This window comes from Motacilla alba, chromosome 2, assembly GCF_015832195.1.
Source record: "Motacilla alba alba isolate MOTALB_02 chromosome 2, Motacilla_alba_V1.0_pri, whole genome shotgun sequence".
NCBI lineage: Eukaryota > Metazoa > Chordata > Aves > Passeriformes > Motacillidae > Motacilla > Motacilla alba.
Window position 1 is genome coordinate 2,940,729 of NC_052017.1, and position 288,358 is coordinate 3,229,086.

At 41.0% G+C, this 288,358-nt stretch overlaps 2 protein-coding genes across 12 annotated transcripts; one reads left to right on the plus strand and one right to left on the minus strand.

The window, feature by feature from the left end:
* Positions 1 to 27,427: 27,427 nt before the first annotated feature.
* LOC119698318 (vasoactive intestinal polypeptide receptor 1-like) lies at positions 27,428 to 70,746 on the plus strand. Its single transcript, XM_038130086.1, has 14 exons — positions 27,428 to 27,542; positions 42,774 to 42,967; positions 52,442 to 52,541; positions 55,870 to 55,977; positions 56,721 to 56,830; positions 59,038 to 59,135; positions 61,025 to 61,157; positions 61,585 to 61,738; positions 63,407 to 63,467; positions 64,321 to 64,390; positions 64,928 to 65,019; positions 65,599 to 65,728; positions 66,572 to 66,613; positions 69,757 to 70,746. The coding sequence occupies exons 1-14, from the start codon at positions 27,428 to 27,430 to the stop codon at positions 69,943 to 69,945; spliced, it is 1,596 nt and encodes a 531-aa protein (XP_037986014.1). The 3' UTR covers positions 69,946 to 70,746.
* Positions 70,747 to 83,675: 12,929 nt separating this feature from the next.
* On the minus strand, positions 83,676 to 233,426 carry ADCYAP1R1 (ADCYAP receptor type I). 11 transcript variants are annotated; one of them, XM_038128743.1, is made up of 19 exons: positions 233,343 to 233,426; positions 232,812 to 233,072; positions 200,874 to 201,022; positions 170,741 to 170,846; positions 139,996 to 140,103; positions 126,709 to 126,744; positions 126,047 to 126,088; positions 124,269 to 124,372; positions 123,180 to 123,277; positions 122,570 to 122,702; positions 119,679 to 119,832; positions 113,966 to 114,026; positions 108,686 to 108,755; positions 107,137 to 107,228; positions 95,319 to 95,372; positions 92,425 to 92,508; positions 87,107 to 87,236; positions 86,838 to 86,879; positions 83,676 to 84,077 (listed from the first exon to the last, which is right to left on the minus strand). In XM_038128743.1, exons 3-19 carry the CDS (start codon positions 200,955 to 200,957, stop codon positions 83,889 to 83,891), a joined length of 1,587 nt encoding a protein of 528 aa, XP_037984671.1. In that variant the 5' UTR covers positions 200,958 to 201,022; positions 232,812 to 233,072; positions 233,343 to 233,426; the 3' UTR covers positions 83,676 to 83,888. The 11 variants fall into 11 exon arrangements, with proteins under 11 accessions (XP_037984671.1, XP_037984667.1, XP_037984675.1 ...); XM_038128739.1 differs by having other exon boundaries at positions 83,676 to 84,090; XM_038128747.1 differs by lacking the exon at positions 95,319 to 95,372 and having other exon boundaries at positions 92,425 to 92,505.
* Between the last annotated feature and the right edge of the window lie 54,932 nt (positions 233,427 to 288,358).

Below are 288,358 nucleotides of genomic sequence, written 5' to 3' on the forward strand. Positions count from 1 at the left end.
TGAGATCCCTGATCATTGCTGGAAGGTAAATTCTGTCTTTTTGACCAGGAGGAAAAGAAAATCACATTTAATGTCAGGTAAAGAGCGTGTGCATCAACAAACCACCTAATTCAAAGCTAAAATTCAGAGCTAAAATTCAGACCTAAATCCAGCCTATTTTATAACTTCTGCTTGATCCTGCTTTTCTCATTTGGAAGTGTTGCTTCCAAACCATACAAATCGTTTTTGGGGTGGCTGTTACCATACTTGTCTTACTGAGAAGCACAAATTCTTCTCTGATACCTTTGGAAAACCTCATGAGGTTAGAGAACAAAAAAGTAGCAAGAATCCCATTTTGCATGTTTTGTACTTGTCATTATTTTTGGAGCCTTGAAGAGTTCCCAGTTATACTTTCCATTTCTACTGTCCCTTCCCCATAGCCTTTGTCCAGCTGTGTGTTATAAGGCCTAAATTGTAAATTTCAGTATGTATTTGTGTTAATAAGAAATTTTTAAAACTAATCTTGGGAGAAAAATTAGGATTATTTTTGTAATTTTTCCCTTTAAAAATACAATGAGAACCCTAAGAGCTCCTTACTGTTGGAACCAGAAATGAGATAATCTTCAGGAGTTCAAACCAGGACATGCAAACCTGGTGGCTGTGAAATACCTGCACAAGATGTGACTCAAATATTCATCTAAAGTCTCTTGGCTAAAGCAAAGACTGACTGCTGGTCTCAGAAAAGTGTTGGCATTGGGGCTGAGCCACTTGGTGACCTGAACTGGCCAATACAGACACAAAACAACTTAATATTTCTTCCCCTGACATGAATTAAAGTGACAAATGTAACCCCAGAGACAACAAGATCCTTTTAGTTTTTCATTGACTTCATCAGGAACTAAGATTGGACTTTCTTTCCTCACTGTTTTTATGAGTCCTTTGTCTTTGTCAAACTTGTGATGCATTTTAGTCTTCTTCTATACTTCTGCTTTTCCTTTGGAACCTTGAGGCAAAACAATCAAAGAGAATAATTTTAAAAAAGGAAAAAAAAAAAAAAAAAGCAATAATACATCAGATCTTTCCTTGTCAGGCAGTAGATGAGTGACCAGGGACAGAAAAACTGGAGAGTGAGGGAGAGCTTTTGTCTTAGGTTGTAAAGTAATGTGTGTGTTCTATTGCCATCTGTCAGAGCTGGGGCAGTTATCCTCTGTTCATGGGGCAGGTTTCTTTATCTCTCCCACAGCCAATCCTCCCTCCAGCAGATCTCTGCTGTCCATGGCCACTGAGTGTCCCTGCATGGCTGATCCAATTCCATCATCCCATGGGGAGATGCTGCGCCCAGGGCAGGAGCCAAGCATTCCTACCTGGATCCAATCTGAGCCTGGCAGCAGCACAGCAGCCTTTGCCCCCTGCATTCCCAGAGGAGCAGCTTTCTGCTGCCCTGCATTCCCAGAGGGAGAGCAGGCCCATCTCCAGCAGCCCTGGAGCTGCAGAGGAAAACTGCAGCCTTGTGCAGGATCCCTGCTCCAGCAGAACCACAGCTGGCCCTGCAGGAGGGCTGAGCCACCATGGAATGGCACTGCTGCCACCACCCTGACCCACAGGGGGTCAGCTCCTCTTCTCACTCTGGCAGGGGTGTTTTGTATTACTGCATTTATATTTTAATTTTATTTTCTTCCCTAATAAAGAACTGTTATTCCTGCTCCCATATCTTTGCCTCAGAGCCCCTTAATTTCAAAATTATAATAATTCAGAGGGAGGGGATTTACATTTTCCATTTCAAGGGAGGCTCCTGCCTTCCTTAGCAGACACCTGTCTTTTTAAACCAAGACACCTTTCCTTCTACTACATTGTGGAAACTGATTTGTCATTGCTATCTCTTGGGGATGGAAGAACAGGATCAGGGGCAGAACACATCCCTCATGTTAAACTTGTTTCCTGAGAACATCAGAACCCTTTGTATAAAACATGTCTCGCACTATAGAGAACCAAAGGGGATAACTCAGTGAGTTTATCAGTCCTGGACTACTGAACTCTTTCTAAATGCTGAATTTTAAGCCTTCACTCATGCCCCTGTCTTGTTCCTTGCTATTTCTTTATATCCAAGTATTTCAAGTGCTTTTGTGTCTTGCCTTCTTGTAGTGAAGAACAAATCTGAAGAAAAAAATAAGATTATCAAATATTTTGTTTCCCTTTTTCTTTCTTTTTTTAACCTAGACTTCCGCAGGCTGGTACTTCATGAGGTATTCCCGAGGCTGGTATTTCCTGAGGTATTCTTGGTATTCCTGAGGCTGGTACTTCCTGCAGTATGCTCTCAAATGAAGAACATATGAAAACTCACTGTTTTCTTTTCCTGTCAGAGAGCTAAATGAGCAAAATAAGAAAATTACGCATGTATTTAAACCAGAAATCTGGTTGACTTTGAGATGTTATGAAGGAACATCTGTCCCTGGATCCTGGATTTGCCCAAGGCCAGGTTGGAGCACCCTGGGATAGTGGAAGGTGTCCCTGCCCATGGGTTGGAAGTGGATGGACCTTGAAGACCCTTCCCACCCAAATCATTCCATGAATAAATGATTCCAAAAGTGAAATTAATATGCTCCTACTACTAAGGTCCCATCACTGGGACTAGACCAGATTTAATTTGATGCCACCCCCATGGTGCAGAGTTTATTTGTTGAACCCTCATCACAACTATTTGTTTCCATAACCACTTCACTGATCTGAGCACCTCACTAACAGAGATTTAGACATTGGTTCTTGAGCCTGGGAATTGTTTGAGGATGCTGTTTGGACCAGGAGGAAGACTTACCAAGGATAGCCATGTCTGAGGACCTCACAACATTTTTACTTGGAGCAATGTAGTCATATTTTATTTCTGCTTCTTATTACATGGGCAACACTGCCTTTAAAATGAAAACAAATCCATCACAAAATAAGAATGCAAAATCAGTCAACTTCTTTAGCTTGCACTTCTCTGACTGGAAAGCTGTTCCAGCAATTTCCTTCCGTGTTTGTTCAAAACTTTCCCATTTCCCTCTTAATTTCCAGCTGATATTAGCATACAGCTCAGGGCTGTCAGGAGACAGCAGTGGGTCAGTCCTGAGTGTCACAGTGTCTGGGACTCAGACTCAGTGGAGATGTGGATTTCTCTGAGCTCAGCAGTCATTCTGGACTCTCCAGAATACAAGGTGAGAAAAAAGCACTTTCTGGATTCAAGACCTCTGGGATTTCAGCTACTGATTGGAGCTATGAAAATAAAATTTCTTCTTTAGTGACAATTGTGGTGCAGCTGGATCAGAGCTTTGTCTGTTCTTACATTTAAGCCATGAAGTCCCTGGCTGTTTCAGGGACTCTGTGGCTGTTTATCTGCACAGATGAGATAAAGGCTTTGGTGTCTGCTTTGAGGTATTGCACAAAACTGTAACTAATGGACTGGCTGAACAATCAACCATTTACCTGAGTCATTCCCAGTGTGGAGATTTCAAACACTCCTGGAGATTCCCCCAGACATACCCTGTTCAGCCCAGGCCAATTTGTGTGCTTAATATGTTGATGAACACCTTGGGACAAGGATTTCCAGCGAATCCCCCACGATGAAGTTGTTGAAGAGTGCAGAGATGTCTGCAAACAAACAATACAAACTTTCCAGTGGATGCTGAGATGTTCATGCAGTCTTGTAGAGGTGGCTGAGTTTTAGGAGGGTTTTCCATGTGATTAACATTATTGATAAAGATGGATTGTAGATCTGCTGGAGGGTTCACATGGGACCACGGAGCAGCTGGATTATGGAAAGTGAACTGAAGAGCTTGGGAAGCCTCACCAGATTTAAGCGAAGGTCTTTTTCAACAGAGACACCTTTGAACAAAGCCAATGGTGCAGCTTCAGAGATGGGATTTCACACCTGAACATTGTCCTGTAATAAGATACTAAAAACCTCTTTGGTTTTTTTTATCATTTTAACAAGCATCCAACCTCTGAGCATCTGTGCAAAATATTTATTTCAGGACGAAAGGAGTTCCTCTGAAGACTCCACTGGAGAGATGTCTGCTGGCTACAAAGAGAGAAGTGGGTGGCACTTCTACACTGCATACTACTCCATTCACCAAGACACAGTACAAGCCACACATGGGCACATAAATTCCATTATATGATTTTTTTTTAAAATAGTATTTCAAGAAGCAGTGGAAGAGCTGATGGAGAAATCCATATGGGTTCCATGGCCATTTATAATCCATAGTGCCAAAGGTTTGTTGTTATCTTTTAAATACTCCGTATTTCACTTCTGCTGTTTGCTTATCAAGACTATTTTTTTCTCCTTACACCATATAAAATATAATTTAGCATGGCCTGGAGGAGTTTTATTAATGTCAACGTGCAAGCTGAAAAACCACATGGCACCCAGTATTATTTAAAAATGAAATGTCTTCACACAGCTATTGAAAGGTGTTGGTCCTGTTAATTAATTAATCCAAGTAAATAAAATAGCAAACTATATTTTTTCTAACACCGAAAATTCCATTTTAATATTTTAAGCTCACTGCATCCTTTATTGAGTTATGAAATTCAATAAAGTAAGGGTAAACTCAATTGTAAAAACAATATACAGTCATTTATTCAGTTTGGAAGTTTCTTTTCCTCTGTACCTAAAATATGATGTCATTAGTATCCACCAGGCTTCTTCTGGTGATGCAAATCTTTCTGTCAAGGCTTTTTTGTGGTTTTTTCCAATGATATATAGCAACATTAAATGAGCATAAATACATTTCACAGCATCCTAGGTCTGAAAATTCAGTTTGCTTCTCCCAGGTACATAAATACCTGGCAAAAGAAGATACAGAATACTCAGAAAATCAACCCTGAACTGTTTAAAGGTTTAATGAGACAGCAGTTACGTTTTTTAAATATGTGAGAAGGTTCCAAGTCTGCAGCTTTCCCCTCCTCCTACTCACTGGAGCCATGGAGAACAGTCTCCCTGTTGGCCACAACTTGGGAATAGTGTGCTCTAAAATTGATTTAAATTTGAGATAGCGTACATTCCCTCAAATGTATTATAAATATATATATTTATAAAGGTCTCAGAACTCTTATTTAGTAAAGAATCTCTCATAAAAGTACACCCATGTTTGGCTGCAGGGTGTGCATCATTTATTTCTCTCTTATTTCACAAAGCTGGGAAAGTATTTTGCAGAGGGCTCTGAGCTTCCCTTGCAGTGGAGTAAAGTAATGTTTGCTTTAATGCAGGGATTAATGAGGGTTGAAGCTGATCTGGGGGAGAATTTGAAGGTTTGCTGCATGGCTCCTGACTGGAAGATGAGGTAAATTGGGAATTGGGCTGGGTGCACACGAGCTGATGTCATGGGGGTTCTGTGATGCCAAGGGAAGTCCCCAGGATCATTTCTTCACTGCAAAGCCAAGCTCTGAGCCCTGGGCTGAGCTTTGCCTCACTGATATCTCCCACTCCCTTCATGAGAGGGGTCTGGGCTCTTTTTCTGGGGGTTGGGAAGCAAAATCTGCGATTCTGGAACCGTGCAACTGAAAACACCACAGGGGATCAAACCTGAGCCTGACATGCTCCTGCTTTTGGGATGAAATCAAAACATTTCCACAAGGCTCGAGGGCTTTGTGTTTCTTAAAGCATCAGTTTCTGAAATAATGAAATAACATGAAACAGTAACTTTCCAAGGAGGAAAAAAAACCACCCAAAGAACCAACAAAACTCTGGACTTTTACTGCTGGAGAGACAAGCTTAATAAATGTCGGGGCGTAATAAAAACCTGAAGTGTTAACAAGGGAGTATTAAGGACAAAAATTCCACAAAAGCTCCCCCAAAAGCTCCCCCAAACCCATTCTTCTTTCCATTGCTGCGTTTTTAGTAGTTGTGACTGAAAAAAAATGGAAGCTGCTGATTATAAAGTAATGTTTCTGAAGCTGATATTGTGCATCCTATAACTCAGTGATTTACAGTTTGTGCACAAATAAGCTTCAAATTGATTCTTTTTCTCCTTGGACAGATGGGCTTGAAGGTATTTTTTGGCTGTTCTGATTCAGCAGCATTGAAGCATGGCTAAAAGTGAAATTCTTTCTCTCCTGGTGGCGTGATGATACTGCCAAATATGAAAAATACCAACAGAAATAAAACCTGATGTTGAAAAGTCTGTCAATCAAAAAGCTCAAATTATTCAGCTTGATAGAGTGGGTTTGAGCATATAAAACAGGGCAACAGAGTCCAAAAAGGAAGGGTAAGAAGATGTGATCTGCCTTTGTTTTAGCTTTGGTTACTGAATATTTATTTTAGGTCAGCTTCTTTCAGTATTTGTGTTATTCAGATAATTTGTGACAGAAAAAAAAAAAAAGAAAAAAAATCAGCAACAAAAAAATCTTTCTTCAAAATCCAAGAGGTCACAATCTTACAGATTTTAAAATTTCACTTCGTTTTCTTTTTGATTTTTGATATTTAAAAAGAATGATACAAAGGATGAGTCAGGAAAGCACCTTGCTGGAGCAGCTGCCTCACAATTCAAACACTGTGAAAGAATCTGAGTACATTCCTGAGTTTCCTAGAGCTACCCCAATAAATTGTGTTACCTCAGTCATTAATTCTCCACATAAATGAGCAAGGGCCTGTCCTGCTCTCAGGAGACATCTCAGGACAGGTTATTTCTTAGTACCCAAGGACATACCCACATTTCCACACCAAATTATTAAATTTAGCTGGAATTGGTTTGGATTATTGTTGTTTTCTAGGAGTGTATCAAAGGAGGGTTTGGTTTTGGTTGGGTCTTTTTTTTATTTTTTGGTTTGGCTTGGTGTTTTTCTCTTTTTGTTTTGTTTGAGGGTTTTTATTTTGGTTTTGGGTTTTGGGGGGATTCTTGTGGGAGTTTTTTGTTGGAATTTGTGTTTTCCACAGAGATTTCAGGGACAGCTTTGTGTGCCATTATGGATGAAGTACAGAAGGGGAGGTGGGCAGGGAGAGAAACACACCCCATGTCCTACCCAAACTGTCCAACAAGGCAGTGGCAAAATAAAGAGGGAAAGGAAACATCCTCTGTTCCAGCTTTTCTTCCTGATTAACTTCTGGGACAAAGAGGGACAAGTCAGGGCTACAAGTTCAGGCTTAGGGCTGCTAAATGAAAAGAAGAATGAAAAGTCTTCCATTCCTATCCCCTCACACGCCCCCAGCACAAAAACCTTCACCCTCTGACTCCCCAGCAGAACCAGGAATTCAATTATCTGCAAAATCTGCCAAGGGCTTGGGAAGTGAACTGTGCCATAGAAATTCCAGGCTTTGACAATATTTCAATTTTTCTCTGCCCTGGTGCGGGATTCCAAGGAGATCCTGCTGCCGCTGAGTGTCTCTAGAAAGGAAATCCTCCCAGAAATTCACACATCTCTAACTGGTTTTATGTGATTTGTTAGAGAACAAATTGGATCTGACTTGGGCAGGAATTAATCTTCCTCCAATCAAGCAATTCAGCTGAAAACAGTTTTGAAAAGATGTCTTTGAAAAGAAAGAGATTTGACAACACAGACATTTATGAACTCTATATAATTTTATGCTCATCAAACTTTGGTATTTTAACCCGTGGATTCTATGGAACCAAAGCAAATAAAAGCCTGTAAAGTGCATGAAACTGTAAACTACAAAGGGTTCATCTCCAAGGAAATTAAATATTGTTATCAAACATGCTTTGTTTTAACAAGCTCCACTCTTTTGTAGCTCCAGAGCTGGAAAACCTCTTTCAAAAACTGAAGACTCTCAGGACTCAAAATTTACCTGCCTATATGAATATCTAGTAAAACTGAACTACCAGCCAGTTTGTCTTCCTTTATTTTAGGATATAGGCAGAGCCCTCATCATCTACAGCATAAAACAAAAAAAAATCAGGGACAGAATTTCCTCAACACAAACAGCCACGGTAGAGTGGATAATTTTTGGGTAATTCTGCAGGCAAAGGCAGCACTGTTAGTACATTTCTCAACATTAAATGATAATAAAAAAAACCCAAACAGATTATTCCAATTTTTGGTGAAGATGTGGGGACCACAAATCTGCTCATTTATAAGTTCTGGGAATTTAATCCTCTCCAAGTCCCACTGAAATACCCCAGAAGTTGCATTCTTTGTTTATTTAGGGTCTTTTGATGGTCCCAGCCTTGCTCAACTCAGACACTACTTTTTACCCCAATTGAGTCCAATTCAGTTGTTGTCATTTGCTGAATTCAGTAGTGGAAATACAGTTTGGGAATGTCTAGACAAGGCTTTTGTCTCCATCCACAACCTGGTAACTGCATTATTCACCCCATGGAAATATATATATATATGCAATTTATACAATATACACTTCAAAGGAGTGCATGTGTGAAGGAAAATTACTCCTGAAACACAGGGAAAAAGCCACATTTACTGCACTCACGGCTGTAAATGTTTCCTCTAGCTCGAGTTGTAAATGCCAGTGATCTTATTGCTAAAGAAAGCAATAATAACAATAATAACAGAGCTCCCAGCCTGATTCCTGGGCTCTAGTTCCCACAGGATTTGTAGATTTATTGCCTCTTGCTTTCTGCAGCATCTGAATTTTGCTGCATTGTACAGAAATGCTCTTTTCTAGGATTTTGTCACTTGTGGAGCTTTTCTTTCCCCTCTGTCAGCAAAGTGGTAATTAATCCAGAGCAGCAATACATGGAATTAAGGGCTGGATTTGAGGGGTTGGGTGGGAATTCTTCCCTGCACTGCCAGTTGTTTACCTTTTTTTAGTACAACCTGCTTTTACAATTATATTGCAGATCCAAATGGGACACATTGTCCCAAAATTACTCATCACAACAGTATTCAAACCATGCTAAAATCCCATCTAAGACCAATTCTCATTCCGATTTTTATAGGAGTATATTTAGCTTTTGGCAGAACTAATTTAGAAGAGGTAATTGATTTTGGAAGAATCACACCAAGGTTGTTGAGATGGGGCATTTTAATAAAAATGCTCATAATAATTATGAAGTGTCCTTTTGCTGTTTATTAAAACATTTATTTTATGAGTGTCTCCTCAAGAAAAAAGAGAAAAAAAAGTACCAGGTGGCACAGAAGAATGGCAAAAGGATTTATTTATATTTCTACTTGTTCCAGTATTTGTATTCTCAAATTTAATATTCTAATCCAGCTTAAAACTTCCTTCTGCCTTACTGTTATAAGGCAGACTCCTCTCCCATTACCTCATTGTGATGTTTCAGCCCCAAATCAAAGTTCCAAATTTTATTTATTTAGGGTCAGGGTCAGGGTTCTCCTTGGGAGCAGCTGAGGCTCATTTATCTGACCCGGTTATTTGGGTTCCTCTGCATTTGTGGAAATCAATTTATTTTTTGCTTTTCCAGAACCAAACACCACCTGCTTTGCAGAAAACCCTGCAGCCATCAGAAGTAACACGAGCACGTCCTAAATCTGCCTGTCTGGAAACACAGAAAGGCCTCGAGCTTTTATCTTTTCTATTCTTGATAATTTCTGCCACTGGTTGAGCTGCGAGCACCTAGGCTAGGCTGAGTGCATTGGAAAACAAAAAATAAAATAAAATAAAATAAAATAAAATAAAATAAAATAAAATAAAAGCCTAGATTTGAAAGATATATTTTAGGTATGCTGTACGCATAAGAAGGAAATGAGACAGAGGGAGAAGGAGCTTTGGAAGCCCCTTATACTCAGGAAGGGGTGGTGCAAGCACTGGGAGATTCACCTGGAGACAGAATTCTGAATAAATGTGAAATTTTAGAGCCAGAGAAAATATCTGGGAGATACAGAGCTGTCTAATTCTTCTCTTTTGCTATAGTAGACAACATTTTTTGCATAAATTTTAATGTCATTTAGGAGATATCATGGCATGAAAAGACTCTCCAGAACAACTGCTGGCATCTTCCCACTGTCCATGCGAGCAGGGCAAGGGATAAAGCAAAAGTGCTTTGGCTACCGGTGAAAAGGATTACAGCAATAACAAAAATTCCAGCTGGGAGTCGGGAAGTGGAATCACCAGAGCAAAGCCACAGCAGTTGTTCCAACAACTCAGAAACGGAGCTTGGAAGCTTCTGTCCTTCAAGAGAAGAAAATGAAGCATCCAGTGCAATTTTTTGAGAAAAAATAAGGATTTGGTGCCTCCATGAGTTGGATGGAGCTTGTCTGACAAAAAAAAAAGGTCATCAAGGCTGAAGAACGAAGTCCAAACACAATTCCTTGTCTTGCTGTATTTGATCTCAAATCTTACTTTTCCCCTCAAACATTTGCAGTGGATCAGGTGTCTCTGTTGTCTCAGAGAGGATGAGAAAAAAGGAGAGTGAGGCCGAAAGGTCAACGCCAAGGGAGCTGGAATTACATGTTCTTGGTGACATTTTAAATGAATTACTGTGGATTGCAAAGAGTAGAAAAATCTGAATAAAAGCAACGTTAAGGAACGTGCAGAAATGCTGCAGAGCCCTCCAGTGCCTTAGCACCCAGCAAACAGCTTGCAGTCATTTTTATCTTGAAGAAATACAAGATTGACTCATGCTGATCTATTTCTCCAAGTAAAATAACTTGCACAGAAGTAGGTTACATTGATCATTGCGTGCCCAAATTATTAATTACAAGTTTTATGGGTTTCCATATGGGTTTTGGTGGCTCAGCATTATAAATCAGGCTCAACCCCATCAGCACTGATAGGCTGGTGCTGGTTTAGATTGGTGTGAGGCAGGAATTGAAATGTAAAAGCTCAGAGGAAAGGTTGTGTCCTTAAATGACCTATCTGGGGTGTGTTTGGGGGCGTGATCGTTGATTTATACCAGCAGGGAACTGAAATTCCTGTCAGGAAATGTGACCAAATATAGAATAAAATAATATTCCAGTAAAAGGGATATATATTTTGGATCAATTTCATGCAACATTAAACACTTATCTTTTCAGAGCAGGAGTCTTCACCTGCACCACACACCTGTGCTCTGCGTGATTTGGGTCACACAGCCCCAACAATCCATAGAACCTCTGCAGAACCAACTGAAATTGAGTGATCCAGTGCTAAAATGTTATTTTTAATAAAACCCTGAATCAGACTGCTACACCAACTTTTTTTTTTTTTTTTTTTTAAAGTAACAGTCCATCTGTAACAATTTCTGCTCCACATTTCAGTCTCAAGAAGCTACTTTTAAATAGCACTGAACTGGGGACATAATTCACATAAAAGATGGGGCTTTACAAGTGGGGAGTTTACAAAGAGGGGAATTCTCTGATCTGGTGCAATGAATGAGATCCAAGTGAAGGAAGAACATTGGCCAGAAGTCAAATTCTTTCAGGGTTTTGAGAGGTATTCCTGTAAAAATGGGCTTCTTACAGTAACATTTAGAAATTCAAAGGAGTTATCATCCTCTACAAGTGCATGAGGTGACAATTTGCTGGTGTCTTCTCAGGCATAGAGACATAATGGCCAGAAATTGAGAGAAATTTTGTACATCAGGAGGAATTTCTTCATGGAAAGGGTTGTTCAACCTCAGAATGGGCTGCCAGGGAGGTGGTGGAGTCCCCACCCCTGGAGGTGTTCAAGAATTGATTGGACGTGGCACTCAGTGCTGTGGGCTGGGTGGCAAGGTGGGAACAGTCAAAACCTGGACTTGATCTTGGGCTTAAATGACTCTGTGATAAGGGTTAGATTCAAAGATTATAAAATATAGAATAAAAGTAGATGTATTTATGCAACAATCTTTTTTCAAGAGAAGTAGGTCAGGGAGAAGTGGTTTAAGAGGTTCCCATAGGGTGAGAGACAGTTTAAATCTTCTATTACCCAAAGTATTAATGATTAGCAAATTTTCTGAATTTGGAGCACCATGACAACACCAGAAAGGGGTTAATCTCAGAGGTGTTGAGCAGAAAAAGGAAATTACAGGAAACAGAGGCAAGTGAGGACATGGCCAAGAGTTTTGGTTTGAAAAGACAGGTGTCTCTTAAGGAAGATAGGAGCTTCTCTTGAAATAGAGAATGCAAATCCCCTCTCTCTGAATTATTGTACTTTTGAAATTAAGGAGTTCTCAGGTAAAGATATGGGAGTTGGAATAACAGTTCTTTAACGAGAAAATTAAAAACACAAATGCAATAGTACAAGCAAAAAACCCACTGCCAGAGTCAGGAGAGGAGCTGACCCCTGTGTGTCAGGGTGGTGGCAGCAGTGCCATTCCATGGTGGCTCAGCCCTCCTGCAGTGCCAGCTGTGGCTCTGCTGGAGCAGGGATCCTGCACAAGGCTGGAGTTTTCCTCTGCAGCTCCAGGGCTGCTGGAGATGGGCCTGCTCTCCCTCTGGGAATGCAGGGCAGAAGAAAGCTGCTCCTCTGGGAATGCAGGGGGCAAAGGCTGCTGTGCTGTTGCCAGGCTCAGATTGGATCCAGGTAGGAATGCTTGGCTCCTGCCCTGGGCGCAGCATCTCCCCATGGGATGATGGAATTGGATCAGCCATGCAGGGACACTCAGTGGCCATGGACAGCAGAGATCTCCTGGAGGGAGGATTGGCTGTGGGAGAGATAAAGAAACCTGCCCCATGAACAGAGGATAACTGCCCCAGCTCTGACAGATGGAAATAGAATACAGACCCTCAGCCACATCTTGTAACCTAAGACACTGAAAAGAACAGTTAAAGCTGGTGTTTTCCACCAGGAAAAGCTCATGGACACCTGCACCAAGAGGCTGCACAACTGCAGTTCTCAGCATTCAACAAGTTACTGCAAATAGAAAACAATTTTCTGATATCAAAATGTGGGAATTTGAAGCTGTATTTCAAATTGCAATCTAATCCCTGCTGCAAAACTGGAATCTAATCCCTAACAAAAGAGACATCTGGAACCACTGGACAAGGACACTGTCCTCAGCCACCTCAGAGCCTGCCTTTACACCTGCAGAAGGGAGGGAAGCTGAAAACACAACCTGGCTGAGGTTTCCAAGCTCAGTGGGAAGCTGGAAGCAGCCCAAGGTATAAAAAAATCCTTCCAAGTCCTTGCTGGAGTGCCAAGCCCATAATGCAGGCTCTAGCCAGCACTGAAAGGAATAATAAGGTGTAAGCTGATAAAGTCAGAGCTCTGCAAGGATTAAATTGGCCCCACAGCTTCATTCCCACACCCCATAGGAGAGGGGGGTTCATTGCTGGGGAAATGATGTTGCCTCTTCCCTGACAGCCCCACCCTGACAATCCAGATTTAATGTGGAGCAATTTCCAAGTTTGTCTCCATCACGGGGAGGAATTGGGATGTGGCTCATCCCTAATGGATGTTTTTCCTCTCCAGGCTGATTGTGCAGAAGAATGGAAATGGCACATTTGATACACTGCAAGCACATGGCCAAAGGAGCCCAGAGTCCTGACACCCTCTCAAAGGGGTTTTAAAACCACTTTTCCTTCCAACAGGCAGGTGAGTGGAATGGCCCTGGAACAAAATTTCAATTACAGAGGAAAATAACCACTGACTGGAGTTCCCAGGTATGAGGAGTTTTATTGCCTCTGGCTCTGAGAATTTCTGGGAGCCAGAGTTAATTACAGCTGATGCCTCAGGTTTAGCTTTTATATTTTCAGATTCTGTGCTGCTTTAGTGTGTGGGTCTGGGGTTCATATCAGGGGATGCTGAGCTCTCTGCACAGAGCAGGGAGACAAAACAATTCCTGCTCCAGCTGGGCACCAAGGACAAATGATCCAAATCTCAGCCCAGGAGCACAAACAGCGTGGGCTGCAGAGAGAAAAACAAGCAGGGTGGGAGTGCCTGGGCTAAAGCTGGAACGGGACAATGAACTGCAAGGTGCAAATGGAGCAGAACTGAGCCAAGGGAGAGACCCCGGGAGCGCTCGTGCATTTTGGGACCATTTGGGTTCATCTTGGGTGCAGCCCTGGCTGGGCTCTTGTGCTGCCCAAGGTGGATCCATGGAGGCCTTTGAATAAATCCCTGCTTTATTCTTTAGTTCTGTCCAGCCTCTGTTCTAGGCCAGCCTGCACAAGGCATCAGAGCTTACATTTGGCCACGCTGCCTTAGGAAGAGGGGGGATTCCCTGGGCTGTTTTGTGACATCTGATTTCCTTTTTCCTCTGGGCAGTGGAGCGACAACCAAACCAGGCTGCCTAAGAGAATGAGAGCACAGAAATCCCTTATAACCAGCTGTGTTCATCTTTTCAGATTTACAGAACTCTCTGCTCTGTTCTTGATATCAGCCATGAGGCTGATAAAGACCTATCAGATGGAGCCATGCACATTTTCCTTAAATCTGCTGTTGTCGCAATTTCTGGGAAAATTTTCTAGTCCCAAGTCCTCAGAAATATGCTATTATTAAGTTTCTAAAGTCTGGTACTCATTTAAGGGCAGAAACTGCAATCAGATGATTTGCAACATCTTCTTCTGATCAGTAAAATTAGGCTGCAAGCTTGATAAGGAATAATAAATCTCTTATATTCTCTCTCCCCTTGTCTGTCTTTTCCAAAACACTAAATTATTGCCAATCAGATTTTTTTTTTTTGATTATGCGACATCATCTACTTCTTACTTACAGGGATTAATTTGGGGTTTTAGTTAGTTAATTGCCCAGCCATTGCCTGAGAAATAGGAATCATAGACTGTGATTGGCAGGGATCCACAAGGATCAGCACAGCTTGATTCCAAGCAATATTTCCAAATGTTCCTCAGGAATGGATTTTGCCTCACCATCTGTCACACTTGTAGGTATTAATGTTTTCTAAGACAGGTTAGGTGCATGAAATAAGTGATGGAGGAAAGGCCACGTGGAGCTTTTATTATTTCTTTAAATATGTAAAATACAACTATAAGAAAATAAAACGTAGGAAAAAAATCAATTAAACAAACATTTCAGCTCTAAATGAAGCCTGGCTGACTCAGTGTTGCTACATAAACATTGGTTTAAGCAGTAACTGATGTAGGGAAGAATCAATTAACAGGCTAAATGGTCATGTCAATTTGCAAACAGAATTAAGAATTAAATGGAGAATCACCAATTTGTGGTTACTCAAGGTCTGGCTCTAAGTCTCCTACAGAGCAAATATCAGTCAAACAAATACCAGCAGTGGTAACTTGGGGGTTCTAACGCTCATTTAATATTTTTGCACTATGTAACAATCAACATCAGCTCCCTGACAGCCCAGAGTCAGAGACACTCCCAGCGTTGAAGCAAAATGAAAATCTAGAATGCATCAGCTCTGTTCCCTGTGGTGTCCAAAAGCACAGCAGGCTAATGCACAGATAAAGACTCAGAATATCTCTGTTGGAGCTTTATAAAAGCAATTTCTGAGTAAGATAACCAGGGTCCCCCATGCCCTTCCCTGACATCTCTTTTGGTAAAGGCAGAATTATAGAAAACTATTTCCATACCAAAAAATAGAGTTTTCAAGATGCAGGCTGAATTTGCTTTTCAAAATCTCATCCTGGAGAATCACTTCCAGCCTAATAATCATAGCATTCACTTGGGGAGGAAAACTAAAATCAAATTTGTAGTGAAAAGGGCTGAAATTGTGTTCCCTGAATTCTGATGTGGTTGAACCAACGTGTCCATGAACACGGATGCAGCAGCATCATCATTTCCCTTCATTTTCTCATGGATATGAAGCATGAAAAAGTAAAATCATTTGACTAAATGCAAATAAATTTAATTTTTGACCCCGTGTTCCTTTCATGAGATTGAATCAGCCCCATCATCGAAGTCTCTGGCACAATTCATGTGACCAGAGCACCCAAAAGGCCATGATGAGCCACGCTGGAAGTGCTCCTTTCTTTCCATGAGTTTCCCAGGGGGAACAACTGAGCTACCAACTGCAGATCCCTAAAGTCAAATGAGAGGAATCTCAACATTTCAATCCAATTTACTTCACCAAAGAGCATCAGTGGGCATTCATAGACCACGTTAAAATCTCCAACGTCCTAAAATGCCCAGAACATGAAGACAAAGGTTTCCAGCAGGAATTAAGGAATTAATGAACATTTATTAGGATTTACTGATGACAAATTTCTCAAGGAGAAGGGAGAACCTTGGTTCTAACTCTGCTTGGAGTAAACTTGGGGAAAACCAGATATTTCCTCACCCACAACTGGAATTATCTTGCATTGAGGGATCCTAGGAGGCAAACAGGGTTACCATGAGCCAATTCCCAGTACAGATTCATAAACTCGCTCCACCAGAGAGGGGGGAGTATAAATACATATATCCAGTTTTACTTGAATATCCAGTTTTACTTGAATATAAATTATCCAGTTTTACTCGAAATGGCCCTTTTTGGCCCATTCAAGTCATGTGCAGCTGCCTGGCTCATATCAATGATTGAATCTTGCATAAATTATCTGCAAATATTGCCAGATAAATTGGTAAAATTAAATTATTTCCCTGCAGGGTCCAGTTTTGTGTTGGATGCAAGACTGTGGAAATTTTTGGACAACCCATATCTGTTTACCTACTTCTGTAAAAAATATGACTGTGGGGGGAAAAAAAATAAAATTTGTTCTTTCTAATTCTTTTTTTGCAATGTCTTGTGCTCCAGAACACCAACAGATGCCTGTGCAAGAGCATCAGGAGAGAGGATGTGCAGCGCTGATTATGGGATTTAGTGGATAATCCAGCCTGAATATCCTCCCTCTATGGGTGTCCCCAGAGATCAGAAGGGTGTGTGTTTATCACATCTTCTGCCTTAATTAAACTTTCCCAGCTTTGTATCCCAATCTACAGCAGGTTGGAGACCTTTATGAAAATTCCTGGGGTAATCTGTGGTGCAGATGATTTGTTGTGTCCTTGGTAAGGTAAAAGAGGAGCTGAAGAGGTCTTTGTGTTAAAAGCCACTCCTGATGAAGAAGGTTTAAAACCAGAAGGAAAACATTGAGTCAGGTTCACCAAGGTTGGTAATACTGCAAATGGAAAAATTGCTGTAAGCCAAGAAAAATTCATATGAAACTTCTCAAGAGTCCTGGACTGTTACTTTTAAGATAAAAGTTCCTTTATCCAGAAACAGGATAATTTTTTTGATGCTTTTTAGAAACATCTGACTTTTTGGTTGATTGACAGAATTTTAGATGAATGTGATATTCAGTTTTCTCACCAATTTGTCATGCTGTAGCATTCCAAATATTAACTGTGAGTAGGAGCACTTAATTTTTGTGGCTTTTTCTTTGGACCAAGGAGGGAAAATTCTGTACTTGGAAATCACTGTTTGTATTTCTTTTACCTCAGAAACCACTGTAACATTTCCAAACCAAAATCAAAGTGGAAGTGCTCCTTTTTAACACCTTAAATGTTTTGGGAAGGTTTAAATGCCATCATGAAGTCACAAAGCAAGTGAAAAAGCCAAGAGGAGAGACCTGACAGAGACAAGAAAAATTCCAACTGGTAACACCATGAGAAGCTGCAGAGGTCTCTCAGAAGTGGTTAGAAAAGGTGCCAAGAAATTGGATTTTGGATTTAATACTTCTGCACTTAACAGGAATTTCAAAGGGAGCAAAGTGAGGAAATTTTAGTTCTCAGTGAATGGAAAAGGTCACAGGAAAAATGCAATTGCATGCAGAGATGACAAATAACTGCAGTGCAAGACTGTATGCAACAACAGCACACTTTGAAAGAATTTTTATTTGTTTCCTGAGGCTTTGTTGAAAACTTGTCCTCACTCTGGTGGCCTGGGGTCCAGTGTTGTGTATGTTTTATAACAATTAGAGCTGCAGAAGGAATAAAGTACCACAGACTGTTTCTAAACTTAAAGCAGAGACTCAGAAAATCCCTTTAACAAAGCTGGGTGTCCTTACTTCTTCCCAATCCAAACTGGTTGATGTTTTGAATGGAGCAGTTTTTGAGGAAATACCTTTCTAAAACACAACAGTTTCAATTCCAAGCAGAGGGCAGCACCAGGAACAGTCACAATTCCCAAAGTTCTCCTTAACTTCCCCAATGGTGTTGAAAAACAAACTTTTTTGGCTGCAATTTGTGTCACACAAACAATTCCAGACCCTTGGTGGGAAGTGTGAGACTCCACTGCAGCACCTCTGATGGTGCTCTTCAACTCTTTCCTGAGCTGTAGAACTTCTCACATGGGTTTTTGGTTGTTTGGTTTTTTTTTTTTTTTAATTTTTTTTTTTCACTCATCCTACTGTAGAAATTCAAAATAAGTCAGCCAAGGGAGGAAAAAATGCCTTTTTCTCCCCATGGACTGTGAAGTCAACATGAGCCTTGGTGGAGACACCTGTGACAGTTCTGAAATCATCAGTCCCAAAATCTCTTCTCTTCTCTGGAGGTTCCTGGAGTCTGTGCTGAGCTGCTGCATCTCAGACTCCATGGCCCCATCTCTTCTGTACCTAAAATGGGACAAATCCGTTCCCTCTCATCAGGAAATCATCCAAACTGCTTCTTGAAAATCGCTGATGCCTTGTGCTAATTGATGTGAACAAATCCAGAAATTGATTCAAATGTGTAGCCAAAACCATGTTAAAAATGTAATAATTCAGCTGCATGGGTAATGAAATCTGCCCTGGTGTTGCTAGGCTGAAAATGTGACATTTGATTTAAGAGCTGATGGATATTTTTGATTGAGCCTCCAACTCCCCACAAAAGCCAGAGGAGGCCCAGTGAAATTAAAGGTATTGATGGGATCAAGCCCTGTACATTTACACAGAATACTCAGAATATTACACAGAATACGTTTAATCAGAATATTATCAGCTATAGAAATCCAAATGGCAAAATACAAAAGAATGATAGAAAAAGAAACCATTAAGAAAAATAAAATTGATGTCTCAGGTTTTAGCTTTTATATTTTCAGGTTCTGTGCTGCTTTAGTGTGTGGGGCTGGGTTCACATCAGGGGATGCTGAGCTCTCTGCACAGAGCAGGGAGACAAAACAATTCCTGCTCCAGCTGGGCACCAAGGACAAATGATCCAAAGCTCAGCCCAGGAGCACAAACAGCGTGGGCTGCAGAGAGAAAAACAAGCAGAGTGGGAGTGCCTGGGCTAAAGCTGGAACGGGACAATGAACTGCAAGGTGCAACTGGAGCAGAACTGAGCCAAGGGAGAGACCCCGGGAGCGCTCGTGCATTTTGGGACCATTTGGGTTGATCTTGGGTGCAGCCCTGGCTGGGCTCTTGTGCTGCCCAAGGTGCATCCATGGAGGATTTGAATAAATCCCTGCTTTATTCTTTAGCTCTGTCCAGTCTCTGCTCTAGGCCAGCCTGCACAAGGCATCAAAATAAATAAAAAATATAAGAGAGACAAAACCAGAAGAATTAAGTCTGTTCAGAGTAGAAAAAAAGCACTGTAGCTTTCTGAAACTTTATTTAATGCAGCAACCCCAAGATTTAGAGATTTTTAGAGGCCTCTTTATCCCATTATCACTTAATAGAAAAAGCTACAAGAGTTCCAACTTGCAATTAAACACTGATCTTTCTCCAAAAAAGCACAACTTTCTACAGAAAGTGCTGCCTGAATGCAACCATTCCATCCATCATTGCAAATGACAACTCCTAGAAACATGTCAAAAAAACCCCAAAAAAACCTGGGATGGATCCAGGCTCAGCATGTTCTGTAACAACATAATTGACACAACCCCAGAGGAAAAGGATTTGTCAGACACTGTCAGCTCCAGCAGCTGCGGAGGCTCAATTTTCTCCAAATTATAAGGTTCCCCCTAAGCAATTTTTGTAACAGAGTAAAAAAAAAAGAGCAATGTGTAGAAAAGTTCCTTTTTAGGAATAAAAGAGCCGATTAAACCTCCACCATTAACCCCAAAATGCTGACAACTTGCAGGAGGCATTGAAATTTAATTTGCACTTCACTGTGCAGCCACTGCAAACACACAGCAAGGAAGAGGAATTTGCGGGCTAAAAAACACTAATTGAGGTGAGATATTAGAGAAAAAGTTTGATGAGCATGATAGAGGCAGCAATAAACAGCTTTAAATAGTTAAAAATCAGTGTTTTGGAGAGACAGGCTCTGCTGTAAATCCTCCTTCTGTTTTATCAAGGACTGAACAGCAAGTGAAACAGGCAAAGAGAGAAGGGTCTGATGTCCACTCTCAAAATAGAAATAGCAATGAAAGCTTCCTTCTCATCCATGTGTCACCTCATTGCTGTTTTCCACAAAATTACAGTTTAGGAGAGCAAGGCAAGACAGTTGCCTTTTTTTTTTTAATTTGTTGGAAGCAGCCTAACAACCCTAAAAACTGTAATAATTGTTTCAGGTGTGTGCTCATAATTTTGTTTAATTTTTATGGAGCCAAAGTTGAAGTTTTAAAGTAATTGCAGACAATATTCTGTGGAAATCAGTTAGGACCATAATTTTGTTTAATTTTTATGGAGCCAAAGTTGAAGTTTTAAAGTAATTGCAGACAATATTCTGTGGAAATCAGTGAATATGCTGTGCTTCCTTATGCAGTTTTGTAAGACCTGAGTCAAAATTATTAAAATGATTAAACCCTATTTCCAAAATACCTTTAAAAAAAAAAATCCCCAGGATTATCAACTTATTTCCAACAAATTCTGTCTGTTTCAGTATTGTATATTTTTAAAACAGTTACCTTTAAGAATCTGCTTCTTAATTTCCCTATGGTCCCTAAATAGCTGAGTCAGGGAAACACAGCAGGTTCAACATTCCTTAAAAGAAACTAATAAATCCAGGCTTGATCTCATGGGTTTCTGTAGAAAGAGGGATAATATTATGTCCCCATCTCTTAAAGAAGCTATCAAGATAAATAAAAAAAAAGCCTGGAATGCTCAGATCTCTCAATAATGAGGTCATGTTAGTGTCAGAATTAGATAAGAAGAACTGACAGTTCTGATAAACTACATGAAGATTGTATGGATATTCCAGCATGTCCCCATAGATCTATTTTAGCTCTACAAATATTTTCCCAGTGTTCCCTTCAGTTAACAGAAAAATCAGTCTAGTAAGATCAAATTGAATTTGGGTTAATTGAATGAGTGCCAATATCAGTAGCAATATTAAAAAGAAAGACAAAGTAGAATAGGAAAGGATGTGCAGCTTCTGATTTGTAACATTAAAAAGTTTAAACTAAAGGAAAAAAAAAACTAACTAGGTTAAAAAAAGCCAGGCTTGAAGGTCTGGGTTTGGGTTGGAAGGGATTTTAATGACTACCTCATTCCAACCCCTTGCTGCCCTTTCCACGATCCCATTTAAGCATTTATTAATTCAGATAAATAAGAAATGGCAGAAATAAATAGAAAAAAGTTAAATGAAATTTAGAGGAGATGTTTCAGAGTTTTAAAATTCAGAGTTTTAGAGGCAAACCACAAAGACTTGCAGGCCAAATGAGTCCCTCATGTGGGGTCCAATTTAGAGTGCAAGGAAGGATATTTAACATGCCAATTTAACAGGGAATGTGCCCATCATTCCAGGGACCTTAATGCCAGCTTTATATCCTTTATTAATTGTTCTCAGCCTCAGAAAAGCTTCCTTCAGGCTTGGTTTTCTCTACAAAAGCTGTCAGTAAAACACCATTTGATGAAAATTGCACATTGCTCACTCTTTTTTCTATGTGCCCTGTGACCCTGTGGCTGGAACAATTCAGCTGCAGGAGTTTTAATCATCAACATTTTAAAGCCTGCAGTTTAAAAAAAGTGTTTTTCTCCAAGAGGACACAAAATATAGGAAAAAAACACGTAAATCATGTGCTGTGATCTTAGCAGGGCTAAGAAAGTCCTTTAAGAGAGATGTCAAAGTCAAATCCAAGCTCCAAACTGGTTCCTCTAAATTTTACCTGTCCAAGGTCAGAGTCCTGTGTATCCTTAGGGATCTTCCTGAGATTCATGTAGGTTTTGCTCTCATATCCAGTATTTATTACAGCAGATACTCTGGGGGGTGGAAAGGCAAAGAATAACTAAGCAAACACCCAAAAACCTGACCACAGCAAAGGTCTGCCTGTAAAGAAGCGTCTTTGTACTATTGTTCAGGAGGTAAAGGGGAAAATACAATAATTAATCTGTTCTTGGGACTGCAACATGCTAATCCTCCCTGACCCTTGTTCAAACCTGGAAGGGAATGAGAACAACCTCTGGCCAGGGCAGAATGTAAATTTTTGAGGAGGGCTGCAAGTGGGAGATACCTGAGTCAAGGGGGAAAAAAAAACACTCATGAAAAGCTGGAAATGGAACAAGTAAATTTAAAAAAATAAATAAATAAATAAAAAAGAATATAACAGATTTAGAAGCTCATGGAGAGCAAAGACCCCTTCCTTGGCTAAATGAGCAAGCTGAGGGATCTGAATGCCAAAGCTGGATGTGGGGCTGAGCTGCAGCAGTGGAGGAGTGGATGTCTGCTGAAGGCTGCTTGGTTTGAATCTACTGAATTAAACAGGGTTTCCATGCTGCAGTGATGGGATGGAAATATTTGCTGTCCCTCCCTCAGCCTCACTGGGAGACAGACACAAATTATCAGGCCTAATAATTCCTTAATATCACAGAATTATAGAATGGTTTAGGTTGGGAAGGACCTTAAAGATCATTTTGTTCCACCCACCTGCCATGGGCAGGGACGCCTTCCATTATCCCAGGTTTCTTCAAGCCCTGTCCAACACAGCCTTGGACACTTCCAGGGATGAAAATGATTATTCTGAAAATTCCCCAGTGTCTGGTCTTAACTTCTTTTTGCCAGGGTCAGGATTAAATGTGTGAGATGGAATTTCTTGTTGGGACTCAGATGTTTATCAGTTCTTATCCATGTCACAGTCTCACAAACCCTGAGTTCTGCAGCACTGCACTCTAACAAACTCAAAATGGAGCCCCATCTCTCTCTGCAAGGCCTTTTAAGGATAAAATGTCCAATTAAGAGGTGACAACTAAATTATTTTTACTTTTAACCCAATAACCAACCACCCATGCCCTGTAATGGGGACTTTTTGATCCAATTACACAAAACCACCCAAACCCAAGGAGAAGAAGGGGAAGAACTAGAAGGACCAGCCTCTGCCACAAAACCTCCATCTTGCTTTATCTCTATTACTGTATTCTAAACCCTTAAACTCTGAGTTTCCCACCCTGTGATATCACACACTTCTATCCAAACTCCACCCCCACAATCCCAGTTCTGTCATTCCATTTTGGAAGCTTCTCCACGGCCTCAGGTCAATGCAGTGTTCTCTTGGGGGTCACTGCCTGGCAGCAGAAAGCCCAAAACACTCAGTAATCAGGGTTCCAACACCCCAGGATTTCATTTGGGGGAAAAAAAAAATTGTGGCTAATGCTGGGAAGTTCCTGCAGCTCCCAACAGAAGCCTGCTCATGGTGCAGGAGGGATACAATGCCCTTAACAAAAGTGAGTATTTTATCCCAAGGAGGTAGAAATGAGATAAGGCTGAGAGCAAGCCAGCTAATCTGGGTCACCAGCTGGGATGCTGCACAGCAAAAGGCAGGGGAGCCTGAATTCTCTGAATGAGAGCAAAACAAAAGGGCAGAGCCATCAGCAAGCAGCTCTAATGTTTCTTAACGAGTGGGGATGGCAGAGAAAAATCTGCAGTTGACTTATGTTGGTTTTTAAGCAACAGATGTTTAGGAGAACAACATTGTACAAAACAGAAACTGTGTAGGCTGTTTGTTGTCAGGGCAAGAGTAATAAGAACCTCTGCTGTGGAGACAGAGAGAGCTGCCACTGCTCAGCCTGGAGAAAAAAAAGATCCAGGGAGGTCTCATTTTGACTTTCCAGTAAATAAAAATGGCTTACAAACAGGAGGAATGAGTTTTTACACAGGCAGATAATCATAGGACAAAGGGGAATGGTTTTAAACTGCCCAGTTTTAATGTGTAGGGAACATTTGGTGTTGTTATAAAAACATACCTGATGCTGCTTTGTGACTTTCATTGAGATTTATTGTGCAGGACTGAAGAAATTCGTATCTTGTTTTGTAAAACCAGCAAAAAGCTGCTTGGTGGCCACTTCACATGCTGGACTCGAGGTCTGTCAACATCTGGAGATAAAATAATTGTCAGCTCCTGTGAAAGAAGCATCAAAGCACTGGGAAGGACAAATACACTGCCTGGGGCTGAGGAGATCAGCCCCTTCCCTGTCAGTAAGGGCTGACATGTGCATTAATCTGCTTTCCCATCCTATTTCTCAAAATCAAAGCGTATTTAGGATTATTTTTGAAATAAAAATTACAAATAATCCCTAAATATGAGCAGCCTGGGAGAGAAGAAGGTGTCCCTGCTCATGGGGTGGAACAAGATGAGCTTTAAGGTCCCTTCAACCCAAACCATTCTGTGATTCTGTGTTAAAGAGTAAAAAGTATTACATCTCCATAAAATATATCAGCTTTCTGAAAACATGAGGGAGATGTGAAGGCAGAGAAAAAAAAACAACAAAATTTCAAAATTGCTTTCACTTAAGAAAAAGAAGCATCCAAATTATAATGGCTGAGCAGAAAAATCTCATAGCAAGCTCTAAAAAATTAAAAGAAAATTACAAATCAAGACTTGAAGTCTGTTTTTATTCAGCTGTGCTGGTTTATGGATTCAGCTCATCAGCTTGAGCTCTCTTTCAGCACCAGCCTCTGCCAGCCCTCTCCTTCCCCCAGGACTGCAACATCCCTGCTTGCTTGCAAGCAAAACCACTGCTTGTCACAGCATGGGATTCTCATAATTAGGGCCTGAATTCCACTCCCTCTGCCATCAGTGGTCACCCTGCATTAAAGCAAAAATCACTTTTTAATATGAGGAAAGGCTCCTGACACAGACATTTTCCTACTTCAGCACTGAGCAGCTAAATGAGAGATATCCAAAGCATTCTGAAGGAAGGTTTAAAGGAAAGAGTCAGCACTCAGGGCAGAAATGTGCCATCAGAGTTTTAACAAACCAAGCCATATTCCCTCCTGAAGAACTCCTTTGATGGACTCTTCTCCCCACAGACTGCAGCATCCTTGCATTCTGAGCATGTCCTGAGTGAGCTTATTAAACTGTTCCTTTAATTAGCCTGATAAAATGAACTCGCTGCTAGACCGACTGCTCAGAGTTGGGCTTTGCTGTTTAATGTTCAGACAGCTCCAAGAGAAAAACTGCTCCCAAGGAAATAAAGCTCCCTGCTGTTTAAGGGAGATCAAAGAGCCTCCAAATATTAGCCAAGATTATTAGGTTAAAGGATTTGGTGAAGGGTCCCAAAGACAGACAAGATCTCCATCCACACAAAACCAGAAAAAAACCCCACAAAAAACTCACACATACTTTTCTTTTTCCTTTCCTTTCCTTTCCTTTCCTTTCCTTTCCTTTCCTTTCCTTTCCTTTCCTTTCCTTTCCTTTCCTTTCCTTTCCTTGTCCCTTGTCCCTTGTCCCTTTTCCCTTTCCTTTTCTCCTTTTCTTTTCCCTACAGAACTTTTGTTTCTAGGATCCATTATTTCCTTGTCCAAAGGACTTTCATCCCAGGAATGTAAATACCACTTGGATTGGTACAAACCAGTCCTGGTGGCCCAGCCTATAGACCAACATTAGGCTGATTTCAATAGATTAATGACATCATCTGTCCCAAATAGATAACAAAAAAAAAAAAAGGTTTTTATGGGGGAAATAAAATTCCAGACATTTAATTAATCATCGAGTGAATAAAGAAATATTAACACATCCAATAATGATTTTTCTCTTTTCCCAAGGTCCCATTTTTACTCATGTTCTGCCTGATCAGCACAAAATTGAACATGGAGCAGCTCCCCAAGCTCAGCTTAGGTGGAACATTGTGGCTTCTGCTTTCTCAGAAGAAAAGATTGTGCTTTGCTTTTCCCCCTCGTGTCTGCCACTCTAATGAAAGGTGCCACCTCCCTTTCCAGGCTTTGCTCCATTAAATCCAGAAGCAATCCTGCTGCTAGCCAAGGTCAGGTCTTCATGTTGCCATCAGAAGCAGACTATGGACACGTGAGGCAGCTGCTCTCAAATCTGCCCTTCTCAAAGCCACACCTCATCAAGGCAGGCACCTGTTGCAGATGAACTCAGAGGAAAAAAAATGGCCTGAGCGCTACAAGAGGAGGATTCCTACACATTAATGCAAAAATTAAACTGGAATCACTCTAAATAAAGATGAAAAGAAAAACTAGTTTTCCCCTAAGAGCTGTCATATTTGTCTGGCTTTCAGAGAGTGACAGAGCAGTAGAGTCAATTAATTCTCTTAACTAATTAGTGACTGAATGGGCAGCAAACATGGCAGAGTTTAATTTTCAAGGGAAGGCAAATATGAACAAATATGTGTCTAAAATTGGATGAAAATGCACAGAGGCATATTTTATATAACTTAAATTCTAGATAATGATCGATACAAGGTATATGGATGGCTTGGGGCATTAAATCTAATCCCATGCTGATAAGGAGAAAACACATCTGCCTAATTTGCCCTGGAAATGGGTAATACACTTTTAAAATTGCTGCAGAATAACCATTTTGGATACTATTATCATCATGCATAGTGTTATTAGGATGGTACCTGACAGCATGGGTCACCTTGTGGGTCCCCTGTTGAAGCTGCTCCATCTCCTATCGAGTTCCCTTAACTACATGCCAAGAAATCCAGAAAGGATGAGCAGCCAAGATCAATAAAACATTTTGGTTTGGAATGGGACCGTTCTGGGATGGTTCAGAATTTGTCTGGGAGAGCATCTGGAATTTCAGGAGACCTTTGCACAGGCAAAGGAGATGAGGGCGAGCATTAGACGACATGAGCTGGGTCTGTAACTTGCTGAAAAGTGAGGGAGAAGAGAGGATGGAGTATCAGAGGTGTTGGGATGGCATCTCAGGGCTGTCCCCACAGCCACATTGGTGGTGGGAAGCAGTGAGGAGGGATCCATCTGTCACCTGTGCTTCTGCAAAATGCAGCTTCTCAAACCCTGAGAGCAACCACTGAGGGAGCTGGGGGTGCTCAGCCTGGAGAAAAGGAGACTCAGGGCTGCCCTCATCACTCTCTGCAGCTCCTGAAAGGTGCCTGTGCTCAGCTGGGGCTGGGCTCTTTCTCCAGGCAGTGCTGACACAACCAGAGCACACAGCCTCGAGCTGCACCAAGGCAAATACAGGCTGGAGAGCAGGAAAAAGCTTTTCCCAGGAAGAGTGATAAAGCTCTGCAATGGCTGCCCGGGGAGGTGGTGGAGTTCCCATCCCTGGGTGTGTTTAACAAAGCCTGGATGTGGCACTGGGTGCCAGGGTTGAGTTGAGCTGTTGGGGCTCGGCTGGACTTGATGATCTTGAAGGTCCCTTCCAACCTGGCCATTCTGGGAATTCTGTGAGCTTCAGCAACCCTGTCTTTGCATTCCCACCTGCATCCATGACCTGGGGAAAGCACTCCAAAGCCATGCTCAGCACAGGGTGTTGGGTCCACAGTGGTGGTGGATGCAACCTTCCCCAAGAGCATCTTGTGCGATCGGGCAGGAGCCATGAGAGCACCAGCACACACAGACAGACAGACAGACCCAGACACACACACACGCAGCAGCTCGGCAGTGAAGGCACAAGAGGGTCCAGGCATGGAGATCCAACGGGGTTTATTGGGGTCCAACAATGGTTTATTGTGGTCCAACGAGGGCTTATTGGGGTCCAACACTGAAGAGATCCAGGGGCCAAAGACAAAAAGGGTCCAGGGTATAAATCCAGGGAAAGAGGGGGCAGAGCAGAGCATCAGGGATCCAATGGTCTGAGGACTCAGGGGCGGTGCACTGGGAAGGGACCAATAGGGAATGCCAGGGTAGATGGGCGGAGTTACACAAACCAATGGGAAGACAGGGAAGGGAGAACTTACTAGAACATGAACATATAAGGGTAAAAGGGGTAGGGAAGGCCAACGGGCCAATGGGGAGGACAGAAAGGGGACAAATTAACATAGTGCTGCAGAGCACCATGGGAGAAGCCTTTTTCCTCACCCTATCCTATGTGGGGAATGCATGGAGACTAGGTTGCATCTCTGCAGAGCATTGCTATTGCCTTCTCCTCAATAGGCTCATGGGTTTCCACAGGGTCTGGGTGAAACAGCTTTCATTTTCTTTCTGCTGTGGGGCTGTGGTAACACAGGGATGTTTTTGTTATGGCTGAGTGTAACACCATCAAGGCCTTTTCTGCATGTCTCTGACCCAGTGAGGAGGTGTGGGGTCCACAAGAGGTTTAAGGTGACACAGCTGGGACAGCTGATCCAAATTGATTTGAGGGATATTCCACACCTTATAACGTGCTCAGCATATAGACCTGGGGGACAAGGAGAAAGGGAATTTTGAGTGATGATGTTTGCCTTCAAGCCACTGTTACACCTGATGGATCCCTGCTTTCCAGGGGTGGCTGAACCCCTGCCTGCCCATGGGGAGCAGGGAATGAATTCCTTGTTTGGATTGCTTGTGTGTGAGTCTTTTGTTTTTCCTGGTATTAAACCATCATTTTTTTTCCACCCATGAGTTTTCTTGCTCGTACTCTCCTGATTCTTCTTCCCATCTCAGGGGAAGGAGGGGGTCAGAACCTGTCCTTATTTGCCGGGTTGGTTAAACCACAGCACAAAAACATTCCCAGACTCTTTGCTGTGCACCTTTGACCATCCCATCTCCACCTAGTTCCAAAAATTCACATTTCTCAAAACCCAGATAAAAAAATAAACAAATAAATAAAATTCCCCTTTGATACAACCATAAATCAGAGGAACGGAATCAAAGCCACTTCCTGTGCCATGCCTCCAAATCCCAAATTTTGTCTGGGATGGGCTGGTGGGAGATGCGAAGAGCTCGGGGTCCCTCTGCGGGCAACAGGAGAGGGATGGAGCACGGAGCCTCCAGCAGGTCTGCAGCTCCATCTAGCGCCACACAGCCAGGGAGAGAGAGAGGAGGGAGTTGAAAATTCTGCCAGGAAACTCTTTGGAATGTTAGAATCTTGGATACTGAGAATTTTAAATTTTCTGTGATGAAAGATGTAGACATATAAGAGAATTCTATAGCTGATCTGAGGTTGTAGAGAAAGCTTCTAAAATTGAATGATAAAACAAGGATTATAGGTGTGTGGTTTAATTAGAATTGTGTAATGTCATGTAGCAAAAAACTTGAAGTTTAAAGTTAGAATATAGTAATAAATATAAAAAAAAAGATAGAAGTTTTAGGGCAGTGGGTAGTTGTTATACCTTATTAGTGAAATACTACAAAACTCACAGCTTGTAAGACTGTAATAGAGATAAGAAATAATAAACACCTGAGTCTAAACATGAGATACTATCTCAAACACTTTCAATCCCAACCCTGACAGAGAGAAAAGAAGCCAAGAACCAACAGGATGTGAATCTAGCAAGGGTAGAAAAGGGCTTGGTCTTTTGGGAAGGGTTGTATTGTTAGCATATTGTAGCTACAGGTCCTTTTATTTTTTTTTCCAGAGTTTTGAAAGGGATAATTGATGTCTCCGAGGGCTAGAGATTCTCATAAGAATATTAATATATTCCAGAGAGTTGCATTTCAAAGAAAAACTATAAAAATGTGAGGACCAAACTCTAAATTACTGTTGACAGACAAAGCTTTATTTACTGACATGTACAACAGTGCTATGTGATCTTTTTCTCTGCCAGCAGGGTATAAAATAATCACCTTTTACTCAGTGTTCAGATCTTTTAGGTCCAGAATAATGAAGGTAGATCTGTGATTAGTGGAAACAGTGAAGGATTTTCTTTATTTTTTTAACGAAAATAAGCCAGAAAATTTGAACTATCATGTGATTTCTGTGTTTTCTAAGTGTTGGTCTCATGCACTGTTCATGCACAATAAAAAGTCATGAAGAGTTCATGCTCCACTCTATAAAACCTTATTTTTATTATTTCATCTAGACTGTCACTTTCTCAAGAGTGACTGAAGTGGGACATTGGATTTCAATTTTTTTGGAGACGAAATCCATTGAGGATGCACAGATATACAGAAATCACACGTTTCATCCTCCATGAAACCATTTAAGTGTTCACAGAAGGATTTCATTTTCAGATGCTCCATATCACTGTTCGCAGAGCTGTTTTGTGAGCTATTTTGCTCACAGATTTTGTCTTCCTGGAGCAGCAGCTGAAGACCAGGCAGAATGTCCCCAAAAACCTCAAATGAGGCCAGATGTTCATCCTTGGGCACATGAATTATTCTTTAAGTAGCTGACTGGGGAAAAGAAAAAAGGATTTTTTTATCAGATTCAATGTAGAAATAACTTATTTTTTGTTTTGTCTTGGAGGGTTTCAGTAAAGCATTTAAACTTTTTTTGTATTAAAAAAACCCTCATAAAAATCACACACATAAAATCATGGCATTTTGGGGAGGAAAAAGTTAGACCTATTTGGAAAAATTTTGAACTAATTTTAAAAAACAGATTAGGATTGTTTTTGAAGTGGAGTGAGAATGAAAGGACACCTAATTTATAATTACAGACTGCCTTATCTGGTGGCATTCTGCTTCAAGAATTTGTGATTCCATGAGGAAATAACCAATTTCCACTGCCTTCAGGTCTAGTTTTGGATATTCCATGGGAATGACAATAATACTTTGAGGCACAGTTATGAGCAATGCAGAGATCACAGAGTGTCTCCCCAAATATCACCTTGTTGGTCTGGTTGCAAATGTTGTATTCAAAGTGTGAGCAAACACTTTTTGGGGATGTTCTACCCTTTCTCAGAAGCCCAGAACAATAAAACCTAATTGTATTTTTTTTATATAAGGTAATTGTCTCTGCTCAAAGAAAATCCCAACCCGAAACAAAAGAAAAAAACACAAGAAAAAAAAAAAAAAAAAAACAAACCCAAGAACAAACCCCAAACATTATTTAGGATTCTTTTATTTCTGACTTCATTTTGTCTGTTATTTGTCATGGGATTCTCATTTAAATTTATGCAGCAGCAGTCCTTTAAAGAGTTGGCTTTGTGCAAACATTTGCCCAGTTTATAAATGTGCATTACACAGACATTTCTCGAGGTACCCACATTTCTGTATGGATTCCATTATGAAGGGGACGATTTTAATGAAGACGTAAAATCTGTCCATGTGGTTTCTATTAAGGTCTGAATGCTAATAAATCATCGATTTTCTTGCACTTTTCTTAGCTCAAAACACCTTTCCAAGGGCTTGACTTGCCTCTGTTTTGACATAAATGTAGCATTTATGTTCTAACACTTTTCAATGTTTGGTCCCTCCTTACCTGTTCTAGCTTTGTAGAGAAATAAGGAGATAAATTAAGGTGACAAAAACATCAGAGAGGGTTTCAAGGATGGTTTCTTTTTTACAGTGTTGATACTAACCACGTTACCTCAGGAAATTTGGGATTTTCCATGAACTTCACTTAAAAAATGGAGATTTCATAAAACCTAAGCACACTATTCATACTTGCTTGAGATTTGGGGTTTTTTGGTTCAGTGGTGTGTTGAAAGAGAAGAAACCCAACCAAGCCAGCCTGAATATCTTTTCCATTTATAAGAAAGAACAGCAAGATGGAAAACCAATCATTTCTGCTCCTCCACTTCAAAAATCTCAGTTCTGTGGTGCCTGGACTTCCACACTCTTTTCCTCTTTCTTCCCAACCAACAGCACTGTCTCACCTCCAGTATGAAAGAACCTCAGGCCACAAAGTATTTTCACATTTAGCCAGCAGAAAAAAAAGAACAATCTCGCTTTTGCTGCCTCGTGTTCCATGAAATGTCTTTTTAATTATGGTGATTCTACCTTGGTAGCTTTTCGACTATAATAAGCCTTCCCTGTCAGGAGGAGAAACAATAATAACAAGCCCTGCATTAGGAGGAAACATTTAAGCCCTCCATGCCAAGCTCCCTGCCATCTATTAATTAGCAGAGGCCATGGGAGCTGTTTTTGTCCCTTTGGGAAGAGAATTTTATTTGCAGCTGATAGTTTATACCTCTTGTAATAGGAGCTGCAGAAATAACCCACCAATCACCTCGTTTCAACCTGAATTGAGGTGCTGAAGCTTCCAAGAAGAGCTCTGGGGATGTGTGCTCAGGCCAAGGATGTAATCATGGCTCTTTTCAGGATTCATCTCCCTGCCCGAAAAGCAATTCCAGGAATAAACTGCCAATGTGGAAAACTCCACGTTGCTTTCTTCATTCATCCTCGCCCACCTTCTACCTCTGTGTAATTTGATTTGCTGTTTTTTTTTCCAGCCAGAATTAGATCCAGCAGCAAGTGTAAATAGGAGTGTTGTTATGTTGTTATTCCCTTAATAACATCTCGGAGAAAAAATCAGGGTCTCTTAATGGCAACCATTACAATAAAACATTATTGCTCCAAGAACTTTTATTCCAATAGCAGAATCAACCTTCCAGTCCTGAAGTGTTTAAAATGAGAACATAAATTGGTTTGATGGTTGTTGGGTGAGGGTTTTTTTTTTTTGTTTGTTTCCTGCTTTTTAAAGCTTTAGAACATGAAAACCGCTCTGAGAGTGTCTGCAGCAAAAAGGTAAAAGAGCACCACAAACATGCAGTGATCCTTCCAAGAATACCTGGCTGATTTCCAGCAAATCTGCAGCTCAGCAGCTCCTGAAAAATATTCTGGGCCAAATCTGAGAATGGTTTTGTGACTTCTTCCATTCAGTTGCTTTCAGCACAACGATTTAGGCTCAACGGGTCACATTTTGGATTCCTGTTGATCCATTTGGCCCTAGAAATTGATATTGACTGCTGCTAAAAGGAGGTATTTGTAAAGGATAGTGTCTGATTTCATTCTTTAATCTGTTTGCACCATCACCATCCTGAATTTCCGATGTTTCAGTTGCCCTGTGTGTAAATCTTGACTCTCCTCACAGATTGGAGGATTTTTTCACCATCACTATTGCAGGGATTTTGTGATCCTGTTTTCTGATTTCATTTTTCACAGTTATTTTCCCTGGGAGAGAAGAAAACTCAGGGAAATAGCCACTTTCATGATCTCACACACACTCAAAAAAAGGCCGTGTATTGAAATAATTACTATAATTTTTGCACCAGGAAGCCAAAAGCATAAGCAAAGTTGGTGTGATCAGAGCACATAAAGGTACCACATGCGTGAAGCTTCAAGTCACAGTTATTTTGTCAGTATGCAAGAATTATTCATCAACTTTCCAAATTATTCATCTGGGAGAATTAAAATCTCTTTATACAAAATCAACTACCAGGAAAAGGAGATCAGTGAATGTGTAGAAATGACAAACTGCTCAGCACGGAAAACTCTCTGTTAAAAATATAAATGGAATTATCCCTTTTCAAGAGGAAATATATGAGTTTATGTTTTCTGGCCTGACTGCTATAATTCCAGAGCTTTTCTTACAGTTTTTGACATACTGCTGGAGAAAGAAGAGGAAAGCAAACAAAACTGTCTTTAAAAATAAAAGCAATTTTTGACAAATAAAAGAATTTAACACAATAGGATCTTTGAATAGGCAAAGGCTCTAAATCTCAAAGTTTCCCCTGTTGGTGCTTCATGAAACATTTATTTATTCCTGCTCTCCTGGGTGTAAATCAGTTGTAACCCTGAGTTAGTTTTTATGTACATTCTGTTTGTGAGTTTTTCAGTACAGATCAGTCCTAAGGCTGATGTGGTTTTCACCCAGCTGTTTTCATTGGGGTTTTTGCAAGAAGAATTTTCTCACATTATTCAACACAATAATGTATGAAGTAGGCTCATTCTCTGATTATAATTCTGTAATACACTCACTATTGCACTGTTCTCTAAAAAAACAAAACCAAAATCACTTTGTGGTTGAATTCCCTGGTTTTGGTTTTGATTTTAATGCCAGAGATTGGGTAATCACATTTCTGGGCAAATATCAGTGCTCTGATGACCACAGCTTGAGCTGGAAGACCTACCACAAAGTTTCGTCCCTGTAAGACAAGACTCTGTCTCATGTGAGGGTTCTGACTCAGAAATCTTTAGTTACAACATTTTGCCCTCTCAGAAATTGAATCAATTATTTTCCCCGATGTACAACCTGCAGTACTTGGCCTTGAGCTCACAAAGATTTTGGTTCCTGTTATAATTTCCTTTTTCTCTCATTCTCCTGAGCGCCAGCACTCAGAATGAGTCTCCAATGAGCAGATCACATAAAGGATTTATGCATTGCATTCCTTTTATAATGAATGCAGTTGCATAAAGGATCTGGTTGGCCTAATGTTAAAATGAAAGTTAGTAAATGGTAAAATAAAAATCAGGAAATTTTCATGAAAAAGACATGCTTAAGCATGTCCTCTTTTCTTCTTTCATTATAAATAAAAGTATGGCTTGTGAATTTCAGGTGTACATATATACCACAAAAAACTTGAAGAAGGAGAGAAGAACCTTATTCTTTCTAGGATCAGGGATGAATGGATGAATGAATTAATCAGTGAGGAAAGATGGTTGACAATACATCAGACTTGTGTCTGTATTTACTTCTATTTAGATATTTTATATTATTTTTTAAATGTCATGGTTTTACTACTCTTCATAAAAAAATCTCTCCCTAAGTAAACTAAACCTCTCTCCCTAAGTAAATGAAAGACTATTCTTAAAAAAGTAAACTTTGTAAAATTTTAGGTTTGTTTCTTCTTTTTTTTTTTTTGGTTCTACATTATCAGTGAGAAAAAAATTACTAAAAAAAGAGAAGTAGTCTAAAAGTTTTATTCTAATTATTAATCTTTCTTTTAGTTACTATTAATACATTTTTCTTTATACCCTTTTAAATTTTTAAACCTACTTTAGCTTTCTCCTAATCCTATCTCACAGCAAAAAGTAAATACATTAGTAATTAACCAAAAAATCTCAAAATTAACAAAATCTCAAATTAATAAACCAAAACCACTAATAACAGGTAATAAAACCACTAAATACCAGGTATTTAAGAAAAATGGAGTGTTTACATCTTGCAGTCTTGCTCTGTGTGCAATCTTTAGCTAATCCAAAGGCAATCAGTCTTTAGCTAATTGTCCTCTTAGATGGCTCTGTTTACACTGTCCCATGACTATGAAGGGATTGGCCCTTCCCAACTTTTTGGGGTTTGGGTTAAACTGAGCAAAGTGGGATATTTCCACAAAGCTGAGACTCTAGCGAGAAATGATAAAAAGGTTCTTTTGAATGACAGGACGAAGTGGAACACACCAAGAACTTTATTGCTGTTTTTTAGAGAAAACAGTGGTGGAAAAAGTCTTCTGTTCATTGCTCAGAGAAAGATTTGTCTCATCAGTAACAGAGCTGAGCACATTTCCTAACGGTTAAGGGGAACTGGAAGGCACAGAAACAACTGATCTTCCATAATTTTTGGCAGCACAGCACTCTGGCTTCCCACCAACAGGAAAGTTCTGGAGATCCCACAGATCTCCTGAATCAGCTCTTGTCACAAAGCTACTTTTTTATTGCCTTCCCTCCCAGAGTAGTTTCAAATCGTGTTTGTATTGATATCTATCTTTAAAATCACCACAGGAACTGCTTTCTCTTAAAAATGGGTGTTTTACCCCACCCAGAAAACTCAAGGATGAACTTTGTGATTCTTTACATGTTCTGATCTCTTTAATAAGGGGGTCACAAACTGCTTGCAAAGTCACAGACATAAATCCTTTCTTACTGTGAGTCCACCCATAAATAATGGAAGATTTAGGTGTGTGGTTCATTGTAATATGCAGAAATACAACAAGCAAGAAACAAACATCTTATGATAATCTCCCCTCAGCAAAAGACTGGGTTTTTTTTTCTCTATGTGAAACTAAAGAATTTACTTTAAATAGAGGAAGTGAAATCTTCCACCAGATGATACAACTACACAAGAAGCTCTGTGTGCTGAGGAAAAACAGTCTGGGATGGTGGGGACAATAGGTTTAGGTAAGGAGTTTAGGTAAAAAGGAAAATAGGTTTTGATAAAGGAAGCCAGGCTTTGCAATTCAATTCATCTTTGAGAAACACATGGCAACGGATTCCTCTTACTGAAGATGAATGTGAAAAGTCAGCCAAAATCAGATATCTGGTCTGGCTGGGATTTATCTTATTTGATTTCAGGGCTTGATTCATTTCTCCACTCAAGGGAATCTGGTTCCATTTGCCCAGGCAGCCTCCACCTACCAAGCCTTCAGTGTCCCTGTGTCACAGATGGCAGCTCCTGAGAGTGTTAAATCAGGGAATCACAAACTGGGGAAAGCTGGAAGGGAGACTGGGGGTGCGTGGTCCAACCTCCCGCTCCAGTGGGGCCCTCCAGAGCAGGTTACTCAGGGTTGTGCCCAGATTGCTTCTGAATATTTCCAGTGGGGGGTATTCCATGCCCTGTCTGGACAATCCAGGGCTTGGTCACTGCCCAGGGAAGAAGTTCTTCCTCATGTCCAGGTGGAACTTCTTGGGCATCAGTTCCTGCCCATTCCTCCTGTGCCTTTGCTAGGGCCCACAGGGCAGAGCCTGGTCTAACTTCTGACCCCTCACTGCAAATAATTAAAACCACAGATGTTTATATTATATTGTAAAGGATCTTTATTGGTTATGGTCTCCTCTTATTGGGAAGCACAACTGAGCCTTGAACTGCGTTAATTTATGCAAGATCTTGGCCAATACTCTACCCTGAAGAACCATTCAATGGACTAAAAAGTTCCCTTTTAGGTGATTATTGACCCCAAAGCATGCTGAAACATCCAGTTTGCATCTGGACACTGACATGTTGCTGTCTAAGTTTCTAAATTTAGTCTTTAACAAACTCAACCTCACACCTGCCTTTGAGGTCACTAAAAGAGACAGGATGGCTTTGGACTCAGGCTCTCTTACCACAGCACAGCACAAAGGAGGTTCTAACAGGAACATGAAGGGCAAACTGACTAATTACCTTAGGCTGGTGATTAACCACAGTGGGAGTTCACTTTTCCAGCTTACCCAGCCTGCATTAGGTATTCATAACCCGATGTGTGAAGTGCATGGAATGTCACCCCCCCAAGCAAACATCCAGAGCTGAGCTCTCATCCTTCCCTCCTTTCAGAGATGGTGGTGGAGAGGAGGACACCCTGAGGAAATTATTATTGAGTCCTCCACAGACATCCAAATATTGTGAGGCACATTGCATTCAGCAGTGCCTGTGACTGTGAAAATAACCCAGAATAATCAGTTCACATTTACATTCTCAATGTCTGAGATTGGGTGAGATGAGTACTGCTGTAGGGGGCTGAGGTGAGTCCCCTCTGCAGTCTCACTGGAGAAAATGGGATAATAAAAGGGAAAAGTATGGAAAAAAGATGTCCTTTTGGTTGGGAGGCCCCGGCACAGGGTGCCCAGAGAAGCTGTGGCTGCCCCTGGATCCCTGTCAGTGTCCAAGGCCAGGCTGGACAGGGCTTGGAACAACCTGGGATAATGGAAGGTGTCTCTGCCCATGGCATGGAGGTGGAATGAGATGAGTTTTAAGATTCCTCCCAACCCAAATGTATTAGGTTGCAAGATGTGGCAGGGGGTGTGCATTCCATTGCCATCTGTCAGAGCTGGGGCAGTTCTCTGCTGTTCATGGGGCAGTTTGTTTATCTCTCCCACAGCCAATCCTCCCTCCAGGAGATCTCTGCTGTCCATGGCCACTGAGTGTCCCTGCATGGCTGATCAAATTCCATCATCCCATGGGGAGATGCTGCGCCCAGGCCAGGAGCCAAGCATTCCTACCTGGATCCAATCTGAGCCTGGGACAGCACAGCAGCCTTTGCCCCCTGCATTCCCAGAGGAGCAGCTTTCTCCTGCCCTGCATTCCCAGAGGGAGAGCAGGCCCATCTCCAGCAGCCCTGGAGCTGCAGAGGAAAACTCCAGCCTTGTGCAGGATCCCTGCTCCAGCAGAACCACAGCTGGCACTGCAGGAGGGCTGAGCCACCATGGAATGGCACTGCTGCCACCACCCTGACCCACAGGGGCTCAGCTCCTGCTCTGACTCTGGCAGGGGTGTTCTCTATTACTGCACTTTTAAAAATATATTTTATTTTAATTGTTTCCCTATTTAGGAACTGTTATTCCTATTCCCATATTTTTTCCTGAGAGCCCCTTAATTTCAAAATTATAATAATTCAGAGGCAGGGGGTTTCCATTTTCCATTTCAGGGGAGGCTCCTGCCTTCCTTAGCAGACACCTGTCTCTTCAAACCAAGACACCAAACCATCCTGGAATTCCATGACTCTCTCTTTTAAACATAAAAGAAGCAAAGACCAGTACGCACCAGTAACTAGACTTCTGTTAGTAACTAGACTTCTTTGTTAAAAATAGGTTATTCCTGTTTACCCAAATTCGATTTTATAGGCTCAGTCTATACCTAGGAGAAACACGAATATTTTCTTGGCCCTTAGAAAGGAAGCAAACTTAGTCTAAACCTGCATTTTACTGAATAAAATTCAGGGTTGTTCTCCTTCTCTTGGAAAAGAAACAGAATTGAAATCGAGTTGAATTGGCCAGAGGAAAGCAAGAAAACCAATGAATAATACAATGCATTAAACAATTTCTGAGACAGGAACAGCTGGTCTGTCAGCTCTTTAGAGACTATTAATAGGAATGAAGATTTCATTGTGTGTCACTGGGAAAAGCAACTTCCCTTAGGTTGGGAAAAAAACCTTGCTTATTCTTGAATAAAATACAATGGCAGTAGAGAAGGGATCACTGACAGATTTGTTTTTCCATGCTGCAAAGATTAAAGGAGTTTATTTTTAAAATAGTTAAATAATATGTTTGTGGAAGATGAGTACAAATCAGGCATGTTTTTCAAATTCACAAAGTGCTTTAGATACTTGGGTGAAATTAAGTTTACAGCTCAAACAGGTAGGACAGAACCCATGTAATCCAAGGGTCTGTAATTTCTGTCTTTATTTCTGAGGTGTCCCTGGGGCCAGGCAATGGAACAGTAACAGAATATGGGCACATATGGAGTCAGAGCCCCAGGACATGGCAGGAGTCAATTTTATCCAAGAAAAACAGTGAGGAGATAACACGGGGAGGGCTTAGAGAGAACTGGACAAATTACCCTCATGCAGCTCCAGGCACTTGTCTGATATTTAGTGCCTTCCCTTTTTAGTATCTCAAACGCAGCCTTTTGCCTTCAGTTGTTTGATTTTCCTGCTCTCACCCCTCTGTCTCAAACACCCCACAGAGATCGCTGTCAGGAATAAAACCTCCAGCCTTTTTTTATACCCTCCTTTTTCTAAAGACCGTGAAGTTTTGCTGTTAATTAAAGTCACAATATGTTTCTCAGTAACACCGTGTTCTGCCTCAGCACTGAATTATGTACTCTCTGTAATTGCAGCCTCCTTCTCATAATCCCAGGGCTTTCCGTTTTGCATCTTTAGTCCGATTTGTCAAAAGATTCTTTGGAAATGTCAATTAATTCACCTTTATGCTCTGGCTGATGGCTCATGCTTCAGGGTAGGGCTGGGGTACCCTATTTTCCAGCCTGAAGCGCTGCTGGAAGAAATTCAGGTGATTTTAGGAAGGTTTTTATTACGAAAAACCCATTTTCAGGCAACATATGGTATCGAAACCCCATTCTCCAGCTTCCACAAAGGTGCTCAGCAGCTCAGCAAATGTCAAGTAATTTTCATTAAATGGCACCAATTGATTCAGACTATCCATGAGGGGGATTAGGAGGAATCTCAGGTCTGTTGCCTCATTGATTAGGTTTCATACCAACACAATGGCTTTTGTTGTTAACAAGAGGAGGTTTTTATGCACATCTGTTGAATTCTGAGCCCAGGCTGATGTTGTGGAGCAGCAGGAAAACAAAGGTGGTTCTTATCTTTGATGAGTTATCCTGTAATTCTCAGAGAAAATAAAATATTAATGCTTAGTTAGAGGCAGTTTATCAGGCAAGGACCTATTTTGTGACAAAAAGTAGAAAAATGCATCAGAGCATATGAAAATATTATGATAAATAAGTATGTGTGTTTTTTCCTTCGTTTTTTCATTATTGGAGCTTGGGGTACATACAGAGAAACAACAAAGAGTAAAATGAATAAAGCAAACTAATATGATGAATATAAATTAGGTTTTAGACTAAATAAGGTTTTAAGGATCTGTTTAAAGTAATGAAGGGATGTGAGAAGACTGAGGAAATCAGAGACTTTAATGTAGGTGAGGTTTATAACATTAACTACAGTGAGATGTTACAAAAACCCAATAAAAACAGGCTTGATTTCCTTATTAGGATGGAAAAATATTCTTACAAGAGGAATTTCCAGGTAATTAATTTAAATCTCAAGGATGGGAACGTGGACTGCTTTTTTGATCAGCTGGAGATGAGATAGGAAAGGCAGATGGAGGAGAGAAAATGTATGAGAAAGCAAATATTGAGAGACCAGGTCTGCTCCATCAGGCAATGCCTTCTCCTGAAAACTGCCTGCAAATACTCATGCCAAAAAACTATGTAAAAAAATTACAAAAAAAACCCTGTTCACACTTGGGTTTTCTCCAAGCTGGTTGTGATGACCTAAAACCCCTCATTTAAGTGACCTTCAAGGCATTAAATAATAGAATTCAGGTGAAATGTTGGAGGCTGGAATGCCACACATGTTCCTTCAGTGGCATTTTTGTGTTTACAGTGTGGCTCCTGAGAGCGATTCCCTTTGAAACACAAATTCCTGACCATGACATTTGAGTTGTGAGGGGAGAGGGTTGGGGCCAGAGCTCTGTCTCCTGATCCAAATTATTCTATTATTCTCTGATCTTGGATATTTGAGTTGGTTGAAAAAAGTTGAGTAGGGATTATGAACTGTTCCTGTCCTGGGGATGTTTGGGAGGTCTGCACTTTGCATTTTTCTTTGTGTTACAAGTAGGAACTGCCTGGCAGCATTGCCTGCCTTGTAATGGGATCCTAAAAATTATTCCAGTGTGACAGGAACCACCTTGCTGACTAGTGAGTGGTCACTATTACTGTGGGTTTTTAGGGCAGTCAGGACTTGGTGAAGTGAAGGAGAGATTTTGACTCTATTTCAGAAGGCTGGTTTATTATATTATGATATATATTCCATTAAAAAAGACTACGCTATGACTATACCACAAAGAACAGAGAGAAAAATTCATCAGAAGGCGAGACAGGAATAGAAAGGAATGAATAACAAAGTTCTGTGACCCCCAGAGAGTCTGAGAGCTGCTGCCTCCTGGATTGGCCACCAAGCAGAAACATCCCACACTGACCAATGGAGGAAGCACCTGCTGCATCCCACAGCAGCAGAGAACAAATTGTTTACACTTGAAGCTGAGGCCCTTCAGCTTCTCAGGAGAAGAAAATCCTAGCAAAGGGATTTTCATAAAATATCACAACCACAGTCACAGTCTTAACTTATCCATTATAGATGGGGAACAAGTCAAAATCGGACTTTTTTTTTTTTTTTCCAAAGTTTTAATCTCTTTATTTTCTCACAAATCTGATTTTTGGAGTAACATCTGAGGCTGTGCAGGTCAGGGATCAGGTGCCATTTTACAGTAATGAAAGCCAAATATAGAAAAGAGCAGATTAAATGAGAATTTGGTTACAAATGTTATGTATTGTATATCTGAAATATTTAGGTGGAGCTGGAAAACCAGACACAGGACTTGTAGGAGAGCTGTATACCTATGGACAAAGCTGCAGAAATAAATATTTCTATGGCATTGAATGCCTATTTTGGGGTAACTTCAGCCAGCCCTGAATCTCCCCTGGCTGTACAGAACTCGTGTGCTTAACACCACTGGGAACTAGTGAATGATAAACAGGATATGAAACAGCACTTCAGTCTTATCAAGGAAAACTGCTTTTACCATGTTCATAATTTTGGTTCTCTCAGGTCCTGAAAATATCTTGGTGCAATATTTAGTAGGGGAAAAAGCCAGAGCTGGTGCCTAGGTCCTAAGAACCTGGCAATTTTTTCCCCCTCAAAAATCTAATCTCCAGGCAAGAAAAGCTTGATCTTTCTTAGCACCAAGAAATAAACCTGAACCCAAGACATCTTTGTGACACAAGGGCCAAAAAGATCTTGTTCAAGTTGTGGAGGAAATTCTGTCATTGCACAAGATTTCCCATCTGAGAGGAGGGGGATGCCAAAACCCAGAAACTCCATCTCTAAGAGTCCCAAAGGGAATCCTACGCTGCCAGACCCAGTCAGAAAGTGGCCACAGTTTTATGTTATCCATTACAGATGGGGAAAAAGTCAAAATCAGACTTAATTTTTTTTTCCCAACTCCTAGGAAAACCAGGTGTGGTGAATGCAGCACAGAGAATTTCTGCTTCCAAAACCACCCCAAAACCCACACTGGTGTCCCAGCTCCCTGCTTTGCTTTTTTCTGGGACATGTTCATCATTTTACACCAGAGAGATGCACGGAGGTGAATCCAAAATCCCCGGGGTATTGGTTTCTCTGGGTCTGGATTGAAGACACTTGAGACGGTAGTTTCATGTTTGGACTCAAGTGTTTCTTATTTCTTATCAGTAAAACAGTCTCACAAACATGAGTTTGGCAGCAAGGCACAAAATGGCCAACAATCTCTTGTTCCAAGGTCTTTTAAGACTGAACTGTCCAATTAAGAACTGACACCTGGGTTCTTTTCCCTTTTAACCCAAGAACTGATCCCACAGAGCAATGTGGACTTTTCTGCCCAATTACAAAATGCCACCCAAACCCATGGAGAAGGAGGAAGAAGAAGCATGAAGAAGAAACCCAGGAGGACACCCTGTGCCCTCCATCTTGCTTCCATCCACAACACACTAAAAATCCCAAAACCTCAATTTCTCACCCAGTGTTTCACGTACACTGCTCTCTATAATCCATTTCACACTTTTGTGGGTTCCAGTCTATCTTGAAGTCTGGGAAACTTTCTCCATGGATGAGGGTCAGAGTCAGTGCTGCCCTGGGGGTCAGGGCACCCCAGAGCAGACAGAGAAATATTCCCAGTGCCCTGGGTTTCCACACAGGAGAATCCTTTCCCCTCCGCTCCCATCCTGCGGGGGGATGCTCAGGGAGCTTCGAGGCTCTCGGGGCGGGCCTTGGGCAGGTGGGGGCGGGCAGAGCCTCGGCTTTTGGCAGCATCACAACAGGCGGAGGCAGCGGCAGGAGCCGGCGGCTGCTGCGGAGGATGCGAACTTTGCGCTGGCTGCTGCTGCCGCTGGTGAGTGAGGAGCGCTGGGGCGGGGGGAGCGCACATCTGGAGCCCGGCCACAGCTGGATGGCTCCGCTGCTGCCCCACTGCAGCCGGGGGGGAGCAAAGTCCGCAGGAGCTGGGTAACTTTTCTTCTAATGAGGAGCAGGCAGAAAGAAGGAAAAACAAGGAAAGGTTTAAGAAGAAAAATATTAAACGAGACAGAGAGGTTAGAGGGAAGGAAATAAAAAAAATATCCCTGAGTTAATATGTTGACTGAGCTCCTTTCATTAAAATTTTCCAGCCTCAAGATGCTTTTAATAAATGACTTTTCCATTCTTTAGAACTGCAGTTTGCAGAGGACAGAAGAGCATCCCCAAATCAGAATGGCTGTAGGAGGGCTTTAGACAGACAGAAGGGGACAGGTCGCTGTCCCAGCTGTCCTGAGAAAGGCAACTTTGCAGGACAAGGAGGATAACTAGAAAGGAATAGTTCCTCCTGATGGATGGGGACATTTACCTCTCTGGGAGGGCAGGGATGTTTTCAGAGCTGGAGGTTTCTATATCACCCAGCAGGAGCATGAACGTGTCTGTGTGCACTGAGGGCAGCAGGTGAGCCTGTGCCACTGGACATCAGGGAAGATGGATGAGCACAGGGACACAATGCAGGCACAGCCATCCCTTCCTGATCTCCACTCTCCACCACTGCCCCTGCCTGGGATGCTTAGCAAAAATTAGTGCAAATCCAAGCTCAGAAATTTCTCTTCTTTGCCCTCAATGCTCAGCCTCAGGGAGGAATTTGGAACCTTTCCTCTGGGTGTGATTACCAGGGACTGGTTAATTCAAACTTTACTCATTTCACAGTGAAATGTTCAGCGTGGGCTGGGATTCAGCAGGAGCCAGGAAGGAGAGAGTCACCTTCCCAGGGAACATTCCATCTTGTCCTGGGAAAGCCAGGTGGACTGGGTGCTTCTCTAGGGCCTGCTTTCCTCTGTGGGTAGCTGTGAGAGCCTAAGTGACAGACTGATCCCGACCTTTCATTTCCAAATAGTGGGAGATGGGATGTAAATTTTCACACCTGCGCAACCCCTTGTAGTTTCCTCTGTATTTACACAGATTTATGTACAAGGGATAGCTTGTGGGTCCTTGCAATGCAAACCTCACCAGTGCAGTTATTATCCTGTGTAATACTGTTCTTCCATGCAAAACCAGGCAGCCTAAAGGCTTAGACTGCTGCAGGTAAAGTGATTTTGGCATCTGGGCCAGCCTTTTTTACACCCAAAGGAGGCACAGCTCATTCTTGCAGCTGTCAGCAGAGTGGAGCTGATCCAAAGTGATGGATTGTGCACATCTGGGGGCTGCCATACATCATTTTAATATTGCAGCATATTGCAGCAGGCTGTGCCCATAACAAGAGAAATTCTGTAACTGCATGATCTACGCAGCTTTTGGCCTCAAAATGTGAACATCAACTCCATGTCTGGTGAGAGGCAGTGCTCTGAATGTCAGTGGGGTTTGTGTCTCAGTCTAGGTCTCCTTGCATGTTCAGTGGGTCAGGGAAGGTCTGAGACCCCTGGGATGTACTGAGGAAATAATCCCCTCCTGTTTCAAAGGATCATGTCTGAGCAGAGAAATAATTCCTGTATGGATTCTGCAAATAAGTCATTAATCAGATATGAAAATAGAGCAGAGGGCTAATCCTGAAAACTTCCTCTGTGGAGCTGGGTGCTGTTACCTCCTGTCAGCTCCACAGGGATGTATTTGTGCCTTGCAGAATAGAGTCCTTGACACTAAAAGAATTGCCGTTCACTGGTAAGTGACAGGGAACAGAGAGCAGAGGAGGCTGAAATGCCTAAAAATGACTTTTTCTGCCTTAAAGAGTTCAGAGTCTCAGGAAGCAGAGGACAAAGAGCAGAAAAGACTTTGCCTTCATTGCTCTCCCTGCTGTGCTAAACTGCTTTCCTCTCCAAACACCCACATTTTCCGTTTCTGGGAAGGGCTTTGGTCTGATCTAATGAATGGAGGTGAGAATGGAAACACAGGTGGGTCACCACTAAGCTGAACATTCCCTTCAGCAAAGCATTTCTTGTGCTCGTGGACATAGGGATCCAAACCCATGACAAGATGCTGAGCTCCCAGTGAAACAAACCTGTGCGTCTCAATTTCCATGTCTAAATTTGTGCTTCCTCTACCAGCCTGGTCCCTGCAGACCTTCAGTTCCTCTCCATGGGAAGCTGGATGTGTGGAATAATCTGTTTTTAGGTTTTTTTTAAGCTTGGAGGGAGTTAATGAAGGGAGACAGGCTCCTGTACAGGCAGGCAGTGTCCTCAAACAGGTGTCTGAGCAAAGTAGGAGGAATCCTTCCCTGGAACTGCTTGTCTGCTTTCACTGATCATTAAGGGAGGCTTGATGGGGGAATTTAGATTAATCATCTACAATTAACTGTCTAAAATTAGGAATCTGGTCTAAAGCTACTCATTGAGCCTTCTTCAGCATTGCTGGGAAGAGATGGAAACACTCCAAGAATACAGATCAATTAAATGAACTTGCTGTAGGACTTTGGCTTCCAGGTTCCAGGATTTCGGGATTAGGTGACATGAATCCCACCTGCAGGCAAAAAAAAATGATACAGAAAAGGAGAAATTTCTCTTTAATTTACAGGAATACTTGCAATAGCAGAAAATGGGGATCAGTTATTAGTGTTCTGTCATTCTTCAAGCATTAGTAATAATTAAATGCTCTACCCAATTTAGTAGAGCACTGATAAATTAATTTTTCTCAAGGTAGTACTAATTACACAGCATTCATAAACAAAATAAATTAGTATGGCTGTGTTGTCTCATAGAGAATACCTATGAGTGAATAAATATAATGATATACATGGATAAATATGTATAGCAAGGGCTGTTCTCTGTAAGGTCATGCAGTTAAACACAGTCATATAAATACAGTCCAATCCACAGAGGAGCATTCAAGAATTGCTTCAATGTCTTGAAAACAATATTGAAAATATGTAAATATGTTCCTCTAAATGACTGTGAGGCAATCAGTGTCTCAGCTTCCCTTCTTCCATAGGTAATCGAGTTAGAGAGAGAAAACAAATGCAGAAAATATCCTCTAGGTAGTCATTTTCAGCCAAAAAGACTCGTGAAATAATCTATTTAACTGACTGAAGAGAAAGATTGGAAATGAGGCTTTAGCTTGGGGGTTGGAAACTTCTGGGATCGGGATGGTGTCAGAGCTGGAGGCTGAGGGCAGGACTTGGTGAGAGAGCTGAATTCACAGGTGGGCACTGGAGTTCTGTCACTGCTGGTGCTTTCCAGAGCCCACAGTGGCAAACATGGCTTGGGGATGGTGGAAAAAACCTAGATGGATACAATTGAACTTGTAAGAGTTAAGTTGACTTTTTTTACTGCATACTTTTTTTACTGTTCCAAGGCCTTTTAAGCCTAAACTATCCAATTAAGAACTGACACCTGGATTCTTTTCCCTTTTAACCCAAGAACTGATCCCACAGAGCAATGTGGACTTTTCTGCCCCATTACAAAATGCCACCCAAGCCCATGGAGAAGGAGGAAGAAGCAGCATGAAGAAGAAACCCAGGAGGACACCCTGTGCCCTCCAGCTTGCTTTCATCCACAACACACTAAAAATCCCAAAACCTCAATTTCTCACCAGTGATTCACCTACACTGCTCTCTATAATCTATTTCACACTTTAGTGGGTTCCAGTCTATCTTGAAGTCTGGGAAACTTTCTCCATGGATGAGGGTCAGAGTCAGTGCTGCCCTGGGGGTCAGGACACCCCAGAGCAGACAGAGAAATATTCCCAGTGCCCTGGGTTTCCATACTCCAGGGTGTGAGTCCATGTGTGACATGAATGGCAGACAACTCTGTGTGAGGGAGAACTAAAATATTCAGGCATCAGAGTCATATCAGAGAAACTGGAGAAGCACAGACAGGGGGAACTGGGAGTAGAGGATTAATTTCAGAGCATATCTGAGACGGGATCTGAGTGAATGCAAGCTGAGGAGGCAGAGGCAGAAAGATCAGCGATGAATATTCTCAGTCAATGATTTATGTACTTGACGTAAAACCTATTTGTGAGGCTTTAGGATTGCAGGGCATGGGAAGCTGAAACAGATCACTGGAAAGAGCCTTCAAGTTCTTGAAGCCTTCTCATCTTGTCAATGAATTCAGCCAATTCTTGGAGCTTTGATTAATTTTCAAAAAAAGGCTGAGTGTTACTGCTGGCTCTTTGATCCCCTGGAATTGCTTTTTCAAAGGTGAATAATATATTCAGTGCCCAGCTTTGAAGCACTTCCCTAATTTTCAGAGAGCATAGAAAATGTCCCTACTTTTCCCCAAGTGTGCTAATGGACTTCTTAATGAGTGAAGATCTGTGTTTTGTGTGACATTTAAATTACAGTTTTTCTACCCCCACAGCAGCTTAGGGGCACCATTTTTGAATGGACTCTCAGGAAAGATTGCTTTTAATTAAATTGCACTAAGTGTGGCATGAAGATGTTGCTAGAAACACTCCTCCTGGTGCTTGCTAAATTTTCTGTTGTCCAACATAAGTATATCAAAACCCAAAGTGCCATTACTTTGATTTTTCTGTGCAGATTTGGGGAAATAAATAAACTATCATTGAACAGAGGAAATAGAAAACAATCCTATGCTTCTCTCAGTGAATAAGCACTTAAGGTTTCAGTGCAATAACCTTACCAGATGTGAAGAAAATGAAGTCTAAAATTAAATGCAAGCCCATCATCTGTCTCTCTAAACGGTCTTAGGCTTTTAGCATGCTCATGGTTGTCATAGGTAATTTTTTAGTGTTCACTGTGTTCCAGGCAATATTGTTTTTGTGGTAAGGACTAGGAGTCAAAACACCCCTGTGAACTGTGACTCAAACTGGTCAGTAACATTCAATCCAGTTAAAAAAACCCCTCTGTGTTATGATGCTCAGGAATGCAAAGCTCAATTTCTTGAGGACTGTCCACAACATTTCCTAAAATTTCAAAGTTTTATGTGTGAATCTTGCAATGAAAGCACCCCACTGTGATTTCAAGTGAGAGTCAGGCCAGGTTACTGCTGAGATACTGGGAAATATTGATCCAAGGAATAACATCTTAAATCAGCCTCTTACACTTGCTGTGGCAGGGAACACTGTGCCAGATTGTACTTGTCTGCCTCAGAAAGCTCTGCTTTCCTCTGGCTCCTAAATTTTCCTTTTTTTATGGTGAGCAGGAGCTACTCTTTTCCTACAAAAGCCAACTTTCCAGCAGATGCCTCCCAAATTGCCATGAAATGTCCCTGCACCAACTACAGAGCTCCTTCTTTCTAGGCAGAGCAGAGCAAAAACTTTTCACTCAAGGCACTATGAGATTGAGAACAGAAAACAAGTCATAGACAACAAATCACAAGTAATGCTCTGCCCACAAGGCTTTTCTTTAACTGTACAATGGTTTGATGTCTTTCTTTTTCTCAAAGCCTGAGGAAAAGCAACAAACTGAAGCATCATCTCTGCTCTTGATTTCTTGTATATGTGTCTTTTTTTCTTTTTTTACTGTCCAACAGTAGGATTACTTTGAGTGAGGCTGTATGTTTATAAATTAATAACACCAGCCCTGTTTTGGCTTCTGCTGAGATAGTCTTCAGGTTACATCTGAAATAGGGCTTGATGTTGATTTTCAAACCCTGAAGTGTCAGTGATAGTTAATATTTGATGTCACTGGTCTGTGATAACATGTCTGGGCTCCTGTGGTTGTAGCCCTGCCCACCCCAAATCCAGAACCCAGAAGGAAACAAATCTGAGCCAATGATTAATTGCTCTGCCCAGGAGTGTCAGTGGGATTTACTGCAGTACCACCATGGGCATCAAAGAATTCCAGAAGGGGCTGGCTTGGAAGGTGTTGGGGAAGATGAAACAGGAAAGCCTTGTAAATATGATTGCCTGGCAAAAGATCTTGAGAATATGGAAACTATAAGCAAGATTGAAATGAAACAAGTTTTGAGATACCGTAGTTACTGAACAACTGGAAAACAATGGTATGGCCAGCTGAAAATTATCCCCTTTTAATGAAGCAATACCCTCTGCTTGCAGGCAGGTCCAAGGGTCAGAGCAGACCCTACCCTTGGCAGAAGGGGCCCAAAGAGTAGTTTTTAGGGTTTAAAATGTAACACAGTATGGTAATGTAATGATTCTTATGGGCTGTATGTCAGTGCTGTCGGATTTGTATCTTGTACTAGATTGGTTAGTGAGAATTAGAATATTCAGCACAGAAGACTTATTGGATTGTAAGGAGAGCCTTGTGCTCTCTCTCATCCTCTTTACCAGGCTCTTGCCTTTGTCTCTTTGGCACTCTCTTTAGAAGGGACCTTAAAGATCAGCCAGTTCCAACCCCAACATCTTCCACTGTCCCAGGGTGCTCCAAGCCCTGTCCAGCCTGGCCTTGGACACTTCCAGGGGCAGCTACAGCTTCACTGGGCACCTGTGCCAGCACCTCCCCAACCTCTGGGTATCACTACCAGTGGATCAGGATTTCCAAAAAAATCATCAAGTCTTTATTTTTTCTGATGATTTATCACCAGATAAATTTCAGAGGCAGGACTACCTGGACCTGTTTTAGCAATTCCTCTGTCGTGTGTAAAACCAAGGCAGTACAACCTCCCCAGGGGTGGGGCGTGAGCTTCCCCAGCCATTGCAAATGAAGAACTCCATTTTTCCAGCAGCTCTGATGAATAATTGGAGCTCTGGTTCAGCTGGTGTGGATTCACCAAGGGAGAGAAGACAGGAGACACAGCCTGCTTTGAGCAGCAGGAGTCTGGCACACTCCCTCAGTGTCCCTCATCCCACCTGAGTGTGTCTCAGACTGACTTCTGGATAAAAGAGAATTCTTCCTCCTCTGATTTTTTTTCTCAGAACTGATTCTGCGTGTTTGCAGGATTCCCAACTTCTCTGGCATGAGGTGGGACTTGATTTAACCCACCACTCCTGAGTGCTTTTTTTTTCTAAGACATTTCAAATTTTGGGGAGTGTTTGCATTTTGGGTTGTGCCTTTTAGCATAACCTTTTAGCAGAGGACTCGGAGTAGATGGTAGAGCATCATCTCAAATTGCCATGACTTTTAAACTCCAAACTAAGAATATTCCAAATATAAAATTATCACTATAACAGAATCCAGGAATCCCAGGAAGTAGAGGAATGGCATTTTTCCTGTCCAGCTGAATCCACCTTTATGAACTGAAATACTGAGAGATTTATGGAGCAATTATTTTGTTACTTCTACTCAGAGAATTCATTTGTTATGTGGGCAAACTGCAAAGTGAAATGTCTGTTTAAATGTAAAGTGATGAGCAGGGATCCTATTAATACCTGAAAATTTTCATTTCAGAATGGAGTTACTGTAGTTGAAGAGCAAAAAGTACTATTTTAAGAGTCACTCATGCTGATTTATAAAATGTGTTTTGAATTACCCACTGGAGTAATATAAGGCATAAAAAAGCACAATGTCTTAACTTCTTTTCAAACAGTGCCCCTAATCCTCTTTCTGTTCTAATATTAGCATGCATGAACCATCTCTGGGGCCTCATAATTAAGACAAGTCTGTCTATGCTACTTTAAAACCCAAATGTAGGCAGAATTTTTAAAGGTTTTTGAAGATGAAGTTGTGCTGTAATTTTTGCCCCTTGGCAGATATTATTGCTGAGATGGAATAGTCTGCATAACTTCCAGTAATGTTTCTGTGGAAGCTAAAAGAAATCTTGGTTGCTCTGCTCACTGAAAACATTTTGAAAGCCACTAAATCAGTTTTCTGAGATTGAAAAGGCAATATGGAAGTGATGGTTACATCTGCACTGACTTTTCAAAGTCATTAGAGGTTAAAAGGGCCTACAGTCTTCCTCAAAAATATGTTGGAAAGCCTTCAGTCCATCATTTTCCCTTAAAATCCCTGCTAACTGAGCCCCTGGCTTTGTCTTAACTAGCATAGGTTAGAAAGAAGCAAGCAAAAAAACAAAACAAAACAAAAAAGAAAAGATAATTTCTATTCCATTTAAGACTCCCTGTGTCTTGAAGATCCCAATATCCCAATATTTGGTCCAGTATCCAGTTCTCTGAATACACTTCAATGGCTTTCTTTACTCAGGTTAAATTCAGTTTCCTAAAGGTGTAGAAGCATTTGAGACATCAAATAAAACATTTGGGATTTCAAATAATGCATTTGATACTTCTACACAGGGCTGACAAAATTAATGCAGAGTCTACACAAGAGGGCTGAGATACCTTCAAACATCCCAACCATTTCTGGACTGTGGGTTAAATCATCTGAGGGATGCTTTACATCCTTGAGATGTAACTGAGGGACTGAGATATCCTTGAAATTCCCAAGGACTGCAAAAGATGAGATAAATCAAGTGTAGACACTGACATGTAGTTTCTTTCTCAGAATTTATTTGCCTTTGCAGAAGAAGATGTTTTGGGCTTGTGTAGGCTATTAAGAACATTAATTAAGAGCATTAATGATAATGTAATTTAGAACATTAAGAACATCTCACAATCACAGGAGTGATGACACAGGAGTCCAGGGGACATGAAACCTTCTGGAAGGGGAGATGGAGGTGAAGCAAAATACATGGCAATAAATGGGACTAAATATCTGTAATTAAGAGGATGAATTTAGACCCCATTCAACAACTGCTGTCTAGAAATCCATGTAACTGTTTAAATGTACCCTTACCTGTGGGAGAAAACAAAATTCTTTAAGATTCCCAGTCAAATCATTAATTTTTTTTCTCATTTCTTCATCTGTTAAAATGGAAGCAGCTCCTCAGTCTGAGGTGTGTGCAACATCCTCAGATAACACATGCATGGAATTTTTCAATCATTCAGATTAAACTGTGGCCAAGACTAGCATTCGTTAAATAAATTTATTTCATTTTAATTGGTTTATGGAGAGGAAATATTTCTGTGGTCAGGCTGTATTTAAGTTTGGAGAACTTGATGTGAATAATCCCTCAGTCGGTGTATTCATCCACTTTTGGCTAGTTGGTAAATATATGAACATCCAAAAACTGTGACCATTTAAGTTTTGTGGAAAACAGAACTGCAATGGAAAGGGGATAAAAATATGCAGCTTGGAGAAGAGGTGCTGTGTATTTTCTATTTGTAAAAAAAGAAACCCAACTTCAGCTGGAGTTTTCACATTCATAGACCTCAAGATAGAAACCATGAGGTACAAACTGGCTTTTCTCATTCTGATAATCACAGAAGTTCTTCCTTTTTTTTTCTTTTCTGTTTTTTTTTCATTTTGTTTTTGGTTCATTGGCTGGGTTGTTGTGGTTTTTTTGTTGTTGTTGTTTGGTTTTCTTGTTGTTTTTGTTGTTTTTGTGGGTTTTTTGTGTTTCCTCTGTTTGTTTTTGTGGTTTTTGGGTTTTTTTGTTTGGCTGGTTGGGGGTTTTTTTTGTTGTTGTTTTTTAATTTTTTTTGTCTTTCTCTTGCCAAGGTTACGGGAATCCACCCAGAATGCAAAATATTCCAGCAGGTGGTCAAAGAGGAGGCTCTGTGCTCAGAACACAACGAATCTGCCTCACCTGATGTCAAAGGTAAAGGTCCGGATGGGCATCCTCTGGCTTGGAGTGTCTCACATTACTGAAATGTTCTTTATTTACATCCAAAACCCCAATGAAACTCCCACAGAAGGTACTGAAGACCCTGCTGTGGTTGTATCACATTGGGAATCATTTCAATCTGGTGAAAATAATCTTTAGGGGAGAAAAAAAAGTTAAAAAAAAATCCCAAGTTCTTCAAAATATTACATTTTTACAATTTTAAACATTGTTTGTTTGCTTGTTAAGATTTATTGTGGTGGTGTTCAGAAGTCTATCACGTGATACAAATTATGAAAACTAAAATGAGCACAAAACAAAGCTCGTCAAATATATTTAGAATATAAATATATATTTATACTGTGAAAGGTGTTCCTTCCTGGGGTTTTGGAAACGTGCTTAGAAATTACTCTACATGGAATTTCAAAATGTTCAGACTCGTTCAAAAATTCAGTCGTATTTTATTCTGGTCAGCTTTGCTTAGAAAAATTTGAATCCACCTCAGTGAAATTTTTCAGTTCCGTGAATGTTAAGATGTTTGTTCTTTGCAGAGGAATTGTGAGACAAAGATACCTCGTGCATTTGGTTGGGATAGAATTATTGGAACCACTTGGAAATCTGCCTTTAGCAGCCTGGTAAAAATCAGAGTCTGACCCCAAAATATTTCCTTTGTCTTTCATGTTTTTCTGCAGAATTTCCAATCGCTCCCATGCTTCATGTTCCTCTTCTGGTTTCCTATTTTATTTTGGTGCTATTTCTCACTCACACTTTAATAAAGTCCAAAATATCTCTTGGACACAATTTGCACTTAGAACACACAGTAACCACCACAAAAAAAAAAATTTGGTATAAATTAGGCATTTTCAAAAATTATTCATTAGCTGCATTACAGGAGGTCATTCCCGGCATCTTCCTCTTCAACACAAAAATAATGACATGGTTTTAGAATCCTCTTTGTAGTAAAATAAATAAAAATCTCTGAGAGTTCTGTTAAACTTCTTAAAAAATCTTCAGCCTTGTCCTCTCTGAGCTTTTCAAAGCTCACCTTTCCACCTTTTATTCTCCAGATAAGGAAAGACCTAATGAAAACTCTGTTCTGGTATTTACAGCCTTTCTCAGTATAGTTTGGGATTAAATATTCGAGCTGGGGAAAATTTGCAAAGAAATTTTTGGCCTGTTGGTAAATATGGGAAAATCCAAAAACTGTGAACATCATTTAAGTTTAATTTAAATTTAATTTATCCCAAATATTTTATCTGGAGGATAAAGCTACATTAACATTGGTAGAAGTCCATTGCTTGTGTTTCCATTGTCAGGAACTCAGTGAGACACACAGAGGGATCACAGTTTGTAGAGTCAAACCTCAGCAGTCACAGAGAATCTGTGCTGGAATCAGTCTGTGTGGCAGAGGTTTTACTCTGAAGTGGTTCCACATTACTCTTGTACCAAGCAGTGTCCAATGAATGCCACCAGCAGAGTCCAGGGTGAAATTCCTCTAATTTTGGAGCAGATATGTAAAATAGGTCAAATGAATCAAGTCCTAACTCCACTTTTTTTTTTTTTCTTTCCTTCACTGTCCAAAAATTCCTGGATTACTGAACAAGACTTAAATATCCATGGTGTCAACATTCATAGATTCAACTCCTACTGCAGTTTTCTTTGTGGAGTCTCAGGTGACTTGGACACCACCAGGCTCTTGAAAACCTTGGATAAAAAATTCCCTTTCAGCCCCTGCCCTCAGCAGTTTCTTTGCTATAAACTGTAGAAGTCACTGGAAATAAATCATTTCTGTTACTTAAGACATGCAGGTTCTGTTCCTACACAAGGTCGCACAAATAAAATTTTTAACTCCTTATTGCTAAATAAAATATATTTTTACACCCAGCCCCTCAAATCTGCCAAGCTTTTCTAAGAAGGACCTGAGTGTAGGGGCTAAGTGTAAGTGTGGGGGCCACTGCATGTGTAAATGGGGCTGATATTACCCGGCTTCATTAATTTGACAATTAGCAGCTGAGTTTAGGCTGTAATCATCAGTGAGAGCCAGGTATTTGCAGAGTGTGATTCATCCTGTCCTCAGGAAGAAGGCACCAATATTTGGGATGAATCAGCTCTGGAAGGCTCTGTCTCTTTCTGTTGTTCACAAAAGGAACATAACAAGAGATTAGCTGACTTATTTGAGGCAATTAAAATTACAGCTAATGAATGAGGGCCTCTGTTTTCCCTGGAAAATTGGGTACACCAGGAATTTCATCCTCCCGAGGGTGATGTGAGGATAATGCTGTGGGAGATTCTCAGGACTATCCTGTTGAAAGTCAGTCAGTAACTTTGCTCAGCTACAGGCAAGTATTGCTTCCACATTTCAACTTGACAACTTCAGATTTGCCTCGTCATCCATCGCAGAGAAGAATCATGGAAGGAAATAACATTTCCCAACCCAACCCCCTGCTTTATATCCCCCTTATGACTACCCAGAGATTAGTTTTGGTTAGAGCCTGATGTTTTTTTTTATTGTTTCAGGCACATTTACATGCTGGCAATTTTTCTGTGCTGCCCCCACGCCCACTTGCCAACAGCTTGAAGTCTCAGTGTGATGCAGCTGTGACAAAGCTGTGATTCACTGAAACTTCTGAAAACCCTTTTTAGGGGACTCGGAGCCAGTAGCACACCCTGTGTCATCAGCCAGCAGTCTCTGCTTTAGGGAACCTCATGAATTCCACAGTCAGACCCACTCCCAGTGAGGGTCATTTGTTATAATTCTAGTTTGGGGTGAATTTAATCCTTTTGGAAATCCATCACAAAAATGCCATTGATTGCCTAAGACTGGGACTTCAGCCCTTATTTCCTTTAAGCCAGGTGAAATTGGTAGATTTTTAAATGTGAAATAAAGAGGTTAATGCTGAATGTTAAGTCTGATGCATTTCAGTTAGACTCTGTAATGAGGACTCTCAAGGAATGAGAAAGGAGTAAAGAGAAATCTCAAGTGCTGATCATTATTCAATACTTTTATTTCAGTGGCTTTTGTTTTGACAACAGAAAAGAGCTCCAATTGATTTGACTTTTGGATTGTGTCTGCTTGAATTTCAGGTACATTCTCGCATGAGATAAGGAGGGGGAAGGTCCAGCTGGAATACCAAGTGTGAGCAAGGATGCATTCAAGGAGAAAAGGAAAACACTCCACTCCTTCATTTGCAGAGCTGCATGTCCTGATGTGGCTCCTCTTGCATGTGAATGAGTGGGAAAGCCACAGACAGTCTCATTATGGAAGATCAAATGTGCGATGTTCTCTGTGATTTTCTTTGTTTAAAAGCACTTTTTCTTTTTACAGGATGTGCCAGAGATTGGGATGGTTTAACCTGCTGGCCCAGAGCCACTTTTGGGGAAGTGGTTAAAATTCCCTGCCCACGATTTTTTGAAGAATTCACGAGTACCCATGGCAAGATTTTTTTCCTATTCTTCTTATCCCTGTTTGTTCTTATAAATTTTATTTTAAATGGATTCTAATTGTTGAGGACCCCTTCATATTTTCCTGATTCACAATGCTCTTGTGTCAGTCAGCATTCAGTAATTATCCAGATACACATCTTGGCTTGGGGTCAATATTGACACTTATGTTTTGTCTTGTGCTCTACTGAATTATTTAATCCCTTTGGTGATGTAAGTATGATGGACAAGTGCACCATGCCGCTAAATTTATAAAGGGATATGTCCTAGAATCACTGATTTATAAAACTGTACATTAATTATTATTAGAAAGACCTTCCTGAGGTCAGCCAGTCCAATACTGCAGTCAGAGCAGGACCAAGATTTAAACTTGTATGGAGCTTCTAGCCTGGAAAAGATGGCTCAGGGCTTTGCCCAAAATCCCAAAATATGTTGTAAATATATAATTTGATTTCTTCTGTGGAAGGAATGAATTTGCAGAGTTGATTTCCCATATGAAATGCACGAGTCCCACTGCATCTTGAAATGTCTGGGAATATGTCCCTCAATTTTTTAAAGGATAGAAATAGAGAATATTGTCATTCTTACAGCTAATCTCTCTGAACATGATTCAGCCTGTAAGCCCCTAACCTAGGAATCAAGGGGGTAATAAGAAATTGTTGCTACTCATCAAAACTTAAAGAACAGCAGCACCAGCACCCCTAATGAGTTTTCTGCTGTGCTTTCCCGTTGAAGGTTTCCTTCAGAGGAACTGTACACAGGAGGAATATTGGTCAGAGCCATTCCCACCATACACCATTGCCTGTGGCTTTGATGAGGGTTCCAGTAAAGGACCTGAGGATCAGGTGGGACTTTCATTTCCTGCTTCTGAATATCTCCAGAGCAGCTGGATGCTCCACACATCTGAAAATTACCCGTTTTCAGTGCTAAACCCGGAACTTTTAGGTATACTTAGAACTTGTTTAACAAATTAGGCTTAACATAAAGCAAGTGAGGAGAAACTCTTCAACCAAAAGTCTCCTCTTGGTTAAATTCATGCTTAGTTCACCTGTCCAAACTAAGGTTTGGTTCCCTGACAGAGTGATGTAAATCCTCATCATGCACACATCTCCCAGGGAAACCCTACCCACCAGTCCTCAGGGGTTTTTTTCAGGGGAAATTCCTTTGGATCCCTCCTATTTGTGTTTTTTTCCAGATTTTCTTTGAGTCATAGAAAAAAATATTTCTTAACTTTATGGCCTGGTGGTCAACACACACCCTTAGGAGGGAACTCTTGGATGTCACTATTTCCCCACTTTATCTCAGGTATTCAGTGGAGCGGGAAGTGAATATTTTTCCCATCTGACAATCATCATTCATGCTCAATTAAGCTTCAGAATTTCTTTCACTCCACATCTTGATATGATTTAAATTTCCACCTTCCTCCTCATCCTACTGGAGTTCATATCTGGAGCTCAGTGACCTTCTATGAATTAGAATATTTGTGCTTTGCACTTTGGGGAAAGAGAAATGTTTTTAAAGCTTAAAGAAATGCTTAGAAAATTTAAATACCTGCTTAAAAGCCTTCTAGAAATATGCTGGAAATAATCTGAACAGTTCAGAGGGATGTAAATTCATAAAAGTATGTGTATTTTGAATGGAGCACACATCTCCAGCCCCCATGGGGTCCTCCCACAGGGCTAAACTCACTCTCCAGGTGGCTTTCTCTAAGCAGCCCCTGCCTTATGCTAAGCCAGGCATAATTTCTGGCTGGTCTAGGCTAAAATCAAGCAAAGAGCTATATTTACATTTCACAATGATAGCAGATTTCTGCACAGAGCTGCTCTCTGTGCTCTGCCTGTGTTTAGTTTATTCCAGTCAAATCCACGATGTTTGACTACAAAAGGAAGATAAGATCAGCAATCTCTGCTGCACTGCACACATAGGGAAGTGAGTAAAAATCTCAATTGTGTCCTAATAGAACCACTTGCTTTGTATTTTATTTGTGCAGTGAGCACTTATGATGTCTTTTGTACTTAGTGTTGTTTCTTAATCCATCCTACAAAACCAGATAAAATAATTGAAACACTTGTTTATTAAATTAAATAACCTCTTTCCTAATTTTCATCTGTGTTTTGAAAATATTGTATAAAAGATCAGGACTATTGCAGAAACACCAGGATTACTCATATCATGTCAGGGTTACAAGATCTCTTTATAGATCTATTTAAAATTGCTGATTTGTTGTCTCAACCTAGAATTACAGCCTTTTGTATAAACAGATTTGGGATCAATTAGAGAACAAAGTGTCCACTGGGTTGATAAGGAGGAGATTTGCCTGGGTTCAGAGAATTTAGTGTCTTGGGATTTTAAATAATTAGGTGATCTTGGAGTGAATCAGAATAAAATTTGCATAGTTAAAGCCAAGTAAACAAGCTTTATTTTTTTTTTAGGACATAGGATTAGGATTTTTTAGGCTATAGGTCTTTATTGAAAAGAAGTGAATTATAAAGACTTTTCAGTGCTACAATACACAGCAAGGAAGAATTGTCCAGAGAATTAAGGACTGTGAGGTGATTTCCTTGGCTTTTAATTACCTTCACAACCTGATGTAACTCTTTATCAAGGTTTCAGCTTCTTCACCTGCAAATTGAGAGCTTTATTTCTCTTTCAGCTATAGCTGTTTATGAAAATCAATACTTATTGAATGTGGCCCAGGTCTAAAGTAACAGATTCACAAATCTCCCACCAGAACGTTTCAGTGCTCCAGAGTTCTTATGTACTGACATGAGAAAAGGTGTTTGCACATCACAGTTAATATTTTCCTGAAGGACATGCTCAGAGGGGTCAGATGAGCCTGTGTGCTGTGAAACTTCTCTCCTGTGTAGGGTTAAGCAGGACTCACAGGAAAACTTCTGTTTGTGGTGGAGAGAAAATCCTGAAACAGATCTTGAGCACGAAAAACAGAGATTGTGGGGCTGACCAGTGAGGAAAATGTGTCCCAGTGGAATAAGCACCCAAGGATGCATCCAGCACAACCACCTGCATTGGGCTGTGTCTCTTTTCCCCACAGAAATCCTATTATTCTGCATTTTGGCGTGTCTACACCGCTGGCTACGCAGCATCCGTGACTTCGCTCATTACAGCTCTAATTGTCTTTGCTGCCTTCAGGTAAATATAAATGGGCTTTTTCTCAGCATGCCTTAAGACAATTTCTCTCAGATCCTCTGTGCTTTGGTTTTGTGGGATTTTTTTTTATGGTTGTTTTCTCATCATTCTAAAACATAACTCCTTTGATGGCGGTGGGTCCTTCTCAACTCGTGCTGCAGTGTTTCCCTGCAGATACTAAACAATCAAGCTGGGCATTCTCTGTTAATCTCCTTAATGACATCATACAGTGGAAATGCCCTAACTTTAGATCAATTTTAACATTTTTTTGATCATTCCTACTGTGCACGCCAAGACAGACTCTGCATAAACATTGTCCCATGTCCCAGAACCAGTTTCCTAAATTGTCCATTCCCTCTGTGAAAGGCCATTGCTTCCATAACTGAGAGCTATAAAAAAGAGATTTAATTAAATTTCAATGCCTCATTTGCTGATGTTGGTTATTAGAAAGTGGGCCTGGGGTTTGGTTGAGGCAGAGCACAGAGCAGCTCCCTGACTGGAGTGGGCTGGCAGTCTCAAAGGTCAAGGCCCTTACAGAGGGGCCCAGGAGCACGAGACTGATGTGTTCAAACCTTGAGGGAGATTCCTTCAGCTCAAGGCAAAATGTGCACAGGGCAGTCTAGGGAAAGGAAATCATAGGAGTATTGGGCTGGAAAAGACATTTAAGATCAAGTCCAACCATTAACCCAGCACTGCCAAGTCCATCACTAACCCAGGACTCCAAACACATCAGCTACATGTGTTTTAAATTTAAATGATGCCTCTTTAGGCATCATTTAAACTGATGCCTTGTGAGGCTGCCTGAAACAGAGGTTAGACAGAGTTAAAGAAACAAAGCAGGGATTTATTAAAAGCCTCAGTGGATACACCTTGGGCAGCACAAGAGCCTGGCCAAGGCTGGACCCAAGCTGGACCCAAAATGGACGCTGGGTCACAAGTTTTCACACTTTGATAAGTTTTGGTCCATTTCCATATTGGGGTTAATTATCCAGTTCCAGATCCAGGTTATGCAGTTCCATCCTCCCAGATTTCTCTCCTCAATTTGCTGTTTGCACTTTTTGGGCCTGAAGCTGCAATGGTGTCCTTGGTTCTGGGGCAGGAAAAGGATTGTTCTGTCTGACTGAGCTGTGAGGAGAACTTGCTAACGCTTTTTATGAAGTTCAGAGTTATACACCAATGCAGTACAGAATCTGGAAAATATGAAAGCTAAAACTTAAGGCATCACAACCACTTCCCTGGGCAGCCTGTGCCAGTATTGACAACCTTTTCCATAATGATATTTTCCCTAATATCCAATGTCAACCTCCTCTGCCACAACCTGGGACCTTCTCCTCTTGTCCTGTCTTTGTTACCTGGGGAAGAGCCCAGCTCCATCTGGCTGTCCCCTCCTGTCAGGAGTTGTGCAGAGCCAGAGGGTCCCCCCGAGCCTCCTTTTCTCTAGGCTGACCCCGTTTCCCAGCTCCTGCAGCTGCTTCTCATCAGATTAATGCAGTTTAGGGCACCTGCTCTGGAGCCATCCCATAACATATGACTGACACCCATTCAATCCTTTCTTTTACCCAAAAGGGGCTGAAAAGCCTGATGCAAGCTTGTTTAACAAAGTATTATTTAAAATAATTAAGAGGTATTATCATAATCCAGCCCAAGACTCCCACAGTTACTCTCTGCTTCTGGAATCTCTAAATGTGTGGTGATCCAAGGACAATTATCCTGGAATTTTTATTAGCTGGAAAAGGTGACAACTCCTCCTGTCTCGCTGCCTCTCAAATGGTGACAGATCATTTATTGCTTTGCAAGGTGTCTGCAGTCTCATGTGTTCCTGTTTGACTTTTGATGAGGTTCTGAGAAACTTCTCTTAAAAGAACAATTTTTATTTTCTCTTTCCATGCCAGAAAGTTCCACTGCACACGGAATTACATCCACATGCACCTGTTTGTCTCCTTTATCTTGAGAGCAGTTGCTGTTTTCACCAAAGATGCTGTTTTGTTTGCAGATGAAACTATGGACCACTGCCTCATGTCCACGGTACTGAGCCTCCCCTCTCTCTCACCCTTGACTGAACATTTAATTCTTTACCTGAAGGCAACAGGGAGATATTTTCATCCTATTTCTCCTATTGCTAAATCTGAAATCTTTAAACAAACAATATTATGCAAACCCAAAGACCAAGTGCTAAGGCTGCACTCAGCTATGATATTTAGGTCTGTTGACTCTAATGAAGCTCTAACAATTTCTGCCAGTAAAGAATTTAATCTGTGAGATTAAAAAAAAAACAAAATTTCCCTTTCAAAACTCTAAAATAAAGTTAATTTAAATTAAAAAGCCCTAAACATATAGAAATTTTGTTATTTCTTCATTCTTTTGTGGCAGCATTGAATTTTGCCTACAGTTCTGTAGAAACCAGCCATAACAAGAGTAGACCTAAAAGGTTTTTCTTCCTCTGCACTTCCAGGTTGCTTGTAAGGCTGCTGTGGCCTTCTTCCAGTTCAGTATTTTAGCCAATTTCTTCTGGCTTCTCATCGAAGGGATCTACCTGCAAACCCTGCTGCTGCTGACTTTTATTTCCAACAAGAAGTTTGTATGGTGGTTCATATTTACTGGCTGGGGTTAGTACTCCTTTCCCCTTTGTGCCCTTCAGTATTTCTGGTTGCTTGCAGAACTGGATAAAATCTGTGTTTTGAGGTAAAAGGAGCCTGTCGAAGGTGACACTTTTCTGAGGGAAGTGGCTCGTTCATCCAGTGCTGTTACATCAAAGTCACATCATTGTATTCCCTTTTATATCTCAGTTATTTGCACCATGGTGGTGAAGAATCCAGGCCTCAAGAGTGATATGACTGGATAATATCCTGAAAATATGTTGAATTCCTCCACTGACTAAAGAAGTTTGGGTGACTAAGTTGCCTTTTGTTTTTAGCAAGCAGCATTTGACAGATTAATCTTAAATCATGTTGAGTCCAGGCCTAGGAATCAAACAATTCTGTTTTTCTTTTATTTTCATAGATCTCCTGACTTTAAGGAATCTTTTGAGGTGATACAGCAATTGAAGTTATCTCTGATACTCAGAATAGGAATGTGAAATAAACAGGATTTCTTTCACTGCTCAGAATTGTTTATTGTGACTCTCAGATATTCCCATGTCTCACTTTGGCTGATCTAAAATGCAGGCACCCAAACTGAGTAGTTACAATGACATTTTTTGACTTAGAGGTGAAATCCAAATTACCCTGAATAAATATCAATTTATCCTTCACCTTCAGATTTTTAGACTTTATTTAATGTAATTAAATTTTTTTGGAGCTATTCCAAATAGGGTTGTCTGAAAGTAGACTCTCAGCCCTTGATTAATCATGGCCAACTTGAGATAAGAAAGCAAACAACTCAATTAATAATGTGATAATCCTCATCTCCTTCTGTAATCAATGGGAGGTGAGAGGTACCTCAGGGATAGCTCTCATCTTAGGTGATGTGGAGAGAAATATTTATTTTCATTAATTGAAAAGCCAACTTGAATTTAACAAGGTCCCAGCTTAAAGGAGTTGAGCAAAGGGCAAAAATTTGGAAGGACAAATTCTGAGCCCTTCCCACACATCTCAAATGATACTTAGAAAGAAATTCCCTGTATTTCTGTAGGTTCATCATGGAAAATGTCACCTGTTTCACATTAGAGTCTCTTTTGTCACTTAGTCTTTGAAAATTCAATTTCACAGGAGGAGAGAAAAAGCAGTTTCTGCTTTATAGGCTTAAAAAAACCTCAGTCAAAAATGGAGAATAGAAGGATAAGCAGTGACAAAGCAAGGCTAGAAATCACGGATTCAGCTAAATTTTCGTGGTATTCTTATCATGGGGTGATTAGTAGAGTCTTAAGGACAAAATTATGAACTCTTCCAGCTGCTGTACAAAAGGTGTTTGTTGGCTACAATATACAAGATAAAAGAGCCCCAGCTAAATAAATGCTTCCTCCAGCTTCATAAATGCTTGTAGTTCCTATCCCAACCTTCAAGTAATTCTTTACATTTATTTCTGAAAATGTAGTTTCACAACATCCCCTCTTCTCCTTTGTTATGATTTCATTCTCCTGCCCTTTTATTCCTTTCTTTTTTTTCTTTTTGCCTTTCCCTGAACTGCAAATTAAATTCTTTCATAAAGTTAGTGAAAATTGTCTGCCCCATAAATTGACCTTTAATCCAACCTGCTGCACTGTGAAGCTATTGGAATAAAGATTCCATGGGACAGGATATTCAAACCAATCCTTGTGTTCCTGTTGATTTGCTCAGGAGCTCCCACTGCTGTGATGTTTGCTTGGGTCCTCACAAGAATCCATCAACAGAACACTGGGTAAGTCAGAGCTGGCATAAGGAGCACAAAAAAATCCTATTCTTTACAGTGTTCTCATTTTTTGAGGGGGAAAAAAAAATGTGTACAGAAAAAGGTAAGGGAGAAAACTCTCATGATTCAAAGTTGTACCTTTAATTTTTACAGCTTGTACAAAAGTGAAAAAATACCTTAAGTCTTGTCATTTTTATGTCCATACATGGGGTAAAAAAACCTGGATATATCATATTAACTATTATTATTAACTATTAATAACTATTAAAATTTCATTTAAGTTCCCTAATGCCCAGTCCTTGAAATAATGGTATTTCAAGAAAATTGCTGTTCCTTTATAAAGTCAACCATAAATAACCCTAATCTCTTGAAATGAGAACTTCCCAAACAATCAATGTTGTCCTAAGTAGTTTCTTCTTTTTGTTTCCAATTATTTTTATTTTGTTTTATTTTTATCTGTATCTTTTAACATGAGCCCCAGATAGAAATATTGTTTGCTGTAAGCTATCCTGGAGGCTTTCAGACCATTTCACATCAGCTGGAAAAGGTATTATTTTATACCCACCTGCTCAAAACTCAGGAGAGTTGAATAAGAAGTTGAATTGAGAGTAGTAAGAAGAGCAGGAAAGAAGCCTGAAAATATAAATGTGTTTGGTTTTTTTACTTTGCTTTGGTTCTTCAATCTGTGATTCTTTCTGATTAAATTTTCTTTAGATTAGACTACAGGGAAAGCAGGGACATTTAGAAAGTGATTTAAAACTTAGTGCCCACCACTTTCCTTTCCTGTGACAGAAGTGCTTTTGTGTGTTATGGCAAGCTCCCGTGGGTCAGATGAAAAACCTGGTTTTGTTTGTTGTTCCAGATGTTGGGATGACGATGAAAATGGAGTGGTGTTATGGATCATCAAAGGCCCCATCCTGCTGACTGTATTAGTAAGGTTTTTCATTTCCCCTCGAGTCTCTGCATATAGATAATTTTATCTAGTGTGCTTTTAAAATGAGTTCTTATGTTTGTAACTTAAGACAAAAAAATCTCCCTTATCCACAAATTTATACCACCTGAATTTAGGGAGGGAGCAGTATGGTTTTTAGGTCTGTATCTGGTATAATCCCTGTCATAAACAGGGGTTTTGATAAATGGTGAGAACAGGAGGGACTTTTTCAGATAATTTAAAATCTAAATTTAAAATCTAAATTTAAAGTTCTGACCAGAAGTAAAAGGCATTACTATCAGACATCAAATGATATTAAGATGTCTACAATAATTCAATGTAACTTTCACCATATTTTATGTAAAATTATATTTTGGTGGGAAATATTATTTCTAAAGCTATTGATCTGAGCTGAGAAGGGATGAGCATGGGTTTATAGCAGTGCAGTTCCTAAAAGTGGGGATTTTTAGTTATTTGTATCGACTGAAGGCATGTCCTGGTTTGTAGTAAATTTACAGATTTTGTCTTGTCTTTACAGATCAACTTTATTATATTCATTAATGTGATCAGGATTCTAGTCCATAAATTGAAATCCCAGGAGGGAGGAGGGAGCCATTCAAGCCACTTTGTGTAAGTATTTCTGGGTCTCTTAGGACTGTTCTAACTGCTGCAAGAAATTTTTTATGGGTAGGAGAACAGAATGTTCTACTCCTCTTCTAATAGAAAGAGAAGAAATGACAATGTCGACTTTCTTTTTCATCCCAAATATCACATGTCATTTTTATTTCAGGGCAAAAATAGTGGGGTGCATATGTCAGGGACAAAGAGAAAAGAAAAATAATAAAGTATGAAACTTCAAAAGCTCGGAAGTGTAAACACCAAATGTCAGGTGATTAATCCAGCTCACTGCCAGTCTTTTCCACACAAATGGCCACACAGAGAAAGATGCAGATAATTTCATTGAAATTCTTTGCAGTAACAGGATAAATCTGTAACCAAGCATGGTTACAAACCCCCCACAACCATTGGTGATCCCATCAGTGCAGTCACAGGACCTTTCCATAAATTCTCCAAATTTCTTCATCCAAATGAATGCAGCTGCCTCCATTTGGAGCTGTTCTCTGAATTTTAAAATGTTCCTACATACAATTGCTGTCACTCATTCCCTGTTTCTAACAGTGCATTGTTCTTTAATTCTTGCTTTTCCAGGAGACTTGCAAAGTCCACGTTGCTTTTGATCCCCCTCTTTGGGGTGCACTACATTGTATTTGCATTTTTCCCAGAGAGCACTGGTCTGGAGGCTCGGCTTTATATCGAGCTGGGCCTGGGCTCATTTCAGGTAAGATGGACAAAAATGTAACAGCCCTGAGATGTTTGGTCTGTACCACCCCACTCCAGGCTAGTTATCAGAGCAGGATTTATTAATGCATCCAAATTCCACGCACACATCCCGTCTCCCTCCTTCACGAGCTCTTCTGTTGCTTGCTCCCTTATTAGTTGAAATCTCTGGGTCAGACTTTGTATGAATAATCACCAAATAAATAAAATATCTACGTTTATTGAATAACAATGACAGAACACCATAAAGACCAGTCTGTGGATTAAGGTGAACTGATTGAAAAGGATTTCACATGTAATAATGATAAGAGGGGTGGTAAATAAGAGTACGTAAACACCTGCTCTGCCCTTACCCTTCAGGAGTAGTTAACTATGTTAATATCTCATTATTTATTTTGCTGTTCCACTACTCAGAACATGGATTGGAGAGGGTCAGGGCCCGTGTGTGGTACATTTTGTACTGAACAGCTGATTTATTTTCCCATCCCTTTTCCCCTGTACTCTACTACAACTCGTCCACATTGGCATGTGTTGGAAAGGATCCCTCTTCCATGCTAGCCTTATCTGAGGGAGAATTTGTTTGTAGGATACAGTAAACAGCAAGTTAATCCTTGTTGTCTCTGTACAAGGGCAATAATAAATATAAAATGTCACCAGTTCACTGAGAAATTTAATTCTATTATGAATACACAATAAATAGTGTCACACTGCCTGAACTCCAATAGAAAACTTGGAAATATGCATTCTTTCTTGTCTTGCACACACTGTGAATGAAAATCGATGTCTCCTATTGACTCCAGATTTTAAATCCATGTTTTTTCTCTCCCTACCCTCCCTGTCCTAGGGTTTTGTTGTGGCTCTGCTATATTGCTTCTCAAATGCAGAGGTGAGTAGCAAGTACATGAGATTATCAAAACCTTTAAAACTCACAATTCCTTCTCATTTTTTAATTTCTTTTCCTATTTTCAGAACAGATCTGTCTTTGATCTGCTCCTGAAACCATGACATCCCCATATCTTTTTTTGTCCCTTGGTAGCTTTGTTGACTTTATTTGTATTCATACAGTTCTGGCAGGAGAGCACAAAATAAACTTTGAAGCAATGACCCTTTAAAAAATGGTTGCTGAGTTTCCTGTCAGGGGACTTTTCTCCTGATTTATGTCTGATATGGAAAGCTTGCAGAGCTCCTCACTTTCTCTAGGTTTATTTTCTCCTGGTGACTTTCTTCATTTCCCCCTCCCCTTTCTTTTCCCCTTTTCTCTTTCCTTTCTCCTTTCCTCTTTCTTTTTCCCCTTCTCACTTTGCTTTTCCTCCTTTCCCTTTCCTCTTTCTTCCTTTCCCTTTTCCCCTTTCCTCTTTCCCCTTTCCCTTCCTCTTTCCCTTTTTCCTTTCCCTTTTCCCAGGTCTGCTGATGTAATCAGGACTTTTGTTCAAATACTTTATTTCCTGTTTTTATAACACTGGTAGAATTTGGCTAAACTCCCTGCAGTAGAATGTAGTGAGCTTATAATTTAAAAACCTCACTGAATTTGCTGGCACTTTCCCCCAAAAGAGCAGAACAAATCAAAACTGATGTGAAAACATAAAACCGCATCTCATCCTCAGAAAAGTGAATAAATGAGTTGAGAATGACACACTAGTGGTGCCTCAGTCTCTGCAGTGGCTTAAACTTGGACAATTCTCATAGAGCAGGGAGTTATTAATGTTGGAAAAGCCCTCCAAGATTGCCAAGTCCAAGCTGTGCCCAATGCCCACCTTGTCCCCAGCCCAGAGCCCCAAGTGCCACCTCCAGTCCTTCCTTGGACACCTTCAGGGATGGGCACTCCAAACCTCCCTGGGCAGCCCCTGCCAAGGCCTGAGCACCCTTTCCAGGGGGAAATTCCTCCTGATGTCCACCCTGAGAACTTGCTCTCCTGGAACAACTTGAGGCTGTTCCCTGTGGCATTCACATTCTCTGAAAAAATCCCTTCGCCCAGGGTTTTTCTCCTGGGAAGCTGAGAAGCCTCAGAGAAAAAGGAAAAAAATTCTTATCTCATTTGCTTCTCCTGTGTTTTGCTCATGTGTGGAATGTGTTTGGAGATTGTTCACCCACAGGTGATTGTTCCATTGGTTTCATGTGAATTGTTTTCACTCTTTGGCCAGTTGGGACCAAGCTGTGTCGGGACTCTGGAAAGAGTCACGAGTTTTCATTATTATCTTTTTAGCATTCTGTAAGTATCCTTTCTATATTCTTTAGTATAGTACAGTGTAGCATTCTTTAATATAATATAGTATAAAAAAATAATAAATTAGCCTTCTGAGAACATGGAGTCAGATGCATCATTCCTGCCTTCATCGGGGTTTCCTTGCAAATACAATAGTTCTGTCTCCTCCTCTCCCTGTTCCCTGGGAGAAGAGGCCAACTCTCAACTACAACCTCATCTCAGAGAATTGTGGAGACCAAGAAGGTCCCCCCGGAGCCTACTTTTCTCCAGGCTGAGCCCTTCAGCTGCTCCTCATGGGATTTACTCTCCAATCCCTCCATTGCCCTTCACTGGACACGCTCCAGCACCTCACTGGAATGGCTAAAAGAAGGTGCAAGGTGCAATTAACCCTACCTATGAGTAACTACCTATGAGTAATTCCTAAACTATGTTTGTTACTTAGGAAATCAATTTATAATGGCCATTCTGAGAGAGTGCCTTCAAGACTTAGTTGTGAATACAGAAAGCTCTAATTCCAACTCGTCTTCTGTATCACAGACTCCTTGCCAGCAGCCTTTTAATTGCTTCAACAGCCTTTTAATAGCTTGCATATTGTAGCTCACAACACAGAAATCCAGTAGGTGTTAAAAACAGGACAGGCAGAGCCTGATCTCTGGCCCCAAGATGAAGCTGGGTTGGCTTTTTTCCACGTTTCTTAGGGATAACTGCTCCTGAAGCAGCTTGGCCACTCATTACCACTTGGCAGTGCATCTGTTGTGGTTCCTTGCAATCATAAAAAACTAATTATTATTTTCCTCTGTGTGTGTGTTTCTTCAGTTTTGAGTGTCTGTGACAATGTGAGAGACTGTGCTGCTGCCAGGCAAGGTGTCATGAGTATGGATGAAACTGAGGAGTGCTGGAGGGCCTTGAGTTTGCTGGGATAGAGCTGGAACACTGGATTGGTGGAGGAAATGATGCAACTGGAATTGTATTTTTTCACCACTTACTAGCTATAAACTCACAATGTTCATTCATTTTCATTATCTGCACACAACATGCCACAGCAGATCAACATTTCATGAATATTCAATAATTATGCAGTAAATTCTTCCATCTCCAAGTTTTTTGTTTTCCTATCTTTGAAAATGTTTACAAATTCTTCAATGCATTCCTGTTACCATCACAGCCTTTAGTCTCCTTTTCTACTTCAACAGGACCAGCATTTGATTCTGAAACCAGACCATTCTTATTGCTTTACTTCTGACCAGCCTTTTTCCTCAAACAAAACAAAATTGGTTCCAAAAAGCCTTTCACAATGAACACAAGCCGCTCTCAGCTTTTTCTGTTCTGAGATCCACTTTGAAACCTGACAATAAATCATATCAAAGATACAGGGCATTTTTGAAATTCAGATTTTCAGAAGACATACTGTGGGATTGCACCCAAACAAAACTTTCAAATTACATTTCTGAAATAGATGACCTTCGATGACCTCTTATTTATTCGATTCTTGGAAGATCCAGAGAGCCATCCATGAAGTTGTACTCAGGGGTTGTCTGTGTGGTTAACAGGGAAAATTAGGGCAGAACAGGGGCCACCAAAATGACAGATATTGCCAGTGACCTGCCCTGATGGCCAAATGTACTTCTGCATGCCATCCTCTGAATTTTTGAAATTAAATCTGTTTCTTTTCTAAAGGAATAAGGACAGAGTTCAAAATCTTCTAAAAATGTGTTAAGGCTTAATCCTGTTTTATCTGGGCTAAGTACTCAGGCAGACCTTTGGGCATGTTTTACCTCCAGTGTTCATTAAGCCTTAATTTTCTCTTTGTTTGTAATTTCCTGTAGGTTCAAACCGAGCTGAAGAAACAGCTGTGCAAGTGGCAGTACCAGGAGTACCTGACCTTCACCCACAAGCACGGGGCTTTGTCCAGAGAAACCAGCCCTGTCAACTATGTCACTCAGCTCTCCCTGCTGGACAAAATCAGCCCCAAAAGGAGAACCTCTGTGCTCCAGGATGGTGTCACCACTGTCTGAGGGGTTCCAGCAGGACCAGTTGCTGTGATCTGCAATGTTCCACCCATGAGGTGGCCAGCTGGATCCTTTGTGGCTTTCCATAGTGTCAGGTGCTCTCAGCCCTAATCATGAAGGGATGGGACTATTTTTGGGCTAAGAACAATGTATTGCTTAGATAAACATCAGTCTCAGAGGCTGTGAGATTTTAAAGGAGCAAGCAGTGGCCATAGCTCAGAGTAGTCATAATTTCTTTGTTACAAGACAATATAGAACTTTCTAATCCAACAGACAGTTGTCACAGGGTTTATTTTGCTTTTCTGACCTATCACCTTTACTTACTTCTCCTGTACTGCAGATACTTTTATCCAATGGGCTTCTGTCACACTTACATCAGCTTCTATTACAACTTCTAAACTCTTACCTTGCTCTATACAACCCCACCCCTACATTATAAACCCTTCACCATCTTATCGATGCAGTTTTTTACTTACTTAAGGCATATTCTTACTTACAACCATAGAAACATAAGTTTATGGTTTTTCTACTTAATGTCTGTGTACTTTGTCTTTACATCAGTCCAAGCTCCTTCCAAGGCTGCAGATCAAACCCTGCTGGCTCTGTGGAAGTTTCTGGTTTTCCATTTCCCACAAGGAGCCTTCTGTAAATTCCCTGTCCTGAACAGGAGTTGCTTTTCTCCTGGCACAGATCTGCATCACAACCCTGGTTCCCTCTCTCCTGAAGCATAAAACACCCTTGTTTTGTTGTGAAAAACCAGACTTTGAGCTAGAGTGAATCGACAGATTAGCAAACAAACAAAAAAAACAAAAAAACAAAAAAACAACCCCCCCCCCAAAAAAAACCACAAAAAACCCAAACAAAACCCTAAAATATTAACTCCTCTGAGGCCCAAAATGTTTGTCATATCTTTGTTAGCATTTCCCAAAATTTCCAGTTTCCAAGACCACAGTTCTTAACCATCATTTGAACGGGTTATTTGCTGGCCAAGCTTTGCCATAACAATTTTTGATGTTTTACTGCTTGTTTTGAGATGTCTTGAGACCATCTAATGGAAATTAAGCACAGAAACCTGACAAGCATTTATCTATAGAACAGTAATCTGCTTTAAAAAGAAACTCAAGTGGTCTTCAGTGACACAAAACATCTGCTTGATTTTTTTTTTTTTCTTCTAAGCCTGTTAAAGAGAGATTAAATTAGGCCAGAAGATCCCAAACCCTTTCTTGTCCAAAGGAAAATATGGAGCAGCCAAATATTAGGCAGAAGATGTGGGAAGGAATAAATCAGAGCAAACCAAATGCCAGGTGCCAGCCGGGCTGCCTTGTGCTCAGAATGACTTACAGACCCAGTCTTAGTGCCCAGATGTTTTTTATGTGAGACAGAGGTTCAAAACATTGAAGATCAATCATGAGACACCCAAATAAAGGGTAATTTTGTGCTTTTTGAGGACCTGCCTTTGAGGACTGAAGTCTCAGTCCTCAGCTCGTTATCACCACACCCAGTGAAGTGGCAGAACTGAAGAGTGGATGATCTGCTCCTTGCAGCACCAACACACAAAGAACTGCCAGAGGCTCCTGACAGCGTGAGTGCAGAAGTTCAAAATGCAGGACTGGAAGTCTCTACATCAAAAGTCAAAAAAATCTCACCTTGGAAGTACTTGGGATGGAGAATCACAGAGCAAACAATTAGGCCACAGAATTTACAACTCAGCACCAATGTCAGCAATTTACAGGATTTACAGCTTTTAGGAGAAATCCGTTGGATCAGGCCAATTTTGGGGATCACCAATGATGAACTTGAACCACTTTTCAACTTATTGAGAGGAGATTGCCACATTAAATCACCCAGAACCCTCACACCTGAGGCCCAAGAAGCCCTTGAGAAAGTTGCTGAACCCTTCAACAAAGACAAGCACATCGTTGTGAGATGTCACATCCATTTCTCCTTGCAGAGTTAGGGGAAAAAAATGCAATTATATGGTCTCATGTTTCAATGGGACACCTCAAAGAGAGATCCTTTGCTGATAGTCAGATGGATTTTCTTATCCTACAGATCTCCAAAACCAATTTTTACAACATTAGAGAAGACAGCTCAGATGATAATCAGAGCCAGAGTGGGAGTGCTGACAGTGACAGGCAAACATTTCACCTTTGATGCAGGGATCAGGATGCACACCCAGCTCTGAGGATGGTGAAGCAGAGAGAGACAGAGCTGTGCTTGCACCACTCTTTGGGTGACCTTCCTCTTTCTTCAGGACTGAGCTGGACTCCACCTCAACCTCTCCAAAAGCAAAGAAAAGGCACAGGAGGAGCATGAGATGGGTCAAGACAGGAGCATTCCCAGGAGAACCTGCATCAGGCTTGGAGAACACAGCCATCCATTCACTGTCTGAGCTTCAGTATCAATGCAGCTTTAAAAAATCTGTATTCTCTCAGTTTGCTCTGCTCTTGGTTAATTATTTAGGTCAGCAAATATTTGACTCCTGGAAATCTCTTTGCTGGTTTTAGGTACTTCATCTCTAGTTCTGTTAGAGCAGAGGTGAATTGTCCAGGCTTCTATAAATATGATTCTAGTAAGTTAATTATTAATTAGGAATTTAACCCATCTGTCACAATGCCATATTTTGTTGTAAAGAGTAATTTTGTCTATTCTGATCTTCTTATCAACTTGACTTGTAACCTCTGTTCCTGTGTTTTGTTGCTGAGCATAGTAATGAGAATTTGTATACAAAATGTATGATGTACATCTATAAAATGCAAGTGGCAATTACAGCTGTTGTGAGTTTGTACAGTTACTTTATGTCAGTTTGGATATTTCATTTGAATTTGTACATTTAAATTTGTGTCAGTTTGAATATTTCTTTTGAATTTGTACATTTAAATTTGTGTCAGTTTGAATATTTCATTTGAGGCTTTATAAAATAAAAGGTTAATAATCCAGGGGAGTGCTAAAATTTCTTGGAGAAATTTTTGATTTGGGCTGTGAAAAGAGCCCTGATCCCTTTCTGGTGACACACCTGAGTTCGTGTGGGCGTGTTTATGAGTCGGGAATGCTCCAGACAGGGATGTTTTGTGTCTCAGAAGGCTGGGAGGGCAGCAGAAGTGTCCCACGCCGTGTTCAGCTGTGCTGTGTGTTCCGTGTGGAGCCACTGCCACCTCCTGGAGCTGGATGTGTGCAGCCACAAAGCCAGGCAGGGCTCCCAAGCCTCTCCTGAGTGAGTTTTATACCACTCCCAAAGGGCACTGCATGAGACAATTAAATTACATCAGCTGCTTTCTCCTCTTCTAATCTCCTGGTGTTTTTGCCGAGTTTAACTCTCCAGGAATTATTTTTAAATCCCTTTACAAACTACATGAGACCCTGAAAAGACCCAAATCTACTTTTCCCAGCTGTTTTTTATAGTGTTGCAGCAAAGACAGTTTGGTAAGGTAAGTGAAATGTCTGAGAGTAGATTTCTAACTCTGATAACGTCAGCATGATTTTTTCAGAAAGTTTGATTGATTGGGCTCTAAATTAAAAAAAAAAAAAATCAGCAAGCAGCTTTATCTATTTTGCACATTGAGAGCTTCCCCGAGGCTGCCTAATGCACCCAGAGCAAGAATTATTTCAGTATCTGAGAAGGATTTGTTCAATTGCAGAAAATACAACTGAATTACAACTGAATTCAAGCTAGCTGCTCCTTGACTAAATGAAGTTTTCCTCATTGAAATCAGGTGTCTGGGATTTGGAACAAATGTACTTTTGTGTGGTATTTTGTCTTTGAAATAGTGAATATTTATTTACACAGGGCTTGAAGAGTGGCTGAAATATTTTTGAATATATATATATATATATAAATATATAATATATTAATATATTATATAATAATAATTATATAATAAAGAGAACGTATATTGTATCATCAATTATATTATTAATTAATTATTTAATATATTAACAGATGATAATTAATTAATATAGCAATGAATATAATTTATTGTATATAGTAATTATATAATAAAATATTTTATATAATATTTTTATTTTATATATATATATATATATATATATATATATATATATATATATATATATATATATATATATAAAGTACTTTTGCCTTTTCTTTCTCTGCCTAAAAAAAAAATCACTTAGGCTACATAAACCATTTAGAAATTAGAGGTTTTCCAGATTCCCTGTTCTGCATTTGCTTTTTGATTTGCTTTTTGTGGTTACACTGGCTGGTGCAGCCATTCTGCACATGGTGGGAAGGGGGGACACATCCTGTGCCCCATTATTCAGCTCTCAAAAAAAAAAAAAGGGGGCTGAGGCTGCCTCAGGTCACAGTGGAAATCCATGTGAAGGGCACTTACAGTGATTTGAAATGTAGCAAAAATTAAAATACATAGAACTGCCCTATCTTTCCCAATTCCCCACCTGCCCATGGCTCCCTTTGCTCCCAGGTCCTGCCTCAGTGAAGCTGTGGGGTGGTGGTCTCCAGCCCTGCTGCTCCCTGATACATCGCTGACCACAATTTCACTAAATTTCATTTCCCCTTCAAAGCACACGGCTCCAAATACCTGTACTTTGGCCAAACAATGAGTTAAAAGATGCAGCCTGTGTGGGGGATTCATGGATGCATGAAGGACAGGCAAAGGTTTATGGTAACTGATGGAGGAAGATGGGGAAAATATCAGAAATAGTTCATCTTCTGTGGAATCTTCTGTTTCAGGAGTTTGAATGTACTTCACAGAATTCATAGAATTCCCAGAATGACCAGGTTGGAAGAGACCTTCAAGATCATCGAGTCCAACCCAGCCCCAACAGCTCAACTCAACCCTGGCACCCAGTGCCACATCCAGGCTTTGTTAAACACACCCAGGGATGGTGACTCCACCACCTCCCCGGGCAGCCATTCCAGAACTTTATCACTCTTTCTGTAAAACTACTTTTTCCTGCTCTCCAGCCTGTATTTCCCTTTGTGCAGCTTGAGGCTGTGTGCTCTGGTTCTGCTTTAAAAATGTTTACTTGCTGCTTTAAAAATTACCCTGATGATAAAACTGTTCAGGTTTGCTTTGGCTATAAAAAAATGGAAGCCGTGAAGGTCTTTGTTTGAGGACAACAGAATTTCTGCTCCTGTTTATACCCTGTAGGAATAATATTTAGTCCCCTGTGGATCAAACCTTGAGGCACAGGGGTTTTTAGAGAGCGTGTTACGTTTGGTTTGGTGATACTGGTCCACAGTCCTGCTGCTACTGATGCAGGGAGATAAACACCAGTGGTTTATGGAGAAGGAACACTGCAGGGCAAAGACCTCACCCCTGGTTGGTCCAGGATTGACTTTGCCAGAAGATTCCAGGGTCTCCTTCCCATGAAGAAGGCAGTGAACCCTTTTAGCCCAAAGAGCTTCTGCTTCAGGAAAAGAATACACTACCCTGTAAGTTCACGGACAAAAAGTTCTCTTTGGTGCAATTTTATATCAGAACAGACTTTTACAAAATGATAATACATTTATTGTGTCATCTACAGCAGTATACATGTTAAAAACGATTTCTCAAAACACAAAAAGGGTTAGAAAGCAGCAGTTGATATCTGTGTTTCCACCTCATAACAAAGCTGAATAACCCCAGATCCCATTACCAATTAAACCAATTTTGACCAAAAAAAGGTCAGTATTAGACCCAACAGGCCAGTAACTTTGTACCTTGACACAGTCAAAAGCCAAAATACAGCTTTCCATCCAACAACTTGGTTCTCCTCAGAGCTGTAGCAGGTTGCATTGCCACTAAATTGACAAGTAGAAGGGAAAGAGAATGAACACACCAAATATTTGTTTTTTTACAGATTGTACTGATACACAAAGGCCTCTTGAGACTTCTCTGCAAGCACAAAGTCCATTGGGAAAGGCATATGCAGAAGCCTAAGTAATTTCAGACACTGAAGAGTGTCATATCACACAGTGTCATATCACACAGTAATTCTTCACATGGATGAGAATTCCCCAAAAGAAAGCCAATGGGAAACTGCAATTTGAATCATAAGAAGGTGAAAGACCATGAGGTTCAAAACATTGTTCAAGCTCTGCTGGTGTGTTTTCATACACAAAGTACAATGTGTATTTAGCTGAACTTAGCTCTTTAGAACAGATTTACACGGAGCATCATTAACCTCAGAGCATCCTCAGCTGCTGCTGCATCCTCCATATCCTCCTACTGGTTCTTAAATGCAATTCTGAACTGGTTGCATGTGCCTGACTGCTAAAATCAGAGGTAAAATAATTTCTTTTTTATTTTTTTTACTGCATGTTCATTGTTACTAGTTTGTTCCTGGACACAGAAGTGCTGGTTGTGTGGACACAATCTGACAGGCAGAACAAAGCATCCTGGAAACTCTCCATGAGAGCTCCGAACTCTTTACCAGGCATCCACCTTCCCTAAATCTGGTTGGTAACATCCAACAGGAGCCAGCTCAAAGCTTTTAAAGGCCATAATTTCTCAGCATGCATGAGACAGAACAGTAGTGACTGGGCAAAGTTGTCAGGGAAAATTCATTTCTATCTAGACCTCCCCGGGGTCAGCATCTGTCTCTAATCTGGTCAGGGAGATGTCCTGGAGGGGAGAAACAGCCACTTGCAAAGTGTGAATCATCTCACCCTGGAGCAGACATCAAAAATGTTTGATGCTTGTCCTCTGAAATTGCTCATTTCTCTCTTGTGACCAAAAGGGCAAAGTGGAGAAACAAGAGTAAAGGAAGAAATCTTCCCTTTTTGGTGTCTGAGTGATGTGGGTGTGTCCTTAGCCTTCTGCTCAAGATCTCATCCAGAGGTTTAACTCTGAGCCAGAATACCTCATGCCAGTAGTGCCAGATGTTGAAAGGGACACATCTAATATAGCCCTTGATATTCAACTCCTAAGGAAGAAAACTACTTAAGAACAGATATTTGGTTGTATTTTTGCATTATGTAGGTTTTCACAGTTGCAGAAAAGGAGTTGAAGGAACACTGCCTCAACTGAGATGATAAAGTCTGAGTTTGGACTGAATCTCACTCTGAGTTTATCTGTTTCCTAGATAAAGGAAATAGATAAACTCAGAGTGGGATTCAGACCACTCTGGGAAAGATTCACTCAGATTTATCTATTTCCTGTGGGTACAGATATGACTTAGGAGCTATAGGAGACACTAATCCTGTCAGGCAGGATCCTTTGTGGTGTCCATATATCCTGTTCTCACCAACCCTTTAGACCTCCCATGCTGTGGCAGCTCTGCTGAGGTCACAGAAGAACAATTTAAATAATATAAGCACACCTTGTTCTGGAAGCCTTGCCCACATGAGAAAGATCTCAGAACAAAAGAGAAAGTCTGGTATCATGGAATCACCTCATCTTATGGGGAAAATCTTAATTTCTAGGTTTTTGATTTGTGGGAGCCTTTGCATAAATACAGAAAGAACTAAAGCCCTTCAGCAGCCTTAAAGAATCTATTGCTGTACAAAGAATTAACTTAATTTCCTTAATAATCATCCATGGACACTTCAGAAACCATCTCTGGGCTTTGAAGCCTCCACAGGCCACAGAATGAAAACTTCTGACATGGGCAGTTGTTTCTGAAACACTCTTGAAACCCAAGTTCAAATACCAAGGCAAATAAAGCCAATTACATTAATGGGGTTTGCATTTCTTTTGTTGCTACTGTTTGTTAAAATCACTGTGAACAATTTATTTTTCTATTTCTCTGAAATTTTGATAACTAATTTCTCTCAGGGAAGAAAAAATAGTGTAAAGTTGGATATTTGTATGGTTCACAGGCTACATTTAGTAGAGATTTAGTAGTAGTGTCAGACAAAAGCACTGAAAACTCCCAAACTGACACCATCAGTACATTTTAACCTATTTTAATTATGATTTCCTGCACTATTTTGACTGAATGTGTGTCCCATCTATTTGATTGGAAAAGCTTCCCTTGACCGATTATAATTGAAAACAGAAAAGCAAAATATTGGATTTATTTTCCTTTTAGGTTTGGCTGAAGAAAAATTGCTCAAACCCCAAATCTCATTCATACACTTTTGAGAACTGAAAATCTTTATCTTCATTTTTATTGTTCCTTTTTTATTTCCTTTCCCCCCAGGATGCTTGGCTGGCTGCTTTCAGGTAATTTTCCTGCTATTTTTAACAAATCCACATTTTTCTGTATTTGATTCTTTGCACTGGTTTTGCTGCCCAAATTTGGATTAGAGCTGAGAGAAATGCAGCTTAATAGCATGACTATTTTTAGTCTTATCTTGCAGCTGTATGATCAAAGACAAACTGTAGACTTCATCTGAAATAAAGCTGTTTGTATCTCAGGAAAAGAGAAGGAAACTGGAGGCAAGATCAGTATGACAAGGAATCCAAGTGAGCCAGGAGTTATTTCAACTCCAGGTTCAGATAAAGGTTTTTTTAACTGCCAAAAAAGTTTTACAGTAACTTTCCAGTGGGAAGAGAAGGTGAAAAAATTGTGCTGAATTTTAAAAGGAGAGGTGATCAGTTTAGGAATGGGAGTAAAGTAATGGCAGTTAAAGGGCTTCCTTCATATTGAGTGAATATGTTTTGTTCTTAATCATTTTGGCTTTGCCTATTTTTAGTTACTGTTTTCTTTTGTCTGTGGGACTTTGAAAAAAAAAATCTGAATTTTTGAGCTGACCAGAGATCCCTTCATATGCAAGCACTGGATCTACTCTGCTATTCAGAAGCAGAATTTGATCCACATGAAAATATTATAAAAATATTAGAATTGACATGAAAATGCTATGAAAAGCCACAATTTTGTAATACATGGGCAAGGCAAATTATGGCAAGTAATCCTTCTGTCACTGCTGAAGAGGATTGGAGTCTCACAGTCAGGTTTTTAGCACGAGTCCAAGAAACTCTCTCTTGTGTCCCATTCTGGTCCTCAAAATGCAAGAAAGAAGTGGCCAGACTGGAGAAGGTCACAAGGAGGACCATGAAGATCTTCAGAGGGATGGACAATGGGGGCAGTGAAGAAAAACTGAGGGAATTTTTCCCTGGAGAAAGGAAGCCTCAGTGGTGACCTCACCAAAAAGAGTGGTCAGAAAAAAAGATGAAGGTTTTCTTCTCCACAAGGATCCACATGGAGAACACAAGGGTGGCAAGCTGCACCAGGAGAGGGATCATCTTGATATAAAAAAGAAATTTTTTTTAGAGTGAGAACAGCCATTCATGGGAAGAACCTCCCCAGAGGTGTGGTGTGGTCCCTGTCAGGGGAGGTTTTCAAGAGGTGACTGGACAGGGTGTGGAATAAACTCATCCTGGCTCCCATTCTCATGGAAGGTTGGACCAAGTTTGCCATTCGAGGTCACCTCCAGCCTTGGTTGTTGATTCTATGAACTTCATTCCCTTCTGGAAGGGGATCTCACACTTGCCATTGATGATGGAGAGAGTCCAGGGAGAGTCATGTTTGCAAAGGTAAACTCAAATTATCAGTTCATGGCCACTTCTGGTTGTTATTTAGCCTTGTCATTGCACTGTCCTCAAGGTGAGACAGATGCTGAAAGGGAGCAGGCAAACACCCAGTAAAGTGTCTGGATTTAACTTCCAAACTTCATTTTCCTCTGGACTCGCCTACCTTCATCCCTTCTCCCACCACCCCATTTTAACACCTGGTTTTCAAATGCAAATACTTAAATAATGCAGAGGAACTTGAGTGGTTTCCCTCTATAATTCAGAACTTCCCAGAACTAAGCATTTAAGGTTCTTTCCCTGGGCTCTGAGTTCCAGAAATACTAAAAGTGACAGTAAAAGGAGGTGACATCATCATGCAACAATGAAATAGCCTCGTTCTTTACCATCTAGGTTGTATTTTTCATTTTTTGGATGTGAATTGTCCTGCAGTACCAGCACTCCACACTGACAAGTCAATAATCAAAACAGTGGTTAGATACAGTAAATAGTCACAAAACCTGCAGCACAAAAAGTTTTCTGTACATTTATAAAAGCAAAATAAGAAAATTAGACAGGAAATACATCATGGACATGGTAGAAAAAATGGCTCAAGGAGCACTGCACACTTTTTTTTTTTTGTTTTAATTGTGTACTGTTTTTAATAACACAGCCTTTCTAGCTCCAAAATATATTTCACAGTGAAAAATCAAACAAAACACTGTTACACTCAGTTGATATTTACACACACAGAGAAGCAAACTGCCTGTTGGATTCTTCCCTCCTGAAACAAATGGAAAAACAGCCACTGTGGGATGGCCACGCCTGGCCAGCACCTGCAGCTTACATTCAACAGAGAGATTTGTGGAGAGCTCATTTGTGCCATGGCATCAGAGTCTGGATCTGTGTCCACCTCAAGTGTGACCTGTCCCTTCCAGGGACACTGGGAAGGTTCCAGTGACCCAGGAAAAGCCAAATCTGCCGGTGCATCAACACTTTTATTCAGATAAATAAAATCATAATAGAAGGTTTTGGGTTTTTTTGTTTTGGTTTTTTTTTTTTTTATAATATATTTTAGATTTAATATGTTGAAGATCCCATTTCTTCTGGTAAATTCAGCGCTGGTGAACAGATTCAATTTTTCTAATGAACAAGAAACACATTATCTGCAACAGCAGAAATTTCCCCTCCACTGCTCTCCAAACTCCTGAGCATTGGCTCAAGGAATTGAGGAGCACATCCAACTTTTCACAACTTTTCCATCTTTGGATTCTCTATCTGGGACCACCAAAAATTAATGGTAATAACAGTGTGCTGAGGCCAAATCCCAAATCCAGGTGAAGCAGTTTATTCTAACAATTACAGCAGTTTTCTGTACTGGTTTAATTTAGCTGAGGACCTGGTCTCCAGTGTGCAGGGTCAGAGGGTGGTTTTGGTGATGTGGACATTTGCCCACAAGGCACTGGACTGAGATCCACCAACTCAAACTGCAGAGCACTCTGGGATGGCCAGGAAAACAACAAAACCCAGAAGCAAGCTCAGAATAATTTCAACAACAGCGGAAAAAAAAAAAAAAAAAAAAAAAAAAAAGATCCAAACACCTTCTTGCTCTGGGCTGAAACAAGAAAAAACCTCCAGCTAGAGGCAGTTATTTGACATCTTTTCCTCCACAATTTTAATTTATTAATGATTGAAAACTGGCTAATAGACATTCATGAAAAAAAAAACTTTTGGGTTTTTAAAAAATAATACATTTACAGTGTTGGCAATGTAATCCTTGTGAAAGCTCATCCTACAGAAAACTGCCTAATATGCATTTACCTGATAAATCTGCCTTTCCCCAATTCTGTCTGGACAGCAAACTTCCTGATTCCTGGAGAAATATGCTAAAATAGAAGAAAGACAAAGACATCTGAAGAAAGACAAAGGGCCAATCTATCAATTAAAAACATTTGGACTTTTGCAGAGAGCGGGGAAGAGGGAAACAAATTCTACTCTCTGAGCTGCAAATAAGAGCTGTAGACTTGGGAAAAAAAATGTGTTTGGATCATATAAATCCCATTTATGAACCTGAAGTGCAATGGAAGTGGTTTCAGCTGTTTTGCTGGTCCTCTGTGCCACGGCAGATTTCACATGACAGGACTGTCCTCATCTGTTAAGAGCATGACCCTGTACCAATATGACTTCAAAAAATATTTCTGTCTGTTTTGAAATAAATTTACATTCATTTAGATGGCTCCGGCCAAGAGAAGAATATTCCCATAAAGGATTATATAAGTGTTAAGTACTATTATAATTAATATTTCTTGCACAACTTTCTGAGACCTTTTTTTTTCTCCTTTTAAAAATAAGTAAATTAGGATTATCTTTAAAAATCTCTGCTTAAAATGACATCAAAACTCTTTTTTCTTTTGTACTTAAACTAACAAAAACCAGTGAAATTAAAAGCTCACACTCAGCTGACACTAATATTCCAAGTATTTCACTTTTTTTTTCTGTTTTTAGTTTATGATCATGTCAACTAACATCGAAGAACAAGCCTGAATTTTGAATTTCCTGGTTACTATTAGTTTCAGTTCAAAACTTCACATTTAAAATGCCATTTTCATCTTTGTTTGTAATATATGCATACACATACACACACATATATATATATTTGATATATATATATTTCTCAGTTCATAAATTCATAAATCCAAGATGAAGGGAGCGCTAGGACGGCCCTCGAGGCCGTTTTTTCACGCTGTATAAAGATTCTTAAGAATTGACATCATCGACATTGGGTTGAAGTAGATTTGTAGCAGTCGTGGCTTTAACTACAAGGCAAAGGTTGAAAGAACATTCGAGTTCCTCTCCAAGAAAAGCAGTAAGACCATTGGTGGTGAAACAAACAGAATATCCCAAGAGAGAGAGAACTGCCAGGTGTGGGAAGTCATCCAAAGTCTTTATTCTTTCCTTCCGTGCCATCCTCGTGTTCAGTTTAGTTGTTGTTTTTTTTTTTTTCCTCCAAATGCAGGTGGTTTTTTTTACCTTCCAGGGTGATTCTGCCAGGTCCTTCTTGTGCCTCTTTGCTCTGGCAGGGAAGAGTCAGCACTCAGAAGTCAACCAGGTTGCTGTCAACTCTGTGTGACAGCACTGCCCCAAGCCACCCACACCACGTGTGGCCACTGGAGGAGAGGGTTCAAGGTCATCTGGAGGGAAAGGCCACCCTGGAACCGCCTCTTGCTCTTAAGGTGGGAGGGGAGGGACAGTTATTTGTGTTATAAAGAGTCCAAATGATCAATCTATCAATCGATGCCAAAAATAGAGCTATATCTCAACTGCATGGCCCTTTTAGAAAATTCACAGCTTAGCTAGAACAGAAAGCATTCCTAGGAGTGTCCCTGGGTATGGAAAGCACAGCAGATCCCACTGCTCTCGCCTGAAGCTCCTGCACTGATGTGCAGTTTCGTGTTGGCACAGCTGTTCCTCTAAATCCATCGGGAATGTCTGAATCCAGCCATGAACTCAATTTTCTGGAGATCCTCCTGAATCAAGCTGGATTGATCAACCCAAGCACGTCAGCTCCATCCTAAGACTCCGAAGAGAAACACTGCAGAAATTCACGTGCCAAAAGACAGGGACAGGCTAAGACATGGGTTAGGGAAAACCAAAAATAGGCAAATCCAACCCAAAATGGAAACCAAGTGGAAAGATGACAACAGTCATGTCCATTCACAGAGTAGGATCAGTTTGGCAGCCAAGGATCACAACTGCACAGCAATCACTTGTTACTTTGGACGGACACGGATTACTCGCAGATGCTCTGAAATGGGAATAGTTGAGTGGGTGGGTTTGGCCTCTTGTTTGTCCTTTAAACATTCTCCATTAATGGCCTTGAGTACAGCTGGGTATTTACAGTGACTGTTAAAAAGAGATATTTACACATTTCCTTTGCTTTTTCACCTCGGAGAGGAGAGGAGAGGAGAGGAGAGGAGAGGAGAGGAGAGGAGAGGAGAGGAGAGGAGAGGAGAGGAGAGGAGAGGAGAGGAGAGGAGAGGAGAGGAGAGGAGACAGAAAAAGGAAAGGGAAAAGGAAAGGAGAAAGAAGAAAGGAGAAAGGAGAAAGGAGAAAGGAGAAAGAGAGGAGAAAGGGGAAAGGGGAAAGGGGAAAGGGGAAAAGGGAAAGGGGAAAGGGGAAAGGGGAAAGGGGAAAGGGGAAAGGGGAAAGGGAAAGGGGAAAGGGGAAAGGGGAAAGGGGAAAGGGGAAAGGGGAAAGGGGAAAGGGGAAAGGGGAAAGGGGAAAGGAAAGGAAAGGAAAGGAAAGGAAAGGAAAGGAAAGGAAAGGAAAGGAAAGGAAAGGAAAGGAAAGGAAAGGAAAGGAAAGGAAAGGAAAGGAAAGGAAAGGAAAGGAAAGGAAAGGAAAGGAAAGGAAAGGAAAGGAAAGGAAAGGAAGCGAGACCTGCACCACCACCAAAACTATTATTTCATTTTTTTTTCTTTTTCAAGGGATGGTTTTTGGTTTGCTTGTGGTTGCTTTGCTCTCCTCAGCTGCTCATGTCGCCAGGTTCTCTGCATTTATGCTGGACATCCGAATCTGAGAGCTGCTCTTGCTCAGAATGGAGAGTTGTGTCCCCCCGTTCACTCCGCTGCTCGCTAGAGAAGGATGGCGATGTTTGAAATCCACAGCAAAATACCGGTTGACTTTCCAGCTCCTCCATTTTCTCTTTATTTCTGATTGCACCTTTAGGGAGAAACTTCAAAAGGTCATTTTTTATGTACTTAGCCGCTCGAGGACATGCTGACAAATTATCAAGATTAGAAAAAACCCCACAATTCAACAGAACTGGTTTCATGGTTTATTAAACCATTATTTATTATTAAACTCTTTCATTCAGCAAAATCTGAAGTTACTTTTTCATGGCTGGAAGAGGTCTGGGCACATGGTGGGGAACTACAGCCCTGCCCAGGTTCTGTGTCTGACTTCAGATAATTTAGGATCAGCCCAGAGGTGCGTGGAAGACCTGATCAACACCACCTGGTGGAAAAAATAGCCTGTTGTCATCATTGGCCAGTACCAAAGATACAGCAAGGAGCCAAAGAAACCAGCAATCAAGAATAGTGGATAATATTGAAACACCCTGTCCACAGAGGCAGCTTCTATCACCTGCCATTAATGGATGGATGTTTACACAAAATTCTGCCTCTTGCTTTCAGGTCCTCTCCAAGCAGAGCAGGTCTGGGATTAATGCACATTTGTGCCACCCTCCTTTTCTTGAGAGGTTATATTTTTATTGCCACCCACAGTAAATCACCAAGAGTAAAACAATCCAAGGTAAGAAGTTCAATTAGGCAATAAGTAAATAATTCCACTTTTCTACTTATTAGGCAATAAGTAAATAATTCAGCTTTTCTACTTTTCACTCATTACCAGTTTGCTGGCAACACTGCTGGGGGGTGCACAAGTGTAGAAATATATCAAGTAGTAAAAATTTAGTATAAGAGAGGTTGTAGAAGCTTCAGCCAACATTTACTTGATTACTCATTCCTGTATCATATTTCTGAATGAAATAGTGTAAGAACAAGGAAATATGTAGAGATGTTTTCCCAATATATTGTTCCAATCTCCAATGAGCTGCTGTGTCAAAGGTAACAGTCATTGTACCACTATCACAGCTGTTGTGACAGAAATTGCTGGATTTTCCAGGATTAATATTGTCAAAAAGGATAAGATAAAAATGCTAAACAAGGGCTTCAACTGTATGGATGAAAACTACGGGAGTAGAAATCCAACTGGAAAACTTACATTCTCCTTCTAAGACCTACAAATTCCTATTTGGGTTAAAGTTATCTAAAACATAGATATTTAAAAAGTTAGATAGAGAATGGAGTTATATTTTCTCTGTAAAAAGGGAATAGTGTTTGCATCTCGAAGAGTGTGATATTCCAAACATTTTCTTGCTGTAGGAAATTTAGTGGAGGCACAAGACATACTGTAATTACCATTTTCTGATATCTTGAGAGGGAAAATGGCTTTAATTAACCTGGTTGTGTTGCTTTGGCTAAGAACCACCCCCCACACTCCTTCCAAGGGGCTTCAGGAAATCTTGGCTATGCCCATGAGCAAAGACAACCCATAAGTTTGATGAGCTTGGAGGTTGTTGTGGTTTATCTGAGAAGGAGTCACTGGAATTAAGGACTTTGAGACCTCTTTGTACAGAGATCAGCAATGCCAGGCCATACCTGCAGTCAGCCCCCTTGAAAAGAAGAAAAGAAGGTGATTTCAGGAAAAAGACACCAACTGTTGGGCTGCACAAGAGATGTGCAGCAGTGGAGGAGAGAATGGATGAACTCTACATGTTCCATGCTCCTCTTAAGGCAACATTGAGCAGGGAACCCTTTTCCATCAATTCAGAAAACAATCACCTCAGGGATTCAGTCAGAAAAACAGGCAGGGAAATGCAGATTGGAACAGGAGAACCAGAAGAAACCACAGATGTGGCCAGCAGCAGTTGCCATGTGCTGAGAGGAGTGTGAGGCTTGCAAGGGCACCCAGGTGCTGTCTGGGGGATGGCTCTGGGCACCTGACACCCTTGGGCTGTGTGTGTGAAGGGGGGAAGGTGGCAGGAGAGAAGCTGGCACCAGTTGGGTGGTGCCCAAGAAAACTCAGCCTTCAGTGGAGGGTTTGACACTGTTCTCCTCACTCCTCAGCCTTTTCCTAGGGAAGCTGGAAAGATTTAGAGTGGGTGGATGATCTGCAAGAGGGGAAGGAGACCACACTGAGAGATGAACAATGTTTTTTATTTAGCCTGGCACCTTATCACTAATGGTGTCATCCAGGTATTGATGTTGGACCCCACACTGTTCCACACAGAGCATGGAATAGTTTGGGTTGGAAGAGACCTTAAAGGTCATCTCCTTCCACCCCCTGCCATGGGCAGGGACACCTTCCACTACCCAGGGTGCTCCAAGACCTGTCTTGGGCACTTTCAGGGATCCAGGGGCAGCCACAGCTTCTCTGGGAACCAGTGCCAGGCCCTCACCATCTTCTGATGAATCTCAGATTGAAAGCACCATCACCAGTTTGACTGATGGCTCCACACTGGGTGAGGACAGAGACATGTCAGACCTCTTGGAGAGAGCTGAACAGGCTGGGAGAGTGAGCTGGCAAGAACAGGGCAAAATTCAACAAAACCAGTGCAAAATTCTCTACCTGGGATGACATTTCAAGAGAGGCCTGTCCATATCCTACCCTTGTCAGGAAGCCTTAATCTGAGCCATCATCTCTGGTAAGGCCAATGTTTTGGTTTGATAAAGACATCACAAATCCTTTTTTCTTCTTTTCTTGCTTATTTTTTTTTTCTGAGAATTGTGAGATTCAGACTAAAGTATCAGGCATTATGGTAGATGATGAGTTAGAATGGACAGTTGGAACAGCAGTTACTCCCACAAGAAAACGGGATGTGGATGACGAGTGAAGGACATTTAATATTAAAAATCTTACCTCCCCATTCAAGAAGCAGTAGAGAACAGCAACAACAAAACCCTAGGGAAATGGGAGAGGGGAAAAAAACAATAATTCAAATCCTGAAGGAATGACAGAAATTAGCTGAAGTTAAAAAAACACAACAAGCAAACAAACAAACCCAAAATCCTGGTATACAAAACATACACATAAATGAGCAGAGACGCACTCTGAGAGCTGTGCAGGCAAAGTAGCTCTAAAGAACAGAGGTTTGGTTCTAAGGACAGCTGAATTCAGTGTATAATCACCTGGAAGGATCCCAGTCCCAATTCAAACACCAGCCTCTCCCTCTTACTGACATTCTCAGGAGAAAAGGCAAACACCGTGTAGTGAATTCCAAACAAAGGGATCAGCAGCAGGGTGGAGCGAGCCAGTCTCCTGTCACAACAGAGGGAAAGAACTTTAATGCAGCCTTGCAATTAAGCAACCTGCGCTTTAATTAAAGAAGAAAGCACAGAAAATATTTTGCTGACATACTTTTGGGAAATACGTACACCGCGTAATTATACAAACAAATATGCAACATTCCTATTTGTTCCCAAAGACTGTTTGCACACACACTGCAGTTTGCTCCCCCTTCTTCACACTGCTACAGTAATGGGACATTAATTATGCTTAATGCTCACTGCTGCTATTTTTATTTGCATTATTATAAGCAGGAATTTTCTCCTACCATGCCAAAAAATGAGGGGAATTTTGCTGAGGGGTTCAGACTGCTACTATGGTACAATTATAAACCTCTCACCCAGTTGCTTAATCCCAGTGGAGTGTTTGAAATCACTTCTTTCTGTTGATTTCTGTGTGTGCGTGTGTGAATATGTTTCTGCGCAGCAAAAAATATCCAAAACAACCGCACAAACAAAGCAGAAAAACCAACAGCCATCAAGTAAAAGTTAACCCCCCTGCATGTTCTTGTGCTCACAACTATTGCTGAAGGTTTGATTTTGGTCTCAATTTACACTGTTGGAAACCTAAGTGCAATTTCACTGTTTAACTATTTCACTGCTTCAGAATAAAGAAGTTTCAGAGGGAAATTAAGCTCAGCTTATATAAAAAAAAAAAGGGTTGGAAATGAATGTTTTACATGTGGGCACTTAACTGGTGAAATTCCCCCAGAACAGGGGCCAGCAAAGACTTGTGCATGTTTTGTGGAGTGTCACTGTCTGATTGAGCAGCAAAAAAAAGATCAAAGGGAAAGCAAATGTTCTGAAAATAAGGCAAGTGCTCTATTACAAATAAAGTGACCAAAAAACCTCCAGGACATTTTCAGAGGGGAAGAATATCATTGATTATGTTCAGGTAAGTGAAGAAGGCAGATGGAGGACAAAGGAAGGCAAAAAGCTGTAAAGATTTTTTCAAAGAGCTGCATATTTGTTCAAACTCAATCGTCCCCTCTGCTTTTATCTATTTGGTACATTGCAGACAGGTTTGAATTTGCTGACTCATGCTCAGTGATAACCCAAACTGATGTGTTTGTTTTAGAAGATTTAATTAACACAGTTTCAAGAATTTTGTCAGCACAATTATCTCCAGTAGTGATCTGGGAATGGGACATGAGTGCAGTGCTGGTCTCTCAGTCAGACTTTGGGCCCCAATGGGGATAAATTCCTCCCAGCTCTTGCACTGAACACACCTGAGCCAGAAATGTGATGGACACCAAACCTCAGGTGTTGGTGGAAGACCCCACAAAACAGAACACTCTTCTTGTGGGTGATAAAAGTAGACATTGGCCAAAATCTTTTGAAAAGAGAGGAACAACCTCGGAACAGGGTGATGAAGAGCATTCAGAGTGTCCAGCTTTGATGATCTCTAAAAAAAGTAATTTATACAGGACTGAGCCTGTGTAAAAGAGCTTTTGGAGTCTTTTCTAGTCCTTTATCTCTATGGACATATAATCAGGTTAATAAAAAGGAATAGAAACTTTGAGGAAGAGATTAAAGAATAATGTTATCTCTGTAAAAAAGGGATATAAGGAATATAAGTAATGAAATTAAAAAAAAAAAAAAACACAACAAGTTAAACGTAATAAACTGGACAAAAATATCATCTCTCCATATCTTCTATCATTTCTATTCAGACTTAATGACAACAACAAAAGGATAAATGTTGTTTTGATCTAAAAGTCAGAATAGAATTGTCTATTAATATGTTCTGTCTCACTGCACTCTTGGGAGATTAATTCAGGGGAAGATGCACAGGAAGTCTTTTTTATTGTCAGTTTTCTGGCATGAGTCATACCTGATTAATCACACAATTAGTTTGAAGGATCTGGAAATATAATGCCATCATCAACTTATTTGAGGTGTTGTCTTCAATATTGTCATAAAAGTGAGGAAGAAAACACATTAAATGACATATTCAGAAGTTTATAGATTATTAAGATCAATAAAGAGGTAAAGAAGATTTTAATGATAAGAAAAGCCCTGAGAGACATTAATGCCTGTATGAATGATGATAAATTGCTTTTTTTCAAGAACATTGGGAAGAGACAAGACTTAAAGCAGGTCCTGTGAGATGTATAAGTTTATGTGCAACAGGGGATGAAAATCTTGAAGGATACAGTGGAATTCTCGGGTGAGTAACAGCCAAAGATATTAATCCTCTTTTCTTCCCCCACTCTTTCAGACAGGTAAGAAACTTGGAGGGGGTGGATCTAGAAGTTCTGAGGACAATAATTGTTCAGGTGGCTGTTTGGAAGATAATGTTCTCCAAAAGATCTAGCAAAAGCCTTGTTCACATTCCCACAGGGAGAGGAAAGTCATAAGGTTACTTAAAAAAAACCCCCCAAAACCAACAATTTGAATATCAATTTTTGATGAGGCTGACATATTGTTTTCCAGCTGTTATTTTCCTTAAAATCCCTTCAAGCATAAGGCTTTCTCCAGTAGCATGGCTATGAATGTGGACTTTCCATTAAGTGTTAGTACCAACAAATAATGGTGTCCTCTGTTCTCCCCCTCTGCTCTGTGGAATAATGAAATTAGAACTTCTAGCTAAAAGAAACACTAAGTAGGAAGTTTGTCTAATTTTACCAGCATTTGAAAGAATCATGCTTTTATTTTTCCATTGCACATCCACATTTATTCAGGAGATTGCTGAAGTCTCAGCTTCTGAAACTTTTTGAGAGAAAGAATCAAAAAAAGAAGCAAAAAATCTCCAAATCATGGACTTTGATGGAAGTACATATCCTTGTTTTGCCATTTAGTCCTGCCTCTCTACAGTAAGAGAACTGCCCAGTTTAAAAGCTGTCCTAAGTGAAATACTTTGACCAAATATGAACTTCTGCAATGAAGACATCAAGGTGTGTAGTCCTGAAAAGCAACATTCACCTCAACAAGGTTTGGCATTCATAGCATAGATATTGATAATGAAATTATTTTTAAAATGTCTCTTAAGTCAATGCAGAGAAAAATGCACTTTTAAAACATAATTCTTGTGTGCTACAGATGTCTTTTCAACAAGAGGTGAACTTCTGTTGTAAACCTTGTGGGTATTGAGTACATCTATTTATGTATATATTGATTAACTTAATGCTGTGACATATCTGCAATGATGACATCTATTTTTAGTTAAATTAAATGCAGACTTAAATTCCCTTTATTGTTGGTGAAGAGCAAGAATCACTGACACACAAGGACAAATCCTCTGCCCCGAAGGAAGTTCTTATCACATCCTAAATCTATCCATTGACTTTAAATGGAACCTGGACTGAGTTTTTCACAAAAATTTCTGCCCTGTAGATTTGTGAGGTTTAGATTAGAGAAACCCAATTTCTCTGGCCAAAGGTTCATTCATCATCTACATGACAAATCTGTGCAAAAAAGAATAGTGACAGTATTTCAAATTGAAGGGTAAAGAGCAAACCATGAATGTCTTCAGTAATGAAATGCTCAACCCAGCTCATGTTTAACAAACTGAAGGATCTCTTTTATCACAAAGTGCTGAACACATTAAAGTGACTTTCAGGAACCTCAGTAATCTTCCTGACAGATCTTTTCCAAAATTTAATTAGGTCTGCAGCATCACGTCCAAAACACCTGAGGTAACACCTGAATGAGTCCAGATTTTTAATTTTCCCATGCATAAACCACATCTTCAGACCCAGGACTTGAAAAACAGAGAAGCTTACCAAGACTTTCATACTTCAACAGACACAAAAACCATAGGTTTAAATACCTCCTGTTTAGGCTGAATTCTTCTTGCCCTTGACTAGGTAGAGGATTTCACCTTAGAGAGTTCTCAGTCTCCCATCTTTCAGAAACACTGCATTTAATGTAAAATTTGGCTCTCTGCAAAGGCCCAACAGGATGCCTGTGCTGCATCAGCACGTCCATTAGGCACTGAACTTTATACTTCAAATTATCTCCTCCTAAACCTAACTCCTAGTTTTACCTAACTGTTCTTAGTGTTCAGCTGCTCTCTGTGTAGAAGATGGAGCTGCTCCTTTTTGTCTTCTGTATTTCTATCTGCTTTTGCACAGTTCCACTCTGTTGACTGAATATTTTTCAGCATCTTCATTGTTCTATTTCTTAATTACCTCAAAGATATATGAAATCACACAGAAAATTCTTTTTTTTTTCTAACTAAAAAACATAACCATATATGCAGCTAAGTTACAAACCAATCTTTTTTCCTTAATGGTGTTGAAGATAACTACTAAATATTCTTTAGCAAAATCCTGGAGTTTGGGGTCTGTGTGTCAGGACACCTCAGAGAATGTTGCTTCACACTTATAAAACTGCTGTGAAATTCAGGAGACAGATCATCAGAAAACATATTATAGATGTCTGAAATTGCACCTCATCTAAACAAAATGAGAGGAGGACCTTGGAACTCTTTTCCAACCTTAATGATTCCACGAATCTGTGAAAAACCTGTGGGCTTCTTGTGCAAGGAGCAAGGGGTCAGGTGGACTATGGGATAGTGATTAATTCACACAACTCTTGGCAAAACGGCTTTTATTCACTCTTCTGTATGCCTCACTCCATATTTGATGATATTTGACAATATTGGACTGAACTTGATGATCTTAGAGGTCTTTTCCAACTCAGTGATTCCATGATTCTATAACTTCTGATGGACACAATTCATTTTGATATTAGGTCAGCATGGGCCTTTCCTCACCCCTGGGTGTTTATTAAGTTAACTCCACTCAATGGACAAAAGATGTTTTATACTCATTGAGGGTCTGATTGACTTAACCTCACCCAGTTTTTCTAGGAAACTTTCATGTGAAACATTTTCTCTCAGTATGAAGGTGCTCACCTCTTTGCTGTACAATAAAGAGCAGCTATTAATTCTGCACAGACACTACCCAAAACCATCAATAGCATCAGCCATAATTACAAAAAAGAAAAATAGAAGAAAAAAAAAAAAAAACAACCTTAAAACCCTCGGTCGTGGCGCATCGGCAAAAGCACAGAACAAGAACAAAGAAAAAATTCTACATGCAACAAGAACTAAATGAATGCTTTGCTCTCTGCTTTCCCCTCTGCTCTCATCCACTCATTTAACTGCAACATGCGTCATACACACACAGTAATGCCACAGGAGTGCGTACACTTACAGGGTAATGGTTGATAGTTCTGACATCTTGCAAGAGTGCTGGTTAGCCCTCTTAGGCTTACAGTAGCATTTCTGAACGCAGCTGCTAAATATGACAAGATTAGCATTTTTTTCAGCATATCGTGAACAGGCCAAGGTAGGTCACTTTCAACACATTTCATGAGACACGTCACAAAGATGGAAAGCAGACACGACAGGATGGACTCACAGCACAAACCAGCTGCTTGACTGAAGCAGAAATTAAAAAATTAAATAAAAAAATTGAAGTGCACTGGCTGTTGCTGGCCGTTGTGATGTGCTGATTCACGGACAAACCAAAACTCGAACACCCTGAGGGCAGGGGGGCAGCGCTAACGCATCCAAAATACACAGGACCTGCTTGGTCTGGTTTTGTACACGGGGGCACAGAACAATAGATTAAATGAGAGTGGACTGCATGCTCATGGAGAACAATCAGAGAGTAACAGAAACTCATAGGATGGGGATCAATCTAAGGTGAATTGGATCAGGTGTTCCTCATTTTTGTTGTAGTGTGGATCCCTTGTTTTTAACAAAGAGTTCTCATAAGGACACCAAAGCTATTTTACCATCTTCCTTGGTGATGGGGAGGGAGCTCAGTATGGAATCTGAATGTCTGGCTGGTAATTCTGGAGGTACCACTTATTTTTTGTCACACACACTAAGGCAGTGTGCTTATCAAAGCAGCAGGCTCATACACCGTGGAGCAGGACCTTGCTCCCTGCATGTTGGATTCTAGGAGCAGAGAACAAAATAGTTCCTTTCCAACCAGCCAGGAGAGGCTCATTTAAATCAGTCAATCAGAAGGACAGTCTGAAACATGGAGGCATTTGGAGGGATCCTATAGGAGATTTTATATCTGGGCTGAAAATTATGAAAATTGAAAATAGTGATTTCTTGTCAACTTTCAAAGGGAGAATTTTTGTTTTGTTTCAACATGTGATTGTTTTGGTGGGATTCACCTCAGGAGAGGCTGGATGTTTGCAGTACAGGTGTGTAAGTAAAATGGACATCCTCAGGACCCTGAGAATCATCAGAACAAACAGTTGAGAGAGAAATACTCATTTATTGGCCAGGTACATCTGACCTGTTTTAGATGTCCACTGTAGGATGGGATGAACACCAAACACCACTGAGTACCCTGACTAAATCTCCATTAATACAAAGGATAATAAAGGATAAATCTCCATTAATATAAGGACAATAAAAGTTGATTTTTAAGGCAATTGCCTTCAAGGCAAACATTTAAGCTTGTTCAAACAAACCCAACTCTGTTTCAGTCTAAGATCTGTGTTCACAACTCATGGAATTTATAATCTGAACAGCAAACCAGGATGAATTGAAAACATACTGAATTTCTCCCTACTTTTAACTCCTCTAAGTCAATCCCCATTTCTGGAATTATATTTTGCTTCCTTTGGATAATTAAATCCTGATAACTGTGTTGTTCTTAAATATTACAGTATAGGAGCTGGAAAGAACACAGTCCTGGGGCACAGACACATTCAGCAAATGGATATAGTAACCGTGTTCCAACTCATAAAATGAATTTCATTTTTTGGATGTTGCTGAGGAAGTAAACATGAAAATGACTGTTCCTTTCGCACTAGAATTTCTGTGCTAAATTTTTGCACCCCCTGCTTTTCACAGAGCTGAGTTGGGCATTAATTGTCCACTCAGACTGATCAAAAAATGAGCAAGGAGGTTTAAGGGATAGTTCTATTTTGTTGTGACTGAGGCTTTCAGAAGTGACTATGGATTTTGAGTGCCACTCATTTTTTTGATCACTTGATCTGAAACACATTTCTCAGACCAATTTTTACCACAAGAGGGCTGCTCAGCCTGTGTTGAAAAGAAGCACTTACAAGGCACATTAAAATACAGAACCTGAAAAGGAAACAGCTAAAAATCAATAATCACTTGGAAAAGACTTAGCCATGGGTTGTTGTAGAGGTTTGTGGTCTTCAATTATATACTTAATGTTGCCATGGCAACCTAGAAATAAATTCCCATCCATGTTTCCTTTACTGCTTATGTCCTGTTTCATTTGACAGGGATTGATTTTTTTATAGATTTTCCTGGTGAAGAGATCTAATGTGACAGCACTTGGTATTTACTAGAATTATTGAAAAAAAACAGACTTGATTTTGAAAATATTATCTACGGATTAACTGCTGCTCCACACCCAGGGAGGGGACATTGACACACATTTGTGATGGAAAACAATGCTAGTACTTCTTAGGAAAACCTTAATATTTTAGTGCTGTTAGCACTTATTTTCTGCCATTTCTAATTTTGATAGAATCACCTCTCTGATTTTAGATGCTGCTAAGTGCCCCAGATCTTTAGAGTACAGAATTTATAGACGTTTTCTTTCCTTTCTCCCTCCCCTTTTATTTTATAAACTTTATTGTCAAAGTAGAGACATTGATGGAAGGAAAGGGAGAAAGAGAGAAGAGACAGAGGAGGCAGGAACCAGAAAAAAAAAATTAAAAAAAAAAAAACAAAACAAAGAAGGAGAAAAAAATAGACAAATATAAGAAAATGTATTAAAATGAGAACATGGCTATGAAAACACTGCACAAATCAGGGCAGGATCCTCAGACCTCTGTAGGCACACAGAGAACGGAGTCGGCCACATCTAACTCTACGTGCCAAAGACAGATTCCGAGCTGAACTATCACCTTGAACTCACTCAGGGAAAGAACAGGGACTTCCAGGCTAAGCTGGCCTGTGTGACAGAGACATCTAAGGCACAGGGGATGCTCTGTCTGACGGAGGTGCCCTGGTGTCCCCGAGTGACCATAGACGACGACTGGACTGCTCAGATCGAGCACGAGACTTTAGACAGCTAAAGGCAAACAAGCTGAGTCTCACCGCAAGTGTCCTGGGCAGGGACTGCAGCTGCATCTGGGAGGAAGAGGGAGGGTGCTAGGGTGGAAGGGGAAAGAAAAAGTTAAACACTCCCGGGGTGAAATGAGCCATGGATGATGTGGCTGAAGGCCACCGAACACCTGGACGTCTCGATGCAAATGAGAGAGAACACAAATCTGAGGCAAAAGGAGTTGTAATTCAGTTTTAGATGTCTCAGAGGTGCTTAAGAGGAGGGAGATGAGCATGCTGATCCAGGGGAAGGAGGTTATGCTGCATTATCCAAGTAGATCCATCATGACAATGGTCAGGGTTCTGAATTTAGGTCATTACCAACACGCAGGGAATGATGAGGTTTGTGCCTTGTCTCTGAATGTGCTGAAGGGGAATCCTTTGGGAAATGCAGTAAAGGTAGACCTTGATTCATGCAAATTAAAACTGCTCCTCATGGAGAATCTTTGTGCACCCTGCTTGAGTAATTCTATGTAACCTCACCATGAGTAGGATTGGCAGCTGTGTAATAGCAGGAGAAGGAATGCAGAAACAAATCAATGAAATAAAGCACTGAAAATACAGTAGAAAGTTAACCAAAGTGGAAGAGGAGAGATTGTATGGGAGAGAGAGGAGAAAACTGAAAAGTAGATCTGTCTCATATATAATTTATATCACACACCCTCCTCCCCTCAGCTGATAGTTCTCTAGGCTGGGAGACACCTTCTCCTTGCTGCTCAGGAGCTGAGGATTCCCTGAAGCTGCACTTGTTTCCCTTTGAAACACCAACTACATTTACAAACCCCACGCCCTTACAGATCAGGTGGAGCAGTTTGGAAAACAGAACTTCTTCTGTGAGCAACAGATCCTACGATTCCATCCCACTCCAGTGGCTGACCCACAGTGTGCAGGCAGAGCCATTCACCCTCTCATCCACACAGAGTAAGCCCAGGTGTTCTCAGCAAAGTTGTCTTTTAGTTGTATCTCCTCTAATTTTTTTTTTAGCTGCATGCCTTTCTCCTTGTCACCCCATGCCAGCATGGCAGTCACTGGTGAGAAACAGGCCATAAAGTGAGATTTACCTGGCCTATCTTAAACTTGTTGTTTGAAGTGAAATAAGCTGTGCTAAAGGATTATCTTCTCTGGACTGGGTAGGTCTCTACTGACTGTGGAAGGAACCCGTGCAGGATTGTTTTATTAAACCAGGTAGATCCCTTGCCCTCTTGCTAAAAGTACAAAAAATGTTGTGCTCTTCATGGGAAAAAAAATGTAAAAAATAAGGAAACTGTGTCTCTAGCCTTTAATGGAAAACAAATCCCAAACTCTTATAGCCTTGTTACCCAGTGTTCTACTTTTCCTTTCTAATGTCACCAAAATAAGAAGCTGAAGCTGAATGACTGCTTGCAGATTAATGCTGTGGCTAAAAACAAATGTGTAACAAATGTGAATTTGGACTGGAACTTTTTGTCCAGTAAACCTGACCCTTGATTAGATCTGAGGCTTGAAGGTGAAACAATGGTTGAAGAGAGCCAAAAATCCTATCTACAGTGCTCATTCTTGCCTTTTTTAACTTCTACAGGAGTGGACATAAAAAGGAGAACACCATTGCTACACGTGGAGTTAAATAATGAAGAGATTAAGCTAATATTTGCTTGTGCTTTAGAGAATAAAGCTGGTAGCAGAGGCAGAATTCTTCCAACAAAAACAACTGTAGTTTCAAGGTTCTGTGTCCTGATTCCTGCCCTGTATTACTTCTGGAGCTCCAGTTTTCCCAAGCTGGATTTTTATTTTCTGTTTTCCCAAGCTGGGTTATTGTCTCTGAGTGCAGAGCACAGATCCAAGTCGTGCACTGAGGAATAATTCTGATGGAGGTGCAGTAACATCACTGAGGTGCAGCAGACAACAGGATGTTCCATGAGAAAAATGTACCATGCCAAATGAGATTCTGGCACAAATTAACATTTTGAATACTTTACTGTTTCAAAAGAAGAACGTGCATATCCAAATCCAGGCATAAATATCTGATTATGGGATTTAGCTCATTGTCCTCGGAAGAAAGCAAACGAGCAAAGCCCACAGAGTGTTTATTGTCCCAGGCTGACACAAGAAGTGGATTTTCAAGCATTACAGACAGGTTTTGGTTCCTGTCAGCTGGCAGAGCTCAGCATCACTATACCTACATTTGGTTTATATAATTTGCAGCTCTGAAGCTTCAGTTGCACTGTTTTGACTCACCTGCCTTACGTGTTCTACAACATCCCTGCAGATTCGCGGTACAACCCATCTCTGCAACTCTCCTTCATGAAAAAAGAGAGCACTGCCTTTGTTTAAAAAGCCTGGGCTTGCAGACACTTAATCAGCTGAACAACTCCATTGTTTTCATTGGAATATAAAGAGCAATTACAGCTTGGAAATCCCTCAGCAATGACACAGGTGGGACTAAGACTGTGACATGAACCTTACACGTGGCTTTGGATTGGTCCTATCTTGAGGCGGTTTGCGTTTGTTTCAACAACCTCCATTGAGACTTCGTTCTGTGTTAAGCCTCTGTAGCCTGGTGGCCTTTGAGGATGTTCTTTTACTCTCCAAGGCAGGCAGAGTTTGTTCTCAGAAAACTGATTGCCTGCTTTGCACCACACAGTCCCTTGGGCACACAGTGTATAATGTATGTGTTTGTTGAGTTAAAGTATATATTAGTTTTAGTAATAATCTAACAACATGAAAATAGGAAGTAAAATATCCTAAAGTAACTATATAATGCTTTTATCCCCAATCGTCTTATTCTATTTATGCTAAATAATAAATTTTGCACCTTTAAAACTTATTCAAAAAAATAATAAAAAACCAAAAAACTGCCACACAGTTTATTTTCAAACACTACTCTCACTCCTCCACATTTCTACTCCTAAACTGTGTTGTCTGCAAATGAACAGACAGCAAAACAAAGCTCTCCTTTATTTTAATTAGTTTTAACTGACTAAAACAAAAAAATTCCCTAAACTGTAATTTTTACCTCTTCTTTAAACCTATTTAAACCTACTCTAAACTTAATACCCAAAAAACCACCAATAACTCGTACCTGTGGCCCACCAAGCCAAGCCACAACATTTCCAACACCAGAGAGACTAATAAAAACTAAACAAGCTAAGCTGGAACCTGGGGAGGGGACTTTCTGAATGGATCATCTCTTTTAAAACAACAAAAAGTTTTCTTTTTAATATTGTTTAAGTTTTATTGTTTAATAAACAATTTTTTCCACTTTCCTCCAAAAAAAAATTTTCTCCCAAACCAATAAAAATAAAACAACAAAACCAAACAAATAAAAGCCCTTTTAAAAGTTCTCTCCCAAATTTACCCTAAACCAAAACAAATAGATTTACATTACAAGATCCTCGCAAGAAATTTGTCTTTCCAGATCAAAAACCCTTCTGCATTGGGACAGCACCATCTTCCTTGTCCCCTCCCTACCTCAGGTGTGTACTTGCCTGGAGTACATCCTAAAAATTCTCCAGATGTAAAAGTAATCCCACTAACTGGATGTGAAACAATGCCAGCTGCTGAAGTGAGACACAATAAATCGATGGCAAGGAGAAACAGAGACACTGAGGGGAAAGCAAATTCCTGTTGTCCTCATACGACAGAGGCAAAAGTGTGAATGGTGGGAAAAACTAAGTGGAAGACCATGGGTGCTGGTGGGCCTCGAGCCTTGGTATAAATTGAAAGCACGTTCAGGATCAGAGATGTCAGAATTATTCCCCATTTCCTGCAGTCTCACATTAACTGCTGAGTGACCAGTTGCTTCAGCTCCACCTTCACATTTACATTAAGTAACTGATTAAAAAAATCAGAGGTGCAAACTGATTTGGGGACAAAGTTCAGATCTATCCCTTTCAGTCTAACAGTGCACTCAAACCAGCAAACTTAGGCATGAGCAATGCATGAGGAAAAGGACAAACAGCCAGAATGGTCTACTTCGGATATTCCCAACTTAATGCTCCATTTGAAACTTCTGAAAATTTTTCTGATTCTCCAAACCCATTATTTATCCCAGGATCTAAGCAAGCTGCTCTGATAAAAGATCCTGCATCCCAATCCGTGGCTAATTCAAAAAGCAGAGTGGCCTTGGGCACTGGACGTTCCCTAGCCTGCTGATCTCCATGACAACTGAAGCATATCAATACACAGCAAAATGAAGTTTTTCACTCTGACCAAGTGCAGTGACTTCAGAAGCACATTTGAGATCCATTCTGCATTTTCTTCCTGAAAGCTACCTCATTTTTGCTAATCAGGAAGTGTGTGGCAAGATTTACAAGGTTACAGCAAATTTAGTGAAGTACAGCCACTCTCCCTTTACAATATAAAGCTTTATATTGTGCACATTGCCAAAGTATTTGTGGCCTTTTAAGCAGCAAAGCTGGAACAATTTTAGATATCCAAAGTGTTTCAGACAGCACATGCGTGGGCAAAATCCTAAATTTACACAGGCACCCTACAGATGCAAGCAATTATGTATAAATCCCTCTGGCTTGAGCCCCTGGGTGTTCTGAGTTCTGTTCCACACCAGTTATAGCAATCAAGCCATGATGGCTTTGCTGCTGTCTTTGAAAAGTGTTTATATCTGAAATCTCCAGATGCATGACGTTAACATTTCAATGGGAACTCACAAAACACTCTTTAGCCTTTTTTTGGTGCCTCAAACTCTGTGGAAACAGCCTGTTAGGGCTAATCCAACCCTTGATAGAACTGTTGAGAGTGCAGCAAGCTTTGCTGTGGGTTTTTTTTGGTTTTTTTTTTTTTTTTTTTTTTTTTTTTTTTTATTCTATTCAGAGAATCACAGTATTGGATAAAACCTGGCATTATTCTCTCCCTCCTTAACCTGCACACCTCCTTGATCTTTCAAGAGAAGGAGCATCTTTTAGTGGCTTCTCTTCTAATGCAAAATTGCTCTTTGTCAGTTCATAGCTTGCTCTTGTGACAGATGGGGGAAAAAAATGTCTGTGCTTTGCTCTTTTAGGATGCAGCTAGTGGACAAAGAACTTTGTTCTTTAAGGCTGCCACAGATCATGGAGCAAAGGTGAAATTTTAAGTCATCATTAGAGAATTCTTACATGTGAAACACAGGCAGATTTCAAAATCTCATGAGTTCATCAACAACAAAAATCACCATTGTATCCTTTTCTCTATCTGTATTACAAATTCAAATCATGAAATTTCCCATAAAAATGCCTTACAGCCACAGAAATAGTGTTTAAACACAAAGTCAGCCTATTTTTCAATACTACTGCAAGAGGAAAAAGGACAGGAGTCAGCCTCCACCACACAGACACCACCTGTGCAGGCCAAGGCCATGCATCCTAAAATCTGCTTTCTAAAGATTTACAAATAATAGAAGCAGAACCCTGTTTCATGAGCAAGAAAGAAGATTTGTGAGCCATGATTTCAAAATCAGATCCCGCCAAAGCTCCGGTCAGGTGCTTGTATATGATTGGAAATGGAATGGAATTTCCTTTATAAATATTGATTTGCTCTTCTAGAATATTCCTCTGGCTGATGGCCCATGAAATAACAAAACACCTTTCAAGGTAGAAATAGTTTTAGGTCTAATCTCATCATTTATGTAAGAATGTAAAGGATGCACTGGATGAAAGCCAGTGTTTAGGTTGGGAAACTAGATTTGACAACCAAAAATTCCTCTTCCTGTCCTTGCCACAGGCACCTGAGGGATTTAGGTGCATTTTACCCTCAGTTGTTCAGTAGCAATAACTGCTCCCAGGGACATTATAAACACACTAAATACCCTGTGCTGTTTGATTTTCCAGCAACTGAAAACAGAGATAGGTAATCAAAGCAGAATAGGGCTTTTGATTATTTTATCTGAAAAGAAATAAATCCCTGTTAATTACACTCCTGCTAATTATGGTACATAGCCTGCATGATCTTACATTCCTAATGAGTACACTCAGTTTTTTTCCAATCCCTGCCTGAAAAGATTGGCACAAATGAACACCCCCATCCTTTCCACCCAAAACTTCCAAAGTAAAAATACAACCCACCAAAAAAAAAAAAAAAAAAAATCAAACTAGCACCCAAAGTAATGATTTGCCTTGGGCAATGCACATGAAAAGTATAGGAGGGAATGAGCACATTTTTTTTAGCACTTGAAACAAAGAAATCAAGAATTAGTGTTGATCAAAGCAGCAAGTATCTACTCCCCTGGCATTCCTCAGGTCCTTGCTGATCATGCATGACATCAAATGACCATCATCTGTGTTTCCCAGTGTACTTTCCTGTGGTGGAAAAGGATTAACCCAAGGACACGAGTTCCTTTTGTTGCTGGGTCGTTGGGCGCCCCAGCACCCAGCTGGCAGTACCTGGGGGTCAGAAATTGCAGTGCCCTCCTAGAGAACACACTGTCCATCCAACATCTGCCACTTGCTTGTCAAAAAATCAGCCTTTTGGCACCAAGACCCTGTCAATAATTACCAACTCTGGCAGTCTGAGCACTTGCAGCAAGACAAAGCGGTAGCAGAATGAATCACTGCGTGTCCAGTGACTTTGGAGGTGAATTTTAGAGGAGTGTTGTTTACCAAAACATCTGGGTTACAACATTGCTTTTGCTGCCCTAAACCCTCTAGGTTGCACCATAGGTAAAATCATACCTACCTATGATATATGCCATGATTCTCCTTTCTTTCCAGCAAGATGCTGATTGGAGGAATGACGTAGACCTGAATTAGCTAGATAGATATGTGGGGTTTGTTTTCTTTTCATTGAGCTTTCAACATGTGATACAAAATTTATGAAGAATCTGTCAAAGCAAAAGCAGAAAAAAGCTCCCCCCTCCCGAATCATACCAGTCGTGATAAACTGGAAATCATAATAAAATAAAAAGAAGATTTTTTTTTTCAGTTATATGTGCTTGATACTTGAAAATGAATGAAAAAACAAAGATTTGATGGAAATGTGTGGGTCTTTTTAATCTTAAGGGTTATTCCAGCATGCATCTACATCATGCACCTATTAAATATAACAGTGGTGTTTTTGGAAGTAATGCTGATGATTTTCTCTCTAGAGTTACTATTTCAGCGATGCAACAATGCTTGTGAAAATAGCAATGTGAATTTAAGCTTTGTGTGGGCTTTTCTGTAGAAACATGGTGAGTTTTTTTCTGAGGGGTTGATGTACTCTCTCTACAACAACTTGACCAAAACCAGGATGTCTGAAAACAGATTCTGACATATCAGGTTACACACTGTTGGCTGGATTTTTCATGGTAAAAACAGTGAAGTCTTGCCGGATCAATTTATTATCCATTTCCTAAAATTCCAGGGAAGAAACTGATAGATGATAAATCCATGCAAATAATGTGGGCCTGATGGGCTGCTCTGAGTGCTGAATCAGCCATTGCAGGGTTGTGAATGCGTGTTTACAGTCTCCAGGACTGTGAGATCCCATTTAATTCATGGACTCCTGATGTGGTGCTCCTTGGCTCTCAGCATGGGGGGTAACTATCCCTAAATAATCTGCCACTTCTGATGCCTCAGGTTTTAGCTTTTATATTTTCAGATTCTGTGCTGCTTTAGTGTGTGGGTCTGGGTTCACATCAGGGGATGCTGAGCTCTCTGCACAGAGCAGGGAGACAAAACAATTCCTGCTCCAGCTGGGCACCAAGGACAAATGATCCAAAGCTCAGCCCAGGAGCACAAACAGCGTGGGCTGGAGAGAGAAAAACAAGCAGGGTGGGAGTGCCTGGGCTAAAGCTGGAACGGGACAATGAACTGCAAGGTGCAAATGGAGCAGAGCTGAGCCAAGGGAGAGACCCTGGGAGCGCTCGTGCATTTTGGGACCATTTGGGTTGATCTTGGGTGCAGCCCTGGCTGGGCTCTTGTGCTGCCCAAGGTGCATCCATGGAGGCCTTTGAATAAATCCCTGCTTTATTCTTTATCTCTGTCTAGCCTCTGTTCCGGGTCAGCCTTCACTGATATTTACAAACTTCAATTGAAGATTTCTAAAATCAGGGGGTTCTTTCTGTTTGGAATCATGTTAATTAATTTATAACTGGATGGAAAATACTGGCACCAATTCAAGACAGGGTCATTTGTTCTGTGAGATTAAATAGGACTTGTCACAAGGGGAAATGGCTTTAAATGGAAAGACGGTGGGTTTAGATTGGATATTAGGAAAAACTTATTTATTCTGATGGAGGTGAGGCCCTGGCATAGGATGCCCAGAGAAGCTGTGGCTGCCCCTGGATCCCTGGAAGTGCCCAAGGCCAGGTTGGACAGGACTTGGAGCAGCCTGGGATAGGGGAAGGTGTCCCTGCCCATGGCAGGGGATGGCACTGGATGATTTTAAGGCCCCTTCCAACCCAAACCATGTTATCTCTGTAATCATGGGACATTACTGTTTATTTCACCAGCTGGGGTGAGAAACCTGCCTGAACTTTGTTAATAGCTGTCTTAATTACTCTAAGAATATGATCAATAGCTCTTTATGCTTCCCCACCTCCTGGGGATCTCAGAATTGTCCCTCAGGTAAAAATCTATTCCATTTGCATTACTGATCTTCCTTCGGTTCAATGCTTAATTTGGCAGAATTCTTCAGGACTGACACAAGATTAACTGAAACCAGACATGTTTCAAGAAAAAAATCTTACATCTTTGGCAGTCCTCACACGAAAATAGAACTCATGGTTATGATGACTATTGGGAGGAAGCATGAAAGTTTCTCAGAAAAATAACCCAAAATAATAATAAAATTAAAATTATCATTGAAGGGGTGTCTTCTATGTCTTTTCTGAATTCCTACCTCAGCTGCTTAGCCATTTTGATGAATCTGTATTTTAGAAACCCCCAGTATTTTCAGCAGTAAAGAGGAGTTTCTCTCAAAAACATCACCAAAAGAAAGATGGAGTGATTGCTCTCCCAGAACCTGGTGGGATTTTGGGGTCTCAGCAGCATGCAGGCAGCTCTGAGGGGAACTAAAGGCATGAGGAGATGTTGGGGAAGCATGAGACTGGTGATGGATGACTGAACACACAAGTGGATAAAATGGAAATTTATAACCACCGATGCACTTGGCCAATCCAGGAAAATTGTGAGGAATCAGCAACGTGTTTCCAAGCTTTTTTCAGCCTAAAGGCAAAGGCTGTTGCACACAATGATCAGGTTGTTTAGAGAGGAAGTCTAGATTATTTTTTTTTTTATGGGAGTAAAGCCCTGTGATGCATGGCAAATGATAAAAATGATTGTTTGATTTATTTTAAGGCAAATCTTGTATTCTCCAGTGGCTACACTGCATTAATTAAGCCTCAGTTCCCCTGCAGTGTTCTCTTCTGCTATGCTCCTGTGATAGCTCCCAGCCAACTTCTCCAGTGGGAGACTTTAATAATGAATGCACAGTGGTAGCAATATATGATTAATCTTTGAATTTAAGCCCATCCCCAGGGCTTTAAAAATCAAATACAGGCTTAAGTGCTTTGCAGAACCATCACCACCGTGTCTAGGAAGTAGAACCAAAGGTAGATTTTTCTAACAAAAAATAGTCCTTACAAGGACCTGAACCTAAACATGAACCAAACATTTAAAAAATTAAATCCTGCTCAAAGTCAGTAGCCAAGTTTTTGGGGCCTTTAAGTTTCTTTTTTTTTTTGATGATGGCAGTACCAGCTGTCTGGTTATTCCAAAAAAATAGAAGAATGATGTTGGAAGAAATCTCAATCCCTGCTGCAGATCCATGTGGTATTACCTTCAAAAACAGGCTGAAAGTCCTTCCTCAACCTCATTGCTCCTCACCTACTAAAGGGAAAGTGCTTAAAGATGTTCTGGAATAAAGATCTGGATGAGGAATTTGGTCTGATGGAATGATGTTACAATAGGTTGAAACAGCAAAATAGAACATGGAAAATGCTTAATATGAGCCACAGTCTAAATGTGAGATATTTCTATATGGTGACAGAACCAGATTATGATCTATTGTCTTCCTTCCTAACAAGCTCTCTTTCTACAGGGCTTGTGTGCACAAATATTGACTCTGTCTGGTGTATATCTGCACAGAATTATCAATTTCATTCCTTTTTGTCGTCCCTGTGTGAACTTTTCTGCTGTCAAATCTGTTTGGATAAACAACACTCCACTCCGTAACACATACATCAATGCGAGATCGATTTATACACACCCGGTTAGAAAAGTTGCAAAAAAACATGAGGAAAAAAATAATGGCAGCGAATGGAACAGAAAATATGATGTTTTTTCTCTTGGTTTTGGTGGCTAACTATACACATAGGAAAAACACCAGCAAAACCCAGTCGCCACATTGATCCAGGATGACAAGGGATGTTTGATAATCCAGTTAAATCTTTGGAGTCCGTGGCATGCTTTGCTTCATACTGGAGATGTGCAGCAGACACCAAACATGCACTTAAAAATTCAGACTCAGAACGAGCTCTGCACATCTCAGGTGTTCATGAAAATCTAAGAACTCAGGGATGGCTTCCCAGCAGCACATCCATGGGAAGCCTTCATGCAATCCCTAGGCAGACCATGCACAAGTTAACCTAGTCACAAACTCTCATCCTCAGTTTTATTTCTGAGGTAAATCCGCCCACAGAATCAATTTAAAGCATTATTTTTGGCTGTGGAAACACAGTTTAGAGCAAGATGAAAGGGGCAGTGCTTTCAGTAAGTGGATGTCTGGCTACAGACATGAAAATTGATGTAGAAAATATTTTTTTAAATGCAAATCTAAACTGGAAAGCAGGGAGGAAAAAAAAGAAAAATAGGCAGGCTGAGGATATATTTTTCCCTGAAAATTCTCATTTAGATGGATGACATAATTATATTATGATTGTGGTTACTTAGGGTGAAACTAATTACTGGATAATTGTGTTTGCTACCAAATAAGTATCTCTTACTTTACTCTAACATCTTTCAGTTTTATTTAAGGTGTTCATAGCTTGCCTATTTTCATCAGGAATTTAGTACTAAATTAAAAGGTCCTACCTATGTCTATGTATGCAAGAAAAGACTCAAGCTTACCAAAAAATCCCAAAACCAAATGTTTGTGGCATTTAGGCCTACACCAGATGTGCTGCCCCATATCCTGGTAATTCCAGAGGATTATATAATTTTTATTTGGAGAATGACTGCATGCCCTCAAAATGATATTGATCACCACCTCAACTGGCCAACCTCTGCCCTCCTGTGAGGTGGAAGCTAATAAAAAGGATTCCAGCTTAAAAAAAACCCTCATATAAATCACAAAGCTGCAAACATCTAGAGGAAAATTTTAGGATTCATGTTCATTTTAAAATTATTTTAAGGGGGTGTGTGTGAAATGTTTGGCTTAAGTGGAATGCATTTAAGTTTACAAGAAACATGGACATAAGTATGTCTAGGGGATCTTCCTACACTGTAATTCAGCCTAAAATTAATTAAAACTTTTCACCAAACCTCATTGATTTCAGTGAACTTTGAACCATGTCCTGGAACTTATGAAGCACAGCAAACCATCCCATGAGGATAACAAGTTTTATACCAGTGTGTTAATTTTCAGGTAACTGATGTGCAAAAACATGAGATTTGGTTTGGGTTTGTTTTTAATCTTGTATTTATGCTTATTTAATAAGCCTTTTAAAGAAAGGTAAAAGCTGGCATTAAAATGCACTTTCATGGCTGATGGATTGAAAAATCAAAGTAAAAATCAAAATAATTTAATAGACCTTGGAACTCTTTTCAAAAATCAGCTAATTAACTGAGGTTTCTTTTTTACTTTGTGGGTTTTTCCTATGTGTATATCAGTTATTTAAATTGATTACTGCTTTATTTGTACTTACAAGTAAATGCTGGATTCATTGCCCCCGATGTCAGGTGACTGGAGTTTCTGCACAAGTATCACAATTATGCCAATAAAAAGCACAAAGTTTATCTGGGGGAAAGACAAAAAAATAAAAAATGGTGACCATGGCATACTTTTACAAAGTATGAAAATGAGACATTCCCAGTGACTTGTTGGTTACATTTCCTTTTTCTTCTCCAAACCACATTCTGAAAGTTTTACAGGGTTGGGAGCAATAGGGAAAGTTCACAAGGGTCTTATCCCCCTTGCTGCAGCTAAAATGAGGCAGAATTTCTGCAGTTTTAAGACAAGAGAAGAGAAACATAAATGGAAAACTTTCAACGTTTTTCACTATCAACCTGTGCAGAGCAAAAAGAAAGATCCCTGCACAAAAAAAAAATCATAAAATAAAAGCCTTGAGAGCAAAAGCATTTTAACTCCTATTCTCTGACTAACAGACTTCTCAGTTTAACAGTTTCCATCTGTTTTAAAAACCTGGACCATGATAAAATTCATTTATTTCAATGCTTTGGCTTGAGATTTGGCTGTCACCAACTCCACGGCTTCTTAGAGCCTGAACAGTGGAAATTTAAGTTGGTCCATTATAAAATCTTATATTCCTATAGGGAGACCAGGAACTGAACATGAACATCAGCATCACTCTCATAATCTGAAGGTTTTGAGTTGATCTTCACATGGGGCACCATTATAATGTTGTTTTTTGCTGGATTTTGTTGTTGTTGTTGTTGGTGGTGGTGGTGGTGGTGGTTTTTTTAAATTTTTAAAAATATTTTTAGGATAGGGATTGAAAGTACCTGAAGGTACTTGACTCAAATGTTTATTTTTTCTTATTTATGTTACAGTCTCACAGGTAGGGAGTTCTGTAGCATTCTACTAACAAGGTATAAAATGGTTAACTATTTTTCATAAGGTTTTTCAGGTCAAACTATTTAGTTAAGAAATGAAATCTAAATTATTTTCACTTTCAACTTAATAACTAATCACTCTAATATTAGATAAATAAATGTAGCTGTGAAGTTAATCCCTTTGAGCAGACAGAGTGCATTTTCCTGGTCACTGACCAGGAAAAATTTACTATTTTACAATTTAAATTTACTAAATTCAAATTACTAAATTCACTTTTTAAAATTTACTATTGTTTTAGGTATTCTGGATTGTCTCACTTGCCCTTCAGCTGCCACCCCAATTGGCCCTGAATTTCCACACATCCCATGACACCTCTGCCAGCCCCAGACAAATGTTCCTCATGCTCTGGAGTCTTAATTATGGCATTTGTGTCTGTGTTTAAGCAACTGAATAACTCCTTTGCTTGCAGGCAGTGCTCCTGCAAATCATTTAATTTGTATTAATCCTTCTTAATAACGAAATTCCTTGGCTTTGTGGTTGGCCAACGATGGAAATTTAGAGAATCTGCCCACCAGTCCAGCGCAGGGGTGCAGCGCAGTTTGTAAAGTATTTGAAGATGTTTAAATTGGTTATTTGTCCTCGGGAGAGATGAAGAAGTGTCTTCTCCAAGTTCTACTCACCATGATTGACCCAACCACGGGACCCTTGATCACCCACCACAAGGCAGTGTTGTCATTCATGTCCCAGCAGCTGCAGTCGTTGAGGAAAGAATGGGATGGGGAAAGAGAAGGAAATAAAACAAGACAAAACAATGAAATTAACGAGCTTACAACTTAGTTTAAGGGGGCAGAATGTGGGAGGTTGGTTTTGCAACTAAATTATTGTATCTAAGTTCATAGTGATAGTTCTTTACTTTGTCTTATTGCAGCTTTCTTTTACAGCCTTTCCACAATCATTTGGAAGTAAAATAAGTATTTTTGTGGCAGTTTCAATGGTATTCCTATCAAACAGCTTAGGTATTTTGGCAAAACCCTTAAGTATGTTTTTGTGTCTATAATACAACCATAAAGTTGTCCCTTAAAAAAAAAGAAAAAAAAAAAAGATAAGTGAATGGATCAGGTTTTTTTGATGGTTATTCTAAAGTTTGATGTCTCACTCACTTTTCCAGGGTTAACAGATATGAATGTTGGTGTCTGACCCTGACACAAGGATTTTTACACATTTCCAGGGCACCAGAATCCTGGTTGTATTCACATATTGGAATGAATATTTTTCCAGTCATTGGGTTGCAAGTCCTATCCAGGATTCATCTGAGAAGGATCAAATACTGGGCAACAGTTGGGGTCAGCTCCTTTTTTAAGCTGTTGCTAGTGAGTAATCATAAATAAAATGACATTTCTACCCCAGAATTTAAAATCTTCCTCTGAAATCACCAAAGGATTCTGCAGAAGTTTATTTCACACATGTGCACTTGGACATTCACATATATGGCTTATATTCAAAGAGAGTTTTAATGTTAACCTACATTTTTAGAGCTAGAAAACCAATAATAATGAAAATAATCTTCTTTTACAGGCCCTGCTACACTATTATAATGACTACTATTTATTATTGAGAAATGTCTTCATGACTTTTTCAAGTCATCAAGAATTTATCAACTAAAAATTATCTTTCATTTGCCTCCACTTTCTTCCCCTGATTTTCTCCCTAGAAAATATAAAATCATGGAAATCTGTCTAAATTGTACCTGCAGTTCTGAGCAGGAGTTTTTCCTTCCCACTGGGAAAAGAGCCAAAGTCCCAGCAGAGGCTGTCATGGTGCATTTGTCAAATACCAAAAAAACAACTGGGAAGAACCTACAGGAATAAAACACTGCTGGTCTCATGAGAGCTTATTACAACTTCAGTGTCATTTAAATGGTTGTGTGGTAGCATCTGGGAAAAAAGGGAAAATCTTTAAACAAAACTATATACATGTGTAAAAGTGAGGAGGCAGAGCTAAAATCCCACCATCAAAGTGTGTGTGAGAGAAATCCCAAATGGCTGAGTGATGCCTGGTTTAGAAATTTAATTTAAATTTATATTTTCAGTTGAACAATATTCGTTATTTTCAGTTGAACAATATTTATTCATTTCATATGGATATATCTCAAATTTTTTTCAGATATTTATTCATTTCAATATTTATTCATTTCAAATATTTTACTGGATTCCCCTAAAACCAACAATAAGGATTTGTATGGTACAGCTGGTGAGAAGTGAGAAAATTTACACAGAATTATGTAATTTTGCTTTTGTTTGCACAGGATGGAAACCTGAAATTACCCAAAAATCTAAGGAGCTGATGACTGAGGTTTTCAAGTGCAAATTAATACTTCCTAGTTATCTCACTTGGGATACCTAGCTTAAAATATTTGAAAGGGGATAAATGCTCAGAGGGATCTCCTCACCCACAGTGTGGAAATCAGGATTTTTGTCAGTGATCGACAATGGTATGGACCTAAAATCAGCAATTATCTTCTAATTTCCTTGCATGCATTTATAATTAGGTGCTGTCTAGTGAAAATTACCCATTATTTGCAGACCTCAGTCTCGTTATGATGGACATTAAATCTGCCCTGAAAGTCTTAAGTGAATTGACCAATATTGGAAGACTCTGGGAAAATTCTCCAATTAATTTAGCTGCAAAAGTAGATATTGATGTATGGCAATTTGTCCATGTAGGAATGAGGAATTACAGGGATAGGACTCCACCTCTTATTCCACTTATCTGGACTGTGGAGACCAACAGCCCAGTTAATTATCCCAGAATCTGGCTGGGACAAAGAGGACCTTGGAGGTTGTTTTGGGGTTTTTCCCCCACACTGAGGAACTTTAAATGTGCATTCTGATACATCATCCCCTACAAATTCCTATTCTTAGACCTCTCTGCTTTTTTCTTCTCCTCTTCTTAGACCCTTTCTTCTACTTAAACCACTACCCTGTTTTTCCAGGAGCTCAATTCCCAACTTCCACCTTGTAGATGTCAACAATGAATCAGAGCAAGCTCACACAGAGGTTTATTTTCAAGGACTTTCTAGGATTTTCAGTCCCTGTGACACCTACAGGATAAATGTGGGGGAAGGAATCACCATCTCCTCCTCAGATAAAAAAAAAAAAGGGAATGCACGACAGAACATTTGGAATTTTCTGCACTACGTAAACAAGCTCCCTAATTTCTGTCAAATGCTTCCCTACAGAGCAGGATGAAAAGAAATTATTCTTTTCCAGGATGGATGAAGGGAAGGGAGCCAGGGGGCTGGGGAAGGGATGTGATTTCCATTTGCAGAGGCCAGAGTCTGATCTCTGGTGCACGTCTGGAATAACTCCACTTAAATCAGGAGCAGAGCTCTGGATCAACAGACAGCTGCATTTATCTCCTCAATCCTGTCCCTTACAGGCATGGAAGTCAGGAGCTGAAGTCGAGGGAGCTCTGCCAGTTTTGTAAGGAGCAGGCAGGAGGGGGCTCAGGCTCTGAGCTTGTATTTCAGTCCCTGCCTTTGCCACTGTGGTTTTCCAGTCCAGTAATTTCCACAATGTTTTCGGGCTCATGCTGACTTCTCCCCCAACTCCCAGAACAATGCTGGCTGATTTTTAAAAAGTAACCACTGAGACTCTCAGCTAGAACCTGTCTAAATGTCTTGCATGCTAAATAGCTTCTCTAAATAATAGGAATGTTTTTGGTTGTTTTGGTTTTTTCGGGGTTTTTTTCTTCTTCTTCCTTCAGCAAGACATTCTCCCTACCTGCAAAATGCAACGGCTGTTTGGACTTGTAAGAGAAATTAGTGCTTTCAGGGCCAGTGCTGTAATTCTAATAATGACACAACAGGGGTTTCTGGCTTGTTTTGCATGGAAATAAATGATTTAATTTGTCTTAATGTCAAAATAGAACATTGGGTCACAGCACTGGCATCCCCAGTGGAGGAAAGGCTTTATTTGCTTTCCAGAGTGATTCTGAAAGGACAAGGAGGAAGAAAACCTGACAGAACAATGAGTTTTGTGGAAATTTTGCATCAAGGTATTTCCAAATTAGGCAAAATTAAAGCATAAGCCTCAATGACTTGGAAATGGGATTTTGGTACTAAGTGCCTTTCCCTCAGTTCTGTGTTTTCAAAGAACCACTGACTGATTTTTGAAATTTTACTCAGTCTACCTCATTTTTTCTAACATTTCACCAGTTTCAAGCATAGCTCTCATGAAAAATCATTACCAAGTTTGTCTTTTCGGGTGTAAATACACAACTGTTCCTCCCTGCCACACCTGCTGCTCTATGGGAGCAGATACTGACTACCAAAATATGCAGGTCCAGCTCTGGGAGAAGCTTTTCCTTCTGGTCCTTTAGAACAGGATATTTGCAGCTTTTTCAAAGAACCTACCCTTTTGAATTCTTTATGATTTTTTTTCCCCACATAGAAGACAGAATGTGGATTTCTGTTTCATCTCTATTCATCTCCCCTGCAAAATTCATGGGAAACCCTCCTCAGTGGGAAGATAAACTCCTAATTGCCCTGGCAAATCAAAGCTCAGCAATGCCTTCACAGATTTCCTTCATTTTACTAGATTTACCTCCAATAATTTCTACAGCTGAGCTCATCACCTTCAATTTCCTCCACAATCAGTGAGAAAGAAGCAGAGAATTAATAGGATTCCACTTGTAAGATGAGGCAAACCATATTCTAGACTCCAGTAATTTAATGGAGCAGGGAATGGGGTCAGCTGCATGTTTACAGGTTTGATATCTGAATCTTTTAGGAATTCCCCACTGCAGTGGTAGCAAAAACATCAAACTGTAACTCTGTGAACAGAAAAGTACTTGAACTCTGCACCGAAATTATGTTAATACACAAATGGATGTGAGAAATGAAAGGACAAAACAGAACAAGAGGAAATGGTCTCAAGCTGTGCCACAGGAGGTTCAAGCTGGACACCAGGAAGAATTTTTTTACTAAAAGGGTTTTTGAACTTTGGATGGGGCTGCCCAGGGAGGTTTGGAGTCCCCATCTGTCTTAGGTTGGAAATAGGAGTATTCTGTTGGCATCTGTCAGAGCTGGGGCAGTTATCCTCTGTTCATGGGGCAGTTTCTTTATCTCTCCCACAGCCAATCCTCCCTCCAGGAGATCTCTGCTGTCCGTGGCCACTGAGTGTCCCTGCATGGCTGATCAAATTCCATCATCCCATGGGGAGATGCTGCGCCCAGGGCAGGAGCCAAGCATTCCTACCTGGATCCAATCTGAGCCTGGCAGCAGCACAGCAGCCTTTGCCCCCTGCATTCCCAGAGGAGCAGCTTTCTCCTGCCCTGCATTCCCAGAGGGAGAGCAGGCCCATCTCCAGCAGCCCTGGAGCTGCAGAGGAAAACTCCAGCCTTGTGCAGGATCCCTGCTCCAGCAGAAGCACAGCTGGCCCTGCAGGAGGGCTGAGCCACCATGGAATGGCACTGCTGCCACCACCCTGACACACAGGGGTCAGCTCCTCTTCTGACTCTGGCAGTGGGTTTGTATTTTGGTTTTTTTTGCTGCTTTGTTTGTTTGTTTGTACTATTGCATTTTTATTTTTAATTTTCCTAGTTAAGAACTGTTATTCCTATTCCCATATCTTTGCGTGAGAGCCCCTTAATGTCAAAATCAAAATTTGGAGGGAGGGGGTTTACATTTTTCATTTCAGGAAAGGCTCCTGCCTTCCTTAGCAGACACCTGTCTGTTCAAACCAAGACACCATCCCTGGAGGTGACACTCAGTGCCCTGGGCTGGGGATAAGGTGGGGATCAGTCACAGCTTGGACTTGGTGACTCTGGAGGTCTTTCCCAACCTCAAGGATTTTTTCACTCTGTGATTCTTCAATCACAATTCTTCAATCACACTCCTGTGGCACCCTTGCCATGGTGCTGGATGCACCTGGAACCATTTCCCACACAGCAACACCTACCCAGTGTCATCGAAGTGGAGCCTCAGCACTGCCCAGACAGTGACACAAATTGTTGGGGTACCTGCAGAGGACAAAGCAGCGACACATGAACAGTCCAGACACACTTGATGCTCAGCAATGAGCATTTATGCAACTTCTCCACTGAACTTTTGTTTCCTGACAGCACTTGTGCATGGGATGAAGCAATTTATTGGGTTAATTCAGAGCTCCAGAAATATCCCTGTCAGTCAGGGGTGGGATTGTAGGAGCAGAACTGGGAGCAGGGAAGAATGATGCTGTGTGCCAGTCATTGTTGCTCAGTGCTTTGCTGCATGAAGAATAAAACAAAGTCTGGGCAGAAGAGAATCAACCTCATCCGTGTCTAGAGCTACTGGAATCATGCAAGAATTGCAGTGCCAGATGTTGAGCTGGAATGGCATTATTGGATTTTGTATATTCTTCAGTAATTTGTTGTAAATGATTTACATATGTTGCATTTTCTCTGTTACTGTGTAAATAACCAGTTTTTCTTTATTAATTCACAGATGAGAGGTTTCCTTTGCTCACAGGAATATTTATTTTTTTCCATTCAAAAAAATACCAGAACAAAACAACAGACTCCAAAACCAGAGTATTGGAGTAAGGATTTAATTCCTATTTCAGACATTTCTTCACTTTCAAAAAATGCATGTAAAATGCAAATTTAATTAAAACAGTAAGAACCCACTGAGAAACCTGGACTTATTTTCCTTTCTGAAAACCCTAGAAATGTGATTTTTTTTTCCAGTGGAAATATTTTTATAAAATAATGCATTTATGCAAGACAACCATGGGGAAGTTGGATCTCCACTGTATGGTAAATAAAATCTTTGACTAAGAAACTGCTGACATCTGTTCAGGCACCACTGGAAAAATGAAATGCTAAAACCCAAACAAAAGAAGGACCTTGATAACCCCAGCTCCCAGCAGTGAACAAGACTGTGGTGAGTTGACAGGAACAATTATATTTAATACATTTTGCAAGGCTGTGTTGATGTCGCATTAATTAGTCAGTCATTTGAACCCACTTAGACAAGCCTCTGTCTAATCAAATATCCACCGTCAGAAATAAAAATATCCCTGTTAGACCTGGGTGACTGATGAAGCCCTCCTCCTTCAAACAACCACAGAGAGAAGAATTTGAAAGGAAAATGATATGAAGAAATAGAATGACAGGCTTTGGGGAGGAGAAATCATGCATATTAAAATCCATTTGAAGTCTGCCTTTCTCACAGGTGAATACCTAGAAAATACTGAGAAAAAAAACCATTTTTGCCCTTGGAGGAGTTAAGATTAATTTTTAAATATCAAATTTTAATTTTATTTTTATCAAATTAACTTTGAAATATCAAATATTTGCCCAGAGAATCTGTGGGTGCCCCATCTTTGGAAGTGTCCAAGGCTGGGCTGGATGAGGTTTGGAGCAACATGGGATGGTGGAAAGTGTCCAGGGAGGGGGGTGGGAATGAGATGAGTTTTAAGGTCTCTTCCAGTCCAAACCATTCTTTTATTCTATAAAACACGGGTCTCATGGTTTTTTTAAATTTCCTCTATATAAATTTTGATGCTATGAATAGCATTCCAAATCTGTAAAGTGTGCAGGAAGGCAGAATTAAAACTAAATGTGTCATAAAAATGAATTAAAAAACCCCATGTTTCAGATCAGCTTGGAGCTTTGAACCATCTGCTGCATGAATATACATATCCTCACACTACTTTTCTTTACATCAAAAAATTTCTATCTCTCCATCGCTTCCTTTTCAGCTTCTGAGGAACATTGGGAAACAGACAAGCCCTGAAGGCTGAGATTTATTCTTGTGCTGCCCTGAGTTAGTGATGTCTTCTGAAGGCTGGCCTAGAGCAGAGACTGGACAGAGCTAAAGAATAAAGCAGGGATTTATTCAAAGGCCTCCATAGATCCACCTTGGGCAGCACAAGAGCCCAGCCAGGGCTGCACCCAAGATCAACCCAAATGGTCCCAAAATGCACGAGCGCTCCCGGGGTCTCTCCCTTGGCTCAGCTCTGCTCCATTTGCACCTTGCAGTTCATTGTCCCGTTCCAGCTTTAGCCCAGGCACTCCCACCCTGCTTGTTTTTCTCTCTGCAGCCCACGCTGTTTGTGCTCCTGGGCTGAGCTTTGGATCATTTGTCCTTGGTGCCCAGCTGGAGCAGGAATTGTTTTGTCTCCCTGCTCTGTGCAGAGAGCTCAGCATCCCCTGATGTGAACCCAGCCCCACACACTAAAGCAGCACAGAACCTGAAAATATAAAAGCTGAAACCTGAGGCATCATTAAGAGCAGGCATTAGCAGAGAGCTCAGGGAGACAGCAGTCCATCTAGAGAATTCACCAGCATATTGCAGATTTAGGAAGGAAAAACTGCCTGGATCAACAGAGCCATATGCAGTTCTCATTAATCCCTCAAGATGAGGACACTGAAGTCTCAGCACATTTGGAGAAACAGATCAACATCCAGATGCTGCAAAGTGCTGAGCTCTTCTTTCTCACTGCTTCAGTGCATCTCCCTCCCCACCAGCTTTGAGCTGAGGGGCTGCTTTTGCCCTCCAGGGATGAAATCCAGAGCCTGGAAGTGGTCCTGTTGGCTTTGCAAATTGCCAATTGTTCCCACCAGATCAGGGAAATTGTGAGTCCAGCTGAAACATGTGGGAGGTGAGAAAATAATTGTGTTTTTAAAAAAAACCCAAAACAGAACCATTGAAATCTGGAGAGGTTTTAGAAGATATTGCTGCTTTGAATCTGAAGTGATCGGGATGTTGTGCCCACCAACACAAGCTAAACCTGGACCAGCTATCTAAGCTGGGCATGGACCTGGTGAAATGAACCCAGAGGAGGCCACAGAGATGCTCCAAGGGCTGGAGCCCCTTTTCTGGGGAGAAAAGCTGAGAGAGCTGGGGGTGCTCACCTGGAGAGGAGAAGGCTCCAGGGAGAGCTCAGATGCCTAAAGGGGCTCCAGGAGAGCTGGAGAGGGACTGGGGACAAGGCCTGGAGGGACAGGACACAGGGAATGGCTTCTACTGCCAGAAGGCACGGATGGATGGGATATTGGGAAGCAATTCCTGGCTGGGAGGGGTTGGGATGGAATTCCCAGAGAAGCTGTGGCTGCCCCTGGACCCCTGGAATTGTCGAAGGCCAAGTTGGACAGGGCTTGGAGCAACCTGGGACAATAGAAGGAGTCCCTGCCATGGCATGGGGCGCAACAGATGATCTTTAATGTCCCTTCAAACCCAAACCATTCTGGGATTCTATGTAGTCCAATGTTTAGTTCAATGCCAGTTATTATCTATGCACTCAACTAAAAACTAAATATTTTGAGGTTGGGTTATAGAATGAATCCATTTGGGCAGTTTATTCATTACAAAGACTGATTAAAAAAAACATTGAAGTCAGTTAATATATGCTGGTTTTCAATATTCTCATATTCAGACAAATCTACAGATATGAAAATTGTGCAAAATTAATTAAAGGAACTCAACCTCTGATTTATGTTCAGATTGCAAAGGTTTTACAAATTGCAATTTTGCATTGCTTTCTTTTCTAATTGTCAGATTTCCATGTACATAACCTCCAATTTCTCCTTGGAAACACACTTTCCCCTCAGCTATAATGTGATTACACAGCTGTGGAGGGTACAAAAGGAACCCTGAGCACCCTTTCCAACATTTTCTTTCCCAAAGGCCTTTTCCAGTAACCATCCATTTCCAACAGCCTTTTTATGGCACAGATTATTTATGATAATTTGTTGACTCCTCTCTCTCTATACCTTCTCTACCTCTCTACCTTCTAGAAAGATTTTCTCTCCCTTCTGTAAGGAGTCTTTGCCAGGAGATGAAAATTTTGGTTTATGTACAGCTGCTTCAGGAGGGAAAAAACAAGACCATCTGTGGATTTCCTGAAGGTTCAGGCTACATAAGGGTGTTTTTTCCTAAAGAGAGTAGTTTACGGTGTGTGGTTTGTGTGTAGATTTTACACATGAATATACAGGATTATTTCTATTTCAGAAGTGTCTGTAAGTATAAAAATTGAGTTTAACATTCTCAGAAACATTTTAAATGAAGGTATTCTTTTGCATTCACCATCTTACTTCGGCACAAAAAACATCTGCAAAGAATTGCTTGCATTAACACATCACAGGAATCAATTTATATCCAGAAGGCCAGAATGAAAAATAATTACCATGGTTATCATCATTTAACTGGCTTTTCTGAAATAAATATTGTTCCTTCCCAGTGCAAGTTTTTATTTCCCATCCAGGTAGGATAAGCAGATGTGAATACCCTTTGGGTATGTTTTCAATTTAGTTATTATCTGAAAGAAAGGCACAAATGAAGCCTTAGAAAATGGACTACAGATTTGATTATGCTGAAGAAGTTGATGTTAAGATCATATCTTGTGGGAGGCAATTTTCTGTTGCAGATTACACCTCTGCAAGAGACGTGGCATCCTCCAGATTTCAGTGCAACTCTATTCACACAACACAGCTTGGGCTGCAGTGGTAATTCTATGCTGTGATAATTCACTTGTGGGGAATTTTGGAAGGAATTTGAGATGGGACCTTTGAATTGTTTTTGATGATGTGATTTATTTTTCTTATCCTCTACATAGGCAGGAAGGGCAAGTTCAGCTCACATCCTTACTGCATGGCTCAGAAGGTCACAAGACCCTTAGTTAAAGGAGACAAGACCCTCTGTAACTCCTTTTAAGGAGTTGTAGACCAATAAAACACTGCCAATAAGGATATTTATATTTTTGACTCAATCTTTAAATATTTTGTCTTATGGACCCACGCTACAAGTGTAAGCATGGGTTCATATGTTTCTTTAGCATGGGTCCATGTATTTCTTAGTCAATCATGCTATGATACACAAACCTACAGTACTGCATTCTAATCCCCTTGTTTAGTCTTGTAACTTCTTTTATTTTTCTATATCTTAAACTCTAAAACTCTAAACTTTCCTTTACTTAGCTTAACGTGTTTCTGCTTTAAACTCTAAATCCACATTCTCGCTTCTGTCACCTAAGTTTGGAAGCCTTTTCCAAGGTCTCAGATCAAATCCTGGGTTTAGTTCTAAGCTTTGGCTTACAGGCCCAAAGTTCTGAGAGTTCCTTGCATTTCGAATTCCAGCATCATTCCAACATAATTTCAGCATCATCAAGACTAAAACTATGGTTTGAAACCTGACATGAAAATACTATGTCACAGTCAAATTTTCTGGAAACATCCCTTCACCCAGGATTTTGCTCCTGGGAAGCTGAGAAGCCTCAGAGAAAAAGGAAAACAATAATTATCTGATTTGCTTCTCCTGTGTTTTGCTGCTTTGGAATGTGTTTGGACATTGTTTACCAACAGATGATTGTTTCATTAGTTTCGTGTGAATTGTTTTGACTCAATGGCCAATCAGAGTCAAGCTGTGTCAGGCTCTGGAAAGAGTCACGAGTTTTCATTATTATCTTTTTAGCCTTCTGTCTGTATCCTTTCTGTATCTCTAGTACAGTTTACTATAGTATTCTTTTATATAATATGATAACATAAAATAATAAATTAGCCTTCTGAGAACATGGGGTCAGATTCATCATTCCTTCCCTCATCTGGGGCACCCCTCAAATACAATAATACCACACATGGTTTGTGAGCCATCCTGCACACCGAGACATGTTAGAGACAAGAAGTGCCACCTACCCCAGCCAATGATTGTGTACCAGTAGAAATATCTCCTCTCTGGGAAGAAGGTCTCCACCAACAAAGTGAAGAGGTACAACCCCTCGATGAACAGCCAGAAGTAGTTGGACATGACACAGTAGTGAAAAAACACCATCACTGCTTTGCATTCCACCTGCAGGGGATGGAGAACAAAGTTATTTCTGCATTGCTTAGGCCTAACAGAAAAAATGCTTTCAACCTCTCCAGAACTCTCAGTGGAAAGAGCTGGGGCTGGCATTACACACATTTAATGGTAAAGGTTTTAAGGAATGTGAAGAATGGCAAGTTTTACTTAGGCAGCAGAGCCTGGATGGGGTGGAAGCCAATTTTACCAGTGGGAAGAAGTCAAGGAGCATTTCAGAGCAGCTTGAGCACATCCTGTGCTGCTGAGGGCTCACAGCCCCAGTGAACACCAATTGCTGGACTTAAGCCCCCTTCCAGGATTAAATTCAGGGAAGAAAAAAATCCAGTTGATTTTTTTTCTGAGAAACCCAGAGAAGGACATGAAATGGCAGGATGACTGTGGAAAGCCCTGCGAGTGGGATCTGAAAGGATGAAACCTCCTGTGTGCAGCTGGGAATTGCACTTCCTTGCCATCCATCATCAGTGTTGTCACTCAAGGACAGAAAATGGAAGTAAGTGTGAGGAAAAAGAAGGCTGAGTGATCAGCTGTAAAAAAAAAAAAAAAAAGATGGAAGCTTTCATTCATGGATAGGACAGGGAAGGAGCAAACTAAAGAAATAGGAAAACTGGAAATAAAATTATTATAGAATATAAAGATTTTAAAATTAATAAATTAAATTAAATTAAAATAAAATTAAAATAGAATAAAAATAAAACAGAATATTAAAAAATTAAAAAGTAATTGAGTTTGTTTAAGCTTGAGAAAAGCTCAGACAGGACATTATTGCTCTCTATAACTTTCTGAGAGGAGGTGGTAACAAGGTCGGTCCCTTCTCCCAGGTAACAAATGCTAGGACAAGAGGAAATTGTCTTAAATTGCATCAGGGGAGGTTTAGTTTGGATATTAAGGAAAATTTCTTTCCTGAGAGGGTTGTCAATCACTGGAACAGTGTCTGGGTCAGTGGTGGAGTCACCATGCATGGAGAAGTTTAAAAGATGTGGAAATGTGGCACTTGGGGATGTGGTTTAGGGGTGGATTTGGCAGTGCTTGGGAATGGTTGGACTCAATTCCAGAGGGTTTTCCAACCTAAATGATTCTGTGACAAAGGTCTAAGGTGGCAACCAAGCTCTACCCTGTGAGAGTAGGACACACTGGTCTTTCCAGTGCTGCACCCCAGTGAGGTGCCATTAGTCCTACAAAAGTAGAATTTTCCAACAAATCCTGTGGGGAATGAATTTGTAGAAAATTTTTAAAGTTCGATAGAAGACTTACGTTGTGTATTTGTATGTAAATTTTGAGATAAGAAATGTTGGTTTAGAAATGTTATGGAAGAGGATAGATATTGTTGAGAGAGAAACGGAATTAGAAATAAGTTTTAAAGGATGGTTTTGTAAATAAGATTAGATGTTTTGGAGAAATAGAATTATGAAAGATGTAGTAGGATTTATGAGGGGCAATTTCAGATGATTGGTTTTAAGGTATTTATAGTATGGTGTGGTAAATGTTGATAAGTTAAGAAATGTTTATAATGTATTGTAATTAGGAATTGATTGTGATGGTTTGAATTATAATATTTGTGTTGTTTTACTTTTTACATGAAACTGAAAATAGAATAAACGTTTTACATGAAACTGAAAATAGAATAAACGTTTTTTAAATGCTTTTTAGTTGTTTTCTCTTTTAGTTGGAAAAGGGTATAATTGATAAATTGGTGTTTTGTGTGAGGAAAAAGGACATAATCTGACAAATCTGAGCAGAATCTGTGTATAAAATGGAAGTTCCTGCTGGAGGCAGTGATCAGCTCCCACTTTCACTTCATCCTCTGGGCCAAATCTACCATCAAGGTGTTTAAACCATCAGATCTCAGGTTTCTCCATGGAAGCTCTACCCAGGCTGAAGATCTGGTCATAAAATGGCTGATTTTAATGTGTTTTATGCTTTAAGTGTTTCCAAACAAAGAGGCAGATGCCACCGTTGGAAGAGTGGCAGGAGCAAACTACAGACCCAACATGGCTTCTGCTTTCTTGTGGAGAAGAACTGAGAGCAAAAACTAGTTTCAATGACAAAGAAAAGGCTGACTAAGAAACTCCACAGCTGCACTTGCCTTGTGGAAGTGACTCACAGGGAAGTTAGCTCATAACTGGATGGATAAAGGAGAGCTCAGTTTGTAATTCTATCATAATTACACCCAGTGAGCTGATTTATCATATCAAATACTAGCCTTAAATGTGAAAGGAATTGGGATTTACACACAATAAATGCTAAATGCATCAGTGAAAGAGTGCTCGGCTTGAAACTACATATTTAAGAGATGAAGATGTGGGTAATGCTGATGATGTTCTGAGTGTGGCCATCAGGTGTAATCTCCGTGTCTGAATGGTCACCCTGCTTACACATCACTCTGCCTGGCATCCTGAACAAATGAGGCTCTGGAGGAAAACCAGACCTTCAGATGAAGGAAATTGCTTGTGTCTGCTGTCATCCCACCTATCACTGAGCAGATCTGGGAAAGGGAGGAACAATCAGGGCAGAATCAGAAAATAAAACCTGTAGGTTTGTTCTGAAGGACACTGCTGACATCACGAGATGAAACATCCAATCTGACTGAGAACTGGAAGTTAAACACCAACTACCTTTACCCCTAATAACTCATGATACTCCACAGACTGCTGCATGCCCCAGTGCTTTTTGTTATCTTGAGCTGAAAAAAAGTAAAGGAAAAGGATTTGGTTTGAGTTGGACTCACCGTGGAGATGAAACAGTGGTTCCCATCCTGCTCAGCATAAAGAACCCCGTCCTTGATGAACACAGATATTGCACGGAGGATGAATGAAACAAAAAGGTTCATGTGGATGAAATTCCGAGTGCAGTGAAGCTTCCTGGAGAGGAAAGAGGAAGGGAGTGGGGGAGAAAAAGAGAAATAAAGAAGAAAATAGTTTTATTTTGTGGAAATGTCACACTGGGCCTGACCACACTTGACCAGAGCACCTTGGTGCTAAGAACAGCAACATCTAAGCCAAGACTGTGTTAGTACAGGTCCTAAACCTGAGAAATAGGAGGATTTGGGTATTTTCTCATAAAAGGATGCAGAGAAGCATAAAATAGACAAGAGAACAAGCCCAACGCAGCTTGTGAAGTTTCATAAACCAGACGCACAGCTTCTCCTGCTGCATTTACCCTCTGCTGAAATGTGACTTCTGGAGCGTGTCCAAGCTGGGGGAGCAACTCAGCTAAAGGATCTTCCCCTTCTTATTCTAACTCTGATGAGATAAAACCTTTAGCTCAGTTTGGGGCAGCTGAGCTCCATCTTCCTTCCTCCAGGGCCTGAGCAGCTCCCTGCTGGTGTCCCCACTCACCTGAAGCGACACAGGATGACCATGGCAGTGGTGAGGGAAACCAGGGAAGTGCTGTATCCCACGGTGTACAGAGCCTTCACTGAGAGATAGTAGTAATCCTTGGGAGGCAAAAACCACAGGGTTAAAGGGTTCATCCACAGCCACACTGCTGCCAATGGGCAGGAGGAACCAGAGGCAGGGTTTGTGTCTTTGCAAAGCCTGGTTTCTCCTCCTTTCCTCTGAGATCTCACTGTGCACCAAGCTCTGCTATATGGCTGGGTCTGCACACCATGAGGTTATTTATTACTGAGATAGCAAAGGCTATCTATATATTTTTTATCAGTATCTGTAAAAAAAAAAAAATCCCCCCCAAAAAACCAGTTGGCTAAGAGATTCTTAATCAGCAGGGGTTAGCCTGCAATTCTAGAAGTTCCAAGCTACATCAACACTAAAAGCTCATCTTCCATAAATATTCAATGTAGGCCCAGGAAGGATTCAGATCTCACTTCTCTCATTTTATACCCGTGTGTTGCAGGAAAGGTAGAAAAATCATAAAAAGAGACTTCATACAATCAGGCCTGCTTTGGCCAGCCTGTCATTTCTTCTACGGCAAGCTGGCACTTTGCAAGTACCCATGTGAAAGCAACCCTGGTGTGAGCAATTTGTTAACAAATAACAACATATTCAACATATTCCTGGGTGAAAAGCAACTGGCACCTGTAGAAACTGTTTTTACACCGTTAGATGGAAAAATGAAAACTATCTCTCACTAACCACTTTTCCTACAGGTACGCACCAGGGGTTTGAGTGACCAATGAATACAGAATAACAACTTGTTACTAACCAATAAGTAATTGGCAAGAAAGCTACTGACCAATTGGAGTCTCACACAAGGTCTGTAAAACTGGATAAAAAGGAGTTATGTGAATAAAGGCCTTTTTCCTCCATGAAGAAAATGGAGTCTGTGTGATTTATTCCCATAGCCATGTACATCTGATTGTTTGTTCTAATCACTATCAAATCAGAACATGACCAGAGGCTGGACAGAGAGCAGTCTGCTGTTTCCCCCCTCCCCCTTCATTTGTTTTTAACTATGAGATTAATTCCCACCTGATTATCAGATTCTGTTTCATTCTCATCGAAGCCGCAGGCATCGTAGTAATGAGGGAAAGGTTCAGACCAGCCATCTTCAGTGCAATTCCTGCTGATGTCCCCTGTGCCAATGGCAGGTGGGAATGTCACATCCGAAGAAAAAACCCCAGGACACCCCTTCCCTCCCCTTGATGCAAAGAAAACCCCACAGTTCTACTGGAAGCTCTGTTTATCTGCCTATCCATAGATTTAATTCTGGAAATTTAATGATGTCTTTAAATGATCCAGTTCTACAACAGGCACCTACGGATGGCTATTATTACAGTTGGTCACCAGAGAGCAAAAGTATTTAATCAGTACATTCAGTGTCTCCAGGCCACCAAAAATCTCATTCTCAAGTAGGTTCCTAAATCAGGGGTCAGCTAAATGTTCATTTCTTTCAAAAAGGCATCTGGTGACTCCAGCTTTGATGAAGATATCTTCACTCCACATGGCCAAAGGGGAAGTCCAGTGATTAAAAACAGGCCTTTTGTGCTATTTTTAATGGTTTATATCTGAGGCACATGCATGGGACTGGTGATAAACACCAGACTAACATGATTCTTTTGGTCCAGGTGCTGGAAGCCAGTCAGGATGCTGTGGGATATCTCAGATAATCATGGGTTATATATCCATGGAGAGGCAGCTGGATTGCTCTCACATCCCCCTCGTTTATCTCCAAGCCCCGGCTCTGATCTGAGTGACTTTGTGGGAAGGGTCTGCAGAAAACAAAGGATCATGGACTGGGAATCTCTTCTCCATCCCCTGTGGCAATGTGCTCTTCTCCATCTCCAGATACCAGGGTGGCCTCAGGTGGTGAAGTCAGAGCTTCTCACTTTCCTCTGTCTATTAATTATTCTAATCCTGGTTTATAACCTTATTTTTAAAGAAATATTGTCTTAAATACCATGATTTTTTGGCTAATCTCTTATCAGAAGCAGCTCCTAAATTGTTTCACTGATAAACTTAGGCTTTAAAACCGTACTGGGAATGAAGAGTTGGGGGCAGAAGAGGAAGAATCTCCTGACACTCTCATTTACCTGCAAAGCTGCCTGAGGTAGGACAGCCCCTGTGGGGCTCTTTTGAAGCACCATTATTCCCAAAGCTCAATGGCTTTCCTAAAAATTTGGGATGGGCTGCTGCTGCATTTCTTCCTCTCCAGCACAAAGGAACAGCCTCAATTTATCAAATTATCCCATTTCTGGAGTTTCAGTTGCACCTTGACCAAAACTGATGGAAATTTCCAAGTTTGAGTTTGCTCTTTGCTATTAAAGTTGTGCTGCTTTGCATTCTTAGGGCAGGTTAGTCTCTCATAACCTCTTTTCTAACCTTATTTAAGAGAATCTGTTTGCCATCCATGCAGCAGAATATATCTCTTTAATCACAGCATTTGTTTAAGAACATTGCATTAGTTGGCAAATTTTGTTAAATTACTCTTGCACATTCATCCCTAGTTTTCTATGGAAAAAAAAAGCACTGAATCATGGTGCTGACTTCCTTTAACACTATTTAGTAATTACTGTTAAGCAGGTGGATATAATTTATAGCAGCACACTTCTTAGATTGCAAGGCTTCATAGAGGAGGAATAGATTTTCATAATACTGCTAAAAGTAACTGAGCAGAAAATATGTCACAGCAATTAGAACTGATTAGAAAATAATACCAAAATCGCAGGGAAAAAGAGCTGAGAGCTTCCTTTTTAACAGAGAGATAAATAAAAAGAGAGACAAAAAATTTCCATGGTTCTGTTTCTTACCTAGGAGAGACTGGGCTGTGCTTTCCAGCAGGTCATAATCACCTGGAAAAGTGGAAATTGGCTATGAAATTGTTTTGATTGTGTTTTCTATTAGAGCCCTAACTGGTCTCAGTGGAAAGCAGTGAATGGAGTGCAATTGATTTCTATTTGTTTAGATCAGGCCCAAAGGCAATAAATACTTGGTGATGTCTTCTCAGGCAGTAAACACAGCTTTACTTGAGAGTTTAAATCAAAGCTGAACCTCTAAATTTAGAATAAAAGACTCACACAATAAACAGGGGCAAACTTTATTGGAAAAATAGAGAAGTCAAATATTATTTCTGTAGGAATTTGCATTTATAATCCTCAGGTATTTAAATATGACCAGTTTTCAGATAATTAATGAAAACTTATTTCAATCCATCAATGGCAAAGAGTGGTAATTAATTTATTTTAAAAAAAAGTAGTATAATTTTGTGGCTTTAGGTAAAATCACACTGATTTATAGAGATTTATGAGATTTTTAATTTCACTTTTTGTGCAAGTATTATAGTTAAGTACCAATATATCATTGTCATAATTGTTGACACACAGATAACTTTTTAATAATCTGAAATTAACATGTGCACACCATTTTGGGGAACAGAAGTACTGAGGACATGGGCAGCACAACTGGTTCTTACCTGCATGGGTTTGCCCCAAATTATCCACTTCCCAACCTGCAATTAGAAGAATGAAAATAATTAATTCATAATGATAATAGGTGATAATTTAATTTTGATAAAAGTTTGGCTCCCATAAAAGAGGAGAACTGCAGGTTTAAATCTTTATTTTTTTGTATTAGTCCTCCATATTTATTGAACATTGTTAAATACCTGGTTTCATTAAGTTTCATCAGACTCTAGGAAGAATAAGAAAAATGGATGTAGGAGCTTTTTTTGTGGATTTTTTTAAAAATTATTTTTTAAGGGAATGTTCTGAAGTGAGAAAAACTCACACGTTTCCAAAACACTGTATCTAAACCCATGCTGCTCAGTATCCTAAAACACAGCTATCACAATGGGAAATGATAAAACTTTGAGCTTACATTAGAAATCTCCCTTTGTTCTTAAAAAAAAAAAAAAAAAAAATTGTTGGAATGATGCCCTCCCAATGCCCTGTGCTCAATGTTTAATCCAAATTGGGTTGAAATCAGGTTTTCCTGGATCCTGGGGGTGTTCTGGCTCAGCTGGGGAGGGAGGAGGAGCTGCCTGGAGCCAGGGAGTGGAGCTGCTGCACCGTGCACAGAGGAGCCTCAGGGAGCTGCTGCAAATCACTCTCAAAAAACGTTCCCAGCACTTCACTGACCACTACAGCAGGTGAAATATTCACTTCAGTTTAGTTCTGCATCCTCTGGAGCAGCCACAGGGCTTCAGGTTGTTCCCCTTTTAACCCCAGTGGTCAAATGTTAATTAGGGATTGGAAAAGCCTTCACCAAATTGTATGAGAAGGGTTTTGTTAAAAGTGAAATCCAAACAAAGACTGATTTTGATCCTATGGGGAAGGAGAAAGCATCTAAAGAAATAAAATAATAACAGGAGGCTTTTCAGCATGGCATAAAATGTGGGGGTTTTATTTCATAATTCACACAATAATTTAAAATTCCTTGATTTCTGTGTCTCCTCTGAAGTAAATCTGATGTGCTTTTGTAGCTTTTAAGACAGAAAAAAGAGGGATTAATGTGAAAATGATGGTGAGAGTATTGAAAACTCATATGAAGCATCAGGCAGGCTGTATTGTGACTTTGGGTGGATTATTAAACATCAATCCTACCCATCCAACCCACTGGGGGCTTTGGGGGGTTGATCCTGGAAGCCACAGTGAGAACACCCACAGTCTCCATCCTTCTCTGCCCAGCTCCAGCTGCTGCCAGGATTCCACAGGAAGAATTAAACCTGGATTTTAGGGAAAGGTTCTTGCCCCAGAGGGTGGTGGGGCACTGACGCAGGGACTGGGCACATTCCCAAGGCTGCCAGAGCTCCAGGAGAGATTGGACACCACTCCCAAGGATGCACAGGCTGGGATTTTGTGCAAGGACAGGATGATTTTGTGGGTCCCTTCCAACTCAGGATATTCTGTGACTCTAACTCCTGGGTGTTTGCAGATGTTGGGCAGATCTCTAAATCCTGAGGAGGTGTCTCCAGTGCTCTGAGCAAACATTTTCCTGCAGCCACGGTGGTTCAGCTGCTGCACGGGGCAGAAGTGGCAGATGCTGCAGCAGCACTGAGCCCGTGCTTCACATTCCTGGCAGAATATCAGGGATGGTGTGGTGGGTTCAGTGATGGACAACATTAGAATATTAAATTATAGAATATTCATCTATTCTGCTCTGCAGAATAGTTTGGAGAGACCTTTTTTCCTCCTAAATCCACCAAACCCCAGGTTTATTAGCAGCCGTGTAGCTCAGTTTTAGGAATTTGTTGCTAAAATCAGGATGTGTTGCTAAAATCTGAATTCAGAATACGGTCAGGTTGTGGGAATTTTTATCTGTGGGTGTATCAGAGGGTCAAAGAGCAAACCACCACTTATTTATCACTTCTTTCTTGGTGCTTTTCAGAGCATCTGCCACTCCAACCAGCAGCTCTGATGGAACTTGTCCCCTAAGTGAGGTCGCCTAACTCAGCAGCCTGTGCCTCACACTGACCCAACACAAGCAGGGTAGAAAAAGCTGCAAGAAAAACTCCCCAAAACCTCTTTGACTCATAAAAGCCCAGTTTTAGTTTATTATTTGTAATTTGACCTTAAAACTGTGCAGAATTCTTTCAGGAGAAAGACCAGGCCCGTATTATGTAGATTGATGCCTGATGTTCCTGACATCCTGCTTATTACAGTGATGGCTCAGAGAAACACATTTCTCTTAAATTTAAAGGTTTTGAATGCAGCTGTTCTCCCCCTACAATCTAAAAAGTATGACAAAAAAATTATCATTATTTAATTCTAAATAGAGGTGGCAGTTAGTCTCATTGATATTAAAATAATAAATTTTAGTTAATTTTTAATTTCACGACATCCATAATAACAGTTAAAACACATTAATGCAGTTTTTCTGAAAGGAATAGGCTTGTTATAGAAATATTTTTGTATATATATTGAAATTATTATTACAATTCACTCTGTTTGGACATTATGAAGGGACTCACTTTTCTAACAACTTTAATTTTCTGATTTGTAGGAGCAAACAAGCTTTTTATTAATATATATTTCTATATCTGAGTCCTAACTAATGTGCTGGAGAAAGTTCCAGTACAACATTTGTCTATACAGGCTTTTAGGCTTGATTCATCAACTCAATTTTCACTAATAAGTTAAGATACTGGGAAGTTAATGAGATTTACATTGAACACCATGCCCTGAATTACAACAAAGAGTCAAAGTTCATCCACTGAGTGTTGGGATAAAATGAACATGTATACAATTATATTTGTGGGTGTGTGGATATAATTTTTTGGTATTTCTATGCAATTATTTAAATATATATAAATATACATATGAAATATATATATTTATATTTATATCTTAGTTTATATTTTAATATATAAGTATATATAAAATATGAATGCACAAGGTATATAATACAAAATTATAATATATAAATATATATTATATATTAATTTTTTATATTTATATATTTTATATATATACATATATATATAAATAGATATTTTATATATATTAAAATATATAAATAAAATTATAAAACTATTAAAATATAGATATATACAGATATATTTAGGTATATATAAAAGGACATGAGGGAACATAGAGCCACGACATGCCTTTGAATTCCTGCACACTGCAGCTGCTGCCCTGCCCTCAGACAGTGCAAGTCTCTGCATCCTGCAGCAAAATATGGATATTTATTTGACAGAAATCCATGGCATTGCTGCTGCTTCCTCACATGTCTGAAATGAACTCACATGAGTTCAAATGGATTTGTTTTGAGCACAACATTTAATGTGTTTACAAAGACCTGACCTTGCATCTAAAGGGTTGTAGGGAATCCCAGGCACACCCTCATTTTTCACAATAGTACCTCAAAACATTGTTTTTCTGGGTTATATTTTCACCTCAGTGCCTTCAAGACTCTAGAGTGACCTCGGTAAATTCACTCTGCTGTCAGTGATGGAGTGGGCAGGACTACAGGACCCCTCACTGAGTGGGCTTTCCCACAAACCTTCTTGTTTTCCTACTCTCAGGACACAAGCAATGAGAAATTGGTGTGCTTGACTCCACTGATGAAGAAGAGAAAGCCCATTAACATGATTATACAATGGTCTAATAAAATGCATTGCTCTCTCAGAAATGAAGAATAAATAAAATATGATTTTCATCTGCATTTCCCCTGGAAACACATTCTTCAGAGGTTTAATTCAAGGGTTACATTTACAAGGGACTTTTGAGGAGAGCATGTAGTGACAGAGGGAGGAGGAATGGCTTTAAACTGAAAGTGGGCAGGTTTAGGTTGGGTATTAGGAAGAAATTCTTTACTCAGAGGGTGGGCAGGCCCTGGCACAGGCTGCCCAGAGAAGCTGCAGCTGCCCCTGGATCCCTGGAAGTGTCCAAGGCCAGGTTGGACGGGGCTTGGAGCAGCCTTGGATAGTGGAAGGTGCCCCTGCCCATGGCAGGGGGTGGCACTGGATGAGTTTTAAGATCTTTTCCAACCCAAACCATTCTATAATTCTATTATTCCATGATGACAACATCTTAAATACCACAATTTTATGACTTATTTGAATGACATCTGTGCTTCTCACATGTTGTTAAACCCAAATTATGGAAATATGGACGCGCAGCAGATACTAAACGGTGCCTTAGAACAGCACTTTTTAAATCAATAATTGCTCTTATCAGTCAATAAACTCCTGAGGAAGCTGCTGTTTTGCTCAACTCAGGATGGTTTATCAAGAGTATTGACAGGTTGTGTTATTTGCTGTTTGACTAGACTTAAGTGAGTGTCACTCTTTGGGAAGCAAATCTACAATTAACGCTTTAATTGACATTGTTAATTAGATGTTATTTGTAGAATTGCTCAGAGTTCCTAGAGAAGATCTATCAAAATGCTGAGTTACCAATTCTAAAGACCAAGTAATGAAAATACTCCTCATATCTGTTTTCTGCAGAAAGAGGTAAAAGAGGGAGGAAAAAAAAAATCCAAGGACTTGCCAATGGCTCCCCACAGAGTTGGTGGCAGAGACCCAGACCTTTCCTGCTCTTTTCTTCCACATTTATCAGATTTTCCTCCTTGATTTTAATTTACTGAGACCCAGAACTCATAATTCACCCCTCACAATGCAACAACTGATGAGAAACTCGATGACAGCAGTTGCTCCTGATTTAAAGTGGACAGGGATGGGGAAGCTGAAGCCAAGAACCAGCCCGTGCACGATGAGCCTCAGAGCCTTTTAGATCTCCTCCTTGGTGCCAAATCTGTGCTGGCTGCTCTCCACCAGCCTGGCCTCCTGTGGCTTTGTTTATCTGAACACAACTCGCATTTAACCCTTTTGTTCCAGCGTTTGTCCCTTATTAGTGGCAGGGCAGGAGGGGATGAAAGGCTTCCAAAGCTGTTCAGTCCTGAATTGGCTTGCCCACACTTCTCCCACACTCCTGTTGTTCTCATCTCTGTATTGTGGGTCGGAGGGCTGCTCCACAAAGGTAATTCTCCAAAAGGTTTTGGATTTTGACAGCGTTAAGATCAACGTGCAAAGCCTGCACTGTTTTTACTGCACGTCGTGTCCCTACAGAAAGTGTAGGCACTGGGGCAGGGAGATGCTGTGGAAAACATTCACAACCCCTTGTTATCCTGCTGTCCAGCTATGTGGATAACGAGCTGGCTGGGCAGAAGTTTAATTTCTTCTTTCCTGCTTTGTATAGCACTGATTAGAAGTTTACATTCCATTTCTAAATACGAAATAAACCAGTGAGCTCTCACGCCCAACTTCGTGGCATCCACCATGCTGAGCCTCCTCTCTGCCTTCCCATGGCTGCCTGCTGCTCTCCTGCTCCAGCAATCTGTTCAGCCGGCTGGCAAAGCCACAGTCAGCAGCAGCAGGCTACTTAGCAGCTTTTCTTCACTCTCTGAGCTCCCCACACGGGTTCTGGTTCCATACCCTGCCCGCTGCGTCCCTAGAAGGGGCATCAGCCCTCTGCCAGTCCTGTGCCTACACACACACAACGCCACACACACATTATCCAACCATCCCAGCTCCTTTGTTATGGCTCTATGTGCTTTCCAGAGAAGCTGTGGCTGCCCCTGGATCCCTGGAAGTGTCCAAGGCCAGGCTGGACAGGGCTTGGAGCAACCTGGTGATGCCTCAGGTTTTGGCTTTTGTATTTTTCAGATTCTGTGCTGCTTTAGTGTGTGGGGCTGGGTTCACATCAGGGGATGCTGAGCTCTCTGCACAGAGCAGGGAGACAAAACAATTCCTGCTCCAGCTGGGCACCAAGGACAAATGATCCAAATCTCAGCCCAGGAGCACAAACAGCGTGGGCTGCAGAGAGAAAAACAAGCAGGGTGGGAGTGCCTGGGCTAAAGCTGGAACGGGACAATGAACTGCAAGGTGCAAATGGAGCAGAACTGAGCCAAGGGAGAGACCCCGGGAGCGCTCGTGCATTTTGGGACCATTTGGGTTGATCTTGGGTGCAGCCCTGGCTGGGCTCTTGTGCTGCCCAAGGTGCATCCATGGAGGCCTTGGAATAAATCCCTGCTTTATTCTTTAGCTCTGTCTAATCTCTGTTCTAGGTCAGCCTTCATAAGGCATCACTGGGATAGTGGAAGGTGTCCCTGCCCATGGGTGGGGGTAGGAACTGGATGATCTTTAAGGTCATTTGCAACAGAATCCATTCTGTTATTCCATAATTGATTGATTAATCAAGGGTTAGCTGCTTGGGCTTTACAATTTCATTAGCAGGAACTGTAGGAAGTAGCAGGCAGGCAAGGCCACAGAGTACATGGCCCTACAGGTGCACACACCTTTCCCTGTGTTAAGTGCTTCCCACAACAATTTCCACGGATTTGGGTCCCTCCAGCCTCATGCCCCATAGCCAATACTTTAAACGACAGATTAAAAGTAATTTTTACAAGAGCAGGAGGTGACAGGACATGGGATAATGGCTTCAAACTGACAGAAGGCAGGGTAAATGGGATATTAGGAAGAAATTCTCTCCTGTGAGGGTGGGGAGACCCTGGCACAGGTTTCCAGAGAAGCTGTGGCTGCCCCTGGATCCCTGGAAGTGTCCAAAGCCAAGATGGACAGGGCTTGGAGCAACCAGGACTAGTGGAAGGTGTCCCTGCCCAAGGCAGAGGGTGGAACTAAGAAGACTTTTAAGGTCCCTTCCAACCTAAACCATTCTGGGATTCTATCATTTACTGCAGATCTCCATTTGCCTTGACAAAGGTATTTGTGAACAGAATGCTCACACAGAGACAGTACAAAATGAAGTGATGTTTGTTGTATTTAGAAAACAAGAGAACTGGGGCAGAGGACAATCAAGGGTAAGATTTGGAAGCTTTATTCATATTTGTGTGTTTGACTAAGACCTGGTGCCTAAGGACATCTGAGTAATGAATCCTGTGGGGCAAACTCATCCCATCCAGTTTATCTACCTGGAGATAAATTCACCTGGTTACTAAGTCTCCTCCCATAAGGGGCAGAGAGACTGGAATTTCCAGAGGATGGTTGGGTTTAGATATCTATCCTACCATGAGAGGAAAAAGCTTCAGCAAAGTCTTTGTTACCCAGAGGTTTGTGCAAGACATTGCAGTAAAGACAGGGACAGACTGATACATAAATAATTTCTTCCTATATCCCAGTTTACCTCCAGGGCACAGGGACAAGATCCAGAAAAATCATGGGAGAATTCCAGTGAGGTCCCATATGGAGAAGAGAAAGGCCAGAGCACACAGGGCTGGCTAAGGTGGGACTGATGTGCAGACATGATCAATAACATTTAAGGGAAATCATGGCTTTATTCTTTTCTTCCTCTTTCCTGTTAAAGGATGTGAAACTAGAAGTGGACTGAGGTCACCATAGCAACTAAGCATCATCTAAACGTTATGTGAGTCCTTCCTTTGAGTCCGGCTGTCACAGGAGCATCCATCAGAGTGAAGGATCAATGCAATTACTATTGAAGGGCCTCCTGCTCTGAAGAGGGCAGGGTCATATTTGATAGAAAAACAAAAGTTTTTCAAACAAGAACCGTGAAAAAAATTTGAAACATTGCCCAGAAGAGATTGTCAGTTCTGAAATAACACCTAGAGAAGAAAGCAAATTAAATGCCTTGCTCAAAGGTAAGCACGAATGTGTGCCCACCACACCTAAAATTCTGAAATCACCTCAAATTCTTTTCCCAATAATTTGGTTCAAGAGGAGAAAGATGAACAGAGCAAAGATTATTAGGAAAGGTTGAAGGATCTGCTCATGTTGCCCCTACAGTGATACCTCAATCTATTACCTTTTGCAGTCCAAGTATTCTCCAAACCACTCAGCAGCTCTCAGCATCTTCCACCTTTGCATTCTTCCCAAAGATGCAGGATTATTTTTTTTCCCAAGGCCAAATTAGCTCTCAGATCATTGACAAAGTTCCTGAGCTGTGTTGCAGCTTTCCCCTGACCACTGCAGGATGTCCCCCTGCAGAGGACCAAGGACTTGATCTTCAGCTGAAAAGCTCTTGCTCGTGCTGCACATTTGAGTATCAGAGGCACAGAGCCTCATGTCCCCATAATTTGGTGGGAAAGGCCATAAAATGTTTGTTTGTTTTTTTTTCTGCTAGAAAACATCTGAGAGGCTCAGCTACTTGAATAGAATTGTAGATCCAGTTACTATTCTTTGATGACAGCATTTTCCTCCCGTTTTCTCTGCATTGCAGATGGACTTCATGATGCTGTGACCATGGAGGCTTGATTACAGCTTGTCCTCCTCTCTTTGGAAAAGCTGGAGTAATCTCATGGCTTTACTGCCTGTGCAAAGCCCATGGATGAAAACCAGCAGGAAATGACTTGTTATCAATCAAGAGCCATTATATATTTATGTATTTATTTATTTAAAAAATTTTAATGGTTTATATAAAATGGATACCTTAGCACTGAACTTGATGATGACTGCTATGTAGGATCTTACATAAAATTAAGGATGAAACAAAGGTTTCAGCGTCCTGGCTGCTTCAATAAATAAATAAATATAAATAAGCTCCATTGGCTCATTATTATTCCCATGATGAGAATGCTGGCATGCGTCATACATGTTTTCCAGAGAAAACTTGGTTACAGGGCTTTCCTTCCCTCAGTTTCCAAGCAGGATGTCGGAATACTCATCCAGGCAAAACATCCTTGAAGAGAAATCTGGACCTTTGCATTGATCTTTTGCCTTTTTGACAGGCTAATGCAATTTCCAATTTCCCTCTGCTGCAATGCTGACCTTAATTTCAGCAGTAGCAACAAAACCCTGCATCTTTTACCTCAGTAGAAAATAAGCACACAATCTTCCAGGGATATTTGGGTTTTTAGGAGGCCCCTGATCTTTATCAGTCACGTTTTCTTCCCGTCTAAACAAAAAACTATCAATACATGACCCAAACTAATAGAAACTGTAACTTGCAAATATTTCTAACAGCTTTCACTTTGGGAAGTCAATGACTTTTATTGTATTTTCACCCAGTTTGGGGGTTTTGTACCATTTTCCCATGCCAGCTTTTAAAGGTTTACAAGACTGTCTCCCTGGAAGGGACACAAAATGATTTGGAGATAGAGCATCACTTCCCTTCTCATTAACTCTTCTCTTGTCATCCTATTCTAATTGATTAGGGATAAATCTGAACTCAGGCACAGACTGCTTCCCAAATCCAATTAACCCCGTGTTCATTAATCCCACTGTCCACCCTCAGCATCTCTAGTGCAGCACTTACGAGGCTTGGGGTTCTTACACAATCAATTAATCAATTAATTAGTACAACAAAGTACTTGAGTGTTTCCCAGTGTTTTAAATGGGATCAGTGACAGACTACTTCCAGTTTCTTGGGATAACAGAGCTCATTGCCTGAGCACTGACTGTGTTCAACCAAGAGAAGCAACAAGCCAAAGAGTTTGGTTCTGAAATGTGAGCATAGGATGTAATTCCCTCTTAAACTCTCCAATACATGATTACACTCTTTATTCTACTGGATTTTAATTAGGAACCCTTAATCCTGGTGTCAATATAGGATAGGTTTTATGCCTTTGGTAAAAATTAGAATTTTCTCTGTTGTACATAGTGAACCATGTTTTGTGGTAAATGTAGCAAGGAGCATCCTAAACTGAGCACCAGATAAACTACCTGAATTGCTGGAAGATTCAGTAAGAGCTGCTCATATTTATTACTTGGATTTGTGAATGAAAGTGTTTTCCAAACGTGGAGCATATGGCAATGCTCAGAAGCTGTCAATTATCCTTTGTATTATTTCTTACTGCAAATCAAAGGACTGAAAATATGTTCATTTCTGAGCTGGTTATTGAGTTTCATTTGGGTGTGTTTATACATTCCAGAATATTTCAGCTGTACAGTGCCAAGCAGAAAAAGCCACAGATTTTGCTTCTGTGGACTTCCATTGCCAGGCAGTATCACCTCTGTCTGGAAAAAAAAAAAAAAAAAAAAAAAAAAAAAAAAAAAAAAAAAAAAAAAAAAAAAAAAAGGGGGAAAAAAACCAAAGAAGAGAAAATTCTCCAGCTGGGAGTGCAGATCACTGTGTTAGGGCCATCTCCAGGTCTTGCTGTGTCCTACTGAAAGATAACATCACAGCTTGGCATGGTTTTCTTCTTTTTTACCTCTTCAAACATGCCTTAGAATGCTTTAAATATATCCTGTTGTAGAGTGGCTGTTTCTGGAGCCACTGCTGGGAAGGCACTGGAGAATTGGTAACATACAACAGAGAGGTGATGGAAGTGACAGCTCCTGGTGGAAATAATGTTTGATGGATATCAATCACAGAAATCCATGTGGAAGAGGGAAAACAGTTTTTGGGAACTATCTAGAAGGAAAGGCACTGTAATCCCTAATTTACAAGAAGAGGAAAGACTCAGGAAGTAAAAAGCTTTTATCCATTGGAGGAAAGGAATCTCCAGTGGAGAGATTTTGTGAATGATATTTTTGTTCACAGCCTGCATCTGAAAGGAAGGAAAAATTCTTTCTGATTCTGGAAGATCGGAGAGGTGAAATGAAATTTTAGAAGGCAGGGTTGCCAAGCACAGAGAATTTCACTTTGAACTTTCTGCAGGAAGTTGGCAGCAGCTCAAAAATTACTCTTTGGTTTAATTGCAGTGAAGGTTAAAGCAGAGCAGATTAAAACCAGCAACAGCTGGTATTTTTAGCTAAATACACAGCTATTTTCCCAAAAAGCATCCCTCCAGATGACAGCTTAGTTAGTTAATTTTTCTTTTGTAGTCTCTTTTATTTTTTTCCACATTTTACTCCATTTGGAAATCAGACATCCAAGTAAAGGCAGTCAGATTCCGTTCTGAAATTCCCAAAACAAGCAGTGACTTTGCTCACCTCCAGACAAGCATTGAAAGGGGTCGGAGACAGCATCTTCTACAAGAGCCCAATGATTTCTATTCACTGAACCAGAAATCCATGTGATCACTTCACAAATTCACATCTAAATTTAAATATCCAAAGGCAGGGGAGATATTTCCCACCCACTCTTTAAGATCAGGACACCCCATGATTGCCCTGGGATTATGTTGTGCCTTTAGGTGCTTCAGTGCACAAACTTTTTAAAAGTATCATTTCAAGTTATTGTTGCATTTGTAAAAATTATCTATAACTATATAAAAATGTTGCTGTACTAGGAATGATTTTGCTATTAATAAATATTAGTGTCCATGCCCAGCCTAGCTCCATATTCTGGAAACACAGCAGCAGCCAGAGGACACTATAACAATCCCCAAAATGTGATTATCCATGTCTTAGAAACATTATAGTTCTGTAATAACCCATTATTTAGGGAACCATCATGAAATGTGACTTTTTTCATTAAACCCTCATTGAACAAATGCACTTGGCTAATTAAAATTAGCAGCAAAGCTGATGCTGATTCACCCAGGAGAGGGAATGGGATGTTGATAATTGGGATGTTGATAATTGCACCTTGGGGTCAGCAGTGCAACCCCAGCCACATCTGCTGAGATTTCCAGCTACTCCAGGTTAAATGTTTATTTGTTTATCTAATGAATGATGAATCTTGGGTGTGTTCCTGGTGAACAGATGTTCAAAATCCCCTCAAACCCAGCCCTACATGAGATAACAGCTGTCACTTTTATTGGGGATCCCGTGAGGAGATAAAGAAATGGGACATATGTTTCCACTGGATAGAAAATTCTTCCCTTAGGGTCGTACTGTCACCCTGCCACAGGCCAAATGGGAAGTACAGTGTGTGGGGAGATCTGTAAATCCTGGGAAAATTATTAAAAATATTATTTTAGCCCTTTATTTTAAATAAGTAAAATAAATAGGGCAATAAATAAATAAAAAAAAGCTCATATATATAAAGTTATATTATAAGCTTATATTATATATATAATACAATATTTAAAATATAAATATTATATCATATATCATAATATGATATAAAATATACATAATATATAATACATTATATAACATCTAATATTACATATATTATATATTAATATATTAAGTATACATTATATATAATACATTGTATAATATCTAAAATAATATTTATTTATTTATTTGTTTGCTCATCCAAAGGCTCTATCATTTTTACAGAAGAAATTATATTTTAATGCAAAAAGTTTGTATTATTTTGATTTAAATAATTTATGTAAATAAATAAAATCTTTATTTAAATAATTTTTAAATAGAAGCCATGAATATAATAAAGACAATGAAAAAATCCTGGTTTTATTTAAATAGATAATTTTTTTGTTTAAGTAGGCATAAAATAAATAGAATAAAATCTAATTAAAATAATTTAATATAAATAAATAAATAAAATTCTAGTTAATTTTTTTCTATAAGCAGGTAACTATTTACTTTAACCTGGAACAGGTCAAATTGAGTTAATCTTGTTTCTAAAGTGGGTCATGGGTTAGGTGACATTGGTGATGCCCATCCTTGGACATTGGACATGCTGGAATGGATGTGTTAAAAGTGAGGATTTCAGAATTCCTGGAGCTGTGTATGAAACACTTTCTCCTAAAAATGGTGCTCTGTGTGTGTGGCGATGCAAAAAAACCCCAGATTTTGGACTCAAGGCTGCAAATGAATAATTAATTGGTAAAATAAACTTTGGGAAAAAGGATCCATGGTGATGAACTTGTTCCTCAAAGGACAGCGCTAATTAAGGGATCTGCAGCGGGTGCTGGGAGCAAATGGACCAATCTGTGTTAATTAGCAGCACAGGGACAGAAGGATGTTTATGTCTGTGTTTATGTTTATGTTTAAAAAAATCATCACTCAGAAAAAAATGATGGAACTTCTGCCTCTCTCCAGAAATCTTTAATTCCCCCCTGAACCCCAGCATGGAGCTCCTCACTGCTCATCTCAAGCCAATGTTCTCCTTCAGCACAAGCAGAACCTGCTCTACATTTCAATTATTTCCTAAAATAGATTCCAACTGCGTCCCCCAAGACCCAAACACAGATTTGGGTCCCCAATGAATTCAGTGAGACCCAAGGGCCGAATATTCCCTTTAGCAGCTCAAATTTGTGATATTTTCATGTTGTGTAGTCTGTGAAGGCTTTTTTTTTCACACCTTCCCTCCCACCCCGTGCACACTCACGGATCTACACACAAATACCCTGCTTTTCTGTGATTTATTTATAACTGGAGCCCAGCTGGAGAGGTTTTGATGTCTTAAGATCTAAGTGAGGTTTTACTCTCGTGCTGGCCACGAGGCTTTACCAGGCAGAGGTGAAGAAGAAAGAGAAAATACTTTACCATCTTCAGAGATGATAAATCTGAAGAGTGCAGGACACTTGACAAAGACAATTTCCCCCACACTTGCAGGTTTCCAGCATGTGATATTGTCCCACATTCCTGGGCAACCTGTGGAAGACAAGGAGGGATAAAATATGTTAGTGGTGGAAATCCATCCCTTTCCTCACACTGTTGCTGAGCTTTGTGGTTGGTTCTTCCTTCTATAAATAAAAATATTCCTGTTTAGGATAATAAACAGTGTCAATTTTCCTGGGAATTTTTTTTTTCCATTTATAGGAATAGCATAAAATCCTTAGTGGCATCACACAGTAATGGCCAGACTTTAGTCTCCCAGAAGATGACATTCCTTAGTTCCAATTAAATCACTCCAACATGCCTAAAACAATTTTTTCCTTGAGATGAAACCTGCTGCCATTTAGTTATCCTTCAGAAGTGCTGGGATAATTAAAAAAAAAAAACAACAAAACAAAAACCTTATGGATCATATCTTTGATTGAATTATATGAATTTCTGTTGGCTTTAATCCTTGGGAATGTTTGGGAACTCGCTCAGCTTGGAATTTGTCTGAAAACTGAAAAGCAGTTTCTGCTTCATCCTGCAGCCATTTCTGTGGAATTGTGAGACAAACTCACTCTTCCATCCCACTTATTTTCTTAAAAAAATGTCCTTCCTCACCAAAGAACTGTCCTAACATCATTCATTATTTTTATTGCAGCCTTTGCTCTGGAGAATATAAACTCACAATGTCAAAAGAGGATTTTTTTGACCTCTAATAATTTCTTCCATGAGCTAAAAATAGATTCAGCTCTTTAATAACAGTTCAAAGATGAGGCTTCAGGTAACAGTCTTTGAAGCAAAGGTCTGAGTGGTAAAAAAATCCCAATTTCCTGCTATGTGAATGCAGGAATAGGAGGTGATGTGACAGTGGATGGGAGTTCTCTTCTCTTGGGATATAAGAAAAAATAATTTAAAATTTATTTTAAATACAGTGAAGGAACCCAGCTCCTGCTTCTTTCTGGTCTCTGTGCCAGAGGTGTGAAAAACTGGCTTTCAAGAAGAATAAATCTTCCTGTAATTCTGCAAACACCATCTTACCAGCTTACAAACCTAGAAGGCTTATCTAGTGCACACAAAAACTCAGAGCAATCTCTCAAATTTCCTACTAATACTTTTAAAAAAATAAATACTTAGTGAGTGAATCTCAAATAAAAATCATCTTTTGCCTCAGCAGGAAAAGAAAGAAGAACCAAACCTAAATATTTCCTCTGTTTATTTGCATTTGATGTTGAGATTGAGCAAATAATCCTATCAACTGAAAAAGAGCCTCCAGCTCCATGATTTTCCACGAGGTTTTCTGTCAAAATTCTCTCCCTTTGACTGCGTGCCAAGGGAAATAAAACCTTCAGGAAAAGCAGATAATACTTCCAAGGATTTCTGCCTGGCATAAGTCCAATATAACGAGATGTGGGTGATGAGCTGGTAAAAGCTGTGTGGGCTCCCCCAGCTCTGGTGACTCAGCAGGTCCCCATCAGTGGGGGAGGGATGTTCTCAGCACTGGATTGGGTGTCTTTTTTTTTTCCCGTCAGCTTCAGTGGTAGCAAATCCACTCCTGTTTTGTTGGTTTGGTTTTTTTTTTCCCAGTCCTATGTTTTATTTTTCTCACAAAAATAGAAGGCTGAGAGTACCACGTGTGGTGAGCAGAGAAGCTCTGAGTAAGTTGGTGTTTAAAGAATTAGGTCAGTGTCAAACAACATTGTTGTGATGTTCAACATCATAATAACAAGACCCACCAAAATACAAAATTGTGTCAAAAATCTCATTAAATCATTACAGGTGCTGGAAAAAAAAAAAAGAATCCTTTACATTTGCCTGTCTACCTCTCTTTTCCCACTCCTATCCCAGATTGTTTCCTTTGCCAGATGAGGATCTCATCCCATGAATGCTGTAAGTCACTAGAATATTTTTAAAAGTCTCAAAACCTGGGGTTTGAAAGGTTTGGACTCTCTCAGCACAAGCTGGGGTTGTTGGGGTGTCCTGTGCAGGGCCAGAAGTGGGACTCAATGATCCTTGTGGGTTCCTTCCAGCTCAGGATATTCTGATTTCATGATTTTGTGATACTGTTTATGCACTAAGGATGGCAATCACGACCACATTGAGTGCTGTTAGATTTCATTATCTTTGATAGTTTGTGTCTGGCCATGCGGCAGGAGATGCATTTTCCACGTAAATCTGAGGATTGCAGCAACAGGTTTATAGCTCACTGAAGTGTGGCACTATGTACAAAAGTAAATTATGTGTGAACATCCACATTAATGAGACATTTGCTTACAAGAGATTCTGGAGATAATCAGTGGTTAATAAGATCTTTGGAGAAACACCTGTTGGTCTTGCTTGAGTTAACTGTATTGAATAGGAATAGGAAAAACTTTCTTATTTCTTATTATTATTTCAACAGAGATACCTTCCAATATTATCCAGCAATGGATAATGCAAACCAGAGAAATGCAAGGATATCCTCAGGCTGCAGAATAGGAATATCCAGAGTACAAATATCTCATGGTAGTGTGGATGAGATTCAGTTATAGCAGGTGGCTGATTTTGTGGCAATTGCATGCAGAGATAAACACCAGCCCCATTTAAAAAGAAATTACAAGTTCATTGTGTTAGAAAACACTGATGTGTTGACACTGGGAGAGAGGGAGAGAAGCAGCAAGTCAAGTTATTTACCTTAAAATAGGGGAGAGATGGAGGTTGCAAAGAATTCCCCATCAATAAGAATATTGTCTGATCCTGCTTGGAAAAGTGTACTTGAAACAAATAATTTAAAACAGCAAGGAAAAGGATGACAACCAAAAAATAAATAAAAATTAAATGGAATAACAGGGCAGCGTGCAAAATCTCCTTACATTTGTAAACCATGCTGCAGCCAGGAATTCCTGCTGGGTGAAATCTGCCCACGGAAATCAAAGTGACTTGAGTGTGAAACTGCCCAGCAGGAACTCCTCTGGCACTGACAGGGTCTCCCCACTGCCCAGTGACGTAGGGATGCCAAAGGAGGCTTGGAAAGAGGTGGCTCACACACTTCAATTGAAGCTGGACAAATTTTCCTAGTTTTTAGCATCTTAGGAAATCAGTAATAACAAGGAATAGTTTTAAAGTATAAGATTTCACTTGGGAGGGGATGAAAAAAAAAATTACAGGTAGTGATCCTGAAATTAAAACAATCACAGATTTATAGAGGCATTAAGGTTGGAAAAGCCCTTTCAGAACTTTAAACCAGCACTGCCAAGTCCACCACAAAACCCTGTTCCCAAGTGCCACATTCAAATGTTTTTTGAACACTTTCAGGGATGGTGATTCCACCACTTCCCTGTTCAGCATGTTCCAATGCTTGACCACCTTTCCAGTGAAGAAATTTTCCCCAATATCCAACTTAAACCTCCCCTGGCACGAGCCAAGGCTGTTTCCAGAAAGCAAAAATCCTTTTTTTTTGCAGTCTGCACTGCAACCTGCAGCTGGAATTTGGGGAACACTGTAGGGTTCACCCCAGGCATCAGAAGTGGTGCAGAACTTGCCAGCTGGTCCTGGATAAGGGCTTCTGTCCTTCTCATAGGATGGGCAGAGAAATACTTATTCAGTTATTCCACTTATTCACCCCTCTCCTTTGAGGGATGGGTGATCCTTTGGGATCCCTATCCCATGCTGCTGACTTTTGAGGAAACACAAAATCATGTAACTATAGGTTAAGTCTGGATCACTTGAACTTCAGATGTCTATTTTTTTTTTTCCTTACCCATTTGCACTGCTCAGCAAAGCAAAGTTTCCTCTGTAGCTCAGGGAGAGAGACTTTCCAGACAGGAATAATCCCATTTTAAGGTGGCACTGGTGGGGAATCACCCTGTGAAGTGGGCTTGCATCTTCTCACTGACTGCACTCAGTAGAAGGAGGGTAAGAAGAAGCTTAGCTTAGACAGCTGCTTTTGAAATGTTTTTTTGTTTTTTTTTTTTTTTTTTTGGTTTTTTTTGGGTTTTTTTGGTTTTTTTTTTTAATGTTTCTATTACCTACAGGTGCTGTGTGGTCTTTTGGGGTAGAAATGGACCACCTCTGTTCTCTGGTTAGAGGGATCACCAGTGGCTCCACAATCTCCTTTTAGACACTTCCCGAGGCTGGGAAAAGGAGTCCAGCTGAGGGCTGGGACATGTCCCTGAGGACCATGAACCACAGGCTGCTTTTAAAAGCCCTCATGGTCACTCCCTACATCTCTGCCTCAAACTTGTAGAAGGGGAATAAAATTCATGTTTAGACTGTGAGCTCCCTGTTACTGGATCCACTTTGTACTTTTACTTCAAAAAAGAGTCCTTTCTGCTGAAGCACAATGTTTATGTAAATTTTATATGAATTTCCATGTGAATTTCAGATTGTGGATTTTATATCAATTTCATGCCAAGCCCATGACACCCAAGTTTTGAATTCCACATTGTTGAAGCTGAGGGAGGTGCCTCACACACCTAAGGATGGATCTGACTTGTCAGCCACTGCAAAAAGAGCAGCTCTTTCAGAAAAGGCCACATTAATAACAAGGAAACTACAATTATTTACCATTGCAGAGCATTCTGATGAATTTTTAAAATTCTACCCAGCATTAAAACCATTCTAGTCATCCTGCCTCCACAGAGGTCCTCACAAACCTTGTTCCCATTTTTCATCTCACACTCTCCTTAACCTGCTACTCCTGGCAGCTGAAAGGCTCCCACTTGCCTGAAATTTCTGGACAAGCACCAAGAGGGAGAAAAAAAATTTAAAAATCCCCAAAGCAAGCCATGCTGGCAGGAGAGCAGCTCTTCTGAAATTGCTGATGGTTCTCTTGCCTGGAATAGGAAGAAAAACCCTCAAAACAATATTAGGATTGATAACATCAAGAGCAGTCTTTTAATGAAAGATTTCAGGCGCACAAAATATCCCTATGAGCAGGCACGGCATTGGATTTTCACAATTTTTAGAAGTTTCATTAATTAGGTTATCTAGAAATTACATCCCATAGGATGGGGTTGTCCTGGTAACCCACCCTGCCCCACTGGAGACCCTCCAAGGGGTTCTTAACCCTCAATCTTTTTATGTCTCCCAAGTGCTGGTGCAAAACAGGGCAACTAACTTGTTAGAAATTATATCTTCTTCTAGAAATTCTAAAATTATTTTCTCTAGAAATTCTAAAATTAAGCTTTCTCTCATTCCCTTTTCTACCCAGGGGAAGAAAATGTGCATCTCCAGGTGATAATTTATCTTAGAGCAGGTTGCCCAGAGAAGAAGTGGATGTCCCACCCCTGGAAGAGTCCAAGGCCAGGCTGGATGGGGCTTGGAGCAACCTGGGATAGTGGAAGATGTCTCTGAGACTAAACAGAATTTTAGGAAGGTGATACAATGTGTGAGAAAGGGTAACTACTGTTCTAAAGTGTAAGAAAGCGCTAGAAAATCTACAGCTAGATATTAAAAATCTACAAAGCCACAAATATATGAAAAAGCTAAAAATCTTAAGGCATCCATCCCTTATATTCCATTTCTCCTCTGTCTAGGACTGTCTTGAGAGTCACAGTTTACTAGTGGGTAGATAAAGAAACAGACTTTAGGCAGCGCCATAGGTGAAGTTCACTGAATTGAAGGAATGGACCTTAATTTAAACCTCCTGAGGACAGGGCCTGTTATCTTCCATCACCATGGAGTCACTGTGTCACCAGGACTGTGTAAAAACTCGTTTTGGTGGATTTGTGACCTGTTTTCTTAGGTTCTTTGTAGATTTATGTCCTGTTTTCTTATGGTGCCTATACCTCCATCTCCTATGTACAATATCTATATTAAAATCCTCTTTACATCCTCTTAGCATCCTCCCATGTCCTCATCTTGCCCTAGGGCAAAATACTTCCTCTCATCCCTGACAACTTTTTGGCAAGAGAAGGTGCAAAGCAGAGATGTTTTTTTGGATGGCAAATCCCTGTGGAGTTACTCTCTATTTACTCATTCCTTCCTCTAAATAAAGTGGGTAATTCCTACCTGTCTCCTTCTCTATCAAAATTATTATTTTGACATTTTTCTTATATTCAGCACCCCTTTTTTAAAAATGGGGGACTGAACAAAGGAGTAACACTGCAATGGGCAATGGAATTTATGGATTCATACCTAGACAGGAGGTTAATAGACAAGAATTTGCATAAAATTTGTTCCCTTGGCAAATCAAGAAAAAAATATAATTACATAAATGTTAGACTTCTGTATTTTTCATGTAGGGAAATAAAGGCCTGAGATGAAAATCCACCCTTCTGGCTTACAGCATTCAGTTTGATTTTCAGTTCCTCTCCTCATTTATTGGTTTAAAATATCACCTTCAAGGTCGTACTGCCTTCAGGAGAGTAATATCAAAGGCAAGGTAATGTAACAAACCAGCATATTAAACTGAATTATGTGGTGCACAATAACTTCTAAAGGGCACACTACATATAAAGCCTTTCAGAGAGAGGGGAATATGAGATAGGAGCTCTCTGTTCCTTCATAAATCTGTGTAAATACCAAAATAAATAAGGGCTTGAGCGTGGCCTGGGTATGGGGATATGATTTCCAAAAGTAATTGACATTTCAAAGTGCAGGTGTCTTTGAGGAGTTCCTGTCAATGAAATGTTGTTCCTGGAGGTGTCTGGAGGTGGGCACCAAGCCTGGAACTTTGCCAGACCCAGCACCGGGCACTGCCAGCCCAGAAAGCCAAAAGCAAGGTGGGCAGCAGGACAAGGGAGGGGATTCTGCAGCTCTGCTCTGCTCTGTGAGATCCCATCTCCAGCACAGAAAGATGTGGAGCTGCTGGAATGAACCCAGAGGAAGCCACAGAGATGCCCCAGGGCTGGAGCCCCTCTGCTCTGGAGGCAGGCTGGGAGAGCTGGGAATGTTCACCTGGAGAGGAGAAGGTCTCAGGGAGAGCTCAGAGCCCCTGCCAGGGCCTAAAGGGGTTCCAGGAGAGCTGGAGAGGGACTGGGGACAAGGGGTGGAAGGACAGGACAAAGGGAATGGCTTCCACTGCCAGAGGGCAGGGATAGATAAGGTGTTAGCCATTCTTTACTGTGGGACACTAGAAGAGGTTCCCAGAGCAGCTGTGGCTGCCCCTGGACCCCTGGCAGTGTCCAAGGCCAGGCTGGATGGGGCTTGGAGCACCCTGGGACAGTGGAAGATGTCCCTGCCCACGGTAGGGGGTGGGATGAGATGATCTTTAACGTCACTTCAAACCCAAACCATTCTTGGGTTCTCAGATTCTTTAATTTCGTTTGAAAGTCCAGACCACAATAGAATAGAAATTTAACACCAACTGGAATTTCAAAGTTATAAGAGAGAGAAAGTTTTTGGTTTTTTTTTTCCCCAGTTCTGCTCCTGATAAATTTTGGAATTATGAGAACCAAGTCTGTTTTTTCATCTGGTCATTTGGCCCCGTTGTTACACCAGGAAGTATTTTTTCTATCCAAGTTACGCTGTTGCTGCCCAAGAGGCACCTTGTGCTGTCTACCCTGGTATCCATTCACCTCATCAGCATAAAAGGTACCTCTAAGGGAAGTTCTGCATTTGTTTTACAGTGCACAAAATAAATTTAAAAAAACCAACAAAACCCAAACAATTGTTTTGTCTCCCTGCTCTGTGCAGAGAGCTCAGCATCCCCTGATATGAACCCCGACCCACACACTAAAACAGCACAGAATCTATACAAACAGCACAGAAAATATCAAAGCTAAACCTGAGGCATCACCCCGAGCCCTATCCAACCTGGCCCTGGACACTTCCAGGGATGGGACATCCACCACTTCTCTGGGCAACCTGTTCAAAGACAAATCATCAGCTGGAGACGCTTATTTTCTTTCCCTAATTAGAAAAGGCAATGAGAGAAAGCCTAATTTTAAGTTTAAACCAGCTGGAATCAGAGGAATTCCACAGGTATAGCCCAAGTTTCTCTGCCAGAGTGGTATGTGAAGAACAATACACTGTGATCCAACTCACCAGCACCTGACCTGTCGGAACTCAGAATGTCCCACAGACATTCTCAGACGTTCCAGACCCAGGTCAAAAGCATCTGAGACCCTGGCATGCAGCCAGAAACCCCTGTGGCTTTGAATCTGACCCATGGAACAGTTTACCAACTTTGCAGGAAGAACAAGAAGTCACAAAAGTTTAGATATTGTAGTAGAAGTAGTCACGAAGTAAAGGGTAGGATTTCTGAGTGCTGTACAGGGGGGTTTTAAGCCTTGTACGCAGGGGTCCAAGTTTTGTACATGGGGGTCAGGAGTTCTAAGATGGAGGGACTTGGGTGTGCCCTGTCCTCTTTCTTTCTCCTTCCCAGCCTCCATGTCTTTGGTGATGTTGGCACTCACAGATTGGTTTAGAGTAGAAAGTCACCATTCAATATAGATAGTAGGCATTGGGGAAAAAGTACAAACATGTAACACGTAATGTGTGATATAAAAGATAGCAGCAGCCCCCTGGGAGGGCAGTGTGCCTTTGTCTGAGCTGCTGAACGGGCCACAGCAGTTCAGGGAGAAGAATCTTGTAGATAACCAACAATAAACAACCTTGAGAACTGACAACAGAAGACTACTGAGTCTTTCTTCAAAGGCACGGGTTGGAGGAGGGACTTTTCCATCTTTCAGGGTCATCCCAATCCGGGGGTGAAACCCCACACTGACCCACCTCAATATTTTCCCTCAGCTGTCCTTAGTATAAAGTTACTCAGAACTATATTGTGATTATTTAGATTCCATTATTTATGTAATGAGAGTTATAAACCAGCAAAGCAATTTCTACTGGTGCATTATCAGTAAAGTGACTTGTTTTATGGGATGACATTCTCAGAGATGCAAGCACAGCACTGTTTGCAGGGGATTTTTAAAAATATCACCTTAATTAATAAAAGAGAATATTAGAAAAAATATTTGAGATATTTCACTTCTAATGTACTGTGTTAGTAGTAGATTATATTAAAAATTAAAAGGGAAAGCAGTCAAAACACTGAGGTTTTTGATTGGAATACTGGATTTTATAGCACATTATTTTCACAAAATTAAAATTATACTATTATAAAGTATGTCTTTGTGATAAATTCAACAGATATTTTAATTATAAATGCACATTTATTGTATATTATTATCCTAATTATATTATGTAAATGTTTTATATTATTATTTATCAAATAATTTATATATTATAAATATTATTAAATGTTTTTCCAAAATATATCATACTTGATATATGAAATATGCTGTATTTTATAACTTTGTTATCCTTTGAAGGTTTTATACATGGCAAAGATCAGCTTTTAAATTACAATAGCTGTTATTAACAACCAGAGTAATGTAAATTCTTTTTCTGCTTTTAAAGCTGTTTAGTTCTTTGCAGTCACAGGGTATTTATTTCTAAGGTCACACTTATTGCTCCCCTTGCATTGATACCTGCCAAGAAAACCTCATCCAAGAAAATCTCCAGAATCTTATAAAGTGCTGCCAGCCAACTGGCCTTAGGTGAGCTTTGAAGAGTTTTAAAGAAAAGCTTCAATTTGGCAAAATCTCTGGAACATTTCTTTGTCTAATTAGGCAGCAGAGTAAAAAGCCAATAAGCTTGGAAATCAAGCAGAGTTGGTTTGGGGTTTTTTTGGGGTTTTTTTGTTTTTTTTTTTTAACTGCTTTAAATATAATAAAAAGGATTGGCTGGTCCTCTCTGAGAAAGTTTCCCTCTTTGCTGTTGAGGAGGCAGGGAGACTCTGTAAAATTACAGAAAAAATCAGGAGGTTTTTTTTCTTTTCCCATCACTGCTGGAGGACAGGATGACACTTCCAAGCTGCCAGAAGCCGAGGCAGTGCCAGGCTCAGCAGCTGCACAAAATCCAGCCTTGCTCAGGACATGAGATGTGGGAGACCACGGGGAGCTGCTGGACCACCTGGTCCCCTACTGGTGCTCAGCTTCTTTTCTGCCTCTGTCAAGGTTGGGATTTATTGTATTTGTAAGTGCTAAAAAGATAATAAAGAAAACTCGTGACTCTTTCCAGAGTCCCAACACAGCTTGGCACTGATTGGCCAAAGAGTGAAAACAACTCCCAGCAGAATCCAATGCAACAATCACCTGTGGGTAAACAATCTCCAAACACATTCCACATGAGCACAACACAGGAGAAGCAAATGAGATAAGAATTGTTTTTCTTTTCTCTGAGGCTTCTCAGGTTCCCAGGGAAAAAAATCATTGGCGAAGGGATTTTTTCAAAGAATGTAAATGCCACAGGGAATGAAGGCACTTGAGAAGATATTTCACATTCAGGCTTAGATGTTTATTACTTCTTATATATATTAAAAATCCTGAGTTCACAAATTCACACAGAATTCCCAGAATGGCCAGGTTGGAAGAGACCTTCAAGACCATCGAGCCCAACCCAGCCCCAACAGCTCAACTCAACCCTGGCACCTAGTGCCACATCCAGGCTTTGTTAAACACACCCAGGAATGGTGACTCCAGCACCTCCCCGGGCAGCCATTCCAGAACTTTATCACTCTTTCTGGGAAAAGCTTTTTCCTGATATCCAACCTGTATTTCCCTTGGTGCAGCTTGAGTTCTACAACATTCTACTAAAATGGCTCACTATCTTTCTATACAAGGCCTTTTAAGGCTAAAATATGCAATTAAGAAATGACACCTTAATTATTTTCACTTTTAATCCAATAACGAATCACTCAAAATCCTCAATGTGGACTTTTCTGCCCAATTACACAAACCCATGGAGAAGAAGGTGAAGAAGAAGGAGCAGCCTCCATCCTAGAATCTTCATCTTGCTTCATATACATTATTGTATTCTAAACCCTTAAACTCTGAGTTTCCCACCCTGTGATGTCACACACTTCTATCCAAACTCCACCCCCACAATCCCAGTTCTGTCATTCCATTTTGGAAGCTTCTCCATGGCCTCAGGTCAATGCAGTGTTCTCTTGGGGGTCAGTGCCTGGCAGCACAGACAGTCTGAAATTCTCAGCAGCCAGGGTTCCAACATTCCTCCTCCCTCATTTTTGGGGGCACCACAACATCATCATTCTCCCCCAGCACTGGCACTGACTCACTTCCCTCCCTTATGAGGGGATGGAGACAACATCCTGCACTTTTTCAGCTCAGTCTTTCATTAATTCTCCAGGCTGAGACAGATGGGAAGAGCGAGCTGCTCCATACATCACACTGCCACAAATTTCAGCCCTTACACGGCTGGGCTTAGAGTCATTTCTGGGAAAAGCATCATAAAAAACCCTGTCTGAAGGTTGCAGAGTCAAGGCAGAGTTTGAGGAGATGGGTTAATAACCATTAAAAAGTGTTGCTCTTCCACACAGCCTCATCTTTCCTTGGTCGCATCCTATGGCCACAACCTGGCCATAAAAAAGGATTGACCAAGGACAGCAGGGTGGAGCACTGTCAGTTGTAGCCTGTCTTTGTTTATAGTTTAATTAATATTATCTAAGCATGCAACTGGTTGTGGTGTGGAAGAAGCTGGATAGAAAAAAATATATATCTGTAAAACATTACATTTATTTAATATATTTTTCCCATAAGTATTAATGTGCCTCACAGTGAACCTGGCTTTCAGCTAGGGCTAAAAAGGTAAAAAATCTTCCCAACCTGGAGTGCTGAACAGTCCACTGACAGTTTCGGCACCCTTGGAGTGATATTTGGCCCATTATGAGATTTATGGGCCTGTGAAGAAGGCATCTGGAAAGATCTCTGGGATAAACAGTTGCCATGGAGACAGAGAAAGTAGAAATTTTTTCGGACTGTCTTTTTGGTAATTTGGAGTCTGCATTCCTTTGAAAATGCAGACAGGATTTAATGGCATGGAGGGAGATGAGGAGAAAATTTAACAGCAGGTCTCTTGAGCCTTGAGCCTTTATTATTCACAGTAATAAATTCACGGCTTCAAACCTTTTCTGTCTCAGAAGAAAAGAATGATAACATCTTTCTTTGATTTGTTCATTTCTAACTAATCCCACAACAGCACTGGAGTGGGACTAAAATGGGACACAAACCTTGAACAGTCTCTGAGTATGAGTCTTAAAAATATCCCAACACAAGAACAGAATTTTCAATGGGAATTATTCAGGCAAAGCCTGTGGTTAATAATTGCCCAGTCAATAACAATTGTCAGGAATTTCGACTTGTTTCTAAAAGGATAAACAGACCAAAGAAAACAGGCAAGCAATAAATGACTCACAAGAGCAACTGACCTCAAGTCTATATGACTGACGATTTCAGAAATTAAATTTTGGTATACATATATTAAGATCCCTCAAAAGGAATTTATAAATTATTACTATTTTTTGTTTCAGGGTAGCTCTAGGTGTTAAAAATATTTTCTGTTCTTTATTACAGCTGGAAAACAAAACCAAACAAACCACAACAAATAGTGACACTGAAATCTAAATGGCTCTCCAGAGCCAGAATTGTAAAATCAAGCTGTCCCTTCATATTCTGACTCCTGATCCCCACCTTCTTGCTCTTCTGGTGTTTATAAATAGAATTGTCTCAGTGGAAAATGCAGAAGAAGTGGAAAATGTAGAAGATTTTGGGCCAAATCCACTCCTGATGTCAGCAGAGTGACGCCAGTGGGGACACCCCTGAGAGGCATTTATTCCTTGTTTACTCCTTCAAACCATCAGAGGATGAAAACCAACGGAATTAAAGAACTTATTTTCTTCCAGCGTGCAAATTCCATAATCTGTCCTGGAAATTGTTCTAGTGGTGAGTCAAACAACTCCTTATTAGAGCTCGTGGGATCTCATGGTCTAGTGGAGGAAACAAAGGAAATAAATCCATTATCAACAGCCAGTCCAGTCCAGGTCCTGTTAAGGGGACGTGCACATGCTGAATTTCATGCTCCTGAGCAGGAACACAATTTAACACAGAGTTTAACAAAGCCTCTCTCCTCTTCCATATTGAACTTCTCTGAGTGCCCACAACATATTCAGAGAGTGGAAAAAAATAACAGTGCAAATTCAGTGTGATCCAGCCTCATTGGAAATAGTGTGAACAGCATAGAAGATGTCAGAAGTACTTCTGATTTTTAGGTACAGGCAATACGTTAGGAGAAAATTCCCAGAAATCCACAGGAAGACCCAGCATTAGAGTTGTGTTAATGCAAAATCCTGAATAAACAGAGACATGATTCCTCTTTGCTTGTCTTTGGACCAGAAGGAGTGTGATGGGTCGGGCTTTCTTGGTCTGAAGGCTGGCAGGACACAGGAAGAAATGGGAAGTGGCTGCCAAGAGGACTTGACAATTTATGGTCAATTTACAGGAGCAGTAACACCAAGAACATACAGAGACATGGACCAAATCTTCAAAAGTGCTGGGTTAGTCACTACCTCCATAAAAAGAAGTCACTCTCTCCACTGAAGGAAGAAGTATTTTGGAAAGAATGTGGATTTTAACAATATTTGTGAAAGAAAAAAAAGTCTGCACATCCTCAATTTCGTATGCCTTACTCCTGTAAATAAAGAGTTAATTCCAAAAAATCTAATAAGTTTCTCTAATGTCTAAAGCTGCTATAAGTCAGAGAATGATTGATTTAGAAAATTTAGAGATGGGTTAAAACAGAAATATGAAAATTAGTAAGTGTATTATTATTATTATTCCTTCTCCCCCTCTTCTTATTAGAAAGAGTTAAAGATAAGTAGGAAGGAAATTGTTCTGTAGTCTTTCTCACAAATATGTGTGGGCAGGTAATTACGCTCCCATATGAAGCAATAAATAGCTATGAAAATTTGCATACATCTAATCAATATTTTTTAATTTGAATATGGAGTCATTATAGAAAAATGGAAAATAATCCTAAAGGGACCTGTGGAGTTCACAGAGATCCTTCCTTGCACCCAGGCAAAATAAACCATAACTGAAACACCTAAAAGGAATTTGGGGAGTTCTCATTGCCTGTGACATTTTTATTAGCTGGACAAAACATGAAAAAAAAAAAAAAGTATGAGAGGGCACAATTCTGTGTGCTTGAGTTACAAAGATCCAGAAACTTCTCTATGTTTCAGTCACTTTTCGACTTGCAGGGATGGCAATAACTTCAATGTCATTTATAAAGACAAGAATAAATTTCTTCCTGATATTCTGTGAATGAACAGATGCTGTGTTATCTAGCAGGTTTACAATTAAATCCTGATGTAAACCTCAGTTAGATGTGAGTTTTTATAGCTGTAGGCGTGTATTTATGCAGGTATAGAGTATAGGTTTATATTTATCTTCAGATAGATTACTCTGTCCACAGTCTATTTCTGATACAGGTAGAAGAAAAATTAGGAAGCACACAAAATCCACCCAGTTTATAACCCAAGTGAGAAATCTCATCCATGTGTGCAGGAATGCTCAGCTGCTGTAACCACACCAGTGGAAAATCTCTGTATCGGTTCTCAATCCAGTGGAATAATGGGAAACAAATCAGCAATTCTGGTCTGTCCTGTATGAAGACAATTATGAAATGGTCTTGCTGACTGGGAGCACTCTGCTCAATTCTGTTCAGGATTATTCAGTTGTGACAACTCTGGGTTCTGCTGTGGACAGTTTGCAGGTTAGCAGAGAAGGGGAGGCATTCCATTAGTCATTATTTTTTATGGCCAAAAACCTGGAGCAGACTCAAGCCCTTTCCTGTCTTGGGAATAAGTATGAGGCACCTTCTTAAAATACACCCAACAATCCTGCAGAGCATTTTATTAATTGTTTGTGTTCATTATTTCCATTTGGCTTTGCTCTTGGCATATGGCTTGGGCATACTCATTACACACTCCAATAATTGTTTTTCTCCTCTAAAGCATTTCCTTGTGCATTGACTTCTGTGTCCAGTAATTTTTTCCAGCCAGGTCCTGGCTGGTCACTCAGTGATGGATCCTTCCAGCCTTGCCTTTTGTTTGGGTTGTGATTTGCACTTGTGTTGTTTCATTCTTGCTCCCTTTGATTAGTTTTGCTGCAAAAGGACACAAACCAATCAATTCCAGCAGCTTTGGGAGCAGGAAATGTATGGCTTGATTACCAAAAGTCCAAGCTGCCATGGAAGTCTGAAATGGCTTTTAGGATAATCAGAAAGGCAAGGAAAAGGATCAATAAGAAAAGCATCTGCAGGTGCTTGTCCTCAAGACTCAACTACCTGCTCTTGAAGGGTGAAAATGACCCTGTTTAACCAATGTCTAACTATTTGTGTAAGGTTCTCATTTGGTTTACTAAAAAAACCAAGAAAAGCAACAACAACCACCAACCAACCACACAAACAAAACCACAAACAAACAAAACCACAGAAAATCAAACAAAACCCACCAAACCCCAAAAATACCAAACAACAAGCCCCCCCAAAAAATAACAACAACAACAAAAAAAAACCCAACCAAAAAAACCAAAATCCCCAAAAAACCCCAAACAACCCAACAACCAAAACACCAACCAGAAAAAGAAAATAATGTCTAAGAACACTGAAAACAAGAGGAATTCCAGGACTGGGAAGTGAAATAGGCAGCTCAGCTCTCTGAGATTATGGATACACCTTCAGTGGGACTCAGCTTGCTTATTAAGGCACCTTAATTTAAGTTTTTTAATATGCAAACTGGATGTAAATCTCTGTATCTATCAACTCTACAAGGAGTCTTGGGAGACTTGCCAGCTAATTTAGCCAATAATTTAGATGTCTAGCATCCAGTGATGCAATTTTTTCCCTGGAGGGGCATTTTTTCCCTAAATACAGAGCCCAGCACAGTTCTCTTCACTGAAACACACACCAAAAAAAAAAAAAAATATCTGTTGGATTCAGTGGGAGTTGAGATGAGATTGAGAGCAGGAGAATTCCACCTGTTCTTGGTGATGACAGCAGAACCTTCCCACTGCCAGCTGGGGATTGACTGCTCTCATTTTGGTAAAAAATGAATTTACTTAAGGAATCATCAAAGTTTTAAAGGTGTGACTTGTCAAAAGATCTTTTTAATAAACAAGCTGATCATATCTATAAATATTTTATTATCTGGGAAGTGAGGCTTTTTGGGTATTTCCACATGGCTTGAGGCTCAAAAATATTTAAGTTCAAATTAAAAATGCCTCTAAACTCCATGTTTACAATGTTGTGCAAGAGACAGGTAATTGCTTTGATTCATCTGTAAATAATTTATAAGACATGATACATTCATTGAGCTGTCCAAATCGTGAGCCTTCATGGCATCTGGGAGCAAAATTCACAAAGGAAAAAAAGGAGGAAAGAACATTTATTTAAACAGATCAATCTGAAGTCTTGTTGGCAAGTTTTCTAAATTCTACTCCTTTCCAACTATTTTGCAGGAATAATGGTTGTACTGGGAAGAAAATGGACTCCAGCGTTCAATATTCCTGTTGACACATCAATAGGGTAGAAAGTCTTCTGTCTTATTTCTGAAGTACCTTAAATTAATATGTTTTCTTAAAACAATTTAAAAAAACCAGAGGCTGGTCAAATCAACATTTTTCCTCTTTTTTTTAATTTTTTTTTTTTTTATAGGAGAATCTACGTGTCCACTTTAGACAAATATTCTGCTTTCAGCCAGCTAAAGTGAGGTTAATTTCACCTTTAAACCCAAGAGTGACATTGCTGAAGAATTCCTGCACCACAGAATAATTTGTTCCTCTGGTGGAACTCATATTAGAAAATGAAATCTCAAGCTGGGAAGCAGAACAGCACTGGCCAAGTTAATTTGTTTTCTTGCACAGAATGCAAAATTTCTCCTTTCTGGAAGGAAATATTGCCACATATTAAGATTTATGACCCCCAGAGTTCTTTTTTTCCCTCATTTCTGTTACAAAGCACAGGAAAAATCACATGACAGAGTTTCCCCTTTGTACTTCCCTGTTCTCTCCTTTTCTTGTGAGGAATTTGGAGAAGGAATTGCACACTTTTCATTCCCTGCCTTTTTCCAGGAGCAAATTACCAGGTCCACTCTGAGCCAGCAGCGCTGGATAGCAGCTCATGGGCCAAGCCAAGGATCTCCCTTCCCCACCCTCATCCTCCTTTGCACAGAAACTACAAAAAATACAGTGAAGATTGGACCTGCAGTCCCTCCTCTGCTCTTCCACTGGTGGAAAAGGTCAAGAACTTTGTGGAAAAAATAAAGCTTAATAAGGGCTCAGGGAGTTGATATTTATGGAACAATTTGGATTGGAAAGAACCTTAAAGACCATTTAACTCCAATTCCCCTGCCATGGGCACAGAATGTATGAATGTGACTTTGTGCACCTGCTTTTGAGGGTAAATAGGGCTGAATTATCTCATTTTTGCCATGCTGAGATAAGTATATACAGAGATTTTTCTACCACTTAGCAGACAGAGCAGTTAAAAACTTGTTACAGCACTGTAACTTGCTCGTCCATCTGAAGATGATTTAACTTACTGGGCTTCAGTTTTATTTTGCTGAGGAAAAATCAATATGCAAAGCCTGTCAGGAGTCCAAATTATTACACTTATTCAGCTGCATGTATTATTGAGTAGGCAGTTCCCTGTAATGAAGTTCTTGGCTTAAGTTTGTGAGGTATATTAAGAAGTAGTGGATGTAGCACAGAAGAAGCTGCAACAAGAAATGAAATTGTACGGTTGAGCAGTTTTAAGCACTGGCTACCTCTGTGAGAATATCAGTGTGTGGTGAAATCTCAGAGGAAAAAAACATTTCGTGGTAAGAACAGGCTAAGAAGACTGTCTTGAGTTTTTGGTCTAACAACATTTTATTCACAGCTAGAATTTTCCAAGTACAGGCAAATAAAAAAAAAAAAAAAGTGATTTTAAATGAAATGTCAGAATGTTCCTCCAGAAACACAAGTGCTGGTGAAGAGGTGATTCTTAAGTGGGCACAGAAAAATATTCCAGACAAAGTTATCAAAAGAAAGCCTTGAAATTATCAACAGAATGCCATGGGAATTTCTTCCAACCTATTTTTGTTCCCATCCTTTTTCTGTTCTTCCAGCAGTGGTCTAAGTACAGACAACCATTCCTGTGAACAAAGGAAGCAGCACCTGGCAGATGTGCTCTCCAGAGTGGGATTTAATGGACCATTGCCAACATCTACATTTGAATGGCCCTCAAAGTTTTTGTGGGGATAGATTGATGCCTTAAATTTTAGCTTTCATATTTTTCAGATTCTGTACTGCACTAGTGTGTGACTCTGAACTTCACATAAAGTGCTAGCAAGTTCTCCTCACAGTTCAATCAGACAGAACAATCCTTTTCCAGCCCAGAACCAAGGACACTGTTGCAGCTTCAGGCCCAAAAAAGTACAAACAACAGCAAATTGAGGAGTGCAGACTGGGAGGATGGGACTGCATCACCTGGAGCTGTAATTGGACAATTAATCCCAATATGGAAATGGACCAAAACTTATAAAAGTGTGAAAACTCATGACCTGGAGTCCATCTTGCATCCATCTTGGGTCCATCTTGGGCAGAGCCACAGCCAGGCTCTTGTACTGCCCAAGGTGAACCCTTTGAAAGCTGTTTTAATAAATCCCTACTTTATTCCTTTAACTCTGCCCAGCCTCTGTTCCAGGTCAGCCTCTTTAGGCATCAGATAGGAACAGGCAACTCTGGAGAACATTGTCCTCAATGGAAAGCAGATGTTCAAAATGCATCCCACGAGTCACTCCCCCAAAAAGCAGCTTTTGTCCTTGGACTGGGGAGGCAGCTTTGGGGCAATAGCCAAGCTGCAAACACCTAAGACACAGAAATCTCACGTTCTGTGAGGAAAACTCACAGAATCCCAGAATATCCTGAGGTAGAAGGGATTATGGAGTGCAGCTGCTGGCCCTGCCAGCTGTTGGCAAACCAGGGTCACACACTGAGTCTCTGCTGCAGTGACTCTGCTCCTGGCCAACACAAAGTCAGAGGAACTGGGATCCTGTTTGTCATCACCACCAATAGGGAACATCATTATAAATAGAGAGCCCTTGCAGGGCACAATGGGAATGGGCAGATATTACAGATTTACCCTCACACCAGGGGGATAAACGTGCCCTTAACACAGCCCAGAGTCCTAATTTCTAATTTCAGTCTGTATTGGTAGATCCTGTTATACTCACTGCCCATATTTAATGAATTAATTAGCTGCAGAAGCTCAAAGCTGAAGAATTAAGGAAAGGATCAAAATCTGTATTTTGTCTATATTAATGTGTATATCAGTATTTTTACATCCTTCTAGGCTTTTATAAGCTGAAGCAGGGATCATAAATTTTTGCTGTACAGTCCTTTATTGCCTGCTTATTGTCCTCTCCTTGCCTTTGGGTAATTTGACTAAAACAACCAAATTTCCTGGATGTGCTGTGCAGTAATCCTGTGTTTTCTCTGTTACAAACAACAGGTGCTCAGAATTATTCACTTTAGGAATATATATTTTTCTTTGTGTCTACAATCAGTGCATTTTTTCACAGCCTAGTTTACATCCTCCAGAAATTTAAAAAAAAAAAAAAAAACAACAACAACAAAAAACAAACAAACAAAAACCCCAAAAAACAACCATTTTTTTTAGGATTTTCTTAGAAAACATGACAGCTTGTCAGGAAATGCCTGTCTCTTTGTCTCTTTTTCCCTGAGATTCAGAGGATCATGGATTGGTTTAGGTTGGAAGGGACCTTGAAAGATCATCTAGTCCAAATCTGCTGCAATGACCAGAAACATCTTTAACTACATGTTCAGTGTCTCACCTTCCATTCCAGTCCATGAAGTCAACATATTTACTGAAGCTTTGACAGTAATTCCAGGGATAAAATGAAGATGTCTCTGGGCAATTATCTGCACTTTGAAGTCCTCTATTTTCCATCACTGGTTATTCAGAGAGCCTGGGTGACAGACTTAGACTGGACATGGGGTTTTTAGGAAGCTCTCTCAGGTATTTTGACTCTGAGGATTATTCACATTCTCTGAAAAATCCCTTCGCCCAGGGTTTTTCTCCTGGGAAGCTGAGAAGCCTCAGAGAAAAGGAAAACAAGAATTCTCTGATTTGCTTCTCCTGTGTTTTGCTCATTGGAATGTGTTTGGAGATTGTTTACCCACAGGTGATTGTTTCATTGGATTCTGCTGTGAGTTGTTTTCACTCTTTGGCCAATCAGGGCCAAGCTGTGTCGGGACTCTGGAAAGAATCATGAGTTTTCATTATTATCCTTTTAGCATTCTATAAGTATCTTATCTGAATTCTTTAGTATGGTATAGTTTAGTATTCTTTAATATAATATAGTATCATAAAATAATAAATTAGCCTTCTGAGAACATGGAGTCAGATTCATCATTCCTTCCTGCCACAGGGGCTCCTGAAAATACAATAAGGATTTAATTTCTTTTAACAAAGGTAAGGTTTTACTGCAACCCTAGATTTTTCACTGGACAGAGTTTCTAGTCTGGAGAGACACAAATCTTCTCGAAGTCCCATGTCAGAATGTCTGGATACCCTAAGGAATACAGGGATTCTTGTTTATGTGCACCTGCATCTGGTCCTAAAAATCTCCACAGCAATTCCCTATTTTTCATGCTTCAGGAGCTTATTGGACACTAGAAAGCAATTTACAGGCAAAGTCTAGGGTTCATCCAGGGTTCCTCTGAAATGTAATTGTTGCCAGAGAGGGGAAACCCAAAGTCCATCAGTGCTGTCTGGCTCCATGTCTCATCCCTGGAAATAAAGATCCTAGAAACCAAACTGTGCCATTGCCTCCAGCAAGGATGGAGCTCTCTCTCTCTCTCACTGCTGTGTTTTCCCAGGGACACAAACAGTCTGAAGCAGCAATAAAGCCTGGCTTCATCAGAAAATCCAGCAGCCAGACACAGAACAAACCATGGGAACAGGAGCAAAAGAGATTTTCACTGAATTCCCTTTGAAAAGAAGATCCAGTTGTTTGACACCTGACTCACTCATTTTTACATGTTGCAGTAAGGTAGAAAAATTATCAAAGAAAGGCCTCAAAATCAGGTCTGCTCTGTTAGATCAGTGTCTGGCTTTGTCAATCTAGCACTTTGCAAGTTCCCATGTGAAAACAATCCTGGTGCGAGCAGTTTGTAAATATAACAATCTATTTCTGGGTGAAAAACACCTAAAACCTGCATAGACATTAAATCTACGCCATGAGAATCATTGAAAAAAATAGGTAAACAATTTAAGAATAGAGAGATTTGATGGACAAGAAAAATACCTTTTTACTAACCAACAGAGTAATTGGCAAGAAAGCTACTAGCCAACTGGAGTCTGTAAAACTCAATAAAAAAGGAGAACATGCAGCAATAAAAAAGCCCTTGATACATTGCTCAGTGGGCTGTTTCTGATCTCCTCAACAACATTTACAGAAGCACAACACAATTTGCACAATTTGCAGAATCTTTAGGGAAACACAATCTCCATGCAGAGAAACACTTTTTTTTTCCCAGCACTATGGAAGACTGCAGCAGCTGCTGGGATAGAGCAGTGGTTTAAAAGGAATTGACCATCACAGATCACTAATCAATTATCACTCACTTATAATTCACTTATCAATTATCACTCATTTATAATTCAGATGACTCCTTAACAGTTTTGGGGGATTTTTTTAAGTCTTGGTACTACAGACTTTAAAAATTTGATGAGTGTATGTTGTCACAGCTTCCAGCTGCTCATGACTCTACAGATACTAACAGATTAAAGCATCACTCATTAATTGGTAAGTGTTATTGCTGCTCATCATTAATCTTCTAACTGCAGTGGCCTGGTAGAACATGACTGCAATCACATGTGCTGCTCACAATTGCTTAGGACAACGTGAATTAGAAGAGTACCCATGACCCAGAAGTAAAATCAGTTGCAAAAGCATCTAAAATCAAGGAATTATGGAATGATTAGGGTTGGAAGGAACCTTAAAGATCACCTCATTCCACCCCACCATGGGCAGGGACACTTTAGACTAGGCTGCATCTAATATGCTGGGCATTTAAAAATGTTCATTAAAAACCCCAAACCAACCAACCAAGCAAAAATAAGCAAACCCCTACTGAAAGTAAACAATAGATGGGGAAAACCCTCATGCTTTAATAATCTCTGCATAAACTGGAAAGAAACTGCTCCCTTTGCTCTAGATCATTGTGTACACCATGAACTGGATGGTCAGATTGGTCTTCTTGATAATATTTAAGTCTGGACTAAATAAAAGAGAGGATTTAATAAACTGGATGTCACCATAGAAACAAGGAACTCACAGGTGGAACTGTGTAAACAATGCATATTTTATTTTTAAGCACAGCTTGCACAAAAATCCCATTCTGTTCAATTAAATGAGAGTTTTTCCTTCATCTTGTCTGACATGAAAACAAAGAGCCAGACAGGCAGAGATGAAATTTCATTTTTAGCTTTTTATCTTGAATTTTATCATTTCTTTACTTCTTATCCCTAATTCAATTTAAGTACCAATACCTCTGAAACAATGTTCTGTTGAACAGAACAATATGAAATGGCCATATGTTTTCATTTTCCAAATTTGTTAATGGTTGCTATTTTTCAGCCTTAATTATTTTAACATGTAACCTGAACCTGCATTTTTCAATGACTAAACTGCTCGCAGAGAAATACTTTTATTCAATCTGGTTCCCAGAAACTCATCTTATCCGAGTCATTATCTTACCCAGCTGCCTGGACAAATTCTAATTCTCCTTTCATTTTCTTTTAACTCATGTTCCTTGCCTATTACAGTAGGACTTCCTGGCAATTCTGGAGATGACAAAGTAATGGCTTTGAAAGAACCAGGTGGGAATTATCACAATGAATACACTATGGGATGGGAACAGCAGCTCATACACGTGTTTCACAGCTAATGGTGTTTTCAGAGATGTAGGTATTAAATTCCAGTACTTTTCTTTCCTTTTTTTTTTTTGAATGGAAGTCCAGCAAATGCTGAGAAGATGACTAAACTCAGATTTATCAGCAGGGCACGTAAAGGTGGCAGTCCTTGTTTAAACCACCAAAGTGTGTTCCTGCTGCCAGAGGAGGTAATAGAAATTTCTGCCCCATTACAGCAATTTTTGCATCTTTTTCCTCTGAGTCATCTTCCCTGACTATCCCCAGGCTGATGATCACCTGGCCTAAACTTTAACCAGGTTAGAGAATCCATAGGGCTCAACTCATCCTCTTCTTGAATCAGGAGAGAGAGAAAAAGGCCATTGCAGAGAATGATTTATCCCCAAATGTCAGGAACCCAGAGCTGGAAAGGAACAGCTCCAAGGCAGAACCCACATACAGGGTTCAGACTTTGTTCAGGTCAGAGAATTGAGGTGTTATTCACTAAAATCCAGAGAAACAAATTCTGTCCCTGGAGACAAAGTGGTGAAAAAAGAACTTGTAAGGTTTGAGGTTAAGATTCTTATGGCAGAGACTGAAGTCACGACATCGATCCTGTGTGCTGTGGGAAACCCATGGCAGAGACACACCTGTGGCCCTGCCAACTCCACCTCTTTGCCATGGCTTAGCACACAGCTCTGAAGACAAGGGGAAACACTATTTAGGAATTATTTTCTTGAAAATGAAACACACAGGATGAAGGAGTCTTTGCTTCTTTTTTGTCAGGGTCAGGATTAAACTGCAGGAAGGTATTTCATGTGGGGACTCAGATGTTCTACATCACTCTACATCAGGGTTCCACAGCACTTCACTCTAACAAACTAAAAATGGAGCCCCATCTCTCTCTACAAGGTCTTTTAAGGATCAACTGTCCAATTAAGAAATGACACCTCAATTATTTTTACTTTTGACCTAACAACCAATCACCCGTGCCCTGCAATAGGGACTTTTTTATCCAATTACACAAAACCACCCAAACCCATGGAGAAGAAGGTGAAGAAGAAGGACCAGCTACTGCCTTAAAACGTCTATCTTGCTTCACATATATTACTATATTCTAAAACTTTAAGCTCTTAATTTCCCACCCTGTGATATCACACACTTCTGTTCAAACTCCACACCCACAATCCCAGTTCTGTCATTCCATTTTGGAAGCTTCTCCAGGGCCTCAGGTCAATGCAGTGCTCTCTTGGGGGTCAGTGCCTGGCAGCACAGACAGTCTGAAATTCTCAGCAGCCAGGATCCAACAACATGATTCCAACCACACTGTGATCCCTGACTGAGAATGGTCCAGAGATTCCCAGTCTAGTGGCAATCCAGCTGGGCCTGGAAGAAAAAGCTGTAGGATCACACAAACTCTATTTCTCCTCCCAGCACCCTGAGAGTTGCAATGCCAAAGGAATATCCCTGCTCATCTGCCATTAACATTATGTCTAGGGTGCAATGTGGATGGTATTTGAATCTCTCTTTCCAGGAATTCTTCACCAGAAAAATTATTTTTGTACTGTTTGCCTCCCCAGGCAGAGCATCTAGGAAAATACAGCCGGGCTGTGTATTAAAGAGGGATGAGAAAGAAACATTCTGAAGGCTTTTCCAAGAAATCTGGTGGTTCATCCATTTGAGGTTTGTCCTGTCTGCACCCATGTCTAGCAAAAAACCTTTCCTTAAATTATTCCAGGGCAGTTTGACTGTGACACCTTTCTTTCCCCTTGCTAAGGTGATCCTGAACTTTTCCGGTGGCAATGCCCTTCCAGGCTTTCAGCCTCACTGATGTGACTGAATTCACATTATGTCAGCATCAACCATTTTAGCTTCAGCTGCTCCATTTGAGGAAAAGATTCTTTATGGAGCCAGAAGCTTGGTTTATGCCTGGAAAATGAAGATTTTGGTCATTGTAACCAACAGAATTTATTCAATCCAACTTCAGACCTCCACAATGATTGTGTTAATAGGCAAAGCAGAAAAATGGGCATTTATCATACAACCTTCTCAGCAGAAGGTGGATGCAAAAATAGGGCAAGTGTAAGTTCTGTGAGTATTTGTGTCAGGGAGTTCCAAGTTCTGATTTTGACCTCTTGGCTATAAATGCAGTTTCAATATCTAGCACTGAAAAAGATCTTTATAAACCCATTTTGAGGTGACATGAATTCCTCCACTCTATTAGATGAACAAACTTGTAGAATCCTAGAATGGTTTGGGTTGGAAGGGACCCTTAAGTTCCTGCAGTTCCCACCCCCTGTCATGGGGACACCTTCCACTGTCCCAAACTGCTCAAATCCCCATCCAAACTGGCCTTGGACACCTCCAGGGATCCAGGGGCAGCCACAGCTTCTCTGGGCACTCTGTGCCAGGGCCCCAGCACCCTCACAGGGAACAATTTCTTCCCTATATTTAATCTAAATCTCCCCTTTTTCACTTTAAACCATTCCCCTTTTCCCAAAAACATCGAAAAAGTGTGATGAATAAAGTCAGAGAAATTCAGCAAAGAGTTAAAGAATGAATCAATGTTTGGAACACAGAGACAAGTGAAGCACTTTTCCTTGCATTTGCCTGAGAAAAAGCAAAGTTTGATCACAGCTTGGGTCCCAAAGGGTGTACAGGAGACTTGTTCAGACAAAGACTCTACAGAATGGATACCAGAAATAAGCACAGACCCCCTGTCTGTCATCACATGCCCCTGGCTTCTCTCTTGAAATTCTTCCTTGTTCCTACCAGCTCTAATATGAATTTAGTTATGAATTTAAAGACACTTTATGCAGTGTCACATGGATAAATCCACCAGTGCCCAAAAAAAATCATCTTTGACCAAGGAGAGATGTATCCATAGAGATCAAAGCTGTCTAGGTCTGTACTCTACTTTAAATGGAGCCATGGAGAAAACTTCCAGGTGTAGAGACAGTTTCTTATCTATGCCCTTCCAACTCTAGGAATTCATTAGCTTGGATTCAATCCTGGTCCTGTTGTTCTTGGGCACAGCTGCCGCAGCAAGGGAGACACAGTGAAGTAATGTCTTCCCAGTGGTGCCAGGGGAAATAACAGCAGATAATTCAAAGGCTCTGAGAGGGCTGATGAGACACTCAATAAAAAATGTGAAACTGAAAAAAACCTGCTCCATCATCTTCATGGGATGGAAACATAATTCAAAATTTCTCCTTGCATCACCACACTGCATCCTAATTACCATCTCCTACCTCCTGGTGCCCTTACCAGTTTCTTTCCTGTTGATTTATAGGGTAACTTTTAACAAGAATCCAACATGATTCCTTGCAGGAATCATCACATCCCTTCAAATCCTTATTTCCTTTCAATTCTTTGACATGCCTGGGAATGTTGCTTCCTCTCTACATTTTTTCAGAGGAAGGACAGGAGGAGTGGGACTGAAAAACAACAGATAATGGATTTCTGAAGTTAAAGATTGATGTGACAGTGAGTCATGAGCCATGTAATCACCAATAGGGCCTCATCACTTCTTCTATTCAAATTCTTGTGCTGAGTTCACTTTTGGCACACCTTGGCTCATTCCAGGTTGGAGCATTTCAGGCACTTTGAACACTAAATTGTCAACACAAATCTGCAAATCACTCAAGGAACTCTCCCACCATTTGAGAGGGAGCAACACTCGAGGGACAAGTCTGGAATATCTGGTTCCAACAGTGGAAAGCAAGACAGGGAACAGGCTGGGAAATGTATTTCATGCCAATCTATGGTTCTCCATTTCATCACCAGGGTTCTTTCTATCACAAATCAGATTTTTTGGGGGTAATCCAGACCCCCAGCATGATCTAGTCAATATAACAAAGACAGAAGCTAAAGGTCAAATGTACTCACCTAAATGTGATTATTTAGAGCTGACATGGTCACCCTTTATTCCATGTGTCCAGAGAGAAAAAAATTAGACATCATCTAATCTCTGCTGAGGATGAAATAAATTATGTCTCAGGCTCTGCTTGGTAGACATCCAGAGCTACAAACTGAGGAAGGTGACTTGCTCATTGGTAGTGCAGATGCAATTGCAGGTATCAATATCTAATTAGATAAAACTCCTGCTAAATGCACCTAACCCAGGAAACTGCCATTAATATCTGAGCAAATCCTGTGTCAGTCTTTCCTAGCCCCAGGGTTGGGAACAGGTCAGAAGAGTCTGGATGGGAGAAACAGAAATAAAAAAGGATGCATGTGGATCAGCAGTGAGATTTATCAATTCTGATCTGGCAGAAAACACCTGGAGGGATGGTGAGAGCCAGAAGAGGGTCCAGCACAAAGTGGGGCAGCTCCACAGTAGGACAGAGTTGAAAACTCAAACAAAGGAAATTGGAAACAGTGATGTAAGAAATAGCCTGGCACCACTGCCTGGGGAAGTTGAGTATGAAGTAATCAGTGCTCTCCTTCCTCTCTTGTCTGCCTTTGGCTTTCATTACTCCCCTTTATCAGTTTAATTCCTCCTCCAGAGCAAGGGAGTCAGATTCTGGGTCCTGCTGAGATTTCATTTCCTTCAAATTCTCTTTTCCATTCAGGCTGTTAGTGATGACTGAACGGGAATGGACACACAGGGTCAGCACATGCCCCCTGTTTCTTCTCATATAAAGTTTCCTAAAGAATTTAAAGCATTTAAGAGGAAGAATCTATCATAAAACTAATGGAAAAAAAAATTAACCAAACAGAAAATCTCAAGGCAATCATTGCCTCTGAAGCATTAAAGGCATGGCCCAGCAGCAGAAGGAGAGAAAACTGCTGTGAAGAATAAAGAAATAATGAGCAGAACATCTGGGCATGGGAGGTGGAGTGGGAGAGAAAGGAGGAAACATCAGAAACCCCATTTGGTCGATGTTTGTGTTCACTGAACACAGCAAGGGGGTAAAGCAAAGGCAGCCGAGCTGAATTCTTGCAAAATGGAGGAACCAGAAGTTGCTGCTCCTCTCCTGCCCCTCAAGGATGGGGCTTCCCATGCAGAGAGCTACCAACACAGAAAACAAGGTCCCTAAAGAGCAGAGAACCTCCTTTACCATTGGCACATTTTGCACCATGTGGGCACCTTGGAGAAGCACCCTAACATTTTATAATATTGTTCTAGGTACTGTAGAAATACAGAATACAGAGACTGCTCCTGTCCCAGACCCTCTTTGTGTCACCTGCCATAAAAGGTGGATTTTGCTTTTAAGTCCCAGTAACTTGACCGTGTTCACAAGCCCCTACAGACTTCCTAAAAGTTCATGATCCCATTTCAGACCTTGCAGCCCCACTGAGGAGAAATAAATTCTGAAAAATTTTACATATTGAATTTTTCTATGGTAAATTTCATGCAGGAATAGTCAAAGAGGTAATTGTGTGCTTCTCCTCTGAATAAACAGAATTTTATTCACCAGTCAGGAGGGATTTCTTCTTTCAGCTGTTTCTGATAAGCAAGGGAGTTATTCCCTATCTTTCTCTTTCTTTGAAAGAAACAAGCTGATAACATTTCTCCACTGTCATCATTAGTCAGTCTTAGTGCTGAATGTAAAAAAATTACATGGGACAATTTTCATTTTTCCCAAATAAAAATAGTTTGTGTGCAGCAGGAGAAATTCAAGAGGAAATCTACAACCTGCACTTATGACTGCTCAAATTCTGGAGAGTTACTGCATCTCCAGGGAGTGTCGTGGTGAAACATCTCCCACAAATTCAACCAGCAAGGAGGCGATAGAATTTTGTTGATAACCTTTGACTAAGGAGATCAAGCTTTGTTGAGAATGAGAGAGGCAGGATCTGGCTTGAAGTAAGCATCATGAAATAATGAAAGGTGAGTCTCGAGGTCAGGACTTAGAGTGAAATGATGTAGTCCCAGAGGTGAAATGAAATAAATTTAAAACACGTCAACAAAAAACTAAAAAAAAATATTAATATGCAGAGGAAAAGGCCAGCAGGAATGAAAGTGCTTTCAAACAAGAAATACACCAAAATCCTTCATTGGAAGATTCATCTCTTGGAGGGGATATGTTTTTTTTTACTCTAAGCCCCATCAGCTGTGGAAGTCGTTGCCACAGGATGTGGGGAACAACTAAATGATGCTCAATGAGCCTGGGAAAATCTTCCCAGTGATTCAGCCTGCAAATACTGGAGGAGCAGAATAGGGAGCAGCTGGGTTCTGCTCGGAGTGAGAGCCTGAAAGGATCCAGTCCCTTCCTGCCTGAGTGGGTGATACAATTTCATCACATTGAGATGCAAAAGCCTTTCCCAATGGCTCTGGGCTTCCTCCATCTCTGAGCTGTGTCCTTTCCATTTGGAACAGGCAGGAGGAGGAGTTCAGTGTGAATAGTCCCCAGCTGTCAGGGTTATTCTGGATTTGGGTGATAAAGAAATAAAAGCTGGCTGGTGAAATGGTCTCTTCTCACCTGGGGAGTTATATGAACTCCTGAATCCAAACAATAGCCATTGCATAAGGCAGAAGGAATAGGTCTCATGATCAGCTTCTGGCACCATTCTGGGGGTAGGAGGCAAGAAACAGGCTTTTTTCCCCTTTTTCCTTGCTCACGCTACTTCTGGATTAGGGAAAAATTGGGAAGCTCTTCTGTAAAGCACAAAGAGGGTCTCAAAAACACATCCCTGGGGGTGGAATGAACTGCCTGAGGTACACTGAGCTTTCCTCACTTCCACCCAAACCCACAGTTCCTCTGCCCCGAGCTGGGCAGGAGAACAGAAATGAATTTATGCAGGAGATGAATAGCAGGACCCTGATGGAAACCCCCCTCTCAGACGGAAATACTCCCAGCAGCTAAAATGCAGGAATGGGCTGCTTTAGAGGACACTGATAACACAGACACCTACATTCTGACCTCCTGTGCTTCTGAACTAAAACGTGCTGCAAGAAAAAGGGGAGACAAAGCTCCCCTCTTTTATCACACACTGTTGTTTTGATTTTTTTAAGATTTTCTAATCCTTCTGATGTTTACATTCTTGTAACAAACTTTCTCACACACTTTCTGTACATAACCTATTGTTTTGCATTCTTTTATGAAAAAAGAAAAAATTTAATAAACTGTTGGTTTGTCCAGTGTCATTGGAGAGGGGGCACTTTCACACTCCAATCCACTGTCACTTTTAGAGATCTATAAATGTTAAAGTCAAAAAGTAAACTTCCCTTTTTACCTTAAAAACAACAGGGTAATTACATCGTGTTATTTCGTCCCCTGTAATAACAACACACAATGTGTTTTATCAGCTTTTCTCTGCGGTTTTATCAATTCCAGTCACAGCAGAAGCAGTTTGGACAGGACTCAGTAAATGGACCCTGATTTCCAATTAGTTTCTTTGTCATTCTTTGCCCTTCTCTCCTTGGTGCTGGCCACAGGCAGCTCCTGCTGCAGTCAGGAGGAAATAGGACAGGATATTAAACTATAAATTTCTTTGCCTCAGTTTCTTATCTCAGCAAAAGCACGAGTATCCTTCATCAAGATTACAGACACCACAAGGATAATCCCTGCAAAGGGCCTCAGATCATGGGAGAGATACCCAAATTATTGCTGAGATGAGGAAGGAAAACAAGCTGCTGCTCCAGAGCAGCACTTTGTGTCACATCCTGTCCCCAAAGCATCCAACCATGCTTTCTTTTTAATTTAGTCTTTTTTTTTTTTAATTAATATTAGTTTTGCAGACATATTAGAACCTTAAATAAAGAAACAAATTCCTGACCTCTGATAATAACCAGGAGTGGTTCTTATGCACCCCCATCGATTGAATTTCTGTTTTTAATTTCCCCAAGCTCATTCAGCAGCAGTGATGCTCCTCTCACCACGAAGTGTTTGCTTCGGCAGGGCTGAAAACCCTTCCAGGCATCCCAGGAAATGGTGAAAACCACTTAAAATTGTCAGCTCAACGTGCAGGGTGTGAGACTCACCCGGGGAAGAGTCATTGAGAGGGTTCAGGGCCGTCGCCCTCCGGATCTTCTCCAGACAAGTCTCTTGCTCCTTTTTAATGATGCAGTTGGAATGGGTTGCTGCAACCTAAAATATGGGGGGAAATGAGAAAAGAAAAGCAATTACAATAATGAAACAGTTAGTGAGGTGATCAGGAAGTGTCAGTCAGTTTTAAGAACCCATTGCAAGAAAAAATAATAAAAGAAGAAAGAAAAATACAATTTAAAGTTGAGAAAAAATGGTAACAAACTTCATTTTCTTTCCCTTTTTCCTTCTTTACTTTTACTCCTTTTTTTTTTCCTAGCAGTCTAAGGCCTAATTCAGTAATTAAAATTCTCATAAATTATTTGGGGGTTTTATATTGTTCTCCCTGTCAAAATGTGATTTCTAAAGGTTTGTTTTATTTTATTGAATTCCTTCTTCACATAAAGCTGAACAAGGGTGTCTCTAAATGCAAAAATAATTTCAAGAAGATTTAGGAATAAATTTCAGCTTGGTTTTATCTTCCACTAGTTTCTTATAAGTCTTTGCACAATTCACTAAAATCTCTCTGGAATCTAAAACAAATTAAAAGCTGTTTCTCTTATTCTGTCACCCTGTTCATTCCTCAGTGTAACCTTTGTTTATTTCCAGATAATTCAAGGCAAATTCTTTTGCCAAAAATAATACAATATCAAATAAACCAGGCTGACTTAATCAAAATATTTTCTTTCTTTTTTTTCTGTTTTATATCTTTAACTCTCTAGAACAGCCAAATACAAGAAAAAAGTAAAGGGGAAAAAATAGGGAATAAAAAATTAGTTTATGAGAGGAACATTGCAGCCAACTCAATCCAGGCAATCCCAAAGCAGCAACAAAATAAGGATGTGCCCCACTTCTGGAAATCAGTACAGGATTTCATTCCTATAGCAGACAGTGGCCAGGGAATGTCAATTAAAGGAGAATAAAACCTCAGATTTCATGAGATCATTTTATAGGGACAAAGCTGAGGTTCAAATCCCATCCAATGAAAAGCACCATGAAAATCAGTGCCCTGGCTGAAGGTGATTTGTTGGATTAAGCCCTTTTCTGACCCAGAGCTGGGGCAACTGAGAGGTGTTTTAAAAACTTTTATTCTATTCTCTGTCTCATGTGAAGGGTGAGACAATGCAGATGTTAGAATTCACACCATCACAATTAGAATTACAACTTCCAAATTAATATATTTTTTAAAAGACTTTTACCATAAATACGTTCTCACAAGAATTACTAATACTCTACAACAAAAACGAGACTTTCTAATTATAAACAAAGACAGTAATAAAATTCCTAGACTTTCAATTTTTTCAACTGTCATCTCAACAAATTATAATGAAGAGCTGCTAACTTCAGCTTTTACTTGCAATACTTCAATAATAATTCAACCAAAATCAACAATAACTATTACTATTGCATTACCAATAAATATAAATAAACACGTTATATACCAAAAAATACCTTGTAAAAACTTTAACCCAATACCCAATGTCCTTTAGATAAAACCTATCAGCAATGAACAACCAAAGCTAACATATATTCTAACACATCTTAGTGAAACAATTCATATTGCAAGTATACTAAACACAAAAACAAACATCACTGTGATTTCTCAAACAATAAGGATTTAGTAACACACATAAATACTCTCAAAAAAATTTTAAAAAACTACCTTATATTTACAAAATAAATTCATAATTACTGTTAGAAATCCCCCCAAAGACCCCAACAAGCATCCATCCCTTCATAATACAATAACCCATCACAATATTGAAAAAAAAAGTATTATCCCTATAGAAAACAAAAATCAAAGTGAATTTTTAATTAAAAGCTATAATAACTGTGGTTCACTGAAGCACTTCTGTTATTTTATTTCCCATCCCATTTCCTTCACTCTTGACAATGGAAAACCACAGAGGAAGTGGTGTGGGACCTGCTTCCCCTTATCTGCTAAGCAGGGACAAGCAAACAGCGACAGAAACCCCCAAATTTAATCTGCTCTGGGTTCTTTTGGAGCCCCATCTGCACAGTTCAGCTTTCCTTCCCTCACATCCCGGGGAATGGAGTGAACAGGGTGGATCAGGGCTGCACCACCCAACAAAACCCAAGAGCAAATCCCATAGTGAAATCCTTTCAGCAGCTGAAGTAACTTATAAAAAATAGGGAGATAAACTTCTGCACAGGCAGACAGTGACAGTGTGGAAACCCAGGGCACTGGGAATATTTCTCTGTCTGCTCTGGGGTGCCCTGACCCCCAGGGCAGCACTGACTCTGACCCTCATCCATGGAGAAAGTTTCCCAGACTTCAAGATAGACTGGAACCCACTAAAGTGTGAAATAGATTATAGAGAGTAGTGTAGGTGAATCACTGGGTGAGAAATTTAAGTTTTTGGGATTTTTAGTATGTTGTAGATGAAAGCAAGATGGAGGGCACAGGGTGTCCTCCTGGGTTTCTTCTTCATGCTTCTTCTTCCTCCTTCTCCATGGGTTTGGGTGGCATTTTGTAATGGGGCAGAAAAGTCCACATTGCTCTGTGGGATCAGTTCTTGGGTTAAAAGGGAAAAGAATCCAGGTGTCAGTTCTTAATTGGATAGTTTAGTCTGAAAAGGCCTTGGAACAAGAGATTGTTGGGCATTTTGTGCCTTCTAATGAAAAGCTGCCAAACTCACAGTAGTGAGACTGTTTTACTGATAAGAAATAATAAACATGTAAGTCCAAACATGAAACTACCATCTCAAGTGCTTTCAATCCAGACCCAGAGAAACTAACATCTGGAACTACCACATGACAGGAAAAGAGGAATGGTTTTAAAAAAAAAGAGGGAGATTCACATCAACATTTAGGAAAAAATTGTTCCCTGTGATGGTGGGAACCTGGAACAGGTGCCCAGAGAAGCTGTGGCTGCCCCTGGATCCCTGGAAGTGTCCAAGGCCAGGTTGGATGGGGCTTGGAGCAAGCTGGGATAGTGGAAGGTGTCCCTGCCCATGGCAGGGGTGGAATGAGACTTATCTGCAAGGTCCTTTCTAACCCACACCATTCAGTGACTCTGTAATAATCCATTTTGGTGGTGCTTGTGTTGTGCTTTTGTTTGTGTGATGATGCTCTGAACCATCTGCACACTTTTTTTTTTTTTTTTTGGTAAATGTTAAAAGCCACCACTGCTATTTCAAGGACAGAGAGGGTTTCCTGATGAACTCTCCTGGAAAGCTTTCCTCACCATTTGTAGGAACTCATAATGCTGCACAGTTTCATCATCTCCAAGACCCCAGTAATAAATTTCAGCTTTTTTCCCCCCAGGGGACACACCAGCCACAACCATATTAGATTTGTTTGTCTTCAAAACAAACACAGTTCTGTTTTAAGGGCTCCCAAGTGCCTGGAAAAGATAAACTGTCACAGATCTCCAGGATCTCCCAAGAACATAAGGGCTTTTGCTACATCATCCCCTAAGCATCCCCAAAGACAGAGAAAATTGCATTGGCTGACAGTCAAGTTCTTAGAATATATTTTTAAAAAGATAAAAGGGAAATAGCAAGAAAAACAGAGTTCTGCTGTTAGTGCAGGTTCACTCTCCACAGTTGCCCAGGTCGGAGAGGAGTGTCCAGGCCTTGTCTCAACACACAAATGTGTCAGTTTCTATGCAGTTCACCAGGTACAGATTACAAAAACTGTCATTTAGTAATAATATTGTAGTAATAATAATAATAATAATAATAATAATAATAATAATAATAATAATAATGCATTGTCTATGCAAACAAGATGTGACTAAACAAAAGGAAATATTCCTTCACACACTTCCTGTTAACTTGTAGATCTCTTCAGCTTGAAAGTGTGGATGATAAATGTCACACATAGATGCATATATTTATCCAAAGTCCATTAAAGGATGGAGGCTAAAGACACCAGAACAGGTTTTTCCAGGTTATTCCAGGCTGCCCCTGGATCCCTGGAAGTGCCCAAGGCCAGGCTGGACAGGGCTTGGAGCAACCTGGGATGGTGGAAGGCGTCCCTGCCATGAGAGGGGTGGAATTGGATGAGCTTTAAGGTCCCTTCCAACCCAAACCATTCTATGATTCCACTCTAGCATATTAAGAAACCCACCATGCCCCTGTTCTCAGACACATTTGATAAGAAAATTTCATTTCAATCTACAGTGAAAAGACAAAAGAGTGTTATTTATCCTTACTTTCTTTTGGTATCTTCTTTTCTAGAGGTGTATCAAAGCCAGGACATGATTGATTGTAAAGAAAGCCAAAGGTTAAAAGCTCGGACTTTTCTGTTCTCCTTGCAGACTGGCACATCTAGTCAGAGGTCTCTGACTAAAGTGAATGATTAAATTTAGTCAAATGATCAAATTTAATCAACTGTATCCCAATAAGTCTGGCTTAGGAGGCTCAGGTGTGGACAGAGAGAGCACCAGAGCCATGTGCTTCGCCTGTCCCTGCAGCTTTCCTCCAGCTTTCACTGTTGCCACAATATTCTGATGTGACTTCCCATCACCATCTTCATGCCATTTCATAGCACTTCATCAACAGATTAAAAAAAAAAAAAATAAAATTGGGGAATGTGGAAACCGAAACAGAAAGCAAAGAAAAGGAAGAAACATCAACCTCAGTGTCAGAGGAGAGAAGAGCTCCTGTCATCTCTGCTTACAAGCAATACCATATCTGGGAAAATCAAAAGGGCCTGAGTTGTTCATAACAAAAGAACAAAAGGCATGACTATTGCTGCTTTAACTGAAGGGATAGGATCACAAAAAAAAACAATGTATTGCTCAGATGAACATCGGTCTCAGAGGCTGTGAGATTTGAGAGGAGCAAGCAGTGGCCATAGCTCAGAGTAGTCATAATTTCTTTGTTACATGACAATATAGAACTTTCTAACCCAATGGACAGTTGCCACAAAGTTTATTTTGCTTTTCTAACCCATCACCTTTACTTAATTTCAATGCACTACAGATACTTTCATCCAATGGGCTTCTGTCACATTTGTACACATCAGCTTCTATTACAACCTCTAAACTCTCAGCTTACTCCATACAACCACATTACTACATTATAAACCCTTCACCATCTTATCAACACAGTTTTTAACTTACTTAAGTCATATTGTTACTTTCAACTATAGAAACATATGTTTATGATTTGCCTGCTTAATGTCTGTGTACTGTATTTTTACATAAATCCAAGCTTCTCCCAAGGCTGCAAACCAAACCCTCCCGTGTCTGTGGAAGTTTCTGTTTTTCCATTTCCCACAAAAAGGTTTGTCTGTTGAATGCAGAGATGCTTTAATGTTATCACATTTTCCTGAAAGGATCCAGGGGTTTGATGTTCCGCCATTGACCATGGAGTGGCAGAACCATTAATCTGCCAAGTCAGGCTTCGGCAAGTGAAGGAAGAGCCTGATTCCAATGGCAGTGCAAGCCTGAACTCCAGGCCTTGTGATCCCATTTCTTCTGCCTCGAGGACATTTGCAATTTCCTGTGCTCAGCAGAGACAGCCTGGTCTCAGTTTCCCAGAAGAGCTCAGTGATATGTGCAGTTAAAGAGTGTTTTGACACAGACCAGAAAAAATCAAGAATCCAAGTCGATAGTGCATGAAATTCACAGGTCTTTGAAAAATTCATTACTCTCAATGAACTGAAATTTCTGACTCACACCAGTTTAGAGAATGTGTATATTCGTTTAGATACAGAGACAGTAAAAGACAGTCAGTACCTGTTTGGTTCTGAGAGAGCACAAGAAGCTGACAGGACATACAGAGGTACAACAATTTCAGAGCTTTCATTTCCCTTATCTGGTTTTTATTAAGGTGCCCACCACAAATATACTCTGGTATGTGCTTTGTGCAAATTCCAGTACCTAACTCTTTGCTGTTCCCTTGAAATTATGGCAAAATTAAAAACAATCATGTTATATTATAACTTATGTATTTACAATAAATTTTGTAGATATAATTATGTTTTTCATATATATTTATGTAATATAAATTTGGTCTATATAATTTTATATACACACCAACCATGCGGAACAGTCCAGCCAAAAAACCTGAACTGTCTTTGACTACATTCAGTTATTCACAAAACACCATTTTGCTCATTTTGCTTATTTGACCCGACGGCCTCAGGTCAATGCAGTGTTCTCTTGGGGATCAGAGTCTGTCAGCACAGAAAGCCCAAAATCCTCAGCAACCAGGTCTTTGACTACCCTCAGTTATTCACAAACTCCATTTTGCTCATTTTGCTCTCAGTAAAAATATTCATAACTGCCATAAATCTTGATTTCTCTACATGAGTTTACTCAGAAGTGAGATGTCCCCAGCATTCCTGAGAACCTTCAGGACCAGAAAATCTGGTTTGAAATCCTAGTAATGATGTGATGGTGAGATGGGGATTCACTTGGCATTCCTATAAAGACCAGATCAAACATGGCAATTCAGTACCATTGGCTGTTCTTTCCTCTTCTGCATTTTTGTGTTGTCTGTAAAGTCCTGATTTTTTTTTTTTTTTTAAATAAATGGAAACATTTCTACTCCATTCAGGATATGCCATTTCAGGCACTGTGACAATGAGAGGGGTAACAAGAGGACAGATAAGAATCAAAAACAACAACAGCAAATCTTCATTAAATCCTTCATGGCCGTGGTTTTACATCAACACAAAGATGAATTAGAGTGTGATTCAACTTTTGCCTAAGTGTTGTTCCTAAAATAATGCAAGAGAGGAGTTTGATCCACAAGGTAGATGAGATCACTCACTTCAAGCTGAATTACACACATTTTACTAATTCTATAATGACTTCCAGTATTGAAAAGTTAGCTTCAAAAATGATAAATTGTTCTGTGAGTATTGCCAAAAGAGGCTCACTTTGTCATGGAAACAACACCGTTGAGTCCCTGTTCCCACCAAGCAATGATTCAACTGGTCACACCAGGGCCAAGACTTGCAAAAGGCTCTGTTAAAAATAGAGGAGTTTGGGAAGGAGCTCTGACTGCCTGGATTTTTTTTCCAGAACTGGTTTGCATCATTGCTGGCCCCCACAACACTGGCTTGGCAGTCCAACAAGTTGTTGTCCCCAGAAATGTCTGAGTTTTGCCACTTGACTGCATTTTTTGCCTTCCTGTGCAAATGTGGGAATCCATAAAATCAGAGGGTTTGGGGAAAGTGGTAAAAGACAGGCCTCAGAGACAGCAGAACTGTGATTTGAGCTATGTAGTAACTATAAAACTGGTCAGCAGAAAAATTATGTAAGAAGTAGAAAAGTAAGGACATACAGAACAATGGTCTGTGTATTAATGCTTGTCTAGAATAACCCCCTAAGCTGCAGAAAAGTCTATCTAGCAAGATATTAGGAAGTTCTAAGCTTAATAATGAGCTCTGAGCATTGTGTTTGAAGGCTCACAAGCAGGTATTGTATTTGAAATAAGCAAGCACTGCTTTAACCAAAGGTACCTGTGCTTATAGTGGTTGGATGGAACTACCATCAATGTGCTTTTGCTTTGTGTGACTGGTCAAACAACTTTTAAAGTCAGTTACAACATTAAGTTCTTGGTCTGCTGCCTGGGATGTGAGCTGCTGGCATCTTCCCATTGTCATAGCCATGTAATGAGACTGATGCTGGAAAATCAAACAGCTCAAGGCCCGTTCCTCAGCAGTCCCGTCCCGTTGGTGATTTGTACACAGCCCCTGGACAGTGATGTGCAATTAGCATCCAAACTCCTGTGATTTCAGAACACTTCACACTGAGTGAAAGGGTGAAGCCATTGGGAGCTCCTTCAGTCCCAGCCACAAATGTACAATCTGCAGCAGAGCTTGGACACCACGCTTCAAACAGACAGTGCAGGGGAAAGAAAATACCCACCAGCAGAGCATGCTGCCAGGAAAAGGCATCGATCCCTTTCCAAGTGGCTGATGGAAATTTAAGATCTGGGTACCTTCTGACACTCCTGGAGAGATGCACATCCCACTGCAGGTTAGAGAACAGCAGCAGCACAATCAACAGCTCCCTTCTCTCAGTGGATGCCTTCTGAAGTGAATGCTGGACAAAAGAGGTGTTACACAACATGGAGTAGAACTATTTTTGAGTTTGCTTGAACTGGATTTTTGTATATCATAGAATTATGGGATGGCTTGGGTTGGGAGGGACCTTAGAGATATATTCCCGATTTTCCTGTCTTGGGCAGAAACACCTTCCACTGTTCCAGGCTGCACCACCCCCTTCCAACCTGATCTTGGACACTTCCAGGGATCATGGGGCAGCCACAGCTTCTCTGGACACCCTGTGCCAGGGCCTCCCCACCCTCAAAGGGAACAATTCCTTCTGAATATCCAATCTAAACCTGCTCCCTTTCAGTTTGAAGCCATTTCTCTTTGTCCTGTCACCGCATGTTCTTGTAACTAACCTCTCTATATCTTTTTGCAAGCTCCTTTATCTTGGAAATCAGCTGTAAATCCCCTCTTTGAGTATTGTGAAGCATTCCCAGGATAGCTGAGGCCTTCCATGGGAAGTGTCGTCTTGGATTAAACCATTAAACCCTTTCCCCTATCTCTCATAGCAGGTGATGCTTCTCAAAGCCTTGTACTGGCAGGATGAACCACTTGCTGGAAAAGTGATTAAAAATCCTGCTAGACATAATGTGCTTGAGATGAAACTAAGGGTTTAATAGCCCTTCTGATTGCTGATTTTATATTTCATAAAAATGGCTTTCTCCAGCAATTCCTGGGAATTTCTTCTCCAAAGATAAAATTCTCAAGCACAATTCCCAATGGCACAGTTTGGATCTTTCCTTCATTCCTCAGAGGCCAACATCAGCCTGAAAAGCTGATAACCTCCTGCCACCACTACAATTCTGACTTATTTTTCAAATTGTTCAAAAGAAAGGGAATTTAAGTGCTCAAATCAGGGTCTACTCCCTTAGAAAACTTTATGGGAAGATTCTCACTGCTTTGAGAGCTTTTAGCACGGAGCAAGATTGGGTTGCATGGCCTCACTGCAGAATATCAGGGCTGCAGGACTTGCAAATATCACTGACAATCTCTTCCAAGGACATTTTCCAGCTCCTGACACAGGTTGTGACACGGCAGAGCTGTTGGCAAGAGAACAGCCCAGTGTGAATCCAGAGTTTGGCCAAGTCTCTGTCATAGCAAGAGATTTCCTGGATGGGGGTTACAAGCAAGTCATGCATATGTAAATTGCTGGAATTTGTGGTTGACAAAGGAGGAAAAATAATGAGTTGGTTTTTTTTTTCCTCTGTGGTTCTACTACTCCAGCCTCAGGTAACCATTTCAGATTTAGCACAGAAGTTCAGATTAATCAATTAACAAAAATGACTGGAGTGGAAGCTGGAGGGTGGGATCTGTGTTTTTTAACACATTGTGCCCAGCTGAGAAGTGAGGATTTCTATCAGCATAAATCTGGGATGAGATGTTCAGATTCAGCTGAACACCTGAAACGAGGGAGCTGAAATAGAAACACTTTAATTGCTGAGCAATCTGGGACGCACTGTTCATATAATCTGTGGGTCTGGAAGAGTAAACCTGTAGGTGACAAAAATGTTGATTTTTCAGCTCCCAGATTTTCTCTGTTAGATCAATCTGCTGTCTTGGCAAAAATACTGGTTACTCTGAACCCTGAAATTGCCACACAAGCTCTGAATAGGGGGTTCCAGGTGATCCTTAAGAAGGTCCTGGACCATCATTTTTACAGCTGTATTTTCTGTCAGCAACAGCAACAGACTGAGAGGCATCTTGTCTCCTATTTTCTCCAGAGGATTTTCAGGAAAAGGACACCTTTTTCACTCTTTAGGCAGCACTGGCAATACAGGAATGTCCCCTTTTTAAAGCAGGGCCTGTATCAGCTGCCAGAGCAACCCAAGATCAATGGGATATAAAAGATAACCTACAGCTTTACCCTTCTCTTCCTGGTCTACAGATTTTATGTTCAAAGCTTCAGTCTCTCCTATTCTTTGCCTTCACCCAGGCATCCCTGTCTCTGGTGGCTTTCTCTGAATGATGCCAGCTATCACATGTGCCTTCCAGGGAGAACCATGGAAGCACAGGATACTTCAGGTTGGAGGGGACCTCCAGAAGAATCCAGCTCAACCTTCCACTGGAAGCAGGGGCAGCAATGGAAATAGTTAATTCTAATTAACCAATATAGGGTTAATTGGGCTTTTTCCACCTGCATTTTGGAAAACTCTGGAGAATTTTTGAAGACTGCACAACCTTGGAAGAGCTTACTCCAGTGCTCACTTTTTCTCAGAGTAAAAAGGATTTTCTCCAATGCAAGTCTCCCTTGTTTCAGGTTACACCAACATTCTGTTGCTCTCCTGCCACAAATCACGATGAGAACCCTGGCTCTTTCCTCCTGATGCTCTCCTCATAAACACCACAAGGCTGCTACAAGGTTGGCCCCTAATTTTCTCTCCTTCCACTGGGCAAAAAAGCCAAATTTCCTCATCCTCTCCTCACAGGCAATCTCAGTGTCCTTCCTTTGAACTTGCTACAGTTTACTAAGGTGTTTTATGTATTGAGGAGCCTAAAACTGGATATAATATTCCACAAATAGTAGATCTAGATGAGATATTAGAAAGAAATTCTCTCCTGTGAGGGTGGGGAGGCCGTGGCACAGGGTGCCCAGAGAATCTGTGGCTGCCCCTGGAACCCTGGAATTGTCTAAGGTGAGGTTGGACAGGGCTTGGAGCAACCTGGGATAGTGGAAGGTGTTCCTGATCTTCCAGTTCCTCTCCAACCCAAACCATTCTGTGATTCTATGATGTACAAGTGATCCATCAAGTGCTGAGTAGATGGAAATAAACATTTCCTTGTATCTACTGCCTTTGCTCTTAATCCAGCCCAGGACACTGTTGGCCTTCTCTGCTTTCCTCAGGACCCGTGCAAAATGTGCAGACTCAAGGCCCCCAAAAATCCTTGAACCTTTTTTTCACACTGCAAAGAACTCTTGGGGACTTTCACTGAGGGAATCTGTGCTGACATCAGGGCTCTCTCACTGCGGGGATGTTGGGAAACAGAGAAGCTTTCAGGAGCTCTGCAGCTGTCGTGCCGCTGGATGCCGCGTTCATTTGCAAAGCAAGCTCTTGTCATTAATTGTTATTATTTGCCCATTTATACTTCACTGCATTTAAACAAAACCCTGAAGAGAAAAGGTCCCTGGCAGGAAATTTGTTTTGTAGAAGCTCCCAGCAAGTTCAGTGGAGCCCCATCTGAGTCACACTTGGAACAGGGATGCGTCGATGAACAGCTACGGGAGGCTGCAGAAACACTTTCTACACACACATACCCTGCCCAGGGGAGGAAGCTTTAATTAATCTGCTAATTAAATTAAAGCTATTTGCCCTCAGCTAGCACACACGTTCTTCCCTTTCTCTCCTCCATGCAGGCAGCCCAGTGACTGCCTCGTGCAGCAGCTCTTACTCCAATATCCCCAAAGGGGATCCGGGAATGGGGAGACCACTGGAGAAGGAAGGCAAAAAGCTCATTACAGCAGTGGTAATTGGGAGTGCTTGAGTTTATTCTCAACTTCCTTCTTTCCCCTTTCAGTGCTCAGAGAGATTGGGCTGGGTATTGTGCTGAAGTGGAGGATGAAAAACAAATCACTTCACAACTGAAAAAACCCCAAAGGAATCAAATCTTTGTACAAAAGGTTGTGCTTAGAGTTGTGTTCTCAGCCAGCCTTTCTTTCTCCTTCTTGTTTCTGGAAGGTTTCATCACTATTTTGCTGTAAAAACTCAAGGAGGGGATTAAAGTACATTTTTCTGAAGAAAAGAAGGAAGCAGGCTGAGTGGGGTGACAGAGCACCAGCGTGGAGCTCAGCTAAAGTGACCAGAAAGGAAAAGATGGGGCAGCCACAGCTTCTCTGGGCACCCTGTGCCAGGGTCCCACCACCCTCACAGGGAAGAATTTCTTCCTAATATCCCATCTAACCCTGCCCTCTGGCAGTTTGAAGCCATTCCCCCTTGTTCTGTCACTACATGCCCTTGGTCAAAAGTCTCTCTCCAGCCCTCTTAAAGACCCCATGAGGTGGCATTCAAGTAATCCAGTTTAGGGGTAAGGAAAATTTTTACTTTGAGTTTTAAAAGGTGATGCAATCTCCTCCATGGGAAAATAATAAATTTAGGCACACAAACAAAACTGAACCCCCCAAAAAAAAAAAGCCAAACAAGCACACAAACAAAACCCTAAAAGCAAAAAAAAACCCAAAAAACCCCACCAAAAAACAAACAAACAAAAAAACCCCCCAAAAAACCAAGGAAAAACAAAGAGGAAAAAAAAAAGAAAAAATAAGGAAGAAAAAAAAGTTAAGATATATTAACACAGTCCTGCAGGATGACAAAAGATACTAAAACAACTGAATTTTCCACAAAATAAGGAATTCCAAATTCCATCCACCGTGGTCCCTCAGTCTGGGTTTATACAAAAGAAAGTGTAAATAATGCCACTTTTATTAGTTGATCTAGCAAAGCAGAGTTCCTGCTTTTAGGGTTTTCTGCCTATTGATGGGCACCTTATCTCTGTTTTTAGGGCTATCTCAGGGCTGTGCTACTGAGGAGCATCAGGAAACACCTCTCACAGCCACTTAATGCTATGGACACTTGGTTTTGATCAATATTTATGACTTAAGTTATCAGGGTGAAAAAAAAAAAAAAAGGGAGTGGGAGACTTGCAGTGTCAGTGTTTGTCTCCTGCTGGTAACAAAAATGGGATCCCAAGGTGACACGGGTGGCTGCAGATCCAGCACTGGTGGATCCCATCCCCATCCTCATCCTCCTTCTTGGAAACTCTAATTTGTTCCTTATTCTTTCGCCTTCAGCACCCCAGACTGTATAGGCCTGATGCCTCAGGTTGTAGCTTTTATATTTTCAGGTTCTGTGCTGCTTTAGTGTGTGGGTCTGGGTTCACATCAGGGGATGCTGAGCTCTCTGCACAGAGCAGGGAGACAAAACAATTCCTGCTCCAGCTGGGCACCAAGGACAAATGATCCAAAGCTCAGCCCAGGAGCACAAACAGCGTGGGCTGGAGAGAGAAAAACAAGCAGGGTGGGAGTGCCTGGGCTAAAGCTGGAACGGGACAATGAACTGCAAGGTGCAAATGGAGCAGAGCTGAGCCAAGGGAGAGACCCCGGGAGCGCTCGTGCATTTTGGGACCATTTGGGTTGATCTTGGGTGCAGCCCTGGCTGGGCTCTTGTGCTGCCCAAGGTGGATCCATGGAGGCCTTTGAATAAATCCCTGCTTTATTCATTAGCTCTGTCCAGCCTCTGTTCTAGGTCAGCCTGCACAAGGCATCAGGCCTGTGGAAGAAGTGGGCACATGGTTGAGCACCAGCATTTAAATATCTGGAAACAGCCCTTGAACAGAAACATTTCAATGCAATTCTCAGGAAACGAAACCTCTGATGGTGCACAGTGGCTCCCTAACCGTGAATAACCAAGCTGAGGGCAGATAAATCCCTGCCAGAGGAGTGATCAGTTCCACCAACAGAATTCCCCCCACTGATGCAGCAGAAGGGATTTGGTATGTTTATAATTCATTGTTGTTTAACCACACACAGCATTTCTGTCTTGGGCATCTGTAAGCTTAAAAATGACAATTTGATGCCATTTAATGATACTCTGGACACCACTGAGATTAGGAAGACACATTACCTGTTTTATAGTATTTAACTCATTAAATGTTTTAATGTCTCCATTAATGCATATTAACAAATAATGACTTTCAGTGGGAGATTTGGCCTTTGTCTTCAACCCTATAAACTATACTATAGTCATATTATTTATATTTTATATATATTATATTTTCAGAGCCTGAGAACATGCAGCTCTGAATTAGCTGCCTCATGCTGCCTTATGATCTGGATGCAGCACAAATGTGCCCCTCTCAAGGACACACAGTGAACAGGTGATGAAAAATAACTTTGGACCTCAACTCCCCACCCCTGACATTTCAAAGAAACAATAAAACCTTAAAATTCTTTTAGAGATGCCATAAAAGAGATGCCCAGACTCACAGTCAGCAGGGCCATGTCAGGCACAGTCAGCTGTGCATTAGCCACAATAAAACCAAAATAAGCAGTAATTAATTACTGACATTTTCACAGGAGCTTGAGAGACAGGGAAACACAATCACACCCAGCTCCTTTCTTCAATCACAAGAGCTGAACTCCAGAACATCTCAGACAAGGTGTGACAATTAGAGGGCTTTTCTTTTTACACATTAAGTAAAAATTCAGACACATCCACCTCAGTCCCTTTTCTGAGGAGTTGAGAGCAGCAGATACAGAAGGAGAGAAGAGATGGAACGGCAAATGACCAGAAAAAAATCAGATGAAACCTCTGGTCCACATCACAGCCTCGGCAGAATATCCAGAAATGTTTCCTATTAAGAGATGGAGCCTTCCTGGAAAACCTTCCCTGGCTGAAGTCGACCCTGAACACTCCTGATTTATTTTATTTTATTTTTATTTTATTTTATTTTATTTTATTTTATTTTATTTTATTTTATTTTATTTTATTTTATTTTATTTTATTTTATTCACACTGCTACGGGATGAGATCCTCAAAATTTGAGGTTTTGGAAGGATAACCTACTGTGTAAAAAATTCGGACTAGCATGGAACAACATATTTGAGAGCAGTTCTTGCTGCAGGTGCGTTATACATCCAGCTCACTCTTTCTTTCCAAATTTATTCCTATTTTTTCCCCTTTTCCTAACATTTTATGTGTTAATATAATTATTTGCTATTGCTGTATCGAGAATACTCTGCCATTACAAACTGCAACTCAAAGTTCTTATGAACCATGATCTAAAAATGCAACTTATTACTTCATCCTGCAAAAAGTGCATTTCCTATCCTTGTGTGATTCCTTATCTGAATGCTTTATTTCACATGGCATTGGGATAGGAGCATAAAAGCAAAAATGAATTTATCACCCATGCACCCTGCTCATGAGGCCTCCTTAGAAAACCCCACACAACATTTCCTGAGCTGAACCTTTAGGAGGTATCAAAAAGTTCCGAAATGTCAAATATTACAAAATATTACAGAATATTAAAAAATAGCCTTGCAGAATTACTAGAAACCAAACCAAATCAAACCCAGTGTCAGATTGCACACCCACCCTCAAATCCCTGTTTTACTCTTATATCACTGCAGGGTAGGGTTTGATTTAAGGAGGGACAACGAGCAGGGATTGAGATGGTCTGGTGTCACCACCAGATCTCCCCCTTAAAGGGTGACTTCATTCCAAACAAACCAGCAGGGCTTGGCTGCCTTTCAGACCCTGACAGATAAGCCACAGGTCTCGCTGTCAGAGCCTTGTCATGACCCAGATTCTGCTCCAGCATCTTCTGCCTTTTGTGCCACACAGAAATCTCCCCAGAAAAGGGAAAAGTTACTAAATGGCAGGATGGATTTTGTTAACCTGGCAGCACAAGTCCTGTTGTTGTCAACCGTTACAGCAGTTAATCTGCATTTCATAAAAAGAATAATGAAGAGGAAAAGAAAAAAGGATAATAAAAAGTAAAAAGGTATTTTCATCAAAAGTTAATGAAAAGACATTTCTGAAGTGTTGGCAGGTACAGGGGCGTTGTGGATGCAGAGCTGGTGGCACAGGGGCTCTTGCCCAGGGTAGCAGAAGCCTCAGCTGTGCTGTTTGCAGCTGACTGCAATGCACAGCCTTTGAAAATCAGAGCCTTTTGCATATTTAAACAAGAGAGAATTTTTCTGTTTCAAGAAAGGGAAAAAAAAAATAGGGTTTAGAGCCTAAGTATAAATGGCTGCAGCTCTACATGGCAGATAAGAAGTGCTAGCTGATATGCTCAAGCATCTCTTCCTAAATTTAATGTGCTAAATGTGAGAAGTGTCAATAAATTGGCACCCTGGAGAAAAAGGTGAGAGTTCTGCTGGGATTTTTGTTCATGCCATATCAGTGGGGTCCCTGACTGTTGACTAAGAGAGCCCAGTCTTATCTATTTGAGCTTGAAAATGCCAGATCCTACTTCATCTGTGCCATGGAATTACAGAATATCCTCAGTTGGAAGGGACTCACAGGGATCACTGAGTCCAGCTCCTCACCCTGAACAGGACACCCCAAAAATCCCACCAGGTGAGAGAATTGTCCAAAAGTTCCTTGAGCTCTGCTGGGCTTGGTGTCACCACAACTTCCCTGAGAAACCTGTTCCAGTGCCTGACAAACCTCTGGGGGGCAGAAACCTTTCCTGATCTCCAACCCCATCATAACCTCACTGATTCTGGTTCTGGAATCCTCAGCCACCCTTGATTCCCACATCCCTTCACATGTCTCGACCTATTCCCCACCCCAGCAGCACAAGCCAAATTTTGCTTCTTTCCCAGTGGTGGCTGCTGAGAGCCACACAAGAATTGCAACCCAACCTCAGGAAACCTTCCCTGCCTGGCAGGACAGCCCTGAGTTTGTACCTGTGCCTTGTTCTTAGTAAACCAAAACCTTTTGGATTTGAAAAGAAAAGGTTGTTGCTCACTTTCTGCTGGATTTCCCCACATGAATTCCTGCCCAGGACCTAAAGTGCCCAGAATTTCTCAGTTATTGACCTTTAGCAGCTCCAGCTTCACCTCCCTGCTCATATCCAGGTGCTAATTTCGCTTCTGCTGATGAATTTCCAGTTACAGAAAGAAAGCTCAGTTCCACCATGTCCATTAATTTTACTTCCCAGGGAGTTTAGGCACAGGCTGGGAGAGCTGGGAATGTTCACCCGGAGAAGAGAAGGCTCCAAGGAGACCTTTGATCCCTTTCCAGTGCCTAAAGGGGCTCCAGGAGAGCTGGAGAGGGACTGGGGACAAGGGACGGAGGAACACGACAAGGGGGAATGATTTTAAGCTGTCTGAGGGCAGGATTAGATGGGACATGGGGAAGAAATTGTTCCCTGGGAGGGTGGGGAGACCCTGGCACAGGGTGCCCAGAGAAGCTGTGGCTGCCCCTGGATCCCTGGAAGTGTCCAAGGCCAGGCTGGACAGGACTTGGAGCAACCTGGGATAGTGGAAGGTGTCCCTGCCCATGGCAGGGGTGGAATTGGATGCTTTAAGCTCCCTTCCAACCCAAAGCAATCCATAATTCTCTGATTCTGAGATTTTCTGATAATTGTCCATCCTAGAGCCAGATATGTGCAATGGAATAAAGACATGCAGAGCACTTCTCCACTTATTTCTGAATTTCAACATGATAAAAAAAGGAAAAGGAAAAGAAAAAGAAAAAGAGAAAGAAAAAGAAAAAGAAAAAGAAAAAGAAAAAGAAAAAGAAAAAGAAAAAGAAAAAGAAAAAGAAAAAGAAAAAAAAAAGAAAAAGAAAAAGAAAAAGAAAAAGAAAAAGAAAAAGAAAAAGAAAAAGAAAAAGGTTCTGAAGTCCTTGAAATGGTAGTATTAAATTGTTGTAATGTTCTAATTTGTTTAGATTGAAGTTCATAGAAGGAAGAAAGTTTTGTTTTCCAGGAAGAATGACAGGATCAGAAATGGGAGCAGCTCTTTTGGCTGCTCTGATTTCCCTGCTCTCAGAAGAAAACATTAACACATGTAAATACTCTCTGTATAATCCATGATGAAGAGAGAAGCAGAGCAGGGATTCCTCTGCCAGGAGAGCAAATTGCTGTCATACTTCAGCTAAAGAAAGATTTGAAAGCAAAACTGTTGAAACCTCTTTTTATATTGTCCCTCATGGATTATTCTGGGTGATTCCAATGTTAACTCATTTATTTGATCCTCAAGATCGCTGTGTTCAGAATTTCTGCATTACACCTTTGATAACAGATAAATATTTCACATTTTCACACATGGAAAAAAAATCACAAAGCTCTGAATAATACAAACAATGCCCCAAAAGCTGTACTGAGAACAGAATTTTCTCTAGATTAATGTTACTCCTGTCAAACATCCCTGTACACATCTCTGTCAAACTCCCTTTTTTTCTTTCTTGCAGTACACTAAATATGATTGAATTCTTCCCCGCTTTTACCAGCTGTTTTACAATGGCTTCTGCCAGCTTTGCAGTTGGTTGGTGTTTGTTGTTTTTTTTTCCAAATTTTCCCTTTGCAGGCAGCACCTTGCAGAGGGGAGCTGCCCTCAGTACAAGATGATCTGCCCCTAAAATACTGATTTTCATTCCCAAGGCATAATTTTGGATTTTGTTAACAGAGGTGTAGCAAAAAAAACAGGATGCAAAAGGGAAAAGAAGTTTCCTTTCTGTCTTTGAATTCTCTAAATGAAATATCTGCAGGATTCATGTTATAACCACAAGGTGAAAACCAATGGAAAATAAGCTTTATTATTTTTTGTCTCCATCTTCTGCTTTAATTCACAGAAAAAAATCAATTTAATATTAAAATAGAATCAGCAAACAGCTGGATAAATAGAACAAACAAAGTGCTGTGGAGAAGGAAAAAAGTATATCAATGCAAAAGTGAAGCCACACCCAGGGTGTCCCCAAACTGCTCTGCCTTGTGCTATCCATGGACATGGATTTTGGGGGTGAGAATAATTTAGATCCCAGGTCATGTGCAAAGAAATGTGTGTAAAAAGGCAGAAAAAATAGAGATGTGCAATGAAATAATGACCTGAGGTCATCAGATCCAACTGATGACATTTTCAAGGGTTTGAGCTACAAAAGAGATGGAATACACAACCCTACAATCCTTTTTTTTTTCCTTAAATTTCATTTCAGGATACTGAAGATACAAAGCTCAGAATGTCTGAAAGCCAAGAGTCAGAGCTCCTTAGCCCTGGACAAATGGGCCTCACCACCCTAAAAAGGAAAATTTCTTCCTAATATCCCATTTAATCTCCTCTCTTTCAGTTTAAAGACATCAACCCTTGTCCTAAAATGAGCTCCAGTCTGGACATTCTTCTGTCTAACAAGTTGATTGAGTTTTTCGTGAAATTTATCTTTCTGTAAGGAATTAAGAAAAAATCTCTGCCAACACATTCACATGAAACTGTTGGAATTTTTTTTTTTTTCTGAGAATGTGGTTATTCTGTCAAATTCAGTTGAACTAACCCATTCAGGTTTGAAGGGTACATGGGTGACATGGAGGAATAAAAAAAATCAATATATTTCCATATATGTGATCATCTTAATTTGCTCTCCTAAGGGTATTAAAAGCCCATCAGCATCTTTCCACCCATTCCCACTGATGCTGTGCAAAATTCCTGGCACTCCCACAGCTGCAGTTCATTGAGTTTCTTGTGAAATTTATCTTCCTGTAAGGAATTAAGAACAAATCTCTGCCTAAAAACTCACATTAAGCCGTTAGAAAAATATTTTTTTCTGAGAATGTGGCTCTTTTGTCAAATTCAGTTGAACTGACCCACAGCATTCAGATTTGAAGGGTACATGGAGGAATAGAAAAATCAATATATTTCCATATATGTGATCATATTATTTTACTGTTCTTAGGGTATTAAAAGCCCTTCAGCATCTTTATACCCATTCCCACTGATGCTGTACAAAATTTCTAGATCTCCCACAGCTGCAGCTTACTGAATTTCTTGTGAAATTTATCTTTCTGTAAGGAATTAGGAAGAAATCTCTCCCTAAAAACTCACATTAAACCGTTAGAAAAATAATTTTTCTGAGAATCTGGTTCTTCTGTCAAATTCAGTTGAACTGACCCACAGCATTCAGATTTGAAGGGCACATGGAGGAATAGAAAAATCAATATATTTCCATATATGTAATCATATTAGTTTACTGTTCTTTGGGTATTAAAAGCCCTTCAGCATCTTTATACCCATTCCCACTGATGCTGTACAAAATTCCTAGATCTCCCACAGCTGCAGTTTATTGAGTTTCTTGTGAAATTTATCTTTCTGTAAGGAATTAGGAAAAAAAATCTCTGCCTAAAAACTCTCATTAAACCATTAGAAATGTAATTTTTTTCTGAGAATCTGGTTCTTCTGTCAAATTCAGTTGAACCCAGAGCTGCTCTGCAAATGAAAAGTTCCTGGGAATTCCCAGAGTTACAGCCACTTGCGGATGTAAATTCATCATTTCGGGGGGGCAAACCTTTTAAACTGAAAATACACAGTGAGAGTGGACGGTTATTTTAAATGAGATGCAGTTTGTTCACCTGCTGTTTCTGAATGAGTTCACACACAATAAACAACATATGATGGCCAAAAGGTTTAGATCTCACATATTTGTGTAGCTGGAAGAGGTGCTAAAATGGACTTAGATTGAAATTACATGAGAATTTAATTGCTGTTGCAGAGCACATCTGTTATTTCTTTTTTTTTTTTAATAATGGAGAAAATTATCATAACTGGCTAACAGAGACCTAATAACTAAAACCAGCTCAGCCAGAGGGCAGCAGGAAAAAGAACATTTTAATATCTCTGAGGAAGTGAAAACAACTTGCTACCCTGGAGATTTAGCATATCTCTAATCCTACCCAATCTCCATTTTGCATTATCAGTTATCTTGCAAGCCTTTAGCAAACAAGAAAGCATCAAGTAAAGGTCTAAAAAACAATTTCATGCCAAACATCAAAAATGTTCAGATGTGGCTATCAGGGAAGAAAAAAAAACAATTAAAGTTTCTGGACCGCCCCTTCCCAAATGTGCAATTATCAGTGGCTGAAATTGTTGACAGTTTTAGAAGTCTTCAAACCCAAGCAAAGTCTGGATTTAAGCCTAAATAATCCCTCAATAACACATTTTGGTCACAGATTCTGAGCTGCAGAGACTGTGGGGCAAAATTATTTAGAAAGAGGACACAGCAGATAAAGTGCTTTCTTCTGTCCAAAACTCTTAGAGAATTAATATTCTCTTACAGAAATTTGCATTCCAAAAGGAGCCCACAAAGCAAGAAAAAAACACTGCAGAAATTGTTGTTGGGAAGGGTAGGAACAGTAAAATCCTTTATCACTCTGAAATCCTCCAGAGAAATCCAGATCTAGAGGGGGCTGGAGCAGTGAGGTCAGGCACTGAACATGTACAAAGGTTGGGAAACCATCAAACCCCCCAGCACAAATTAAATCTGCCTCAAAGATGTTCCTTGAGACTATTTTCCCTCAACATGTTGATTGGGTTTACAGTCTAAACCATACTGATAGCCAAAACAAACAAACAAACCCAAAAAAACCCAAAACAAAAAACCCCACAAAAAACCTACAAAAACATTCAAAACCCTCAAACAAACAAACAAAAAACCCCCCAAAAAAACCCCAAAACAAAAACCACAAGCAACTGGCATTTGTTCCTTTTTCAAAGAGCTGAGGAGTGTGAAAAAGTGTTCATTTCTATATTGCTTCTTGTTTGAAGAAAATAAGTATTTAGAAATCATAAATGTAAAAAAAGGGGGGAAAATGGTTCAAATTGAGATTGGATTCTTTGAACACTACTGGAAGTAATAACCCTGTGAAAGTACTACAGAATATTTTTTAAATGTTGTTCTGTGGGGAAAATATTTTTTCTGTTTTGTTTAAAATAGATCTGCTTTATGTCTGGGGTGTTTTTATGATGATTCTGAAGTATTTAATGGATGCATTTAGTATTTTTTTTTATTCCAGACACAAAGATCCATTGGCATCTGCCCTCACTCATACAAGAACATACATTTAATATTGAATTTTAAAAATGTCTTCCAGGAACCAAGAGTAGTAAACAGCATTTGTGATAACCTTACAAACCTCCCTACCGAGATGAGTCACAAGATACTAAAAATTCACGACAATCAGCTGGGCAAGGGTGAGTTACTGTCATCTATTCTTGATGCACATAACATTTATTATACATGCCCAATAAAAATGAGATTTCTAAAAACTAAAGAGACCAAAGTTTAATCTAAAATATTTTTTGAGAGCCTTGCTGTGAAGAGAGCATTAGGATGGGTTATACCAATGTCTAGAGGTGTCAATCACTAAGTACAGAAGAACACTAAATATAGAAGAATCAAAATTATATATTAATATAGATCAATATCTTCATCTGAGGCCCTGGCACAGGGTGCCCAGAGCAGCTGTGGCTGTCCCTGGATCCCTGGAAGTGCCCAAGGACAGGTTGGATGGGGCTTGGAGCAGCCTGGGATGGTGGAAGGTGTCCCAGCCATGGCAGGAGGTGGAACTGGATGGGCTTTAAGGTCACCTCCAACCCCAGCCATTCCTGGAGTCTCTGATTCTAATCCAGATATCCAGCATTTAGGGGGCTAATTAATGCTCTAAGTGAACTTCCTGACTTATTTAGGAGCAGAATTCAGCTCGAACACACACAGAGGAAAGTTCAGAGGCAGCTCTGATTCATTCATGGTGTCCTTTTAGGCAAAACTGGCATTACACGGCATGGAATAAAAGCATCACAGAGATCATCAGATTTTGTTACAGACGGGATCCACAGCTCCAAAATCTGTACTTCCACATGGGGAAAATAAATCTGACAGAAACAAAACTTTCTTGTCAGGAGAACAAGTTTCCCTGGAGTGAGTAACTCACCCCTTGCCCAGGGAAACACAGAAGGGTTTGTGGGGTTGGGTTCTGTCACCCTGGGGACTGCAGTGGCAGCAGCACGTGGGCTTTAGGGCTGGCAGTGCTTTCTAAGGGGCCTCAAAGCTGGAAGGTTCAACAGCCAGGCTGGTGTTTGTCACCCTGTTTTTTTAAGACTTTCTAAGCCTTCTGATGTTTACATTCTTGTAACGAACTGTCTCACGCACTTGATGTAAATAACTTATTGTTTTGCATTCTTTTATGGAGGAGGAGAAATTTGATGGACTGTTGGTTTGTACAGTGTCATTGGAGAGGTGGCACTGTCACCCTCCAATCCACTGTCACTTTTGGAAATCTATAAATGTTGGAGTCAGAAATTAAACTTCCCTCTTTTTTACCTTGGAGAGTCCCATGTTGGCATAATTTTCTTTCGCGTCCTAATAACAAGTTATTGCTTTGGAAAAGAAGCCCTGGAAGCCCTCTCAAGCCTGGCAAACTCTGCTTTCCCAACCCCACAGCTGTGCTCAGATGATCTTCGGAAGTTTGGTCTGCAGAGTTTGTGGGGTGGGAGCCACTGACCCCATCTGCTCCCCGAGGAAGGCTTCCAGCATCATCCCCTGACCCCCAGGCAGGGCCCAGTCCTGGCCACAGTCTCAGGTTTCTGTGGTTGAGATGACCCCAAGGTATTAGAAAGTTGTTTTTTTCCCAGACTCGTGACCAAAGAAGAAGTTGAGATTTGTCCGTTCTGCTTTTCCAGGTTGTTTATTTTCTCTTATCTCTTACATTCTTCCTCTGACCTGCTGAGATCTGTCCAGCAGGTCAGGTTGTAGCACAGTGCCTGCCCTTGGGGTGGTGTTAACTTTTTATACTAAGAACTACATGGACTTTATTTACAATAATTTTCCAATACCTATCACCTATGGTAGACAGTCTGTCTCTACACCAATCCAAAAGTGTCACCATCACAGCAGAAGATGGAGGACAAGAAGAAGGAGAAGAAGGACAGGACATGCTGAGATTCCTCCATCTTGCCTCTTGTACCCCCATTCTAAAACCCCAAAATTCAACTTTTCCACCCTGTGACAAATTAACTATCATTCTACTCAAACTCTTGCGGCTTGTAAATCGTCACACAAAGTTGGTAATTATTTTTCCATGGACTAAAATCGAAGGCACAGGTGTTTTTGACTCCGTGCCAAGGTCTCTGAGCCCCCTGCCAGGGTCTCGAATCACCCAGGGCAGCCAGAGGAATGTCCTGAGTCATGACACCACAGGACCCACATTCACTCTGAGAAGCAGCAGGGTTTATTTCACAGATTGGGAAAAAACTCTCTATTGCAAGTCCTGGTGAGAGAGGCAGGAGGGAATACAAGAGACAAATCCCTAATAAAGGAATAGTGCTGTAAATGTGATTTTTTTCATATTTTTGTCCTCTCCTCCTGCTCCTTTGCTCCCATTTCCCCCTCCTCTCCATGCAGCTTTGGTTCTGCATCACAGCTCTCTCCTCAAGCTGCCTGCACAGGAAATCCTCCTGGGCTGCTGAGTCAGTAAACCCAAGGAATTGCAGGCAACACTCCTGAAGTCTAGAGACTTGAAAACTATCCCTCCAGGAGCTGGGCATTAACAGCTGAGCAACACAAAAAATCACTGATTCTGATTCTATTTTTTTTTTTTTTTTTTTTTTACAGCCTCCTTTTTTAAGAAATCTTTCCAATGCCCAATTTGTCATTTGACTGCTCATCCAACCCTCCTGCAAGCTCATGAATGCAAAACCAGCAGGGGGAAAAAATTCACATTGATTAATGCCTTTAAATCAATGTTGTCATCATTTTATTTGCCTCTCACAGAAATTATTGCTACTTCCACAGGGCAAAAAAAAAAAGAACATTTTAATATAAAATAAAGCAAATATTTTTTGCTTTGTTACCTGTGCTTTGCATTTCTGAGATACCTTGTGTGTCTAAAGAAAAGTTGTGGTAGACACCTGTGTTTGTTCACAGTGTTGTGAACTACATGAGGGTGGAATATGTGTATTTTTAGACTTTTTTCTACCCCTGTCATTCATCTTTTCTGCAAATCAGCTTAAAGAGCTTAAAAATCTTCAAGACCAGGCTGGACAGGGCTCTGAAAATCTTGGTCTAGTGGGAGGCGTCCCTGCCCAGCACACCTGATATTACTTGACTTTTAAGATCCCTTCCAACACAAACCATCCTATAATCTAAGAAAAACATTTTTACATTTTAACCAGGTGCCTTTGTTTAGCTTTTGCAATAATCCTGACTGGCACCTGAGGTGCCCAGGTGAGGTTACGAGTGCCAGTGCACAGACAGAGCACCAACACAATATCCAGGGTTCCCACCACCTTCAGGAGTGTAAAAACACTGAGTTTTCTCAGAAAAAATCCACAGAGACTTAGAGATATGTCAGGAGGAAATCCCACTCCCACTCTGGCACTCTCCATAAGCTCCTACCCCACCTAACTGACAAGGTAACAATGATCTGGGATTTGAAATCCTAATTTTTGTGCCTCTGGAATGTACTTGAAGTTGGTTGTTACCAAGGCCTCTGTGGTTTTGCCACGCTGATTTTCTCAGATGATTTTTTGTGACACCAGAATTGTGAACCTTCTCTTTGAAACTGCTTTACCCAGTATTACACTACTTCTACATTTTATTTATTTATTTACATATTACACTAATTTATACATTTCTTTTTAATTATATTTTTATTTGTGTTATTAATATTTTTATTTATTTTAATATTATATTTATTTATTACACTTATTTGTATTTTATTTATTTATTTATTGCACTTTTTTTTTTCTATTTTAAACAAGGCTTTTAAGAGGTTGCTATTTTCTCCAGATTGCCCCCAGCACCAGCTCCTCCTATTAAAATGGAAAAGCTCCAGCAGCATTAATGCCTTGGTTAGCTGAGCCTTTATCTCCTATGGAGAGCATTCCCAGCAGTCCCCAGGCTGTGTTTGTATATAAAATATTTATCTTTTCATTATATAAATAACAGGGAAGTCGCATGCAACTGTGCACAGTGTTTGAGAAACCTGCAGTCCTACAGAGAGCTTGACTTCTCTAACACGGTTATGAGATGCTACAAATCACCAGGCAGGTAAACTCATTAAAAGCTCTCTCATTAAGCCCTGGCATGGAAAAAACAATGGTTTGCTTAAATAGCAGGGACCAATCCAAGCTTTTATGTCTGTGCCTGAGGAACCTCACGTTTGGGCTGTGCTGAAAAACATTGCAGGCTGGGGGAGAAACCATCACTGTGATATTTTATGAAAATCACTGGGATTTTTCTCCTGAGAAGCTGAGAAGCCTCAGAAATGAAATGTAAACAATAACTATCTGATGGCTGTGGAATGCGGTCTGGAGATGGTTCACCAACAGGTGCATCTTTGACTGGTCTCATGTGGATTGTTTTTACTTGATGACCAACCATGGTCCAGCTGTGTCGCGGCTCTGGGCAGTCACGAGTTTTTATTATTCATTCTTCTCTAGCCTTCTGTCTGTATCCTTTCTCTGTATTCTTTTAGTATAGTTTTAATATAGCATTTTTAATGTAATATAATACCATAATATAATGAACCAGCCTTCTGAAACATGGAGTCAAGATTCTCATCTCTTCCCATGTCCAGGGAACCCTCAAACACTGTCACAAGAAACTTGTGGAATATTGTGTCTGAATACACTGTGCCTCGTCTTTTAAAAATAACAGAGGCTGGAAGGTGGATGATTCTATTTGAAGGTAGCCTGGCACTGGAAGTGACAGCCAGGGATGAATAATGGAGGATACACAGAGTTCTCTGCTCTGTAGCCTCTACACACCCTGAGAAGATTGAGAAATATTCCCCCCTGCAGCAAACAGGGACTGACCAGGCACTTCAGTTTCTCTCCTCAGCTCTTCATGAATTACTTAACTATCATCAGATCCAGGTTTCATTCTCTGCTCTGTGAGGTGCTGCCTGCACATCCAAATCTGTGTTTGCCCACCTGACTCTCACTCAGAGATCACACTTCAATGTTGTGTCCATTTTACCCCTTCCCTTTTCCATATTTCTCTCTTTTTTTAAAGGAGAACATTCTTCCCAGCTGATCAAACATTACACAGAATATTCTACCACTGGAAACATTTAAGCGTAGCAATATTAAATATGTACTCACAAGAAATTCCAAGTATTGGGTGAAGAAATACATCAGATGGAATTATTCTGGACAGTTAGAACACCTGCATTGCAGTTACATTTAAAATTCAGTTCATACACCAAGCCAACTTTGTGAGTCATGAAACTCATTGTTTCTCAAGTACATTTGGAACCAGACAAAGGAATGATGGTTTAGGATCCTTTCTTCTCCATAATTTTATTATACTTTTGTTAATATTTTTCACTTAAAAAAAACAAAACAAAACCAACACATAGCCCAATGTTATCACAGATGAACGAAATGCAAAGTCAATCAAAATGCCAGTCAGAAAAATCAAAATGCCAAAAAAAAAAAAAAGACATCATGGAATCCTAGAAAGGTTTGGGTTGGAAGGGACCTCAAAGATCACCCAGTTCCAACCCCCTACCATGGACAGGGACTCCTCCCACTATCCCAGGTTGTTCAGTTTTATCCAAAGAAAAAAAATGGAAATTACTGGGAAGAGCTGAGCCAGAAGAAATGGGTCAAAACCAGATAAAATAGCAACACAGATATTTAAATCTAGTAAAGCACTTAAATGGCAGAAAAAAAGGAAAGCTCAAGAATTCCTCTAAAGGCCTTGCAGGCATGATGGTGCCTTCAGTCCTGAGAGGTTCATAGGTTAGTTAAATGCAGAACAGCCTGTAAAACACATGAAAAACTGAACCATGCTTGACTCTGACCATTAGAACTGGCTTAAAATGCTCATTTCTAATTATTTATCAGCATATTGTATTCTTCTTGTCTGGTTGGAGCTTATACTTGAAACCACCTGGAATTTCCCATTCATACTTGGTTCTATTTTTGTCTTTTCTTGATGTGTTTATGGATGTGGACATCAGTTTGGGGGCTTTTGTGGGTAAAAGGATCTGACCAGATGTGCTTGGAGGAAAGCAGTATATAAACAGTTTTATTCAGGAACATTGTGGAGTCTAAGATGACTTTCAATTACTCTAATTATTTCAAAAGTCACATCCACTCCCTTGGTAGAGAATTGGAAGATCTGCATGACAGGAAAGTGCCAATTTGAGGTCACCAGCACAGCACGTTACAGATGGTTCACAGGGAAAGGGTGTGCCCCAGTGGAGAGAAATGTGTTACCACAAGAACTGCAAAAGAATGACAGCAAGGGAAGAAACATAATTAACATTACAGCATTCCTGAAATCTGGTCTGTGAAAAGAAATGTAGGGATTTAATGTGAAATGAATATCTATACACAAATTATTGTGTCATCTCTGTGGTGGGCTCTGTGTGTGCTAACACACAAATTCATGTGTGTTACATGGGTAACTTTATTGTCTGGATTCCTGCAAAGGACTGCAGTAAAACCTTATAATCATAAGGAAGATCACAAACTTCACAGAAGCAGCAAAAAAAAAAAAAAAAAAAAAAAAAAAAAAAAGCAGCTTTTTTCTTATTAGCTCTGGTTTGCAATTTGGTATTTCATTAAGAACAGTTCTTTCCACAAGCTGGAGCTGATCACTAATTATCCAGCTCAGCAACCACAGTTATGTCCTGAAACGTGAGCACTTGGGAATTTGCTGTCCTTCTCCATCTGTCAGGAAGGTCACCCATCTGAGAGCTCAAGAGATTTGTTCATTTATTTCCCTTAATTAAAAACTGTTCACCTCTAAATAACAAGACACCTTCCAAGGGTCTCGAGCTGAGCACCAAAATTCTTGAAATATTGAAGGCTGTTGGTCATTTAACAGAAATGCCTTTTGCCTTTTGATCATTTAATTATTTTGGTTGCAGTCTGAAAAATATGCTTGCGTGGCCAGGAATTCAGCTTTCCAGTTTCTCCCAGGGCAGGATCCATGTCATCAACACTTCTATGTCCAAATCATCAGCATCTGAGTTTGAGCTAAACTCCTTTTACAGTCAGGAATCTCACAGTACCTAAATCAGATTAAATTTGGGGGTTTTCCCCCCTCCCCATTAGCTTAGAGGAAGTTTACATTAGTAATTTTAGAGATCTATTATAAAAATTAAACATACTCAGTTTTCAATAAGTAATCATTTCTACCTGAGCAGGAAATCTAAGGAAGAGTCACAGGAGCCATGCTCTGGATAAAAATTCCAAGGCCATATATTTGTTTGTAAAGGACTGTATTATTTGGATGAACACAACTGTGGTACCAATGCTCCAGAATTTAGCTTCCAGAATTTAGTTCCAACCCAATGCTACAGAATTTAGCAGAATTGTGCCACATTTCAGATGTGCAGTGAAATGGACTCTAAATAAGAGCCAGAGGGAAAGAAAATGTATTTTTGTGTGCCAAGGTAAAAACAAGTTCTCTGTGCTGCCTGCTATTGTAAAAGACAGGCCACATAGTTGATACAGAAGAGCAAAAAAATTTGCAAAAAAATGTTAAAAGATGCTCTGGTCACACCAGCATCACAATAAACAGCTGCCATTTAAAAATAAAACTAAGTAAATGTCATGAATTCTTTCAAATACTGACTATTAAAGTGCACTAATGTAAAAATATCTGTGTATTTAGCAAGAGTAAAGCATTTGCATGGAAGTTGTAGGAGGCTCTTGAGGGGAATGAGCCGGAGGATTGAAATCCTGGTGCTGTTTGTCACTTGAATCCCTGTGAGCAATGCTCCTGGAGCAGAGCTGAAAAGCACATTTGTGAGCAATGGTTTAACTCAGAATTGTGCTGAATGCAACAAGAGGTTATTGCAGGGCTTGTGTATGACTCCTCACAGCTACAAAGGGAAATAAAAAAACCTTTTTTCAGTGTTTTTGTGGCTGTTATGTGAGGAGAGGTGCAGTCACTGTGTCTAGGGACAATGGAGAGGGAGAGTAACAATTCCCAGATGTGTTAACACAGAGTTATTAATGGAAGAGCACATTGTTCAGTAAAAAAAGACTTGTGGGGAAAATTAATCCCTGTCATCTTCATAAAGAGTTGAATATCTTCAGAAAGATGATGGATGACTTTAAGTGCCTTTAGTATCTTCAGAGGCCTATTTGTATTATTTCTTTAAATTGCTCCTCTGAAAATGGAGGGCTCCAAAAGCACTGCCTGGAACATCTCAAGGTTTAGGTTTCATAGGGGGGAATGAAGGGAATCTCTAATTTTATCCCTCTCTCTGGAAAAAAAAATAATTCTTAAACCAATGGATTTGAAACAGAAGACACGCTGTTGATTTTTTTTTTTCTAATTATATCTTTATTTTATTTTGAATCTTGGCTAAAAACAGTGAACAAACGCCCTCAAGGGATGGACTTGCCTTTCTCAGGATGAGCAATGATCACAGTCCTAATTCATCAACAAAGGAGGCTGGAAAAGTCTTAATCCAAACTACGAGACCACCCAGAAAAATCCAGAATCAATGTCAGCAGCAGATCCTTCCCTCTTGGCAAGTGCTGGCCTGGAGAACATGTATTTACATCAGAACAATGCAAATAAAATCATTTTTCCTTACCACAGGAAGCAATACGAGGCTGAAGAAGCAGACCTTCCAGTTGATGGCCATCTTCTCTCCTAATTTTGGACAAGTTTTGCTCATTAACACTGAGATTAGGACTGAAGCACAGGCTCTGCTGATATTTTGAGGTCTTCACATCAAGATCTCTGCAACAAAAGAGGAAAATTGTCATGAATATGTAAACCATGGAGAGAATGAAAAAGAAATGGATAGAAAACAGAGAACCCAACACTTGAACTGCAACTGGCACTTATTAGAGATCAATCAGGCTTTTTCAGATTTTAAAGGTGGTCTTGGGATATCTATTTTAAAGGCAAAGGACTTGGTGTGACAGGTGCTGTAGCAAACATCTAAATTGTACCCAGAGGAGGAGGAAGGGTGGATTATTTTGAACAAGAAAAAACAACTTTCTGCTTCATCTCTGAAGCTGTGGTTTGCACTTCACGATTTTCAGTAGTGTCTTAAAAGCAAAACTGTCTGGGGGATTTTTAGGGGTCTGGCTTCCAAGACAGGTTGTCCAGATAACAAAATTCATTCCGAGACCTGTTAGTAATGTTTTAATAGGCTTGTTAATAACCTGTTAATAGGCTTGTTAATAACCTTGCTGACAACTTGGCAGTAGGGGGTAAAAGAATGAATTGTAGTCTCAAGCTAAGGGTTCATCCAGAACATAATCAGGAATGATTTATATGAACAACAATGTCATCCATATCTGTGATTTCCATTGCTTGGCCTCTGCCCAGAAAGAATTGAGGACTGGGGGGAAGGTGTTTTAAGATTTGGATTAATTTCTCATTATCCTACTTTGATTTGTAAAGGAATGATTTGTAAAATAACTTTTAGAACCAAAGGACACAAGTTTTATACTGAATGCAATACACTGCCAGGACATCAGCATTTAGAAAGGAGAGAGTCTTTCAATTAAAGAATAAAAGAGGAAAATTAGTCTCTCTCTAAATTTTGGGAGAACAATGATTCATGAAATTCACTCTAAACTGATCTGTTTTCTTCTATCCTCACTTGATCAGTCGCTCACGCTCTGTTCTGGCACTGAATTTAATTACTTAACTGTATTTCTGATGGTTTATCAAATAATGAGCAATTGATAAGATCTCAGCTGAGGAGGACAGCAAACATCCCTGGTGACATTCAGCCGTGAGGACTTGGAATTCTATTAACAGCAGCAAGACAAAACCAGACAGATGCATTGGCAGCCGCTGGATTTTAAATTATTTTCCGATCATTTGCACTCCTGGGTGCAGCTCAGTCCAGAAAAGCCAGAGAGGGGTGTGGAGGTTGGATTCTGTCCTTTCATTCTGTCACTGTAATGCATCAGGAAATGATCAAAATGCGCTGGAAGGGTGGGAGATGCCTGACTAAGAGATGGACACATACAGCTGCCCTGGGGGAAAAGGGGTGACCTTTAGAACACCTTTTTTACTTTAACCTGGCAATCCCTAGGTTTGAAAAGTAGAGAGTGGTTGTTTTCTGTCTTGTCTGAGTTTCAAAGGAGCTTCTAAAGAGACAACGAGAACATCTGCAAACCATTCCATGGCTTTTCACTCACATATTGCAGGGAAAATAAAATAATCTGCTTCATTTTTTGCCTTCAAGGTAGTCATGGAAACCTGCACCAAATACTGGGCTGAGGCCTTCGTGTCATCCAGGGAGACTGGAGTGTTTATTAGGGAATAAAAGCTACCAGAACTTCTGCCCTGGACCTGCAGCAGAACCTTTTATACTGCTGAGCTGTTCCTGGCATGTATGTTATACATATATTCACCTATCAGTAATTAAAGGCTACTTTTCTCTATTATCAATTAAAGGGTTGTTATCTCTATCACCAACTAAAGCCCAGCTACTTCCCCAATAACTACTATCAGCTATGTTATACTAGAAAAATAAACTTTTAAAAAATATATAGGTAATGCTGATAAACATTACCATTCAGTATTGAGAAAAAGAAATAATTCTATCATATTTGATTTGGAAGGGAAGCTTGAATGATTATATTTTCATCTGATGTCACTGGTTGATGAATCCTTTAATTTCATTACTGATGCTTCATGTTGTTGTTTCATCTGCATCTGCCACTGTAATTAAAATTAGTGAAGTCAGAAGAGCCAATAACTGAGGGGTTGCACCTTTCAGTTATGGATAAACAGGTTCTCAAAATAATCTTCAGTTATCTCTGGTGAAACAGAAGGGCTGTAGAAGTGCCTGGGAATCTGAAAATCAGCTGGTTGTTGCTAAAACAGAATGGGTTTCAGGGGTTTATTTCAAGCATGGCTGATATACAGGAAGAAGAAAAAAGAAAAAGAACACTGTTCTGGTCACCAGGTGACTTAAGAAAATAATTCATCCCCTCTGAAGGTGAATTTGTCCACTGGAAACACTTTCAGTGCCACAGCAGATTCTTTATGGAAGCATCTGAGTTGCTTCAAGGGCGGGCTGGAAAAGCTCTGACAAAACTTGTTCTGCTGCAAGTCCCCACTTCTTTCTCTGTCTAAAAAAGATGCTGGTGAGGACAGCTCCTCCATGAGAGGCCCACAAGTGCCAAGTGCACAATCTGATGTCAATAATGAACAAAACCACACAGTGAGACCTTTCTAGGTGCAGTGGGGCTACTCCCAGGGAGGCATAAAAAAGTAATGAATAATTCCTCAAAAGGATAAAAAGTCCCCACATTAAATATGGGTGAAATTGTTATACAGCACTGCAGAGTGCACCCACTGGATGAATGAAGTTGAGGAACTTTTCTGATGAATGAAAGAGGATTTTCTGTGGCTTTCCAAGGCAGTTATGAGCTCTTACTGAGATCTCACCCAAAATAAACTGCCTGATCTGCTGGGCTCCTTGCTTTGGTCCTCTGGGATGTGTGCCAGTGGTTTGAAAGGAAACCAACACATTTCAAAGCTGACCCAGGATGGTTTAGGCCAGTGGTGATCAAATGGGAATTCACCACTTAATTTATCTCACTTCAGTGTCCAGGCTGGGCCTCCCACCAACATCCTTTTCCTGCCCCATGACCAAGCTCCTGCCCAGGTGAGGAAATCTGAAAGCTTCTGACAACGTGCAGGAGAAACTGAGGTTTTGCAGACTGAATACATTTCAGAAAAGTCAACCACCCCGTGCACAGCTACTCCAGAGCTTCTTAGAGACATGAATAACATTTCCCTATGAAGAGTAAACACAGGTGGAGAATTACTGGGTGCAAAATATATGAACAGGTAATTATCATGAAATCCTAGAATGGCTTGGGGTTGGAAGGGACCTTAAAGATTATCATTCCAACCTCCTGCCATGGACAGGTCATGGGCCTGTCCCTTCCATTACAGCAGATTTCTGGCCTTGGACACCACAACCTCTTTGGGCAGCCTGTTCCAGTGCCTCACCAACATCACAGTAAAGAATTTCTTCCTAATATCTAATCTCAATCTATTCTCCTTCAATTTAAGACCATTCCCCCTTGGACTTACACAACACAACAAGTCCCTCTCCAGACCTCTTTTAACCCTCTCTTTAGGCACTGGGAGGTGCCCTAAGGTCATCCTGGAGCCTTATCTTCTCCAGGATGAACAGTTCCAACTCTCAGCCTGAATTCACAGGAGAGGTGTTACAGCCCCCTGACCAGCTCTCCTGAGGGCTGCATCACCTTTATTATGCACCCAATATTTTTCTATCTTTAGGCTCTCAATAACATACTGCATTTTATGATTTTCCTCCTGTAAGTTCCTAAATGTGGTATTTAAGCTACATCATTTATTGAAAAGGCACAGGGCCCTTCCTCGTGTGCCTGCTCACCAGCTATGAGCAGAATTGGGAAATCAACCCCTCAGTGACCTAGGACATGTCTCCTAATTTTAGAAACTTGGGAGATACATCCTCACACATGATCTCATTGTCAAGTTTCTTTTTATATCAACAGAGAGAAGCAGACATGTGAAGGAAGTGTTTTGTCTGACCTATTTTAACCATCTCCTTTAAACTTCCAGCTCCTCTCCCAGAGTGTAAAGGAATTCTGAGCAGCCAGCCTGTTTGTTGACATCTACACTGTGGGTATCTAAATCTGGACAGAATAATCCCACCTCCAGTCTGAAATACATGGATCAGCAATATGAAACCCAAAACAGCGAAGTTTCACCTACCACAAAGGATTGAGAAGGAGCTAGATCATTTTGGGTGTCAATAAATTGATGCTGATATATTTAAGGCAACAGAAAAGCTAAAGGAAGATTTAATACCAGACAGCAAGAGCTCTAAAGCTTTCATGGAAAATACTCCACAAAGAGCAACCCTACTAAGGCAAAGGAAAAGAACATCATGATCTTTCCACTATCTTTAATAGAGTAGTTATTATTTCTTGAAGTTTAAATATTTTGGGTTGATTTTGTTTACCTACTTGCAAAATTTGCTGAAATTAAAGCTTCTTCATGGGGTCACAGTAGCCAAGGGTATTTTCTTTTATAAACCAAGAAGACTTTTATTCTCCCTTTATGTACTTCACTGGGAAAGTCCCCCAAGTCCTTGTTCCCACTCACCAAGCCTGTTGTCAAAGACAAAACAGGACTCAAAGGATCATTACCCCAGGAGGTCTAAGAGGTGGATTTTCAGAAAGGATTTACTGCTACAAAGGACAAAACCCTTTTCAGCTGCACATGAATGTCTTGAAGGTCTCAGGCAAAAATGGCACACCTTTGCCTGAAAGAGTTGTCAACAAACAATGTGGAATTTTTTCACAGAATGGTCCACAAGGAGGGATGCAGGCTGTTCATTGTTCTAACATCTGAGCTGATGAGGGAATCACAAGCTGAAAAATATCCATTCATGACAGATACATTCAGGCAGATTCTGCTGGTTTCCAGTTTTTTCACTGTGCAGGAAAATTGCTGCTTAAGAAAACAAAATTTAAAAGGGAGCTGATACAGCCCTAAAACAATTTTGCATGGATATATTTGAAAGAAATAGATTCAGCTGCTGCCTGGCTTAGGCATATAAGAATGTGCCTAGTTAATGAATATCCAAGTCTGTTAGTAATACTCAGTAATAATCCTTTTACTTTCTGGAGGAATAGGATTTTGATTTTTTTTTTCTCATTGGATAAAACTCAGAAAACACCTGTGAATTTTACTAGAACTCCCTTTCTAAAAATGAAGATAAAGGTGTAATTACAAAAGTAGGAAATTGTAAACTGCAGATGCTGAGACTCCCATATGCAAATGAGAGCTTAGGTGTCCAAATATTTCTACATGAAGTAGACTTATCAATTTCATTTACTTCCATGAGGACTTGTGTAGGAAATCAATCAAAGCCTATGGTTTTGCAAGAAGAAGGACTGCTAAAGAGGATTCACAGAACTGGGGGTAGGAAGGATCTCTGCAGATTGTCTGGTCCAACAGCAGGTTATTCAAAACCCATTCTCAATCCGTTTCGGAATATCTCAAACTTTGAGACTCAACAATTTATCTGATCAACCTCTTAGTATTTGACCATTCTAACAAGAATAACAAAGCGTTATCTTACAGCTGAATTTCCTGTGTGTCTGTGCTTGCTGCCTCTTGTCAGCACAGAGAAGAGCCTGGGTCCATCTCCTTTGCACTCTCTCATCAGGGACTTCTACATATTGATAAATCCCCTCAAATCTCTTGTTGTAATTCCTTAATAATCTTTGTGGCTCCTCACAGAACCCACTGTGTTCATGCTCTCAGCAGAACATGAACCAGGCACTCCAGGGCAGAGAGAGAGGAATTATCACCTCCTTTGACGTGCTGCCAAGGCTCTTCCTCATGCAGCTGATGATGCTTTTGGATTTCATCGCTGCAAGGGCACTTTGCTGGCTCAGGATCCACTTTGTGTCCACCCAGAGCTTTGGGTCCTTCTCTGTAGAACTGCTTCCCACAGCTGATTCCCAGTCTGCCCTTGTGCATGGAATTATTTCCCTGCCATTGCAGGACTTTGCATGTCTTGTTCTTTTCCATCTTTCTGCCTATTTCTCAAACCTCTCTGCTTCCCTCTGAGCAGCAGCACAAACAACCTCTTGGTCTATCAACAACTCCTCTTAAATTTGCGTAACCTTCAACCTTCTTGCAGGTGCACTCTGTCCCATCATCCTGATCATCGGTGAAGGCATTAAGCAGCATTGCCACATCAAAAAGATCTTTATAGTTCAGCCCAGCCTGCCCAGGCTCTCTCTACAGTCAGTGGAGATGTAGGTAAGCTCAGGGAGCAATTTCTATATCCTAAATATAGATAGGAGGAACCTGGTCTAGTGGAAAGTGTCCCTGACATGGCAGGGGCTTGGACTGGGTGACTTTGAAAGGTCCCTTCTACCTCAAACCCTTCTATAGTTCTATGACACTATGCTTAATTCTGGACAAAGTGAATTACTGCTTTGCAAGAACAAATTTTCCTTTTTTTGTTCAGGTCTGATGAGGGCAAACACAGAAAATTCCATTCCCAAAGTTTAAGACACCAAAGCATTAATGGTAAGCAAAACAGAGCCCTGACTTCCCTCTATGTTGCAGCCTTTTCTTACTTTCAGTATTATCTTAGTTCCCTTTATTAACTCAGCCTAATAACTTCCATGTATGTTTTACTTCAGCTGTCCCCCATTACAATTTTGGTGGAGTGTTGGTTTTTGGGTTTTTGATTATTTTCCTTTGAGTGGTTTCAATTAAATTGAAATTCCCTGAAGATATGAGCATTATAATTTGTCCTTACAAAGTGCACTCTTTATCACTTCTCTATAACCTGACAGCTCCTGCATTTTGTAGTCCTCTAGTTTTATAGAATTTTCCTAACATATTAAAAAAAAAAAACCTATCTAAAGCTATTCCAAAACAGATTTTAGTAAGTGTTGCTCAGCCAATTCAAGAAAGATATTCAAATTTACACTATAGGAAGATCTGATTAATTTCTTGAATATCTGCAAATTATCAAAACCTCTTTGAAAGTCCTAATCCTCTACATCTCATTTCTTCATAGATGTGGTCATAAAGCCCAGCCTTTCCTGAGCTTTGAAAGTTTATGCTTTTCTGGGACATATGTATAAAACTAAACAAGACTTGACATATTTTAAAACAAGCTCCATTTAAAATGCCTGAACTTTATAAATAAAAGAAATTCTCGCAATATAACAATTCTTCTCCTTCATATTACGCTGCTTCACCAGTACAGATATGATGAAACATTGAAGGCTAATGACATCTCAGTTCTGGATATCTGAGTATTTTGACATTGTAATAACTTGGAATGTCTGTTTGATGGAGGTGCTGCTTCAGGCTCTCTGAAAATTCAAGTGGACATGAGTGGATCATGCGTCCAGAGGTCAAGATTTTCTAGCTTATCTTTGCAGTGATAGACTCATGATAGCAGAGGCTGTGGAACACAATTCATCCCTCCCTGGGCACAGAATTGCTTTTCTTGGCAGGTCTCCTACATAACACCATCAATAAAATTCCTGCCTTGATTGGCATTATTTTCCCTATTGCATTATCCATCAGATTTATTGTGCCCTTATGGTATTGACGTCCCCAGAGGCCTGGTGAAATGACAGAACTTCTTAACTAAAGACCACAGACACTCCAATGCAGGGAAATGATTGCAGACTATCACACATTCAGGAAGCATTAGGCAAAGAAAAAAAAAATCATGTGAGAAGATTTCCCTTTTCACAGCAAATCAATTATCCTTTTTAAGCATCTGTGGTATATGTGATACTTCATTGCTAATATGAAATTAATACTGGGATCATAAAGATAACGATGTGCTGCTCCATTCCAGCGGGGCTTTAAGTGCTGCTTGGTGAGGGCCTTCAGAATTATTACTCCACAACCAGGAAAACGCATTCTCTACCCAGAATATCAATGCTTTGCAACAGCTCCCTGATTAATTTGCTTTCCTTGACTGGTGGTCTGCGCTTCCTTCCCTGGTTGTAGGTGTAAATGTTGTTTTTGATGTAACCCATCCATGAGGTTCTGCTTTAAACCTGCACAGCACATGTGGAGCAGACATCTCTCACAGGCAGAGGAAAGAGTAAGAGCAGAGCAGAAAATGCAGCTCTGGACCGAAGCCTTTTATTCCCATCATCTCTGAGGATCTTCCCACGTGCAGAATTCAGACAGTACCTTCAAAACAATTCCTTAACTCAAAATATCCTGTTTATCAGAATGTGATGGCACTGTTAACACCCTCAATTATCCCTCTTGATGTGCTGAGCTAATTATCTTAAGATCAAACTGCCATGATAAAACCACCATTGCTCCCCAGACCTGAGCCAGGCCCCATGCAAGGTGCTCTCAGCTGTGAGGAAATGCCAAAGGTGTATTTAAGAAAGCATTCCACTCTTTATTTAGCATGGGCATACCCCATAGGAGTGTTCCTGTAGCTGGTGATGGACCCAAGAGCAAGACTTAAATCTTGGAGCTCCAGAAACAGCACAGCAAACTTTTATCACCCCTGGGAAACAAGACTACCCTTCCTGTCTGAGAGCAGGACAAAAGTAATAAAATAGGAAATGGTTTGGAAGGTGGTGAATATAATGAGCAACTGATTGTATTTCCTGATGCCAAAGGAATAAATACAAGATGGTGTGAAGAAACCAGTCTGAGACAGCCTTGGTATTGAGAAAAGGATGCTTGGGAGTGTAGAAAAATTGCCAAGTTGCTCAGAGAGGATGATCAAACGATCTTTCTTTGCCTCAGGTGTACAATTCCTTGTCATCTTCCAGTGCAAAGTCAGAGGCATTCTGAACACAACAGCTTGGACTTCACTGAGCATTCTGAGCTGGCAATCTGTGGTGAGGGCCCAGATGAACACCCACACTCCTCCTCTGCACTTCTAATCAACATCAAAAGCTTTCATGGGCCAAACTCCAGCCCACCATGATAAAGGGACAGATAAAATGTGTTTCCCAACTTCTCACTGGGTAGGGAAAAAGATACCTCTACTATTGTGATTCCTCAAGCAAATATTGTGAAGGAAATGTATCCCAGAGCAGGCCTGGGGCTACAGTCCTGACCCTTCCATCCTTAGGGAGGTGAAAAAATCCCATTTTTTTGTTTTAACAGTTTCACTCTTCTCTACTATACTGAAAGACAAGGTTAAGACACTGCATGAGCACTTGGAAACTGTATTTTTTTCCCCTCCACATTTCCTATTGTCCTCCTTTCCTACTGCACTTCTGTCAGCCCGGGCTCCCAGCTGTGTCCCATATCGTGCTTAATAAACTCATTACGTTTGGACATTATTAGGACCTTCCACAGCACGTGTTCTTGCAATACCAGGGATGGAATCCAAGGCACATAAATCTGGCTGTCTGAAAGGGAACCATCTCTATCCACACTGGCTTCTCTGAGCTGCTTCCACAGTGAATAGAAAACGAATAACTGCCCTCAGCAGCACATGGCTCTGCCTTGCTCCCAGACAATGTGCTACTCATCTTGGCAAAGAGAGGGGTAATAAAGCCCAAAATCAGTTTGATTAGCTGATTCCTCCCAGGAGAACCTGTGTGGAACAGGCACAGCCCTGAGAATGACAGAAGTATCAAACTAAAGAGGAAGGAAGGTGATTGAAATCAAAGTCACTTTTGGGTCAAGAGGTTAAGCTGGGAATCGGAAGAACGCTTTGGACCATCAGCAGAAAAGAGACCTGAAAGTGCCTTCCAGAGAGAGGAGGAAAGTAAAAACAAATTTTGAATTTTGAGAGGACTCCATATAACGTGAATACTTTGTAAACCAATTTCTCTGACAATGAAGACACTGCAGCGTTAATAGACACAGATTCCCAACCACACAGCTCTGACTCAGAGTTGGATCCCACCTTTCACCTGAAAGCATGGAGTAAACTCATGTCTCTGCAATGAGGAAAACTGTGATGAGGAAAATTGAATCCCTGGAGGTGTTTCAAGAGCGTATGGATGTGGCACTTGAGGACAGGGTTTAGTGATGAACCTGGTGATGCAGAGTTAATTGTTGGACTCAATGATCTTGGAGGTCTTTTCCAACCTAAAAGATTCTATGATTCTAAAAGCTCTGACACAAATGGCCATCATAGCCTGACACAGAAAGAAATGAGTTTAGAAAAAATATTGTCTAGAGAAAAGAGTCCAGAGAAAAAATGTCTTTCTTTTTCTTTTTCTTTTTCTTTTTCTTTTTCTTTTTCTTTTTCTTTCTTTCTTTTCTTTCTTTCTTTTTCTCTTTCTTTCTTTTTCTTTCTTTCTTTCTTTCTTTCTTTCTTTCTTTCTTTCTTTCTTTCTTTCTTTCTTTCTTTCTTTCTTTTCTTTCTTTCTTTCTTTCTTTCTTTCTTTCTTTCTTTCTTTCTTTCTTTCTTTTTCTTTCTTTCTTTTCTTTCTTTCTTTTTCTCTTTCTTTCTTTTTCTTTCTTTCTTTCTTTCTTTCTTTCTTTCTTTCTTTCTTTCTTTCTTTCTTTCTTTCTTTCTTTCTTTCTTTCTTTCTTTTTTTTCTTTCTTTTCTTTCTTTCTTTCTTTTTCTTTCTTTCTTTTTCTTTCTTTCTTTTCCTTCCTTTCTTTTTCTTTCTTTTCCTTCCTTCCTTCCTTCCTTCCTTCCTTCCTTCCTTCCTTCCTTCCTTCCTTCCTTCCTTCCTCCCTCTAGATAATGTGAATACTCAGCTTAACTCATACACCACCATTTCACTATTATTATGAACAAAGTAGCTTTACCACTTCTAGAAAAAAAAAAAAGGCAAATATAAATGAACAGAAGTGATTCATTTCCATGCAATCATCTTTTTAGCCAGTGATTAAGACTACCTCTATATTCATCTTGATTATCTGCTCATGGATCTCCATATGAGAGTTCTAGAAGATGAGCTGGCCCTATGGTGCTCCATAGGGTAGAAGAAAATGGCCCTCAGGGAATACCTGGGAAGGTCAGAACAGTGCTGGACCAAAACAATTTCCTATGAACACACACACACATACAAGTACATGCAGAAATCATTGGCCAATAAATGATGTGTTCTCTTATTTTATCAATTCTAGAGGTGTCAAAAAAAAAAAAAAACAAACCCAAAAGAAACTCATCAGAACACAACTAGAAGATGTCAGTTGTATCCATTATAGCATTGTTTATACTTCTGTCAAATTCCAAGCTACTACAGCAGCAATCTTATCTACAGATCCTGTGTGAACAGGAGACAATGAAAACTAAAAAAAATGGGTCATTTTCCTCTCTTGGATGTGTCTGTTGTAGTGAAAGCTGGAAATCCTGATTATAGATATTAAGCTGTCTGATGAGGAAGTTTATAAATTGACAGGATGGTCATCGGATCGGACTCAACCCAACTTGCTATGATTCACATTTTCCTTTAGGTGCCATGTGGAACTGGAATATCCCCTGTGGCCCAGAAAACAATCAAAGAGCTGTTCCTTTCCACTGGATAGCTTTGTCATTTTATTGTCATGCATCCCAGTAAAACCCAGGATATAAACACGTAAATTCAATCAAGCTGAAATCCCTTCTTCTCCAACGTGCCCACTGCTCAGTTTGAAATAGGTTGACTCACGTCTCAAAGACACAGTGAAAATGCCTCCCTCCCCCCATGGGGGGTCCTTCAGAGCCCTGAATGAGAGTTATCTCATTAAAATGTGTACATCTAAACCCGAGATAATTTCCACAGATCCCTGAGATGTAATCAGCACATCCCATAGAGTTCACAGCATATGTTAGATTATCCTAAATTATGTATTTCAAAGCAGCAGATTAATTACATCCTATTTCTCTATATTTTCTATCAGGAGGAAGTGAGGGAAAGAGAAGGATTTGAGAAACAACATTAAAAGATTCAGTCCAAACATTAAAAGTTGCCAAAGCTACACTCAGCTGATGAGTAGCACCTTATAGTGGGCAGCAAATTAAGGTTAAATGATGTGTTTAGCAACATTTTTTTCTTGTAGCTCCAACCTCCTCCCCTTTACTTTCCTCACATCAGATGAAATGTAAATTCTGTCCTGGTATTCATTTGCACCCACCTTGAGCTTAATATGCAATTTAAGCTCAGCTGAAGTGGCACTGAAAAAACATGATCGTCACAATGTGCCTTTCAAGCACGTCAGGTAATGAAGGTTTGATCCTTCAGAAACTCCTTACGACAAAGAATTTTGGCCACAGAATTCACAATTTCATCATGGTGCATAATTTATCAATTCTACATTATTCCTCTGTTTCCTTGGATGCACTGTGAAGAGGGTTTCTTCTAAGCTCTTGGAATAAATGCAAGAACAGTGCTGTAGACAGGGACAACTTCCCAGGCTGATTTCTCATGGAAACACAGGATCTGCCCACCCTGGTCTGCATTTGACAAAAACTTTTAAAAATGATCAAAACATTTCCTAATATCCAATCTAAAGAAAAGCAACCTAAGAAAGAGAGAGCTTAGTTGATCTCCAGCACTGGGAGATCCACTTCAGCAGCCTCCAAAGGATGCAATTTATTAAGAAAAGAAATCCAGCTGTACCAAAGCCCTCATTTCTGCAGGCTGCATTATTGATGACCCTCATGGCTGCAGATGGCACAGAGCAACATTCAAGTGAGCTCTTTGGGCTTCCTCATCCAAATATAGGATTAAAGAGAGGATTAACAGTGGACCAGGACCAGAAAAAAAAGGAGAAACCATTAATGGTGCGTGAGAGTCAGCTGGCAAAACCTGGGGCAAATTTTAATGGTTTATCTGTGCTTTGGCTGACCTTGGAAATATCCTTGTGTTTAAACATGGAAGCAATCCTAGGAATAAGGTGCTGGTAGCCCAGAACAACTTTGAGTTATCTTCACAACATTTTCTGGTTCAGGCATCTCAGTCTTTTCTTCTTGTTCCTTGGGAATGTATTCTGCACCAAAGCTTTTCTTTTAAGGTACCACTCAAATAAAACCCCCAAAACCAACCAAATGAAAAAAAGAACACCAAAAAACCCCCACAAACAAACAAAACCCCAAAAACCCTCACCCCAAAACAAACAAACCCCAACCAAATCCTCCACATGCAGTAGAAAAGGTGAATCTGCATTTTATGGTATTTCCTCCCTCATATCCCAGAGTTCACTTCTGTCCCTGGAGTTTGTTGCCAGCTGCAGCAAATGAGGCATGGGATGAGTTTGTATGTTTTTCTGAAACATGTAACTCACTGGGGAAAGCAGGGTAGGGACACAGAAAGGAAAGGAAGAGAATGATCTTCCCTCAGCAAATAAAACGAAATGTGTGATAACCTGGAGTCAGCACAGTGGGAGCCTCTTTTGGACAAGCAGAATAAATTTTGTGCTGGAGTTTGGATAGGATGGTGCACAGAGGACTCCCCAGGGCACAGCTTGGCTGCCATTAGACATGTCCAGAGAATTGGTATTTTATTGAAGATTGCTTTATTCAGAAACAGCCATGAAATGAAAATGCTGTATCAGGCAGAGAATAATTTTTCCAGTAATACTTTGCACATTTTGGGTGTGTGTAGGTCTCCCACTCAGATGAAACCAAAATGTTGTGGCATGGATTTAGATGTCTTTTGGATTGCTGAATTCTATTCAGCACTGCTTGACTCTAATTGATCACAAAATCCTCCTTGATGGACAATAATCACAGGTTTCATAAAAATAATTCTGGCCCATGTTTTGCAAAGGAGTGTGGTTGTGTTATCTTCAAGTCAGCAATGGAAATAATGGCAGTTTTTAAATCAAAATAATGTAGGATAACATGAAAACAACCCTTCCAAAAAGCAAAACAAACTAATAAATCCCAAACTCAAACCAGGGCATTAGGGCTTACAGGTCATAAATAAGCAGGTGAATAAAACCCATTCATTATTCAGTGACAGTCATCCAGCTCCAGTCCAAAAGGCTGTGATTAGCATCTCTCTAAAATGGAAATTATTGTGTTTTTCTCTTTCTCCTGCCTTTTTAATGTGTTTCCCAAAGCAAAGCAAACGCCCCAGCTTGCTCCCACACATAGAGGCCTCCTCAAGGCAATCTTCATCTCTGAAGACAAAAGCAGCAACTTCTGCAGAGTGCCTTGAGTGAGAAAGGAGGACATTGAGTACTTCACATCTAGATAACCTCAGTATTTCAGATCCACACAGGATTAATTTAGCTCCGAGTACCTGCTGTACCTCCTCTGATCACCAGCAAAGGGAATAACATCAAATTCTCTTTTTTACTCTTTCACCATCTTTTTCTTTTCAAGTATTTTTAAGTTAATGGTGTTTGCTTGCATGAGCAGTGAGGAAACTGAAATTTCTGCATTAGAAGATGTGAATTCTTTCCTTCTGCTGACCCTCTGCAGAAATGAGGTGTCCACCATTGGGTAAAAATTCCATAGGAATGCTTCAAATACCTCAAGGGGGCTATGGACACCCTGTCCCCAGCTCTGGCTGTGATGGAAAGGACATTACCCCCAGTCAGCCTAGAGACACCAATCTGTGCTGCACTGCTCCCTGTCCACATCAAACTCCTTGTAGGATCACTGCCTGACCCAGAGTCTTGGGTTGAAAGATGTTAGTGGGGGTGTGCATTCTATTTGCCATCTGTTAGAGGTGGGGCAGATATCTTTTGTTAATTGGGCAGTTCTTCTCTATCTCTTCCAAAGGTTTTTTCTTCATCTCTCCCACAGCCAATCCTCCCTCCAGGAGATCTCTGCTGTCCATGGCCACTGAGTGTCCCTGCATGGCTGATCAGATTCCATCATCCCATGGGGAGATGCTGCGCCCAGGGCAGGAGCCAAGCATTCCTACCTGGATCCAATCTGAGCCTGGAGCAGCACAGCAGCCTTTGCCCCCTGCATTCCCAGAGGAGCAGCTTTCTCCTGCCCTGCATTCCCAGAGGGAGAGCAGGCCCATCTCCAGCAGCCCTGGAGCTGCAGAGGAAAACTGCAGCCTTGTGCAGGATCCCTGCTCCAGCAGAGCCACAGCTGGCCCTGCAGGAGGGCTGAGCCACCATGGAATGGCACTGCTGCCACCACCCTGACCCACAGGGGCTCAGCTCCTCTCCTGACTCTGGCAGACTTTTTCCTTTTTTGTACTATTGCATTTTTATTTTTAATTTTCCTATTAAAGAATTGTTATTCCTATTCCTGTATCTTTGCCCGAGAGCCTTCAGAGGGAGGGGGTTTACATTTTCCATCTCAAGGGAGGCTCCTGCCTTCCTTAGCAGACACCTGTCTTTTCAAAACAAGACACCCAGGTTACTCCAGGTGAGTTGGCCTAAATATTGGGTTGATTTAGATTGGATATTAGGAAGAAATTCTTAGTCAGAAGGTGGGGAGGCCCTGGCACAGGTGCCCAGAGAAGCTGTGGCTGCTCCCGGATCCCTGGCAGTGCCCAAGGCCAGGCTGGATGGGGCTTGGAGCAACCTGGGATAGTGGGAGGTGTGCCTGCCCATGGCAGGAGGTGGAACTGGATGATCTTTAAGGTCTCTTCCAACCCAAAACACTCTATGATTCTCTGATTTTGTGATTCTGTGAAATAATAAATCTTTGCCAGCCAAGGCCAGTGAGATACAATCAGGTCAGGGAACTCTCCTCAGAAGCTCAGTAGGGAGATTCAAGAGGTGATGATGAGATGGTGCAGCTGGCTGAAGGTTCTGGTGTCTTCAGGGAGCTGCAAAACTTCATGAACTTCACACTTCAAAACTCATGGACCCGAGTTCTTCCTGTGATCCAATGGGATTTTTTTCCCCCCATTTTTCTTCTATGTGCTACTTCTTACTCTTGATGTTTATGATTTTAACTCTCAAACAGCAGATTCATTTTGTCATTCTTAACAGAGCAGGTGAAGCTGAGTCTTAGCAATGCATATATTCTAATTTTCTGACTGGAAACATCTTCCAGTAATAAAATATACAACAAATTCTCCTGCTCTTTAATTTGCCATTTAATCGATGTGTTCACATCATGTTCAGTAAATGGTGCACTGTCAGTTTAATTTGTTCAACTCTTGTTGTGCTACTTTTCACTCCTCCTTGCTTTCCCCCTCCCCAGTACATAACCAACATATCATTTTGCATCCCATGTGGGATTTCTCTGCTTTAACCTAGTAAATCTTTTAATTCCTAATTCGCTATTCTGCTCTAATAGATTCACCCATGAAAAGAGCCCGGAAGGCTGGAGCTAAGAAAAATCACTTTCATTTTCTCAGATACTATCGAGTGGCTTAATGTAAAATACACATGCGGTGCACAGTTTGTGATCTCAGATTTTATCAGCCACGTGTTGCAGAGCTGAGTCAAACCTGATCAGGTTTTTGATGATGGGATAAAGATTCAAGTCTAGGCTGGAACCACTTAATAATGGTGAGATACCGAAGAAAATGCAGTTGCATAACAGCAAGGAGCAGTTCACAAGAGAGACTGAAATTTGGCTCCAGAGCACGGGTGTGAAATGTGGACACCAGCACAAGCTGTCCAAAGCAGAACTTAGAACTTAATTAACCTTGCAGCTTCATTATTAGGGATTTCCATTTAAATTAATGATCCAAATGGAAGTGTTAAAAGAGCAAATGGACAATCTATATTTAACCATAAATGCTATTTCTGTTTGTCATTTACATATTTAGTTTTTATTTTCCCCACCCTGAAAAAAGGTTGATGATAAGTGAGTTGGGAGACTAAGTTTGGCTTTTTTTTTCTTTTTTTATAACTGGGGAAGGTATTTCAGGAATATTTTAAGTGCATATACATTTTAATTTCTATTTTTTAATTGATCTTTCCATATTGGACCATGCCATATGGTTCATTCTGATTTAGTTTCTAGCAATTCATAATTTAATTAGGAATTACTGTCTAAGAATTGAACAGAAATTAAAAGCACATTTGGAAATGCACACACACGATGTTCTAAGCCTCCCTGCCCTGACTGAGGAAGGGAAAACAAAGTTGCTCATGACATTGAAATTTATTGAGAATTATGTGATGCCCTGAACAAAGAAAGAATCATGTGGTGTTAGTGAATTGACTGTACTGCTCCTGGACAAAGAGTTCTTCCCAGTTAATTATTAGCGTTTAAATTATAAGCAGAGATATTTTAGTCTCTTTCTGCTGTTAATAAAAAGAGCCTGACACCTCCGTGGCATGAATCATATTTTGACTTCAGTCACTCTTTGGTCTCTTTGGTTAAAGATGAAGCTTGTACTGACTGCCCTTCTAATTCAGAAATAATAGAGTTTGTACTTTCTTTTCCATGTTCTGCCTCAGTTTCACAACACATTGTGACCTCTAAATGTTCTCCCAGCTTCCACATTGCGTATTTTCATGAGGGTTTCAGTCAACCTTGGTTTCTTGGAAATCAAAACTAAATTCCTGTGAATGTGCTCAGGGTCTTTAATTGCCAGGATGAAGAGTGGTGTTCACCCTGCATGGTTTCCTCAGAAAAGACTGAAAAATTGGTCTTATTGCTACAACAGTCCCATTTTCAGCTCATTTCAGGTCACTATCTTGCAAGGACATCCCATCCCTGGAAGTGTCCAAGGCCAGGTTGGACAGGGCTTGGAGACAGTGGGAAGTGGAAGATGTCCCTGCCCATGGCAAGGGTTTGGCATGAGATGAACTTTAAGGTCCATTTCACCCCAAACCATTCTGTGATTCTATGGTATCTTCTTCCCTCCACTCCCCAGAGCACGTTACAAATTTATTCTTTTTCAGAATTTACTGTGGATGTTGACAAATATGGAGGGTGATGACTTTTGTCAAGATTTGTGTCTTAAGCATGATTTTATGTTGTTTTTTTTTTTTTTTTTTCCATTTAATTTCCTTAACTTTTCCTTTTACAGGCCTTGTTTTGGGGGATTGGTGAGTCCCTTCCATGGCAGTGGGATTGGCTTTAAGGAGTGTCCACCCTCCACGCCCCCCCAGCACTGATGGCACAGGGATAACCTCCCAGCTTGCTACCATTTACTTGACATATTAAAACTCCTGCAAGATCTGTTCCTTCAGCTGCCAGGGTGTCTGTGGATTTAAAAATGCCAACAGTTTTAAGACAGATCCCTATGAGAAACAAAAATTCTGATGTGTCAAGGTGAGCTACAAAAAGAGAAAAGAAAGACAACATAGTAAAAAAAAACAACCTTTTTGAAGAGAAGTGCCAGTTGTACTCTGACTTCTGAACACCTCCAAAGCACTAAAAACAGACATGAGGAAAATGCTGTAAAATTGCTCTTGTTGTTATTGTCACTAAGGAAACAACTTCCCAGGAATCTGCAAGTTGAGGATACAGGCTCTCTGATGTGCAGCCAACTCTCTCTTCCAGCACACTTCCCAATCTCTGGTGAATCAGGTCTGTCCACCAAGGGAGATCTCTCCTTTCTCAGCTGAGGCTTCTCTTTGTGCAGGGTTTGAACTCTGATGCTTCATAATCCAGACTTGCCACAACACACAATATCAAAGCACAGAGCCACGGCTAAACTGAAGGATTTTGCCTTAAGATACTTCTGCAATCCAACAGCACTGCCAGGAGAGCTAGAATAGCACAGGAGCTGGGGAATGTGGGAGGCACAAGGCAGAATTTTTTCTGTCTGTTCATTTGGGGTGTTTTTTTCAGCCACACTTCACACACACCCCCCCACACACAGTGACTGAGATGTGTGCTGGGTTTGGATTGAGGCAAATGGGTTTGTAGAAATTGTTTAACCTCTTCAGCCCTTCAAGCAGCATGGCCATCTGCACACTGCCTGTTGGGAATGATGTACAAGATTGGATCACCTCTGATTTGAGCCCAGGCATTGCAAAGAAGAATCTCAGCTGACCTGCAAGCCCACTCAACACGCAAATTATTTATCATTCATTTAATAATAATTTAATAACAGTTTAGTGACCAAATTCCCAGAGTTTAGGATGTTCCCTAGTGGTGTTCAAGTTCCCAGCATCAGCACAGCCAATGTTTTCCTGAGTTGTCGAGTCCCTCATATCCCAAAAAGCTTGATAACAATTTCTGCTGAAATGCATTCCAACAGGAGACGCAGAGCAGATATTCCCTGTCACCAGTTCTGCTGCGGACTAAGGAGCAAATAAGTGGCTAAATTAATTGAAAAGAGACAGCACAGAACAGGCAGCAGCTAAGGAACCAATTTTTTTTTTTTTTAATTACTGGAGACTAAGACAAGTTGTAAAGAAAACTGGTTAAATAGAATCCATGTAAAGGCTTCACTAATATAAAATCATTTCAGAGCATTTGAAGTTTGAAAATATTTTCTCATTACCATGGACAGGTGTCCTTGTCAGATCAGACTTCAAAGGCTCCTTGGAGGACTAAAGCACTTTTATCCAAGAAGCAGAACATGTCTTTGTAGACAAGTTTATTTCTAGTGTGTCCTTATCTTCTTGAAGTCTCTAGTCTTCTATTCCACTTCTCCTTGTGTAAAAGGGTAATCTGGCTCTCTTTAGCTCTCTTTTCTGAGCTATGTAGACCAAAAGTGCTTAAAAGTTCTAAAAGCAAAGCTGTTCTGTCCAAGCCAACAGCTGGACCTCAGTGAATCCATCTGCCAATGGCAACAAATCAATAACCACAGAGCAATCCCCTACCAGGGTGAAAATCTCTCTGTGCAGCCAGCAAGGAGCCTTTGCTTTTATGTTAAACTCATCACTCACCTTTGGACCAGAAGTGATTTCTCAGCTACCTCTTTGTGAACAAGAGGGAGCTCAAGGAGTAGCCAACAACCACCAGTGGTGGTTTCATAGCAGAGGCAAGAAAACAGCTTAAATATTACAAACTGCAACGTGAAATATATCAGGTGTGGAACCTTCCTTGGCCTTGAGGTCAAGTAATGCCTTTGCCATCACTCTTGCTCACTCTGCCAAACTACTTCACCAACCAGAACAGCCTCATCCCAAATGCCCGTGAAAACACTGTTTGGGCCACAATGTTTGCAACTCCTATTTGCCTTCATTTAAATACCTTCATGCTTTCATTAAATACCTTATTTAGACATTGCATAGAGAGTTTTGGAGATCAGATTCTCCCAAGCTACTGCAGATTCTTGCTGTTTCCCTCTCATCAGAGCCCTGTAAATTATTATCTGCCTTCCTCGCCATTGCCAGTCTCATTGGTATTCATGCCAGTGCTGTCAAGCAAAAGCACCTCTGCTGAAGAGATCTTAATGAAAACAGTTTCCCCTCATCGAGGGAGATTCATTTCATCTCGAGAAGACAACAGAAATTTCTGTCACTGTGCAGCGTGGAGATAAAAAAGGCACAAATGCAAACCCCAAGCAATTGAAAAATGTTTGACGACGAGTCTGTGCCTGTCTGAGCACACAAGAACTCTGACGTGAGTTTTCCTCAGATAATTCCTTGACTACCCATTTAGGATAATGACAGCGACACTTTTAAGAAATCTTTTGGGAGAAGAGTAAGTATTCGCTTTTAAATTCTATAAACTCCTGAAGGAAATATTTTGATCTTTTTTTTTTTTACTTCAAATCTATTAACCCTATGTCCCATGCTTGACATGGAAAGCCTTTGTTTTGTAAATCCGTAAGGGGAGTTAAGAGAGTGTTTTACAAATCAAAGTGGATTTTCCTGCAGTAGTTTCAGATGTGTACTTTGTGGATGTTTATAGATAACCAAGTCATCCCAGACTCCTGTAAGGGACAGTGGCAAGGGGAAGGGGACGTATTATGCAGCACAAGACATCTGATTTATTAAAAAAATTTTGCATCAGGAAAAATGAAATTAATTGAACTTTATATTCTTGTGCTCTGCAGATATAGTGTATAAATTTGTATCTATGTAGATGTGATGGAGAGTCTGTTTACAAGGGCACGTAGTGCTAGGACAAAGGGGAATGATTTTAAATGGAATGAAAGCAAGTTTAGAATCAATATCAGAAAGACATTGTTCCCTTGAGGGTGGTAAGGTGCTGGAACAGGTTTCTCAAAGAAGTTGTGGATGTCCCATCCCTGGAAGTGTCCAAGGCCAGGTTGGATGGGGCTTGGAGCAACCTGGGATAGTAGAATTTTTCCCGGCCTATAGCAGGGGGTGGAAGGGGATGATCTTCAAGGTCTCTTCCAACCCAAAGCATTCTCTGATTCCATGACAATGATATATTGTAGAATTTACTCCAAATATCCCTCTACAGGTGCCTCATGCAGGGTGTTGTGTTTTTGCAATGGAATTTCATTGCTACTGTAGCAGCATGTTGAATAAATCCCCAAATAAACAAACAAGTTTCACTACTTAGACTGATTCCTCCAAATGACTTATTTTAAAAGAATTCAAAGAACGTCAGTAGAATATTTGCTAAGAGACATATTAAGAACTTGAGGTCATGTCTCATTTATCCCATGGTGTTGTTGAAAGGCCAAGTTGCAACAAGCAGGACAAATACACCTGACAAACATTTCAGCAGTGCTGACATTAATAACACGGGTTCCTTCCCTGAGCTCATTGCACAACATCGAGTAGGAGCTCTTCCAGAGCTGCTCACAGGAAACTCAGAGGGGAAAACTCAAACCAGCAGGTGGAGAAAGGTCACACTCTGCTCCTCCTGCTTTGTATTGTAATTCATGGGTCACTGCAGGCAGCAGTCTGCTGAGAGAGGCAATAAAGAATAAAGTGTGGGATCCTATAGAACATTTTATAAAACCAGGCTTGAAAATACAGAGCTGCCAGCCATGGAGATCATGGTGATGCTGGCTGAAGTAGTGGTAAGAACAGCCTGAATCCCAAGTGGACAAAGAGGGAACACAGCAAAAAAGGGTAGAGGATGATGATAGCACAGAGGGGAATGGAAAGCGCTGGTAAGAATGTGCATTGTTTTATTCTTTTGCACATTTCATTATTAAATAGACTGGCAAATCACTGTGGTTCCTTTCGCTGAGAGTGGAGGAGTTGACATCTTTCTTAGAGATGAGAACTTTGTTGAAGGCTAAGTCCTGCTTCAGATAGTCTCAATACTACCTGTCCAATTTAGAGCACATGAGTACTTTTTTCTTTCTTCATGCTCCCTTACATCAGTGATTTTCTCAGCCTTCTTCAACTTAGAGGAGAAAAAAAAAATTACCTCAAAGATTAATACAATGTTTAGAAGGGCTGAAAAGAAAGGCAGGAGGATGTCAAGACAGCACCCTGGTCTATGTTCCTCCAGCAGCAAAAGAAGCGAAGTCCTGAGATGTATTTTGAGGAAAGATGGAAATTATTACTTTCTTTAAGTTAAAAAATCCTTAGAGATTAACTGCCTTCTTTACTGAGAGGATGGTGGGGCACTGGAACATGCTGCCCAGATAAGTTGTGGATTTCCTTTCTCTGGAAGTGTCCAAGGCCAGGTTGGATGGGGCTTGGAGCAACCTGGGACAGTGGAAGGTGTCCCTGCCCATGACAGGGGTGAAATCAGATGGGCTTTGAGCTCCCATCCAGCCCAAACCATTCCATGAATCTCTAAATTTAAGACTGATTTTCTGATTCTATGTTGAGGGCAGTTGCAGAGATGTGAAAGAACAAGGTGAGCTCAGCCCCCCTCAAGTCTGTCTTCTTTACCTTTGCCATTCCTGATAAAAATGCACTAAAATGATAAATACAGGTCTTGCTTTGTGGTCTGATCTGCCTGCTGCAGGCTAAATGCAAACACAAAGGCACTAGAGGTGGTGATTTTTCAGTCACACAGAAGCAGTAGCACATTACAGGGATGCATTTTGGAAATGGCAAGGACGTGGCACAAGTACAGAAAAATTTGGCATGTTGAAACCAGCCCGTGAATCAGAAGCTGTAATATTTTGGGTTAAAGCTCTCAGAGCTGATTTATAAAATGCCAGTTTGAACATGCTGCTGAAGAGAATGATATGGATTATCCTGGCCATGTACTCAGACACTCCTGCATATTCTTCCAATCTGGCCAATCTACATGGAGTGGGGAGATCTGTTAACTTTTCTTTTTTCAGATCATCATATCTGGCTTATCTGGCTCTTCCACAGCACTCACTACCAAGTATTCCCCTATAGTTGATGGAGGTAAAAAGGATGTCCAACCCAATGAATTATTTTAGAACCCTGATTTAGGATCAAAATAATTGAAATCTGGATTCCTCAGGTTCCATTGTTGTAAAGACAACATTTAATAAACACCATTTAGTTCCACCCAGACATCTGCACACATAAAAAGGTTGTATTTTACAGCAAGTAGTTATAAAAGAAGCGAAAAGGAAATTACATAAAATTATATATGATTGCCAGAAAATTCAGACAACCCCTGGTTTAAACGAAAGCATTTTTAAACTTCAACATTTCAGTGAATGACATTCATTATGGAACAGTCTGTCAGTTCATTAAGCAGAACATCAGGTTAGAGTTTCTGCAGTCAGTGAAGAAATGAACTGCATGTTAATGTTCAGGTGAACTTCCTTCTCACCCTTTTAGAAAATAACTGTGAGTTCCACATTATCTGATCTAAGTGGTCTGGTTGAGATGTCGTGCTGCTGGTTTCATACCCATATTTTTCATGACATTTTACACACTAAATTTCTTCTGGCTGTGAATGCATTTGGCAAAGGGTCACACCCATGGTACTGCATAATGTAGAGTACATGAAAATATGCATAATCCATTTATTGAGCTCTGCCTCAGAAGCTCTTTGGAAATAAGAGAGTAACTAAATTATGTCCTTGTTCTAATTCAGTAGGGACAATGGGAAGGAAAGCAAGTGGTCGATGTAATGATCCATCAGGAGAAAAAATATTAATAATTTGACATTATGTCAAAAGGGAGACTTTTAGTTTGGAGAAACCATTTTTATTTCTGCTATGAAGATGTGAGAATTACTTTTCCAGATGGATCCTGGAAAGATAAAAAAACATTTTTCTTTCAGTGAGAGAATCATGAGAAATTTTCCAAACTGATGCACATAAAGCTCCCCAGAGGACCTGGAAGATGCTGAGTCTATTAGAAGAATATTAAAGCCTGGTGCTTTGAAGAGTTTTGCTCTAAATAGGCCATGTTTTGCTTTAATCACCTTGGGCCCACCTGTGTTTTCTGGAGACAGAGAATATGCTAGAAAAATGAAAGCAGACAAAAGCCACACAAACCTTCCCCAGAGAAAGTGTGTAGTTGACATTGCTCATTCTAAACAGGAGAGTTTGGAGAAACTGAAACAACCTGGTAGTAAAGCCAGCAGCACTTTGGAACTTGGACAGAAAGGTCTTTTCACATTAAAAATGCAAAACCACATGCAGATGGAACCTGCATCTCAAGGAAGCTGGGAAAAGGAGCTGCAAGGGAAAACTCCAGAGTGGAGCTGCTGAATCACAAACGTTCAAAGAATCCAAAAGTTCTTTCTCACCCTAGATGGAGAGAGCAACCTGGGCAACAAAAGCCAGGAGCTGTCAGTGGTAGCTGAATCTGGAGAAAGTCAAATGCAGTCTCGAGGTTGTCTCATGAAAAAAAATGATTCCAGGAATGACTTGGAGTTAATAGATACACCTACAATGTAGATTTTTGGGGGTTGTTTTTTTGTTTGTTTGTGGGGGGGGGGGGGTTGTTTGGGTTTTGTAGGGTTTTTTGTTTGTTTGTTTGTTTGTTGGTTAGTTGGTTTTGGTTTTTTGTTTTGATTTTTGTTTTTGTTGGGTTTTTGGGGTGTTTTTTTGGTTTTGTTTGTTTGTTTGTTTGTTTTGTGGCCCAGTATCTTAAGTGTGATTCAAGACAGAAATTCTAACAGGTATTTTCAAGCCCTGCATGACAGTATATGAAAATCAACCTTTGTGTGTTTGGTGAGGGCACTGAGGCCAAGATTTGATCAGTCTCCTTCTACACCACCAGGAGGAGGGATCAGAAAGCCAGGACAGGACTCAGACAGCAGATGAAACCATGTCAGTGGTATTTATGGAAAGCTTTTGGGGCTAAAGAGCTGCAGAGCTCAGTCTGTAGTAGATAACTGTATTTATCCACATTGACTGGGCACTGGCCAGAGGCCAGAATCAGTAGCTGAAACGCTGTTTGGTGCAGCAAGACCCCAGGGTATTTAACCTGCCCTCGGGAAGAGGGGAAATGATGTGCTGTAGATAAACACCACACTGACAAATCCCTGATGGATGTTAGACACCCCAGGGGATCTCAAATGGCACTTAACACCTCTGTTTAAGTGGCTGAATCATGTCCTAAATCTCCTTTTATTTTAACAGGAGTTTCTGCACTCAGACACAGGCAGACACTTCAAAACCCACACCCGTCTTGATCTGAGAGCTGGATCCCATTTCTGGTTAGCCTCATAAAAACTATCTTAGCAAAAGGGACCTGCAAGTTCCATACAGAGAAAAGGGAATTAGTTGAGTAGTAGAGGTGGAAATCTGCCAGGGTTACACTTGCTGGAGGCACCAAAAAGTCTGTGATGTGCTTTCCTTCTCCTCTTCTGAATGAAATGCAGCCTTTGGTAGCCTGTGAAATCTCTTTTCCATGACAATCATTGCTACATCCAGCTGTGGAACAAGCAACAAGCCAGAGAACAAAGAGCTGGAGAACACAGAGCAGCATCCAGAGGCTTGGATGATGCAGAGAAACAACTTCCACATGGCTAATATTGGCCTTCCACTCTGCTCCCTCCCTGCAGCCACCAAGAACTATTCTCTAATGAGGTTCGTTCCAGCTGTTCGCCCACTGTACGTAATCATCTCGGCTCACAAACCCATTCAGCAGCACAAAAACCCCATCCAGGCTGTCAAAAGCCACGAAACCCCAGTGAATGAGTGTGGCTTGTGCCATCCAAGGCTGCAGTGACAGCTGTGACACATTCCCAGCCTTAGTCATGAGGAGCTCAAGCATCTGCGGTATTTCGGATGCTCTCTCATCTCCTCTGCATTTTAAGCTAGAGCACAAAACTCCTGGAAGGAATCCAAAGATTCAGCTCTCTAAAACACAGGAAATGAGTAACTTCACTAACTTTAACTTGGGTCTTTAAATAATGCACTTGTGCTGGCTTCTTTATAGAATTTGTTTCTAGGCCAAGAGAAAGTTCTGTTGTGTGTCCAAAATCTTAGATGCAAATTAAGCCCAAGCTCATATTTGGCTTTTGGTACTAATTGCATCAACTTAAGAATGCAGTTGCATGTAAAATGTCATTATTACAAATATTTTGTTTTAAAAGGAAATGTTTTTTTACTTTTGACCATGACTGTGTAGTTTTATGTTTTTGCTAGAAATAAAAAGCACCTTCTCTAAACCTACTTCAAAAATGTGACAGTAAGAGCAGAAACAGAAATGTTGTGATTTAATAAAGTCTCCATTCCAGGAAAAGGAATTCAGAGTTAAAGATATCTTAGCTATTTTAAACTCCCTTTCCAAACATATATAATTTATTTCTGCTGTGGAGAAATGTATCCCTTACTGTTACAACTTTAACTCCAGACTCTGTATCAATGTGTTCTGAGACGTCTGTGTTTTTATTTTTTGCATTATTTGGTTTCAGTAAATAACTTTAAAGGCAATAGGGAGGAAGAGTTAGTTAAATCTATTTATCAGTGGACTTTGTTAGATTAGGACAGAGGGTGAAAGCATTAGAATAAAAAAGCACTGAGCTATTGGTACATGGCAAAAAGATGCCTTTTAGGTCACCTAGTTCTGAGCACAAGGGCTCCAAGCTGGTCAAAACGTATTTCACAAGGTGCCAACCCTGAGCTAATGAGGTCTGGTCAGCATTCATCTCCAGCTCTGCGCAACTTCCAGCGCAGCCATTCCCATGCAGGGTAGAGCAGATGAATCTGGAGCTTTCACAGCTCCTGCCTGGCTCAGGGAACAGGCAGAGCCAGCTTGTGTGTGCCTGCAGAAAATCATGTCACTGTCCTAGATGTCCCTGTGCCGGTGTATCCACAAAATCACACCCCAGCTTCAGCTGGCAAATCCTCCTAAGTAAGTGGACAAAGGAAGAAAGTGTTGATACACCAAGGAAGCGTATCAGATCTCAAAAATTAATGAATAATTAAAAAAAAAAAATCCTCCAAAACTAGGTAGGATATTGTCTGGGACATGTGGCATGAATTCTGCAGCAGCTGTGTCTGCCCTTCATGGAGTAAAGGGAAGATGTGGGGTCTACCACAGCAGTCTTGGGCTTCCCACAAAACTTGGGCTTTTCATGAAACTTGCCAGCTATCAAAATTTGTGAGCTAGCAAAGCATCACCAGCCTTCCCCTCCAAAGAAAGATGGGAAAAAAGGCATTTCACTCCTGGGGATGCCTCTGAGATACCTCGGAAGGCTCCATCTGGCTGATTGTGGATGTGTGCCTGAGTCAGCTGCTGCAAGAACGTCCACGGGCTGATTCATCTGACCCCCTCCAGGACGGCATGAACCACTCTGCTCATTCCTAACACAGTGAATTAGGGGGATTGGCTTGGATGTGAGAATTTAGTTTTCAGATGCTTTCAGAGAGAGGATGAGCATCCTCCAGGCAGCCAAACACTTCCGAGTGAGAAAGCCTTCCTTCCACATGAAATGAGCAATAGTTTTGCCAGGGGATCCTTTGGGGACAAGTTTCCTCTTGAGAATGAGTGAATTTATACATCCTCCACCCCTCAGAGATGGACCTAATGATGAATCTACTCCCCAAAACACCAAGAACTTAATTCAGTCACATTTCCATTCAACATATTTTTTTTTCCCTTAAAAATTCTCACAGAATCAGACTGGGCAATGCACTGTCCCTTGCAGGGACAGAAAGCAGCAAAATTTGCCTGATTCTGAGCAACAAATTAATAAAAATAAAAATATCAAGGCTATTAACCCACCACACACAAAAATTAAAACATCTTTTCCTGCCCTAACCCTCAGCTCCATTTAGCAAAGCAACAAATCATAGATAACAGACCATAATTATCCTTCCATTTGCAGCTCCCAAGCAATCGTGACCCAAGCATCTCTAATGGGTGCAAAAGCCACTGTGATTGAGGCACATTTCTTGTGCAATGCCTCAAACTGAATGGACAAACCTGAAAACAGACCTGGCAGATGTTTAATGTATGTTCAGTAAGGAGCCCTTAGACATCAATACTCGCAATGTGTTACAAAATAAATTATTATTATTATTGCCATAATTATTATTAAGAAGAATTTGACCATGTGCATACTCATTTCTCTCAGCTTTGGAGTGAATTATCAATTACATTAACAAAAACTAAAATTATTGAGTTATTTTTTGGGTATTTTGGTGCTTTAGTTTGGGTTTTTTTTAACAATGGCATTAAGCAGAGGTTTTTTCCACCTTTAAAAACTATTTTTTTGTTTTAAATTGTGACAGTCAAATAGATCAAAGTAGTTTCAGATCATAGCTCTCTATCAAGGAGTAAGATATGACACCTGAATGAGCAGGGATCAGACTGTCAGGGTGTCTCCAGGGCAGATAAACTGAAGGATTTGTATTTAACAGAGCAGCAAACAAAAGTCTCTGCAGCTGCCTATTTCTGCAGGAAACCCCTTCTGAGGAAATGTTCCTCAGCAAAACAGCCATTCTGGCTTTAAATCCTCTGTGTGGTGATGCTTCCACCTTTTCTTCAGGAGATGGAATGGTTTAGCTTGTTCCTGAGAAGTTCAGCCCTGAAATTATTAATCTGGCTACTCTGGAGATGAGCTTGCAGGGGGACACAGTCACTGAGCTGCAGTGAGTTACATAAACACGGCTTGAACAACCCAGCGAGTTTTATACTCACTCCTACTTTGCCTTGTGCAGCTAAAAGTGCAAGCCTAAGGAGACAGATAATAAATTGAGAGAGCAAAAGGTGGTCAGAGGATAAAACACCAGCAAAGCAATGGGGTGAGGGGTCGAAATTCTGCCACAAAGCTTCGGGGGAAAAAAAAAAATCTGCCTTTTTCCCCATATATTTGTGCCCATTCAATTACAATCCAAACAGCGTTTCAGCAGCCACAACAGACACGGGAATTCTAGAACTTGTTAGTGCTGTGGAAAAGTACCAAACACCTTTCTGTATGCAAAGCATTCCCTAAGAACAGAACAAGTTCAGCACCAAGGGAACTGGGAAAGTCTCCTCAGGGATACTCTGAGCAGCCTCTTTCAGCGGTGCCACAGCTCACCCTGACCAGACACTGTCAGCAAAGATGACTTTCAAGTTGTGGATAGCAAAAAGAAGAGAGAGAGTTCCTCACTGCTGCATTTGCATCCCTTTCAGCAGAGCTGTTCCACTTCTGTCCTGATGTGGAAAATTCACTCCAAAATCCTGTTGACTGCAGTGTGTGCCGAAGCACAGATGGTGTGGGATTGGCTGGACGTGACAGGAGCAGAGGAAATGGAAACAAGCAAACACAAGCCAACAAAATATTCCCCCCATTGACTTAAAGATTGTGGCTGCACTCTCTGGGCCAAGGAAAGGGGTGAAATAAAACTGAGTGTCTCCACTGACTTCCACATCCTCAGATGAGTTTTCCTCTCCTGGGAGCAGTGGCAAATAAGCAATTTCTCTGTTAAAATCAGGACTAGCTGCAAGACCTGCTATTTCTGCAGGTTTCTCCACCAAGCACGAGCTGCAGCATGATTCTGCCCCGAGTTCACTTTTTTCTCAGCGCTTCTTAACTCAGATACTCTGCTTTCATTAAAAGATAATCTGAGCTAATTTAGGAATTAGACTGTTTGTACTAAGTGTGCTCAGAAGGAAGGAAAGGCAAACAAAATCTGCTACATTGGAATGAATCAGCTCGGGGACACGGGGCTCAACTTAGCAAAGGCACAGGCACATATGGAGCTCAACCCCAGGAAAAAAATATCTCCAGGATGCTGTCTCAGTCAGCCAAACGAGGAGAGATGTGATGAACAAAGGTCTGAATGCGCTCAGCAGCGCAGCCCACAAGCTGAGAAATCTCAGGTTTTCTCTCCCTGGTAGCATCCCACAACAGAGCTCCTGCCTCCGTGTTTGTGAGCCTCACAAACAGCAGCAGCAGGTCTGGCAGCTCTGTGGGGCTGGGGCACCACCGTGGCAGCAGCAGAATTCCTAAACCCAGAGCGAGGAAAGAGCCCCAACAGCAGAATTCCTAAACCTACAGCCAGGAAAGAGCCCAAACAGCAGAATTCCTAAACCCACAGCAAGGAAGGAGCCCCAACAGCAGAATTCCTAAACCCACAGCCAGGAAGGAGCCCCAACAGCAGAATTCCTAAACCCACAGCAAGGAAGGAGCCCCAACAGCAGAATTCCTAAACCCACAGTCAGGAAGGAGCCCTCCAGTTTCCTGCAGGGACCCCTATGGATGATGGAAATGCTAAAGCAGAGGAGCAAGCACAAAGCCTGTCTAATGAGAAATAAGTGCATTTATCACACAAAAAGCCCCCTCCTCGTGACCTTGAAGGCTGTGGTTATCTTCCCAGCCATTCACACGTCTTTGGTTGGAGACAACAAAACAGCGGAAATCTTGAGATAAATGCCTGGGACAAAATGAGATCAATTAGAGCTGTCCTGAATGACAGCAAAGCAGCAACCCTGGCTCACAGCACATGGGAACAGGTGGCAATAAAAGTGGAAGACCACAACCCACACACAAGCAGACACATCAACTCTAATCCAACTCCCCTTATTGCCCTGACCAGCATTCCTTAATTATTCACCAAATTCCAGTACTGCCTTACCCATCCTACAGGACAACTTCTTCCAAGCCAGCTCCAGGCTGTTTGGCATTAGCCAGAGAGAGATGCTTGTATAACACGTTCTTTCTCTGCAGCTACACCAGGAGCACTTTCAGGAGTTTGCCTCTGTGCTATCATGAACCTCCAGTAATCAAACATTCCCTTGGATTAGCCACGGAAGCATTTCCCTGCTGTACCTGACCAGTGCTGCATCATAGGCTGGGCAGAGGAGTGAGGGGGTGTGTACCCAAATAACAGCAAGTACAAATCTATTTGTTTTTGGTTTTTTTTTGACTCCAACAGATGAAATAGAAAAATCCAACATGCTGCTTCAGTTACATATTGCTGTACCAGTCCACCACACACACTGTAATTAACATGCACCAGACGGATGGTAATTGATAATTCCCTGAGAAAGAATCACATCACTTTGCTGCCTTATTCACTTTAGTTAGGATTTTCTCCCTATGATAGCTACTTCCAGTGCTACTCCAATGCATCCTTCAAGCTAAAGGCCAGATTCTGTTTACCTGCAGATCAGATGCAGAAGAAATCCACTGACTTCCAGGGAGTTCTTCCACATCTGCTGCTCTGTAAGTGGGATGATCATGTAGACACATAAACACCCGTGTGCCACTAATCAAATCTCCCTTTTTTTACCCCGTGCATTTTCCAGTTCTGCTCAGCAAGCTGCATTATCACATCCTCGTTCTCTCCCTGGCCGCAAACTCCTCAGATTCCAACGCATACCTGAACGCTTCGCATCCTAAATTCAGAGCACAGCGGGAAAGAGCCTGTCCTGCGTGCCGTCCCCCTGACTGGAGATGTGCTCGGCACGAAGATGGTGTTATCAGAGCCAGCTGTTCAAACACCGATAAGGAGAAGTGCCCAGAGGCACACGAGCAGAGGTCAAAGGCACACGAACTGCAGTTTCTCCCTACTACCCCACAGTAAAAACAAGCGAGTCCTGCTGCACTGCTCGGAGGGTGAATCAGAGTTTCTGCGGCAGGTGAGGATGCAGAGCTGCATCGGCAAACGCCGACAGCAGCGGCGGGACTGTTAGCAATCAGGTTTTATTTACCAGCCATATTGTGTTAAAACCAGACGTGATTCCCATACCGAGCGCCTCAACCTGTCACCGCCGGCAAAGGCAGATTGATTTGTTTGCAGAGAACCAAATCTATCTGGAGGACGCATCCTCCGAGCCTGCCGAAGGCAGGAAGCCCCGCATGCGATTCCCCCCTGAAGAAGTGTCCCCAGAACCCGGGGAGGCGGAGGGACGAGCCGGTAAATCAGCGATCAATGTCACCGGCACACAACCGGCGGCTCCTCTTCCCTGGCCGGCTGCGGCATCCCCGCGCTCGGGGGATGGGGTGCCCCGGGAGGAGCCGGGGGAGGCCGGGGGAGCACTCACCATTGCAGCAGGGCTCGGTCCCGGCGCTGGCGCTGCCGCATGCCCGCGGGCGGGCGCGGGGGGACAGTGGCCGCGGGGAGCGCTCCGGCCCCGCTGCCCGCGCTGGCTCCGAGCGGCCGCGGCCGCGCTCCCCCCGGCCGCAGGAGGGGTCGGCGCCTCCGAAGGGAATCCAAATTCCTCCTCCCTCGCCTGCCGGTCATGTCCAGGCTGCCTTTGCTCAGGGGATGGGCCAGCTCCTGGCCGTGAAGGAATTTGCCATCGCTAAATCAGAAAAAAAAAAAAAATACCCTAACAAACAAAAAAACAAAACCCAAACAATAACAACAACAAAACAAAAGCAAGAAGGGAGGTGGGATATTTCAAAACTTTTTTTTTCCCCGTCTCTATTTTTTGTTTTCTTTTTTTTAAGGGGGCTGTCGGTGCTCGGGGCGGGGGACGAGAGGGGTACTCAGGCTGGCTGAGATGCTGTGCCGGGGTGAGATGCTCCGGTGCGCTCGCCCCTGCCCCTGTGCCTGTGTGTGATTCTCATACCCAGACAATGCTCTGCAAAGCGAGCTGGTCCTGCGGAGAAATGCAAACACCTCCTCCCCCGAGTGCCTGAGCAAAGGGAAAGCGATATGGAACCAATAGCTTCTCCTTGAGTGCTCTCATTAATATGGAGGAGAAAAAGAAACCAATGAGGAGGAGCGGGAGGAGGGATTTATTCAAATCAAATTTCCCGAATCGAACACCCCTTCTCCCTTTTTTCTCTTTCCTTTTCCCATGTACCCCATATCTGCTTTCTCCCTGTCGCCTTAGCCCCGTTTCTGCTGTCCCGGAAATTTTGATTTCTGATTTCATTACTGTGACAGGGTCAGCAGAGCACGGCGATGGGAGGCAGGATGGCATCGCTGCTGGGAGGGAGCGGGGGCTGCGCGAGGGAGGATGAGAGCAGCCAATTTCCCCCGGACCTGCAGAGTTGATTGCGAAGAGAAGCGATAAAGTAGCTGGACTTGTCAGGGAGGGGAACTGAGGGGGAGCAGAGCAGGAATTTCAGCTGGGAAAAAACCATTTTGCAGATGATGGGTGCAGATGGGCTGGTGGCCTGTGTCCAGGCTGAGCCCTCTGAGCATGGAGAGAGGATTCTCTCGTCTCTTACAGGAGATGCACACCCAGGGAGGAAAATGACAGCACAGAACATCAGCATCTGCTCTGTCCTGCAGTGCCGCAGAGCCACGGGACCCCTGGAACAGCCGTGCAGGAGTGGCACCTGTTGCTGGAAAATGACTGGAGGGGAGCTGTAGGGAGGGCTGGAGAGAGGGGAAGGGGTGTCCAATCTCAAGCTGAGTCAAGAGAAATACAGGCTGGATAGCAGGAAAAAGCTTTTCCCAGAAAGAGTGATAAAGCTCTGGAATGGCTGCCCGGGGAGGTGGTGGAGTCCCCATCCCTGGGTGTGTTTAACACAGCCTGGATGTGACACTGGGTGCCAGGGTTGAGTTGAGGTGTTGGGGCTGGGTTGGACTTGATGACCTTGAAGGTGTTTTCCAACCTGGTCATTCTGGGAATTCTGTGAATTCTGTGGTTCTGTGTCCAGTACCTGCGGAAGAGCAGGGTGGCTCCTGTCCCCTGCACAAGAGTGTCCAGGCACTGCTCCCTGCTGCACAGGGCTTGAGGGGAGGCTCTCCAGACCTGGAAAATGACCACTCAAGGAGCCTGAGCAGCCACAGCAGGCCCAGAGGAGTCCTCTGCCAGGATATCCCATGGAGACACTTGGCCCCGTGCTGATTTTGCTGCTCTCAGGCCCCACAGATCTGTGTCAAGAATTTGAGGTGCTGAATGCCCACATCCTTTCCCAAATCCTGTGAGACATGCTGGAAGAGCAGCTGCCTGCTAATGAGATTCTTCTAATTACCCTGAAATTCCAAGACACCTGTGTCGTAATACAACACAAAAAGACAACACGGACACTGCTGCTCTCTAGGTGAATAAAAAAGAGGGACCTTTATTTTCTGACTCCAACATTTATAGTTTTCTAAAAGTGACAGTGGATTGGAGGGTGACAGTGCCACCTCTCCAATGACACTGGACAGACCAAGAGTCCATCAATTCTCTCCTCCTCCATGAAAGAATGCAAAACATAAGTTGTTTACAGAACTGTGTGTGAGAAAGTTTGTTACAAGAATGCAAACATCAGAAGGCTTAGCAAAGTCTTAGAAAATCAGGGTAACACACCTGTATGCCTACACTCTTCCAGCTGTGGAAACCCTTTTGTCTGCTTATCTCTTCATAGAATCACAGAATCATTAAAGCTGGAAAAGACCTCAAGGTCATTGATGCTAGCTTCTGACTAAACACCCCCTTGTCAACTTAACAGCACAGAGTGCCACAAGCAGTCCTTCCTTAGACACCTCCAGGGAAGGAGAGTTCACCACTTCTCTGGGCAGCCCATTCCAGTGCTTCACCACCCTTTCAGTGAAGAAATTCTTTCTGATGTCCAACCTGAAGCTTCCCTGGCACAGCTTGAGGCCTCTTCCTCCTGTCCAGGGGCTTGGTGCCAGGGAGAAGAGACCGATCTCCACCTGGCTACAGCCTTCTTCCAGTGAGTTGTTAAGAGTGATAAGGTTTCTCCTGAGCCTCCTTTTCTCCAGGTTTTTACCCCTTCCCCTCATTTTCTGCGTCTCACATCCTCTATTTCCCATGGCATGTAAATTAATTTCAAATCCTCCTTCCTTTTACCCTTGTGAGAAATGGATTTTGTATAGAATTCTTAAAACTTGACAGAGAGTTCACACAGCCTTGTACATCTGTATGTAAACACTGAGATAAGGTGTGTTGACTTAAGAAGACTATGGAATAGAGATGACACTTTTGAGAGAGAGATTGAACTAGAAATAAGTTTCAACAAGTTTCAAACTATGGCTTTGTAAAAAGACTAGCTATTTTAGAGAATTAGAGCTGTGAAAGATGCATTGTAGCAGGACTACGTGAAGAAAAAATATGAGTAATTGGTATTAGAAGTAATAGCAGCATTGTGTGGCAAAAGCTAAGAGGCTGAAAAACGTTTGTGAGGTATTGTAACCAAGAAATAAGTCAGCTTCTGATAGAATGGCGTTAAGTTTTTTTGCATCTCTTGCATCTCACCCTTCATAGAGACTGATAATAGAATAAAATCTTTTAAAATGCCTCTCAGTTACCTCATCTCTGTAAAAGCTAAGAAAACCAACACACCCTACTTCCTTTAAACAAAGGGGAAAAAAAAAAGGCAATTTTATCATAAAATGAACTAAATCCATGACCTGTCCAGCATGAAAAGCCCTGTCCCAGTTGCTGTACTGTCCCTGTGGCTCTGAGCCCACGAGCAGGAGCCTGGGGGGCACAGCCCCACAGCAGCTCAGCAGCCCAGGCAGCCCTGCTGCAGTGCCTTGGCACAGCCACAACCCGGTGGCTGCACAGCTGCCTCCTCTGGAGAAAACCTTGTACAGACACGCTGTGAATGCACTCAGCTCTGCTTTTGTTCCAGCACCATGGAGCAGGCTAGAGAATCAACTAGAACTTCCAAAGCTTTGCTTTGTGGATTTTCCTGCAGGTCTGCTGTCTTCTCTAGTCACAGCTCACAAAGAAAATAAATTAAAGATTATAAAATAATAGAATGATTTATGTTGGAGGGGACTATAGAAATCATCCAGTTCCAACCCCCTGCCATGGGCAGAGACACCTTCCACTGTCCCAGGGTGCTCCAAGCCCCATCCAGCCTGGCCTTGAACACTTCCAGGGATTCAGGGGTAGCCACAGCTTCTCTAGGCACCCTGTGTCAGAGCCTCACCACTCCCATAGTTAAAATTTTCTTCCCAATATGCCCTTTAACTCTGTTCTCTTTCAGTTTAAAGCCATTCCCTTTGTCCTGTCGGTCCAGTTGTTTTCCGAGGTCCCTCTCCAGTTCTCCTGGGGCCCCTTTAGGCCCAGGAGGGGGCTCTGAGCTCTCCCTGGATCCATCTCTTCTCCAGGTGAACGTTCCCAGCTCTATCAGCCTGTTTCCAGAGCAGAGGGGCTCCAGCCCTTAGATTAAATTTGTGTGCTCCCCTGGACTCTCTCTCCAACAGGTCCATGTCCTCCTTATGTTGGCAATCCCAGCACTCCAGGTGGGGATTTTTCAGATCAGAGTGGAGGGACACACTCACCTCCCTTGACTCGCTGCCCACCCTTCTTTTGATGCAGCCAGGGCACCGCTGACTTTCTGGGCTGGGAGTGCTCAGTGCTGGGTCCTGTCCAGCCTCTCACCACTTCTTAGGTCTTCTCAGGGCTGCTTTCAATCCATTCCCTGCCCAACGTTTTGTTTTTATGCTTGGGATTGCTCCAGCTCTGGTACAGCACCCTGCGCCTGGCCTTGTTGCCCTCCATGAGGTTTGCCCAGCCCCAGCTCTCCAGCCTGTCCTTTGAAGGCATCCCTGCCCTCCTACATGTCCACCACACCACCAGCTCACTGTCACTGGCCAAAGTCCTGAGGATGCACTTGATAATGACGTGGGCATTAGATGATACAAGACAGAAAAAACTTCACAGCAAGATGTTTGTTCTTCCCACAAAAAGTCATCTGTGTTCACTCTGCAGGCTTAAAGAACCTCTTCTACTAAAAAAACCAAACAAACCAAAAAACCACGAGAAAGCAAAAACAAAACCCTATCTGTATTCTCTCAAAACTTCCAGAATTTATGGCAGTCCTACCTCAAAAGCCCCACAGTGAGACGCTGCCTTAGCTTGCTAAGCAGGGAAGAAGACTCCCAGGTGTTCAATTATTATGTGCTGATCCAACATCTGCTCCCTATCTTTCCCGGGAGAAGGGCAGTGGGCCAAGAGAATCATCTAGTGGCCCATATCCAGCAGCAGTTGGATTGCCTTAGATGATCTCAGCTGATTTTAGTATCAGGTTTCCTACTGAAGTAGGGAGGAGAGGCTGTCCAAGAACTTTGTTCCCCAAAGAAGTCCATTTTTATAAGCAGAAAAACAGTTAAGCCACTTGCAGGCAAGTGGTGTTTTATCATTATCCCCCTGAGCAGTCTGTTAAATAGGTCTTTATTATTTAAGTGTGTGTTAAGTACAATAACCATTTTTTGCTGTTGTGAGGCACTGAGCAGGCAGAAGGAGGCTTCCTGAGGACAAAGTGTGAGTTGCTACTGATGACCTTGACATCCATCCATCCACGAATCCATGAATCCATCCATCCATTATCTATCCATCCATCATCCATCCATCCATCCATCCATCCATCCATCCATCCATCCATCCATCATCCATCCATCCATCCATCCATCATCTATCCATTATCCATCCATCATCCATCCATCCATCCATCATCTATCCATCCATCCATCCATCATCCATCCATTATCCATCCATCATCCATCCATCATCCATCCATCCATCCATCCATCCATCCATCCATCCATCCATTACCCATCCATCCATCCATCCATCCATCCATCATCCATCCATTATCCATCCATCCATCCATCCATCCATTACCCATCCATCCATCCATCCATCCATCCATCCATCCATCCATCATCCATCCATTATCCATCCATCCATCCATCCATCCATCCATCCATCCATCCATCATCCATCCATTATCCATCCATCCATCAATCCATCCATCCATCCATCCATCCATCCATCCATCCATCCATCATCCATCCATCCATCCATCCAGCCCAAGGAGACACTGAAAGCAGCTCCAAGGAGCGGTGTCCTAAATGTGCCTGTTTCTCTCCACTCTAGACCTCTAAGGGTTAATGGATGAATCCCTCTTTCTGGATCAGGTTTGACAAGCCTGGAATGTTGGTGCTCACTCACGTGGCTTGTTCTGCTCTGCTGGACAAGAACTGCCCCCAGACAGTGCCACAGCCTCCCACCCACGCTGAGATCCTCCTGCCAGGCCTGACTGGCCTGCAGATCCTCTGCTGTGATGGCCAAGCTGTGCTGGGCATCCAAAGGAGACCCAGAGGAAGTAAAATTCTCTTGTGCAGTGTGAGGTTGAAAAATACCTCGTGACAGGTGGGACCCTCTGGCCTGAATATTCTTCAGACACTTCCCACCAAGCAGAAGATTCCCAACAGTCAGAAAGAGACATTTCCTGGTTCCTGAGGACAAGATCTGGCGGGAGTATTATGCAGTGCAGTCATTTGTTCCCTGTTTAGCCATGTAAGTTCCACTGTTTGAAGGCATTTCTGCTCCTAGAACTGTGCCCACAGCCAGGGGGATGCAGTATCCTAAATCCTGCACCTGCTGTGGTCCCCTGGGACATTCCTGGTGGGTAGACAAAGGTCTGCACCACTGTGTAAAAAGGCAGTGACTCAAACCCTTAACCTGAAGAGCAGCAGGTATCCTGTTGTGTGACCACTTTTACCTTTTAGCAAATATAAAGTTGCTTATCCCACAGAGTTGTGCACCTCAGGATGCTGGAAGGTGTCAGAGCAGCCACCAGTGAGAGCTGAGTGCTGGGAATTCCATCCCAGCTGGATGGATGGAAGGCTCTTGAACTCAATACCCTCAAAAGGAATTTATTTTAAACAAACCCCTTGATTCCTGTATCCAATCATGCATCTCCTGTAGCTCCTCTAGGAATGTTTTAGATCCACAAAGTCTACTGAAAGAGGGAATAGATCAGGTGCATGGCTCCAGTATCCCACTGCTGTTGAAGTCAAGAGTACAGTCACCAATAAATTCAGAATTCTTTTCCCTACCTGACCTCCCTTCTCTTTCCGGAGCTCCAGCTTGGCATGAGGACAGAATTTGTTCTTTCCTCTTCTCAGGTAAATAAGCTACAGATGCCCTTTGACAACCCCTTGTGATTCATGATCAGCTGTTTAAAGAAATTACATTATGTGAATCATCCTTCCAATGGAAGTTACATCCCCACTGAAGGGAGTCAGCAGAAGAGAATGTGTGTGAGCTCCTCTGAGAGAGTAAAAACAGGCAAAGTAGTGATCAACAAGACATAACAGAAGGTCATTGTGGGAATTATACCTGTGGAATTGTTCTGGATTAGGAGCCTTCAACTTTCAATGGAGACAACTGAGACAAAAAATGGTGTGAACATGTAAAAATGGTGTTGAGAAGGTAAATAAGTAAAAAGCATCCACTGTCCTTTCAAATGCAAGGATGGAAAGATGCCAGAAAAGAAAAAAAAATCAGGGAGACCTGGTTGAAAACAAAAAAATCTTAAACTAAAAATGTGACATGACCTGACAGATGTTATCAGCTTCAAAGAATTCAAAGCTACTTCATGGAGAAAAAGTCCGTAAAGGCAAGTAAATATCACGAGACCACTTCTGGCTCAGAAAGTTTCTGAAGCACTCTTCACTAAATTCTGGGTGATAATTTAGGGCAGTTCTATACTAATTATTTCCCCTTGCTAATATTCTCTATAGGTCCTTGCTAGACTTGCTAATTTCTGGTCTAACTCAGTGCAGACATTCTTACATTTTGTGTTGTCACACCTTGTCACCCACTAGCAACCCCAAGTCCTTCTCCTCAGGGCTGCTCCCAGTGCATTCTCCTGCCAGTCTGTATTGGTACCAGGGGTTGCCTCAAGCACCTGCAGGACCTTACACTTGGCCTTGTTGGACCTCATGAGGTCCACGAGGGTCCCTTCATTGTGCCCTGGTGGCCAAGAAGGCCAATGGCTCCTGGCCTGTGTCAGCAATGGCATGGCCGCAGCAGCAGGGAGGGCACTCTGCCCCTGCCCTGGGCACTGTGGGGTCACTCCTCGAGTGCTGTGCCCAGCTCTGGCCCCTCAGCTTGGGAAGGACGTTGAGACGCTCGAGCGCGGCCAGAGGAGGCACCGAGGCTGGAGAGGGGCTGGGAACACAAACCCTGAGAGCAACCACTGAGGGAGCTGGGGGTGCTCAGCCTGGAGAAAAGGAGACTCAGGGCTGCCCTCATCGCTCTCTGCAGCTCCTGAAAGGTGCCTGTGCTCAGCTGGGGCTGGGCTCTTTCTCCAGGCAGCACTGACACAACCAGAGCACACAGCCTCGAGCTGCACCAAGGCAAATACAGGCTGGATAGCAGGGAAAAGCTTTTCCCAGAAAGAGTGATAAAGTTCTGGAATGGCTGCCCGGGGAGGTGGTGGAGTCTCCATCCCTGGGTGTGTTTAACAAAGCCTGGATGTGGCACTGGGTGCCAGGGTTGAGTTGAGGTGTCAGGGAACAGGTTGGAGTCGATGATCTTGAAGGTCTCTTCCAACATTGTGATTCTGTGATTCTGGAGCTTGTCCTGGCCCCATCCTTCAGGAAGGTCACTGCAGCCTCAGCTGGGTGCCAGCTGCAAATTAGCTGGAGCTGTGCTCAGTGTCACTGTCTGTGTCATTAATGAAGATTTTCATCAGTGCTGACCCGAATAAAACCACTGGGGGACACCCCTGATGTCCATTGGAACATTGAACCACTGACCACAACCCTCTGGATGTGATCAATTCCTTATCAGCTCATCAATTCCACCTCTTTCTATTTACTGAGAAGGGTGTTGGGGAGAAGATGTGCCAAAGGCTTTACAGAATTACAGATAAATGATGTCTGCAGCCCTCCCCTTGTCCACTGAATGGAGTCACCCCTTCAGGGAAGGGCACTGGGCTGATCAGGTATGATGTGTCTTTGGCAAAGCTGTCCTGAATCACTTCCCTGTTCTCCGGGAGCCTCAGCACAGCTTCCAGGAGGATCTGTTCTGTGATCTTCCCAGGCACAGAGGTGAGGCTGACAGGTCAGGAGTTCCCAGGGTCCTCCTTTCTCCCTTTTTTAAAAATGCTTACAAATTTCCCATTTTCCCATTCCAAGGGACTTCCCATTCACCAAGGACTTCACGTGACTGTCAGGTAAATATGTAATTTACAGGGATATATTTTATGAATATACCCTTAAATATGTGTTATGTAATTTATTATATAAATTTCTATTTCAATCTGAGCCAAAAGCTGCAGCATTCTTGCAGTTCTGCTTATAATTCCTCTATTGCTACATGGCCAAGATTCATCTTACCACACTTTACATGTTTAGATAGATGAATTTTCAAGGGATTTCTGTGTTCTATGTCCTCTGTTTCTGGGAATTGAGCCCTCCTGTGACCATCAGGAGGTTTCAGAAACATCTGGGAATTTCTCTCCTTCCAAAGCCTAGATAAAACTGAAATTAGAAGGGAGACCAACAACGTTTACACTATGTTTACATAGTTGGCATTCACTGAAGGAATTGTATATTGTTATCTGACAGCACCTCTTTATCAGGAGGAAAAGACATGCAGAGTCTCAAAGAGCACAAAAAGGTTCTTTGTGTCTGACAGAAAATAAAGCTGACGATGAGAACTTCCAGTTCCACAGCAGTGTGGAAGGAGTCTGCTGTTCAAAATGCACTTTAAGCCCAGGCTGGGGCTCTGGATTTTGTCATGAGGAGCCTGTGAACCTCCTGTTGTCATATCTAAAGTGAAATTCAAGTTTCACATGGAAGACACCAGCTACTCCCACAGCTGAGGTTAGAGCCAGCCCACTGCTTTCTCTTCAGCTGCTTTGTTCCTGGAAGTCCAATTCTCCAACCATTCTAATCCAAGGACAAGCAATCATTGCTGAGTGAAGCTTTCTGCCTTCTAGAAATCATGGAATCATTAAGGTTGGAAAAGACCTTCAAAATCACCAGTCACTCAACACCATGTTCTCCCCTGAACCGTGTCCTCAGTTGCCAATACACATGATTTTTGGACAATTCCAGGAATGGTGGCTCTACCACTTTTCTGGGCGGTCTGTAGGAACACAGAGGCGAAGATGGACTGGATGTTGGCAGCACTGGCCAGGAATGGAAAGCACAACAAAGTGCTGAGGAGCTCTAAGGGACAAGCTCTGAGCTGTCACTTATGTCCCGCTAAGAGTCAGCAGGAGGTTTGAAACAGAAAATTGAAATTTCCAGGGAAATACTTTTATCTTCTTCTTCTTTTTCTTGCCTTGTTTTGTTTGTTCGGGGCTGGTGGTTACAGGAGGAGTGGTGAAATGGCCCAATGAGAGGCTTGTCCTTAAATAGCACCAAAGTCAGTGATTTGATCAGGGATATTTCCAAATTCCTAAACAGATATTTAACTTAAAAAGCCCCCCATTTACCAACATACTGTTTTTTTATTTCTCAGAACAGAATTTGAAAAACTTTTTTTTTCTCTAAAAATGTTACTACATAGATTCATTTCTCAACCAAAGTTTTTGACACAGTCTAGAAAAAATTGGGAAAAACAGCATTAAAATAACAAGGAATGTAAATCTGTGCCTTCTCTGATAATCCAAATATCAATAATGAGTGATCTTAAAAAGGATTGATTGATTACTCTGAATTCTCACCTACAACTATAAAGAAGCTCAATATACGCAAAGCTTTTGTGTTGAATAAGAATTTGTGATTTTTTCTAAAGAAAATAAACCATAAATAAATTCAGGTCTAAGCAGTACTCATCAGTTCTTAGAATGATGGATATTGATTATAGTGAGATAAGGAGCTTAAACTAGAAATTTTTGAAGAAATAAATGTTCTCTGAAGGCTGAAAGTTGTTTGTGATTCCTGCTTGCCAACAAGCATGGAAAAATCCTTCCACCAAGCATTCAGACATTCCTGCATATTTATCTGAGTGTGACTGATGAGCAGAAGTCTCCTTTCTGGTGCATTAATCTATCCAAAGAGTGTGGATGCCTATCAGAATCTATTAAATCTTCCTTTAAAAGCCCCCCAATAAAATACTCACTTTCAAACCTTGAAGATGATTGAAGGGGCGTCCACCTGAGAATTTCTGTGCTGCAGATTGATCTCTGAGGGTTTGTGGCCCAAGCCCTGGCCGAGACAATTTCTCCTTAATGAAAGCACGATGAAGACAGTAATGAAGCAGATTTGAGGACGAGGTCACTGATCTCTCCAGCTCCCACCTCCAACTCGCTCACACACCTTCCCATCATCTTCCAGCCACCTTTTTCAGCAGCTTGTTGGGAAGGATGAAAGTTAGACAAGACAGTCTCACAGATATGTAAGCTTGGCAGAAAGATTTTTGAATGTAGAATCTGAAGAAGGAATGGAGATGGAAGCAAGTTTTGATGTAGAAGAAAATAATTGCTGAGCCAGTCTTACTGGATAACTAAGAAGGCAAAGGGTGTGTTAGTTAGAAGGGGTTTTATGGCTTAGAGCAAAGGATAAACCCACCTCAGACACGAAGATGTTTTTACCAAGCAAAAAGATTCCACAGACAAACCAGACTGCTGATGTTGCAAGTAGAAAAAATGTCTCAGAATTTTCTAGAGCAAAAAACTGAAAAATAACTTCTAACTTAAACTGTAATGCACTAGCTTTTAGTGATTGGAGAGTAGTAACATGAATATGGTAATTACAGTAGTTATGATAGGCTATAGGTAAAAGTAAAGGTATAGATTGGTTCTTCTGTATTAAGATGCTCAGCAAAGAAAAGTATATAATGCATCGTAACCAAAATTAAAGGGTCTCCAGACTTGTCTAGAGCAGCTGGAAGATGCAGTTCATCCTCCTTAGACAGTTCCTGCTAAAATTACTAATGACCAACTTGTGGCTAAATTCAAAGGTCACGCTCCCCATCTGAACTCTCTTGATTTATGAACTGGTTTTGCCACTTGGGACAGTTCTGCTTTCCTTTATCTGCAGGCACAGACAGATTGCTCCCTGAACCCTGAAGTCAAGTGTTTTTCTTTCGATTTCTCTGACAGGAAGTCTTGAGTTCTTTCCTTGCTGCACTCCTGGCGAGGTGAGGATTATCCAGCAGCTCAAGGTCTTTGATTCTCAAAACACCTTGAGTTTTACATCTGGCCTTCTCTTCTTGCACAAAACACTTTGGAGGGACATTCTCCACTGCTGTAGGAGGACAAGTGGAAAAATTTTCGGCTATAGAAGACCAAAATCTCTTTTCCTTCAAATGGAAGCAAAAGACTCTCCAGTGAGGACTGCAGAGGTCTATGACTGGCCTGAGCATCAAGTCTGGGTTAGCCAAGCCATCGTGAAGAGGTTTTAATGGAAGGAACTCATGGCTACATTTGCAAATGCAACTCATGGAGTTTTCTCTTGAGGAACTGATGCCTCTGCTGTTTTATCTGCTGAAATTCTTTATGTGGAATGAGGCAATCATCTTTTATCTAGAGAGAAAATTATCTGTTTCATATTTCCCTCAGAATTTCACTGTCTGAATTTTTTACTCAATTTATTACATTTTTTTTTTCTTAATACACTGTCTTGGATCCTGGGTGCTGCATGTATATAGAATTTATATGTGAAATAGCAACTCCCAAGATAAGTCAGGGTTCGAAAATGCAGCTTTAACCATTACAAAATATCTCCTACTTGTGCTTACACAAAGGGAGTAGCTGTGTCTGCTGCTGCTGGTAGTTTATCATCATTCAGTAAGCCAGACTGCAAAATAAGGAATATGCTTTGTCACTGGAGTGTAACTGTTAATTGCATTCAGATATGTTCTATTTTTCCCTGCATTTTTCCCAGTATTTTTTATTTTCTGTGCAAATTTTCTTCCCCTGCACTTGGCTGAAAGCCAGTTTTCCTAAATGGAATATGACAAAGCTAAAAATCATTGTCCTTCTCTAGTAGAAATCTCTTCTGCTGCTCCCATGCTGCAGAAACCCCTTTGCATTTTAGTGTACATTGATATAAAATCTGATCTCCTGCAGGAGGCTGTGGCCTCCCTTCCTTTCCCTGAGCCTGAAAATCACAGAATTACTGAATGTTTGGGGTTTGAAAGGGCATTAAAGATCATCCATTTCCACCCCCTGCCATGGGCAGACACCTCCCACTACCCCAGGTTGCTCCAAGCCCTGTCCAACATGGCCTTGCACACTGCCAGGGATGGAGCAGCCACAAAATTCTGTGCAAACAACCAAAGGCAGATTCATCCAAAATTTCTATCTTCATCTCCTCTAATGTGAATCTAACAAAACCATGAAATTAGATAAAATATTCACAACAGGAGAACACTTTCTCCTCTGGCTCTGTCAAACATAGAAGAGAAAAGCAAAAGCCAAAGTTAAGAAGCAAAGGCCAGGCAAATGCATTTCAGAAATAAAAATCTTAAGAAGAACAATCTTCTTAAAGAAGTAGGAAAAGTAACCACTGCAATACAGTACCAGAGAAAGAGGAATGTTTGTAATATCTAAGGGATGCACCTAATCAAAGGTTTGATAAATCTGCAGTGGAGGTGCCTGCAGCTGAGCTAATCCTTGTTTCCCTTCCTAACCACAGAAATCTCCTTTATAGTCACCAAAACCAGAGCAGGAATCTCATCAACCTAAGGCAGGCATGCAAAATAAATGAGAAAAAAAATAATATCCTAAAAGTGCTGTTTCTCTCCACTGGCTTTAAAGGAACCTGTGCTGTCAACATCTAATGGTGGGTGAGGTGAATCCCACTCTGGATGTCTCCAAGACAAGTCTGTTTGCCACTTAAAGGAGATGCTTTATTCAAAAAAAAGGCCACTGACTTCAATAAATGAATAAATTGTAATATGAATAATGATTCCAGATGAATATGAAGGTATGGAACTTAACCCTGATAAAGGGAAATACTTCATGGGACAGTTTTCAGTGATGGAACACATTTCCATAAAAAATGACAGAGAGCAAGACTACAGTTTAAAACCAAAGGAATGGGAAAAATTTTTAAAAAGTCAAGATTATCCAGAGGAAACATTAATAATATTGAAATAAATTTAGTGGGGTATGTTACAACTTGACAGCTTTAATCAGTCTGCAATTGCTAAAGGTCAAGACAAAAATAACAAAATATATTACCCAAGACAAAAGATTCTTACATTTTCATCTAATTTACCTTTTCTGGGCAAAGAGAAGATGGGATTAGGCAAGAAAATGACCTGATGAATATAGGATCAGAGGAATATTCTCAAAATATTCTCAATAATATCCTATATTCTCAAAATATGCAAAAGAAAATCCATTCGTCCTATTTTTTGAGGTAATTTGTAATATTCAAACAGGCAAATAAACAAAACCACCACCCTCTCTTCTTATTTGAATCTGGATTTCCACTGTATTCTGAAATTTATCACTTCACTTTTTGAGTTTCTTATGTTTTTGGTTTTTTTTTTCAGCAGGTGGTGGATAACCTGATTTTGGCAGTTCTTCAACAGGAACAAGGATCATTATTAGAGTTACACAGAGAAATACCTGTTACAGAAAGCAAATCAGAGAATGAGTTAATTACAAAAATCAAAGTCACGAAGAACAAAAGGCCTCGTATTTCCCGTGGCAGAAAGACATGGTGCAGTGTCACTTCAGGGAAAAGCTCCCCAAAAATGATTCTTTAGCACTTTCTTTTATCTTGGAACTGTCTCACTTCCATTTCTATTAATCATTTATACTTGCTTTACATAGCCTTACAATAAACACTGAAAAAATTCAAGGGGTTTAATATAACTTCTTTTGTATTTTTGTCACAGCAAGACTGTCTCAGAATTCACTGTAACTCTGCAGATATTTTACATTTGAAATTAATAGTTCCTCACTCATTGCTTATTTTAAATACCAGCTTTGTTTCTGCTCTCTCTTCAATCAAAGCACTGTCTGATTCTAAGATGCTGACACAACAGAAGGTGGATATAACACGTCCTCATCCTAAAAATTGGTATTTTGTGAGTTGCTGGTTTTTCCCCCTGCACCAGCAAGATTAGAAAAAGTCAGATCTGCCTATGCCCAAGACAAATAATTTTTTGTCTTTTTATTTTATGCCATCAGCATGCCACAAATTCACTTAATGCCTGCCTTAAAATCTAATTCCTCTCCTACTCAATTTAGTCTAAACCCTTGTACAAAGGTTGCAGCATCCTTTCTCAAATCAGCTCTGATCTTTGCACTTCATCCAATTGCAGCCGTTTGCATTTCTCTTTTTCATCCCTCTGGCTTCTCTCTACCTGTGCTGCTGCTTTGAAGATGCTGGTTTTGTCACCTAATCAGATTTTTTACACGGGCAGATAGTGATAAAGTGGAATGATTTTAAATGGAAATAGGGTAGATTTAGATGGGATATTAGGAATAAATTGCTCCCTGGAAGGGTGGGGAGGTGCTGGCACAGGGTGCCCAGAGCAGCTGTGGTTGCTCCTGGATCCATAGAAGTGTCCAAGGCCAGGTTGGACAGAGCTTGGAGCAACCTGGGATAGTGGAAGGTGTTCCTGCCCATGGCAGGAGGTGGAACTGGATGTTTTTTCAGGTCCCTTCCAACACAAACCATTCTGTGTTTCTATGATTCCATGGTAACTGAATGTCTCACAACCCTCAGGAACAAACTTACTCCATCCTTACAAGTGGTGAATGAAAGGTTTAGAAACGTTGGCAAAGATACAAGTCTGGGATTCAACCCATTTTCTCTTACTGAAGAGATTCTTAAAATAGCTCGTCTCTGCTGAAAGTGAAAATATGAGTTTATTCCACCAAGTGAAGATGTCTGCAGTATAAATGTTTACATTTATAAATGTGGAAGGACTATCACCACAGCCTCCTCTTCCATATGTACATCCACCCAGTTCAAATAAGGTCAATAATTCCTGTAATAATACACATTGCTCATGTTGATTTTAAGTGCTTTTACAGCCAAAGATAAAGTACATCCCTCAGATGTCTCCCATGACATCCTTGGCTTTTCACCAAGTACGTGCAGACTTAATACCAATAGATCTACAGGCAGCAGGAATTTACATATTGCAAAATTGCTGTAGCACCCTTTCATCTCTCAAAACAACTACTCTGTGTGATTTTTTTTTCAAGCAATAAATGTACATCCTGCAAATACATTAAGAATTAAGCTGTGGTCGTTCCTTTTTCTAAGTGATGGCTGTGTTGATGAATAGAAGACCTGAGCTGAAGTTGTGACAGTGATGGTGTGATCTCATTTCTCCTTCTCTCCCTCAGTTTCCCCATTTAGAAATGGCAATCATGGTACTGGCCTTCCCTGGAGAACACCAACAACACAACTGTGAGCTCCAGAGTGTTTTTTCTCCATCTCTTGGAAGCAAATGCTGACACACACGTGATTTTAACTGCACAATCCTTGGATTCAGATGTTTTCCCAGGACACTTCAGCCCAGGGTCACCCACATTTAATTAAGGCTTTGCCATCAGCATGGAGAGGCCAAAGTTGAAGTTGGTTTTCTATATATTTGTGACTATCTCAGGTAATTCTGAAGGATCTGTCAGCTGGAAGATATTTCCATGAACCGTGGAGCCAGTTTTCAGCTACAAGATACACAAACACAACCCAGCTAGAGAGCCTCTGAATGTTCCTTTTATTCGTTTCTAGTTCTTTTTTTAAGAGCAATAAAAACCATCATTCTATCAATTCTGCTGTTTTACACTTTAGGGCCATAATGAAATGCTCTGAATGAACAAGGATTGGAAATCTAGGAAAAAAACCAATCAGAAAAGTCAGCACTGGTAATAACGAGTATAAGCCTTAGAGCTGCAATTTTTGTGGGCATCTCTTTCAGGTCTTTTTTTTTTTAACAGCTTTCCAAATCATGACAGGCAAGCAGGCTGGCTTAACACAATCATTTAGATTGCATGGAATTGTCTCCCACTAAAATTGCCAGTGATCATTCTCATTTGAAGCACTTCAGAGCATCTCCTCAGAAATCCTAGGCAGAAATTTGCAATATGAGTGGGAATTGGCTCTATGGGGGAAGCAAAACAGCCTGGGGATTCCTGAATAACAAAGTGTTGGTGAAATAGTAATTATTACCCTCTGTGCTTGGGAGATGGTTCAGCACAGAGCCCTGCAGTGCCTCAGGCAGCCAGAGCAGGGTTTGTGTTCTGCTCTTCTGTCTGGGAAGAGAAGCACAGAAGCTGCAAGCAGCACTTCAGCACATGGATAATTCAGTGTTAGAGAAGGGATGGAGGGTCAAGGTGAAGCTCTGATAGCCCCACGCCCTCCTTCCTTTGTGCTTTGATTCATTCCAAATAGAAAAGTACTCTTCCTGCACAGATGAGTATAAATGTCAATGTGGTGGAGAATTAAAACAGCAGGAGAGGGGAGTGTTTTATGGATTTGAGATGGCTGTGATCAGAAAAGGATTTTAAAGATTCATAGCATTTTTAAGGTTGGAAAAGACCCCCAAGATCAAGTCCAGTCTTTGACCAAACACCCCTTGTCATCCAAACCATAGCACAGAGTGCCATGTCCAGTTGTTTCTTGAACACTTCCAGATCTCCACCCCTTCCCTGGCAGCCCCTCCCAGTGCCTGGCCACCTTTTCAAGGCAGAAATTCTCCCTGAAATCCCACCTGAACCTCTGTGGAACAAGAGGCCTTTTCCTTTTGGAAAAGGCATTTAGAGGCCTAGAATTTCCTAAGTAGCCTGGCCTTGGAAACCAGAAGTAATGCTGCCCATGTTTAATTTTCATCAGGAATGAGCCTAGAAAACCCAAGAAAGTAGTTTGCCAATTTCCTTGTTTCCTTCAGTGTGTTTCTTCAGCAGTGATTTTCAGTATCTGATCATCTGGGTATTTTTTCCCTCTCCAGTGCTATGTGGCAAATTTAAGCCTAAAAAACATCTCAGCTGTGTAATTGCCACAATCAGGGAAAATGGGTGAGAAGTAATTTTAGAGTAATTCAAAATTATTACTTTCCAGGCCACTGGAAAACTGCAGAGGCAGGAAAGGGAGAGAGCAATGATACCAACCCCACCTTCAGGACAGGGAGGTTCTGGGTGCCAAAAAAACAGAGATGGATTTAACTCTGTTCAAAGTCATTTTGTGTGGAAATTGAGAACTGTATATCCATGGCTCCATGGAGAGTGGAAGGAGCAGTCATTTAAGAAGTGGAAAATTTGGAAGGGATGAAGACTAGACCAGAAAATGATGGTGTCAGCCCCTGTGCCAGTCCTTCAAAGGTCCATGTGCATGGAAAACACCCCTTCAAAATAGTTGAGTATCATTTTTTTTTGTAGGGGAAAAATTATCAGAAAGACCAGGAAAGGAGAGAAAAAGACTGGCTGGTTGGGTTTTTTTCTTTTTTTTCCTCCTCCAGATAACAGAAAGGATTTACCAAGAGACTTTGGTCCTCCAGATGCATAAGCCTAGGCTGCAATAATCTCCTGGACCAGAGGTGACCCTGGAGGTATCAGGAACATCACTCCCTCCATTCTGGCTCAATGCTAACAAATCCTCTGGGCTCAAACACACTCTGTTCAGTGCAGTGGCTGAGGCTGGTGTGTCCAAGGGACAATTAAGTTGCATTTTCTAATTAATCACATTCAGACTGGGAGGAAGAAGCAGCATAATCTGGACATTAGCTAATTAAAAGAAGGTGGGGGGAGAGAAAATTCCAGAGCCCAAGTCACTGAGAGAATACATAACATTTGAGACAACTTTTGAGAATAGCAAATTTTCTCTGGGAAAAAACATGTCTCATCAAGTAACATTTGTTCAGTAGTGTAACTTAGGGACCCAACTTCATCTCTTCATCATCTCTTCATTGGTAAAACAGCTCCTTCCAAACATATTTTCCTACGGCCTCTGTTTTCTGAGTATTCTGAACATAATGATCTCAAAGAAATGCCAATCAAATAGGTTTAATTTCCTAGCATGTAATGAAGTACCCGAAAGGAGGTTGTAGTAAGGTGGGAGTCAGTCTCTTCTCCCAGATGAGAAGTGGCAGGATGAGAGGAAACAGCCTCAAGTTTATCACAGCAGGTTTAAATTTGATATTCAGAAAAATTTCTTTTCTGAAAGGATGGTCAGGCATTGGACCAGGCTGCCCAGGGCTGTGGTGGAACCATGATCTCTAGAAGTGCTCAAAAGACATGTGGTGTGGCACTTGGGGACAGGGTTTAGTGCTGGATGTGGTGTTGGATTAACCACTGGACTCGATCTCATGGGTCTCTTCCAACCTCAATGATTCTATGATTCTAAACCTCTCACTCTGGCAAATTTCTTATTCAAGGAGTTTTTCAATCTTCCAGTCAAGCCTGAGAATCTTCACCTCTTCCCAGCATATTTTACAGAATAATTTGTGACATCCAGCTGTACCTTGCTGGACAATAACTCCTCACCCACAGCTAAAGCCTTCCTGAGGTGGGCAGAGGTGAGACTGTAAGCAAAGGACACGTGCACCTGCATCTGCACCAGGAGAATATGAAAAATATCCACTTGTCCTCCAATGGCCTGGTAAATGTGTCCAATATCACAAGAGCCTCTTTTATCTCGGGCAGCTGATGGATGGAGAAAGAATAATGGAAGTGATGGAAGAATTTGGGCTTTGAGGATCATCTCATCCAAATCTTTGCCATGAGTAGGGACCATCTCCACTGGACCAGGGTGCTCCAACCTGGCCTAGGACACTTCCAGGGATCCAGGGGCAGCCACAGCTTCTCTGAACACCCTGTGCCAGGGCCTCACCACCCTCACTGTGAAAAACATCATCCCTAAAATCAGGGAATTATCCCTGCGGTCACTCTGGAACAGCCAAGAGCTCTGACACGCAGCAAATGGAAGCTGGGCTGTCCCTGAGCACTTGGGATTTGTTACAGAGGGTTTTGCTTGTCTGGTTCCTGGCAGTTTCAAGCTGGGCTTGTTATCTCTACCTGGCCATGTCCCTGAGCTGCACATCACGAGCCTGTGCAATCAGCGTGAGGAAGGGCAGAGCAATGATGGCACAAAGTGCTGCCTGGGGCCTCAAGCCCCAGACAGGTTTGGTTTGTGGTTCTGGTGGTTTGTTTTTTTTTTCCTTTTTTACATCACTCATGAGTAGTAGCAGCATTTATTTGCTGTGTTTAGAGGTGCAGTGATGTAAGGGTGACGTCTGGAAGGAATCAAAGACGTCATTCCCATTAAAGCAATACAGGGAGGTTTTTCTAAATATAATAAATATTAAAATACTGCAACTGTCTATCCTAACTGGCAGCAGGCAGCCTTAAAAAATCTATTAAAGGAGATTAAGTATGTGGAAAGCACTTCAGTTCATAAGCCAACAAATAAAAGGTCTTGAAGAGGGAGGGCTGGAAAGCTCCTCTCCTCTCCTCTCCTCTCACTGCTGATAAATGTGGACATGATTTCAAACAGAGCAGAGGTATCCCCAGCCTCACACAAAGGGATTGATTAGGGAGGGAGCTCAGGACTGCAATACAAAATGCAGACTCCTGACTTGTAAACAAAGTTGTTTTCACATGGCCAAATCTTCTTTCAGTCACCACTGCAGATATCTCATGAGCCAGCAGTTCTAGGTCTATCTTCCCCTGGCAGATAATGAGGTTAATTGACAGCTGCAGCATCCTGATAAGAGCTGATGGAAGATGAAATGCAGGCCCAGAGACAGATGGAACAAGATAACTCTAATGACCAGCATTAACAATGACGCTGACCATTATTAAATCTGTGTTTTCATGGGAAGAGGGAAGAAGAGTTACTTCTAAATGTGGTTTCTTTCCCAGCAAATAATCAAATAACAGCAAATAATCAAATAACAGCAAATGAGGCACTTGAATCCAAGAGGACCAGTGCAATGGTTCCTTGTAATTTAGAGAGTTCCACACCTGAGAATTAGGAATGGAAGAAGAGTCTGTGTGTATGTGTGCATTTTGACAAGCAGTTATTAAAAAAAAGGTTGCAGAGGAAGAGAAGATTCATTGTAAGGCTCTTTGTCTGTCTGTGCAAGAAAAATAAGAGTGGGAGTGGTTATTGGCTGTGTGAAGAGGAGAATAATGTGTTATTTTTGCTCTCTATACTGTTCCTGTGGAATTCATCCAGGAAAACTGCACGTCCTTGTATGCTGCTGCTGAAAAAAAAATACTAAAGATACAGGACATGTTTAGCACAATTTGTCTGCAAAACTGGCATTTGCTGCTGAACAGGTCAGACCCAGCTCATTTTACAGTCAGTGGGAAGGAAGTGACCCTTTTCAGGTGTGAAGATGTTTTAGATATTTATTTTAGGGTATATATGTAAATTGTGTCCTGGTTTCCACTGACTCTTTTTACTGGCTCTTCAGTAGCTGCCAAGAGTCAAGAGGGAATAACTCCAGTAGAGATGTTTCTATTGAAAAAAATTTGTATTTAGTTGTATAAATCATGCTCTGAAAAAAAAAAAAAAAAAAGAAAAAAAACCCAGAAAAAACCCCAAAAATAAGTCCATTTTGGTTATCACAACATGACTTAGATCAGATTGATAATGTCAGAAAATACATGAATATAACATCTTGGAAGGAATTAAGACCTCCTGATAAACTCTTTAACCCAATTGTAAAATACAAGGAGGAGTGGCTGGAAGTTGAAACCAGATTAGTTCACATTAGAAAAAAAGCATGTTTTTAGTACTCAGTAAACAACTTCAAGCTGAATCATAAATTCTTCCTTTCTGATTCCTTCAAATAAACATAGAATGTCTTTCTAAAGGAGATGCTTCAGCCAGGACAAATCAGTGAGCACAGGTTCAGTGTGGGTTGACTGCCAGAGAATTACAGAATTATTTAGTTTTGAGAAGCCCCCCAAGACTGTTGAGGCTGAGCATGATCTTAACAGTGCCAAAACCATCACAGAGCCGTGTCCCCAAGTGCCACATCCACACCTTCCTCAGATCCCTGAAGGGATTGTCACTGAACTGATGCCTTGAGAAGGCTGGCCTAGAACAGAGGCTGGACAGAATTAAAGTATAAAGCAGGGATTTATTCAAAGGCCTCCATGGATGCACCTTGGGCAGCACAAGAGCCCAGCCAGGGCTGCACCCAAGATCAACCCAAATGGTCCCAAAATGCACGAGCGCTCCCGGGGTCTCTCCCTTGGCTCAGTTCTGCTCCATTTGCACCTTGCAGTTCATTGTCCCGTTCCAGCTTTAGCCCAGGCACTCCCACCCTGCTTGTTTTCCTCTCTCCAGCCCACGCTGTTTGTGCTCCTGGGCTGAGCTTTGGATCATTTGTCCTTGGTGCCCAGCTGGAGCAGGAATTGTTTTGTCTCCCTGCTCTGTGCAGAGAGCTCAGCATCCCCTGATGTGAACCCAGCCCCACACACTAAAGCAGCACAGAACCTGAAAAATAGAAAAGCTGAAACCTGAGGCATCACCACCATTGCCCTGAGCAGCCTCTTCAAATGCAAGACAACTCTTTCCAGGGAGAAATTTTTCCTAATATTCAAACTAAACCTCCCCTGGTGTGACTTGGGGCCATTTGCTTTTGTTTTATCACTTGTTCCCTGGGAGCAGAGCCTGACCCACCCCGGGCTGCTTCCTCCTGTCAGGGAGTTGTGCTGAGCCAGAAGGTCCCCCCTGAGCCCCCTTTTCTGTGTCATTCTCCTGTAGTCAAGGTTGAAAAACAAAGTGTTACATTTCTTCTTTAACTTTGCCAAATACAGTTGCCTGAAATAAAGGTGATTGAGTTTTTCTTCCCACCTTTTGCTCCTTCTCATCCTTCTCTCTTTCTTTACATGGTGTGTAACAGAAATGGGTCAGGTCATTTTGAGTATTCATAGAAAATATCTTTTCTTCATTTACAAGAAGTTGTCCTGAATAGTTGCTTTATTTTTGATTTATTTTCATTTTTGAATTTGGGGATTTTTTAAATTTATAAATATATTGAACCGTGGGATGAAACAATGCTCAGAAGAAACTCAAAGCAAATAAAAGACTTTATAGTGTAGGTTTAGAGAGAACTGAATCCCTTCACTTCAGCAGGCTCTTATTCTCTACATGGTTCAGAGGTCACACATTTTAAAAGGACAATACAAAATATCAACTTGACATTCTGTGTATTTGGCAGATTTAGGGTTGCCACAAAATCTGGCAAAACTTTAGGGATTTGTCTTAGTTTGGAAATGAGGGAGTGCATTCTATTTGCCATCTGTCAGAGCTGGGGCAGTTATCCTCTGTTCATGGGGCAGGTTTCTTTATCTCTCCCACAGCCAATCCTCCCTCCAGGAGATCTCTGCTGTCCATGGCCACTGAGTGTCCCTGCATGGCTGATCCAATTCCATCATCCCATGGGGAGATGCTGCGCCCAGGGCAGGAGCCAAGCATTCCTACTTGGATCCAATCTGAGCCTGGAACAGCACAGCAGCCTTTGCCCCCTGCATTCCCAGAGGAGCAGCTTTCTCCTGCCCTGCATTGCCAGAGGGAGAGCAGGCCCATCTCCAGCAGCCCTGGAGCTGCAGAGGAAAACTCCAGCCTTGTCCAGGATCCCTGCTCCAGCAGAACCACAGCTGGCACTGCAGGAGGGCTGAGCCACCATGGAATGGCACTGCTGCCACCACCCTGACCCACAGGGGCTCAGCTCCTCTTCTCACTCTGGCAGTGGTTTATTTTTTTTTTGTTTGTACTGTTGCATTTTTATTTTTAATTTTTCTAGTAAAGAACTGTTATTCCTGTTCCCGTATCTTTTGGGAATAGGAATAACTGTTGTCTGAGAATGCCTTAATTTCAAAATCATAACAATTCAGAGGGAGGAGGTTGGCATTTTCCATTTCAAGGAAGGTCCTTCCTTCCTTAGCAGACACCTGTCTTTCCAGATCAAGACAGTATTGTTGCTCTGTTTAGGACCAGTGTCTTCACTGACTCTGGAGCAGAAGCTCATATTCTGCATCCTACCTGACCTTCAGGGAAGGAATTTTGGTACTGCTCACAACTCAAAATTGCCTATTAATCCTCAGAGGCTGAAGAGATCCACAAAGTATTTTTGATTAATTAAACCACCCAGTTTGGGTAATGCCCATTCCACTTACACACATCTCAAAGTCTCAGCGAAAAATCTACTTCTTCTCCCTTCTGTCACTGGCTGGTGTTATTAAATCGCCTCTAAGCTGCTATAAATTATTAATTAGGAAAACAGCCTTGTGTCTGACAAGACTGGTTCTGCCATTTTGTCAAACCCATTAACCTTGTTAGAGGAACGTGTGTGTTCTGTCCCATTATCCAGCAAACTCTAACATCAAGATAAACAAGGTTATCTGTCCCTTGCCTGTAGGAATATTTTACAGCTTTTAGCACTGCTGTTTTCTTAAAGTCCTGTGAAAACAAGAAATGCAGATTTTGGCTGCCTCTGCGTGGTCCCTCCATTCCCATGACACTGCTGTTTTAGGACTAGATGACGGAAACAGTAGAACACAGTGAGAAAACCTTATTTGAAGATTATTTAATTTCTACATAAGTTATTATCAATATCAGCAGGAAGGGTCCTGATCCCCAGCTGAGTGGAGTAACAAAATATTTGCAGGTGTCTGTGGAAAGAACATTTTTTGCAAGATGAGTTACTCTGGATCCTTACAAAAACTTCTTTCCAAGCACAAGGGAGAGCCTAAGCTAAAGATCACAGGGGAGGGTCACTGTAAATCTTTGTGAATCTTCACTTCTGGGTGATGGCCTCCACATGTGAATTTTGGAGATCAAGTTCACTCTTTTTCTTCAAAAACCAGGCTTTTCACTCCCTTTGCAGAATAAGTTGATGGGTCTTAAGACCTTATTCTCCCAGGGTTTGGATGTATAGTTATGACCATATAACAAGAGCTCCTGCTCATATTATTTCTTCCTCTGTTTTTCCCTGGTAAAAAAAAAAAAAAAAATTTGGTCATACCTTTACAGAATGTTTTCAATTTATCAGACATCTTTCTGCCATGTAAAGTTCAAATTATGGCTGTCAACACCATTTCCCTCTAAAAGGAAAATTTAGCTGAAAATATTTTCTGGTGTTTAGGATTCTATGCTTAAAAAACCTGACTTTTCAAAGAGAGAAGGCTGTAAACCTCATGCAGAAGTGAGTGTTTTTATTCAGTCCACGCTGGGCACAACATTTTTATTGGGAACAAACAGGTGCAGAATAGATATCAAATCAAATGAGCTGGAAGTTTGTTGGAAGGAAATGGCTTTTGTGGTTTCATACTTTGTTCATTAAAATGCCAATAACTTGACAGCACAGTGCTTAGTTATGGTCAGCACTCCAGACACCCCTGTGCTCCATAAATAACATTTATGTTGCCAACTTCTTCACATGCACAGGAAGTTTTTATTGTCATCATCTTGGTTCCTGTCTCTACCTTCTGGTAGGTTGTTGCTGCTTTCCCTTGAAGAACTTCATCTTACTTGTGTCTTCTTTTCAAACTCAAGTCGTGTTCTGGAGGAAAAAAAAAGATTTTCAAAAGGTTTGTCTAATACACAGAGCCCTTGAGCACACCCTCTTTAAATATAGTTTTCCAGTCTGCCGTAATTTTGAATTTTTAACTTTTCCTTAATTTTCATTTTTATTATGTTTTTCTTAATCCCTTCTGATCAGTCTCTTTATTAAACTAACAAAATTTTTTTCTAAAGGTTTAATACCTTTAACACACATTAAATTCCCAGAGCTTTGTTCCTAATGCAAGATTCCAATGGTTTTTCAGCACCCTGGGTTATTTGGGATGTACATCCCCGTGGAACTGGGGATCACCATCATCATCATCATCACAATTTAAAAATAAAAAAATAATATCATGACCCTTCTTGAAATAATTGGAAGCTTAAAAATTGAAAATCCAACTGTTGTTTGGTGGAATTTATAGGGGCCTTAAGTAGAAGTGAATTTCACTGCTGTCTGTGTGGTTTTTGTGCTTATCAGGGAACCTTGTTGAAATTGCTAGGGAGGTTTGATTTAATCTTCCTGTGAGGTTTTCCTAAGGTGTTCACTAAAGTAAATATCAGTACTGTAAGATGTTGCTTGCAAGTATTTTCTTGTAATGCACTTAATATCTCATTCCCACAACAAGCAAATGACTCAGTTTGTTATAGAAATATGAGATTATGATCTAGAAAGACAAAGAAACAAATAATTCCCCTCTCCCCCCGTTTTATGGAAAAAAATGTTTCTAGGAAGGAAAAGGAAGCTAGTTAGAATAGTACCACTGACTAATTTTTCACCAAAAATGTATTTCAAAATTCATTCCATTATTTGGATGAAAAAGTTTTTCCAATAGACAATAAAACTACCAGCTCTTCCAACATATTAATCACATTTGTCATTGTTAATTTTTCAGCTTATTTTCATTTAGGGAATGGAATAAAGTCATGTCTTGAACAAGGAGCCATTTTTTTGTCTCTTCTGATAAAACAGGAATTTTATTCCAATGCTGTGGGGACTGATTAAAAACACAGCCAGGAATGGGAATAAATGAGTCCACGTGGGTAAGATTTATCCTTTAGGAGAGACAGACTTTAGGGGAGAAATCCATTTATTTGTTTTTTTGGAAGTGCCTGTTGGCATTGGGGATGCTCACCTGTTGTGGATACCAGGCATCCACAGAGGCCTGGCAAACCTGGCAGGATGGGGAGGAATTTTATGCCCTTCTGCAGCACAGCTGTGAAGCTGAACAGAGCAAGAAATTTGGTTTAGGAATGAGAACCCTATCCTAGATCTGGTGCCCACCCCAGAGTGAAATGTCTGTAAGTGTTGTGTTAATTTTTACAGAGCTGGATCCTGTTCATCCCCAACTTCCAACTGTGCAAAATATCATCTGAAGGTGATGGAGCAGATTCCTCTTTAGCTTTGGCCCTTTCAGTCTGCAGCTTTGGCACAGAGGATGAGGCCACTTCATCTGAGAATTCTTCACCTCAGGGAGGGAATTTTCTCGTGTGAAATAAATCTTCTGTGCTCCAATGCTTCTCTCTTCCTTCATATCAGGAACAATTATTGTTGTTGCTTTCTCTGTGGCGTCCCAAGCCAGAAAAGGTGAGATTTCTTAGAGTCAAAGGATTATTTAGGTTGGAAGGGACCTATAAAATCACTGAGTTCAAATGTTAACCCAGCGCTGCCAGGTCCACCACTAAACCCTGCCCCAAGTGCCACATTCACACGTGTTTTAAAATCCTCCAGGGATGGTGACTTCATCACTTCCATGAGCAGCCTGTTCCAATGTCTGACCAGTCTTTCTGTGAAGAAATATTTCCTGAAATCCAACCTAAACCTCCCCTGGTGCATCTTGAGATAATTTCCTCTCATTCTGTCTCTTGTTACCTGGGGGAAAAGATCAATCCCATGTAATTCCAACCTCCTTTCGGGAAGATGAGGAGCTCCCTTTCCAGGCTGAGCTGCACTTCATGGCTTTTTTTGGGTCTCCAACAGCCTCTGAGGGCTACATGCCAGCTGGGACTAGAAAATTCCCCTGAATCCTCCAATCTTCACCAACAACAGCATCCACAACCCCTGCTGGTTCTGAATAAATATTTGGACTCTACAAGGTGAGTTAAACATCAGGCCACACTGAGAGACAAAGCCACTTGTCACCATGAGCTGTTTTCTGTCAGGCACAGATTTGGCTGCTCAGTGGGGACTAAAAAGATGAGCAAAATTAGCTTTTGTTGTGCTGTGTGCACTGTCAATCCATTTTCCATGTTCCACAGTGGTGACCTGGAGGTTTGCTGCACACAATTTTTCATTCCATCTGGCTTGTTTGAAGGCTGGGAGGGGAAAAATGTGACTGGATGGGAGGGTTGGAGTGGATACATGCAGTCCTAAGTGTTTTCAATAGAGCATTAATTGAAATGTTGTAGATGCTGTTTGCCTCAGCTGTAGCTGTTCATAATAATTAGGTTGATGGATTCAGAGAGGAACAAAAAAAATGTCTCTCTTCTCAGAGAGAAGGACATTTAAGCACTGGGTTGGGGATCTGGGAGTCTAGCAAAACCCTGCTTCTGGTAAATTGAACATGTACAAGTGCTGGAGCTGGATGGGATGTATCCAGCAGGGAGCTGGCTGACAAAATACTGCCATTTCCTATCTTCACTGAAAGTTTGCTGTGCTAAAGAGGTGTCACAAGTGCAAATAAAATTTAAAAACCCCCAGAGTTTAGAGAGCTGTGTGGCACTTGCCTTACCACAGTCCCTGGAAATGAAACGTACCCTCCCATGACCACTGCACAAGAAGAAGTTCGCCCTCATGTCCAGGGAAAACTTCCTGGGATCAGTCCCTGCCCATTCCTCTGGTGCCATTGCTGGACCCCACAGAGCAGGGCCTGGTCCCTGCAGACAGGGACACACAGGGATGGACCCCTCTCAGTCGTCTCTTCTTGAGGCTGAGCAGCCCCAGCTGTCTCAGCCTTTACTCACCACAGAGATGCTCCAGCCCCTTCATCACTTTCAAAGTCCTCCTCTGGACCTGCTCCAGGAGCTCCACAGTTCTAGTTTACCCCTCTCCTCTTGGGAAATGCTTTTTTTCTCCAAGTTCTCCTGTCTTAAAATATGCCCAGGTGACAAAACCCAGCTATGATGAGAAGAAACACAGTCTGGCCACCTGATTTATGCTGCCTTAGACTGGACACTGCAGCACTGAGAGAACCCATTTCTGTTTCTCATTTTTCTTGATTTCCTTGTCTTTGACCTCACTCTTTTGAAGATTTTGAGGGTTTTAAAATTACCCACCCCTTGTCTCCACTCTGCCAGACTTCCTTCAACAACTCAGGATGATGCCTTGAGACGGCTGACCTGGAACAGAGGCTGGACAGAGCTAAAGAATAAAGCAGGGATTTATTCAAAGGCCTCCATGGATCCACCTTGGGCAGCACAAGAGCCCAGCCAGGGCTGCACCCAAGATCAACCCAAATGGTCCCAAAATGCACGAGCGCTCCCGGGGTCTCTCCCTTGGCTCAGCTCTGCTCCATTTGCACCTTGCAGTTCATTGTCCCGTTCCAGCTTTAGCCCAGGCACTCCCACCCTGCTTGTTTTTCTCTCTGCAGCCCACGCTGTTTGTGCTCCTGGGCTGAGCTTTGGATCATTTGTCCTTGGTGCCCAGCTGGAGCAGGAATTGTTTTGTCTCCCTGCTCTGTGCAGAGAGCTCACCATCCCCTGATATGAAGCTCAGGCCCACACACTAAAGCAGCACAGAATGTGAAAAATATAAAAGCTAAAACCTGAGGCATCCAGAAGAGGCGTGGGATTCTCAAGGGTCTTTTGCTTGATCTGTCAAGCTCATGAATTTGGATGGAAACATGGACGGAACGCGTGGGAGCTGAGAAATGAGCACATCCCATTCTCTGAGGAGCGCCCATGGTCTCTGGTCACAGACCCACAGAAAATCTGAGCTGATGAACCCCCTTAAAAGCTGAGAAGTGACTATGGGAGATGTGTCCAGCCCTAATTCCTGGAAATTCATAGCAAAACAGGACATTTTGGTCCTGATGTGGCCAATTTGGGCTGCACATCACTGGAGTGACAGCAAGCACAGCCAGCTGTGCCACAGAAGGTGGAAACTTCTCCACCCACAGACACTTGGGATGCTCTGGCCTCAAAGCAGATGATTCACCATCCCTGCACATGCAATTTCACCCTGGCCAAAGCTCCATCTCAGCAGCTGTTTTGTTTAATTTGCCACTGCCATGACCACAACCATACAAGGACAGGTAATAGCTGTTCCTGGTAAAATGGGTGTCCCCTCCAACCTTTACCTGATCCGTGACTCATGTCCCCACTCGTGTCCCCAGCCAGGTCACCACACTGCCAGCTGGACAGGAAATCACAGAAGCAAACTTTTTGGGAGAAATCTGGTAAATTGAAGTCGAAAGAGTGTCTTGGTCGAAAGTGTTTGCTCCAGTGTTGTTGGGGTCACAACTGTCCCCAAGTTCCACATCATTTAAATACCCTCAAGGATGGTGACTCCCTGGGCACCTGTTTCAACACTTGACAACCCTTTCCATGAAGAATTTTTTCCTACCACCCAATCTTAACCCCCTCTGGCCCAAATTGAAGCCATTTCCTCTTGTCCTATCACTTTTTCCTTGGGATCTGATTACTTGGTGTGAAATCCCTCACAGGTATAAATATATATTAAAATATCCAAAGCAATTAAAAGTTTTTCTTTTCCTTCTTGATTTCTATAGAGACATCACAACACGTTTTATTTTGCTTCTTTTTGGTGACAATCAGGAAAGGGGGAAACTTATATTTTCCTTTTCAACTATAGTTAATTTTTTTTTCTCTCTTCATATTGACACAGGAACTGGTGCTTTAAGGAGAAAAAAAAATATAATTTGGGCATTCATTTAAATTTAGTTCCTCATATTACAGGATAAATTTATTTTATATATAAGGTGTCTAAGCAAAATCACACCCTGGAGATGCCTTTTTTCTTTGAGTGACTATGGAGGGAGCTGAGGAAGGTGGCTTGGATGCTTTTGTGGCACTCAGTGAAATGAATTTCACTCTCCTTTCTAGGACTCACAATAAATAACACAACAACTGGGAACACTCTGGTTTCCTCACCCATGGCAAGCAGTATTTTTCCCTTCATTGTCATTCTGGTGAAATGTTAGAATGATATTTTTTAATTTTTTTATTAGACCTTTCATGTCTAATAAATGTTTGGCACCACCATCATAGCTTACCCCTTCCAGACCATATCAGAAAATAAACTGGATTAAAACCATTCCATACTGATGGAGGATTATCCTTAGTATTCTTGCTTATTTGAAAAAGAAGTCCACATTTAAATTTCAAGTTAATATTTTAGGATTTAAGAGCTTTCTTTTTTCTTTTTTTTTCCCCAGAGTCTACTGAGTTATAGATTTTCAGTAGCAAGGATAAGTAAGAGAACATTTATTCGCTCAGGCTGACATTAGAGTCATACCTTTTGAATAAAACAGGACAAGGGATGCTCAAAAACTCTGAAAAGGAGAGCAGACTGTACCTCTGCTGCTGCAGCCATGGATCTGCTTCTGCTGCTGATTTTTCAGCTGAAAAAAACAACTCTTTGTTTGAGAATTCCCATTGGTTGTTGAGGAAATAATGATGAGTCCTGGAAAAAAAAAAGGGCAATTCTAGATGGGCATATGGAAAAGAAAGAGAGAAATTCCCACAGTAGCACAGGCCTTGTGTATAGATTTTTTAACAATTAAAAAAAAAAAAAAGAAAAAGAAAAAATGGGGGGAAAAGAGAAGCAAATAGAAGGTTCTGGGCTAAAAAGCTTATTTTGGGTGTCTGAGTGATAAAAAAGGAGATAAGATCTATCACAAAGGATTTACTTTTAGCATTCATAAGCACCTGAAAAAAATAGACATTTCTGCCTGAGCTGCTCCCACGGGGCTCCTTGAGAAAGTCTGATCAATTCAGTCAATGGACAGTGAGATCCAATCCTCTCATCCTCAATTACATCCAGTGCAGGTGACATAAGCCATGCTGAAAAACTGCCTGGGTTTGTCCATTGATGGTCAGGGAAGCCCTGGGGGATGAAATTCCCACCCACATCTGTGCCTCAGGCATCCCAGGAGAGGGGAGGAAAATCCCACCAGGGGAAAGAGAGCAGGGCCAGCCAATTAACACTTCATAAAACAGGGTCATCAGTGCCACCTTGTAGGAGCCCTGGGTGCTGAGAATTTCAGACTGTCTGTGCTGCCAGGCACTGACCCCCAGGAGAACACTGCATTGACCTGAGGCCGTGGAGAAGATTTCCAAAATGGAATGACAGAACTGGGATTGTGGGGGTGGAGTTTGAATAGAAGTGTGTGACATCACAGGGTGGGAAACTCAGAGTTTAAGGGTTTAGAATACAGTAATAGATATAAAAGAAGATGGAGGTTTTAGGGTGGAGGCTGCTCCTTCTTCTTCCCATTCTTCTCCATGGGTTTGGGTGGTTTTGTGTAATTGATAAAAAAGTCCCCATTGCAGGCCACAGGTGGTTGGTTATTGGGTTAAAAATGAAAATAATTGAGGTGTCATTTCTTAATTAGACAGTTGATTCTTAAAAGGCCTTGTAGAGAGAGATATGAGGCTATTTTGTAGCTTGTTAGTGAAATGCTGTAGAACTCACGCTTTGTAAAACTGTAATATTGATAAGAATTAATAAACATCTGAGTCTGACACACAGAATATCGTCTCAAGTGCTTTAATCCCAACCCTGACCAGGCAGAAAAAGAAGATAAAAATGTGATGCCACCTCTCCTCATGCCTCATGTTTCATGGAGTCCCAGAATGGTTTGGTTGGAAGGGACCTCCAGGATCATCCAGTTCCACCCCCTGCCATGGGTGGGGACACCTCCCACTGGACCAGGCTGCTCCAAGCCCTGGCAAAGGTTGCTGGAAAAATGAATATGACACTGTCATAAAATTGCCTTTTTTTGAATGCTGCAACACACAGAAGTTGGCCCAAGGATGTAATTATTTCATTCCAAGACATTTGGGCTTTTGAGTGCTAAGCTCCAGATCAAACCCCAGCTGCTAAGGAAAGGGAAAGGAGGACTCTTCTCTCCCCTGACAGGACTGTCTCCTTCTCTCCTTCTTCTCTCCCCTAAAAAAGATATTTTGACCTTTTCTTCTTGAATCAGGCTTTGTGATTTATTCTTCTTGGATTCACATTTTACAAGCTTCTCCTCTGGAAAATCTGTCTTTCTTGTAAAAGCAAAATTAAAAGCAATAATTTGGGTGTAATACACATCAATTAGCAAATGCTTCTGCACTTTCCCAACTCTTTATCAACCCAGCTGCCCTTTGTAGGATAAGGAGCTGGGAATTTTGAGGAAAACTTATGGATAACAGAGTTCCAGGAAGAAAGGTCAGGACCTCTTTGAACAATTGAAACTATGCTACATTGGTCAGCTTCATTTTGTCTTGCACTTAGGTCTGAAATATTTGATTCTGAACATTCCAGCACACAAAGCTGATCAGACTGGGTAAAACTATGAACTATTTTCATCTTCCAGCAGAGAGTGTGTTCTGGTTTTTGTTTTTAGTTGTTTTTGTTTTTTTGGGTTTTTTTTATCAACCATTTGTTTTACCATGGGGATTTATTTGCTATGTATTAGCTGAATTCTTCTGAAGTTAATAGGTTTTTTCACAGAAACAATGAGCAATTTGTAAAAATAATTCCCTGGTGTCCTTGGTCAAGCCTAAAGTCTTGTATCAGGAAGAAAAACCTGACACATTAAACTCTGTAGCCTTAAATTTTTGCAGAAACAGAGGGTTTAATAAGCTGTGAAAGAACATATTTAATTAAAAAAAATTAAAAAAAGAGCCAAGGCAACAAGAGGCCACAAACTACTACAGGAAGAAGAAGAAATCAGGGCAGGCCAAATTCTCAGAGTAAACTGGTGAGATTGCAGTAAAGTCAGTGGTGCTGGGTCAAATTAATCCGAGTTGCGGATCTGGATTGAAGAGGATAAGTATGTGAGAGCACTGCTGAATCAAAGGCAGATGAAAACACTGCTGAACTGAACTGAGTATTCCCACTGCCCTCCAGAATAGAGAAGAAAATCAGGTCATGTTTCTGCTGTCTTTCCACAGCTTCCAAAATAATAATGGTTTACTCCTAATACTGCTGTAATTTAGCACTATGCGCTGCTTTATTTACACACACAGCACCATTTTAATCCACATTTTCCTCTTCTTTCCATTCTCCCAAATTAAATTATAGCCTTGATGGCTCTGGGTAATGCACAACGAAAATACTTTCCTTGAGCTATGATTCTAAATCCCCAAATGGATTTTTATAAATAAACTGCTGAGGTATCATTCCTCTGTCATTTGATATATTAAAAATTAGGATGTATTTTTCCCTCCATGCTGCTCTGAAGCAGGAAATAATTTTCATTTTCCTTTGCTGTACCACAATCAAAGTTTGTAGGCAGCAGTTTAGCTTAATCATACTTATGCAATTACTGTCAGAGCCTGACATTTTCCTTTCACCTTTACTATTCCCAGGAGATTAAGCTATCAACCCTTCAAGATCATTACAGTTGTTTACATGCAGGTGGCAAAAGGAGTCTCAAACAGCAGGAAATCTTTGTCTCTGGCTATGGCATGAACCAAACTCTTTGTATTTTGGGGATTCTTTATTTAGTGGAATGGAATGGAAGCAATATCCACACCCAAGAAATGGACTGAACAGGGAAACACAAATACTTTTTGAGACAGCAGGATAGAAATTCTAATGGAATGGCTGTTCCACAGACATCCCAGGATGTGTGTTTCCATGCTGAAATGATGGGAATCACCTGGATATCAGATAATCCTTTCCATTTTTCTTCTCCTCTTCAGCCAACCATGGTTGTTGCCCTGAGAGGAAACTTTGCAGAAGTGTCGAGTAGCTGAGGAGGAGGAAGGAGCAGCAGATGTGTCTCACAGGTTTTGATTCTCCACTCCATTTTGTTTTGTTTTTCTATTTTTTATGCCAGTTAAACAGAACCTTCTGCAGGTGTTCCTGCCCCTGGGGAGGCTGCTCAGAGCAGCTGCTCTCGGACTGCCCAGCACCGGGGCTGTGTGAGCTCTGAAATGTCAGGGCTTGAAAGCAGCAGCTGTTTCTGCAAGGCTCCCGTGGCTGAAAGGAGTTGGCAGAGATTTAAAAAACCTGTCTGGCTTCTCAGTCACCCCCTCACTTGGCCTTTTGGAAGCAGCTCTTGCTCAGGTGAGATGTTCTTGCAGGTGCACACACTCTAGACAGTCCCTGGGCTTCCTCATGTTTATTGTAAGTAGAGCCATAGCATCAAAATAAAGACTGGTTTGGGTTGGAAGGGACCTCAAAAACCACCCAGTTCCCTCCCTCTGCCCTGGGCAAGGACACCTTCCCCTAGACCAGGTTGCTGGCCTGCAACTCTTCCACACAACACTGGACACCTCTTCTCTCTCAGATGCTGTAGCAAACTTTGCTTCCAGTTCCATTTTCACCTGCCCAGCACCACCAGCACATAAAATGCAAGGCACAAACAAAGTCTTCATCATTTTTTAATTGATTTCCTAAGGGAAGGGAAGTTTCTGCATCCCTGCTGCATGTCTGCCAGTCCCCACTATTCATCAAATACCTTGGCCAGGTTCAATCATCATTAGACAAGGGGTGAATGCTTCAAGGATATTAAAGTCTGCTAAGGATGGTTAGGAAGAAAGAGGAGATGGGCAACAGCTGGTGTTGCAATTATAAGAATTGGATATTCAGGATTTTAATCATAATATTTGACACCAGAGAATCTTCAGAATGGAAAATAAACCAGATTTTTCAAGGCCTTCTGCTAATGAAGATCTTTATTCTTTTCTTTTTTAAATCCCCTGGGCAACCAGCACAATCTGGTGAACATTTCTATGGTTAAACTTGTTGTTTTTCAATTTGTATAAATAAACTTATTTGTTTAGTTACTCCGTTCCCTCAAGTTGTTAAAACCACATCAAGATACTTTTAATTTGTCAGTTTATTATATTCCTCATTTCATTAAACTGAAGCAGTTACTTAAAGCTTTCAATGTTCACTCCTCCAGCACAGACACAGAAATCAGGATTACCTCAAAGGTTCTCCTTATTTCTCTAGCTATATAATCTCCCCTTTCTTTACAGTGTAGGGCTAAGTCTTCTATTATTGCTATGGAATGTTTAAAACCCATTCAAAATGCTATCAAGGTTGTTTCCAAAGATGTTTGGAATGAAAATCACTAAGGAAGCCATTTTCAGTAATTTCATGAACTCCATTTCTTCCCTGAATTTATATTTTAGTGTGAAAGGTAATAGTATGGTCATGTAAGTAAAAATTATCATAATTTTAATTAACTGCCTTGCTTAACATAATAAAAACTCCTATCTATTAAACAGAGGATTTCTTAATTAAAAAATAAAAGATGATTGTATATTTTAAACTGCTCTTTCCAGTGACAAGAATGCAGCAAATATTTCACTTGGCTGAATGAGGAAATTAAATGGTGAAGGGATTGCTTTCCACACGTGATTCCTCAGGCCAGCACAACCTGTGTGCAGCCTCAAGCAAATGCACACCAGACTTGAGGCATTTGCTCAGTAGATTATCCTTCCTTTTGAACCAGAGTCACAAATTCTGCTCTATGCTGCAGTTTTCAACCTCTTCCTGCAGCTGAACTTCAAGCACAAGTTGGGAATCCAACTGGATAATTAGTGTCTTACCAAAGCTTTCATTAATCAACCTTTTCATGTATCGAGGGTGGAGAGGATTTCAAGATCTGATATTTCTCACATGGAGATAAAGGAGGCTAATGGACAAAAATAATCCTTTCCAAACACAAATGAATAGCTGGGCTGACTGGGATGCAGAATAAAGCAGTGGAGCAGCAAAAGGTTCACCATGTCACAGGAGACGGAGGCAGACACAGATAATTTTGCTCTAGCAGAATTTGCCATGTTAAATAAATGTGATTCTTCAGCTTCTTTGCACAAATGTTGCTGATTCTCTGTGACTGCAAGGACTATAAATTTCAGGTTGCATTTCGCCCCTCGCTGTGCAACACCTTGCAAAAAACTGAAGTACCCACTGTCAGTGTTGAACCAGCATGAACCTGAAGGACATTCTCAGCAGAAGGCAGTTCATTTAAGGATCTCTAATTAATTAAAGACAGGAATAAGGACCTGTCTGTCTTATAAGCTTCCAGGACTGTTGTACTCTGAGTCTTGAAAGTCATGAATGCTAGAACTCTTGCAATGCTCAAGACATCAATCTTGGGGCTTAATTTTTTAGGCTCTTACTTCTTAAAAATCTTATGCAAAGAAATTCTAAATAATGTGCTAATTTTCTGTTTAATTACTGCTTTTTTTTTTTTTTTTGGGCTTCTGGCTCTGTACAATAATATTGTAAAGAATTTGTCCTGAGGACCAAGAGCTGTTTCATAAAGAGATTAAAAAGCGTGGACAAAATTATCATGAGCAATGTGTTGAGTGGACTCAGTCCAGCTCCCAAAGGGCTCTAACACTGCATAAGGCAAAATATTTGTACAACTTATAAAGCTGTGAGCATGAATAAAATAACGTGATCTCCCTTTGATCTTTCCTAAGGGCAAAGATAAAAGGATACTTACAAAGGGATGTGAAATTTCACCTTTTTGTTGCCATTACCTCGTAAGTCACAGGTTGTGTCTCCATTTCTCATTCCAGTCACTGAGCTCTTCATTTCCTGAGCACTCATTTGTAAAAGATTTTTCTCAAGATAACATTCTAACATTTTAGATTATTTTAAAAGATTTTTTATTAATTTTAGATTATTTTTATTAATTTTTTAAAATTATGGGGTTTTTATTTAAAATTTTTAAAGATTTTTTTAGATTTTTTAGCTTAAAATACAGCTCACAGGAAACAGTAGTTCCTCCTCCAAAGTAAAACAAACAAGTATCAACCAGAATAATGACTCCATGATTTGCCTGTTCAAGTTCTTTAAGGTTGCTACTTTCTTTCATTTTCACCACTGTAAGAGATTGATCTGAAATTTATTTACATTGAAGAGCCAATGAAAGCAGAAATATGAGGTGTAGTATTGTGTTTGTAAGTAGATATGGCCAGATTTTTAGATGTGGCACTTAGAGACATGAGTTAGGGGTTGGGCCTGGCAGGGCAAGGTTAATGCCTGGACTCAGTCATCCTGGAGGTTTTTTCCAACTTTCATGACTCCAGGATTCAATGATTTTATACCCAGGTAGAGATGTAAAAACAGGTAAAAATGTATTTTACATTTGCACTTTCAGGTTGTGTTAATGGTTTTATTTTCATAGCATACCAGAGAGACTGGCAGGAAAAATAGCTAATATTCTACTGGAGGTTTTTATGATAGTTATATTTCACTATATAACTATATGATAGTTATCTCCTAATCATCATCATCTCAAAATCCTCAATCACAATTATCCCTATAAGGTGTCCAGGAGGTACAACCTGACTTTTCCATTGCATGCAAATTATTACTGCCAGAATTGAATAGCTTTATTCAAGTTACACAAAGAGCAAAGTTCCTTTCCCGAGATGCTGTCTTGGTTTGAAAAGTCTGCTAAGGAAGGCAGGAGCCTTCCTTGAAATGGAAAATGTAAACCGCCTCCATTCAAACTATCATAATTTTGAAAATAAGGGGCTCTCAGGCAAAGATAGGGGAATAGGAACAACAGCTCTTTACAAGGAAAATAAAAATGCAGTAATACAAAACAAAAGTGACAGAGTCAGAACATGCCCTGACTCCCTGTGGGTCAGGGTGGTGGCAGCAGTGCCATTCCATGGTGGCTCAGCCCTCCTGCAGTGCCAGCTGTGGTTCTGCTGGAGCAGGGATCTGTCAGAACCCAGGACATTCCTCCGGCTGCCCTGGGTGATTCGAGACCCTGGCAAGCGGCTCAGAGACCTTGGCATGGAGTCAAAAACACCTGTGCCTTCGATTTTAGTCCATGGAAAAATAATTACCAACTTTGTGTGGATGTTTACAAGCCTCAAGAGTTTGACTAGAATGATAGTTAATTTGTCACAGGGTGGAAAAGTCGAATTTTGGGATTTTAGAATGGGGGTACAAGAGGCAAGATGGAAGAATCTCAGCATGTCCTGTCCTTCTCCTTCTTCTTGTCCTCCATCTTCTGCTGTGATGGTGGCACTTTAGGATTGGTGTAGAGTAGAGACAGACTGTCTACCATAGGTGATAGGTATTGGAAAATTATTGTAAATAAAGTCCACATGGACACATGGAGTTCTTAGTATAAAAAGTTAACACTGCCCCAAGGGCAGGCACTGTGCCACAACCTGACCTGCTGGACAGATCTCAGCAGGTCAGAGAAAGAATGTAAGAGATTAGAGAAAATAAACAACCTGGAAAAGCAGAACGGACAAATCTCGACGACTTCTTTGGTCACGGGGCTAGGAAAAAGACTTTCTAGTACCTCAGGGGTCATCTCAACCTCAGAAACCTGAGAGGGACCTGGACAAGGCTGGAGTTTTCCTCTGCAGCTCCAGGGCTGCTGGAGATGGGCCTGCTCTCCCTCTGGGAATGCAGGGCAGAAGAAAGCTGCTCCTCTGGGAATGCAGGGGGCAAAGGCTGCTGTGCTGCTCCAGGCTCAGATTGGATCCAGGTAGGAATGCTTGGCTCCTGCCCTGGGCGCAGCATCTCCCCATGGGATGATGGAATTGGATCAGCCATGCAGGGACACTCAGTGGCCATGGACAGCAGAGATCTCCTGGAGGGAGGATTGGCTGTGGGAGAGATAAAGAAACCTGCCCCATGAACAGAGAGAACTGCCCCAGCTCTGACAGATGGCAACAGAACACACCCCCCAAACTATATCTCACAACCCAGGACAGACCCCACAAAATAGAATCAATAGCTGGATTCATTTGACCAGGCACATTCTAATTTTATGCAGCAGCCCCAGTGTCACCTCCCAAGCAGCAGAGCTGGAGTGGGCTCTCCACACTGCACATTTTTAAGTGCCCTATGTTCAGCCAGGTTATAAATTAGCCCTTCACATCCTGAAGTAAAACTGGAGAGGTGCTTGCAATGGAAATACAAGAGCAGGCACAATGAAATGGGCATTTTGAGCAGAGATAACCCGTGCCTAGCTCCTGAAAATGAACAGCCAGGCTGCTGGCAATTATCTCTAATTACAGTTGGTACAAAAGAGTTTTCATAATACACTTTTGTGCAATGTGCAACCTTGAGATGAGATCCCAAGGCTGAAACATTTGTTCCCCTTTTCCATTAGGCGTGTTTTAAAAAAAATAATAATTAGAAGATCATTCAGGAGGAAAGATAACACTCGGAAATGGTCACTTAATAAAGATATAAGACTTTCTTCTCAAGAAGCCTGATCCTGTCCCAGTATTTTAATATGAACCATCACGTAAACATTTAAATACAAGAACTGAAAGAAAAGAGAGAGAAAAAGTATCATTAAACCCATTTTCCAGATAAAGAATCTGCCACAAAAAGTTATTTGCATACATTCTGCTTCAAAGCTCAGAAACTCCCAGCCCAAGGGTAATTTTTAGGACTCAAATAACTTGGACTTTTTCAGAAAAGTTCTCTCAAAAAGATCACAAAAAATATATATCATCCTCAGTGATAGTTTTTCTGATCATTTTTTAAGTTTAGATTTTGCTTTGCCCCTGTTGCAGTGATTAAGTGTGAAGCAAAGAGATCAATACACCTTGATAAGATAGCAAAGGATAATCTTTCTTCAGTGCTAGGAACATAAATATTGGACTGCTCTTGTCAAGCAGATCCTACTGCAAGACCTGCCCAGATGTTTGCAGTTTTGTCCATCCATTCATCATTCCTTGTTTGGTCTGCTTTTTCCATCTGAGCTCTGTTGGTACACAGCTGTTTTTGAGCAAATCTTGGGACTGAAATTCTGCCTTTCCTTACACACTGCTGATAAGGGGCACCAGGGGAGCTGAGCTGAACATGAAAAATAAGCCCTTATTTATGGACTGGGTAAAACAAATTCTTTTTTGCCGCTGTCCTCTCGTGCTCCTTATGCTGCCACATGAAACTTTCAGTATTTACTGAATCATTTACCTGACCCACAGCCTTCACTGTGTTTAGAACTAGGATTGCTTTGAATACTCAGCTAAAAGTAATTACCAGGAACAATAAATATCAAGATTTTAATTGCACTCCATTTATCTCTTGGTTCTTAGAAAATATTTCAAATGTCTGTTTCATGAACCGAAAGAGAAATAGAAAAATTAAAATGTTATTTGTCTCTAAGTCTCCCATCTCAGGAATCTGTTTAAGTACTTTCTGAATAATAAAAGTCACAAAAATCTCCTCTGGGACAAATGAGCTTCAGCATATTGGTCTTGCACTTGAAAGGTCTGATTTTGTGGAGGGCTGGTTGTACTTTCTTCCTTCAGCATTGTAAGAAATTGGTGTCCCTTCTCACCTTCAATGATCAAAAGATTCTCTTGAGCCATTATGGCAATTAGTCTCATAGACAGCACTGAATTAAAATGGAATATTTTACACTTGTTAATTGCCTGAGATCCGCAGATGAAGGTACTTGAATGTGTTGCCCAGAGAAGCTGTGGCTGCCCCTGGATCCCTGGAAGTGTCCAAGACCAGGTTGGACAGGGCTTGGAGCGCCCTGGAACAGTCAAAGGTGTCCCTGACCATGCCAGGGGTCTGGAATCAGATGAGCTTTAAGTTTCCTTCCAACCCAAACCATTCTGTGTTTCTATAAGAGGTATTTAAAATGAATTTCATTATTCCTAATGAGTACAAGGCTATACCAGTCAAGACAGATCTGAAGGAGAACAGCTGAAGCAATGCTGCAAAAAGTGGCCCAATAAATATGATCATTATTCAAATAGCCCCAGAGAACTGTGGTAGCACAGATGACAGAGCACTGGGTTTGCTTTGCTATCCATTGTCACATTTTCAAGCTAATGAGCACTAGGACATGTTTGGTCTGATCTGCAGCTGTGACACTGTGGGTAGCCTGAATCTAGAGAGTTTCCTAGGTTCTCTGGACAATAAAAAAGAATAAGAAACAATTGAAAAAAACTTTTTTTTAACATATAACTAATTTTAGGTAACTCTGAGATTGCCCTCAGGGCCCAAACCAGAATATCTTTTTAAAAGGAAAGTCCTGTGGAACGGGAGGAGCTGTGTGCTTCATGCCTTGCCTGAACAGCAGAGATGTTGCCCTAGAAACACAGCAAAGAGTAAGTTTGACAAGGCAATCTCTGCTGTACAAAAAAAAATTAACTGTTTCCATGTGCTGCACTGACCGTGGCTGTAGATTTCAGGAATCTCCCACCCATCCCTATTTGGGAAATTTTAAAATGTTCCAGTGTGTGCTTTTCAAATACATCAGGGCTCAGTTCTGCAGAGGATGCCTGGTCTATCACTGGGACCATGGCTTGGCAGGAGGAACACCTGGTGTTCCCAAATTTCCAGCCAGTGCCTGTGGTGTCAGGAGATCAGGTGCTGGTGGCTGGCATGGTGATATCTCTGTGTTTATTCTACAGAAAAAACAGCTCAAAGCAGAAGTCTTGGAAGCTGTCCCTCACGGCAGCATCTCCTTGGAGCATCTGCTCCTTTTCAACCCTGCAAATGGAGCTGGAGGAGATGTTGGCCATCCTATGATCATTAATTTGAAGTGAAACTTGGAGGCTCCAAAGGTGTGGAATGTGCATATCTCCCTTCAAAGAGACTATTAAAGAAGAAACTCTTCTCACTGAGAGAGAGACAGTTTTGCAATCTCCGTTTTTATCAAAATAATAATGGTAATTTTTCACATTCACTGCGTTCAGCCAGAGTTAACTGTGAGCTCACAGGGAGATAATACAGCTGAAGTTGCCCAAACAGAGGACACAACCAGAACAGAGCTTTCCTAATTCAACCATGGTCCTGGTTTCTGATGATGGGGATTCTTTTTTGTCCCCTCCCACATTCCTTGGGCTTGACCAGGCTGTTGAACAGTCACGATGAACCTTTTGTGCTTCTCCACAGAACAAAGGCTCCCCTCTGAGAGCCTGTGAAGTTTCACCACTCTCTGAGATCTATCCCCAAAACTTCAGTGGGAGACACATTTAAGGTTGTTCATTCAGGACACTTCACACTTCATTCCAAGCCTAATTACTTCCATTCAAGTAGTATAAAAGATAAATTAATGTATTCCAGGAGCAGGCATTTTCCTGCCTTATATTCCTCCTCAGTATGGGCAGTTCTTCAAGCATTTCTAAACCCTTCTCCTCTGATCCAGCCTTCCTTTTATTCTCTCCCTCCCCTTTTTTCCTGCTTCAAGTCAATTTTATTTGATTTTTTTGCTCTGCTTGCTTTGGAAAAAATCTCTTCAAGGCTCTTTTTTGCTTAAAGCTCTCTGTAGAGTGACTGACAAGAAACTTTTCCTTTTATTAGCTCCACTCCTACACTCAGGTGGCTCCCTCATTTTGCCACATGAGGTGGTCAAAGTGCCCTTTTAATTCCATATTGTGATCTTGCCAAAGATGAGTTGTAGCTATTGCAAGGTGGGCTCCTAAAAGGTACATCTCCATTTCAGGGGCGAGCATTCCTGACTCCCTTTTAATTAATAAAAAGAGATATGTAGGATACCTAAAAGTCTGTTGGTGTCTTTGGTATTTGGGTTAGCATGACCTGAAATATTTTCTGTTGGTGGCTATTTAACTGTAAGGTGATTCTCTCATACTAACTCAAATATTGAACAGTCGTGCAGGGTTATATCAGTCCTACCCCAGAATTATGACTGAGAATTGGTGGAATGTATCTCCAGGACATGAGCCTACATCCTGTTCATGTCCTTCAGTGAAATAATTTTGATTTTAGTTTCTCGCTGCAGTACTGGGGGGAAAAAAAAAAGTATTAAAAGGTTATTAAGGATTCATCGATGCTACATTTTAAATAGAAATTCTGAAAGCACAAAATGTCTGTGGAATCACAGTGCTAGTGTTGATACAAGTACAGAGAAAATAACTATGTTTCTATGATAACCAGCTATTGACGGGCATAGCTGTTATCTTATTTTGCAGGGGAAAAAAATAAAGACTAAACATTTGCCATTAGAATTTTCTTGGATTTTTTTGGTGTCCTGGTAGTTTCAAGTCATAACCAAAGGGGAATTTTGTTTTCTTCTGTGAAAATGTATTTTCAGGCTACAGACAGAGGAAGGTTATTTAGCCTCTGAGTTGCAGAATTCAAACAATACTTTCAAATAATCACTTTTCTTATACAAAAGCACATGTCATCTTCCCTAAATGGCTGAAGAGCACCACAAAGACAAGGTCATGTTTGCCCTGTTTCTTTTGAATGTTGTCAGACACGATGCTGAGTTAGACAGAACTTCCATCTGAGCAGAGCAAATATTCCTGCAGTGCCTCAAATAATCCTTATAACACCGATGTCAGTGACAAAAGGCCATGGAAACCCTTTATTCATTTTATTGCAATCATGAAGTCGGGATGAGAGATGAGCTAGGATGAGATGTGGTGCTCAAAAACCCTGACAAAGCCTTTACTTGGATATTTTCTACTGATACAGATTTTTTACTCTTCTAAGGCCTTTAAAGAAGAACAGTACTTCTCAGAGTTAACTCTTACAGAATTCCCAGAATGACCAGGCTGGAAGAGACCTCCAAGATCATCGAGTCCAACCCAGCCCCAACACCTCAACTCAACCCTGGCACCAAGTGCCATATTACATACAACTGCAGTATGGCACTGCTAAATATCACATACAGTATAAGATAATTTAGGATATTTCACAGGGTTTTATGTTTGGTGAACCAAAACCTCATCCCTGGTTAGTAAAAAAAGGAGCAACCATAATTCCCTTGTCATAATTTCTCATGAGCCAACAGACAAAATCAGCAAAGGTCTGAAGTAAGACCCTGTTTGCCAGAGCTTTGAAATTTTACCAAAGAATTTTTTCAATCAAAGAGATTATTTTTAATGTTGCTCTTGGCAAGGCTGGCCTTTGGGCGGCTGAACTACCCGGATCAGGGTATAGGTTTATTTACTTACACCAGCTTTTGTGGCTGGGATAGCTTAGACAGAGGTAATAGATCCACCACAGACAGGGCAGATCCACATCCTCTTGAAATTCAAGTGAAGTTCAGGCAGGATATGACAAACAGACACAAAAATGGAAACAAATAAATCAGACTGTGATGTCTAGTGAGCACAGAGAGAATTGATACACGCACCTAATACTTGGATCTTTAATTAAATTTAGTTGTTTTTGTCTTTGGCTTAATCCTACCACACCTGTTGTGCCTGTAGGGTCACGTAGGCACATCCAAGCTCAACACCCTCAGCAGCTCCCAGGGCTGGATTTCCTCTGCATGGAGAAACTCCCTGAAGTCAGTGCCATGCATGGCAAATTGGGAGAGCAGCACTTGTGCCTCCCCAAGAGCTCTGTGTGAATATCACCATTTCCCCCAGCATTGCTAAGAGACGTTCATCTGTTGTAGAGGTGGCTGTGTGCGGTCACTGGGGTAAACAAAACAACCCAAATAAACACAAAAACAGCCCCTGCCTTGCAGGAGAGAGGTGACATGGACAGAATTGCAATCAGAGCAGCTGCAGTGGAGATCTCAACGCAGGAAATCCAGCAATGCCACAGGGAGGGTGATGGAGCAAAGTTAATCCTATTATAAATTAGTTTGTGCTTCCTGCTCTGAATGCTCGGGTTGCCTTCTTTGTTTCTAGAAAACATGATTTGGGAGGCTTAGCCTGCACAAACAACTGAGTCAACAAGTCCTGTGCCTGCAGGAAAGAAACAGGACAGGCCTGGTTTGTGCTGATTCATGGCTATTTATTCAAGGTTTAGAGGTTTGGCCATAGATCACCAGGATTTAAATTATTCTCTGAAAGGATAAAACTTGAATTAATTGGTTAATTAAGTCCTTTAGCCACTGTCAGTGAATCGTGGCTTAGTAGACTACTTATATGTAAAACACAAATCAGGACTGCAGGCTCCAGTCTAATCAGAAGAAAGGTCCTGCTGCTCATAGATCTTTCCTCACAGCTGTCATCTGCTTAAAGGATTCATTCAACAATCTAAATTGCAGAAAAAGTAAATAAACCCTAAAAATAAGTCAAGACTGTTTATCACATCTGGGATTGGATAGAGCCAAAACACAACTAAAGTGCAAAGTCTGCATCCTATTTGTGCTAATAATGATTTATTTTTTTTAAGTATATGTACTTGAGCTCTTTGATACAAGTGGCTGGCTTTAAAAAAAACAACCCTATTCTCTGTTTTACAGAAATCTTTGGGTGCTTGACATCACTGAAATTTTGAAACACTCAGACTAGAATTTGCCCATGTACTTAAATAAAATCTGAGCTATGAGCACTCTATTGATCACAGTGTGCTTTTGTTCACCTATAGGCTACCTGGCATAAAGCCCCCAAAGCAGAGGATATGAAATTCTGATGATTTCTTGAGCATCCAATGCCTCAAAAATACTCCAGGGTTTCAGTTTGCTTTCCTTTTCATAGTAAGCCCTAATCCTCCAGGGATAAACACCTAGAAATTTATGCCATTCACCTTCTTTACTGCATCCCCTGCCAGTCCTGGGGAGACTTGGAGGCACCTTTCAGACACAGCATGCAGGACAATGTGAAGGAAGATTAGATATTGATCTGTGGAGCAGCAGTGGAAAAATGGTGGTGCCCTGATCACCTGCATCACCTCCTCTGTTTGGAGTTTGCCTCACCTAAATAAAATGTTTATTCATTTTGAGATGGTGTCCTGGGCTGCAAGATGTGGCTGGGGGTGTGTGTTCTATTTGCCATCTGTCAGAGCTGGGGCAGTTATCTCTGTTCATGGGGCAGGTTTCTTTATCTCTCCCACAGCCAATCCTCCCTCCAGGAGATCTCTGCTGTCCATGGCCACTGAGTGTCCCTGCATGGCTGATCAAATTCCATCATCCCATGGGGAGATGCTGCGCCCAGGGCAGGAGCCAAGCATTCCTACCTGGATCCAATCTGAGCCTGGAACAGCACAGCAGCCTTTGCCCCCTGCATTCCCAGAGGAGCAGCTTTCTTCCATGGCTGAGCCACCATGGAATGGCACTGCTGCCACCACCCTGACACACAGGGGGTCAGCTCCTCTTCTGACTCTGGCAGTGGTTTTTTTTTTTTTTTGTTTTTTTTTTTTTTCGTTTTTTTGTTTGTACTGTTGCATTTTTATTTTTAATTTTCCTAGTAAAGAATTGTTATTCCTATTCCCATATCTTTGCCTGAGAGCCTCTTAATTCCAAAATTATAATTTGAAGGGAGGGGGTTTACATTCTCTGTTTCAAGGGAGGCTCCTGCCTTCCTTAGCAGACATCTGTCTTTTCAAACAAAGACAGGAGATGGTTTCTCCTCCTCAGGTGATTACTAGGGAAGCTGGTGTTGGTCTCTGCCCTTATATGAGTGGGAAAAGCCCTTCAGAGAGGAGTTTTTGGATGGTTCAAAGGGCAAAGAGTTGGTCACTTCTGTCTCTGGACAGTGTCAGAAGTGTGTCTGTGCTATGGCTGGAAGCTCATACAGCACATACCCCATAAAAATGGGAAGGGATTGTTTCTGAGATTCCTTTTAGTCAGCCTCAGTACCAATAAATACACATCACTTTTTTTTTGTTGTTGTTGTTTTTTTAAGTAAACCAAGCTAATTTGTCATAGATAAAAACCATGTGTTCACACATGTCTGACAATTCTATTATTTCATAAAGTTATGAATGTTTTCTTTTAATGAAAGGTCTCTGCTGCTCAGCACCAAATTAATAAGGCAGTTATACATTAGGTGAATATTAAATAATTGTTAAATGACATCTTCAGGCACGATAAGCAAATAAGAGCCTAATCTACTCATTCTATAATTATCCTAAAATTATATGTGCAGCAATATGGAATTAAAACTGTTCTTACAATTTAAAAATAGGAATTCAAACATGAGAGACACAGCTATCCTTAGCAAAAAGTGATTCACTGTTAACCTGTTCCATATAATCTTTTCTACAGGTGCTTTAATGAATTTAAGTGAATGCTTAAACCCTGAAGGAGAAAAGGAAGCATTGCTGAGTCTTGAAATAAAATGTTTTGGGGAAAACTCCCTCAGGTCAGAGTTTAAAGGCTTAAATGAATCACTGAATGAGGTGAACTGTAAATATTACACCTCTAATGTCTTGGGGTGCATTCTGCACCCAACAGAAAGAGAAGAACAGAATCACAGACTGGTTTAGGGTAGAAAGGAACTTAGAGATCACCCCATTCCAACACTTAAAAGGGTTGTATGCAAATATACAACACACTGAGATAAACAATTCAGGAGAGGATTAGTTAAAAAAAATCTTCGTAGCATGAATTAAGTCAGACAGGAATTTCTGGATCACAAACTTCAGATCTGAAAGGAAAAACATTTCAAATATGTACAAGGACCTGTCAGAACGAGTTCTGGTTTTAACTCTGCCAAAATATCTGTGATGTCATTTGCATCATGTTCCAGATGTGATTCATTAGTTTTATTATCATTTGCATCAGGTTTTCATGCCCCAGTGCTGTACCAGCTTTGAACAATTAGAAAAGATCAGGCAGGGACCCAAAGGAAGCAGTGGATGTGAGCATATTTTTATCCACACTCTATAAAACTGGCATCAAAATAATTGACTTTTTACAAAGTGTGAAACATGTCAGATCCAGCTGATTCTTCTTTCCTGGAAGTGCTCAAGGCCAGGTTGGATGGGGCTTGGAGTGGAAAGTGTCCCTGCCCATGGCAGGGGTTGGAACTGGATGATCTTTAAGGTCCCTTCCAAACAAAACCATTCTGGATTCTGACTTATGCAGCAAGGATATTTAACAGACAGAGATGGTTAAAATTGTCAGGGACTTCTGGAGAATGTCCAGATCACCCCATCTCTTCAGAGAAAGGTTGTCCAGGATTTTTTCCAGTTGGATTATGAATATCTCCAGGGATGGTGTCATAGTTGAGATGGAGACAATACAAAGCAATAGACTCAATTTTCAGGAGGTTTCAAAACTGGTTTTATTCTAGCATGCATGCTTTTTGCTACATTCCCAAAAACTCCAAAGTTTACAGTTTACTCATTGGTCAGAAGAGACAAACAAAGTGCTTATTGGAATGAGCAGTTGCAGGTTTCTCTTATGTATCCTTCTTTCTTTCTTGGTTTCTATGTCAACAACCTTGGTAGAAAATTCTTTCAGGAGTTAACATGGATCCTCTTATCAAACTTCTCTCTGGCTCACAGAAGTCACTGTAAAACCTCTTCCACAGGATGGATGCTACACAGCTTCTCTGGACAAACTGTGACTGGTCTCTCTGACAGTAAATGTCCTTTGGAAAAAAGTTCAGATGGGATTTCCTCTTCTTGCAGGTTGCACGTTCTTTCTCTTGGTGTTATTGAGAGTACCCTGGCTATGTCTTCTTTCTTCCCCCACAAGATATTTATCTCCACTGATAAGAAGGGGATAAATTCCCTTCTGTTCTTCATGCTGGCCCAGCTCTCTGGGTCTGAGGTTTTAAACACCTTTGTGGAGCTGCAGCAGACTCAGTCGAGGCTGTCCATGCCTGGTTTGCACCTCTAGGCCAGCACAGGGCACAGATCCCAGGAACATCCCAGTGGGGATGAGCAGGGGGAAAGATCCCTTCCCTCCACCTGCTGCTGCTGCCGTTCATAATTCAGCCCAAGGGGCTTGTAATTTACTTTGCTCTGAGGACACACTGCAGTTTCATGAGTACCTGGGACCCCTCAGGGCTTTTCTGCAAAGCTCCTTGCCAGCCCACAGCACTGGTTTATTCCTCCCCAGGTGAAGGATCAACATTTCCCTTCAGTGATTTCATGAGAATCCTCTCTTCCCATTTTCCCAGACCAACAGGGTTGTCTGAATGGCCAAACAACCACTCCCCCTGGATTTTTATTGTCTCCAACCTTACAGATATCCCAGTCATTTATAAGACTAATAAAAAATACAACATGGTATCCATCCCAAAATCAACGCCTGTGGTACTGCATTCCTGACTTGCCGCCTGCCCAACTTCCTGCTGCTGATCACATCCCTTTGATCTCCCTATTTCAGCCCATTTTCAGTTCACCTCAGTGTGTATTTGTATCCCCTGTTCATATGGTCATAGTCCATCCATCTTTTCTCCCCGATTTGCTCCTGGATCTGATCAGCTGCCCTAAAAAGTTGCATATCATAGAATAATAGATCATAGAATTGTTTGGGTTAGAAAGGATCTTAAAAACCATCCAGTCCCAACCCTCCTTCCATGGGCAGAGACACGTCCCACTATCCCAGGTTGCTCCCAGCCCCATCCAACCTGACCTTGAATGCTTCCAGGGATCCAGGGGCAACCAGAGCTTCTCTGGACTACCTGTGCCAGTGTATGTAAAGAATATATGTTAAATCCAGCCTTTGCAGAGCTGAGGCTGTACACAGTGAGGCAGAGGCAGGAATATCAGGCTCCTGTTGAGCATTTCCAGTGCTGTAGTGAGCTGTGCCTTGCTCTGAGTCAGTCTGCCAGTCACAGGGGTGCAGCTGATGCTCGGACTCATCCCAGTTAATTTTAGCTGCCAACAAGTTTGCTGTCTGCTCTGAGCCAGCCTTTTAGGCTGACTCTGTTGTCAACACACAGAGACAAGTAACCCCAGAGGGCAATGCATCCAACCTCTCTGCATCAGCTCCAGAGAGACATAATGAAGGGCTTGGATTAGATGCCTAATTATTGGATGGTGAAGGTTAGGGAAGATGAATCCCATCAGAAAAAAAAAAACAAAAAACCAACCCAACCAACCAAACAAAAAACAAAAACAAAAACACAAAAACAGGTTGTAGGAAATGTTTTGCAGGCTCCCTGCCAGCTAAGGACTCCTCTCTGCAGTGACATCTGTCCCTGTTCCAACTCCTTGCCTCTTCCAAGCAATGTGCAAAAGAGGAAGCAGAAGAAGGGAACAACTTGACTTCAATATTCCTGGAGCAGTATTTTTATTCTGCCCATCTCTGGGATGAGCTGAGAAGGAAGAATGCTTTGGAGTGGCGGGGAGTGAATAAAGTGGGGTCAGTGTGCCCAGGTTTGTTTGTTCTTCCCTGTGCTGCTGTTTTCTGCTGCGAGCCTGTTCTCTTTGTTTCTTGCATGGGGACAGATTGCACTCCCCTGCTCAATACCCACAAGGCATTTGTGGGGCTGGAATTGGGCAGGGAGAATATTCAGAGAGCAAAGGGAATGTGGGCCCAAACAGGGACAAACAGGCAGATTTAGGGCTCCCTGCTAAACAAAACCTCAACCTCCATGCTGTGTTAGCACACATCTAACCCAAGCACTGAGCCATTGGGATTGATATCTGGGTTATGAACCATATCACAGTTATTATGTCAGCAGATTCTGCCCTTCAGCTTTTGCTTCACTCCCCAAAATAAAGGTTTCTACTTTTCATTTCCAGATCCACAACCATTCCTTATGATGTCCAAAGTGAACAAGGGATCCAATTTCATTTCCAGCATAGTAACTTAGCCTTGGTATGATGCATTTATGTATTTTTTTGTTTGTTTGTTTAATTTTAACAATGATAATACAAAGACCACCTCCTACTGCAGCTGCAATTTGTGAGGCATTATAGGGAAATTTAGCTAGGGTATGAAAAATTGGAATAGATTGGGGAAGAAACACTTGATGTGCTAATCATGCCCTGAAGATATGTCAGATATGTCACTAGATGTCAATCAATCCTGTGTTGTGTTGCCCACAGCAGGGCCAGCCTTCACACACACAGTCTGTGAAAAAGTCTGGAAAAAATGAAAAAGTCTGGAAACAAAAACACAAAAAACCCTCCAAACCAACAAAAACAAAACAAAACAAAAAACCAAACCAAAACAAAACAAAAAAACCCAAACAAAAAACCAAACAAACAAACAACCCCCCCAAAAAACAACCAAGAACAAACAAAAACCCAACCAAACAAAAAAACCCACAAACAAAAATCCAAACAAAAATAAACCAAACAAAAATCCAAACAAAAACCCCCAAACAAACAAACAAAAACAAAACAAAAACCCAAAAAACCCAAAAAAAACCCCAAAACAAACAGACAAATTAAAAAAACCCAGGGGTTAAGGCAGGGATGAAGCCACAAAGAGATCAAAAAAGACATCCCTGGAGCTTCTCTACAAGGGAGATCTCCAAGACCTGGTTCTCCCTCCCTGGTGGAGATCCCCTTACTGGCCTCCCTAAACACACTGCAGCAAATGGGTGATTTTTGGAGTAATTTTGGTATTTTTCTTGCTGGATGTAATGCTTTTCTTCAATCACTAGTTTGCAGCAGTCATTCCCAAATTGTGTGCAGCACTTCTGAGCCATAACTTGGGTGGTCTTTTTCAAGCTCACATCCCACAGAGCCTGCAGCCAGATTGAACATCCTGACATAATGCTGGTTCAGATTACAATCCTTCTTTAGCTGTATCACATATCAAACATTTATAAGCATGTTTACAATGCTAATTTCTTTACAAGGCAAACTTATCTTTCCCAACCATCAAAAGAGGTTTCCCCAGAGGAATTTTTGTTTAGCTGACAATGAGAAAAGCACTCTCATAGATGAGAAAGGCAAACCCACTAAGCCCTTTTCATTGGAATTACATGAACACATTCCCAAAGATGTACAAGGAGAGAGAAGCCTCTTCACTTACAGTATGTGAACCTATGGCTTGAAGAGCACTTAAATGATATTGAGTTATCTACATCTCCAGACAGCAGAGAAAAATCCCACCCTGGAAATCACTGGTGATGCTGATCAGTCCTTTCCTGTGAATGAACTCACTCGAGATGCCTGAGATAGAGATATCTACCTTCATTCAAGTGAATCCCACTCTTGAGTGGCCCCATCAAGCAGTGAACAAACTGGATCTTCACCAACAAGCACTGGCACAGGCACCTGGAGAAAGCTTTTGCAGACGTGGTAGGAAGCTCATGGCTCAGAATAACATGGATGGTGGAGATGTGAAGAGTGGATGTGTTCTCACTACACTGAAAAACAAAATCAACCTCTTACGGGCTCAAAAACCTGCTGAGGGTAGCTGGATCCCTAAGTTTGATGTCATACTTTGCCCTGGATTTGCACATCCTTTGGGAAGGGTTGCCAGGTTTAAAGGCAGGGAAGTGTTTAGTTGGATGTCAGGTGGACAATCCTTCCAGCCAGAGCCTTCATTTATTTGGAGATGTCACAGGTTTAGCTGGATGTGCATTCTATTTGCCATCTGTCAGAGGTGGGGCAGTTATCTGCTGTTCATGGGGCAGGTTTCTTTATCTCTCCCAGCCAATCCTCCCTCCAGGAGATCTCTGCTGTCCATGGCCACTGAGTGTCCCTGCATGGCTGATCCAATTCCATCATCCCATGGGGAGATGCTGCGCCCAGGGCAGGAGCCAAGCATTCCTACCTGGATCCAATCTGAGCCTGGAACAGCACAGCAGCCTTTGCCCCCTGCATTCCCAGAGGAGCAGCTTTCTCCTGCCCTGCATTCCCAGAGGGAGAGCAGGCCCATCTCCAGCAGCCCTGGAGCTGCAGAGGAAAACTGCAGCCTTGTGCAGGATCCCTGCTCCAGCAGAACCACAGCTGGCACTGCAGGAGGGCTGAGCCACCATGGAATGGCACTGCTGCCACCACCCTGACCCACAGAGTGACAGGTCTATTCTGACTCTGGCAGTGTTGTTTTTTGTTTGTTTGTTTGTTTTACATAGTATTGTAAAAATACAAATACTATTGCATTTGTATTTTTAATTTTTCTAATAAGGAACTGTTATTCCTATTCCCATCTCTTCGCCTGAGAGGCTTTTATTTTCTAAATTATAATAATTTGGATGGAGGGGGTTTACATTCTCTGTTTCAAGAGAGGTTCCTGCATTCCTTAGCAGACACCTGTCTTTTTCAAACCAAGACAGGAGAGCATCTTCACCTTCCCATTTCTGTCACCAACTGTGTCACAAGCCTCTACTGACAGAGAAACACAGGGATTGTGTGCCCTGCTCATTCCCCAGCCTGATTGTACAACCAGCCCACACTTGCCTGTGTTAGTGCTCAACTCATCTCTCTGATGAGTACAGCTATTAATAGGAGCTCAGGAATAATATTTAAAGCAGACAAATCAGCATCTTCAGCAGCCTGATATGTTGGCACAGCAACAGTATTATGTGAAGGCTATTGATCCAGAGTACCTTCAAAAATGAATACACATTTTGCAACTGTTTATTATTTCACGATTTTTAATTTTTTTTTGCTTATTGAAAATTTTATTTAATTATTAAATTTATAAATACGTTGATGTATTTTTTATTTTGCATATTGAACACATGCTCCTTGCCATGAATAAACAATGAAGAAACAAAGTACTGAGCCCCACTACAGGAAGAAAAATGTTGAGAGCATCATCAGGGCTTGTGGGTCCTATTCCATGTTCATACACACAAGGAAATTGGTCAGATCTACTTCTTCCCCTACTGTGGTATTCTGAATATAAATTGTGAGATAGAGCTGTGACCTGCAGAAGGAATAGATAAAATTATGATCAGTAGATAAAATTATGATCATCATCCCTTTTGTTGGAAAGGGGAATGAACAAAAGGCAGGTGTATTTCCACTGCTTAACAAGCTGTTTAAGCAAAAAAGGTATTAATCCACATGTTTTTCCTGAAGGATTCAGACATGACAAGCAAGGAAAAATAACAGCACAGCTGGTTTATTAATTGTTATTGAATTGTCACTGCAGACATCATTTACAGTCCTTGGAATAATTACTACTAGAGCTGATTTGGTGGATTTCTCCAAAATCACCTGGTTTACAGTAAAAGAACTGCCTCCTCCTCAAAAAAAAACCCAAAAAAACTGTCTCTAAAGTGAACTTAAAAACTGACATTTAATTTTCAAGTTCTTAATTTGGGATAAATTGATTCTACCCTGCATGTCACACAGTCAGACACTGAGCCCAAGAGTTGTGGGAACTTCTAGACAGCTCCTAAGAGAAGGAAGAACACAATAGGTGTGGTGGCACAGCACTGAGTTCTCAGTTAACAAAATAATTGACTTTCTCCCCCCACAGCCAGGCAGGAGGTCATTAGCCAGTGCCTCGAAAGCCATTGATTGATTCAGCCCAAAATCCACAGGCACCTTGTAGAGGCAGAAATGAAAACAACAGCAGGGAGGAGCTCTGGGTTATAAGGCCAAGTTCAAGATTTTGGCTCACACACATTGGTTTGGATTTTGGGTGAATTTGGTTCACCTCTCTGTTAGTTTGACTCATCAGCCTGGTGGTAGTGTCTCGAGGTAAAAATAGAAATGGTGGTGATGCCGCCAGAGATCTGAAGCTGCCCACATTGAATGGGAATAACTAAGTCCTGCCTACTGCCATGACAAGTTCTTTGGGAGAAGCAGAGAACAGGGAAACCTTAATTCTTCTTTGTGGCATTCACATTCTCTGAAAAATCCCTTTGCCCAGATTTTTCTCCGGGCAAGCTGAGAAGCCTCACAAAAAAAGGAAAACAATTCTTATCTCATTTGCTTCTCCTGTGTTGTGCTCATGTGGAATGTGTTTGGAGATTGTTTACCCACAGGTGATTGTTTCATTGGATTCTGCTGTGAGTTGTTTTCACTCTTTGGCCAATCAGGGCCAAGCTGTGTCAGGCTCTGGAGAGAGTAATGAGTTTTCATCATTATCTTTTTAGCCTTCTGTCTGTATCTTATCTGTATTCTTTAGCATAGTATAGTATTCTTTAATATAATACAGTATAAAAAAGTAATAAATTAGCCTTCTGAGAACATGGAGTCAGATTCATCATTCCTGCCTTCATCAGGGCACCCTGCAAATACAGTACTGCTTTAAGCAGGACATCACCCAAAAAAAAACCCAAAACCAGACAAACCCCAAAAAAACCCCACCAGCTGATTTCTTGCAGACATATCTCCCCTCTCGGACTGTCTTTCCAAAAATTTTTCATATTTTTCATCCCAGTCCCAGAATCAGGCTCAGTCTTATCCCTCTTATCTGGCAAACACATCTCTTAGTGCCAAACACTTGTGTCAGGAAGGGAAAGAAGTTTCTAGAAGATCTTAAACCACTTTTGGTCTGATCTGCTGAATGCAAGTGTGAGCAGATTTAGTTATGTCTTTCTTTGTCACACAACAAAGAAAGGAATGGAAAGTCAAAGAAGGAAGATGGACTGAGTCTGATTCCTCTACCAGTAGTTCAAGTATGAACATAAACAAAAGAATTTATGGTGATTGTTCCTTCCTGTTGAGGAAGAAAAGGTTCAAAACAACAATGTTTAGGTTTAGTGCTTAGGGCAGAGCTTCTGAGACTTGCCAAGGAATTTCTGAAGTCCTGACAGGGACTGGCAGTG

Bases quoted from the DNA above. Each gene is read 5' to 3' on its own strand.
- ADCYAP1R1 (XM_038128739.1), bottom strand. From the start codon at position 200,957: ATGAGCAAAACTTGTCCAAAATTAGGAGAGAAGATGGCCATCAACTGG. The intron at 123,278-124,268 runs GTGGGAATTAAT...TTGCCTCCCAAG, and splicing joins AAACAGAATCTGATAATCAG to GATTACTACTATCTCTCAGT. The intron at 86,880-87,106 runs GTGATTATACAC...CCATTTCCCTAG, and splicing joins TGGGACTGGGATCCTTCCAG to GGTTTTGTTGTTGCTGTTCT.
- LOC119698318 (XM_038130086.1), top strand. From the start codon at position 27,428: ATGGAGATCCAACGGGGTTTATTGGGGTCCAACAATGGTTTATTGTGG. The intron at 56,831-59,037 runs GTGGGACTTTCA...TTTTCCCCACAG, and splicing joins GTAAAGGACCTGAGGATCAG to AAATCCTATTATTCTGCATT. The intron at 64,391-64,927 runs GTAAGGTTTTTC...TTGTCTTTACAG, and splicing joins CCATCCTGCTGACTGTATTA to ATCAACTTTATTATATTCAT.